Below are 288,358 nucleotides of genomic sequence, written 5' to 3'. Positions count from 1 at the left end.
CCCAAAAGAAAAGACGCAGAAAGCTTCTCAAGAGTGGAAGTCCCACTCCTCGTCATAGGTAAGTGGTGAAAGTAATGAGTGAAAGCCAGACACAGTGCCAATCACATTGGTTTATCTTTCTCTTGCTAGGAAGCAGGTAGGAGAGAAGCTGGGGTTCAATAAGGGAAAGCAACCTCTAAATAAAAAAGTCTTGGGGCGCCTGGGTGGCTCAGTCGGTTAAGCATCTGACTCCTGCTCAGATCATCAGCTCAGGTCATGATGTCACGGTTGGCGGGATCAAGCCCTGCCTGGGGTTCTGCCCCGACAGTGCAGAGCCTTCTTGGGGATTCTCTCCCTCCCTCAATGTCTGCCCCGCCCCTGCTCTCTCTCTCAAAATAAATAAATAAAACATTTTTTAAAAAAGAAAATGTTGGGGCGCCTGGGTGGCTCAGTCGGTTAAGCGTCCGACTTCGGCTCAGGTCGTGATCTCGCGGTCCGTGAGTTCGAGCCCCGCGTCAGGCTCTGTGCTGACTGCTCAGAGCCTGGAGCCTGTTTCGGATTCTGTGTCTCCCTCTCTCTCTGACCCTCCCCCATTCATGCTCTGTCTCTCTCTGTCTCAAAAATAAATAAACGTTAAAAAAAAAAAAAAAAGAGAAAATGTCTTGACAAATGGAATGAAAAAAATAAAATAAATGAAAAACTGCCGGAGACACACAGGTGGTACGTGGAAAGTCCCATGTGAAACCATTCTCCTCTGTTGTATAAACAGTATCTTAGCCTGAACTGGAAGAAACCGTACATTTTGCACTTGACCTTCCGGTCAAGAGAAAAGCTTGGGATGTGGCTCGTGGGTGAGAGTGGGCAGCACAATATTCCTTCAGGGCTAACAGTTTCTGATAATATCAAAAGCATGGTAAAACCTGAATTGGAGGCATAATCAGGAAATAGTGGCTTCCCCTTTCCCCGGTGCCCCTGCTCTAACTATGAGAACAGACACGAGTATACCTAATCGGGAGGAAAAAACTCTGGTGCAGTCCTTTAAGCACAACCATAGATGTGAATGCAAAGACAAAAAAAGTCTGCCAGATTCACCAGTTGTTACTGTGCCCAGCTCTGGGAACTTCCAGTTGAGTCAACAGAAAGGCAGAATACAGAACACAAAAATATTGAAGCCAAGGCATTTGGCTGCTTATTATAAATGAGACAAGATGATCGATCTCTTTGTTAAATAAGAAATCTAGTGGAGTCATGGGCATTTATTGATTTTATTATGCAGGCAAGAAAAGGAAAAAATGCTAGTAATCCACTGATTTGCTAGAACCATCTTCCAAGTGTTCATACTGTATAGGAATATAGAAATGTCAAACATGTCATTAAGAGAACATCAGATTATTGAGTAAGACGGCTCATGAGAATTACAAAGCACTTTGGAGATTAAGAATATGGCAATGATTCTCAGAGTCTTTGTTCACATTATTCTTCCAAGGATAAATTTATAATAATAAAGAACAGAATAAGTTAGTATAGTTATAAATATTCACACAAGTCTCAGTACCACATGAGTTCAAATTCTTTGAACATGTTTTATGACCCAAGGACGGTCACTCTTCTGTAGCTGCAGAGGAGAGGGTACCTCTCCTTCAAGTGTCTCTTAGGCTCCTTTTGCTAATTATTAAGACCTGCATTTTTAAGAGCCCAATCTGGAATTTTATTAATTACGTAAAGCAAAGCCAGGACTTCAGAGCTCAGTTTTACTTAAGAAAACAGAGAAAAATATGAACACAATTTCATTAAATAACAGTGGAGTAAGCTGAAGCTTATTATAATGAGAAGAAGCAAACTGGGCCTTGATAATGAAAAAAGAGTTAAGAAGAATCATCTGCATTTTAAGTGGAACACAGGGGCTTATCTAAGCCCCTTATCTGGCTAAGATAAATAGCCAAATTATTTCTAGACTAAGTAGCCTTTATGATGAACTATGTGACTCAGGATAATTCATAATTACAAAAATTTCATTTTTTAATTTTAATCTTTTTTTTTTTTTTAATTTGAGAGAGAGAAAGAGCACAAGATGGGGAGAGAATCTCAAGCAGGCCCCATGCTCAGCATGGAGCCTGATGTGGGGATCGTGACCTGAGCTGAAATCAAGAGTCAGTCACTTAACTGACTGAGCCACCCAGGTGCCCCATGAAGGTTGTTCATTTTGACTTAAAAATTTCAACTTACAAATTGATAGAACTACTAAGAGACACAGATAAATCCACATTCATAGTGTGTTATTTTAATATAACCACTCAGTAATTTGGTAGAGAAAAACAGTTCTTAAAAATATACACGATTTATGGGGCTCCTGGGTGGCTCAGTCAGTTTAGCATCTGACTTTGGCTCAGGTCATGATCTCACGGTTTGTGAGTTCAAGTCCCACGTCGCGCTCTTTGCTGACAGCTCGGAGCCTGGAGCCTGCTTTGGATTCTGTGTCTCCCTCTTTCTCTGCCCCTCCCCCTCTCTCTGCCCCTCCCCCACTCACGCTCTGTCTCTCTCTATCTCTCAAAAATAAATAAATGTTAAAAAAAATTAAAAATAAATAAAAATTTAAAAATATACATGATTTAAACATCATGATTAATGTTTTGACCTAATAAACATATATTTAATACTGCATGTAACAAGCACATTCAAAATATTTACAAGAACTGTCCAAATAATCTTCAAGCAAGTCTAAACAAATGTTATAATATTGAAATGACAAGTATATTTTTCCTAACATAACACAGTGAATGATAAACTAACAACACATCAAGAAAACCTTCATACGCTTGGAAATTAATTAAGCACATACTAAGTAACTCATGGATTAAGGAAGAAATCATAATTGAATTAAAAAAATAGTTTGAGGGGCGCCTGGGTGGCGCAGTCGGTTAAGTGTCCGACTTCACCCAGGTCACGATCTCGCGGTCCGTGAGTTCGAGCCCCGCGTCAGGCTCTGGGCTGATGGCTCGGAGCCTGGAGCCTGTTTCCGATTCTGTGTCTCCCTCTCTCTCTGCCCCTCCCCCGTTCATGCTCTGTCTCTCTCTGTCCCAAAAATAAATAAAAAACGTTGAAAAAAAAAAAAATTAAAAAAAAAAATAGTTTGAGCCGAGGAAGAATTACAATAGCACATACTGTACTGTATCAAAACTTACGAGATTCAGCTAAAGCAATACTCAAAGGAAAATTATGCTGTAAGATATTCATATTTGAAAAGGCCTAAAAATTAATAAACTAAGAATATAATTTAAGAAAGTAAAAAAAGAACAAAATAAACCCCAAGAAAGTGGAAGAAATGACATGTGAGAAGTAAGAACAGAGGCCAATTAAATAGAAAACACAGAATCAATAAAGCCAAAGACTGATTTTTTTTAAAAAAAACCTAATAAAACTCTCAAACATCTGATGAGACCTATTTAAAAAAAAAGAGAGTGACAGTCCAAGTAACCAGTATCAGAAAAAAGGACATTACCATAAAAGCTGTAAATATTAAATACAGAATAAAAAATCATTGTGAACAATTTAATGCCAATGACTTTGAAAATGTAGATTAAAGGAACAAATTTTATCAAAGTACAATTTGCACAAACTATCTCAATAAGAAATAGAAAAACTGAATGGTTTTAAAGCCTAAATGATCTTTCAATGAGTTGAAGAAATTAAATCAAGGAAAATTTGGGGGCCCTAGATGGCTTCACCCTGAATTGCAACAGTGAAGGAATAAATAATTCTGAACTACTCTGATACTATATACAAACTCTTTCAGAGAATAGAAAAAGAGAGAACACTACTCATCTCACTTTATGAGACTGACATAAACTTGACAACAAGAAAGAAAAACCACAGTCCAATTTCACTTGAGAACATAGATACAAAAGCTGTAGCAAAGAAACATCAACCAACTAAATCCAGCAATATATAAAGAATATAAAACCTCATGACTGTGATAGCCAACCTCCAAGATGGTCCTCAATGATCCCCACCTCAGGGTAGTTCACTCCCAACACTGGATCAAGGTCGGTGTATTTGACCAATAGAATACAGCAGGCGCGATGGCATGTCACTTCTGAGATTTGGCTAGCAAAGATGTGGGACTCTGTGCCATAAAGAGCAGCACAACGAACAGCCTTGCTGAGATACGGCATGGAAACAGCAGTTTGAAAAACATCTGGTATATAGAGGAAGGAGATTTATTTACGAATCGCAGAGCACGTGCTGGAGGGGCAGGGATCTTTGGGACACCTCTCCAAGAACAAAAGAGCCAGTAGGTACCATTTCCCTCTCCGACCCACCAGCCGAGACACAGGGACACCTGTGGAGACCAGTGCTGTGCAAACACTCTCCACCTAGCTTGGCAACAGCATGCCCTGTCCCTGCATGCTTCTGCAGATCTGCCCCCTCCAACCTAGTTGGCCTCGGCAGGAGTTTCTCCCTCTACTCCCAGGCAGCCGTGGCCGCAGCAGCCCGAGTGGTCCTGCGTGGTCCTTGCTGGCACGACATGCCCCATTCCCACATTCTCCTGTGGACCTAACCCCTCAAGCAGGCCCTTGGCCAGAGCCCATCCAAAGTGGTGCCACAAGCCTGGCAGTTTGGAGGGGAGAGAGGAAGATAATCACACATGCCAGTCTGATTGTGGCCCCGGCAGCGGGGTGGGGGCAGACGTTAGGTCTGATTGCAGGCCCCGCCCACCAGCAAAACCTTCTCAGGGGACAACAAAGGGAAAGCACCCTGCAGTTCAATGTACTGCATCTCTGGCAAAAGCCTTGTCCAACTCAGCTCAAGCCCAAGTCAGCCCTTGACCGGCCCACTAACAACACAGGGACCAAACCTTGCTCACAACAGGCAAAGAGAGCCATTGCAGACAACTGGGACTGAAGGCAAATGCAGCTCAGCCACAACAGTAGGGTGTGTGCAACACACAAAGGAGACATCCCTGAGGTGCCAGGTTCCGGTAAACAGGGGACATTGCACTACAGGGCACTACGGGACCTCTTCTTCACAAGGTCACTACTTTCAAGAGCAGGTGACTTGGCTGACTTTCCTAACACATAGAAACAGACACAGAGAGTTAGAAAAAATGAAGAGATAAGTATCAATACCATGTGTCCCAAATGAAAGAACAGTACAAAGTCACAGCAAGATAACAAAACAGAGATAAGTAATATGCCAGATAGAGAATCTAAAGTAATGGTCATAAAGGTATTCACTGGATTTGAGAGAAGAGTGGAGTGAGATCTCAGTGAGATCCTCAACAAAGAGATAGAAAATATAAAAAAGAACCAATCAGAGATGAAGAACTCAACTGAAATTAAAAAGACACCAGATGGAATCAATAGTAGACGAGAGGAAGCAGAAAAGTGGATCAATGACCTGGAGGACAGAGTAATGGAAAGAAGTCAAAGTGAACAGGAGAGAGGAAAAAAAATAATAATAAAAAATTAAAACAGACTACGGGAACATAGTGACCCTATCAAGCAAAATAACATTCACATTATAAAGATTTTAGGAGAAGAGAGAGAAAGAGGGCAGAAATTTGCTTGAAGAAATAATAGCTGAAAACTTCCTAAATCTGGGGAAGGAAACAGAAATCCAGATCCAGGAGGCACAGAGAACCCCAACAAAATCAACACAAGAGTCCATGCCAAGACACGTAGTGATTAAATGGCAAAATGTAGTGATAAACAGAAAAGTTTTAAAGCAGTAAGAGAAAACAGTTATATACAAGGAAAACCCTAGCAAGTTATAAGCTGATTTTTCAACAGAAACGTACAGGCTAGAAGGGAGTGGCAGGATATATTCAAAGTGCTGAAAGAAAAAAAAAAAACTGCAGCCAAGAATGATCTATCCAGCAAGGCTATCATTCAGAATACAAAGACAGATAAAGTTTCCCAGACAAACAAAAGTTAAAGGAGTTCATTGCCACCAAACCAGCCTTGTAAGAAATGTTAAAGGGACTCTTTGAGTGGAGAGGAAAGGCCACAAGTAAGAGTAAGAAAAGCAGGAAGCATAAAAACAGTAAAATTAAGTATGTGTATAAAAATCACTCAAGGGATTCATAAAATAAAAGGATGTAAAGTATCACACCATATACCTAAAACAGTGGGGGGGGGGGAGTAAAGAATGGGTTCAAACTTAAGCGACATCAACTTAATACACACTGCTAAATGCATTAGATGTTATGTATAAATAACCATAAATAAAAAGAAGTATGCAAAAAATAAAAAGAATTGAAGTATATGACTAAAGACAGCCAGCAAACCATGACAGAAGAGAGCAAGAGAATAAAGAGACAGAAAAACTACAAAACCATAAAACAATAAAAAAAAAAACCCATAAAATAATTAACAAAATGGCAATGAGTATCAATACCTATCAGTAATTACTTTGAATGAAAATAAACTAACTGCTCCAATCAAAAGACATAGAGTGATGGAATGGATAAAAAAGCAAGATCCATCCATATGCTGCTTACAAGAGACTCATTTCAGACCTAAAGACACAGGTAGATTGAAAGTAGAGGATAGAAAAGCATTTATCATGCAAATGGAAGTGACAAGAAAGCCAGGGTAACAATGCTTATATTGGACAAAATAGACTTTAAAAACAAAAAACAATAAAAGGAGACAAAGAAGGACACTATATAATCATAAAGGGAGCAATCCAACAAGAGGTAGGAAAATTGTAAATATTTGTTCACCCAACCTGGGAACATGCAAATACATAAAGCAGCTAATAACAAACATAAAGGAGGTAATCAACAGTAATACAATGATAGTAGGGGACTTTAAAAGCCTATTTACGTCAACTGATAGATCACCTAAACAGAAAATCGACAAGGAGGTAGTAATTTTGAATAATACACTGGACCAGATGAACTTAATAGATATATTCGGAACATCCCATCCTAAGACAGCAGAAGATACATTCTTTTCAAGTGCACATGGAACATTCTCCAGAATAGATCACATATTAGGCCACAAAACAAGTCTCAACAAATTAAAAAAGACTGAAGTCACACCATGCACCTTTTCTGACCACAACACTATGAAACTAGAAATTGACCACAGGAAAAAGTCTGGAAAGAACACAGTACTTGGAGGTTAAATAACAAGCTACTAAACAAAGAATGGGTCCACCAAGATTTCAAAGAGGAAATTTTCAAAAAGTACATGGAAACAAATGAAAATGAAAACACAATGGTACAACATCTTCGGGATGCAGCAAAAGCAGTTCTCAAAGGGAAGTTCATAGCATTATAGGTCTACCTCAAGAAGCAATAAAAATCTCAAATAAATAACCTAACCTTACACCTAAAGGAGCTAGAAAAAGAACAAAACTCCAAACCAGTAGAAGGAAGGAAAATAATAAAGATTAGAGAAGAAATAAATGATACAGAAACTTAAAAAACAACAACAACAAATCAATGAGGCCAGGAGCTGGTTCTTTGAAAAGACCATCACAACTGATAAACTTTTAGTCAGACTCACACATCAGACAGACAGACAGACACACACACACACACACACACACACAGAGAAAGGACTCAAATAAATAGAATCAGAAGTGAAAGAGGAGAAATAACGCCACAGATATACAAACGATTATAAGAGAATATAATGAAAAATTATATGCCAACAAATTGGACCACCTAGAAGAAATGGGTAAATGAATTCAGTAAGGTTGCAGGATACAAAATCAATATACAGAAATTCATTGCTTTTCTATACACTAATAATGAAGCCGCAGAAAGAAAAATTAAGAAAACAATCCTTACAACTGCACCAAAAATGATAATTTACCTAGGAAAAAACTTAACCAAGGAGGTGAAAGACCTGTATTCTGAAAATTATAAAACACTGTTGAAATAAATTGAAGTTGACACAAATAAATGGAAAGATATTCCATGCTCATGAACTGGACCAATTAATATCATTACAATGTTCATACTTCCCAAAGCAATCTACATATTTAATGCAATCCCTATCAAAATATCAACTTTTTCATAGAACTCGAACAAATAAAATTGTATGGAACCACAAAAGATCCTGAATAGCCAAAGCAATCTTGAAAGAGAAAAAGAAAACCGAGGTATCATAATCCCAGATATCAAGATATACCACAGAGCTGCAATAATCAGTATGATGCTGGCACAAAAACAGATACAAAGATCAATGGAACAGACTAGAGAGTCCAGAGTCAAACCCACAATCATATGGTCAGTTAATCTTCACAAGGGAGGCAAGAATGTGCAACTGGAAAAAGATAGTCTCTTCAACAAATGGTGCTGGAAAAACTGGACAGCTACACGCAAAAAAAAAAAAAAAAAGACCATATTCTTACACCATACACAAAAATAAACTCAAATGGATTAAAGACCTAAATATAAGACCTGAGGACCTGGGACCAGAAAAATCCTAGAAGGGAGCACAGGCAGTAATTTCTTTGACATTAGCCATGGCAACAGTTTTCTAGATAATGGGAAGGGAAACAAAACCAAAAATAAACTATTGGGATTACATCAAAATAAAAAGCTTCTGCACAGCAAGGAAGCAATCAACAAAACTAAAAGACAACCTACTGGATGGGAGAAGGTACTTGCAAATGACATATCCAATACAGGGTTAGTATCCAAAACATGTAAAGAACTAATACAACCCAACACCAAAAACAAAAACAGAAACAAAAAAACAAACAAAGAATCCAATTAAAAAATGGGCAGAAGACATGAACAGACATTTTCCAAAGAAGACATTCGGATGGCCAACAGACCGATGCTCAACATCACTCATCATCAGGGAAATGCAAATCAAAACCACAATGGGCAAGGGGCATTAAGGAATCTACTGAAATCATTGTTTCACTATATGCTAATTTGGATGTAAATTAAAAAAAAAAAAAAAAACCACAATGGGATATCACCTTACACCTGTCAGCGAGGATGTGGAGAAAAAGGAACCCTCTTACACTGCTGGTGGGAATGCAAACTGGTGCAGCCACTGTGGAAGGGAGTATGGAGGTTCCTCAAGAAGTTAAAAATAGCATTACCATATGATCCAGTAACCCCACTACGGGGTATTTACCCAAACAAGACAAAGACACTAATTCAAAAAGATATACGCACCCCTATGTTTATGGCAGCATTATTTACAATAGTCTAATCATGGAAGCAGCCCAAGCGTCCTTTAATAGATGGATGGATGGAGAAGATGTGGTACAGATATACGCAAGGGAATATTAGTCATAAAAAAGAATGAAATCTTGCCACTTGCAATAGCACGGATAGAGCTAGAGAATATTATGCTAAGTGAAGAAGTCAGTCAGGGAACGTACCATATGATTTCATCCATATGTGGAATTTAAGAAACAAAATAAAGAAGAAAAAAAGACAAACCAAAAAAAAAAAAAAAACGGACTCTTAACTACGAAGAATGATCAGATGGTTACCAGAAGGGAGATGGGTGGGGGGATGGGTGAAATAGGTAAAGCAGATTAAGAGTACATTTATCATGATGAGCACTGCGTAATGTACAGAATTGTTGAACAACTATATTGTACACTTGAAACTAATATAACAGTATGTTAACTATACTGGAATTTTTTTAACTTAGTGTAAAAAAATGGAAACTTCTATGTAGCAAACAACTCCATGTTTTAAAAAAGTGAAAAAACAAGCCACAGAAACATCCCACACTCAACACCAGCATCTGCTTCTAGAGAGCCCAACCTGTGACATACTATTTATTATATTTTAAAGCAAGCAAAGCAATATACTATATTATCTATAGTAAATGCTCGTAGAATATAATTCAGAATAGTATTGGGATAAGGGATAGAAAACAGACTTCAGAAGAAGTAGTCCTTGAACTTCAAAAGTATCTGTAATTCTTTCTTAAGTCAGTGGTGGGTGGGCATCAGTATATATTATTACATCATTCTTTGTACCTTTGGTATTTAAAAAAAAATAAACAAATGACTAGGAGAAATTAAACTGTCAGATTTATGATCTCTTCAAAATCAATCAGAAACACGAAAGTCATCATTTTGTATTTTAACACACGAGTATGAGACTTATAAATAAAACATTACTATATCTGTAAATTGAATTTACAGGCTTGAATAAACTGAATATGAATTAAATCACAAGTAACTGTGAATATGTCATTCTGGCCCACAGCCTCTTTTACACATTAAAAACCCACTGAAGAGAATTTCTCCTCTTTACAAATGACATATACCTTCATTTTCTCTAAAGCGTGAGAGCTACCGGTCCACTTATTGCAAAGTCATTAAGATGAGCTGAATTAATTAATTTCCAAAACTGAAAGATGCATATTTTATATATTAATTAAGCTTTTAAAGTTAGACTTACACATGCATTTTATCACTCAACAAATATTAAATGCCTTATTATGCCAGGACCTATTTTCAGATGATATGGATAAGCCATGAACAAGAAACACAAAGTGCTCTTAAATCATTAGCATGATTTGTTTTAAAAGTATCTTCTTACATTACCAAAGTATCTAATTGCTAATGTCTGACTCAGGCAAAATAATTGCTAATGTCTGACTCAGGCAAAATATTTCTATTTGAGTAGTCAAGCTATTAGAAGTTAAATAGTATTCTGGGGGCCAGAGAGATCCCCTCAAAGACCACATAGAAAATTAAGGAGTTAATTCTGTTTCTGTTCAATGTAGTAATGGAATTTTTTCTTCCAGACTATTTGCACATGTCTATTTCACATAAAGCACCAAAGATTATAAATTTAGAATCAAAGGTTTCTGACCATAAAAGTTAACCACCCGAATCTTTAAACACATTTAAACCTGCACGAGGTCCAGGCAAGGAAAAATTCACAAACAGCAACATTTATTGAGGTAGAAACATAAATTACGAGAAACCACCTAGACACCTTAAAATAGAGCACAATACTTCTAGTTTTCTGAAACTGTTGCTCTCCCTCTTACTGTACTTACCATCAGTAACACTTTCCATTTTAAGGTTTTTATAGTATTTTCTTTGTTTTTTTTAAAAAAAAAGCTACAAAATTCAGTCAAAGCTAAAATTGAAAATCACTTTAAGTTTTCAAAATCATGAGTGGATAAATTTTTTAACTTTGGAAGTCAGAAAGGATGTCGTAGGAATTTGAGGTTGACATACATACATGACAGGAATTTGATCACTGGATATTGATTTGGCCTGAAAAAAACCCGAAATATTTTAGAAAAACACCTCTTTGAGTGATTTAACATCTCTCGATAAAAAATAAAAACCTCAATTGAGGTTTGTTGTTTTTTTCTCTTAATTGTTAACGTAGCCAGATTCATGACATAATAATACTTTTGCACCTATACATTTCAATCCATATACTAAATGTATTTATTTTGGGCTATTTTCGTAGCTATTCACACAACATATACTAATTGGGCACCAATTATGTGCCAGGTACTTTTCTCGGTCATGAAATGAGCAAACACAGACATGATTCCTCTCTTCATTTAACTTACAGTCAAGTAGGCGAGGGAGACCTTAATTAACCACCAAAGCAATAAAGTAGTAGGACCGTAATAAGAGCTCAGAAGGATAGTCACATAGTGCTAGTCGGAGTCCTTCCTGGAGTGTTCGATCTAGTCAGGGAAGGTGGTCAGGGCAGACTTCTCAGAGGAAGTGGCCCTTGAGCTGAGACCTGAAAGGCACTCGGGCTTCATTAGGTAAAGAGGGGAGGGGAGAGGATAGAGGGTCCTAGGTGCGTGTGGAAGGGCTCTGTGGCTGGAGGCCAGTCTGTGCCAGATGAGACCCAGGAGGTAGGTAAGAACCAGATTATAAGGGCCTTGCAGGCCGCAGTAAAGAGTTTGTCTTCCTCCTCACATGTGTGCATCTGTGAACAGGTGGGAGAAGGAGCCGAGCGAACAGAGCAGGAGACCCATTAGGAGCCAATGCCAACAGTCTGAGTGAAGGATGGCAACAGGTTGGTGGTGGAAATAAATACTTCGGGGGTGGAGCTGGCAGGCCTTTGAGATGATGAGAAGATGATAAGAAATCTGAAATGGATTTGTGGTTAGGAGGGTTAGCAATGAAATGTAATTAACTACACAATTAAAGCAAATAATGAAATAATTAAGTCTAATTAGTACACATCAAGGGTAGGCAAAAGGTTCAAGAACTGCATAAGGTGGCATTATTTTAGTAAAAATTACTTTGGCCACGTAGAAGAGTTTGAATTTTCAAGGTCTTTTATTATTATTTTTTTTTTTAATTTTTTTTTTTTTTTCAACGCTTTTTATTTATTTTTTGGGACAGAGAGAGACAGAGCATGAACGGGGGAGGGGCAGAGAGAGAGGGAGACACAGAATCGGAAACAGGCTCCAGGCTCTGAGCCATCAGCCCAGGGCCTGACGCGGGGCTCGAACTCACAGGCCGTGAGATCGTGACCTGGCTGAAGTCGGACGCTCAACCGACTGCGCCACCCAGGCGCCCCTCAAGGTCTTTTATTAAAGAAAATTTACCTTTACCACATTGACTAGTTTGTGTCTTTTGTCTCTAAATGTTTCCTTTAAAACAAAACTCAGTATCATTACATTCGATTTTTTTTTTTTTTTTTGGTCAGCGGTAGATTGCGAAAACATCAAGATCACGCTTTTCCTATTTAGCTTTGTGTGACTTTTTCCCTTTTTAAATATAAACTCCTGATTTTTATCAACTACCATAATCGAAATTTCACGAAATTAAACACAAATCCCATCAAATGAAGGCAAATGCATTCACTTCTACTTATTCACCAAACATTATACAAAACTGTAGAAACTTCACAACTGGACTCGTCTTTTAAACCCAACAAGTTCCAATGCGTTTGCAATAGCTCCTGTGTCATTCATGAACATAAACTCTAACTTAATGTAACCTATTCTTCCTTTCCTGTTTGGGACTGAGTCAACTTGAATGGAAATTACGCGTATACCAGGGAGAACAAGGAAATGTAACGTGAAAGCCAGCAATAGCAATGCCAGGGCTTTACAGATTCCAGTCTCCATTAATTAAGATTCCAGTCTCCATTAATTCCAGTCTCCATTAATTAATCCACTTATTAAGATTGTGTGGCAGGCGGGCTTTTCTTCCCCTATCAAACGCCCTTTTTACTCCTCATCGTCCGTCCTGGGAGGGATCTTCTAAGTGGAGAAAAGCAGCAGAGTGAAACAGCCCTCTGCATTTATGTTATAAAGGTGATCAGTATCAACCACAGAAGAGAAGAGCGTTGGTGTGCTGGAATGTTTTCCCTTCGTGGAAGGGCCTACAATCCTCTTCCAAAGCACAGATGTTGCCGTGTCAGCCTTACTGAGAAGAAAACCAACGCAATCAATTGACTGAGATGGGGGTAGGGTAAGAACCCGGGCAAGGGGCAAGAACACTGAGGGAACAAAGACGGAAGGAAGAGATTACCAAACACGTCCCTGAGGTGAACTTGAAGTGTTGGCCTTTGTGTCTCTGTACCTGATTATATAATAATAAGATTTTTTTTTTTTTTCTGGTAAGGAATAGTACCTTCATACCCTTTCAGATGTTACGGGCTTAAGCAATGGTTTGCACTTACTATTCATATTGTAAATTACCTTGACTTTTCCAAAAACCTAGATTTAGAATCTGACCGTCCATTTTATAGTACCTAGAGATAGTAGTATCTTTCTACTTGGATACCTTGTTTTATAATGCCTTGTATCATGACTATCTTTATTACCGGTTACCCTAAAGACTCAGTACCCTAGAAAAGTGCCACATGTGGTTTGTTCTTTAATCAAACATGATGTTTGTTCTGTTCTACACTTAGTAACTCAAAGCCTAGCATCCCAGGTAGTTCTTGGTATAAAAACATGAAATGGTACCACAGTCATTGGATGAAAGCCAGCAAGAGAAGTGAACTAGACAGACTATGAAACTCAAGGTAACCAACACTTATAGGCTCCTTGGGACAAAGCAGCTCTAACTGCTGGTTGTGCATAAGTTGCCAAGCTTCATGTCATTTGATACTGTTGCCTTAGCCACAATTGATTAGACCCTAGAAATTCATAAACACCAGCCAATAAAGGCCTTTCATACCGGATTGAGACTAATCAGCTCAGTCAGTTTTTCTTGCCCAGAGAGTAAAAGTGGATTGGAACCGATACAGAGAAGCTGTGTCATGAGTATGGTGGGCCACCAAAATAGGGGGCACTGAAGCCCACTTTCAGCCCAGTCTCCAGAGCTGTCAAACCCCCAGGATGGTAGTTTAAGGCGTACAACACAATGATTTGTTATGTGTATATATATGGCAAAATGGTTACTCTCCATTTCTATGACTTCAGCTTTTTTAGATTCCACATGTGACTCATACAGTATTTGTCTTGCTCCATCTGATTTATTTCACTCAGCATAATGCCCTCAAGGTTCATCTATGTTTTCATAAATGGCAGATTTCCTTCTTTTTTTTATGGCTAAATAATATTCGTGTGTGTGTGTGTGTGTGTGTGTTTGTATCCCATACATTTTCTTTATCACTTCATCCACTGACAAACTGATACAATGATTTCACTTCCGTGGGAAGAATATCCAGAGGTGGGATTTCTGACCTGAGCTGAAGTCAGACGCTTAATCAGCTGAGTCACCCAGGCACCCTCCAAAAATTGATTTTTAGTAAATATGAGAACTAATGCCCCTCTAGGCTTGTTTGGAGCTAAACCTGCAATGTTGGCGATGTTATTGCCACATTCTACCCAAAAGAGCTAACCAGCCACCTGGCTGGCTCTTTCATTTATTCTATTCTTTAAAAAAAAATCTTTTTTAGTGTATTTGTTTATTTAGAGAGAGACTCTGTCAGCACAGAGCCTGATGTAGGGCTCAATCCCATGAACCATGAGATTGTGACCTGAACCGAACCCAAGAGTTGGGCACTTAACCCACTGAGCCACTCAGGCACTCCTTCATTTTTTTCTTTCTTTTGTGATTGGTCCTTTCTGTGACCTGTTAAAGAAATCTTTTCCAACTTGAGGTCCTGAAATTATTTTCCTATACTGTCTTCTAAAGGAATTTTTTCTCCTGCTCTTTATATTATATTGGTCTATAAGTAACTCGTCTGAATTTGATTTTGTGTATAGGGTAAAATGTGGAGAGATACCGTTAACTTTCACATATGTAATATATTTTATATACGTTATATGTATAATATATATTATGTATCATACTAAGAAGGAACATCCAGTTTTAACACCATTCTTTCCTCTTCTGCTGTACAGTGGCACTGTATCATTAAATCCATTTATATACGTGTGGATTTGTTTCTGGACTTTCTGTTCTGTTCTTTTGATTTGTCTTACCTTTGTTCCCACACCAGTTTTAAAATTACTTCAGCTTTGGGGCCCCTGGGTGGGTCACTTGGTTAAGCAGTTGACTTCAGCTCAGGTCATGATCTCACAGTTTGGTTTGTGAGTTCAAGCCCCACGTCGGGCTCCGTGCTGACCGCTCAGAGCCTGGAGCCTGCTTTGGATTCTGTGTCTCCCTCTCTCTCTGCCCCTCCCCTGCTCATGTGCATGCACTCTCTCTCTCTCTCAAAAATAAACCTTAAAAAATAAAAAACCTATATATATATATACGTGTATATATATATATACATATACATATATATACATATATATATATATGTATATATATGTATATATATATACATATATATCAATAACAAAAATTCATTGATAATAATACAATAATAGTAGGGGACTTTAACACTGCACTTAACAGCAATGGGCAGATTCATCTACACAGAAAATCAACAAGGAAACAATGGCTTTGAATGACACGTTAGACCAGATGGACTTAACAGATATATTCGGAACATTTCATCCTAAAGCATCAGAAAACACATTCTCTTGGAGTGTACATGGAGCATTCTCCAGAACAGATTACATACTGTGTCACAAATCAGCCCTCAGTATAAAGAGCAAGATCATTCTATGCATAATTTCAGACCTCAACACTATGAAACTTGAAGTCAACCACAAAATAAAAAGACCATAAATACATGGAGGTTAAAGAACATCTTACTAAAGAATGAATGGGTTAACCAGAGAATTAAAGAAGAAATAAAAAACTACCTGGGGGGGCTCCTAGGGGACTCAGTCATTTGAGCATACAATTTCGACTCAGGTCATAATCTCATGGCTCATGAGTTCAAGCCCCACGTTGGGCTCTCTGCTGTCAGTGCAGAGCCCACTTCATATCCTCTGTCCCCCTCTCTCTGTGCCCCTCTCTCTGGGCCTCTCCCCTGCTCACACACTCTCTCTCTCAAAAATAAAAATAAAACATTAAAAAAAAATGTACATGGAAGCAAATGAAAATGAAAACATGACAGTTCCAAACCTTTGGGAAGCAGCAAAGGCAGTCATAAAAGGGAAGTATATTGCAATATATGCCTACCTCAAGAAGCAAGAAAAGTCTCAAATGCATGACCTAACTTTACACTTCAAATAACTAGAAAAGGAACAGCAAATAATGCCTAAAGCCAGCAGAATAAGGGAAATAATAAAGCTTAGAGCAGAAATACGGGGTGCCTGGGTGGCTCAGTCGGTTGAGCATCCATCTTTGGCTCAGGTCATGATCATGCAGTTTGTGAGTTTGAGCCCCGCGTCGGGCTCTGTGCTGACAGTTTGGAGCCTGGAGCCTGCTTCAGATTCTGTCTCTCCCCTTCTCTCTGCCCCTCCCATGCTCATGCTCTGTCTCTCTCTGTTTCTCAATATTTCTCAATAATTATTATTTATTATGTTAAATTATATTATATTTATTATTTATTATTAATTATATTATATTATATTATATATTACTATATTGTGTATAATTATTATACATTATATATAAAATATATTACATATATATTATGTGTAAATTATATTATTATTTATTATTATTCATAATTATTATGAAAAATTATATTGCAACAAACTGGGAAATCTGGAAGAAATGGACAAATTCCTAGAAACACACAAATTACCAACACTGAAACAGGAAGAAACAAAATTTGAACAGACCCATAACCAGCAAAAAAATTGAATCAGTAATGAAAAATCTCCCAACAAGAGTCCAGGACCAGGTGGCTTCCCAGTGGAATTCTACCTGACATTTAAAGAAGAGTTAATACCTATTCTTCTCAAATTGTTCCTAAAAATAGAAATGGAAAGAAAACTTCCAAACTCCTTCCATGAGGCTTAGCATTACCTTGAGTCAGAAACTAGACAAAGATCCCACTAGAAAGGAGAATTACAGGCCAATATCCCTGATGAACCTGGTTGCAAAAATTCTCAACAAGATACTAGCAAATCAAATCCAACAGTACATTAAAAGAATTATTCACCACCATCAAGGGGGATTTATTCCTGGGCTACAGGGCTGGCTCAGAATTCACAAAATCAATCAACAAGATACACCACATTAATAAAAGAAAGGATAAGAACCATATGATCCTCTCAATAGACACAGAAAAAGCATTTGACAAAATATAGGATCTGTTCTTGATAAAAACCCACAACAAAGTAAGGATAGATGGAACATATCTCAATATCATAAAGGTCATATACAAAAGGCCCACAGCTAATATAATCCTCAATGGGGAAAACCTAAGAGCTTTTCCCATACAGTCAGGAATGAGACAGGGATGTCCAATCTCACCATTACTATTTAACATGGTAGTGAAAGTCTTAGCCTCAGCAATCAGACAACCAAAAGAAATAAAAGGCATCCAAACTGGCAAGGAAGAAGTCAAACTTTCATTAAATGTCATGCAGATGACATGATAGTCTATGTAGAACACCTGAAAGACTCCACCAAAAAAATTGCTAGAACTAACACATTAATTAAGCAAAGTTGCAGGATATAAAATCAGTCGTATTTCTATACACTAATACTGAAGCAGAAGAAAAAGAAATCAAGGTATTGATCCCATTGACAATTGCACCAAGAACCATAAAATACTTACGAATAAACCTAACCAAAGAGGTAAAAGATCTGTACTCTGAAAACTATAGAAAGCTTATGAAAGAAATTTTTGTTTGTTTGTTTTAAGTTTTATTTATTTATTTTGGGGGGAAGAGAACAGAGGAGGGGCAGAGAGAGAATCCCAAGCAGGCCCTGTGCTTTCAGTGCAGAGACTGACGTGGGGCTCGATCTCATGAACCATGAGCCCATGACCTGATCAGATCATGACCTGAGCTGAAATCAAGAGTCGGATGCTCAACTGAGTCACCCAGGTGCCCCTTATGAAGGAAACTGAAGAGGACACAAAGAAATGGGAAAAAAAAAAAAAACAAAAAACATTTCTATGCTCATGGATCAGAAGACCAAACATTGTTAAAATGTCGATATTACCTGAAGCAATCTACCCATTTGATGCAATTCCTATCAAAACAGCACCAGCATTTCCACAGAGCTAGAACAAACAATCCTAAAACTAGTATGGAACCACAAAGGACCCCAAATAGCCAAAGCAGTCCTAAGAAAGCAAAGCAAAGCTAGAGGCATCATGATTCTGGACTTCAAGCTGTATTACAAAACTGTAGTAATCAGGGCTCCTGGGTGGGTCAGTCAGTTGAGCATCTGACTTCAGCTCAGGTCATGATCTCACAGCTCGTGAGTTTGAGTCCCGCGTCAGGCTCTGTGCTGACAGCTCAGAGCCTGGAGCCTGGTTCACATTGTGTCTCCCTCCCTCTCTGCCCCTCCCCTGCTCTCACTCTGTCTCTCTAAAAAATAAATAAACATTAAAACAAACAAACAAACAAACAAACAAACAAACAAAAAACCCTGTAGTCATCAACACAGTATGGTACTGGCACCAAAACAGACACATAGATCAATGGAACAGAATAAAAGACCCAGAAATGGACCCACAACTATATGGTCACCTAATCTTCAAAGCAAGAAAGTACATCCAATGGAAAAAAAGTCTCTTCAACAATGTTGGGAAAACTGCACGACAACATGCAAAAGAAGGAAACGACCACTTTCTAACACCATACACAAAAATAAATTGAAAATGGATTAAAGACCTCAATGTGAGACAGAAAACCATCAAAATTCTGGAGGAGGACCAGGCAGCAACCTGTTTGACCTCAGCCTTACTAGGTATGTCTTAGACATTCTTACTAGATATGTCTTCCAGGGGCAAGGGAAACAAAAGCAAAATGAACTATTGGAACGTCACCAAGCTAAAAACTTCTGCACAATTAAGGAAACGATCAACAAAACTAAAAGGCAGCCTATGGAATGGAAGGAGATATTTGCAAATGATGTATCTGATGAAGGGTTAGTATCCAAAATCTACAAAGAACTTATCAAACTCAACACCCAAAAAAACAAGTAATCCAGTTAAGAAATGGGCAGAAGACATGAATAGACATTTTTCCTAAAAAGACAGTCAGTGGCTAACAGACACACGAAAAGATACTCCACATCACTCAATCACTCATCAGGGAAATCCAAACCCAAACCACAATGCGATACCACCTCACACCTGTCAGAAAGGCTAAAATGAACAACATAAGAAAAAACAGGTGCTGGCGAGGGTGTGGAGAAAGGGGAACCCTCTTGCGCTGTGGGTGGGAATGCAAACCGGCCAGCCACTCTGGAGAACAGTATGGAGGTTCCTCAAAAAGTTAAAAATAGAACTACCCTATGACCCAGCAATTGCACTACTAGGTATTTACCCAAGGGATACAAAAATACTGATTTGGAGAGGCACAGGCACCCTGATGTTTGTAGCAGCAGGATCAACAATAAACGAACTATAGAAAGAGCCCAAATGTCCATCAACTGATGGATGGATAAGGAAGATGTGTGTGTGTGTGTGTGTGTGTGTGTGTGTGTGTGTACAATGGGATACTACCCAGCCATCAGAAAGAATGAAATCTTGCCATTTGCAATCACATGGATGGAGCTAGAATGTATTATGCCAAGCAAAATAAGTCAGTCACAGACAAATACCGTATGATTTCACTCATATGTGGAATTGGAGAAACAAAACAAGAACATATGGGAGGGGGGAACAAAGAAAAGAGAGAGAGAGAAACAAACCATAAGACACTCTTAAAGACAGAACAAATTGCAGGTTGAGGGAGGGAGATGGGTAGATGTGGGTGGGGGGCTAGATGGGTGATGCATATTAGGAGGGCACTTGTTATGATGAGCCTTGGGTGTTGTGTGTAAGTGATGAGTCACTGAAATCTACTCCTGAGACTAACATTGATTGCAGTGTATGTTAACTTACTAGAGTTTCAATAAAAATTTGAAAATAAAAATAAAATCAAATAGTATAAACCTCATTATGAAAGTGGTAAAATTGTATCACGTTATTTTAATAGTGAAATTAATTTAATAGTGAAATGTAAAATTTAGGTGCAAAGCCCACAGAAAATGTAATGGTAATATATAGTAAATGACATAATTTGATCACATGTCCATGTCATGTCCACAAATATTTATTTTGTTATCTGGAAATGAGTGCTCTTAAAAAATATTTGATCTGGGGGGCGCCTGGGTGGCTCAGTCGGTTAAGTGTCCGACTTCAGCTCAGGTCATGATCTCACGGTCCGTGGGTTCGAGCCCTGCGTCGGGCTCTGGGCTGACGGCTCAGAGCCTGGAGCCTGCTTTCAATTCTGTGTCTCCCTCTCTCTCTGCCCCTCCCCCGTTCATGCTCTGTCTCTCTCTGTCTCAAAAATAAATAAATGTTAAGAAAAGTTAAAAAAAATATTTGATCTGGGGCGCCTGGGTGGCTCAGTTGGTTAAGCGTCCGACTTCGGCTCAGGTCATGATCTCACGGTCCGTGGGTTCGAGCCCCGCGTCGGGCTCTGTGCTGACAGCTCAGAGCCTGGAGCCTGCTTCCGATTCTGTGTCTCCCTCTCTCTCTGATCCTCCCCCGTTCATGCTCTGTCTCTCTCTGTCTCAAAAATAAATAAACATTAAAAAAAATTTAAAAAAATATTTGATCTGAAAAACCATTAACTCATGCACATTAGCTCCTGTTTGATCATGGCTGATTGTAACATTCATGCCTAGAGAATTTCACCATTATATCCTGTAAGAAACTTTCAGATGGTCACATGGAATTCTGAAGTTATTCTACTCACACCTCTCTGTTCAGAGGACTCAAGAACGAGAATCCTGTGAAAGCGGGGACTCTGCCTTATTCATTTTCTATCCCCAGAATTTAGGTTATCAGTAATAGATACATGTTTGGGAGCTCACAGAGGGCAAGTGGCAGGTCCACAGCCAGGGGAGGAGTGACAGGAATGATTGGGATACAATTCTGTGGGCAAATCATGGGAAAAAATGTTGAGTAACTTAGCGTCCGAAATACAAAAGCACAAGTTATTTTTAAAGCAAGTCATAGATAATAATTAGAATTAATGAGCCATTGTTGATCACAGAACAGGATGCCTTGAAGGTGGTACTCAGCAAGCATTTTTAAGTGACTGAATGACAGGATATTAGATAAAATAACATAATCTGAATGGCCCCTCGGAAAGGTGCCAGGAGGTCAACTTAAGTTGAGTACTTTTTTTTTTTTTTTTTTTTTTTAATTTATTTTTGGGACAGAGAGAGACAGAGCATGAATGGGAGAGGGGCAGAGAGAGAGGGAGACACAGAATCGGAAACTGGCTCCAGGCTCCGAGCCATCGGCCCGGAGCCTGACGCGGGGCTCGAACTCACGGACCGCGAGATCGTGACCTGGCTGAAGTCGGACGCTTAACCGACTGAGCCACCCAGGCGCCCCAAGTTGAGTACTTTTTTAGGGGTGTGAGATGTGGGGTTTTTTTAAGCACACAACTTAGAAGATAGGAATAAAGAACGAAAGTACTGCAGAGTCAGAAGATAATTCTCCGAGCATAGGTCAGCCTTCTTACTACACTGCTGCATGGAGGAACAGGACCAGGGCCCAAGCTCTGGTACCCAATAGTGTTTCTGATGGATGCCATCCACTGCCGAGCTCCCCTATGAAGCTTCTCTTGACCTATCTATCCTTTAGCTTCCTCCTTGACGCCTCCATTATGCCTTATAGAATTCTATCATCAGACCTGCAATTCTTTATTCCCAGTGGAAGCAGCAGATCAATATCTTTTTTATTTTACAAAATCTTCATTTTAAATATACACACAATCCACAAATTGCATTAAGAAGAAATCACGAGGGTCGGGTGGGTGGCTCAGTCAGTTAAGCATCTGACTTCGGCTCAGGTCATGATCTCACGGTTCGTGAGTTCCAGCCCCGCGGCGGGCTCTGTGCTGACAGCCCAGAGCCTGGAGTCTGCTTTGAATTCTGTGTCTCCCTCTCTCTCTGCCCCTCCCCTGCTCATGCTCTGTCTCTCTCTGTCTCACAAAAATAAATAAAATGTTAAAAGAAGAAGAAGAAGAAGGAGGAGGAGGAGGAGAAGAAGAAGAAGAAGAAATAATCACGAATCCCCTGGAAGCCCATTGGAAGTCATTATTATTACTTTTTTAAATTTAAATTCAAGTTAGTTAACACACAGTGTAGTCTTGGCTTCAGGAGTAGAACCCAGTGATTCCTCTCTTACATACGACACCCAGTGCTCATCCCAACAAGTGCCCTCCTTAATGCCCATCACCCATTTAACTCATCCCCTACCAACCTCCCCTCCAGCAACCCTCAGTTTGTTCTCTGCATTTAAAAGTCTTTTATGGTTTGCTTCCCTGTTTTTATCTTATTTTTCCTTCTCTTCCCCTATGTATCTGTTGTGAAGTTCTCAGATTCCACATATGGGAAGTCACTAATAACTAGATTTGTTTATAAACTTCTCTACTACGATAGACTGGAGTTTTCTGAAAGCAGTGACTACCTGTCCTTAGTTTGTTTCCAAGGTGCTTCTAACATAGTAAGTGCTCAATTAGTGCTTAGTGATGAATGAATGATCAACTTCGCTAAACTCTGGATATGCCGAGAATAATCAGACACATTGACTGCCCTCCAGGAACTTGCAGTCAGGGAGAGACAAAACAACGAAAGAAGTGAAATTCTGGCAACAGGAACAGGGTGCTTTGGGGCCCGCTAAGGGTCGTGATCATTTTTATCTGGCAGGGCAGAAAAGAAAATCACTGAGGCCGGTTCTCTATGATGAATTGTGTTTTGCCAAATGAAAAACAAAGATATTACAATACCTGAGATGATATTTCAGAGAGTGGATATGAGAAAAGACACAGACGTGTTAGGAGCACAGCATGTCCCAGATTGGTGTGTAGAGAATGTCGGGCTCCAGGGAAAGGAAATTGAAAAGTAAGGAAATTAGCATTTGTGAAGTGCCAGGTCCTAGGTACTTAGTATTACTAACTCTCCTGTAAGAAGTTATGAGGTAGTAATAAGGCACATGGAAGACCATTATTAGGTATAGACGAGGAGGTGCTCGGGGGGGGTGGGGGTCAGCCCATTTCGCAAAGGGCCTCGAAGATCTTTCAGTCAGGGTTATATAAAGACGTTACACAGAAGAATGACATAGTATGATTTCTTTTAGTTTATTTTTTAAATTTATTTTTGAGAGAGCGAGTGAGCTGGGGAGGGACAGAGAGAGGGGGGAACAGAGGATCTGAAGTGGGCCCCTTCCTGACAGCCGTGAACCCAATGCGAAGCTTGAACCCACTGAAACGTGAGATCGTGACCCGAGCCAAAGTCGGAAGCTCACCCGAATGAGCCACCCAGGAGCCCTTTTTAGTTTTGTAAAAACCTTAACAAGACATGCTGATTTCTCCTCACATTAGTGATCAAGTTCGCCATATTCCTCCTACAAATTCAGTCACCAGTACTTCCTGTCTAGAAGCATAGCTTAATGTCATTTCATTTATTATTTTTTTTATACATTGAAGATATCTTTGACAATGTTCTGCCCATTCGCCTGTGTTCCAGACCTGTTTACAGGAACACCCTATAAATACTTATTTAACAGTTCACTTTTTAAGCATCTTCTAACTTTTAAGCTCTTTTTTTCTGAGCTCCCTCATTTTATCTGGGACCTGTTACTTGTGTCTCAAATTGAACGGGTCCAAATGCTCTTTTCAATTACGTTTATTCATATGCTCTTTATGTTTATTCATATGTTTATTCAAATGCTCTTTTCAATTATGTTTATTCATCATTACTGGGATCTTACTCAAAGCCTCCCTATTCTAGGGGCGCCTGGGTGGCTCAGTCGGTTGAGCGTCCAACTTCGGCTCAGGTCATGATCTCACAGCTCGTGAGTTCAAGCCCCGCGCTGGGCTCTGTGCTGACAGCTCAGAGCCTGGAGCCTGCTTCACATTCTGTGTCTCCTCTCTCTCTGCCCCTAACCCACTCGCATTCTGTCTCTGTCTCTCTCAAAAATAAATAGACATTAAAAAAAAAAAAAAGCCTCCCTATTCCATCATATTCTTTACAGTGCAACACTGATCCTACTTTCTTTTTTTTTATTCCTTTGTTTCTGCCTCCAAACATCACGCTGTGTCATCTACTACAGAACTGACTACAACTGATCCCAGGTCTGCTTAACTCTAACTGCATCTGTGAACTCATGTCTCGTTATCCTTCATAATAAGAAACTTCTTTGCCTTTCTGTTTTCTTCGCTTTCTTTCTTTTTTACATGTGGTTGCTCTAAGCTGAAGATCTGCTTATCCTTCCTTACAAGGCATCTGCCTTTATTGCGCATTTCTTCTATTTACTTCCTAACTTATTATCGAACGCTCGGGAACAAACTGACTCTAATGGACTCCCACCGCTCTTTGCTCCCTTGTAGGTGGCCACTAAGAGGATGTGGGATCAAATTTTTCCATGCAATTATCAAATGAATAGACAAAAGGATACAAAACATCTGGACTTCGGGGTAAGCTTTTGGTAGCATACACATTAGAGAAATGGAAATGAATTCCTTTGGTTACTGATACCACGAAATGGATCTCAGATAGGACTGTAAACAATGGAGAGCTTAAAATGAAGCAGCATGGGGGTGAACGATCTTGGTTTAGATTAGCAGACCTGGTAGAGCTTAAGGTCGAATCCAACTTTGTTTAACATGTTCGTAAATAATCTGGAAGACTTTGATTTAAAAAACCCTTAATTACATGTTAGGGTGAATTCAAGCTGGGAGGTGCTACATGTGATATGAGGAAAAGAACCAGAAGAGGTAGATAGAATGATAAATGCTCATCCATTCATCAGGAAAATAATAAAATGAGAGCTTAGTGTGAGAGCAGTTTCAAGTTATTAAAAGGAAAAAAAAAACACATGTAAAGGAAGAACAATGTTGAAAGAAGCCACAGAAAGCAATTTGTAACATGGTATAGAGGCAACGATGGTCATTATTATATAAAGTTCTCTTAAAATGACTCTGACTTCTATCGAGGGTGCATATAATTTGTTGACCTAAATGCCAGGATGATACAGAATCATTACAATCATATGCACAAAGTCATGCATTTTGTACTTAACATTTTTGTTTATTTCATTTAAAAAATTGACATCTAGAAAGACTGATTTGGGGGGGGCGTAAACAGTGGTGCAGAGTTTAACACATGTATAGATTCGTGTAACCACCACCACACTCCAGTGACAGAAGTTTCATTATCCCCCCAATATTTCCTTTTGCAACCCTCTTCTCACCCCAGGCCTCCAGCAGCTATTTACTGTCTCTGTTACTACACTTTTGCCTTTTTGGCGGTATCACGTAAACAGGATTATCTGTAACTTTTGTTGTTGTTCTTTGAGGTGGATTTTTTTTTTTTATTGTGGTCAAAAACACATTACATAAAACTTACCATCTTAACCATTTTTAAAGTATACACTACAGGGGCGCCTGGGTGGCTCGGTCGGTTAAGCGTCCGACTTCAGCTCAGGTCACGATCTCGCAGTCCGTGAGTTGGAGAGCCCCGCGTCGGGATCTGGGCTGACGGCTCAGAGCCTGGAGCCTGCTTCCCGTTCCGTGTCTCCCTCTCTCTCCGCCCCTCCCCCGTTCCTGCTCTGTCTCTCTGTCTCAAAAATAAATTAAAAAACTTAAAAAAAAAAAAAAAAGAAGTACAGACTACAGTAGCATTAACCATCTGCACAACAGACCTCTAGAACTTTTTCAGCTTGTAAAACGGAAACTCTATGTCCACTGAACAACTCGCCTTGCCCTCTCCCCAAAGGCCCGGGGACCTACCATTCCACTTTCTGTTTCTAAGAGTTTGACTCTTTTAGATTCCTCGTGTAAATGGCATCATGCAGTATCTGTCCTTCTGTGACTGGCTTATTTCACTTGGCACAATGTCCTCAAGGTTCATCCGCATCGTAGCGTAGGACGGGATTCCCTTATTTTTTAAGGCTGAATAATCAATATTCCATTGCATGTATATACTACATTTTCTTTACTCAGTTATCTGTTGATAGACATTTAGGTTGCTTCTAGCTCTTGGCTATTGTGACTAATGCTGCAATGAACATGGGTGTGAAAATATTCCTTAAAGATCCTGTTTTCAATTTGACAATAAATTTCATATATTGAAAAAAAAAAGATGTCACTTCAAACAATAGTTAATAACTTGAAAAAAAAAAAGATCCTGTTTTAATTCTTTTGTATGTATGTCCAGAAGTGAGATTGCTCTATTATATGGTAATTCTATTTTTTAACTTTTTGATAAACCTCTATACTGTTTTCTGTAATGTTTGCACCATTTTATATTGCCACAAACAGTGCACAAGGGTTCTAATTTTTCCACATTCTCAGCAACAATTGCTCTCTCTCTCTATATATATATAATGTCACAAATTATATATATATATATATGTATATATATATATATGTATAGGCTATATATATATAGTGGCTATATATATTATATATATAAAACATATATAATATATATAGTGGTTATCCTAATGAGCATAAAGTGATCTCTTGTTGTGGTTTTAATTTACTTTTCCCTAATTTTTACTGATACTGTGCGTCTTTTCATATACTTTTAGTCATTTGTGTATCTTCTTTGGAGAAATGTCTGTTCACGTCCCTTGCCCATTTTAAAAACAGGTTATTAGGGTTTTTTTGTCGTTGTTCAGTTACGAGAGTTCTTTACACATTCTGGATATTAACCCTTTATCAGAAATATGGTTTGCAAACATTTTCTCCCATTCCATAGGTTGCCTTTTCATGCTGTTGATTGTTTCCTTTGCTGCGCACGTGTTTAGCTTTGAGGTAGTATCATTTGTCTGTTTTTGCTGTTGTTGCCATGCATGCTTTTGGTGTCATAACCAAGAAATCACTGCCGAATCCAATGTTATGAACTTTCCCCTATGTTTTCTTCTAGTAGTTTTACGGTTTCAGGTCTTACATTCTAGGTCTTTAACCCGTTTTGGATTCATTTTTGTAGATGTTATAAGTTAAGGGTCCTTCTTCTTCTTCTCCGCCTCTCCCCCTTCCCTTCCTCCTCCCCCTCCCTTCCCTCTCCTTCTCCTTCTTCTTTTCTTTTTTTTTTGACATGTAGCTATCCAAGTTTTCCCAACACCATTTGTTGAAAAGACTGTCCTTTTCCCATTGTGTACATTGGCACCTTTGTATATGGTCTCCAGAGTTGTTCAAGTCCTCTATTTCCTTACTGATCTTCTGTCTGGTGACTTACCCCTAACTGAAAGTGGGCATTGAAATCTCCAACTATTATTGTGTTACTATTTATTTCGCCCTTCAATTCTGTCAGTGTGTGTTTCATGTATTTGGTTACTCTGCTGTTAACTGCACAAATGTTTATAATTGTTCTCTCTCCTTGGTGAATTGACCCTTTAACATACTGTTTGAATATACATTATATAATGTCCTTCTTTGTTTCTTGTGATAGTTGACTTGAAGTCTATTATGTCTGATATAAGTCTGATATGGCAACCTCTTCTACCTTTTGGTTACCATTTGCATGGAATATCTTTTTCCACCTTTTGACTTTCAACTGTATCTGTCCTTATATTTGAAGTGTCTCTTGTAGACAGCATGTCATTGGATTTTATATATATATATATAATAATATATATATAAATAATATATATATAAATATATATATAAATAAATAATATATAATGTTATATTATTATTATTTTATGTTTATTTTTGAGAGAGAGAGAGAGAAAGAGCATGAGCGGGGGAAGGGCAGAGAGGGAGACACAGAATACAAAGCAGGCTCCAGGCTCTAAGCTCTCAGCACAGAGCCCGATGAGGGGCTCAAACCCATGAACTGTGAGATCATGACCTGAGATGAAGTCAGATGCTTAACTGACGGAACCACCCAAGTGCCCCATTGGATTTTATATTTTTATGCATGTAGCTACTCTATGTCTTTTGATTGGGGAGTTTAATTCATTTACATTTAAAGTAACAACTGATACGGAAAGATTTAATATGACCATTTGTTTACTGTTTTCTGAATGCCTCTCAGTTCTTTTTCCGTTTTCCCCTCTTGCTGCCTTCCTTTGTGTTTTGTTGTTTTTTGTGTGCGTGACATGTTTTGATTCTTTCTCATTTTATTTTGTGCATCTTCTGTAGGTATTTTGTTTGTGGTGATCATGAGATTACATAGAGTACCTTATATTTATGATGATCTATTTTAAGTTGAGAACAGCTTAACTTGAATCTACGTATAAAAACTACTCCTTTATATCTGCCCCTGCCAATTTGCTGTTATTAATGTCACAGATTACATCTTTTTATGTCTGTGTCCATTAACAAGTTTTGAGTTATAGTCATTTTTCACGTTTTTCTCTTTTAAATTCTATACCTGAATTGAAATTGACTTATACACCATTATCACAGTAATACAGAATTCCGCATTTGTCTATATATTTACCTTTCCCAGAGAGTTTATATTTTCATATGCTTTAATGTTGCTGTCTAGCATCCTTTAGTCTCAGCTTGAAAAGGTCCCTTTAGCAATTCTTGTAAGGCAGTATGAGTGATGATGAACTCCTCCAATCTTTTTTAAAAAGGTTTTTTTAGAGCAGTTGAGAGACTTCCCACATAACCCCTACTGCACCCCACATGCATAGCCTTCCCCATTATCAGTATCACTCACTAGAATGGTGTATTTGTTACCAAGAATGAACTTATACAACACATCATAATCATGCAAACTATAGTTTACCTCAGGGTTCACTCTTAGTGCTGTACGTGATATGGGTTTGGACAAATGTATAATGATATATTCAGAGTTATAGTATCACAGGGTATTTTCACTGCCCTAAAAATTCTGTGCTCTATTCATCCATCCACTCTAGCAACCAATGATATTTTTATTGTCTCCATAGTTTTGCCTTTTCCATAACGTGATATAGGTGGAATAATGCAATACATAGCCTATTCAGAGTGGCTTCTTTCACTAGGCAATTCGCAGTTAAGAGACCGTCTTTTTTGTCTGGGCTGTCGACATGCGATCCAGACTGAGGAAGACGCAGAGACTTTGGAGCCACGGGAGCCACGGCCACAGCAGCATCAGCAAGCACCGGAAGCACCCAGGAGGCCGGGGTTATGCTGGTGGCAGGCATTACGACAGGATCAACTTCAACAAATATCACCCAGGTTACTTTGGAAAAGTTGGTACGGGTCATCACAAAGGCCAAATTCATCAGAAGAGCTGAGGAGAAGACTAAGGGGGGAGGGGTGGCTGTGTCCTGGTAGCTTGAAGCCAGGTGGAGGGAGGTTCATTAAATGCTAACAAGTGCTTAAAAAATAAAAAAAAAGATTCCTCCGTGTGTTTCCATGGCTCGATAGCTCATTTGTCTTTAGCACTAAATACCACTTCATTGTCTGGGTGTACCACAGCCGATTTATCCAATCACCTGCCAAAGGACATCTTGGTTGCTTCCAAATTTTAGCAAATGCAAATAAAATTGCTATAAACATCTGTGTGCAGGTATGTTTGTGGGCGTGTTTTCGACTTCTTTGGGTACACACCAAGGATCATATGGTAAGACTACCTTTAGTTTTGTAAGAAACTGCCAAACTCCCTTGCAAAGTAGCTAGACCATTTTGCATTCCCACCAGCAGGGCATGAGATTTCCTGTGGCTCCACATTCCTTGCCAGCATGTGGTGTTGTCAGTGTTCTAGATTTGGGTCATTCTAATCGGCACGTAGTAGTATATCATTGGTGTTTAAATTTGCATTTCCCTGATAACATAGGATGTGGGGAATCTTTCCCATGCTTTTTTGCCATCTGTATATCCTCTTCGGTGAGGTATCTGTTTAGGTCTTTGGCCCATTTTTAAATTGGGTTGTATGTTTTCTTCACGTTAAGAGTTCTTTGTATATTTTGGAAAACAGTCCTTTATCAGATGTGTGTATTTTGGATAACAGTCCTTTACCAGTTTGCAAATACTTTCTCCCAGTCTGTGGCTTATCTCCTCATTCTCTTGACATTGTCTTCTGCAGAACAAAAGTTTTCAATTTTAATGAAGTCCAGCTTACCAATTATTCCTTACATGTAAATGCCTTTGGGATATCTAAAAAGGCACCACCATACCCCAAATCATCTAGGTTTTCTCCCATGTAATTTTCTAGAAGTTGTATACTTTCACATTTTAAATTTAGGTCTATGAACTATTTTGAGTTAATTTTCTGTGAAAAATAAGTTTCATGTCTAGATTCATATTTTTTGCATCTGGATTTCCAGTTGTTCCAGCACCATTTGTTGAAAGAACTATCTTTGCTCCACTGAATTGCCTTGTTCCTTCATCAAACCTCACTTGACTATAGTTATGTGAGTTTGTTTCTGAGATCTTTTTCAGTCTCATTGATCTCATTGGTGGGAGTCTATGCTTTCACCAAAACCACACTGTCTATACCACTGTATCCTTATAGTAAGTCTTGAAATCAGGTAGTGTCAGTCCTCCAACTTTATTCTTCTTTGATACGGTGTTAGCTATTCTGGGTATTTTGCCACTCCGTATAGTCTTTAGAATCAGTTTGTTGATATCCATAAAATAACTTGCTGGGATTTATTGCACTGAATCTATATGTCAAATTGGGAAGCACTGACACCTTGATAATATGAGTCTTCCTATCCATGAACATGGAATATCTCTCCATTTATTTAGTTCCTCTTTGATTTCATTCCTCTGAGTTTTATAGTTTTCCTCATATAGATCTTGTGCACATCTTATTAAATTTATATCTAAGTATTTCATTAATTTTTGATGCTAATGCAAATTGTGTTTTTAATTTCAAATTTCACTTGCTCCTTGTTGGTATATATAAAAAAGGCAATTGGATTTTTTTTAATTCCAACCTTGTATCCTGCAACCTTTATAATGGCATATTAGTTCCAGGAGTTGTTTTGTTTTGTTTTTTTACTGATTCTTTCAGATTTTCTATATAAACAAGCATGTCATCTGCAAACAAAGACAGTTTTATGTTTTCTTTCTCAATCCGTATATCTTTTATTTCCTTTTCTTGTTTCATTTGATCTGTAAAGACTTCTACTTCCCTTTGAGTGGTGAGAAGGGGCATCCTCACCCTGTACCTGATCTTACCTGGAAAGTTTCAAGTCCTTACCATTACATATGATGCTAACTGTAAGTTTCTTGTAGATATTCTTTATCAAGTTGAGGAAGTTCCCATTTATTCCTAGTTTACCGAAAGTTTTTGTCATGGGTGGGTGTTGCATATTAATTTTTTAAAGTGAATTTTTTTTAGGTTGAAGTTGATTTTTTGGATATTAATAGAAATTGAATTCATATGCAAAAACAAATCTGTGGCCTTTGCTATCTCTGAACTCTAAGACCTGACTGGTAAAAATGAGGCAGCTGTGATCAGTTTTTCATGTAAGGATGCAGTCTTCTTTCTACTTTGCTTATTCCCTCACAATCTCAACTCTACATTGTGAAAGGCCGCAGAATGCTGAGATTTTTATCAAGAATTCACCTTTAACTCTGGCTACTCCTCAAACTCGTCTCCAGTCAAATAATCTTACTTGAAGTAAAACCAAGGAAGGGATCTTACTCCTTTTTATTCATTAGGCTTGTATCTCAGAGTCCTCAGTAGACTTTAAAATACTAGAAACATTCTAGGCAAATATTCTAGGGTCTAGGCAGTTGCAACCTTTTTGTTGAAAAGACCAAACTTTTCCTTATGAAATCACCTTTGTACCTTTGTGAAAAATCAACTGAGTGTATTCATGTGGGTATATTTCTGTACTCTTTTGTTCCATTGATCTATGTATTCCAGTATGATTCTTATGACTATATTCTTTTTTCCAAAACTGATTCAGCTAGTCTAGTCCCTTTGCCTTTCCATAGACATTTTAGAATCAGTTTATTTGTATCCACACAACATTTTGTTAGGCTTTGATTAGAATTGTGTTAAATAGAATCGACGTCACTACTATATTGAGTCTTCCAATCGATTAATACAGTATGTCTCTCCATTTATTTGGATCATCTTTGATTTCTTTGTTGTTTCGTACTTTGTGGCATACAGATTCTGCACACTGTTTTGTCAGACTTATGTGTACGTAGTTTTTTAGAGCTCTTGTAAATGGCATGTTTTGAAAAAATTTTCAAATTCCAATTGTTCACTGTTAATACGCAGACGTGATTGATTTTTATCTTTGGACTTTGTGTGTCCTGCAACGTTGTCAAACTCACTTATAAATTCCAGGAGGCTTTTTTTGTAAATAAAATTGGATTTCCTACTTAAACAATCATGTCATCTGTGAACAGGGACAGCTTTATTTCTTCTGCACCAATACCCAACTCTAGGTTTTAGGCTGCCTTCAGTCTAGGCCAACAGACTCTGAAGGAAGAAAAATGGTAAACACACGGACACCTCAGTGTTATTTTAAATTCTGGTCTTCTCCAACTTATCTGTTACTATTTACCTTTCAGAGTGCCCAAATAGCAGCTCCATATGCATTGTTTCCAGATTTCATAGCTGCATTCAGTGGAAGGCAGGGTGGAGTAGGCTTATTACCTCTTACCTAGAACCAGAAGCCTTATGATTTATAGTTGTCACTAGAAATTACAGTCTTTATTAGAAAAGTTTCAAATTAAAGTGTCATTATTGCTACCCATGAGAACATTTCCATGTCTTGCTTTCCTCTTCCTTTCTTACCTACTCAACATTATTTACCTCAATCACTAACCCAGGTATGTATGGCAGAGGAGGAAAACACCCAGGATCAAAGACTGAAGGGGAAGATAAGGACACCCAGCATCTTTAAAAGGCTGGTAAAAGCAAGCAATGTAAATTGCGAAGCATATGTTATAGTTAGAGCAACTCAAAGATTTAAAAATTCTATTTTCATGATGCCTGGGTGGTTCAGTCAGTTAAGCATCTGACTTGGTTTCGGCTCAGGTCACGATCTTTCGGTTTGTGAGATCAAGTCCTGTATCAGCCTCTGCACCAACAGCACGGAGCCTGCTTGGGATTCTCTGTCTCCCTTTCTCCCTGCCCTTCTGCCACTCATGCTCTACCCCTCCCCCATCTCTCTCAAAATAAACAAACAAATGAAAGGTTGGTAGGCAACCTCATCACTTAAACATCCATTCAACAATATTTATTGAGCGCTTACTCTATGTCCAACACTGCTTTAGGCTCTAGAGATACAGCCATGTACAAATATAGTGAGAGAGCTAGATAAAAAGCAAGTAAACAAAATATGAAGAAAAACAGGCTTACAGGAAGCTTATGAGATTGGAAGTGGACAGGGTGAGTGGATGGGTGTATATAGGGCAAGACTGAGCTCTGAGGTCTCATGGTAAAGGTTCATGTATGGGCGGAGGCCAGAATTAAAAGAAGCGATAAGGAAGACCTATGGGTGGCGCATAGGCAGAAGGAACTGCGTGTATAAGAGTCAAATCGTTCGAGATTGGTCTTTGAAGCAGGTAGAGGCAGTTTTCAAAAGGTTTAGGGGCTCAGGTAATGAATTCGAACTTTTATTCCAAATGTAATAGGAGCTCATTTGGAGGGTTTTTTTTAAAAAAAAAATTTAAAGTTCATTTATTTATTTTGAGAGAGAGAGAAAAACAGAGCACATCAGTGGGGGAGGGGCAGAGAGAGAATCCCAAGCAGGCTCTCCGCTGCCAGCACAGAGCCCCATGTGGGTCTCGAACTCACAGACTTTGAGATCATGAACTGAGCCAGATGCTGAACTGACTGAGCCACCCAGGCACCCCTGGAGTTTATTTCTAAAGTTTCATTGAGGACAATTTCAAACATACAAAAGTAGAGAGGATAGTATAAAGAACCTTCATATATCCATCAGCTTTAACAATTACACCCCCCCCAACACATGACCAATCATTTCATTCACACCTGCAATCATACCCCTCTGAAATACTATGAAACAAAATCAAGATACCGTTTCATTCTTAAGTGTTTCAGCATGTACTCTTAAAAGGTAAGCATTCTTTTTACGATCACACCTAAAAATTGATATTTCCTTCATATAAACCAATATCCAGTCAGTATTTAGGTTTCCCAATTGTGTCACAGTAATTCAAATCAGAATTCCAAAAAGATCCACATATCACAATAGCTTGACAGGTCTTTTGAGTCCTTGTAATCTATACACATCACCTATTTTTCTCCTTGTCATCTAGTTATTGAAGAAACTGGGTTGCCTGGTCTGTAGCTCTTCCTATAGTTCAGATTTTGCTGCTTGCGCCCTTGGTGGTGGTGTTTAACACGTTCCTCCTCATTCCCCAGAGTTCCTGTAATTTGTAGTTAGAGATAGAGGCTTCATATTTAGGTTTGATTTTTTTTTTTTTTTTGACAAGAATATTCCATCAGGAGATATATAACGTCTGGTCTTCTGTCTTGTGACATTACCAGCCATTGCTTAAGTGCATTAATTCATCATGGAATGCAAAAAGGTTCTATTTAATTCTATTGTACCTTCCTTGTTTATTCACTGGAATTTTCCTGTAAAGAAATACTTCCTCTCAGTTGCTTAGTTACCTGAAATGTTATGGGCTGAACTGTGTCTGCACCCCCCCCCCCAAGTTCATACACTGAAATCTTAACCCCCAGCACCTCAAAATGTGACTGTCTTTGGAGTTAGGGTCCTTAAAGAGGTAATTAAGTTAAAAGGAGGTGGTGAAGGGGATGCTAATCCAATCTGACTGGCGTCCTTAACAGAAGAGAAAATTTGGACACACAGGGATTTGGTACGCAGAGAAAACACCATGTGAGGACACAGTGAGAAGGTGGTAAATTGCAAGCCAAGAAAAGAGGCCTTGAAGAAATGACACTTTGATTTTGGACTTGCAGCCTCCAGGATTGTGAGAAAGAAATTTCTGTTGTTTAAGTCACCTACAAACTAATATACTAAGGTAAATTTGTATAGGTAAGACAGGATGAATGCTTGATATTACGAAATTGCCTTAATTTACCAGATTTTAGCTTAATGAGTTGGTTCCCAAAAGTGACCAGTGATGTTTTTCAAGTTTCATAATGGACTCATGAATTTGAATAATTTATTGATGTGTTAAAATCTATTGCAGTTATTATTTTTATTGATACAAAAATTATTCCACGTTTGGCTGTTGAAAGCCTTTTCCAGTTAGCGTAAGTCCCTAAGGCCATGACCATAGTCTTTTGTCATGGCCTTAGTGTCTTTGATAATTTCCTTACTTTCTGATGTGACAAGACATTCCAGACTCATCTCTAACTTCCCGCTCCAGATCTGGAATCAGGCATTTGTCCAAGTTACTCTTGTTCCCTTTAGTGGGAATGGTTGAGGCAAGGATGCTGGCAGTATTCATTACAATTGAGTCGCATGTTTCTTCCAGCACCTTCCAGGGCACAAAACTAAGAAAACTTCCATATGCCATGAGTTTATAGTGCTGCTTCATATTCAAAACTGTAGGATTTTACTTAAATTCTTTGATCTGTATTTCCCTTTCTCTCGTGACTAATTCCATGTCCCGATGATACCAACATAATTAATAATTTGCTTTATCCCATAATTAATCCATACAACAATCTCAAATAACAATAACTAACACTACCATTAACAATATTACTAAAGCAGTTTAAGAATTTCTTCAATTTGGGGTGCCTGGGTGCCTCAGTCAGTTAAGTGTCCGACTTTGGCTCAGGTCATGACCTCACAGTTTGTGAGTTTGAGCTCCATGTGGGGCTCTGGGCTGACAGCTCAGAGCCTGGAGCCTGCTTCGGATTCTGTGTTTCCCTCTCTCTCTGCCCCTCCCCACTTGTGCTCTCTTTCTCTCTCTAAAAATAAATGAACATTAAAAAAATTTTTTTTGCCTTCTTTTTCTTTTTTCTTTTTTTTATAACTTGTTTTATTCTTTATTTTTTCAAATTTACATCAAATTAGTTAGCATATAGTGAAGCAATGATTTCAGGAGTAGATTCCTTAGTGCCCCTTACCCATTTAGCCCATCCCCCCTCCCACAACCCCTCCAGTAACCCTCAGTTTGTCTCCATATTTATGAGTCTCTTCTGTTCCATCCCCCTCCCTGTTTTTATATTATTTTGGTTTCCCTTCCTTTATGTTCATCTGTTTTGTCCCTTAAAGTCCTCATATGAGTGAAGTCATATGATTTTTGTCTTTCTCCGATGGACTAATTTCACTTAGCATAATACCCTCCAGTTCCATCCACATAGTTGCAAATGGCAAGATTTCCTTCTTTTTGATTGCGAAGTAATACTCCATTGTATATATATACCACATCTTCTTTATCCATTCATCCGTCGATTGACAGTTGGGTTCTTTCTATCCTTTGGCCATTGTTGATAGTGCTGCTATAAACATGGGGGTGCATGTGTCCCTTCGAAACAGCACACCTGTATCCCTTGGATAAATGCCTAGTAGTGCCATTGCTGGGTCATAGGGTAGTTCTATTTTTAGTTTTTTGAGGAACCTCCATACTGTTTTCCAGAGTGGCTGCACCAGCTTTCATTTGCATAAAAAAATTTTTAATAAAAAAAAAAATTCTTCAATTTTTTTGCCCTTTGGTGATAGCTCATAAGAGATGCCCTTGAATTAATTCCTCTTTGTGTGAATATACTACCATTTCAATAAATAGTCAAGTTCATTTCTTTATTTTACTTTTTGCTTTTAGGGACTGCTTGTTTTATTTTTTTTTTTTTTAATTTTTTTTTCAACGTTTTTTATTTATTTTTGGGACAGAGAGAGACAGAGCATGAACGGGGGAGGGGCAGAGAGAGAGGGAGACACAGAATCGGAAACAGGCTCCAGGCTCGGAGCCATCAGCCCAGAGCCTGATGCGGGGCTCGAACTCACGGACCGTGAGATCGTGACCTGGCTGAAGTCGGACGCTTAACCGACTGAGCCACCCAGGCGCCCCGGGACTGCTTGTTTTAAAGTTTTATATTCACATAGTCACAAGGTCAAAACTACCAAACAATGTAGATGCACAGATATATTCACCACCCTCTCCCCTTTCTTCTCATAGATAATTTTTAAATTCGATTTTGCTTCCACTGAAGAAAAGTGTTTGTGAAGATGTGGAGAAATTGGAACCATCATACATTGCTGGTGAGAATGTAAATAGTACAGTTGCTGCGGAAAACAGTTTGGTGGTTCCTCAAAAAAATATTAAGCGTAGAATTAACACTTAATCCAGTAATTTTACTTCCAGGAATGTACCCAAAAGAGCTAAAAGCAAGTCCTCAAAGAGACATCTGTGCACCAATGTTCACAGCAGAACGATTCACAATAATCGAAGGTGGAAACAAGCGAAGGGCCCATCAATAGATAAATGGAGAAACAAAATATGGAGTGTATGCACAACAAAATATCATTCAGCCACAAAAAAAGAACAAAATTCTGATACAGAACACAACATGGATGAGCCTGGAAAACATTATGGTAAGTAAACTGAGCCAGACACAGAAGGACACATAGTATATGGTTCTGTGTATGTGAAATGCCTAAAACAGGCAAATTCACAGAGACAAAAAGTAGATTAGAGATTATCAGGGGCTGTGGGGAGGGAAGAATGAGAAGTTAGTGCTTGATGGATAAAGCGTTTCTGTGTGGGGTCACGGAAAAGTTTTAGAAGTCACCTATAGCAGCATATAGTGAGATTTCTCGTTCCTTTTACAGCTGCAGAGCACTCAGTTATAGAAATGTATCATGGTTTATTCAAGTCTCCTAATGATGGAAAATTGGGTTGCTCACTGGAGATTTTATTTTTTTAAAAACGTTGATTTATTTATTTTGAGAGAGAAAGCGTGAGCAGGGGAAGGGGCGCGGGGGCGGGGGGGGGTGGAGAGAATCGCAAGCAGGCTCGATGTGGTTAGCGCAGAGACCGATGCAAGGCTCAATCCCACAACCCTGGGATCATGACCTGAGCCAAAATCAAGAGTTGGACACTCAACTGACCGAGCCACCCAGGTGCCCCTGTTCATTGGAGATATTCAATTTTAGTAAAAAAGTGATATATATCACCTGATCTACATTTCAAATAGATCACTGTGGCTGATATGTGGAAAATGTATTATGGGGGAGTCAGGTAAGAGTGGAAGCAGAAACATGAGGACTTTATAAACATCCTGAAGAGATGATGGTTACTTGAACAAAGGTGGTAGTGTTGGACACAGAGAAAATCCGTGAATTCTGGATTGTGATTGTGGTCGAGACTACAGAATGTTTTGATGGGCCGGAGATGGGAAGTAAGGGATAAAGGAAAGCAAAGGTGACTCTTAATTTGGGGACTTCATAAGTTAGGTGGATAGTGGTGCTATGGATGGAGACGACTAGGGAAGAAGTAGGTATTGGTTGTTTTGTTTGCGTATGTGTTTTGTTTTGGGTTTTGTCTTCTATGGGGAGAGAAATCAGGAGTTCTTGGGACATCCAGGTAGAGCATCAAGTAAGTCCCTTGGAATAGGAAACTGGAGTTCAGTGGAGATGTCAGGTATTAAACATTTTGGAAATTATTGGCATATAGGTGGCATTTAAAGTCATGGGATTGGACGAGGTTACATAGGAAGTAAATGTGGCTGGGACCAGGAAAGAGGTCAGCATGCTAGCTCTGGTCTATGCTAACAAAGGAGGATGAGCAAACACAGAAGCCTAAGGAGCAGCCCCTGAGGTGCGGGGTTGTGGGGAGGAACCTGAAGAGTGTGGTGTCTTGAAATCCAAAAGAAGAAAGCTTTTTTCAATGAATGAGGGAGCTGTCCATATCCACAGCCATGTCCAATGCAACAAATACATGAAGTAAGATGGCTGAATGAAGTAACCGATGGCTTAGGCAATAAGGAGGCTGTTGATGATTTTCACGAGAGACATTTAAGCAGAGGCAAGAGAGAATGGGAGGTGAGGAGTACGAGACAGGCAGGTCAGAGAAGAGCTTTAGATAGGAGATTCTCAAGCATGTTTGTAATGCTTTCCTTGCGAAGAAGGATGACAGAAAAAGGAGAGGGCTAACTGGAGTGGTCACTTTATAGTCCAACTACAGTTCTTAGGCACATTATCATCACCTATCTAGACTTGACTAGTGGTATCACAAGATCTCAACGCCCCTGCTACTCCCTCTACTTTTTCTTTCCTCCTATCTTGAGATGTTCTTTGATTCGATTTGTTTGTAGTTCTTCCTTGGGTCGCTTCCTTAGAAAGAGAACATGGACGTATATTTTCCTGAGCTCTCTGTGTATTGAAAATGCCTCTTCTTTGGCCATCCTTTGGCTGTGAAGTGGATTCCTGGATCATCCCTTGTTCTCTAAATGTGGCTTTTCTACTTTCTCACTTCCGGTGCTGGAGGTGAGAAGACTCACACTGATACTTGTTTGTCTCTCTTTCCCTTAGAAAGTAACCAGTTCTCTTTGACTGAAAGCTTGCAAGACTTCTTCCTTGGGATATAGGGATTTCACCAGGATGTGGTTCACTTTTTTCATTATTCTGGCCTTTAACTTGATGGTCTTGATCAACCCCAGAACCCAAGTCTTTCCTCATTGTTCTCCTTGTGGGACTTCTAAAATGTGTAATTTTTTGTTCTTCATGGCTCATGAACTTGCTCTCTGTGGTGGAATACGTTCTCCGTTCAGTCTACTTAAACTCTTTTTTTTTTTTTTTTAATTTTTTTTTTTAAACGTTTATTTATTTTTGAGACAGAGAGAGACAGAGCATGAATGGGGGAGGGTCACAGAGAGAGGGAGACACAGAATCTGAAACAGGCTCCAGGCTCTGAGCTGTCAGCACAGAGCCCGATGCGGGGCTCGAACTCACGGACTGCGAGATCATGACCTGAGCCGAAGTCGGACGCTTAACCGACCAAGCCACCCAGGCGCCCCAGTCTACTTAAACTCTTGATGGAGGGATTAGCAGTGACCATTTTGTTTTCAGTGTGTTGAATTTTTAAATTTTTAAATTTGTAATTTAAATTAAGTATAGGTGTATATTTTCAGAAAACATCCTTTGTGCTTTAATTATATGTCCTTCAACACCCCCTACATTATAATTAAAGTCACCTAAGTCTGCCTTCTTAGGCACCAGCTGCTTTGATTACTTAGTAGCATGCTTCCTTTAAGTTATAGTATCTTCCTACGTGGTTGATGGTCTTCTTGGCCGATTCATAAATTTAGATATAAAATCCCTCGGGAAGTGGAGCACTGAGTTTTATTGGCCAATGTTAGAAGAAAGGTGTCTACTCATGACAGCTGGTGCCCCTTACCCTAGGCACAATGGGATCTATTATCTCTACTCCTGGCCCACCAGAGAAACAAGTCTTTTTTCACAGCTTTTAAGTCCTAACTTTGTACACGGTGATGTTCTGAACCTGTAATTTGTGCCCCGGAACTCAGGGCCTCGGCTGCATTTGGGTGCTCCTTCAGGCTTCAACAATAGTAGACAGTTGTTTGAGTGGCCTTGGAACCAAAAAGGAAGGGAGTCAGGAGTTTGAGTTCAAAATCCCCTTAATTTGATTTGATTTTTAAGTCTGTAACTCAGACCATTGCCCCCAGAGCACAAGAACAAAATTCTGGCACATTAAATATACATACTATGCTGTAATATAAAGTCATATGACATATGATTTTTGGTATAGCTGTTAAGTATACATAATTAATTGAGGTGTATGATTAGTTGCAGTCATAATGAAAGCAAATTATATTTTGAAATAAATGGAATCCTAAATACATTTTTCTTTCTTTCTTTTTTTTTTTTGGTTTCAAGGGCCATGAAATACCACATATATTTTAAATGTCCCACTAGGGATTAAAGAGTATGATTATAATTCAGGTTAGAGTTTGTAGTTTAAAGTTACCACAGGAGAGAACTTGTGCGCTGGTTTCTTGAACACTTTTGACTTAAATTTAGCTAACACCACCAGTAAGCTAACATGGAAGGTGGAAATTTAACAGATCAGATGGTTAGAGTCCAACAGACATTTAGACACACTGGAAAAAGCGCAGAGACGCTGAGTTAGTCATCCTGAACTCTACTAATTAAAAATGTTTTAATCACCCTGGTTCAATTAATGTCTCTAAATAAATTATAAGTTAACAAAATGCTTGTCAGGCCAAACTCTGACCCAGGCTTGCCTCGGTGTGATGCAAACACTGGCAGGAGGCCAAGGACGCTTCGTGCTCTCATGCTGAAATCCGAGCTGGGCTCCGGGAAGACCAGAGAAGCCTAAACAAACATCTGGGCCCTTCTAACTGCTTACTATTTTCAGTTTTTATGACAGTCTTCTCTGGATTTCTATAGAAAAACAAAATACGCTGCATGCTTTTCCTTAGAAGAGGCAAGGAAATCTTGATTGCCGTGCTGATTTGGTTTCAATTAGTACTGATGCTTCTCTGTTTTGAACAAATTATCTTTTGCCTCTGCAGTTTCTCCTCTTCCATGATCTCTCCTCTCTTTGTTTTAGTTTTCCTTTCTGCATTTTGATTGCTCATCAAATTATTACGAGGTTATTTGATTAGGAGCAATTAATGACAAATCTCTGAATAGGAAAATCCATCTGTCACAATGGTAGTCGGTGTGCTTGGAAAATGAACAATTTAAGATAATAAACAGATTCTCCACCTAGAACTCAAGTCTGGCCCCCTACCATGGATATAGCCTGTGGCCTGCAGATGTGCTTAGTTTGGCCAACTCAAGTGTTCTTTTAAAAAACTGAATATGAATGGGGGTGCCTGGCTGGCTCAGCTGGTGTAGTATGTTTGAGTCTTGGTTTTGGGGTCATGGGTTCAAGCCCCATGTCGGGTGCACAGCTTACTTAAAAAAATTAAATTAAATAAAAATAAAGATAAAATTAAAATAAAATAAAATAAACTGAATATGAATGACTTAAAGTGGAATGCATTTTTTCCAGTTGACATCAGGCCAAACAGCCTGAAAATCCCTCTCACCTTTACCCTACCTGAATGGCCTCTGAGTCAACTAAGTTTGTACCTGGTTAGAATTTCCATGGAGAAAGACCCTAAAGCCACATTTTCTTAAATGTCAGTCAAGGAGTTCTGAGGTGCGGCCCAGGGCTGTGCATGTTTAAGAAGCATTTCAGGTGATTCTACAGAGGGGATCTTGGGCCCCCTGAAGAAACATCACCTGAAAGATTTTCCAAATGGTCTTTGTGTGTGTGTGAGACAAAAAAAAAACCAAAAAAACAAAAACAAACAAACAAAAAAAACTCAAATCAAAGTAATTTCTGTACTCTAATAGTATAGAAAATTGCCAGCAGATAAATGAGAATGATGCATATCATGAATGCATGGGTTCTCCTTTTGCCAAATACACAGAAGTTTTTATGAAGGAAAATAAGAGTGAATAACTAAAAATGAATTTTAGATGGAAAGCAGCAATTATGTACTCATTGGGACGAATGGCAATGTTACCAAATTTCAAAACAATTTTCTTTCCTAGCTCTCCCAAAGGTGACAGGTGACATCATATTTTTTTTTAGTTGAATTTTCTAAAAATTCATGGAGTAGAAAAAATTTCTACTCATGGAGATGTCTTCTTTTTTTAAAGCAAAATTCTCTCTCAACTTTGTAATAAAGGTTGCTTAACAGAGTTGAATTGTTACCCTTAATCCAATTACCCTAAATAAAATTATTGATTTGTTAGGCACTAATGAGGTGAACTAAGTTACCATTAAATCTAAATTAGGCAATGTCTTTGCACTGTTAAAACACAGTTTACTAATTACCATTCTTCTGAAAATCCTGGACAATGTTCTTTAAAATTGGTCGAGACTCTTTTTTTCTTTAAAAACTTAGCAAAGTGGGCAACATTTTTCTAAGTGGTGTCCCCCTCTTTTTTTTTAAAGAAAGTTTTGTCCTCTGATGTTTTAGATACTTTTAGAAAAGTAGAAAAAGGAAAACATCCATAACTTCACCCACTTAGAGGGGACTTGTAATCAAGTATACCATAATACGAAAGGTGATAAAAATCCTAATATAAATACAACATAATGTGAAATATTTACAAAATAAAACAGGCAATTTTACAAAAAAAAACTTGTGTGCTACAAAAAGCCACAGTTAAACGAAACACAAATTTCACAGAACTTTTACAAACCAAAATTCTTCTTTCTCAAGTCAATTCCTGATAATTGGCTCTTTTTCTCCTTTTTTTTTTTTGGAAGTAGTTTTTCCAGTGATTAACATAGCTTTAAATAATATATTTAGGACTTTGATTTTTTTTTTTCTTTTCAATTTAGGTATAACTTGCATTCAGTAAGTTGCACACAAATCATAAGCTGCCTCAAAGAACTTCTATGTGTGTCTATAACCATGTCATTGCAAACTACCTCCCAGATCAAGCTACAGAACATTTCAGCTCCTAGGAGGCTCTTACCATCTTACCCATTCCCACCCAGGCAGTGTTCCCCCAAAGATAATCACTTGTCTCCTTTATCAACATAGAGGAGTTTTACAAGTGTTTGAATGTTATGTAAAAAGAATCATATAGTGTATACTTCCCCCCCCCCTTTTTAAAATTCAAGTGTAATTAACATACAGTGTTACATTAGTTTCGGGGGTACAATACAATGATTCAACAATTATACAATTCCCAGTGCCCATCAATTAAGTGTACTCTTCATCTCCTTTATCTATTTTACTCATCTCTCCATCCACCTCCCCTCTGGCAACTGTTCTCTGTGTTTAATAGTGTGTCTTTTTGTTTGTCTCTCATTTTTCTGTTTGTTTTGTTTCTTCAATTCCACATATGAATGAAATCATATAGCGTTTGTCTTTCTCTGACTTATTTCGCTTAGTAGTATATCCTCTGTCCTATCCATGTTGTTGCAAATGGCAAGGTCTCATTCTTTTTTATGGCTTTGTGTCTGTATCTATCTATCTATCTATCTATCTATCTATCTATCTATCTGTGTGTGTGTGTGTGTGTGTATACACACGCACATATACGCACCACACCTCTTTATCCATTTGTCTTACCAGTAGACATTGGGGTTGCTTCCATATCTTGGCTATTGTAAATAATGCTGCCATTAACACAGAGGTGCATCTATCTTTTCAAATTAATGTTTTTGGTTTCTTTGGGTAAACACCCACTAGTGGGATTACTAGATCATATAGTAATTCTATGGTTAACTTTTTGAGGAGCCTCTGTACTGTTTTCCACAGTAGCTGCACCAAATTGCATTCTTAACCAACAACGTACAAGGGTTCCTTCTTTTCCACATCCTTGCCAACACTGGTTATTTCCTGTGTTTTTATATTTTAGCCATTCTGACAGGTGTGATGTTTTGCGCAGTCAACAAAACAAAAAGGCAACCTACTGTATGGGAGAAGATATTTGCAAATGATATATTTGATAAGGGGCTAATATCTCAATATATAAAGAACATACACAACTCAACACCAAAATAACCCAAATAATTCAATTTAAAGAGGGGCAGAGGATCTGAACAGATATTTTTCCAAATAAGACACACAGATGTTCAATAGACACATGAAAAGATGCTCAACATCATTAATCATCAGGGAAATGCAAATTAAAGTCACAATGAGACATCGCTTCATATACTCTCTTCAATAAGATTTCTTTCATTCAACATAATGTATGTGAGTTCATTCATGGTTTAGGTAGATCAGTGGTTTATTTTTCATTGCTAAATTATATTCCATACATGACTATATCACAATTTATTTGTTTTACTGTGGTGAGCATATGTATGGTTTCTATTCTTTTGCCTTTCATGAATAATACTTCTCTTCTTGAACATGTATTTTTATGGACATAAGCACTCATATATTTTGGGTATATAACAAGGAGTTCAATTTACCAATCTTTTTTTTTTTTTTGTCCTTATAAGGAATCTTTATCTGCCCCCCCCCCCCAATCATAGAAATATTCTCTTATGTTTTCTTGTAGAAAGCTTGTTTTGTTACTTTTCACATTTGGTTCTAAGATCTATCTTGGGGGCGCCTGGGTGGGTCAGTTGGTTGAGCGTCCGACTTCGGCTCAGGCCATGATCTCGCGGTTTGTGAGTTCGAGCCCTGTGTCAGGCTCTGGTGCTGACAGCTCAGAGCCTGGAGCTTGCTTCGGATTCTGTGTCCCCCTCTCTCTCCGCCCCACCCCTGCTTGTGCTCTGTCTCTCTCTGTCTTTCAAAAATGAATAAACATTTAAAAAAATTTTAAGATCTATCTTGAATTAATTTTTGTATACAGTATGAAGTAGAAGTCAAGATTCTCTTTCTTTTTTCAAGTATCTACTTGACCTAGCATCATTCATTGAAAAAACTATCCCTTCCCCCACTGAATTGTAGTAAAGAAGTCCCTTATTTTGAAATCATCTGGTTAATTTCTGCAAATAATTTGCTAGAATTTTGCTTGGGATTGAATTGAATTTATAGATCATTTCAGGCAGAATGGATATCTTAATAATCTGTGAACATACCACTCCATTTATAAAATATTTGTAATCTCCCTCAGTAATATTTTGCTTGCACTCTCAGTGTAAAAATCATGTGGTTCTTTTGTTAGATATGTTCCTTGTTTCCTGATGGTTTTTGGTGTTATCTTATATGGTATTTATAAAATTTTTATTTTCCACTTTTTTCTAATACATAGAAGTAAATTTGATTTTTTTTATTTGACCCTGTGTCCTGCAACCTTGCTAAATTCTAATAATTTGTTTGTAGATTCTTTTGGACTTTCTCTTTACATATCACGTTACCTACAAATAAAAATGAAAATAAAAGACAGAACAGAAATAAATAAAATAGACACTAAAAAAAAAAGAAGAAGAAGGAGAAGAGAAGAAAAGATCAATGAAACCAGGAGTTGGCTCACTGAGAACATAAAACAAAATTGATAAATCTTTAGCCAGACCCATCAAGAAAAAGAGAGTGAAGACTCAAATAAATAAAGTCAGAAATGAAGGAGAGATAACAACCAACACCAGAGAAATACAAAGGATTATAAGAGAATATTATGAAAAATTCTATGCTAACAGACTGAACAACTTAGAAGAAATGAATAAATTCCTAGAAACATATAATCTTCTAAAATTGATCAGGAAGAAATAAAAAATCTGAAAAGACCAGATTTTACTAGATGTGAAATTGAATCAGTAATCAAAAAACTGCCAACAAACAAAAGTCCAGAAGCAGATGCATTCACCAGTGATTTCTACCAAACTTTGAAAGAATTAATACCTATCCTTCTTGAACTTTCCAAAAAAATAGAAGAGAAAAGAAAACTGCCAGATTAGTTCTATGAGGCCTGTATTGCCCTAATACTAAAATAAGATAAAGACAGTGCAAAAAAAAGAAAACTTAGGCCAATATCTCTGATGAACATAGGTGCAAAATTCATCAACTAAATATTAGCAAACTGAATTCAACAACACATTAAAAAATCATTCATCATGATCACGCAGGATTTATTCCATGGATGCAAGGGTGGCTCAATATTTACAAATCAATCCGCATGATACCTCACATTAACAGGACAAAGGAAAAAACCATGTGATCATCTCAAGAGATGCAGAAAAGCCTTGACAAAATACAACATCCATTCATGACATCATCTCTCAACACAGTGGGTTTAGAGGAACATACTTCAACATAATAAAGGCCGTATGTGAAAAACCCACAGCTAACATCATACTTAGTGGTGAAAAATGAGAGCTCTTCCTCTAAGATCAGGAACAAGACAAAGATACGCGCTCTCACTGCTTTTATTCAACATAGTACTGGAAGTCCTCGCTGCAGCAGACAAGATAAATAAATAAATAAATAAATATGGGGCGCCTGGGTGGCGCAGTCGGTTAAGCGTCTGACTTCAGCCAGGTCACGATCTCGCAGTCCGTGAGTTCGAGCCCCACGTCAGGCTCTGGGCTGATGGCTCGGAGCCTGGAGCCTGTTTCCGATTCTGTGTCTCCCTCTCTCTCTGCCCCTCCCCCGTTCATGCTCTGTCTCTCTCTGTCCCAAAAATAAATAAAAAACGTTGAAAAAAAAAATTAAAAAAAAAATAAATAAATAAATGGCATCCAAATTGATAAGGAAGAAGTAAAACTGTCACTATTTACAGATGACCTGATACCACATATAGAAAACCCTAAAGACTCCACCAAAAAACTACTAGAACTGATAAATGAATTCAGTAAAAGTAGGATACAAAATTAATACACAGAAATCCGTTACTTTTATACATGAGTAACAAAGTAGCAGAGAGAAATCAAGCAAACAAACCCATTTACAATTGCACCCAAAAAATGATGTACCTAGGAATAAACTTAATCAAGGAGGAGAAAGACCTGTACTCTGCAAATTATAAAATACTGATGAAACAAATTGAAGATGGAACAAAAGCATGGAAAGATATTCGCTACTCGTGGATTGGAAGAATTCATATAATTAAAGTGACCATATTTCCAAAGCAATCTACAGATTCAATGCAATCCCTACTAAAATACCAATAGCATTCTTCAGGGAACTATAAAAAAATAATAAATGTGTAGGGAACCACAAAAGATCTCAAATAGTCAAAGCAATTTTGAGAAGGAAGAACAAAGCTGGTGGTATCACAATCCCAGATTGCAAAATACAGTACAAAGTTGTAGTAATCAAAACAATATGGTACTGGCACAAAAACAGACACATAAATCAATGTAACAGAATCGAGAGCACAGAAACAAACCCATGCTTAGATGGTCAATTAATCTATGACAAAGGAGGCAAAAATATACAATGAGGAAAAGACAGTCTCTTCAACAAATGGCGTTGGGAAAACTGGACAGCTACATGCAAAAGAACGAAACTGGACCACTTTCTTTCACCAGACACAAAAATAAACTCAAAATGGATTAATGAGCTAAATATGAGAGCTGAAATCATAAAACTCCTAGAAGAAAACATGGGCAGTAATCTCTTTGACATTGGCTGTTGTAACATTTTTCTAGATATGTCTCTTCAGGGCAAGAGAAACAAAAGCAAAAATAAGCTATTGGGATTACACCAAAATAAAAAGCTTTTGCACATCCAAAGAAACCATTAACTAAATGAAACGGTAACCTACTGAATGGGAAAAGATATTTGCAAATGATATGTCCAATATGGAGTTAATATCCAAAATATATACTTACACAACTCAACACCAACAAACAATCCAATTGACAAATGGGTAGAGAACCTAAATCGATGTTTCCAAAAAAGACATACAACAGAGTGCTCAACATCACTAACTATCAGAGCAAGGCAAATCAAAACCACAATGAGATATCACCTTACACCTGTCAGTTGGCTAAAATAAAAAAGGCACGAGTAACAAGTGTTGGCGAGGATGTAGAGAAAAGGGAACCCTTGTGCACTGTTAGTGGGAATACAAACTGGTGCAGCCACTATGGAAAACAGTATGGAGGTTCCTCAAAAAACTAAAAATAGAATTACCACACAATCCAGTAATCCCACTTCTGGGTATGTACCGAAAGAATACAAAAACACTAATTCAATATGCACCCCTATGTTTATTGCAGCATTATTTACAATAGCCAAGATATGGAAGCAACCCAAGTGTCAAAGATGTGGTACATATGTGCACACACACACACACACACACACACACACACAATGGAATACTACTCAGCCATAAAAAGAATGAAATCTTGCCATTTACGACAACATGGATGGGCCGAGAGAGTATAATGGTGAGTGAAACAAGACAATCACAGAAAGACAAATGCCATGTGATTTCACTCACATGTGTGATATAAAAAACAAAACAAACAAACCCAAAACCAGACTCTTAAATACAGAGAACTGGTATTGTCAGAGGGGAGTTTTTGCTTATCCAGTTGCTTATCCGGTCATAAGATAAATAAGCCACAGACATAAAAAGTATAGCATAGGAAATATAGTCAATAATAATGCAAGAATGTATGGGGCAGATAGGGACTACACTTATCATGGTGAGCACTGAGTACAGAATTATTGAGTCACTGTGTTGGACACCTGAAACAAACATAATACTGTATGTTAATCACACTTCAATAATTTTTTTTTTTTTTTTTTTTTTAAGACAGCCTCATGTCAAGAACTGAACGGTCTGGAAGTTTACTCTCCTTGCCAGGTAACGAGTTAGCTTGCTCCACTCTTGCTCGCACTCTAAACAAGATGCCTGGGGCATGACGAAAGCAGTATCTGGTGTATCGGCATGTTTGTATCAACCCAGCCCAACGTGCAGACGAACATCTGCACACACAGTGGGTCAAACGACAGGAGAGGAACGCTGAGCTTAGGGAACTTCCTGTTTTATAGCAACCAGTAAGTGACTTCTTATCCCAAAGCAGACATGATCTTAGTCCTCAATGATGCTGGCTGCAAATACAACCCTAAAGAGTGCTCAGGGCTTTGCATTCTGGGCATGCTCAGCAAGATGTGTAGGAAACAGGAGAGTCCATAGAGGAGTGTTTTCCAACACTATCCGCCCCCGATTTTGACATCATCTTGGCTTCTGGCCTGACCAGGTCCTCATGGACATGAGCAGGTTGTGTTCACTGACGGGCTTTACTTTGGGTTTGTATGGGCACCAACAAAGAGGCAAGCCGCCCTTTCTCAACCCTAGGTGCCCAAATATGAATAGCTGTTAATCACCAGTAGAGGACGTGACTTGGATGTCTTTCTGGGGCAAAGCTGCTCTGCCCCTTTCCCCCCTCTATTATCTCTTGTGACGGTCTGGGATTATTTCAACCTCTTTGCCTTTTTTGAGGTCCTTCCCCATTCTAGGCACTCCAACAGGCTAAAAACTGTCTTTAGAGGGCAGCTGTAAGGTCTCTGTCCTATCAAAGCAGGATGCTCTGGAAAGAAGGCAAGGGGCAGGGATCTTACGGTCTCAGCTATCCTGAATAGCTCGTCAGTTAATTTGATGGATTAGCAGCCAGCTCTCTCCCACTCTTTTCATGTGTTGGGGAGACATGGGCTGGAGTTGTCTGGGGAAAGGTTGCTTTGGGCTAATGTTTTACTCTGCTCTGTTTTCTTCAAGTTTCCTATCCTGCTGCTTCCTCATTCAGGATTTCCTCAGACTTCCTGTTCTCGTTTTCTCAGTTATGTTTTTCATTTCTTAAAAAACACAATTAATTATTCCTGCCATTTCAGTGGGACCTTGGGAGACAGGAGAAGTAAACAGGAACACTCATTTCTCTGTCTTGAACTGGAAGCCTGTAATTTTTCAAGGACTCAGCATCAGAAAAAGAGTACCATGAGATCCCTTTTTCCTCCCCCCATCCTTCCCCTTCCCTGTCTCCCCCGCTGTACTTCCTACACTCAGCCCACAGGTAAACTACAGGACATCAAATGCTATTAAAATAAAAATAACCTAGCGCAACAATTTTCAAGCTGTCTCTTCTCTTACTCTTTCATTGATTCAAAAAACATTTGCTGAGTGTCTCCTCAGTGTTTGGCATTACTGTGGGCACTAGGAATACAAAACAAAAACAAAAACAAAAACAAAAACAAAAACAAAACAACAACTTTAGTTCCTTAACTTCCTAAGTCTAAAGATCAGGAAGAGAAAAGCAGGCAAACAAACAATAGCCAGTGGGGTGAGTATAAAATTCACACGATGCATTCTTTGCAAAGGGAGAACCTGGGGTCTGGAGAGCAACTCTGACCAAGAGGAAGGGATTGTGCCAGAGGTGGGGGACAAAGTGGAATGAAAGGTTCTGCACAGAGAACACATGCCAGCTCGGTCTCCAAAACTCAACAGGACAGACAAAGGAAGGTACTTCATAACATATTAAAGCATAGGGCATATTGGGAAAATGTAGCGTATTTCCAGAGCTCAAATGTTTAAGGGGAAACGTAGGGGCAGGAAGGTCTTTGTGAGTCAAACCGAAGGGTTAGAACGTGGCCAGTGTTTTGCAAAGTGTAACACGAAGGTTATTTTAGCTCACACATGGGCTTTTTAAAAAATAGTTTTGAGTTCATTATGTGTGTTAGCAACATAAACTGACACATCGAATCCATGATTTTACAAATATTAACACTTAGGGTAAGGCTAGCAGGTAATGTGGTCGGGTTGCACCTCAGGCAAGCCAGTGCTCAGACGCGCTCATAAATGTCCCAAGCCTTCTGTGACCTCCAGACTTAGAGACAATAGAAGAAAGGACACACCCATGGTTACTAAGGAGCTTAATATAAGAAAGGAGAAGTAGAAGTAAAAAAAAAAAAAAGAAAAGAAAAAGTAGTAATCTCTCTACTCCTGAATTCATTTTCCCACTTACGATGTATTAGTTGGGGTTTGATGCATTTGGGGCTGAATAAGGAAAAAGATACGACCGCGAGAAACAGCACAAAACTAGCTTTATTGGGTGGGTGCTTACTGTTGCATGTGGATAATCCCGTCACAGGAGGAGTCTGTCCAGAGGCCATAGCGTTGGGGAGCCGCCACCCAGAAGGAAAGGAGGGCCGGGGAACTCCCAAAGGAAAGGGAGGCCAGAAAGTGGCTTATGTGTCTAGATGATGTCACTCAGCAGCATGGCAGGCAGTCTCTGGGTCAGAGAGCTGCAAAGGCCAGCCATGATGGCTTGAGGCCTTACAGCCACGAGACTCTACCTAACCAAGGACAGCAGATGTGGGGTGACATTTCACGGAGTATGCAAAGCAGATGGGACCTACATGGCTTAAGATCTGCTTATTTGGACTACTTTTTAGGTGATGACATGTGTAAAAATCTGAATTTGGCACCGGTGGGCTTTTGAGCTAACGAGTCTCAGCCTTGGGTGAAGAAGTAAACAATGGAGTCAATACACAGAGGCCATCTTTGGCTCGTTTATACAACGGTGTTTGTTCCACTGAGGTCCTGAATCCTGTGGTTTGCGAGCACGATGTATAGCAACGTATTTGAGTGAACGGAATCACATTACAATAAACCACGGCTCCCTTTGAAGTTGTATTTATTTTCATTTAGTATGCTTCAAAATAAACCCAAACAATTTAATCTTATTTGATTTCCAAACAATTTGCACTTAGTTTAGGCCAAGGAGCCCACGTGGCAGTTGAGGGCACGGATTGGAGTCAGAAAGTCCCGAGTGCAATGTCTAGTTTTACTGCCCACATAACGTCTATCTGCTTCAGTGTCCTTGGCTCTAAAACGAGGATCCCGGCCTCTACTTCTCGACGAGTTCAGGATGAAACAAGGTAATGCAAGTGGAACAGGCTGCTAGACTCTTTGGCCCCGATGTCAACCAAGGGGACTGGAGAGAGGACATCAGAGTCCCAGTGTGCCAGGCAAGACACCTCCACCCCCACCAAGCGCAGAATTTACAGTGGGGACACAGGAGTTAGTTGTCAAGGACTGAACGCCCCCACCCACTTAGAGAACAAGAGCTAAAGTGTGGAAGAGTTTTGTGGGGAGGCTGTTGAAGAAATTCATTTGGGGAGGGTGGCTGTACAGCCTGGATTCCCCACTCTACCTCTTCGCATGGAGGGGTAAAGGTGTTACTTCCCGACGCCAGGTTGGGGGGGGGGGTGCACATTTCGGTGGAAACACGTGGAGAGCAGCGAGTCGTCTCCTGCAGTTGTGAGACAAAGACACTTGTGTCAGACCTTTGCGTAAAGTCGGCTGAGGTCTCACTCAGCTGTGGAGCCCAGAGAGAGAAAGGCTTGTCACTTTGATGGCAGAGCCGGGACAGGGCTGATGGGTTTGGACGGGCCCGCACTCCTTAGAGGTTGGTGGGGCCAGGGATGCTGAAGGGTCCAGCACTTTGCTGGCAGAGCCAGGATCCGTGGACCAGGTGGGGGGATCCTGCAGGAGGGAGCTGAGTCTGAGACAGCAGGGCTGCCGAAAAGTGAAGAGACACCAGGTGACGAGGTCAGCACTGTCCCAAGAGACCTAACCAAAGAGCACAGGAAAGCGTCACCATGAAGAGTCAGTTTGGATGGTTCGCCTGGCCAAACCCCGAGGTCCCAGAGCTCAAAGCCATCCAGACTACTAAGGACTGTCCTTCCTTCCCTCTTTCTTCCTTCAGCCAACCATGGGCCCCCAGTAGAGTGAAGCCGCAACCATCTGTTGGCCAAGTGATGGAGGAGTTGACAAGGTGGGAGGGCAACAAGCCGTCTCTTACTTGGCTTGCAAAATTAATTCGTGGGAACCAAATTTTAAAGAAGGGGGCACCTGGGCGGTCTAGTTGGTTGAGTGTCCTACTTCAGCTCAGGTCACGATCTCCTGGTTGGTGAGTCCGAGCCCCGCATCGGGCTCTGTGCTCACAGCCCGGAGCCTGGAGCCTGCTTCGGATTCCGGGTCTCCCTCTCTCTCTCTGCCCCTCCCCCGCTCTCACTCTCTCTGTCAAAAATAAATAAACATTAAAAGTTCAAACAAACTGGTTCATGGACAGTATCGTTTAAATCTGTGCCGCCCGATACGGTAGTCACATTTCTGGCGAGTCAGCACTTCCAACGTGGCTAGTTTGAACTGAGAGGTACTCTAAGCATAAGCTACAGGTTGGATTTCAAAGACTTGGTATGAAGAAACAAATGTAAAAGTGTCTGATAGTTGTATATTGATTACATGTTGAAGCTGTAATCTACTAGATACGTTTTTACCTTTTAAAATGGGGCTACTAGAAAATTTTAAATTATAGATGTCCTGGCATCATATTTCTATGGGACTATGCTTATTTTGCCCTTACTGAATGTTCTCCTCATAGTCATAAAATGACTCTGAGATTTTCTTTTTTTTTTTTTTTAAAGAAACGTGTTCTTTAAAGTTTTTTTTTTTTTTAACATTTGTTTATTTTCGAGAGACAGAGCGAGACAGCGCGCGAGTGGGGGAGGGGCAGAGAGAGGGGGGTACACAGCATCCAAAGCAGGCTCCAGGCTCTGAGCTGTCAGCACAGAGCCTGACGTGGGGCTCGAACTCACGGAGCGCGAGATCACGACCTGAGCCGAAGATGGCCGCCCAACCGACCAAGCCACCGAGGTGCCCCATGACCCTGAGATTTTCAAACAAGTCCCATCACAAGCTTTCTGTCTCCCTCAAGATATGGCATTCTGAGCAAGACAAATCCTCTCGGCAGCGTGACAAACAGGGGCTCGTCAGATGACTAACAGAAAGGAAAATGCCATCACAAATTCCAGCAACACCTGTGTTTTCTCTATCTGCCACCAAATGCTACCAAAGTCTCATCTTATGTAGCTCAAAAGACAGTACTACTGCACAAGGCAGGATAAAGTGAAATGAAAGTAGCAGGCACTGGCTTGTAGATGAGAAACTGAATGAACCGTGGATTAATACATTGTAGCAAGCTTTCCGATGCTTGTGCTTGTTTGCATATCTGATTTTAAAAGCTCATAAAAAGCCAATATTCCTTTATGGCTAGCAACGCTTTCATTCATCCCATATACGAAGGCTTCAAAGTTCACTGCTGACCGGGGTATTCTATAATGGATTCTGTCTCCGTCTTTGTGGTTCCTTCCCATTGGATGTCTACGTCTGTTGGTCACAAGGGAGGCTGCCCAGGAAATGTCCATCTCAGGATGGAACCGGGTGGAAAAGACGAAAATCCCTGTCACTGTGCAGCTTACTGAAGTTCCACCAGACAAGATGCCACAGGTGACCTCAGAGTAGCCTTGCTTCAGGGTGATGTTAATGTCTCAGGAAGTGGTAAGGAATCTGGTCCTGGCAAGGGGTAGCGTTCCGACACAGGACCACCGCGATGGGCAAGTCCCTGTCGAGAGCTCTCCCGCATGGTGGGGGATTTTTCAGCGTGCATGCATTGGACTTCTCCTTCTGCCCAATTCTTTTTCCTTGCCTTGCCCTCCACGGATGTTAAGCCCTAGTAAATATCTTGCACTCCCAATTCAGGCTCGGTGTCTGCTCTCGGAATACCCGACCTCTGACATCCCCCTGCAACCCGAGATAACGTCTCACCCCGTACCCATCCCCATATCCCATTATCCTCCAGAGCTGGTCTTTGGGGGTAGAGAGGAGATAGCAGATTGGGATGCCATGCTGGTAAGTGCCTCAGCAACCCTCTCAGTCCCCCGCAGTACACGTACAAGGAGTAGGATGGGGTATCCGTTGAGCTGGTGGCATGTCCCTGTCTGTGCATGGGACACTCCCAATGTGGAAGCGTTTCTGAGATGCTGGCCGTGTCACCTTTTCTGGCTGTTCAACTGGGACAAAGGCCTACTTCAAGTGTTCAAAATGGAGCTTTCATGATGTCAGCATTTCTTTCCCTGGCCCCTGGTCACCTACCATGACAGGCCCCTGGGTGTTCCCAAAGGGGCAGCCAAGCCCTCAGGGGAAGCATACGAGCTCCATCTCTAACCCTGCCTCCCCCTGCCCAACCCGTCGCAGCATCCTTGATGGAGGACCGGTGTGCCTCCCAACGGCCAGCTTACCAGCCCCCCCAGCAGTGTTCGCCCTGGGTCGCCCCCTTCTTCTTCCCCTGTTTCCCTGTAAGGCTTGGACCTCAACAAGTTCTCTGAAGCTTCCTTAAGACAGCCATGCCTAATGAATGCATTTCAGTGAAAGCCCAGGAAATGTTTCAAGTTCTGTCCTGTGATACAGCTTTGAGAGTAGTGGCAAGAGAACGTCCAGACCCTGGAAAATAACCATGCCCACTACTCTCTCCACTCCCGGGGATCCTCTGATTACCAGCTGCCCATTCGTCAGCACACTGACAGCCACAAATGTTTATTTTAAAATATACAGCTTGGCCACGAAAGAATGGGATAAATGGCATTATTTCCTGTCCAACCAGGTCCTTTGCCCATGGATATTTATTTCCTTATTGGGAAAGGGAGGGGACTCACCTGTCTTGCAACAACAAAAAGGGAGATTCACTGAATGACACCCCGGGGAGCTAAGGAGGGGGAAGCACAAGGCGGGGGGGAGGGGCGGGGAGCTACAGCTAGAACCTACTAGCTACAGGTTTGCAAGGTCCAGGGAGCCTCCTTGCCCCTGAAAGATGGGCTAGGAACTGAGAACACACGCTGCTGGCAAGAGCCTTGCTGCATGTGAAATGCAAACATCTTCGCTGTTTTTCCACGCTGGCTAATTAAGATAATTCTGTTTGAAGTTACAGCTCCTGGCTCGAGTCTGCGAGGCCCCGCTCTTATTTCTTGAATCTGTGCCCACACTTTGTAGGTTTTCTGCATGGCGTGTCTAGCTGGGTGACTCTGGACAATGTTCTCAGGAGCTGTCAGGCCATGTGCAGCAGCAAAAGAGGCAACTGTGTACGTGCAGAAATTTCACAAAATGGCAGCATCTCACAGATCACAGACGATAGGATTTTTCCAAAGACTCTGAATTAAAGGTTACTCTGGAGAACCTGGGAACTTTCTGTGTAGACGTGGTTCAGGCGTCACACACCAAGGAGCTGAAGGTTGATGAGATCAGAAGCCGTGCGACTTCTCTGGTTTGCACCGATTTTAAGGGTGGGTTTTGGGATTAAAGCAGCAGCGTTGGTCAGTCCACAGCCCTGCTTACAGCCAAAACTGCACAGGCAATTACAAGAGGAGCTGTCATAGTAGAAGGGGATGACTGTTACCTCTTGTCCCCAAAGTTCTTCCAGACCAAGGTGATCCCTCCTGTGCCGAGGGTGCAGAATTTAGGGTTTTCACCCAGTACCGATGAGCATCTGAGCAGAGTCAAAGATGCTTCCCAACCTGGGGCAGCCACTATGGAAAACAATATGGAGGTTCCTCAAAATATTAAAAATAGAACTACCCTATGATTCCAGCAATCCCAGTTCTGGGTATATATCCAAAGGAGATAAAATCACTTTCTCAAAGAAATATCTCCACTCCCATGTTTATTGCAGCATTATTCACAATAGCCGGGATACGGAAAAACCTAGGTGTCCATCAACAGATGAATAAACATGTGAGATACACACACACACACACACACACACACACACACACACACACAGGAATATTATCCAACCATGAGAAAGAAAAAAAATCTTGCCCTTTGTGACAACATGGATGAACCTTGAGGGCATTATGCTAAGTGAAATAAATCAAGTAAAGACAAATACTGCATCGTATCACTTACATGTGGACTTCAGTGAAAAAGCCAAATTCACAGAAACAGAACGTAGAAAAGTGGTTCCCAGGGTCTGGGGGTGGAGGAAATAGGGAGAGGTTAAAAGCATACAAACTTTCAAAACTTTTCTTGCCATTTACCTAGTTGGTCTCTAAATAACCCATGGATATCCTTCCAGGGAACCACAGGGACTCCCTGCTCCCCGATTTCTCATTGGTAACAGTCACAACAATAATAATACTGACCTCCTCGGGGGGCTGCTGTGAGAAGAAGATGAGATGACACACGAAGGCTATTTGGAATTGCACCAGGCACAGTTGACTATTTATAGCACTAATCATCATTGTTCAGTTATCTGGTATTTGCAAATGACACTGGTCACAAAGTGACAGCTACTTCACCCTGGCCCAAAGCTCCATTATCAATATGTGAGAGGTATATGCTAACCAACTGCACCTTGGTTCTCTAGTTCTAACCCTTTGTTACCAGACAACCAGAAAACCACAGACTTGACTGTTGATATTTAATTATTTCTTTTTTTTTAAGTTTATTTATTTTGAGAGAGAGAGAGAGAGAGAGCACGCATGAACAGGGGAGGGGCAGAGAGCAAGGAAGAGAATCCCAAGAAGGCTCTGCACTCTCAGCATGAAGCCCGATGTGGGGCTTGAACTCACAAACTGTGAGATTATGATCTGATCCCAATCAAGAGTTGGACGCTTAACCGCTTAAGCCACCCAGGCGCCCCTATCTTTAATTATTTCTATTCCATCTTACTGTACCGAGGATTTGAGATCACATATGCATAATGAAATATACGTTTTGAAAATTCATATTCAGGCCACTAGCTATGAATTAAAGAAGTCACAAGGATAGAAGGTTCAGCATAGGAAACATAGCCAACAGGACTGTAAGGTGATGGGTACACTTGTGAGCCCATGTGACAATAAACTTGTCAGATCGCTTTGTACTCCTGAAATGAGTAACTATGTCAACTATACCTCAGTTAAAAAACATTGTTTTGAAGGGTCAACCTTCTTGAACATTCTCCAACAATTCCCCACCTACACTTTTTTTTTTTTTTAATTTAAAAAAAAATTTTTTTTTTTTAACGTTTATTTATTTTTGGGACAGAGAGAGACAGCATGAACGGGGGAGGGGCAGAGAGAGAGGAAGCCACAGAATCGGAAGCAGGCTCCAGGCTCTGAGCCATCAGCACAGAGCCCGACTCGGGGCTGGAACTCACGGACCGCGAGATCGTGACCTGAGCTGAAGTCGGAGGCTTAACCGACTGAGCCACCCAGGCGCCCCTCCCCACCTACACTTCTAACTCCACCTTGCATCATCTTCAAATGAGCAAGACAAACAAAACAAAATAAAACAAATTATATCCAGGGAAAATATAGATGGGGGAGATAAAATCTATCTCTCCCTATATACATATTCCCATATGTTTATATATTATATGTAATGATATATCTTTATATCTTTTATATGTAATATAAAATTTAAATCATGTAATTTATTTAAATCATGTATAAAATTGGAGGTTAAGTAAACAGTACACAGAGGTGATGGACATAAAAATAGGGCTGGGATGCAAATTTGCTTCTAAATTTCCTGGACACCGAAGAAAAAAGAAATCGGACTGGCTACATATCTAGGTTGTCCACAAGAAGAAAGCACACCACTTCTTCAGGAAAACAAACAAATGAACAAGTACATGAAAAGCTTTTCCTGGGGCGCCTGGGTGGCTTGGTCGGTTAAGCGTCCGACTTCGGCTCAGGTCATGGTCTCACGGTCCGTGAGTTCGAGCCCCGCGTCGGGTTCTGTGCTGACAGCTCAGAGCCTGGAGCCTGTTTCAGATTCTGTGTCTCCCTCTCTCTCTGACCCTCCCCTGTTCATGCTCTCTCTCTGTCTCAAAAATAAATAAATGTTAAAAAATAATATAAAAAAATTAAAAAAAGCTTTTCCTGACACTTGGGTATTAATAAAAAGGTTTTGCCTGATTTTTCACAGGGAGAATTGCCATGGCTGGGACGGCTAATGTCCTCATCACTTCTGGACAATAAATGTATTCATTGATTCAGTATGAGATTATTAGAATGTCCTTCAGTATATTCCAAATGAATAAAGCCACGCATGGTGAAGGCAATTATGGAAGCTTAAGACAACGTGTTCCAATCTGAGACCTCCCTTCTTGATCTGGCTTTATCTAGGAGAAAACACAGACCGTGAAAAGCAAAGGAGGGACTTCATGCCTTTCAAACTCTTCCCTTTTAGATAGTTCCTCTCAACTGTTTTGGCAAAACAAAAACAAAAACACCTCAAAACAAACAAATAAACAAACAAAACCCACAGAAGACAGCAGCAGACAATCTGAGATGATACTCTTTTGGAAAGAGGCCAGACTGGATTATAGTTTAATATTTTGAATTTTGTCCTTTTCCAGGATTTGGTATTAGATAATACATGATACAATTGTTGCATCTTTGCAAAATGGGTTTTAAAGACAGTCCCAGGTTTTGAAATCCTTTTGTTAGATTAACTTGATACCTTTTTTTAGGACTCTGCTGGGAAGAAATTGATAAACTGGGATGCTTTCAGTCATTAGACAATGAGAGTTTGGTACCAGAAACTCAGAGGTAAATTTTAGATTTAACATCAGTAGCTCTCCCTCACTTAGGTTTTATAGAATAACTATCTTTCTCTCACCTTACTTTGAGCTTATCCTGTTACCACGGCTGGAACAATTCTGTATTATTTGTGTCATTTATTATGAACTCCCCCCGGAATGTGTTTTGAAAGAAGATGAGGCACAAGGTTAAGATCAAGTGCACAAGAGCATTTTATGATACAAAGGGGGAGCCTTTAAAATGTATTCACCTAATATATTAATCGGTATTGTTTTAATCTGGCAGTAACACAGCGTCTGACATAACCGCGGCTTACAGCATTTACTTTATACATTAAGAAGTCTAGAGAAATGCGGTCCAAGGCTGATGTGGTGCTTAATGATATAAGCAAGGATCCAGGCCCTTTCCATCCTTCAGCTCCACCATCCATTATGTGTGGCTTTCATCCTCATGGTCAAAGGCAGCTGCTGCACCTGTCACCCTCAACATATCATGTAAGTATACCAGACAGGAAGAGGAGGGAAAGGATAAAAGGCCAAAAGTAACATGCCAGCTGAGTCTGTTCCCTTGAAAAGCTTTCTTAGAAGCTCTATCACCACCAGCAACCTCTCTTTATGGAGAATGTCACTGCCTAAAACAGAGTCACATCACACCCCCCCCCCACCTCCCCACCCCCCCTCCCCCCCTCGCTGCTGCAAACAGCTCGAGGAAGGTGAATATTTTATAGCTAGGAACATTGGTCCCTAAGCAAACTCACAGTTCTGTTAGTAGCCAAGAAGAGAAGAGTAGATATAAGGCAGGCATTTAAAAGCGTAAGCCATAACAAATGTTTGTAATATAAAATTAACAGAGAAAACAGAAAGCAGATCATCTCTTGTGTATGACCTCAGCTGTACAAACCAATAGACATAACATGAGAAAAATTACCAAAATCTTGAGAGTAACTGTCAATGGGTGGGGGAAATTAGCAGTGACATTTATTCCCTTATATGTAGTTTTCTATATTGTCTTTGTTTCATTAAAATAAATGGGGGCGCCTCGGGTCATGGTCCCAGGGTCGTGGGATAGGGCCCTGTGTCGGGATCCACACTGAGAGTGGAGCCTGCTTGAGATTCCTTCTCTCTGCCCCTCTCCCTTGCTTGTGCTCTCTCTAAAAACAAAAACAAAAACAAAAACAAAAACAAAACCCAAAAAACAAAAACCAAAAAAACCAAAACAAACAACAAAAACAAAAAAAAACCCCAAACTGCCGATTTATAATGAAAAGAATAAGCTAGTATTTACAAAATAAAATGTATTTTACATTTATAACGTTTATCTTATTGCTGAACTTCTCCAACGGGCACTCACAGCATCATCTTGCACATGACATAAGAATATTATGAACCATTTTTTAGGGACACCAATAACTTGCATACTCTTTCTCACCAGTTTTTTGTTTGTTTGTTTTAATGCCCCCCCCCCTTACAAGCTTAAATCTGGTGGATTATAGATTACAATATATGACACAGTCAGAAAACTGGCAGGATGGCAAGATTTGGCGCAGCTGAAAGAACACTCAACCAGCAGGCAGAGATAAAATTCCATTGGTGCACCGCAGGATCTGTGTGATCTTGGGTAATATAATTAACTTCTTTGAGACCCATGGCCTCATCTATAAAATGAGGGCTTGAACTACGTGACCTCTAAAACTCCTTTTTGACCTCAGCACTCTGCTTATTTTAGCTACATGTCAACTTCTCCCAGAGCTCGTTTTTATGGCCTTCTGAGGCATTTATCTTCGTTGTTTACTCTCACACTGAAACTCTGTCATCTCATGAGTGTCCCTGGCCTGTCTCTCCTATTTTTTTAATGAATATTTCCCTCTTATTTGGTAATTTAGTTTCTTCCTCCAGACCTGGAAATGTGAACAATACTCAAGAATCGGCCTTGTTCTGGGGCTCCTGGGTGGCTCAGGTGGTGGGGCGCCCTACTTCGGCCCAGATCACGATCTCACAGGTTTTGAGTTTGCACCCCGCGTCGGGCTCTGTGCTGACATCTGAGAGCTGGAGCCTGCTTCGGATTCTGTGTCTCCCTCTCTCTCTGCCCCTTCTCCACTTGTACTCTGTCTCTTTCAAAAATGAATAAACATTAAAAAAATTTTAAAAAGAAAAAAAGGAATCAGCCTTGTTCTTATCTAGCTCTGCTTTGTGGTCCCCCTTAGCAGTTTCATCGGCTCTGATAACTATTGTATGGAGGAGTCGCAAATCTATGCCCTTGGCTCTGACACCTCTAGGCTTCAGATTCACATTTCCCCCTGTTTGAGAGCCACAGGTCATTCGGATAAATGCTGTCACCTGAAACTCAACCTGTCCGAAACCAAACTCATCCCTTTGCCTAGTCAACATGCTTTCCCACCCCTTGATTTTTTTGTTAGTTCTCTGATTGGCACTGTTATTTTCTTAGTTTCTCAGGCTTGAACCTTAAAGGATGTCTTCGGTTCCTTCCTCCAGCTTACCCCCCATATAAAACCAAGGAGAAATTTTTTTGGTTCCGGTTCAACATGGTGACGTAAGAAGACCCCGCGATTGCCTCCTGCTATGGGCACATCAAACCTACAGCGACATAGGGAACAGAATTCTTCAAAAACACACACAAAAAAAACTAGCTGGGGAATCCTACCCAGCAGGCAAATGTGAAAAAAATCCCATATTGAAATGGGTAGGAGAGGCTGAGATACAAGCTTGTGACGACAAACCCCAGCCCTGACACGGCCACCCACAATCAGGAAGGGACTCAAAATCCAGAGCTCCTCCCTGAGGAGTGAGGAGTTTGAACCCCACATCAGGACCCCCCACTTTTAAGACCTGCACCTGAGAGATGAGTCCCCACACTATGTAGTTCTGACAACCAGTGGGGCTCATGCCCACAAAACCCACGGGGTTATAATGAACTGAGAAACAGCTCTTAAATAAGGGCTTGTGCACTCAGACTCACCTGCCCCAGGGCCCAGCATAGAGGTGGCCAACTGAGAGGCACCCAGGCTTTATGTGAAAGAGCGTTATTTGCTTATCTTAAAGCACTGGCCTGGGGCGGGGGGGGGGGGGGCAGGGATCTACACTGACACGCATCTGGGGGCCAGGATGGAGGCTGGCATTCTCTTGCCTCCCTCTAGCATTCTTGCATTTTTGCATTCTCTTGCCTCCCTCTAGCCAGCAGGTGCCATATCTGCCCCTGCCCCAGTTCAGCTCTCTGGTATCTTCTGGAAAGAAACCTGTACCCTCCTCCGGTGGCACTTTTTTTGTGTGTGTGGCTGCTGCCAGGAGACATTTCTAGACCACCTGGCTCTGGTGGCCAGTGGGGCCAACACCTGTGGGTCCCAAAGAACTGTAACCCATGCAGAAAGAGTTCTTAACTGGCCAACACTCCCAGGTGAACTCCACTTTTGTGTTCTCCCTCTGCTTCACTCCAGGTGACCGGTACAGCCCAGGAAGGAGCTCGTACACTCATCTAGCACCCCAGTTTTTGTGACTACTGCCCTCATGACACCTCTGGATCACCTGACTCTGGTGGTCAGCAGGACTTATGCTTGAGTTCCCACAGTACTGTGTATATTTGCATATTTTAAGAGCAGCTGTCAGAGGGTCTGGCTTCTAATAAGCTTGAATCTAGGTGCTGACTGAAATCATTGCCTTTGTGACACGAACAGTTCCTGGCACACCCTCAACTACTTACTGGGAGCGACTAAAAATAGAGTTGGCTGTTTATGTAGTTCTGAGACACAACCGAGAGCCGTAGCAAGGTTGAATTAAAGGTTCATCTCCCGGATGAGGCAGTTCTTTCAAGACTGGGAGAGGTGGCTATTTTATCTAATGTATAGAAACCAATACTTCCGAGTTGAGGAAAATGAAGAGACAAAGGAGTATGTTCCAGATGAAAGAATAAGATAAAACTTCAGAAAAAAGTCCTTAATGAAATAAAGATAAGTGACTTATCTGGTAAAGCATTCAAAATAAGGTCATAAAAATGTTCATCAAATTCAGAAGAGTGGATAAAGTGAGAATGTTAACAAAGGGGTAGACAATATAAGTATCAAAGAGAAATGACAGAGCTGAAGAATATAACTGCACACACACACACACACATATATACACACACACACACACATACACACACACACACACACTGGAGGAGTTCAGTATCAGACTGGGTGAAGCAGAAGAAAGGAACAGATCAAAGACAGGACAGTGGAAATCACCCAATGAGAACAGCAAAAAGGAAGAAGAATGAAAACAAGTGAACGGCTTAAGGGACTTATGGGACCTCAAACAGAACAACATGTTCATCACAGGGGTCCTAAAAGGGAAAGGGGGTGGCAAAAAAATTAATTTGAAGAAATAACGGTTTAAAACTTCACTAAGATGGGGAAGGAAACAGATGTCCAGATCCAGAAAGCCTGGAGAGTGACAAATAAGACGAACTCAAAGAGATGAACACCAAGACGCATTATAATTAAAGTGTCAGAAGTTAAAGAGACAAGGAGAGAAGCTTAAATGCAAGAAAATAAAAAGAATGTCCAAGGGAACCCCCAAAAGATTATCAGTGGATTTTTCAGCAGAAACGTTGCAGGCCAGAAGGGAGTAGCACTATACATTCAAAGTGCTGAAACAAAAAACAACTTCCAACTAAGAATAGCCTACCTGGGAAAGTTGTCATTCAGAACTGAAGAACAGATAAAGAGTTTTCCAGACAAGTGAAAGCTAATAGAGTTCATCACCATTAGACGAGGCTTACAATAAGCATTAAAGGAACTTTTTTAAGCTGAAAAGAAATGGCGCTAATTAGTAACAGAAAAACATATGAAAATATAAACCTCACTGATAAAGGCAAATATATAGTAAAATTCAGAATAAAAGCTAATGTTGTAAAGGTGGTAAATTAATCATTTATAAAGCTAGTATGAAGGTTAAAGAGAAAAGTAGTAAAAATAACTATAAACACAATAATTCATTAAGGGATACCCAAGATAAAAAAAAAATGCAAAATGTGACGTCAAAAACATAAAACATGGCAGGGAAACAGCAAAATGTAGAGTTTTAGGATGTGTTCAAATGTAAGCTGTTAGCAACTTAAATAGACTATTATAAGTTGTTATATGTAAGACTCATGGTAACCACAAAGCAACAAGTAGATAGACAAAAGATAAAGGAATACAGATATACCACTAAAGAAAGTCATCAAACCACAAAGGAAGAGAGCAAGAGAAGGAGAAAAGGACAGAGAAGAATTACAAAACAATCCAAAAACAATTTAACAAAATGGCGATAAGTACCTACCTATCAATAATTATTTTAAATGTAAATGAGCTAAATTCTCTGATCAGAATAAATAATGAATGAATAAAAAACAAGATTCAGGGGCGCCTGGGTGGCTCAGTCGGTTAAGCGGCCGACTTCAGCTCAGGTCACGATCTCGCGGTCCGTGAGTTCGAGCCCCGCGTCGGGCTCTGGGCTGATGGCTCGGAGCCTGGAGCCTGCTTCCGATTCTGTGTCTCCCTCTCTCTCTGCCCCTCCCCCGTTCATGCTCTGTCTTTCTCTGTCTCAAAAATAAATAAAAAAATAAAATAAAATAAAATAAAATAAAATAAAACAACAAGATTCATCCATATGCTGCCTATAAGAGACTCTACTGCAAATGGAAACCAAAAGAAAGCTGGGGTATCTATACTTACATCAGACAAAATAGATTTTTAAAACAAAGACTGTAATAAAAGACAAAGGAGGGCATTACATAATAATAAAAGAGTCAATCCAATAAGAAGATATAACATTTGTGATTATTTATGCACCCAACCTAGAAGGAGCTAAATATAAAACAAAATGTTAACAGATCTAAAGGGAGAAATAAATAGCTATACAATAATAGTAGACTTTAAAGCAAGGTACACTCCACTGATCAATGCATGGATCATCCAGACCGAAAATTAATAAGGAAACATCAGCCTTAAATGACGTGTTAGACAAGATAGACTTAACAGATATATACAAAACATTCCATTCAAAAGCAACAGAATATACATTCTTCTCAAGTGCACAGGGGCTCTTCTACAGGACAGAGCATATGTTGGGCCACAATACAAGTCTCAATAAATTTAAGAAGATTGAAATTGTATCAGGCATCTTTTCTGACCACAATGGTACGAAACCTGAAATGAAGAAAACCGGAAAATTCACAAATATGTGGTGATTAAACAATGTGCTACTATACAACGAGCAGGTAAAAGAGAAATCAAAAAATACTTTGATGCACAGAAACTGGTTGCATTCCTATACACCAACAATGAAGCAACAGAAAGAGAAATCAAGGAATCGATCCCATTTATAATTGCACCAAAAACCATAAAATACCTAGGAATAAATCTAACTAAAGAGGTGAAATATCTCTACACTGAACTATAGAAAGCTTATGAAAGAAATTGAAGAAGACACAAAAAGATGGAAAAATATTCCATGCTCCTGGATAGGAAGAACAAATATTGCTAAAATGTCAACACTACCCAAAGCAATCTACATATTCAACACGATCCCTATCAAAGTAACACCAGCATTCTTCACAGAGCTAGAACAAATAATCCTAACATTTGTATGGAACCAGAAAAGACCCAGAATAGCCAAAGCAGTCTTGAAAAAAGGAAACCAAAGCTGGAGGCATCACAATCCTGGACTTCAAGCTGTATTACAAAGCTGTAATCACCAAGACAGTATGGTCCTGGCAGAAGAACAGACACTCAGATCAGTGGAACAGAATAGAGAACCCAGACATGGACCCACATACATATGGCCAACTAATCTTTGACAAAGCAGGAAAGAATATCCAGTGGAATAAAGACAATATCTTCAGCAAGTGGTGCTGGGAAAACTGGACAGTGACACATAGAAAAATGAACCTGGAACACTTTCTTACACCATACACAAAAATAAACTCAAAATGGATGAAAGACCTAAGACAGGAAGGCATCAAAATCCTCAAGGAGAAAGCAGGCACAAACCTCTTTGATCTTGGCCGCAGCAACTTCTTACTCAACACGTCTCCAGAGGCAAGGGAAGCAAAAGCAAAAATGAACTATTGGGACCTCATCAGAATAAAAAGCTTCTGCACAGTGAAGGAAACAATCAGCAAAACCAAAAGGCAACCGATGTTATGGGAGAAGATATTTGCAAATGACGTATCGGATAAAGGGTTAGTAGCCAAAATCTATAAAGAACTTATCAAACTCAACACCCAAAAAACAAATAATCCAGTGAAGAAATGGGCAAAAGACATGAATAGACAATTCTCCAAAGAAGACATTCAGATGGCCAACCGACACATGAAAAAATGCTCAACATCACTCATCATCAGGGAAATACAAATCAAAACCACAATGAGGTACCACCTCACACCTGTCAAAATGGCTAACATTAACAACTCAGGCAACGACAGACGTTGGCAAGGATGCGGAGAAAGTGGATTTCTTTTGCACTGCTGGTGTAATGCAAACTGGTGCAGGCACTCTGGAAAACAGTATGGGGGTTCCTCAAAAAATGAAAAATAGAACTACCCTTCGACCCAGCAATTGCACTACTAGGCATTTATCCAAGGATTCAGGTGTGCTGTTTCGAAGGGACACATGCACCCCCATGTTTATAGCAGCACTATCAACAATAGCGAAAGTATGGAAAGAACCCAAATGTCCATCAAAGGATGAATGGATAAAGAAGTTGTGATACATATACACGATGGAGTCTTACTCGGCAATCAAAAAGAATGACATCTTGCCATTTGCAACTACGTGGATGGAACTGGAGGGTATTATGCTAAGTGAAATGAGTCAGAGAAAGACAAATATCATATGACTTCACTCATGTGAGGACTTTAAGAGACAGAACAGACGAACACAAGGGAAAGGAAGCAAAACTAATATAAAAACTGGGAGGGGGACAAAACAGAAGAGACTCATAAAGATGGAGAACAAACTGAGGGTTATTGGAGGGGTTGTGGGAGGGGGGATGAGCTAAATGGGCGAGGGGCATTAAGGAATCTACTCCTGAAACCATTGTTGCACTATATGCTAACTAACTTGGATGTAAATTTAAAAAAGAATAATAATAAATAAAATAAGATAAATACTTTGAGAGAAACAAAAATGGAAATACTACAATTTGAGGGGGATGCAGCAAAAGCAGTCATAAGAGGGAAGTTCACAGTGATAAATGCCCACATCAAGAAACATGAAAAAGCTCAGATAAACAACCTAACTTCGTAACTCAAGGGACTAGAAACTGAACAGATAAAGCCCAAAGTTAGTAGCAGGAAGAAAGAAGCAAAGATCAGAGCAGAAATATGAAGTAGAGACTGAAGATAATAGGAAAGGTCAATGAATCCAAGAGCTGGTTCTTCGAAAAGATAAACAAAACTGATGAACTTTTAGCTAGACTCACCAAGAAAAAAAGAGGAGTCAAATAAATAAAATCAGAAATAAAAAAGGAGACATTACAACTCATGCCATAGACGTACAAAGGATCATAAGATAGTACGATGAAAAATTATATGCCAACAAATTGGACAACCTATGGAGAAATTCCTAGAAACATACAACTGACTAAGACTAAATCATGAAGAAGAAATAGAAAATCTGAACAGATAGATTACTAGCAAGGAGATTGAATCAGTTATCAACAAACAAAAGTCCAGGACCAAATGGCTTCACTGGTGAATTTTATCAAACATTCAAAGAAGATTTCATACGAATGCTTTTCAAACTCTTCAAAAAAAAAAAAAAAACAAAAAACAGAAGAGGAGGGAATACTCCCAAACTCATTTTATGAGGCCAGCATCACCCTGATACGAAAACCAGAGAAGGACACCGCAAGAAAAGAAAATTATATCCTTGATGAACATAGATGCAAAAATGCTCCACAAATATTTACAAAATTCAACAATATATTAAAAGGATCATACACCATGATCAAGTGGGATTATTTCAGAAAAGCAAAGATGGTTCAACATTTGCAAATCAATCAATGTGATGCAGTACAGTAACGAAATGATTGATTAAAAAATGACACAATTGTCGCAATAGATGCAGAAAAAGGACTTGACAAAATTCACCATCCATTTATGATAAAACTCTCAACAAAGTGTGAATCGCGGGAACATATCTCCACATAATAATTGTCCCGGCTGCACCGACACCACGGAAGCCTAAGCCACAAGCACCTTTTTTCCTGGACAGTCTGGTCACTGAGATCGCTGCTTCCGCTCCCTCCACCTCCACACACGCACCTGATTCTCCACCTAGCAGCCACGGAGATTTTTTAAAACAGAACACCAAGTTATATAACTCCCTTGTTTAAAATTCTACCCTCACTGAAGACGCAAGATCGACAGTCCTTACCATAGACGCCAGGGCTCCACTGTGCCCGTGCCACTAATGCCGTTGGACCCCAGCCCTTCCGCTCCGTCTGGCTCCAGTGTTCTCCACATAGCTGCTCTAGCACCGTTTTCTATTCCTTCTTCCTAGACTCGACTTCTCTCAAATCTTCAAATGGCTGGCTGCTTCTTTTGATTCAGGTCCTGGCAAAAACGTCGCCTTTCCCTGAGCCTATAAAGTCATTTTCTCCCCCTTTCCTGTTTTGTTCCATCACAGCATTTACCTTCACCCAGTATTTTGTTTATTTGTGTATTGTCAGAGTAGAAACCCAATGGAAAGATCCCGCCAAGCATGGACCCAGTCGGAGAGCTTTAAATACAGGCCACCATGACAGGACTGGCATCCTGGAAGATTCACTAGGGCCGTAAAGGGGAAGGCACACCTCGGTGGGCCCGAAGCAAAAGCAGGGGGAGCCTGGGGGAGGCAAGGAGGCCAGTGGTGAGCTTGCAGCTCTCAAGGTCAAGCTCTGTGCCTTACAGCGGAGTCAGCTCAGGTACTCCCCTTCAGAGTCAAATTTAACCTCTTAGAAAAATGCTCAGACAGCACCAACTGTTCAGTCCCTTGGAACTGCGACAGATGGGAAGGTAGCAGTAGGGCTAAGACCCGCCAGGGAGGAAGCCCTATATTTCCTCCGTGTGTGTTTTGTTTTGTTTTGTCTTAAGCCTCAAACTTAGAAGGGAAAAAAACCCTGATGAATATACTCTCTTCTGAATTTCCCGGCTGTCCGTAGCCAGCTCTCAGCAAGACAGGCCAAGTTCTCCTAACCTCTGCGAAGAAGGCCAATAGGCTGACAGCTGGATATCAATATTTACATTCTGTTATCACGTCTGTGGAGGAACCCCAGGCCTAAGTAGCTAAACTGAATTACTCCAGTGTTCTCGCTCTACTGCCGGGCTCTGAAAAAAGTACTCCCTTTTTTTGAAAGCACAGTTTTGCTTTTTTTTTTTTTTTTAAGGCCAATATAATTTTTTTCCCCCCCTGAAAATACCGTAAAGGCTTCTCACCCCAAAAGTTAACCCTTCTCCAGCTCGGCGGGCGCTCAGGATATGTGACGTGCAAACTGATTGACATGACTTGTTATAAGCCAACATTAAAACAATCCGCCATCTGCAAGACACCTCTCCAGTGCTTGGGTAAACAAGGAAAACAGACTCTAAGTGACCACTGACATGAGTCAGCTGCAAGCAACAGCAAAGGGAACACGTTTAAAGGGGCTGGGAGGCCTTTCTGGGACCGAGACGTTAAGATGAACCACCCAGTGAAACTTTTGGAGAGTCGGCTGACCACTCAGGGTAGGGGCAGCGCTCTAGGGGCATCCCACAAATCGTGGGGAGGTTTGTGGGAGGCATCTAGACACCCACTTCCGTTGGGAAAAACAAGCGAGGAAACCCTCTAGAACAGGTCTGCTTGGCTGGCTAGCGCGCGTTAAATCAGTCAGCTCGCTTAAATAGTTCACCTTTCTACGGAGGCGTACTTTCCCTTTATTTTCCTCTTCTTCTCCCATTTCAATCGTTGTGAGACGCGTAGAGGCCGTCCGGAGCCATCCAGATTTATTTTGAGTGTCCTGATCTTCTGCGCTGTAAATGGGTTGGTTTACAGGGGGGCGGGGCGGGGGGGGGGTCAATGCTCAGCGCTTAGCTCTGCTGAAGGATTTCTTTCTTTTGCAAATAATGTAAACATCTCGATGTCTGTTTACAACATGTGAAGATGGAAGGAAACCTCTTTCAGTCTGGCCTTTGAATTTGTGTCTTATTTGCATGCAGTGTCATTTCAAGCACGTTGACCCCACATTCACTCTCCCCGAACCCCACGTTCAAGGTTCCCACAACCACCCACTAAGATCTGAGTGCAACTTGATCAGAGCCTGATTCGCAGGGTGTATGGCAGTTTTCCCTCACACATGGCAGCGACAGTCAACAAGGGGGCACGGATGGCTGTTCATGAACTTATATGAACATCAATGCAGAATTAAGGAAAAGGCTCGTCGTTCCTAACTGTAGATTGGATTTTCCCCCCTCCACCGGCAGCCATGGAGTTTGAACAGTTTGATGGGAACTTTTGCCAGGTTCTGAATTTGACAGCAATTAACTGCATTCTGCACCTTAAACCTTGTGTGTTGTGGCCATTTGGGCGGGGGGGGGGGGGGGGTTACTTTTGTGTTTTGTTTTTGTTTTTTACAGCCCAGCATGGGACCGCTCCGCGTGAGGAATTCCCTATCTTGTGACCGTCATGGGGAAAACGTCTCTAAGTTGTGATCCGTGTCTTCCCAGGCTCCTTTGCAGCCGGGGCAGATGTACGGCCTGAGCGTGACCAACAGAACCACCCTGACGTAAATCAAGTACTAAAAATACAATGGCAAGGCAGCCCATCCAGCAGTGGGGGACAGCAGCCAGGGCCTGGCAGTATTGGCCGAGGGGCGCCGAGGGCACAGACGGGGTGCTGCATTGCAGGGACACAGTTAGTTCTCCAGCAGCCCGAGCAACCACGCAGGGCTTCCAGCATCATCTCCACACATTTAGACAATCACCCAGGGTCAGTTTCTGTTGCTTGTGATGAGCCAGGGAAACAGAGCACCGTGCACAGGGCAGCGGTCCAAATCTGGCCTCTAGGACGGATGTCTCGGCATAAACACTAGGTGGACCTCAAGGCCCTACCATCGCTCGGGTCTCTGCACCATCACCAGCATTGTGCTCCTGTCTTCAAAGGCACAATTTGGTGCCTTGGATTCTTGTCTCAATTCTTTTTTGGAGGCAGACCAAATCAGAAACAACGCCCATTCAGAGGAGACGATATGAAATAAAGAACCGCTCACAGTTAATTTTGATTTCCCGCAAGATGATGACAGCAGATTTACAGGGATCTTTAAGAGATGGCTTCCTGGGGCACCTGGGTGGCTCTGTCGGTTAAGCGGCCGACTTCGGCTCAGGTCACGATCTCGCGGTCCGTGAGTTCGAGCCCTGCGTCGAGCTCTGTGCTGACCGCTCAGAGCCTGGAGCCTGCTTCAGATTCTGTGTCTCCCTCTCTCTCTCTGACCCTCCCCCGTTCATGCTCTGTCTCTCTCTGTCTCAAAAATAAATAAACGTTAAAAAAAAAAAAAAGACGGCTTCCTGATGCACACACGTAGGATTCCGTTTCTCCTGACTCCCTGACCAATGTAACCTTTACACTATCTTACAAATAACATGTGTGTATGTTTATATATAACACATCTGTTATTTATACGATATATGTTCATATATATTGTTTTCTGGGTTTTTTAGGGCCAACTCTGCAAGCTCCACCTCTTTTCTCCATAGCTAATTTTAATTATGATAAAGACTTTTTTTTTTTTTTAAAGCAGTGCTCTAAGCACTATATATTGATTTACGAGTGTAACATTCACAACAAGAAGTTGGAAACAAAGGGGTTAGGCTGCCATAGTCGCTCACACCCTTAGTAAGTGGGTGAGCCAGGGGCCAAGAAGGATTTAATTATGACTCTCTACCTGCCCTAAAGACTCATAAATGGATCCTGTACTACACACATCTGCCTCCTGCCTCCTTTTGAAGTGTGAAGAAGGCCTCTTGTAACCAGGCAGGTACAGATGCTGTCGGTACGAATCACACCTTCACACTGCCTGTAGAGGTGAACAAGCATTTGCTTTGTTGGATTGCAAAAGCTCCCAAGCTTCTCTAGATATGACCTTCATTTTCAATGGTGTTTTACTCGACTTTTCAAAATTGTTCCCCGAGGGGGAAATTTATTAAGGGAGCAATTTCACCTTCCAGCAAAATCTCCCAAAAAAGATGTCTCAGAGCGCCTGGGGTGTTTCCCAAGAGCTTAGCCCCATGTCTGGGTAGCTAATGTGCGACTTCTGTCATTCCTCTTTCTTTCTTCGTTCACACGTCCTACTCCTGCCCTCTTCCACTGGGAAGTGCGGTATCTGCCAGGCCTGGTGTCACCAGTTGGGCCCAGCAACCCAAGTGTGTCCTCCTTTACCATTTTCTAGATTCTTCCCATGTAAAATATTCCACTGGGAATATCTTTAAATCTAGATGGAAAATGCTATCTATAGCACCTAGATTGAATTAGATCTGCTATTTGTGTTCTCTAACTTGTGAGTATTGGGAATTGTTCTCTCAGAAGTGAAGTTCGACCCTTTCTGGTCCAGTGGATAAACTCAATCTGCTTTTCAGGTTTCCCTTTTCTCTCTGAATGTCGCTGGATTTTTCTAAGTCAACATACTTGTCCGGAATCTGTTTTGAAGTTCGTGAATGGACACCGTTCAGTTCACAAAGGCGAGCAGAGCGGACACTTCAACGGTCGTGGACTTCGTGTCTTCCCGTCAGATGCCACGAGCGAGTTCTTTTTTTTTTTTTTTTTTTTTTTTTTTTTGAGCGAGTTCTTTATGCAGCAGGTTGTTCACTCTTTGCCAGACTACACCAAATATTTTTTTCCTAATATGTTCATTTTGAGCATTTTAACTTCTTTTAGCACTCATGCCATTTTAAGTTAATTATTTGCATGAATCACTGGTGTTTGATACAACTTCTTGCTATCTCCACCTGTACCATCCAAATGTAGCCACTGACCTCTCTCGCCTGGGCTACCTCCACAGCTCCTCACCAGGCTCCCTGCTTCCCCTCTTGCCCCTTAAAGTTCATTCTCCACCAGTTGGAAGAAGCCTGTTAGGAAAAAAATGTGGTCATGACACTCTTCCTCAAAAACCTTATGTAAAGGCTTCCCTCCTGTCACCTTCCTCTCCCCAATCTTACGAGACCCTAAATGATGTATCAATGGATTGACTGATCGGTTGAGTCCCTGGCTGCCTTCCTCGCGTCAGTTGACCTCCCCAACCTCAACTACTTTGCTGCCTCCCCAGCCCTCATTCCTGCCACACCAGCCTCCTTACTATTGCCCAGCTCACCACACATGCTCCTACCTAGGGCTCTTGGCACTCTCTGCCCCCTCTACTTGAGATCTCTTTCCCTAGACACTACCAAGTCTCAACCCCTCGCTTCCTTTAAGTCTCTACCTATGTGTTGACGTCCCTCTTTCTGACTTTGTCCACCTTTCAACTGTTTCCAAGCCCAGGTGTGAGGGAGAGGTAAGGGTGTGTTACCTGCCTCCCCCCCCCCCCCCCCCACTCTAAGGGTATCTTATACCTTATGTTGCTCTTGTAAATGGAAGCTTTTCAAAAGTTATGCTTCTTGATTGTATAGGAACCTGACTGGTTTTGATATTTTGGTCTTGCACTCAGGAAGGCTGGTGAGCACTCATATTGGTTCTAGTAGTTAATCTAGTAGATTCCCTCCAGATGCCTGTGCTTTTAATCAGGGCATCTGGTGCCAGTTTTACTTATATATTTTTTCCAATCCTTCTATTGTTTAGTTCTCGTCTAACCGGGTAGGACCTCTACAACAACACTGGATAGCAGCCCTGAGAGCCTGCATCGTTGTTTTATTCCTAACTTTAAAGGGCATGCTCTGAAACATTTCCATTAAACGTGATGCTTGCAGCTGGCTTCTGCTAGAGATCCTTTATCAGAATAGAGAGGCTCCCTTTCATTGTACTTGGCTGAGAAATACTTTCTAGTCATAAATGCATACTGAATAGAGAAGAAAATCTTGCCCAACCAGATGTTGACGTATTACAAAGTTACAATAAAGAATGTGGTACTCGCACTGCGATAGACAGAACAATGGCAGACTAACAGTCTAGAAATCGATGCAAAATGCATATAAGAAGTTGGATGGTTTATTCCGGTTCACTTTGTCTCCTTTTGTTCTATTTCCTTTTCACTCTTAAAATTTCATCTTGACTATTGTTATGACTTCTCTATCCAGCCACTGGGCCCATGTGTTCTTGCAGCCAACTAAAGAAGCAATTTTCTTTTGAATTCTGCAGCAGGTTATTTTCAGAGATTTCTTGGACTCTTCCAAATGGTGTTCATCTTTTCCTTTTCTTTCTTTTTCTGGGATAAAGGTTCAAAGCTCAACTCTGCTGCTTAGTAGGTAAGGATATGTGGTGTGTTCTTTTTTTTCTAAGTCTCAGTTTCCTCATCTATAGAAAGGACAAGCAGAACCCTTACATCACCAGGTTCTTAGAAGGAATAAATATGCTGCTCTGTATAACAAGCCTGGCATAGTAGCTCACGCTGGGCAACACTCCATGCAATTCAGCTTTAATAAATATATCTGGGTTTTTCTTTACCCCTCCTTAGTCAAGGCAAGTCCCAGTTAAACTTGGATAAGGTGTGTGCGTTGTCCTTCTCCCGTATGTGATGGCTGAATTCTCTTTCCAGATCTGCAGTGAGAAGGTAGTCTGGGGAGCGCAGCATCCAGCCCAATTTCCAGATCCTGGCGGGCTTTCCCACACCACACCCCTGATATTTGGAATGGACACCTTCCACCATGATGCTTGGTTCACGTATCTTCTAGAACCAAAGTTGTACATAAAAAGTTAAAACCCATTCACTATTACAAAGGTATTCTATCCCATCCTATAACATTTTATTCATAGAGAATAGATTCCTAAAATAGAATATCCACGGAAGTGTAGGCTCATACCTGAGGATTATCAGCTCGTAATGATGGTGATAATGATGGACGCTGCTTACTGAGCACTGCATTTCTTTTTTAAAATTTTGTTTATTTTAGAGAAAGAGAGAGAGAGTATAAGTGGGGGAGAGGGGCAGAAGGGGAGAGAGAGAGAGAGAGAGAGAGAGAGAGAGAGAGAGAATATATGAATCCTAAGCAAGCTTCATGCTCAGCATGGAGTCCTACATGGGGCTTGAGCCCACAACCCCGGGATCATGACCTGAGCTGAAATCAAGAATTGGACGCTCAACCCACTGAACCACCCAGGACATCCCTTGTGTATCCCAGCTCTTGCACTGGCTCTTTGAGTCTACTGAGCCACCTGGGAGACTCAACTCCTAGAATTTCAGCCTATCTATTAAGCTTGGCTGTACAATGCAAATGACTAAAGGGATACACTTATCAACAACAACAAAAGAATTAAAACCCATCAGAAAGGATTTTGAATGACACTTGTGGGAAACTGAAGATACTTGAAATGTACAAAACAGATTTTTTAAGCTACTATTACACCCAAAATAGTTTAAAGGCTGTTATAGATCCTCACTAATGACACGTTAAAATAAAATAGGAGAAAGAGTTGAAAGTGAGGTAGACCCCTGCCTAATATTTGACCAGCCTATAGAGAAATATCTTGTTTTCTTTCCACATATTTTTTAAAGAAGAACGCTCAGGGTCAGATAGACCAGGGGGTAAACTCAGCTGCAGAGTCTTGAGCAGGCACCAACTCCCCGTATGCTGGTGTATCTGCAGCAGGCTAATCTACCATGGGCAAAATGATCTATAAAAAGCCAATCTGGACACAGGATTGACCCCTCCCCCACAATGGGCAGGGTCCAAAGTATGTAGTGGCCCCAGAACTGATCTAGGCTGTGCTGGTATCCAATTCAGTAGGTAGAAAATGGCAACAGAACCATGGTGGTATCATGATTGGTAGTGGTATATCTGGTTAAAAACAAAATCTCAACTATAAAGGACACATAAAAAATGATCACATATTAAGAATAAGCATTTATTGGGGCACCTAGCGGGCTCAGTCAGTTAAGTGTCTGACTCTTGATTTTAGCTCAGGTCATGATCTCACAGTTTGTGGGTTTGAGCCCTGCATCAGGCTCTGCGTGGACAGTGTGGAGCCTGCTTGGGATCCTCTTTCTCTTCTCTGTGTGCCCCTCCTCCACTCACATACTCTTTTTCTCTCTCTCTCTCTCTCTCAAAATAAATGAACTTAAAAAAAAAAAAGAACAAAATCTCAGCCAGTTCTTGGGGAACATAATGTTTGGGAACAGTGATGCTCAAGGCTAGGCAGAAAAGCACCAGAACGTTGGTCAACTGACTTGAAGTTCATGGAGGACTCAGGTCCTTGTGCAAATAAGAAAACCAGAGGGAAGCCCCAGTGAGCACAGCAAGATTAGGAGATTTGTGTACACCCAGAGTGCTCACATATAGTCTCTATTGAGCCACCCCCCCAAAAAAAACAACAACAAATAATCCAATTAAAAAATGGGCAGAAGACATGAACAGACATTTCTCCAAAGAAGACACACAGATGGCCAACAGACACAAGAAAAGATGCTCAAGATCACTCATCATCAGGGAAATACAAATCAAAACCACAATGAGATACCACCTTACACTTGTCAGAATGACTAGAATCAAAAAAACAAATAATAAAAAGTGTTGGCAAGGATGTGGAGAAAAAGGAACCCTCGTGCACTATTGGTGGGAATGTATATTGGTGCAGCCATCGTGGAAAACGGTATGCCTCCATACTCAAATTCCTCAAAAAATTAAACATATAAAAAACATAGGATCCAGTAATCCCACTACTGGGTGTTTACCCGAAGAAAACAAAACAAAATTTGAAAACATATATGCACCTCTGTCCTATGTTAATCACAGCGTTATTTACAATTGCCAAGATATAGAAGGAACCCAAGTGTCTATTGATAAATGAATGGACAAAGATGTACACACACACACACACACACATATACATACATTGGAATATTAGTCATAACAAAAGAGTGAGATCTTGCCGTCTGCAACAACATAAATGGACCTAGAGAGTATTATGCTAAGTGAAATAAGTCAGAGAAAGACAAATATTGTAGGATTTCACTTATATGTAGAATCTAAAAAAGAAGAAGAAGAAGAAGAAGAAGAAGAAGAAGAAGAAGAAGAAGAGACAAAAAGCAGAAACAGAGCCATAAATACAGAGAACAAACTGGTGGTTTCCGGAGGGGAGGGAGGTACAAAATGGGGGAAGGACAGTGAGAGATACAGGCTTCCAGTTACGGAATGAATAAGTCACAGGAAGATACAGCATAGGGAATATAGTCAATAGTATTGCAATGGTGTTGTATGGGTTATACTTGTGGTGAGCATAGCAAAATGTATAAACTTATTGAATCACTATGTTGTACACCTGAAACTAATGTAATATTGTGTGTCCACTATACTTCAGTTTAAGAAGAAAAAAGGAGAAAATAACAGGGAAAAAAATTTTCCTAAGTCTTTCCCTTCCTTCCTTCCTTCCTCCCTCCCTCCCTCCCTCCCTCCCTTCCTTCCTTCCTTCCTTTTTTTAGGTTCTTTTTCAAAGTCCTTCTATTTGTGAAGTATTTCTCTAAGTTCAGGAAGAAACATACACACACACGCGCGCACACACACACACACACAATTGATTGAGCAAACAATGGCAGATAAGGAGAAACATGAAGTGTTTGAAGAAAAGCCATTGATTAATGTGACTACACGCTAATAAAAATGTTCAGTCTCTATGGAGATAAAATCAGGCCAAATTATGAAAGGCCTGAATTCTTTCAACAAATTTGCTTTTATAGGAGTTATTCCGTGGATAAGAAAGAGCTATCAAAGGCTTTTTAGTAGATAAATGATACAAAATCTGGCTTTAAGGTATGTAAGTTTGGGGAAAATGAGTAGGATCTATAGATAATGGGAATTCAGCAGAAAAATGTCAGTTCTCTTCTTTCCTTTACAATGTATTTACCTCGTAAGGAACTTAGCATTCAGTTTAATCTGAATCAATGCCGACTAAGAAGCAGTGTAACCTATGGCACCCCCAACAAACATGAAGAAATAAGTATATCTTTTAATGTTTATTTATTTTTGAGTGAGAGACAGACACAGCAGGAGCAGGGGAGGGGCAGAGAGAGAGGGAGACACAGAATCTGAAGCAGGCTCCAGGCTCTGAGCTGTCGGCACAGAGCCCGATGTGGGGCCTGAACTCACAAACCATGAGATCATGACCTGAGCCAAAGTCGGATGCTCACCAACTGAGCCATCCAGGTGCCCCAAGAAATAAGAATCTAGTTCATCATGGGCCAGTAAGTATGGAACAACAGTGAATCTTGCTAACTTTATGAAATTACTATTGCCCAAATCTCCTTCTTCCATGGCATACGTATCTAATGTACAGTCTCCTCTAATTACTGGATGTATTTATCCGCTGCATATTTATTAAATAAAAACAAAGATACTCAATATGGCTGCCCTGCATTAATCTTTTTCCTCAACCCAAGCAAATCACAATTAGCAGCCAAAGCAATATTGAAAGGGGTTTAGAAAGAACAATCAAAGATGTGTGAATTCTGCGTATAATGGAGTATAATTAAATCCTTTTGCTGAGGGAAATGGAGGTACAAGTTACTCACACTTTTTAGCTGCTCTTACCAAGCTCCCACTGGAACCCTTAGAGGGAAGTTGCAAAAGGTAGAAATTCTGCTCTGGGCAACTCTGCTCAAGTTCAACTCTGAAGTGGCTCCTACCGCTTGCTGTGCATAGTTTCCAGTCCTTGTTTGTGGTATAGCCCTGACACTAAAACTTGATTGTGGCTAATTAGCTTAACCTAATAAATTACTGAGTTGTTTAATAAGACACAACTTAGCAAGGCAGCAAAACAGAAAGTATACCTTGTATATCTATTATCTTGATTTCTCATCTTTCTCTTCAAAATACAACGTATTCTTCCACAAAACCTCCGACTATCCCCAAAATGAATTTTATTTCAGAACTCTCCATTCCCTGTTTACTTGATTCAGGAAGTCACTGTGTTCATTACCTGGCGGGGGGGGGGGGACATTTTTCAGCCCACTGTTCATACCAAGAGCTTATGCTGCTTAGAATCTGGCATTTCCTCCCCCACCCCAAGGTATTATCGACCTCTTGGTACAGCTGTAAAAGCAGACAACGTGTTGTTTTCTGGACCCAAAATCCCTTTGTTTATGTATCATGGTGTAGAGGTGTGGAGTCTTGATCGAACACTAGTCCGGGCTTCTTGAAGAGGAATTTGGTTTTGCTCACAGGTCTACAAGCTCGAGCCAAGGTGGGGCAGCGCTCCGTCTCAGTAATGAACTGCATAAATCTCTCAACTTTCACAGTAGAAATGCAGATATGACAGAGTACCAGAGCCACTGCCACCAAGTCCAGACCCAATGCCACATGCCACCGACACCCACCCACCCAACTTGCACTCTCAATGCCTTTCGATTCTAAGCCCCACGTGGCAACTCTTAAGGAACAGCTGATTCAGAGCCTTCTTAACCTTCTTAAGGAAGACCACCCCTCACCCCACCCCCAGAATTAAGATTACAGTTGTTGGGGTTGGTGCTGTTGGCATGGCCTGGGCCATCACTATCTTAATGAAGGGCTTGGCAGATGAACATGCTCTTGTTGAGGTCATGGAAGACAAATTGAAGGGAGAGATGATGGATCTCCAGCACAGCAGCCTTTTCCATAGAACGCCAAAATTTGTCTCTGGCAAAGGCTATAACGGGACTGCAAACTCTAAGCTGGTTATTATCATGGCCGGGGCACGTCAGCAGGAGGGAGAAAACCATCCTAATTTGGCCCAGCGTAACATACACATCTCTCAATTTATCATCCCTAATACTGTAAAAACCAGCTCAAACTGCAAGTTGCTTGTTTCCAGTTCGGGGGGATATCTGGATCTATGTGGGTTTCCCCAAAACCATGTTATTGGAAGTGGCTGCAATCTGGATTCAGCCTGGTTCCATTACCTAATGGGAGGAAGGCTGGGAGTCCTCCCATTAAGCTTCATCACGCGTGGGTCCTTGGGAAGCATGGAGGTTCTAGAGTGCCTACACGGAGTGGAGTAAATGTTGCTGGTGCCTCCCTAAACACTCAGAACTTCCGGTTCTTTCACCCAACATGCCTACTGAATCATACGTTAATGTTGGTTTTTACAGGAAGTCACGATGAAAAAGGGATGTGTAAAATAACATATGTATCTGCTGATTGTTAAAAACTTTATCTGGGGGTGCCTGAGTAGCTCAGTCAGTTGAGCACTGGACTCTTGATTTTGGCTCAGGTCATGATCTCATGGTCATGAGGTCGAGGCCTGCGTCAGGCTCGGCACTGACAGCGGGAGCCTGCTTGGGATTTTCTCTCTGCCTCTCTCTCTTCCCCTCCCCTTCTTGCATGCATGCACCCTCTCTCTCTCTGTCTCTCTCAAAATAAATAACAAATAAAATAATATATTGAAGGGGCACCTGGGTAGCTCACTCGGTTAAACATCCAACTCTTGATTTTGGCTCAGGTCATGATCTCGGGGTTTGTGAGATCCAGTCCCATATTGGGCTCGTGCGGACAGCGTGGAGCCTTCTTGGGATTCCCTCTCTTCCTCTTTCTCTCTCTGCCCCTCCCCTTCTCTCTCCCTCTCTTTCCCTCTCTGTCTCTCAAAAACAAACAAAAGATTTTTAAAAGATTTAAAAAAAAAACCAAACCATTATTGTTATGTCAGTTGCGCAACGTTCTGCTTGTTTATCCCACGTGGTAAATTTACTTTAGAATTTAGAAGCAGGAGAATGCTGTCCTTATTCCAAAACTGGTATGTTTGCTCAGCAGGGTAAATATAACTGTGGAACCTACGATAATTCCTTCTTCTGATGTCACTAGCAGGAAATCCCTGGTCCAATGTGACGCTCAGGCACCGTAATGGTAATAGTCCTTATGAACAGCATTCTTGCTGCATTCTCTTCACGGCTTCACATCTAATTTCCATTTCAAAAACCTACACATAATCAGTTTTGTAATCCATCCCACAGTCTTTAGAATATAAATAAAGCGCAGTTCAAATAAAATAATATAGGAAAATTAGAGGCGCTTGGGTGGCTCAGTCGGTTAAGCGTCCGACTTCAGCTCAGGTCATGATCTCACATTCGCGGGTTCAAGTCTCGCCTTGGGCTCTGTGCCTGGAAGCCTGCTTCGGATTCTGGGTCTCCCTCTTTCTCTGCCCCTCCCCCGCTCATGCTCTGTCTCTCTCAAATAAATACGCATTAAAGAAATGTTTTTACATATAGGAAAATTAAAGCAAAGGATTTCTAGTTTCCAGCCCAGCATGTAAGGAGCTTGAAAGTCATCACTCCCTCTCAAGAAGAAAAAAGCTGGACAAGCTGAAATTGACAATTCTTGTTAGATCCCCAGAGAACTGAGATCACAGGGGAATCCACACCACACACCCCCACCCCCTGCAACCGAACAGACAGGCAGTTAGATACAGACAATCACAACTTACCAAAGCAGGAGAAGAAGCTCCCACAAGGACCAGTACCAGAATGGGAAAACTTAATCTGTAATGGATGAATTGCGGGAAGCTCAACGTAGGCAAGTTTAAGTTTTGAAATTGCAGGGCGATCCAGTTTTAGGCAGGGAGCTCCATGCTTTTTGTGAGTTTTACTCCCAAGAGTCTTACCAGACTCTCTCTCAGTGAAGACTGGAGAAAAATCTCCTCTTGCTTCTGGCAAACAGCCACCACTTTGAAGAAGGCATAGATAATTCTGTTCTTTTCGTGAGGCCTGCCCTCAAGATAACCTGTTTTACCAGACCCCAACTACCTAGGATTTTATCAGAGTCTAGCCAATGCAGGAGAAGGGAAATACCTAATTCCAGACAACTCTAGCATGACTATCTCATCTAAAGAGGAAACAAAACAGGGGCGCCTGGGTGGCTCAGTCTGTTAAGCATCCGACTTGGGGCTCAGGTCATGATCTCCCAGCTCTCGTGAGTTCGAGCCCCCGTCTGGCTCTGTGCTGACAGCTCAGAGCCTGAAGCCTGCTTTGGATTCTGTGTCTCCCTCTCTCTCTGCCCCTCCCCTACTTGCACTCTGTCTCTGTCTCTCAAAAATAAATAAACATTTGAAAAAAAAAAAAAAGAGGAAACAAAACAAAATGGCACAAAAACCCATAACTGAGAAGCACTTGTAAAGATCACAGCCCAGAGGCACAGACTCTCTGAAAGACTGAGACCTAATCCTAGGACTAGGGAATGCAGACCCTCCCCTTAACAGCTCACCACCTCATCAGCAGGGCTTCTGTATAATAACAGGGGAACAGAACAGAAAGAACTGCATGTCCCAGATCTTATTTAAGAAAAAGTCTCCAGGGAAACCCAAGGAAAACAGCAGAGACAAAAACAAGGACACCAGAGAAACTTTTTACCTATGATACTTACAGCCACAGTGAGCAGTAAACAATCTAACCCCTAGCCACATAACCTTAAAACCTCACACTGGAGGCCTATTTACCTTAGTTCCTTTTATACAGTACATCATATCTGGTTTTCAACAACAAATAATTTGAAGAGAGAGCATACACCAAAACCAAACTTAGGTATGGCAGAGACATGGAGTGATCAGACTGGGAATTAAAACAGCTATCATTAATGTCCTAAGAATCCCAATGGAAAAACTGGGCATGATGCAAGAACATGGTTAATGTAAGCAGAGAGATGGGGACTCAAAGAAAGAATCAAAAGGACATACCGGAAACCAAAAACACCATAATAGAAATGAAGAATGTCTCTGATGGGCTCGTCAACAGACTGGACATGACTGAGGAAAGAAAGATCTTGAAGAAATGTTCATAGAAACTTCCGACAATGAAATGCATTGTGAAAAATGAATGAAAGAGAGCAGACTATCCAAGAACTGGGGGACAATTCTAAAAGGTGTAACATATGCATAATGGAAATAAAAATGAAAACAAGAGAGGAAATAACAGAAGAAATATTTGAAGCAATAATGACCGAGAGTTTCCAAAATTAACGATAGACACCAAACCACAGGGCAAGGAAGCTCAGATAGCAGAAATGGGATGAATACCAAAAAATCCACACTTTGTCATATATCCAGACCACAGAAAAATAAAGACAAAGAGAAGAATTTGAAAGATGTCAAAGGGGGGGAAACCTTACTACGAAGGAACAAATATAAGAATGTCAGTTTTTTCTATTACAACTTCTCTTCAGAAACCATGCAAACATGAAGAGAGTGGAGTGAAATACTTAGAGTATTTACAGAAAAATGCCACCAACCTAGAATTCTGTATGCAGTAAAATTTGGAATATAGTTCCAATCTCATCAGAATGTCTACATCCTGATAGTGAAGCAGGCTTTGTAAAACCCAAGAATTCTGTCTAGAATTTCTGCCTAGAAAAGACACAATGTCAGAAATGAAAGGACAGCCTGATCTTTGATCCCATGGATATAGAATAGACAATAAAAAAATTATGAACACATGTATTCCCACAATTTGGTAATATAGATGAAATGGACCAAAATCTTGAATGATGCAATATACCCAGGAGAAATATATTACTTACATAGGACAATGTCTATTAAAGAAATTGAATCAATAATGAATACCTGTTAAAACAGAAAGTATCAGGCCCAAATGAATTCACTGTTGAATTCTGCCATACATTAATGGAAGAAATTATAACAATTGTCTACAGTCTCTTCCAGAAAATAGAAGCAGAAAGAATACTTCCTAACTCATTCTATGAAGCCAGCATTACCCTAATAACAAAAGCAGGCAAAGACATTATGAAAAAGAGAACTACAAACCAATATTTGAATACAGATACAAAAATCCTCAACAAAATATTAGCAAACTGATTCCAACCATGTATAAAAAGAATTATAGGGGGCGCCTATAGCCCGCGTCGGGCTCTGTGCTGACAGCTCGGAGCCTGGAGCCCATTTCAGATTCTGTGTCTCCCTCTCTCTCTGCCCCTCCCCTGTTCATGCTCTCTCTCTGTCTCAAAAATAAATAAACATTAAAAAACAATAATAAAAAAAAAAGAATTATAGCCCACAATCAAGTGGGATTCATGTCAGGTAAGCACAGCTGCTTCAACATTTGAAAATCAGTGAATGTCGGGGCGCCTGGGTGGCTCAGTTGGTTGAGCGGCCGACTTCGGCTCAGGTCATGATCTCGCGGTCCGTGGGTTCAAGCCCCGCGTCGGGCTCTGTGCTGACAGCTCAGAGCCTGGAGCCTGTTTCAGATTCTGTGTCTCCCTCTCTCTGACCCTCCCCCATTCATGCTCTGTCTCTCTCTGTCTCAAAAATAAATAAACGTTAAAAAAAAATTAAAAAAAAAAAAAAAGAAAATCAGTGAATGTCAAGACACCCTCACCTGCACCCACTTCAGCTTTAGCTTTCCTGACAGGGTGTCCACTGTGTGGCAAGTCCAGGACCTCCAGCCTATGCCAGCCATAGCTCCAGTCAGCCAGCAAAAGTCACCAAGCACCCACACATAGAGGATGACCATACATAAGACCATTCCTTCAAGTTTAGGAGAAGTAGCTGTTCTCCTCATCCATAGACACAAACACAGAAAGTTAAGCAAAATGGCAAGACAGAAGAATATGCTCTCAAAGAAAGAACAGGACAAAAATCTCTGAAAAAGAACAGAATGAAACAGAGATTAACAATATGCCTGATAGGGAAGTTAAAGTAATGATCATAAAAACACTCCCCAGGCTGGACAGAAGAGTGGAAGAACTTAGTTAAGACCTTTAATAAAGAGATAGAAAGTATTAAAAAGAACTAATCAGAGATGAAGAATTCAATAACAAATACAAAACACACTAGTGGACACAGGACAATATATCAGCAGTCTGGAAGACAGTGTAATGGAAAGCGCTCAAGCTGAACAGCAAAAAGAGAAAATAATTTTAAAAAGGATGATAGGGTAAGGTATCTGTTGGATAACATCAAGTGAACAAACATTCACAATATGGGAGTCCCAGAATAAGGGAAAGAAAAGAGAGAGAAAGGGGTAGAAAATTTACCTGAAGAAATAATAGCTGCAATCTTTCCAAACCTAGGGAAGAAAACAGACATCCAGGTTCAAGAAACACAGACAGCTCCAAAGAAGATGAGCCTAAGGAGGTCCATACCATGACATAATAATTAAAATGTCAAAGGTTAAAGAGAGAGAATTAAAAAAATGTTTTTTAATGTTTATTTATTTTTGGGAGAGAGAGAGAGATAGCGTGAGTGGGGGAGGTGCAGAAAAAGAGGGAGACACAGAATCTGAAGCAGGCTCCGGGCTCTGAGTTGTCAGCACAGAGCCCGATGCAAGGCTCATACTCATGAACCATGAGATCATGACCTGAGCCGAAGTCAGACCCTTAACCGACTGAGCCACCCAGATGCTTAAGACAGAGAATTTTAAAAGCAGCAAGTAAGAAGTAAAAAGTTACCTACAAGGGAAACCTATAAGGCTATCAGCTGATTTTTCAATAGAAACATTGCAAGCCAGAAAAGAGTGGCATGATGTATTCAAAGTACCAAAAGGAAAAAAATTCTACAACCAAGAATACTCTACCCGGCAAGATTATCATTCATATTTGAAGAAGAGATCAAAATTTTCTCAGACAAACAAAAGGTAAAGGAGTTGACCACCACTATATTAGACTTACAAGAAATATTAAAAGGACTTCTTTAAGAAGTAGAAAAGAAATGGCCATAATTAGATGTAAAAGAATTATGAATACAAATATGTAAAATATGACAGCAGATACATTAAAGATAGAGGAGGGAAGAAAAAATAGAAAAAATTTTTTGTTAAGAATGTGTTTTGAGGGGCGCCTGGGTGGCTCAGTCGGTTAAGCGTCCGACTTCGGCTCAGGTCATGATCTCGCAGTTTGTGAGTTCAAGCCCCACGTCGGGCTCTGTGCTGACAGCTCAGAGCCTGGACCCTGTTTCAGATTCTGTGTCTCCCTCTCTCTCTCTGACCCTCCCCTGTTCATGCTCTGTCTCTCTCTGTCTCAAAAATAAATAAACGTTAAAAAAAAATTTTTTTTTAAAAAGAAATCAACATTAAAAAAAAAAAAAAAAGAATGTGTTTTGAACTTAGGGGTGCCTAGGTGCCTCAGTCAGTTAAGTGTCTGTCTGACTCTTGATTTTAGCTCAGACCATAATCTCATGGTGGTAAGATCAAGCCATGCATTAGGCTCTGCTCTGAGAGTGGAACCTACTTGGGATTCTCTCTTCCTCTCTCTTTGCCCCTCTCAAAAATAAATAAACACTTTGAACTTAAATGAACATCAGATTAATACAGACTGGTATGTATTTAGGAAATTAGATATGAACCTCATGGTAACCACAATCCCAAAACCTATAATAGACACACAAAAAAGAAAGAGAAAGTAAAACATAACACTACAGAAACTCATCAATCACAAAAAGAAGAGAGCAGGAGAAAAAGAAAGGAACAGAGAAGAACTACAAAAAGGAACAAGAAAAAATAGAAAAAAATAACAAAATAGCAATAACTACATACCTATCAGTAATTAATTTAGATGTAAATGGTCTAAATGCTCCAATAAAAAGGGTGGTGGAATGGATAAAAAAAATCCAAAAAACAAACCCAAGACCATGTCTATGCTGCCTACAAGAGACTCACCTCAGACCTAAAGACACATACAGACTGAAAATGAAGAAATGGGAAAACATTTACCATGTAAATAAAAATGAAAAAAAAAAAAGAAGTAGGAATACTTTTATCAGACAAAATAGGCTTTTAAACAAAAACTATAACAAGATACAAAAAAGGGCATTACATAATGATAAAGGGATTAATCCTACAAGAGATTGTAACAATTATAAATATCTATACACCCAACACCGGAACACCTAAATACATGAAGAAAATATTAATGGACATAAAGGGAGAAATTAATCATAATGCAAGTATAGTAGGAAAGTTTAACACCTCACAATGGATAAATCATCCAGGTAGAAGGTCAATAAGGAAACTGTGTCTTTGAATGACATATTCAACCAGTTGTATATGACAGATATATACAGAACATTCCATCCAAAAATAACAGAATATATATTCATTTCAAGTGCACATGGAACATTCTTCAGAATAGATCACATGTAGGCCACAAAAAAGGCCTCAATAAATTTAAGATTAAAACTATACCATGCAGGGGCGCCTGGGTGGCGCAGTCGGTTAAGCGTCCGACTTCAGCTAGGTCACGATCTCGCGGTCCGTGAGTTCGAGCCCCGCGTCAGGCTCTGGGCTGATGGCTCGGAGCCTGGAGCCTGTTTCCGATTCTGTGTCTCCCTCTCTCTCTGCCCCTCCCCTGTTCATGCTCTGTCTCTCTCTGTCCCAAAAATAAATTAAAAACGTTGAAAAAAAAAATTTAAAAAAAAAACAAAAAACAAAAAACTATACCATGCAATTTTTCCAATCAGTGATAGGAGACCTGAAATAAATCAGAAGAAAAAAAAAAAAAACTGGAAAAAATGCAAACTCAGGCAGGCTAAGTTAAGCAACATGACACTAAACAACCAATAGGTCAATGAAGCAATCAAAAAAGAAATAAAAACATACAATGAGACAAAGGAAAATATAAATATAATAGTTCAAAGTCCTTGGGGTACAGCAAAAGCAGTTCTAAGAGGGAAATATATAACAATACAGGCCTACCTCAATAAACAGGAAAAAGCTCAAATAAAAAAATCTAATCTTACACCTAAAGGAACTAGAAAAAGAATAACAAACAAAGCCCAATGTGAATAGAAAGAAGGAAATAACAAAATCAGAGTAGAAATAAATGAGATAGAAACTTAAATAAAAATAGAAAAAGTCGGGGCGCCTGGGTGGCGCAGTCGGTTAAGCGTCCGACTTCAGCCAGGTCACGATCTCGCAGTCCGTGAGTTTGAGCCCCGCGTCAGGCTCTGGGCTGATGGCTCGGAGGCTGGAGCCTGTTTCTGATTCTGTGTCTCCCTCTCTCTCTGCCCCTCCCCCGTTCATGCTCTGTCTCTCTCTGTCCCAAAAATAAATAAAAAACGTTGAAAAAAAAATTAAAAAAAAAAAAAAAAATAGAAAAAGTCAATGAAACCAAGAACTGGTTCTTTGAAAAGGTGAAAACAAAATTGATAAACTCTTAGCCAGACTCACCAAGGAAAGTAAATAAATAAAGAAGTCAAGTAAATAAAATCATAAATGAGAAACACTAACAACTGACACTACAGAAATATGAAGGATTATGAGGGAATACTGTGAAAAATTGTATACCAACAAACTGGACAACCCAGAAGAAATGGGTTAATTTCTAGAAGTAGAAAATCTTCTGAAACTGAATCAGGAAGAAATAGAAAATCCTAACAGATCAATTACTAGTAACAACATCGAATAAAAAATTTTAAAAACTACCAAAAACCCCAAAAAAGTTCAGGACCACATGGGTTCACAGGTGAATTCTACCAAACATTTACAGAAGAGTTAATATTTATTTTCCCCAAACTAGTCCAAAAATTAGAAGAGTAAAGAAAGCTGCCAAACATATCCTTTGAGGCCAGCATTATCCTGATACCAAAACCAAATAAAGATACCACGAAAAAGAAGAAGAAGAAGAAGAAGAAGAAGAAGAAGAAGAAGAAGAAGAGGAGGAGGAAGAAGAGGAGGGGGAGGGGGAGGAGGAAGGGGAGGAGGAGGAGGAGGAAGAAGAAGAAGAAGAAAACTATAGGCCAATATGAACATAAATGCAAAAATCCTCAACAAAATATTAGCAAACAGCATTCAAAAATACATTAAAGGAACTTTCACCACCATCCAGTGGGATTTATTCCAGTGATGCAAAAATGGTTCAATATTTGCAAATCAATCAATATGAATAAAACAAAGGATAAAAATCATATGAATCATATGAGCATCTCAATAGATGAAGAAAAAGCATTCAACAAAGTTCAACATTCATTCATGATAAAAACTCTAAGCGAAGTGAGTTCAGAGAGAACATACCTCAACATAATAGAGGCCATATATGAAAAACCCCCACAGCGAACATCATACTCACTAGTGAAAAACTGAGAGTTTTCTCCTAAGATCAGGAACAAGGCTAGCATGTCCACTCTCAATTTTTATTCAACATAATACTGAAAATCCTACCCACAGAAATCAGACAAGAAAAGGCTATAAGATACCTACATTGAGAAGTGTAAAAATGTCATAATTCGTAGATGACATGATACTGTACTTAGACAACCCTGGAGACTCCACCAAAAAACTACTCGGAGTAATACATGAATTCATTAAGATGCAGAACACAAAATTAATATGCAGAAATCAGCAGTATGTCTTTATACCAGTAACAACGTACTAGAAAGAGAAATTAAGAAAAAAAATCTGACTTACAATTGTACCAAAAAGAATAAAATACCTATGAATAAACTTAACTAAGGAAGGGAAAGACGTGTACTCTGAACACTGGTGAAAGAAATTGAAGACAGCATAAACAAATGGAAAGATATTCCATGCTCATGGATTGAAAGAATTAATATAATTAAACTGTACATATTAACCAAAGCAATCTACAGATTCAATGTAATCCTTATCAAAATAGCAACAGCGCTTTTCACAAAGCTAAAGCAAACTTGAAATTTGTACAGAACCACAAAAGACTGCAAATAACCAAAGCAATCTTGACAAAGAAGTACGAAGCTGGTAGTATCACAATCGCAGATTTCAAGATACATTACAAAGCTGTAGTAATCAAAATAGTATGGTACTGGCACCAAAACAGACACATCCAATGGGACAGAATAGACAGCCCTGAAATAAACCCACGCTTATATGGCCGATCAATCTATGACAAAGGAGACTAGAATATACAGTGGGGAAAAGACAGTCTCTCCAATAAATGGTGCTGGAAAACTGGGTGGCTACATGCAGAAAAATGAAACTACATCACTTTCTTACACCATACACAAAAATAAACTCAAAACGGATTAAGACCTAACGTCAGACCTGAAACCATAAAAATCCTAGAAGAGAGCACAGGCAGTCATTTCTCTGACATCAGCTACAGCAACATTTTTCTAGGTATGTCTCATGAGGCAAGGGAAATAAAAGCAAAAATAAACTATTAGGACTACACCAAAATAAAAAGCTTTTGCACAGTGAAGGAAGCCATCAACAAAACAACAAGGCAACCTACTGAATGGGAGAAGATATTTGTAAATGATATATCTGATAAGGGTTAATATCCAAAATATATAAATAACTTCTACACATCAACACCAAAAAAAGAAATAATCCGATTTAAAAATGAGCACAGCACCTGAATAGCCATTTTTCCAAAGAACACATACAGATGGCCAAAAGACACATAAAGATTCTCAAAACTACTAATCATCAGGGAAATCCAAATTAAAACCACGATGAGAGATCACCTTATACCTGTCAGAATGGCTAAAATCAAAACATAAGAAATAGCAAGTGTTGGCGAGGATACGGAGAACAAGGAACACTTATGTGCCATTGGTGGCAATGCAAATTGGTGCAACCGCTGTGGAAAACAGTATGGAGTTTCCTCAAAAAGTTAAAAATAGAAATAGTATATAATCTAATAATTCCACTTCTGGGTATTGACCAAAAAATTCCAAAAACACTAATTTGAAAAGTTATATGCACCTCTAGGTTAATTGCAGAATTTTTTTATTTTTTTTTTAACGTTTATTTATTTTTGAGACAGAGAGAGACACAGCATGAACGGGGGAGGGGCAGAGAGAGAGGGGGACACAGAATCGGAAGCAGGCTCCAGGCTCTGAGCCGTCAGCCCAGAGCCCGACGCGAGGCTCGAACTCACGGACCGCGAGATCGTGACCTGAGCTGAAGTCGGACGCTTAACCGACTGAGCCACCCAGGCGCCCCAATTGCAGAATTTTTTACAATAGCCAAGATGTGGAAGCAAAGCCAGTGTCTATCCACAGACAATTGGATAAAGATGTGACATCTATGTACAATGGGATACTACTCAGCCATACAAAATGATGAGATCATGGCCATTGACAAGAACATGGATGGACCTAGAGGGTACTATGCTAAGTGATATAAATCAGACTGAGGAAGACAAATACCACATGGTTTCACCCATAAGCGGAATCTATCAAAAATCAAATGAACAAACAAACAAACAAAAAGCAAATCAGATCTTTAAATACAGAAAACAAACTAACTGATGGTTGCCAGAAGGGAGGAAGGTAGGGGGATGGGCAAAATGGGTGAAAGGGAGTGGGAAAGACAGACTTGCAGTTATGGAGTGAGTAAGTCGTTGGAATAAAAGGTACAACATGAGGAATACAGTCAATGATATTGTAATAGTGCCACATGGTGACAGATGGTGGATACAGTTGTGGGGACCACGGCATAATGGTTAAACTTGCCAAACACCGTGTTATATACTTGAAACTAACGTAACACTGTGTTATCAACTACACTCAAAAGAGAAAAGAGAAAGATATGACCCTGGAACCTGAATTAACTCTTCTAGTTTTAATTTTGGTGCTTTTTGTTGTCTCTTTTAATTCTAGAAATCGGGACGTTTCTAAAGTGCTGTGTTGAGGTGCTTGAGTGGCTCAGTCAATTAAGCGTCCGGCTTTGGCTCAGGTCATGATCTCATGGTTCACGAGTTTGAGCCTCGCTTCAGGCTCTGTGCTGACAGCTCTGAGCCTGGAGCCTGCTTTGGATTCTGTGTCCCTCTCTCTCTCCTGTGCTCACGCTCTCTCTCTCTCTCTCTCTCAAAACTAAATAAACATTAAAAATAAATAAATAAATAAATAAATAAATAAATAAAGTGCTGTGTCTCAGCTTGTGCTCAAGCTTGTCTGGGAATTTCATTCAATTTTTATTTGAGGGGAAGTTGAAGGCATTTCAGCAGAGCAAACAACTGAATGATGTGTCAGCCACCACCTGAAATGTTTGTTTTAGAGTGTTTGTATTTTTGAATAAAGTCTATCAAAATAACAAAGCAATAAGGAAAGAAAACCAATGAATGTAATTTACCGCAACAGGCTAAAAATTCGCATGATCATATCAATAGATGCAGAAAAACATCTGACAAAATCCAACGCCCACTTATGATAAAAACTCTGAGCAAACTAAGAATAGAGGGAAACTTCTTCAACTTGACTAAGAAGTTCTACAAAAATTGATAATTAACATCATACTCAAAGGTAAGAAACTAGAAGCTTTCCCACTGAGAACAAGAACAAGGCAAGAATGATTATCTACGTAGAATATCTAAACAAATTGAGCAAAATTTCCTGAAACTAATTAGCAATTACAGCAAGGTTGCAGTCTACAAGGTTAATATATAAAGGTCAATTGCTGGGGCGCCTGGGTGGCGCAGTCGGTTAAGCGTCCGACTTCAGCCAGGTCACGATCTCGCGGTCTGTGAGTTCGAGCCCCGCGTCAGGCTCTGGGCTGATGGCTCGGAGCCTGGAGCCTGTTTCCGATTCTGTGTCTCCCTCTTTCTCTGCCCCTCCCCCGTTCATGCTCTGTCTCTCTCTGTCCCAAAAGTAAATTAAAAAAAAGTTGAAAAAAAAATTTTTTTTTAAAAAAAAAGGTCAATTGCTTTCTATATACCAGAAATAAACAACTGGAATTTGATATTAAAAACATAATACCATTTATATCCACAACAACAACAAAAAGAAATACTTAGGTATAGATCTAACAAAAAAAATGTATAAGACTTATAGGAGAACTCTGATGAAAGAAATCAAGGAAGATTTAAATAAATGGAGAGAATGTTCATGAATAAGAACAATATTGTCAAAATACCAGTTCTTCTCAACTTGATTTCCAGATTCAATGCAATCCTAATAAAAATTCCAACAAGTTATTTTTCAAATATTGGTAAGCTGATTCTAAAGTTTATATGGAGAGACTGAGACCCAGAAGAGCCAACAGAAGATTGAAGGAAAAAAATGGATTTGGAGGACTGATACTACCCGACTTCAAGCCTTACTATAAAGCGATCATAATCAAGACAGCACAGTTTTGGTGAAAGAATAGACAAATAGACCAATAAAACAGAATAAAGAACCCAGAAATAGATCCAGACAAATTATAGTCAGCCAAACTTTGAAATAGGAGCAAAGATAATTCAATGTTTAAAAGACAGTCTGTTCAACAATGGTGCTGGAACCGCGGGACGTCCACAAGCCAACACAGGGATCTTAAAGACCTTACACTTTTCACAAAAACCAACTCAAAATGGATCATAGGCCTAAAGGCATAATACAAGAGTATAAAACTCCTAGAAGATAACACAGAACAACGCCTAAGTGACCTTGGGTTTGGTGAGACTTTTCAGATACAGCACCAAAAAACACAATCCGTGAAAGAAAAATCAGGTAAATTGGACTTTACTGAAATTTAAAACTTCTGCTCAATAAGAGATATTGTTATGAGAATAAAAGAGAAGTCACAGACTAGGAGAAAGTATATGACAAAGGAACATTTCCAAAATACATAAAGAACTCTTAAAACTCAACAATAAGAAGACAACCCAATTTAAAAATGGCCAAAAATCTGAATAGACATCTTACCAAAGAAGATATACATATGGCAAATAAGCATTTGAAAAGATGCTCAACATTATATGACAATAGAGAATGGCGAATTAAAACCAGAAAATACTATTACATACCTGTTGGAAAGTCTAAAATCCAAACACTGACAGGGTTGTATACAAACAGCAATTCTCATTCATCGCCATGGGAATGCAAAACAGCACAGCCACTCTGGAAAAGAGTTTAGAGGTTTCTTACAAATCTAAGCATACTTTAACCACACTCTCCAGCCACTGTGCACCCTGGTGTTTACCCAAATGAGTTGAAAACTTATGCCACACAAACACCTGCATGCAGCTATTTATAACAGCTTTATTCATAATCACCCAAACTTGAAAGCAAACAAGATGTCCTTCAGCAGGTGAATGGATAAATAAAATGTGATGCGTCTGGACAATGAATATTATTCACGACTAAAAAGAAATGAGCTATCAAGCCATGAAAGAACATGGAAGAAGCCTAAATGCATTTTGCTAGGGGGAAGAAGCCAATCTGAAAAGGCTATATATTATAGGATTACAAATATATGACATTCTGGAAAAGGTATAACTATGGAGGCAGTGAAAGGATCAATAGTTGCCAGGGCTTGGGGAAGGAGAGTAGGATTAACAAACAGAGCACAAGGAATTTGGGGTCGGTGCAACTATTCTGTATGATAATGTAATGGTGGATCCACATCATTATACATTCATCAAAACTCACAGAATGTACACATGGAGTGAACCCTAAAGAAACGATAGACTTTAGTTCATAATAATGTATCAATATTGGCTCATTAACTGTACCGAATACAACACACTAATGCAAGATGTTAATAATAAGGGAAACAGGCAAGGGGTAAAGGATGATTTGGGAACTCTGTACTTTCCAGTTGATTTGTGTATAAATCCAAAACTGGTTTTAAAAAAAGTGAGGGAAGCCTATTAATTCAGAAAATGAAAGCAAGGGAAGTAAGAGTTTTTGAAAAATGTTGAAACATAAGAAAACAGGACATCTTGATGGAAAACAAGCAGAAATTCAGTCAGCAAACCCACTCAGACCTTAACTATTCAAATTTTCAGAAACAGAATATTAACCATAGAGTGTTTAAAGAACTAAAATAGAAACTTAAACAATATAGTGTGTGTGTGTGTGGGGGGGGTGATATTTTGATTTACAATAAGGAATATATATATATATATATATATATATATATATATATATATATATTTGGTCTTCATCCTTATTCCTGGCACAGAGCTCCTGAGATTCTTGGAATTTCCTAAATGTCAAGAGTAATAAAGGTGTCTTGCTATTTATATCAACTTCCTTCCAACCACACATGAGTTTATGCTAATGAGACTTTTGGAAAGGCTCTAAGGATGAACGATGGTTGCCAGGGAAACCAATCAGGTAATCAGAGGGTTGGAACTTTTGGCCTCACCCCTAGACCTCTGGGGAGGGGACAGAAGCTAGAGATGGAGTTCAATCACCAATGGCCAATTATGTAATCAATCATGTCTATGTAATTAAGCCTCCATAAAAACCCAAGAGTAAGAGATTTGGAGAGCTTCCAGGTTGGCAAACCAAAATCCATCCATGTATTGGAAGGGTGATGCACTCCAAAAACCATGGGACAGAAGCGTCTGTGTTTGGGACCCTTTCAAACTTCCCTTTATTGTATCTCTTCATCTGACTATTCGTTTGCATCCTTTAATCCCCCGTGTAATAAATGGTTAATAAGTAAACTGGTCTCCTGAATTCTATGACCCACTCTAGCAAATTAGTCAAAACCCAAGGAGGGGTTGTGAGAACCTCTGATTGATGGCTGCTCAGTCAGAAGCACAGGTGATAACATAAATTGCCACTGGTATCTACAGTGGGAGGCAGTCTTGTGGGACTGAGCCCTTAACCTATGGTATCTGACTCTACTCTCTAGGTAGACAGTGTCAAAATTGAGTGTCTGCTGAGAATTGAAGAGTTGCTTGGGAGTGTTTGAAAAAAAAAATACATGTTGGAGGGGAGAAGGCTATAAAGAATGACCAAGAAAATCTGAAAAAGAACCACACCACTTCTATAAATTAAAAATGTAGTAGGTGAAGGGGCACCTGGCTGGCACAGTCAGTTAAGCGTCTGACTTGGACTCAGGTCATGATCTCGTGGTTCGTTGCTTTGAGCCCTGAGTCGGGCTCTGCACTAAGCACGGAGCCTGCTTGGGATCCTCTCTCTCCCTCCCTTCCCTTTCTCTCTGCCCCCTCCCCCCTCGCTCTCTCTCAAAATAAATAAATAAATAAACTTTAAAAATAATAATAAAAATATATAAGTGAAAATTACAACTCAATGGGTGAAGCCTATAGTTGAAGAGAAAATCAGTCAACTTGAAATGATATCCGAATAAATCACTTAAAATGCAGTCCATAAAAATAAAGACATGGAAAATACAAAGGAGGGATTTATGAGACATGGAATGTAGAAGAAGCCAAGTCTCAAATACACGGAGAACAGAATAAAAATGACTCACAAACATTTTATCAGAGTATCAGAAAGAGGCAACAGAGAAAAGAGTGGAAGCAATACACTAAAAGATAATGGCTGAGAATTAACAGATGTGGGGAAAGACACCAATCCTCAGATCAAAAAAGCTTAATGAGTCCCTAATAGGACAGTAATAAAGAAATCGCCCCTTCGACTGTGAAACTTCAGAACTCCAAAGACAAAGAGAAAAAAAGTCTTAAGAGTAGCTAGAGAAATAAAACTGATCATCTTCAAGGGAATGACAAGTAAATTCCCACTTAACTGTTCAACAACAATAATGGAAGCCGAAATGAGTCTGAAATAATATATCAAAGTACTGAGTGGGGGGAAAGCTGTCAATCTAGAATTCTATACACAGCAAAACTGATTTCAGCTGAAAAGAAACTGAAAGGAAAGGCAGCCATGAGCAATGCCTCATCCCCTGCTTGGCTGCATAACATTGGCCTTGAGCCCAGAACATGTCCTAAAGAGTGCTCACAGCCTGCGCTGAGCTTGTCGTCTTGTGGAAGAATATCTTTCCTTGTTCTGGGCTTGATGTACACTTAAGCAAAGCATCAATGGCTCTTCAGCATGCTCCCCACTTTCTGTCTTTTAGACCCCAGGGTGGCGTGTGGGGTCTTTCCACTGCCATGTAAAGTAGGACGGGTGCAGCTACGTTGCCTGAGTGTCCCTACACTGTGCACTCTCTCTTCCTCTCTTGCTGTAAATGTGTTGTCTGTTCTCAGCAACCTCAAATCATGCACTGGTCTCTTCCCTGGGTGGCACCTATTTGCCTGTAACCTTGGCTTCATGGCCCAGTCACCGAGTGAATCATGAGACATTAATAATTACAGCAAGATGAAGACATGGTTAGAAGAACAAAAACTGACAAGGTTTAATGTCAAAACATCCTCACTAAGTGAAATTCTAAAGGATATGACTCAGAAGAAAAATGACTGAAGACAGAAAATGCAAGACACAGAAAGACTAATGAGGAAAGATATTCGGAAATACCTGGACAAAGCTAAATAAACATTGAATGAACACAACCATAATATAATGCTTGATTTTTGAGAGGAAAATATGCTAGAAATGAAATATAGGTCAACAATAGACTATAATATGAGAGGTACTAATCATACATTTGAAGCATCTTGAAGTCCTCGTATTGTCTGGGAATGAGGTATATTAACTTCAGATTTTGTTGAGTTAAATGCAGGTTAAAAAAAAAAAAGCGTGAAGTGACTACTAAAAGAGTATACAGGGACGCCTGGGTGGCTCAGTCAGTTAAGTGTCTGACTCCTGATTTCAGCTCATGTCATGATCTCACAGTCCTAAGATCGAGCCCTGTGTCGGGGCTGCGGTGGGCATGGAGGCTGCTTGGGATTCCCTCTCTCCCTTTCACTCTGCCCCTTCTCTGCTTGCACATTCTCTCTCTCTCAAAAAAAAGTATACACATATACAGAGAGCATATAATTTTCAAACAAGTAGAGGGAAAAACAGAATGAGACAGAAGGAATATAAGCAAAGTTAATCAATCAATCAAAAAAAAAAAAAGTCAGGGAAGGAGAAACAAAACAAAAATCAATCAAAAAGTGAAACCAAACACGGAAACAGGACAAATCCGAAGTGTTACAAAAATGAGTCCTATTATAAGCAATCACAGCAAACAAAGAATGTAAATTCTATAATTGAAAGTCCAAGATTGTAACACTACATATTTTTTTTTAATTTAGGTATATGATATTTGTAAGATATATATCTAAACATAAGGCCACAGAAAGATCAACGGTCAAAGAATGACAATCAGTGCCCAAATCAATCTTTGTTCCTAGTACCATTCTCCAACAAAAGAACTACAGGTCCTTGAAACAGTGGCTCATTCTAGGGCTGAGTTGGGGAACATACGAGATAAGCCTAGAACACCCTGTAGTGTCAGAACACAGATGCACGTGCACACACACACACACACACACACACACACACACACACAACTCAAACAACAGAAACCAAATTGAGGGGCATATGTCAAAAGGACACAGGGACCAACTCAAAGAGGTTCCAAGGGTCAAGGCTGAAATAATTTGGGCAATTAAATAAATTAGTACTGGATAACCCAGAGCACAAAATGAATACTCATGAGTCCATACTTATACGAACAAATGATTGTAAAAATAAATACATGGGAAGAAAAAGACAAATTGAGGACTGGCTTCCTCAACTCCATTCCTCCCACCTTCTAGGGCACCGCTGGGGCGGAAAAGCGAAAATAATAAAAAATAAGAATAACCTACATCTCCTGGTTTCTTGGTGCTAATGTTCTGGATGCAAGTACCATCCAATTAAATGCATTTCCTTCATTTTTTTTTTTTTATTTTTTTTTCAACGTTTTTTATTTATTTTTGGGACAGAGAGAGACACAGCATGAACGGGGGAGGGGCAGAGAGAGAGGGAGACACAGAATCGGAAACAGGCTCCAGGCTCCGAGCCATCGGCCCAGAGCCCGACGCGGGGCTGGAACTCACGGACCGCGAGATCGTGACCTGGCTGAAGTCGGACACTCAACCGACTGCGCCACCCAGGCGCCCCATTTCCTTCATTTTTGATGGCTGCAGAGAAAAGGAGGCCACTGTTGCTATTTCCACGACAAGAAATCTCATGGAGAAATCTCATGGAGTCACGGGAACGCAACTGCAGCGGCCCAAGTCATCATCCCAGTGTTTGGCACCAGCTTTGTGGGTGCTGATCGGCAGCCGCCAGCCGCCGTAGTGACTCCTAGATGTCTGGATTCCAGACGCTTCTGAATTCAGGATATTCTCGCTGCTAACACTGTCCCTTAATTAAGTCTTATATATATTTGAGATTTTATTTTTTAGAGTAGTCTTAGGTTTACAATACAATTGGGAAGGCAGCACGGAGATTTCCCACATACCCCCCTCTACACACACGCACGCACGCACACACACACGCACACGTAGCCTCCCCAGTTATCAACGTCACCTACCACAATGGTGCATTTTTCACCAAGGATGAATCTGCATTGACACATCATAACGACCCTAAGTCCGCAGTTTACCCTAGAGTTCACTCTGGTGTTGTACATTTTATGGATCTGGACAAGTGTATAACTGTATGTGCCCATTATTAGTGCTCTACAGAGTATTTTCACTGCCCTGAAAAAATCCTCTGTGCCCTGCCTATTTATTTCTCCTTGCCCTGATTTTCTCACCCCTTCAGCAACCACTGATCTTTTTATTGTCTCCATAGCTTTGCCTTTTCCAGAATGTCATATAGTTGGAATCACATAGTATGTAGCCTTTTCAGGTTGGCTTCTTCCACTTAATAGGCTTTTAAGCTTCTTCCATAGTTTCATGGCTTGAGGGCTCATTTCTTTTTAGGGGCAAATAATATTTCACTGTGTGGATGTACCATAGTTTATTTATCCATTCACCTACTGGAGGACATATTGGCTTCCTCCAAGTTTTGGCAATAATGGATAAGGCTGCCATAAATAGCTATGTGCAGGTTTTTGCATAGACGTAAGTTTTCTACTCCTTTGGGTACATATGTTTTTTAAAATAATAATTTTGGGGTGCCTGGGCTAAGCATCCGACTCTTAATTTCAGCTCACGTCATGGTCTCACGGTTCATGAGTGTAAGTCCTGCACTGGGCTCTGTGCTGACAGTATGGAGCCTGTTCGGCATTCTCTCTCTGTCCTTTTCTCCCTGCCTCTACCCTGCTTGTGCTCTCCCTGTCTCAAAAATAAACTTGAAATTAAAAAAAAATAATAATAATAATTTTAGGGGCATGTGGCTGGCTCAGTTGGTAGAGCATGCAACTCTTGATCTTAGGGTTGTGAGTTCAAGTCCCATGTTGGGTGTGGAGCCTCCTTAAAATTCAAAAGAGAGAATTAAAAAAATATTATTATTTTTCCTTCCTCTGTACCACCTGCTAAATCTAAGGGAAGTGAAAAAAAAAAGAGGATACATTTTTCTGCCGGAGCTTCCTTGTTTAGAATTGACTGTTAACACTGAAATCACAGAAGCAGAAAACATATTAAGTTTGTGTTAAGCTGAGTAAAGTATGTTTTATTTCCCCATCAGTCTTCAGTTAGATTGAGAAGCAGCTGTAGGCAAAAGACCAATTTTGCCTAGCCACTGGATAGTTCTTATCTTGGTCTCCTTGAACTCTCTCCCCATTTCCTTCCCTTCTCCCAGGCCAGGTATTACAGGTTTTCTATTATACTCTGTTCACATCCACCTCCCAGATGCATGTCATATACTCAGGGCATTTTCCAAACTAGCTCATGTATGTTCCCAGTGGAATACAATGACCCTAACTTCTCTCCTTTCTAGACTGTGCTATTCAATAACCTCTTTATCGTTCAGCTTACAGTTTCCTTTTCTGTGACCTCTGACACATTGCATCAGATTTCTTGCCTCAGTTGTGAATGTGCCCTTCTTTTACTTATAAAACTTCCCCTACATTATTGACCAAAAGAATAAATTCCGACCTTCCTCGCCCAGAATTTTAGGTTCTTTCTAAGCTATCTTCAAGACAACTTTGTATTACTCTAAGTCAATATAGTAGATCCCTTGATATTAATTAGATATACTTTAATCCGATTATTTTTAGTGTGACCTCATTCAATTTTTAAGAATTTTAATTCTAGGATAGTTAGCATATAATGTTATGTTAGTTTCAGATGTACAGTACAGTGATTCATCACTTCCATACAATACCCAGTGCTCATTACGAGTGTGCTCCTTAAGCCCCATCACTGATTTCACCCATGCCCCACCCACCTCCCCTCTGGGAACCCCAGTTTATTCTCTAAGAATTTGCTTTTTTGTCTTTTCTCTTTCTTTCTTTGTTTTGTTTCTTAAATTCTACACATGAGTAAGATCATATGGTATTTGTCTTTGACTTATTTTACTCAGCATTATACCCTCTAGGTCCAGCCATGTTATTGCAAGTGGCAAGATATTCTTTTTTATGCCTGAATAATATTCCGCTGTGTGTGGATACACTGTGTATACATATATGTATATATATATATATATATATATATATATATACACACACATATATATATATATACATATATGTATATATATACACATATATGTGCACACATACATACATACTACATCTTCTTTATCCATACATCTATCAGTGAATAATAATAATAATTTAGAGAATCCTACATGCCAATTTATGGCAATAAGAAGTCACACAGATGAGTTCAAGGAAAACATACATTGTCAGAATTGATTCCAAAGGTGAGAGAAAACCAGGCTATAGAAAACCAAGTATAGAAAGCACTGCAGGTTGTTAAAGATACGACTTTCAAAACAAGCCATCTGTATCACGTGGTTTTAGAGATGAAGGAAAGCAAATCTTTAAGAAACAGATCTTTAATCATTCCCAATACCACTGCAGAGCATAGGTAAAGGTGATAACTTTTCTAGCATGTTACGTGAGGCTAGCCTAACACTGACAGCATAGATACAAAACCATCTGTAAGAATAGCATACACACAAAAAAGGCTATATATTTTTAGAATTGAAGAAAATTTCCCTAGCTTGAAAAAGACTCTGTTAATTAACAAATGATCTAGAAACTGACTGCATATCCTCTTGCAAGCATTCCCATTAGTGTAAGAAAAAAGACATGAACTCCTACTCGGTCTTCTCTGTTTAACATTATTCCAAAATCCTAGGTGATACGATTCTGAAACAAAAATCGTAAGAATAATAAACACTGGAAAGGAAGAGAGGAAAATATCATTATTTTTGATGATATTGTTGGCCACTGAGAAAATCCAAAACAATCAACTGAGAAATAATTTGAATTAGTCTGAAAGTGTAGCAAAATGTAAGATGAATATACAAAAAACCAATAATAACCAGTGACTATGCAATTAAAAGCAGATCCTTTTCCAAATAAGAAAGTAATTTTTCAAAAATACCTAGGGGTAAATTTAATAATAAATGTACAAGAGCTATGAGAGGATAACTCCAAAACTTTCTTGAATAACGTACAAACACTAGAATGCTTGACAAAATATTGCGATTGCTGTATCAGAAAACTTCAAAGGGTAAATATGCCAGCGTTCCCCACACTAACATATAAATTCAGTGCAGTGGAATTTTTGAATTGTTACATTGATTCTAAAGTTCAACTGGAAGGGGCGCCTGGGTGGCTCAGTCGGTTAAGCGTCCAACTTCAGCTCAGGTCACGATCTCGCGGTCCGCGAGTTCGAGCCCCGCGTCGGGCTCTGGGCTGATGGCTCAGAGCCTGGAGCTTGCTTCCAATTCTGTGTCTCCCTCTCTCTCTGCCCCTCCCCCGTTCATGCTGTGTCTCTCTCTGTCTCAAAAATAAATAAACGTTAAAAAAATTAAAAAAAAAAAATAAAGTTCAACTGGAAGAGTAAATAGCTGGGAACGTTTGAGATAAGTGCAATCAGTTATCAAAAGGTAGTCTAAAGCTGTCCTAGTAAATACAACAAAACATAGGAAATTTTTTTCAATGGAAAAAAGTATGTTCGGGAACAGTTGCACACATACATATAAATATTACAGTAGAAAGGAAGCATTTCAAAATAGTGAGAAAAAATGATCAGTAAATGGGGATGGAACAATTCACTACCCATAGAAAAATGGAACTGCCTGAATTAAAGAGTTAAAAGCAAGAGAAAAATGAAAGCACAAAAACATTTGGGGAGAACTTGAATACTCTTTATAGGATCTGGAAGGTAGCAGAAGGAAAAAGTCATTCTAAAAATAAAAGCACAGAATACTCTGAGTGAAGAGAGTAAAAGAATTAACTACCAAAAAAGGGAGATGCTCTTTCTTCCTTATTTTTTAAGTTTTTTCCCCAATTTTTTTATACAACGTATTACTTGTATAGCAGAAAACTGCTATTAAATTTTAAAAATTAAACCAAAGAGTTCAACAAGGAAATTTGCCTGAATGAAAGGCTACCCTACCTCCCCACAGAGTTGGCCAAAGGTCTACCCCTAGGTAAAGTCTCTCACAATGTGTTTTCACAATTATAATTTATTACATGTGTACATGTTTATTCAATACTTATCTCCCTGTCCCCTCTACTCAAATCCACCAGCCTTTCTTAACTAGGGTTAAGAGGGAAAATTAGTTCCTAATACCCGAAGGCCTCCATTGTAAGTATAAAATGACTTACCTTCCAAGCATCTAGAATAGTACTAGTTACATACCATCCTCGGAAGGTAGTTCAGAAGAGAAACCGTGTTCGAAAAAGGCAAAGAGTGGACTCTGAGCTCTACTTAGGTCTGAGGGTTGGAAACAGATCTCTTTTCTTCCAGGTTTGTGTTTCCTGACTGGCACTCTATATAATGTTTAGGAGGTATTCAGCCAATTAATATCTGCTCAGCGCTCTGTTAGACCCGTATCTGCTCAAAGAGAATATTTCCATTTGAAGCAAAGTGGAACCCTTACTTTCTGTATTTATTTCAAGAACAAAGATATTGTGAAGAAGTTTGAAAGTACTGGGCATTTGGACCCCATAGGCAGTAAATTCAGCTAACTGGAATCCAGGGGGAAATATGAATTTGTATCACTGAAATAAAAAAAAAAAACTGTGTCCACCAAGGCTCAAGTTTTAGAACATAGTCTCAGCCAAATAGGTAGTAAACATACCTTGTGTTGATTTCTAGCCTTGGTATGGTGACCAACAACACAAGTAGAATGTATGAGCCCCAATTTTGAGCTATTTCCCTGTTTTCTAAGTACCAGATGTGATTAAATTGATTTGTGCAAATAAACCAAAGCCCCCCACCTAATTACAATTGGGAATTAGGTAAAGCATCTCAGATAAGTTGTGGACATGCTTTCTTTTGGTAACATTATTTCTCTTAGGAGGCTGGAAATACAGTTCAATAGATTATTCACATAAATCTTATTTATTCCACAATGGTCATGGTCAAGACTTGATAATCGAATATCCTGCCCTTAGCGTTTCACACGCTTGGCACCATTAATGGAGACCTTGTTCTCCCTGCGCTATAATAACCACTTCCTCATTCACCACACACCCTTGCTACGATGATTCACTCTTTCTTGTTTAATTCTGTTGTGAAGGATCAATCATTCTGCAAGTTTCCAGTGTTACGTTTTACGTTCTTCTCTATTAAATCCAAAAAGGAAATAATTATCTGAGGACAAACCCCTGTGATGTCCAGTGGATGTGCCTTTCAGTTCTATTGGCATTCTCCTGGGTATCTGAGCACATGCTGTTTTATGGGATTTCTTAAGGCCACACTAATTAGTCTCTGTCTTTAACTTTGCATTTCTATTACGGGAGGAGAGAGAGAGAGAGAGAGAGAGAGAGAGAGAGAGAGAGAGAGAGCACGTGCGTGCACACACACGCACGCACATGTTCTCATCTGTAATTCAATATACTAGCGGGATTAAGACAACCAAGTATAAACCTATATACATTCTATAGAACATCAGACTCTGCACATTAGCCGCTATCACCTGAAGGCCCAAAAAAGGTTCTTTTTATAGTAATCAAGTAAGGTCTTTCTGCTGAAATTACCGCTTTCAAACTACCACGTGCAACAAGGTGGTCATTTGGCAAAAATTCTCTTCCACACCTAAGCGGTTTATAAGTGCTGCCCTGAATTATATCTTCTTTTCGTTTGGTTTTTGAAATCTGAACCAACTGGAGTATGTCGTGCCATGAGACAACTGAGCTGTGAACTAACCTAGAGAGGGCTGAATAAACCAAAACAAAGTTCCAGGCTGAGGATGAACCAGCGTACTCGCAGGGGGCTCCCGTATTTTCCGTGACTTGGGTCCCCGTATCCACTTTATTTCATTGAACACCACCTCTCTGCCATCTTGCAGGCAAACACAATTGGGAGACTGCGCAAGCAGCTTCAAGGCTAGATGTCGCAGTTAGACCCATCTCGGTCTGGATCCCAAACGGTCCATTTACCAGCTAGGTGATCTAAAAAACACTCTTAACCTCCGCCAAGTGTCAGACTCCTCAACTGTGAAATACTGGGTAACAATACCTACTTTTCTATGACCTAAGCGGGGAAGAGGCAGGGGAACTGGTTGATGAAGAGCAGGCCCGAGCTTATGGTCCTGGATTTCATTCCAGGTGGTGGGATCACAGATGTTTAGCATGTTATTAAAAGTCAGTAATTAAACAGCTAAACAAATAGGAGCCGTGAATGAGCCGAGGATTATGTTCAACCCATTTCTGTGCACTGAGACCCTAACAATAATAATTATAGTAGTAATAGCTATAATAGTAACGTTTATTTTGTAGAGTTGGTGTCAGATTTAAGTAATATATTGTGGAGGCGTAGCACATTGTTTGGCACATTTTTGCTGCTCTATAAACATAACTGCGATTATCACGATGGGGGTGAGTGGCAGTGATGGGTGAGAACAGAGAATAGAACTTCTTAAAAACTACATTAAGGAAATGATAATGTCTCATAAAGAATGATCCTTTTCTATTTACTGAATTAAAATTCAGGAAATTGGACTTATATCTAGATATCAAACTCCCTCTCAGAAACTAGATCCTTAATAGATCATTTTAAATGATCGTACCGGATATATCACCCAAAGTTACAGTACTATTTAAATAGTTGCTTGTTGGGGCGCCCGGATGGCTTAGTCGGTTGAGCGTCCGACTTCAGCTCAGGTCATGATCTCGCGGTCCGTGAGTTCGAGCCCCACGTCTGGCTCTGTGCTGACCGCTCAGAGCCTGGAGCCTGCTTCGGATTCTGTGTCTCCCTCTCTCTCTGCCCCTCCCTCCCTCTCCCTCTCTCTCTATCTCTCCCTCTCTCTCTCAAAAATAAATAAACATGAAAAATTTATTTAAAAAATAGTTGCTTATTTGTTTTTTTTTATTAAAGTATGTTCTTGCCTTCAAGAAGATTACATTTTCCAAGGCAGAGGGTGAAACAGTCCTACAACATGAAACAATCACAAAACTAGAATGTAATGTGATATGAATGACCGTTCCTTAAAGGAATCCAGACAAAAAAGATGGCTTCCTAGAATAAGGAGCTGAGCTTCAACAAGGGCAGGATTTGAAGATGTGATAAAAATTGAGTGGAGCACAATCCCACTTTTAAATAAGCAAGTTTTCTTTCTGTTGTTTCCAGGACATGGGGGCCATGTCTGTCCCTTATAGCCAGTATTTTTCCATTACCAACAAAAGCCATATGCCCAGGGAGAAAACAAGAACGAGGTAGTGGTTTGACCCCAGATTGTACAACACGATCTCTTTTGCTTTCTTGCTTCTTAAATACTAATCTAAGTTTAAAACGGATTCTAAAATATTGCCTAGAGTTGGTGTCGTCAGAGACAGAAAGGAAGTGCCAGGTATTGGATCCAGTGGGGTGTTTCTCTATCTGAGACTCAAAGCACATGAGAACCTGAGCGACTCTGGGGAGAGAGGATAAAGAAGAGGACACTGATCAAAGTAAAGAGACACTGTTATGAGACACGGACACCTAAGACCTTGATGAAAAGGAACTTTAAAGGTAGTAAGAGACAAAGTAAAAACAGCGCATAACTTTGCCTTTATATGTTATTAAAAGGTAACATGAAAAAATGCATACTTTTGATGGGAGAGTCATCATTTTGATAGCCAAACTTCCGAAAGTGAGATTAACTGCACACAACCTAATTTCACATACATGTATATTCAATACGGGCAGTTCAATACACAAAAATGTGAATACCACATAATAAATTAACGTTCCCTTCTACCCTGAAATTCTAAGATTTTCTTAAGTAATTCTACTTTATTTATTTATTTATTATTATTATTTTATTTTAGAGAGAGAGAACACAAGCAGGGGAGAGGGGGAGAGAGACAAGAGAATCTTAAGCAGGCTCTGCACAGACATGGGGCTCGATCCCATGCCCCTGGGATCATGACTTGAGCTGAAATTAAGAGTTTAACGCTCAACCTACTGAGCCTTCCAGGCACCCAAATACTTTTACTTACTGTAATAAGTAATCATCACAGGAAATACCTATTGTACTGAAACATAGATAGTATAAATATTCTGAAAAGAATAGCAATGCTTTTAAAGAACTTGCTTGTGGAAAAGTTTTATAGAAACAACTCTAAAATCCGAAATACCAAAACGGATAAAAGTTAGTGAGGATTTCACTGAAACATGTAAAACTGCAAAAGATACAGTATAAATGCATTTAGAGGATCCAACATTTTACTCCCAACACAACCAAGGACAAAAAAGAATTTCGATGAAATTAAAAAGTAGTAACCCCTCCCCTCCCCAAAAAAGTAGCAACCCCAGCAAAGGAAAAAGTACAGAAAAATTACACAGGGTATAGAACTGCCTCTCAAATCTCCCAGCATGAAAAACCGTTCAAACAAGTTTATTTGACTCCAAATAGTGTGCTATTTTGAAAAGCAGGTAATATTTAACAAATGTTAACAAACACATATTCATGAACTATGTGTCATGCTCTTGCTGTGAACAAGACAAAGCCTCTGCATTTATTGAGCTCATATTCTCCTGGGGGAGACAGAGAACACACAACTAAAGAACTCAATAAATCATATAATTTCAGATTGTGAGAAGCAATCTGGGAAAAAACAGACCAAGAAGCAAGATACGGAATGACTGGGGATATGGTAAGGTAGGTTTTAGACACTGTGATCAGACAACTTCTCTGAGGTTATGTTGGAGCATAGATCTGAGTGATGGGGAGAAATCAGCCATGTGAACATCTCAGGGTGCCATTTTCCAGGCCACGGGCTAACAGGTATAAAGGTCCCATAGTAAGATAGAAAGATTGAGGGGTAGGGTGGGAGGGTGGGTGGGATGGATGGATGGATGGATGGATGGATGGATGGGTGTGTGCATGGCTGGATGAATGGACAACCTATCTATACAGAACACTACACACACATAAAACACACACAGAACACTCTCTCCATCCAACAACAGCAGAACACACATTCTTCTCTTGGACGTGGAACACTTTCTAGGACAGACCGTTTTTAATGTCTGCATGTACAGCTATAGCTTTCTCTCTTAGCACTGCTCTGGCTGCATCCCATAAGTTTTGGTCTGTGGTGTTTTGTTTTCATTTAGCTCAAAGGATTTTCTAATGTCCCTTGTGATTTCTTCTTTGATCCACTGGTGGTTCAACAACATGTTTGCTTTCCACGTATTTGTGAATTTTCCAGTTTTCCTTTGGTTATTGATTTCTAGTTTCATCCCATTGTGATCAGAAGGGATACTTTGTCTGCTTTCAATCTTTTGAAACTTACTAAGACTTACCATGGCCTAACATACGGTTTATCCTGGAGAATGCGCCATGTCCACTCGAGGAATATGTGCAATCTGCTGTTGTCATCTATTCTTAATTTATTCTCTATTGTGGTAATCATGTTAGATGTTGGGCTTTGTCTAACTTTTTTTCTGCGTCTATTACAGTAATTATATACATTTCCCCCTTGGGGCTATTGACAAGATATAATATATTCAGAGTTTTCCTAATATTGACTCACCCTTGCAGTCCAGAGAGGAAGCCCAATTTTTTTATTAACGTACAGTGTTATATGAGTCTCAGATGTACAATAAAATGATTCAAGAATTGTATACATTTCCCAGTGCTCATCAAAATAAGTGTACTCTCGATCCCCTCTATTTCACCCATGCCCCCCTCCACCTCTCCCATAGAAACCATCAGTTTGTTCTCTGTATTTAATAGATTGGTTTTCTGTTCGTCTCCTTTTTTAGTTTGTTCATTTGTTTTGTCTCTTAAATTCCACATATAAGTAAAATCATATGGTATTTGTCTTTTTCTGATTGATTTATTTCACTTAGCATTATACCCTCTGGCTCCATCCATGTTGGTGTAAATGGCAAGATCCCTTTTTTTTTTATGTGGTTGAGTAAAATTCCATGGATATACATATATATACATATATATATATACACATACCATGGAATTTATATGTGTATATATGTATATGTATATGTATATATATACACATACCATGGAATTTATATGTGTATATATGTATATGTATATATATATATATATATATATATGTGTGTGTGTGTGTGTGTGTGTATATATATATACATGCATACCATGGAATTATATATATATGTCTACATACCCCATTTTCTTTATCTATTCATCTATAGATGGACACTGTTTCCACATCTTGGCTATTGTAAATAATGTTGCAATAAACATAAGGGTGAATATATCTTCTTGAATTGGCATTTGTTTCCTTTAGGTAAATACCCAGTGGGGAAATTACTGAACCATATGGTAATTCTATTTTTAAGTTTTTGAGAAACTTCCACAATGTTTTCCACAGTGGCCATACCAGCCTGCGTTCCTGCCACCAATGCACGAGGGTTCCTTTTCTTCCACATCCTAGCCAATGCTTGTTAGTGGGTTGGGAGGAACCCAATTATTAAGGACATTTTTTTTTTTTAAGTACTGCTGACCTACAATTTCCACCATTTGTTAGGATTTTCACATGAATGTTGATAAGCAGGTTGGCCCTATCTTGCAGGTTTTGATGCCAATGTTAGGCTTTCTTCATAAATACAATCTGAAGGATTTCCTTTTTTCTGGTGTTTTGCAACAGTTTAAATTCTATCCAACTTACCTGTCTCTTAAAAAATTTTAAGAATTTACAGGAAAATCATATGAGCCTGGAGATATTAGGGAGGAAATTCTTCTATAACCTTTTCAATTGCTTCTGTTGTTACTTACCTGTTCAGATATGTCTGTCTGCTGCTAGCCAATATTTTTCACTTATATTTTCAAATGTATTTTTTTCAGGACCTTTTCATTTCCTCTATATCAACAGCTATTTTCCCTTTTCCATTTCTAGTATTGCATATCTGTCCCTTTTTCTTTTTATTTTTTTTGTTAATGTTTATTTATTTTTGAGAGACAGTAAGTGAGTGGGTGAGGGGCAGAGAGAAAGGGGGACAGAGGATCCAAAGCAGGCTCTGCACGAACAGCAGAGAGCCCGATGTGGGGCTCGAACTCATGAACCATGAGATCATAACCTGAGCCGAAGTCAGACACTCAACCAAGTGAGCCACCCAGCACCCCAGTCCCTTTTTCTTTAAAAAAAAAAAATCATTACTACACTAGCCAGGGATTTATCTGGTTTTGATCAGTTCATTATAATGTCTTCAAAAAATCACCTAATTTTGCAATCATAGTATTTCATTCTTCTAAATGTATGATTGGATTTTGTGAGTTTTTTCTTTTTTCTATTCTGTAGCTTTTTGAATCGGGTAAACTTATTCTTATTTATATATATTAGTATAAAAGATATATTTAGTAATTATTATTCCATTTTACCTTAAGTTTTCTATTACAACCAATTGCCAAATGTATAGCCATTTCTGTATTTAGTTTTATAGGTATGTGTGTGTGTGTTTCTTTGAAAAGTTTTGAAGTTTATAATCTGCGTTTGGGGTTGTTTTTATTGTTTAAAATCACGGTAACTTCATTTACTATTATTAACTCTCCATTTCTTGATTTAACAACTTCAGACTGCATCTGTTGAGTCCCAGTTACAGAAGAATACTAAAAAAAAAAAAAAAAAGACCACAAATAAACCTCTTCTCACTTCCCTTCCTCTCCCTCCATGCTTGATTTTGATTGTTATATTACCTTTTTTTTATTACATTGGCAAAATTTTTTTTTAAATTGTTTTTAATGTTTATTTTTGAGAGGGGGGGGGCATGAGTGGGGGAGGGGCAGGGAGAGAGGGAAACTCAGAATCTGAAGCAGGCTCCAGGCTCTGAGCTGTCAGTACAGAGCCTGATGAGGGACTCAAACTCAAGAACTACAAGCTCATGACCTGAGCTGAAGTCAGATGCTTAACCTACTGAGCCACCCAGGCGTCCCTACATTGTCAAGGTTTATAACATTTACATTCTGTAACCATTTTCCATAATTGTTTTGTTTTAATTTTTATATTTAAATGAATTGAGTCTTTATTACCAGTCTTTTAAATGTGGCTTCCCTGTTCACTTCTTCGTTATTTGGCTTTGTTTTTTCTTGTTTTTTTTCAAAAATGTCATGTGGCTCCTGGGTTTGTTTGTGATTGAGATTATCTATCTGTGTGTCTATTTCTTGCCTTTATATTTGAATGTCAGCTTGACAGAGAAAAACATCCTTGGATCTTACCTTCTTTTTCTCAGCACTTTATGGACATTGAATAATTCTTAGAGAAGTCAGGCTACCCTGTTTTTTTTCGCATATATAATTAGTATTCACCTAGATATGTAAAGAATTTGCCCTAATCAGTGAAATGAAAAAACCATTAGGATACATCTGTTTACCACTCACATGTCAATTCTGTTCCAGGAGCAAGATGTTCTAGGTGAATTCCTTCCTCTAATTAGGAAAATTCTCTTTTACTAACTTTTAGGTACAATGACTAATCCATTTCTTAGTTTCTCTAATTCCAGGACCCCAATTACCTTTATTCTAATTAGTCTTTGTCCTTTACATATCTACTCTTTAAGTTGCTCTGGCTTAAAAAAAAAAAAAAATCTACAGACTGTGATTCTCAAGCGTATTATCAATAATTGATTTTACACTGTATCTGTTCTGCTCTTCACTGTTTTTTAAAAATTTTTAATGGCTTTGTGGGGAAGTTGTTTGGTCTGTCAATTTCTTCCTAAACTATATGTCATGAGCTGCACTCCCCAGAAGCAGACCCAAGAATGTGAGTGCAAGTAATTTATTTGAGAGGCAATTCCAAGAAACACTAACAAAGGAGTGGGGAAGTAAAACATGAAAGGGAAGCGATCCAATAATAGTGTCAAGCAAGTAATCGCTGTGGGCAGCTAGAGCTAAAACCTACGGGGGAACTCTTTGAGACACTCGAGAACATGTCTCAGAATTATCCCAACTGAAGGCAAAGAAGCTGGAGTATTTGTCCACCAGCTTCCTGTCTGTCTGTCACTGCATGTAGGCTGTTTCTTGGGAACATTCACACTCTGAGACTTCTCACTTGCCCTGAAGGTGGGCTGAGCCTACTGCTTTGGTCAGAAAAGTGACCTCAGGCACAGTGTCACAGGTACCCACAGGACTCCCAGTTCTATAGAGAATAGTTGTAGAGAGGGCAAGGCTGGGGAGATACGGGTCGGACACTAATATAAACTCCCCCTCAACCTGTGTGTTGTCGTTTCAGCTCATTTTTTAAACTTTCTTATTTTCTCTTGTTAATTTCGTAGTCTCATTAAGTTCCTCTGTAGCCCCACTGGTCATCATGGGAACCACTAGCCACAAGCAGCTACTGAGAAACTAAAATGTGACAAGTCTTACCTGAGATGCGCTCCAAGTATAAAATACATGCCAGATTCAGTCTTAGTAGAAATAATTTAAAACACCTCCTTACTAATTTTTAAATTGATTATGTGTTGAAATAATATTTAAGTTATATTGAGTTAATCAAAAGACATTATTAAAATTAATTTCACACTTTTTAATTAAATTTGGCTACTAAATTTTTTTTAATTATGTATATTCTTCAAGAATAGGTTTTTCATCTCTGTCTTGCATGCCAAGTTTCCAGTTTTGTGGTTGTTGTCGTTGTTTTCACTTGGGAGGGTGGGAGATTTAGTCAGTTTACTCAAATACTGTACAATTTTGTTTTGTTTTTTACTTATGCTTAAGTTGTGCAGACCTGTCCAGAAACTCTATTGCTGCTTCTATGATGTGGGATATTCTTTTTTTTTTTTTTTTTTTTTTTTTTACATTTATTTATTTTTTGAGAGACAGAGAGACAGAGCACAAGTTGGGGAGGGGCAGAGAGACGGGGAGACATGGAATCTGAAGCAGGCTCCAGGCTCCAAGCTGTCAGCACAGAGCCTGATGCGAGGCTCGAACTCACAAACCGTGAGATCATGACCTAAGCCGAAGTCGGACGCTTAACCAGCTGAGCCTCAGGCATCCCTGGGATATTCTTTTCACACTCGGTGGGCCTGTAGATTACATCTCAATTTAGTATTTTATTTATTTACACTTTTTGAAACTGGAAAGTTTGACTTCCAGCCTAGATCACTTAACAGGGACTTATTCTGCTCTGCATGTTCTTTCTGAAACCAGCGAGAATCCCCAGGTCTACGGGCTCATCCCACAAGACGGCCCCCACTTCAGACATCGGTCACAAGTCTGGAAACACCACTACTCTGACGGACCAACTATAAACCAGGGGCTCCCGTGACCCCGCTAAGACTGGATAATTTGCTAGGATGGCTCACAGAACTCAGGTAAATATTTTAGTTATGTGTGCTTATGCTTTATTATGAAGGCTCCAATTCAGGAACAGCCAAATGGAAGCTTTGCATAGAACGAGGTACATGCTGGGCAAGGATGGCATGCCACCCTTCCACCCAGCCAATGTGTTCACCAACCTGGAAGCTGTCTGAATTTCTTGCACAAGATTTGTTTTTGTTTTTGTTTTATTCTCAAGTTAGATAGCATACAACGTAGTCTTGGCTTCAGGAGCAGAATCCAGTGATTACTGTCTTGCACATAACACCCAGCGCTCATCCCAACAAGCGTTGTCCTTAATGCCCATTGCCCACTCCCTCCCCCCAAACCCCCCCCCCCACTTTTAACAGAGATCAATCTTCAGCCTCCTTCCCTCTCTGGAGGTCAATGGGGGGTGTAGCTGAACGTTCCAAGTCTCTAATTACTTGATCTTTCTGGTGATCAGCTCATCTTCGAGGCTCTCTAGGGCTTTTAGCTTATGTCACTTTATTAGCATAAACTCATATGTGATGAAAAGAGCCCATTAGGAATAACAATCCTATCTCTCAGGGAATTCCAAAAATTTTAGAGGAGTTCTGTGCCAAGAACCACGGACAAAGACCAAATATATTTCTTACTGTACCACAGCTCCTGACCGAAACAAACCCCAAACCAGACAATATACATGAAACAATAGTTTTCAAGATATTGGGTCAGGAAAAAAAAAAAAAAAAAGGATGGTGATTCCTGAGAGGTAGAAAACACATGAAGTGAGTCTTATGATAGTTCCATTACTGCCTGGAGAGAGTTTCCAGGCCCCAGTTCAGGGAGGAAAGACTCAGATGGAGCCCAACAATCTCTGTACGTTGAGGAGACAAAGTGAGGCATTCAGGGAGTCCAAGGCAGCTAAATTCTGAGGCAGACTAACAGAAAAGGGAGAGCCTCAGAAAGAAAACACTGGAGATCTGCAGAGGGACCCCTTGAGTCTTCAGCTGAGTACTGATCTGTTCATGCATGGACAGAACTACCAAAGGCCACGGGAAGAACGCCAGAAAGTATTAGAGGGAAAACTCTCATAAGTCACGCAGGACCAGGAAGAGTTCCGGTTACCACAATCCAGAGTGAAAAACCTCCTAATTCATGGGATATTTTGCAGAGTACTTGAAAGAGTTTTGCCTTAGTAATGGGTCAAATTAGCACTAGAGTAAATACTGCTCTGGTCCTGCCCAGCAAACCTTGTAACTAAAATCCAAAGGGATAAAACTGTTTCCAAGTAACTTAACCTTGTCCCAGAACAAAGATCAAGAATATTTTATAGGCATACAAAAATATCCAGCATATAACAAGATAAAATTCACAATGGTTGGCATCCAGCAAAAAATTGCTAGTGATATAAGGCATCAGGAAAATATAACCTGGAAATTATAATGTAATGAAGAGAAAAATCAACCAAGAAAGACCTAAATACTACCAAAATATAGAATCAGTCGACAAGAAACCACTATAGTAACTGTCTTCTAGATGTTCAGAAGTTAGAGGATGATTGAATATGGAAGACATTTTAAAAGACCCAAATCACGCCTCTAGAGATGAACACTACACTGTAGGAGATGAAAACTTTTGTGGATGACATAAATGGCAGGTTAGACACTGCAGAAGATCAGCGAACTTGAAGATTTAGCAATTGAAGTTAGCCAGAAAGAAACAGAAAGAGGAAAGATCCTCCCCCAAATTGAATAGAGGTCATCAGTGAGATACGATAAAACTTCAAATGGCCTCATATATGTGTAACCGGAGTCTGCAAGAGTGGGGGGAAAACAGTTACAAAAAATGGCCCCAAACTTCCCAAATTTGATAAAATAAACTACGAAGAAACTAAATGAACCCCAACACAAGAAAAATGAGCAGAATTACACCAAAGTGTATCATAAACAAATTTACCAAAACCACTGACAAAGAGCAATTATTAAAAGCAGCCAAAGAAGACATATTATACAGAGAAGAATAAATATACAATGAAAACAGATTTCTTATAGGAAACAATGCAAGTCAGAAAGTACTTGAGCAATATATTTAAAGACATTCCCCAAATTGTCAAACTAGAATTTTATACGCAGCAAAGATATCTTTTAAAAATAAAAGCAAAGTGAAGACTTTGAAGACATACAGAAAAAAGTAATCACTAACTAGCTTTTACTACAGGAAATATTAATGAAAGTCTTTCAGGCAAGAAGAAAATGATATTAGATAAAAAATTACACTATGGAAGAAAGAGTGCCATAAATGATAACTATGTGCATAAATAAAACACACTTTTTCTTCTTAGTTAAATATCTTTAAAAGATAATGCACTGTCCAAAGTAAAAAAACAACAACAACAACGTACTGTGAAGCTGAAGCATTACACTTAAGTTAAGATGTACAACACCAACAGAACAAAGGACTGAGGGGAGGGGCACCTGGGTGGCTCAGTCAGTTGAGTGTCCGACTTTGGCTCGGGTCATGATCTCACGGTTTGTGGGTTCGAGCCCCGCATCAGGCTCTGTGCTTACCGCGTGCTCAGAGCCTGGAGCCTGCTTCAGATTCTGTGTCTCCTTCTCTCTCTGCCCCTCCCCTGCTCACGCTTTGTCTCACTCTGTTTCTCAAAAATAAACAAATGTAAAAACAACAACAACAACAACAACAAAGGACTGAGGGGGAAAAAATGGAAGCATAATGTGGTAAGGTTCTTTACACTAAGCATGAAGTGGCATGGTATCACTTAGCAGAAGACTCTTACAGGTTAAAGATATATACTGTGAACTATAAAGCAACATCTAAAATAATACAACAGGGGCGCCCGGGTGGCTCAGTCGGTTGAGCAGCCGACTTCAGCTCAGGTCATGATCTCGCGGTCCGTGAGTTCGAGCCCTGCGTCAGGCTCTGTGCTGACAGCTCAGAGCCTGGAGCCTGTTTCAGATTCTGTGTCTCCCTCTCTCTGACCCTCCCCCGTTCATGCTCTGTCTCTCTCTGTCTCAAAAATAAATAAACGTTAAAAAATAAATAAATAAATAATAAAATAAAATAATACAACAAAGTATATAGCTAGCATGCCAACGAAGGGGATAAAATAGAATTCTATCCAAGTGTTTAGGGAAGAAATAATTCTACCAAATACTCAAATAATTTTATTGTTCTTATTTTTTTATTTTGAGAGAGAGAGAGAGCAGGAGGGGCAGAGAGAGAGGGAGAGAGAATCCCAAGCAGGCCCTGGGTTGTCAGTGAAGACCCCAATGCAGGGCTCAATCCCACGAGCCGTTAGATCATGACCTAAGCCAAAACCAAGAGTCAGACACTTAACCGACTGAGCCACCCAGGCACCCCTCAAATAATTTTAAATAGAACAAGAGAAAAAGAGAAGCACAGAACAGATGGAACAAAGAAACTAGCCAAATGGGCCAAATCATATCAATAAATATAATGCTCTAACCGAATTAAAAGGCAAAGATTGGCAGGTAAAATTTAAAGAGTAAGACCCAACTATGTACAACCTAAAAAAAAAAAAAAATTGAACACAATGACACAACTAGTTAAAAGTAAAAGGATGGAGAGGATTTCACGTGCTAACACTAATGAAAACTGGCTACATTGAGGTCAGACATAGGAAATTTTAGAGCAAAGAGTATTTCCAGGCATAAAAAGGGTTATATATATCACAATAAAGGAATCAATGCAATAAGAGGGCATAAAAATCCTAAGTGTTCAGGCACCTAATAGAAAAACACCAAATACGTGAAGCAAAACCTGATAGAACTGCATGGAGAAAAGGCACATCCACAATTAAAATGGGAGGTTTCAATACGCCTCTCTCTATAATGGATAGAATAAGTAGACAAAATCAGAAAGGACACAGAAGACTTGAACAATATAATCAACTAAACTGACTGAACTGATAAGTAGAAAACATCTAACAAGCAAAGAATACAAATTCTTGTTGAATGCACTTGGAACATATACGAAGACGGTACATATTTGGAGTCATAAAAGAAGTCTTGATAAATCTGAAAGTTTACAAGTCATGCAACATGACGTCTGGACATAATCTACCAAACGAGATTCCAAACACAGTATAACCACAACATGCAATGATATTTGTCAATTAAAAGGAATGAAATACTGGAGTGCCTTGGTGGCTCAGTTCATTGAGCATCCGACTTCAGCTCAGGTCATGATTTCATGGTTCCTGAGTTTGAGCCCCACATCAGGCTCATAAAGATGATAAGTGATAAAGACGCTCTAAAATTAGATTGTGGGGATGACTGCACAACTCTGTGAATATGACAAAAGGATTTAATTTTACATGTTAAATGGGTGAAATTTATGGCATTTAAATTATACAAATAAAGCTGTAAAAGTTAACAATATAGAACTATATTTTTTACATACCTAAATATTTTGAAATTAAATAACATATTTGTAAATAATCCATGGATCTAAAAAATCAAAGAGGAAAGTAGAAAAGTAATTTGAATTGGATGAAAATTAAAACACAACATACAGCTAATGCAGTACTTAAAAGGAAATTTATTGCATTAAAAAACCAATACTAGAAATGAAAGAAGTTCTCAAAATGACCTAGCTTCTACCTAAGAAGAAATAGAAAAAGAAAAAGAACAGAAATAGAAAAAGAACAGTCAATGAAACTCAAAGTAAGCAGAAGAAAAGAAACAACAAAATTCAGAGAAGAAAACAATGGATTTTTTTTAAATGTAGGGAAAAATACATCCAGAGCTCAATCTTTCTTATAGACCCTGGAGAAGATCCATAAAATTGATAAAACCCTAACCATACCAATCGGGAAAATAGACAAAACACAAATTGCCAATATCAGGAATGAGAAACTAACATCTCTAGAGATTCTACAGACACTAAAAGGATAATTAGAGGATATTATAAACAGCGTCATACCAGTAAATTCAAGAATGTAGATAAAATAGACACATGTATTGGAAAATACACATAATGAAAAATCCCTGAAGAAGCAGCTAATATGAGCAGCCCTATATCTACTTAGTAGTTTAAAACCCCACAGGGGCACCTGGGTGACTCAATGAGTTAAGCGTCCAACTTCAGCTCAACTCAGATCTCATGGTTCATGAGTCTGAGCCCTGCATCGGGCTTTGTGCTGACAGCTCAGAGCTTGGAGCCTGCTTCAGATTTTGTCTCCTCCTCGCTCTCTCCACCCCTCCCCCGCTTATCCTCGTTCTCATTCTCTCTCTCTCTCTCTCTCTCTCTCTCTCTCTCAAAAATATATAACATTAAAAAAACCCACAAAGAACACTGCAAACCCAGATGGCTTCATTGGTGAATTCTATCAAATATTTAAAGACAAACATACTATTCTAGAACAGCTCTTCCCCCCCCCCAAAAAAAAATAATAATGAAAAGAAGGGAATACTTCCCAATTCATTCTATGAGGCCAGAATTATTCTGTAACCAAAACAAAGACATTACAAAAATAAAATAAAATGACAGACCAATATCTCCCAGGAACATAGATGCGAAATGGTCAACAAAATTTTAGCAAATCAAATCGAGTAATATATAAAAAAGAAAACATCATGACCAAGGGAGTTTATTCTAGAATGGTAAGGTCAAGTTAAAATTTAAAAATCAAACAATGTAATTCATCAGCTTGATAGACTAAAAAAGAAAACCTGTATGATCATCTCAAATGACTCAGAAAAAGCATTTGATAAAATCTAACATCAATACTTAATAAAAACTCTGCAAACTAGACCACACACAAAAATAAGCTCAAAATGGATGAAACCTAAATGTAAGAGAGGAAGCCATCAAAATCCTCGAGGAGAAAGCAGGCAAAAACCTCTTTGACCTTGCCGTAGCAACTTCTTACTTGGCACGTCTCCAGAGGCAAGGGAAACAAAAGCAAAAATGAACTATGGGGACCTCATCAAAATAAAAATCTTCTGCACAGCGAAGAAAACAATCAGCAAAACTAAAAGGCAACCGATGAAATGGGAGAAGATATTTGCAAATGACATATCAGATTAAGGGTTAGTAGCCAAAAATCTATAAAGAACTTACCAAACTCAACACCCAAAACCCCCCAAATAATCCAGTTAAGAAATGGGCAAAAGACGTGAATAGACACTTCTCCAAAGAAGACATCCAGATGGCCAACCGACACATGAAAAAATGCTCCACATCGCTCATCATCAGGGAAAGACAAATCAAAACCACAATGAGGTACCACCTCACACCTGTCAAAATGGCTAACATTAACAACTCAGGCAACGACAGACGTTGGCAAGGACGCGGAGAAAGAGGATCTCTTTTGCACTGCTGGTGGTAATGCAAACTGGTGCAGGCACTCTGGAAAACAGTATGGGGGTTCCTCAAAAAATGAAAAATAGAACTACCCTTCGACCCAGCAATTGCACTACTAGGTATTCATCCAAGGGATACAGGTTTGCTGTTTCGAAGGGACACATGCACCCCCATGTTTATAGCAGCACTATCAACCATAGTCCAAGTATGGAAAGAGCTCAAATATCCATCAATGGATGAATGGACAAAGAAGATGTGGTGTATACATACCATGAAGTCTTACTCGGCAATCAAAAAGAATGAAATCTTGCCATTTGCAACTACGTGGATGGAACTGGAGGGTACTATGCTAAGCGAAATTAGTCAGTCAAAGACAAATATCATATGACTTCACTCAAATGAGGACTTTATGACACAGAACAGATGAACATAAGGGAAGGGAAGCAAAAGTAATATAAAAACAGGGAGGGGGACAAAACAGAAGAGACTCATAAATATGGAGACAACCTGAAGGTTACTGGAGGGGTTGTGGGAGGGGGGATGGGCTAAATGGGTAAGGGGCACTAAGGAATCTACTCCTGAAATCACTATTGCACTATATGCGAACTAACTTGGATGTAAATTTAAATTAATTAATTAATTAATTAATTTAAATTAAATAAAACTCTGCAAACTAGGAATAAAAGGAAGCTTCTTTAAGCTGCTAAAGATCATTTAGGAAAAACTAGAGCTAACATCATACTCAATGGTAAAGAATTGAATCTTCTTAAGATCAGGAAGAAAACAATGATGCTGACTAATACTGTCTCTATTCAACCTTGTACTGGGGTTCTAGGTTCTAACCAGTGCCAAAAGGGGGAAAAAATTGGTCATCCAGATTAGAAAAGGAGATTTGAAATTAAAAAAAAAAAAAATTAGGAAAAATCAACCAATCAATAATTAGAGTAGCATCAAAAATCTGGCTGGTGCCTGGCTGGCTCAGTCAGTAGAACATGTGACTCTTGATCTCAGGGTCGTGAGTTCAAGTCCCATGGTGGGTGTGAAGCTTACTTTAAAAAAATCTGATTAAAAGAAATATGTAAACTTGTTGCCTGATAACCACAAAATATTGCTGAGAGGAATTTTTATTTTTTTAGTATTTATTTTATTTCTTTTGAGAGACAGAGACAGAGTTTGAGCAGGAGAGGGGCAAAGAGAGAGGGAGAGAGAGAATCCTAAGCAGGCTCTGTGCTGTCAGTGCAGAGCCCAATGCGGGACTCAGTCTCATGAACAAGGAGATAGTGACCTGAGCCGAAATCAACCTGAGCGGAAATTAAGAATTGGATCCTTAACCGACTGAGCCACGCAGACGCCCCTGGTGAGAGGAGTTTAAAAAGGTCTAAATAACTGAAGAGATATACTGTACTCTTGATCTGGGTAAATCAATATTAAGCTATAATTCTCCACCCAAGTTATGCATTCATATTAAAAATCCCAGCTTTTCTTTGTTGTTGTAGAAGTTGACAAGCTGATCCGTGGAAATGCCAAAAATCTAGACTAGCTGAAATGACGTCAGAAAAGAATGGCAAAGTTGGAGAATGTACATGACTTGACTTCAAGAATCATTTTAAGGCTATGGTAATTGAGACAGTGCGTTACTGTCATCAAGATAGGCAAGTAGAGGGGTGCCTGGGTGGTTCGGTTGGTTAAGCATCCGACTTCGGCTCAGGTCACGATCTCGTGGTCCGCGAGTTCGAGCCCCGCGTCAGGCTCTGTGCTGACGGCTCAGAGCCTGGAGCCTGTTTCAGATTCTGTGCCTCCCTCTCTTTCTGACCCTCCCCCGTTCATGCTGTCTCTCCCTGTCTTAAAAATAAATAAATGTTAAAAAATAAAAAATTTAAAAAAAAAGATAGGCAAGTAGATTAATGGAGCAGAATGGTCTCCAGAAATAAATCCCCACATATACAGCCAGTGACTTCTTTTTTTTTTTTTTTTTTTTTTCAACGTTTTTTATTTATTTTTGGGACAGAGAGAGACAGAGCATGAACGGGGGAGGGACAGAGAGAGAGGGAGGCACAGAAGTGGAAACAGGCTCCAGGCTCCGAGCCATCAGCCCAGAGCCTGACGCGGGGCTCGAACTCACGGACCGCGAGATCGTGACCTGGCTGAAGTCGGACGCTTAACCGACTGCGCCACCCAGGCGCCCCTACAGCCAGTGACTTCTGACAAAGATGCAAAGAAAATTGATTGGGTAAAGGGTAGTCTTTTCAATAAATGGTACTAGAACATTTGGTTATCCGTATGCAAAACAAAAACAAAAAACTTCTCTTGTACCTCACACCTTACAAAAAATATCTCAACATGGATCCTAGACATAAATTTAAAACCTAAAACTATATTTAAAAAAAAGTTCGAGAAGAAAAATTTTGTGACCTTAGGCTAGGCAGAGATTTCTTAGATCTAACACACCAAAAGCACAATTTATAAAATAATTGATCAATTGGGGGATCATCAAAATTAAGAACTTTTGCTCTTCAAAAGATACTGTTAAGACAAGTCACAGAATGAGAGAAAATATTTGCAAGTTATCTATCTGTTGAACAATATGCATCCAGAATACATAAAGAACTTTCAAAATGCAATCCAATATCACCCATTTTCCGAAAGTTCCCATTATGCCACTTCCTTTTGGGAAAGACCTACGTTAGTTGGTACCTGTTCTCAATAACTGAAGGAATCTAAAAAGGATTTTAGCTTTTATGAAAAAAGGCCATTACCATATTAACGTAGGTCTTTTGTAAAACCAAAGTGTCCTAACAAACTCTTGGAAAGTAGGGGTGCGTACTCTGTGTTAAGCCATTTTGGCTTACAAAAGGTTTCATAGGCATGCTCTACTTTTGGCGAGTGGGGAAAACCTAGAATAAGAAAACACACTACCCAATAAAAAATGGAAATGAGTTAAACAGACACTTCACCGAAGAAGATGTGTGGATGACAAAAACAAATACATGATCAGATACTCAACATCGTAAGTCGATTGGGAAAGGAAAAATAAACCCCCTGGGAGAAGGTTCTAGGAATTGCAGAATTAATCCATAATGACAAAAAACAGACCAGTCATCTCCTGGGGATGGAGTGCAGAGAGGAGAGAATACATTGGAAAGAGACAGGAAGAAAGTTATGGAGATGATAAATTCATTGTCTTTTTTTTTTTCAATTTTATGAAATATTTATTTATTTTTGAGGGACAGAGCACGAGCAGAGGAGGAGCAGAGAGAGAGGGAGACACAGAATCCGAAGCAGGCTCCAGGATCTGAGTTGTCAATGCAGAGCCCGACATGGGGCTTGAACTCATGGACGGCGAGATCACGGCCTGAGCTGAAGTCAGAAGCTTAACCGACTGAGCCACTCAGGTGCCCCAATAAATTCATTGTCTTGATTGTGGGTGATGGTCTCTTGAGTATGTGACTGTACACTTTAAATATGCATACTTTATGGTCTATCATTTATACGTCAATAAAGCTATTTAGAAAAACCTTATTAGGGGCACCTGGGTGGCTCAGTCGGTTAAGCTTCTGTCTTTGGTTGTGGGTTCTGGCCTCATGTCGGGCTCTGTGCTGACGGCTGGGAGCCCAGAGCCTGCTTCAGATTGTGTTGTCTCCTCTCTCTGCCCCTCCCCACTTAAGCGTTCTCTCTCTCTCTCTCAAAAATAAACATTTAAAATTAAAAAAAAGAAAAACCTTATTAAAGAGAACTATAAATGCCTTCATTAGAAATAATGCACATTTTGCACAAGAAATAGAGGGTCACAGTGGTCTGTAGCAAAAGCAAAAAAAAAAAAAACAAAACTCATTTAGAATTTCATCAAAGGTTCTATTTAAGGGATAACACACATGTAGGTCTTATTTTAAAAATTCATTACTGGTTTGGCGAGATGGTACCCCACGGTAAAGCCAAGATTCATTAGGGTCCAATGGTCACTTCCCCCCCCCTCAGGAAAATACACTGCATGAGTGGATTTATAAGTAAGGATAGCTACTATTGAGGGCATTTAAAATGCTATTTACTCTGACATGTGGGGAAACAGAGTATTACGAAGTCTGAAAACCAAGATACAACTTTAGAGACGTGTTTCAAAAGAGTATTTAAGAGTGTCAGTAAAGGAAATTAAAAGAAGAACTAGGTAAGTCTGGAGACGAGGAGTATGGAGGTGGGGGTTAAAGACACTTGACGCTTTCAGTTTGGCAAATCAGGAGACTCACATTGAACCTCGTGACTACAGCAATTACAAGACAATGAGGAGATGTATCCTCTTTGACTCCAACCCTCCCGTAGGTAGGAACAAAGAATTCCAAGAAGGAGGCATTTCTCCAACTGAGGGTTGAAGATTTTCAGGACGCCCGAATGGAGTTCTAACATAAAGAAATCAAAGCTAAAGGGCTCTGAATCACAGCGCCTGTTTTGTGTGTAACGTGCAAATCAGGTTGGGCTACAGGCTCGATATGATGCAGGTTTCTCCACCACATGAGTCATTAGTTGCTTGCTGTATTAATTCAACCAATCCATACGTATTGAGCAGCTACTGAGCATGGGCCCTTGGCCAGGTGCTGTTCAAAATTCTGATCTAAAACTAGAAACACTTCTATTTTTATCATCTTCTTTGAAGGATCACTTTGATTGCTTGCCATAATTGAGCCACGGCGGTCCCTTGCGGATGCAGTGTCTTCTTCAGTCCTCTCACATGGAGGATCCATTCGGTCTGTCCGTCCTCACTCCTCCTTATTGCCACTCCCAGCGCCCAGCACACCATTCCCTCTCACATTTGTTAAACTTCTCCTCCTCAGAGAATCAACCATCTGCTTATGTCTTCTCCCCCCACTCCCTACGGCAATTATCTACGACCCTCATTCATAAAAGACCAAGCGGGTGGCTCAGGCTTCCTCCATCTCAACTCCTGCCACCGTCTTGAGTTCGTTCAACCCAAGCTTGGGTGGTCCATCAACACTCCTTCAATTCTTTGCATGCCTCCTGTTCTGCGACTTCTTTCCCACGTCAATACCCACCCCCAAGTCCTCCATCTCAACTCCTGCCACCGTCTTGAGTTCGTTCAACCCAAGCTTGGGTGGTCCATCAACACTCCTTCAATTCTTTGCATGCCTCCTGTTCTGCGACTTCTTTCCCACGTCAATACCCACCCCCAAGTCACACAGGTATCAGGAACTGCATCACATCAATAACACTAATTCAATAACACTAACCTCTTCCAGCCACAACTTTGTATCCTTCGTGTTCAATTACTTGGAGTATAATAGTTTTGCTTCCTTCCTTCCTTTTTTCTTTCTCCCTTTTTTTCCCTCTTTTTTCTCTCTCTTCATCTTTTTAACTGATAATCCTCCTCTTTCTCTCCATCACCTCTCTCCTGTACTCCCCTCCTCTTCTACTCGTTTTCAAATTGAATATTGTGCTTAAACACCTTCCTAAGTCTCACGTTATTTCCAGTTTTTCGGTAGGCTTTTTGGGGTCTCTCCTTGTGTCACCTGCAAGTGACGGCCATTTTTTCAGACTCCTTACTTTCCACTTTTTCGTGCCTGTAATTTATTTTTCTTATTTTATCATTTTACCAGGGACATACGGTAAAATGAACAGGTATGATGTACTGATAGAGTGTCTCTGCAAATCTACTCCAAATACTGCCTTTCTCTCCTTCTCCACGGCCAATTTCCTAGTCCAAGTTACCATTCTTTTGCTTGATCAATTCATCTGGCCTCCAGAATGGATTCCCCCGTCCTACTGTTTCTCTCCATTCCTTCCGCACTTAACAGCTAGAGTGACCTTTAAAAAAAATTTTTTTTTAACGTTTATTTATTTTTGAGAGAGGGAGAGACAGAGCATGAACAGGGGAGGATCAGAGAGAGGGAGACACAGAATCCTAAGCAGGCTCCAGGCTCTGAGCTGTCAGCACAGAGCCCGACGCAGGGCTAGAACTCACGGACCGCAAGATCATGACCTGAGCCGAAGTCGGCCCCCCAACCGACTGAGCCACCCAGGCGCCCCTAGAGTGACCTTTTAACGTTTTATTTATTTTTGAGACAGAGAGAGACAGAGCATGAACGGGGGAGGGGCAGAGAGAGAGGGAGACGCAGAATCAGAAGCAGGCTCCAGGCTCTGAGCTGTCAGCCCAGAGCCCGACGCGGAGCTCGAACTCACGGACCGCGAGATCGTGACCTGAGCTGAAGTCGGCCGCTCAACCGACTGAGCCACCCAGGCGCCCCTAGAGTGACCTTTTAAAAACACATCTAGGTTATGTCTTTGCCTTGCCCTAACCCTTTCACTAGTTTATAGCTGCACCTAGAATAATATCCAGAGTTTTCACAGTCTTCCTCTTCAATCTCTTCTTTTCTAATGCTACTAGATTTTCCTCATAGTATTTTCTTTTATTTCCTGAAGACAGTAATACTTTCCTGCTGCAAGTCCTTCTCTGTGGCTATTCCTTCTGCCTAGAATCTTCTTTGCCTCACACTGTGTCTAGAGAACACCTGCTCAGCCTTTAGGACTCAAAATTCTCCCAGGGAGGCCCTCTTATGACTCTAGAAGTTCAGTCAACTCTCTTTTTTAATATTTCATTTAACTCTTCATTTTTCTTTCAAAGAACTTACCACTTTATGTAATTAGGCATGTTTATTTGTGGGGCTACTTAATACATGTCTCTCCCATTATACTAAAAGCTCTCTGTGTTTATCCCATCATCCCTAGCCTATGGCATTTTGCCCAGAAAATAGTGTGCTCTTAATAAATATTTATTGAGTGAATAAATGGATGAATGAGGACACAAAGATGAATAAGACACAATCCTGGCTCAGAAAATGCACTCACAAATCTCTCCTTACAGTCTTAATGATTTGTTTTCCTTACCAGGGTTAGAAATGGCAATGAGGGGCAAGATGGCATCCCAAACCCCGACATTATATTCCTTAGTGAGAAGACCTTGTTAGGTCAGAAATGGACTAATATAAGCAATCATAGCAGCCGGAATCTAGGTCTGAAAATGGCAGAAGCAGCAGGATAAACTGGGGCAAGAAACTATTCTAAATACAGGAATTATTCCTCACTCACCCAAATCCAGAAGCTAAAACAGCTAAAATACCCACGATTGAAATTTTATTAGTTTGAATTTAGACTTAAGCGATTCAACACTCACAACATATTCCTTTTCACACATTGGCATTTTCTCTCCTAATTTCTGTATACAAGTATTTTTAAAAATAGTGTTGTATGAGGAAACAAAAGCAAAAATACACTATTGGGACTATAACAAAATAAGAAGCTTTTGCGCAGTGAAGGAAACCATCAGCAAAACAAAAAGACAACCTACTGAATGGGAGAAGGTATTTGCAAATGATATATCTGACAAAGAATTGATACCCAAACTATATAAAGAACCTATACACCAACACCAAAAAAGAGTCTGATTAAAAATAGGCAGTGGAGGGGCGCCTGGGTGGCTCAGTCGGTTGGGTGCCCGACTTCAGCTCAGGTCACGATCTTGCGGTCTGCGAGTTCGAGCCCCGCGTCAGGCTCTGGGCTGATGGCTCAGAGCCTGGAGCCCTTTTTGGATTCTGTGTCTCCCTCTCTCTCTGCCCCTCCCCCGTTCATGCTCTGTCTCTCTCTGTCTCAAAAATAAATAAACGTTAAAAATAAAAATAAAAAAAAAAAAACAGGCAGTGGACTTGAACGGACATTTTTCCAAAGAAGACACACAGGTGGCCAACAGACACACGAAAAGATGCTCAACATCACTCATCAGCAGAAAAATGCACATCAAAACCACAATGAGATATCAACCTCACACCTGTCAGAATGGCTAGTATCAAAAAGATAAGAAATAACAAGTGTTGACAAAGATGTGGAGAAAAAGAAGCTCTTATGCATTGGTATATGCATATAAATAAAATATAATAAAATATTATAAAATATAAATTGGGGCAGCCGCTATGCAAAACAGTATGGAGATTCCTCAAAAAGTTAAAAATAGAAACACCATATAATCCAGTAATTCTGAGTATATACCTAAGAAAAACAAAAACACGAATTTGAAAAGATATATGCACCCCTTTATTAACTGCAGCATTATTTACAATAGCCAAGAAATGGAAGCAACTTAAATGCCCACCAATAGATAAATGGATAAAAAAGACGTGTTACATACATACAGTGGAATATTATTCATCCATAAAAAACAATGAAATCTTGCCATTTGTGACAACATGGATGGACCTAAATGTTATTATGCTAAGTGAAAAAAAGGGGCACCTGGGTGGCTTAGTCGGTTAAGCATCTGACTCTTGATTTCGCCTCATGTCACGATCTCACGGTTCGTGAGATCGGGCTGTGCGTCAGGCTCTACACTAAGCATGGAGCCTGCCTGGGATTCTCCCTCTCCCTTTCTCTCTCTGCCCCTTCCCTGCTCACTCACTCTCTGTCTCTCTCTCTCTCTCTCTCAAAATAAATAAACATTTAAAAGGTGTTTTAAAATAGTGTTGTATGTTGTACTAACGGAAAGATCCAGGCTTTTGCCCAAAAGAAATACAAGTGGCAACGACTGTTAGCTTCCAAAGTCAGAAGCAGCCAAGGTTACTTGGAAGAGAAATGTGGAGTCCCACATGTTTAAATGCAGGTTGAATGGCAAATGTTGGTTCCTTCTTAGAGATTCCATCTTTCCCCCAGTCTTGGGTGATAAGCCATCTCCGCTCATATTCAAGCTTCCCTACACCTGTGTCCTGAATCCTCTCCTTCCTCCCCTGAGAACATCACCTTGCACCTTAGCCTTGTTTTCTCTCTCTTCCACAAACATCCTTTAGAGTCACAAATCTGCTTTTTCCTCCTTTCCCTGACTTCATGTTATCCCTTGGCTATGATTTACATCTTCCTTTCTCATTAAAGCCTCTTCATTTTCATACCTCCCACTCCTTAACTCATTGTAATCTGGCTACTGATCCACCAACCAAAAGAATCCCCTCTGGAATTACTTTCTGACAAATCTGAAGAGCATTTTTTGGTCTTTATCCAGCGCTGTGACAATCAATATTGAACGATCACCTTCTCAGAGCAGGGGTTGGCCGCCTGAATCTATAGCGTATTAGACTTTCCGTGGTACAAATGCATTCACCATGGCTGATTTCAGTCACTAACTTGGCATCCCCTGGCTTCCCAAACTCCTGAAAAGTTAACGTTGGCTCTGTGAGCCATTCCAAGTCTCCTAAAACCCTCTGTTACATGGGAATCCGTTGGTCGCTCCTTCTTCCTTCAACTTCCCACTCTTGTATTCCATGATACTACTGCCTCTGAGACCCCTCCTACATTCTTGACTATTTCTTACCTTCTATGGTCTTGGTTCTTCTTTCTTCTCTTGCTTAAGAGTTGAGGTTCTCTGGGGGTCTGTGCTCTGTCCAACGCCTTTCTTTCTCAATAAACTTTCCCAGTGAAATCAAATAAAGTTTTACAGCTTGAAACATATATCTCTTCCACAAAAGCTCTCCCCTAACTGATGAATGTCTCTACCTGGAGGTCAGAAAGTTACATAAAACCCAAAATGTTGTAATGCTTCCCGTAATCTGGCTTCAATACCACTACTTAATCAGTAAAGCACTGCTTTCCCTCTTAAATAATTCTTAAATAATTCTTAAATTTATTTCTCTCCATTCCTATCATTTCTGCTATTTCTGAGAGCTGGAATCAAATATAAAGCAACCTATAAGATTCGAAGTTAACAATTTCCTTCTCTAGTGTCAAACTGGTCAGTGGGTCACCGCTGACTTGTAGTATTTCTCAAGATGTGCACTGAATTCTATGGGGGAAGAAAGAGGTTTTGTGGTCAAATAAATCTAAGAGTCACTGAGCTCCACAAAGCAAAATTTTGTTTTATTCTGTGACTCTTCAGGACTTTTAACATACTCACGGGCATCATGGATTTCTGATAGGAATGTAATTTATAGAGATTTTCAAGTATGTTTAACCAGCCAAACTTTTTTTTTTTTAAGTGGGAGGAGGGTGTAAGTTAAAACACTAATACCTGAAAGAAAAAAAAAAAAAAAAAGAAGTCAAATTCATAGAAGTAGAGAGTAAAAAAAGTGGCCACTAGGGGGTGGAGGATGGGGGAAATAGAAAAAGGTTGGTAAAAGGGCACAAACTTTCAGTTAGTAGATAAATAAGGTCTGAGAGTCTAATGTATAACATGATAACTATATTGTATTATATACTGAATATATATATATATATATATATATATATATATATATATAATATATGAATATATGAAGTTTGCTAAGAGAGTAGAACTTAAATGTTCTCATCCCCCTCCCAAAAGAGGTAAATACGTTGAGGTGATGGACGTGTTCATTAACTTGATAGAAGGAGATCTTTTCACAATGTACATGTGTGTCAAATCATATACAGAACACTTTAAATATCTTACAATTTTTATTCGGCAGTTATATCTCGATAAAGCTGAAAAAAAAACCCACTATTGCCTGGGAGTTAGTTCAATCTCTCTCTCCTATTGCAATAGTCTTGAATAAAGTCTTCTTTTAAAACTAAGCACTACTGGGGTGCCTGGTTGGCTCAGTCAGGTGAGTATCTGACTTCGGCTCAAGGCATGATCTCACAGGTGGTGAGTTCGAGCCCCGCACCAGGCTCTCTGCTGTCAGTGCAGAGCCTGCTTCAGGTCCTCTGTCCTCCCCTCTCTCTGCCCCTCCCCTCTCATGCTCTCAACCTCTCAAAAATAAATAAAACATTAAAAAATAATCATAAGCACTATTAACCACCTCATAGTACATAAGTACATTTCTCCAAACATGGTTCAATGTGACTCTGGTCCATGGAACGAGAATTAAAAACCTCAAGAAAGATAAAGCCCTCTTGGACTTCATCGCTGCCTACAACTCCAACCTCAAATCCTTCTACCTTAGATCTTAAGTTTCAACACTATGTTTTTGCAATTCTACGTATAAACCATGCTGCTTGCCTCTATTCTCCACTCAGGCGCTCTTCTAGGCAGGAGTTTCTCTTCACTCGCTTTCTTGTCTAGATAACGCTTACTTCAGTATTCAGTTCCAGGATCATTTCTTCCAGAAATGTAAGAGAAAAATATGACGTGTGTTTCAGATGCAGTAAGAGAGTTAGTTTGCTCCCTTTCCCTTTTGTCGCCTTTCAGCCCAACCCTTAAATTTAGGAGTAGTGAGGGAAGTCCACAAACGAAGGCAATGTTGGCACTGACGGTCTAGTTGAAACCCAGCTAGGGGATGGGAAGAGAACTCCCTTCCAGCTCTCAGAGCCCATCATTTCCACATAAGAAGCATGAATGCATAAGGATGTTGCTCCAAGCCATCCATACACACGCTCAGCTCATTTAAGCAAATGTGAAGAGACCATGTCCTTCATTTCCAGTTAAGCCTGTCATTTAATCCGTTATGAATCTTTATGTTGCAAGTACAGAAAAACGCAACTCATATTGGTTTAAACAAAAAAACACACTGGCGTGTAAAAGATAAGTCTGGAGGTAGACTAATGCCCTTTTTGTTTTTTTAATGTGTATTTATTGTTGAGAGAGTGTGAGAGAGCAAGCAGGGGAGGGGCAGAGAGAGAGGGAGACAGGGATTCTGAAGCAGGCTCCAGGTTTTGAGCTGTCAGCACAGAGCCCGAGCCAGAGCTCGAACCCACGAACCGTGAGATCCTGACCTGAGCAGAAGTCAGACGCTTAACTGACTGAGTCATCAGGTATCCTAATGTCTTTTTAAGGCTAAAAACAACTAAAACAGAAAATTCTTTCAAGAAAACATACAGAAAACACACACCCAGGGGTGCCTGGGTGGCTCAGTCGGTTGAGCTTCCGACTTCCACTCAGGTCATGATCTCACGGTTCGCGGGTTCGAGCCCTGCGACGGGCTCTGTGTTGACAGCTCGGAGCCTGGACCCTACCTCGGATCTGTCTCCCCCTCTCTCTCTGCCCCTCCCCCGTTCATGCTCTGTCTCTTTCTTTCTCTCAAAAATAAATGCACATTAAACAATTAAAGAAATTATGATTAAGATTTGGGTTGTCAAGGTCCTAACTTCCGTTTTGCACAGTGGGTGTGAGGACGTTTGTTACAGTATTGAAAATGTAATAAATACACAAGCAAGCACACTTAGTTGGAGGCAGGGCTAGAACTAGAACAAAAATTTCTGATCCTAGAGTTCTAGACTCCCACAAAAGAGAAAAGCTGTTGTCACCAGGGGTTTGGGCTCCTGGTCCAATACGTCCTCCTCCCCTGTAACAGGAAGAAGGTGCCAGTGGCTTTGTAAGCTGTGCTTAGGCAGGCGGATACAATAAACACTCCTATTTCTTTCTCTCTCTTTGTAGAGAACAAATTTAAACAGAATAGCCATTCCCAAATATACTAGATTGACGGAATAAAATCAACGAACCAAGAACAACCAATAATGAGTGCAATTCTCATTTCACTGGTAATTGAGAATTTGCAAATCCTCGATAATTGACGTAAGCATGAATAGTTAACACAATGTAGTAATAAAGGAGCTATCTGATTAAGAAGCTAAATCTGAGGTCACATTTTGACAAGTTAGACTGGGAACAGGTGAGGCTGAGGCTTCCTTCATTCATTCTCATTCATTCATTTCTTTCTTTCATTCAATCTCCAATGAATACGATCTTGAAACAATGTATCACGTGATATGTGAGACTCACCTACACCAAAGAAATATGTATTTTTTTTTTCGCCCTAGCTCTTCACTGATGTGACCAGGGATTCGGTGGAAGTGGAGGTAAAAACCAAGTGTGAGATCTATGGGAAATTTTTTTCTCCTTCAGATCATGTTTAAAATTTTCTCCTAATGGTTGGTCAGTATCAGACTAAAGCTGTAGTTCCTCAGGTAAAGTAACACGGAGCCCGGTAATCATTTGTGGGGGCACGTGGCTGGCTCAGCCGGAAGAGTATGCAACTCCTGACCTCAGGGTTGTGAGTTCAAACCCTACACTGGGTGTAAAGATTACTGAAAAGATCAAAATAAAATAAAATAAAATAAAATAAAATAAAATAAAAGGACTCCCCTCTCCTTTCATTGATTGAGCTCCTCTTCTAAAGTCCTTAAAAATAATTGTTTGTGCATTTGACCAATATAGAGAGCCAAGCTAAATCACACAAGGACAATGAATTCTTAGAAACAGCTGTTTGACACCTTTGTCCACCTTCTTCCCTCTCCATAGGTTTACTCTTCGGGAAAACTTGTCTTAAATTTCCATTTAACTCTTTTTCTTTAAGGGTAAAACTGAAAAGTAGGTTTCTTAATACGGTGTTGAGCTGACAATGGTGTGGAAATTAAATATTTTCCCGTAAACAAAAGCATCAAGCACTGCAAAAGTCAGAGCATTGTTGTTTCCTTTTTGATCATGTTCAGCTTAACCAGAGAAAGAAAAATGCCAGTGTGATGGCCGTGTCCAGCGTTCCACGTCAAGTTGTCGCTAATGTTCTAGAAATTACTGGATAATTGCCCTGTGATCAGCTTCATTCTGGTCATGTAGACTTGGTCGTGTACTGCTTGGGTCATAGTGGCCCTGTGCCCATCAAAGACTCTGAAGTCCAGGCTGGAAACCTGAATCAGCACAGAAGAAAGTGTGCAAACAAAGGTAATACGATTCATGGTTTGGAAAGTGGCTAATCTGGCAGCAGAGAGACGTAAGTGAGGCAATTATCCTAACATTCTTTAGAGACACCGATGGGATCTTGGCAGGTCAAGATAAGTAGGTAAGGGGTAAAGGATAGGGAATGACGAATTCAACATTAAAGATGTGAATTTAGGGGCACCTGCATGGCTCAGTTGGGTAAATGTCTGACTCTTGATTTCGGCTCAGGTCTCGATCTCAGACTCAGGTGTTCAAGCCCCACACTGGGCTTCATACTGGGCGCGGAGCCTACTTAAAAAAAATAATAAAGACGTTGAACTTAAGTTGTTAACAGGACGTCCAGTTGCAGCATTAGAGTGGGAAAGGCAGAACTGGTACTACAGGAGGTAACATTAGGACTTAAGTAAGCAAATCATCGGAATAGAGATCACTGAGGCTATGAAAGACACCAGGTAGATCTGAAGGGTGAGTACCCGATCTCAGTCCCTCAGCAAATTATAATAATTGCACAGGTACCTGCAAATCCCCTCCCCCACCATACTTAGAAGCTTCATCATCAGGACTCCTTCACAGACAACAACAACAGAGCGCACGCGCACACACACACACACACACACACACACACTCCAGAGTGCACGAGGTTTTAGGGAAAGAAGATGTATCTTGGTTATAAAATGTCCGTGTTGGGAAGGAAAGGCTTTTCCCCTACCCTCTTAGGGTCTGTGACTGACACTGACAAACTGACAAAAGAGAAAAGCATGCAGGTTTTATCTGATGTTAATATTTCTGTGTTCAAAGAGGTCTTCGTACAAAAGAAATGAAGAGTCAGAGAAGTACATACTGAGAGTGTATATACCATTTTAACAAAGAGTGAGAAATCGAGGAGATGCGACAAGACAAAGGAAAACAGGGTTTGGGCTAGAGGCAAGAAATTGGGGGAAAGTGTCTCAGAAGTATCAGGGGGAAATTGATGAAAGATAAGGGTTATTTTAGTAGGGTTTTGGCACAAGTTCATTTCAGCATCGATCCCCTGACTTGGGTAATAAGACTGTTCTTCTCCTTCTGTCATGGGGAGGGCACCTTTCTCATGGGACATTTCTGCCTTACTTCTGGGTAGAAAGGAGGAGGGCAGACAGCCCATCCTGCATCTGCCATTTCTAAACTGCCTTCAGCTCAAAACAATCGATATGCTACAGTGGCATTTGGGGGGTAATATGTTCTGACCCCATTGTTTGCCAACCCTGGCTTAGCCAATTTTGTGAAATAGAACATAAATACATCAAGATTTTAGCACATGTGTACCACGTACACCACAATATGAGAGACATATATACTGAAACCAGAAGTATTCATTACTATACTATAGTATTTATTTCATAGTTAATTCCTTCAGAACTGCACCATCCTGCCAAGCTAGAACTATCCTAAGCACTTCGGGAGATGAGAAAATGAAGCAGAAATCCAACTCTCAGTGATCATGTTTCACAGTAAGGGAAATTAGATAGAGATATATATAAACGATGAATATTAATAAGCCTAAGACAGGGTAGAAAGTCATGTCATGAGACAGGAACACAAAATGCTATTCTAGACGGGAGACGGAGGCTCAGGTGCTTAGGACAGCTCGATGAAGGACAAGACAACTAAACTGGTCCTTGAACGGTAGTAGGATTTGGAACGTAGAGGTAAGGGAGGGGGCTGTCACTAACGAAAGGAGCAAGGGCACACAGCTGGGGAAATGTAGCTTGCGGGTGGGGAAAAGCAAGTGTTTGGTTTGAGCCAAGGGCAGGACTGACTGAAAAGAGTGGAGAATTTTAAGACCGGAAATGTTGACTTCATTCAGGTCATGACGGCCTCCACGATCATGTCCTGAGGAGTCTGCAGTGATTCTGAAGCCAGGAGAGATCTTCTCAAGGTTCAGCAGTAGGGGAGGCACAATCATAGCTGTATTCCAGGAAGATGAAATGGCAACTGTCAGATGGAAGGCGGTAGAAAGCCGGGAGGGGAGTAGAAATGAGGCTCTGTCCAATTAAGATGCAGGGATGATATGTCATATAGAGAATCATTGTCAACACGTCATCATGCAGCTATGCTTTATTTAAAATGGTGATGTTTTCAAAGTTGGACGACAGGTAATTTTCTCTGTCCTAATACGGATTTTAGCCTAAGGATATTTTTTTTAAAGTTAAGTTACTCTTAAAAATCAAGCATGTTCATAGAGTAACTCTGCCAAAACAAAGGACACCATGGGAGAATCGCACATGGCAACGTCAACTATTTTCAAAGAGCAGAGGGAACAATTTTCAACCCTTCAATCCAATGGCACAGTCAGGACACATTAGGGTTTGTTTTTCAGTTGTAGCACTCTGTTCCCAACAACGGTAACTGAAAGAGAACAACAATCAAAACTGATCTTTATTCAACACCGCAATCAATGGCAAATGATGTTAACTGGATAGGTATTTGGTTCTATGGAAGTATCTATGTAAGTATATAAGGGCTAAGTCGGAGGTAATATTAGGCAACACAGCCACAGACTTTTAAGAGTATTCCAATATTGGCTGTTAAAACTCTCAAAAGGATTCAACCTGATGCCTCCAACTGACCCGTGATACATTTATAGCTAATGAAGAAAAATGAGACTTTGAGAGTATCTGGTGTCCTTCACACTTGGAGTCTTGGCTCATTAAATCATTCACCTTTGTTCTTTGCCCTTCATGACACTCGTGATCAAATAGGGAGAGAAACATTAACCACATAAAAACATGCAAGTAAATACATGTTTATAAATGGCAGTAAGTACCCTGCAAGTTTAAGAACTGAGCGTCATGAGAATGAGGAGATGAATGGACGTAGGAAATCGGAGAAAGCTTCTCAAAGAAAGTGGTAGTTAAACCGAAATAGAAGTTAGCCAGGAAAAGAGGAGCAGCATTTCACAGTAGGACAGAATCTCAGGTCTGGTTGACGGTAATACTTTACACAGAAATTACATGACCCTAGTATACATTCTTTTGCACCTAGAGGTATGACATAAAAATACTATAGATCATCTAACAATATGTGAGAATGTTATTCATTAAATCTAAATAGCGATTTGCAAAACTATGGTTATAAACTATTTGGCTTGGGGCAATATATTTTCATGTCTTATGAAATTATTAATTCTCATTAAATGCTAATGATCCTTACTGTGAAGATTAGAGCTAATTAACTACTCCTTGCACGAACATTAATTTATTAGTTACTCGTGATGAATCCCGTAAATGTTTCTGTGTTCATTGGCCAAATGTGGACCAGATACCAACACCACTAAGAACACACAGAAACAAACGCATTGGAAAATAAACACTGCCACTGTTAGATAATAAAGTTGCAAAACAGATGGGCAACAGGGATAAATGGTATGATATATTAAGTAGTCATCCAACTAACATTAGTCGGGTGACCAAACGTGTTATTTCCATAGTTACAGGCATTGATGTAACAGGACCCTCTGGTGGGCAGGGTTACCTCATCGCTGTTTCAGAATCAAAACTAGAAACAATGGGGGCGCCTGGGTGGCGCAGTCGGTTAAGCGGCCGACTTCAGCCAGGTCACGATCTCGCGGTCCGTGAGTTCGAGCCCCGCGTCAGGCTCTGGGCTGATGGCTCGGAGCCTGGAGCCTGTTTCCGATTCTGTGTCTCCCTCTCTCTCTGCCCCTCCCCCGTTCATGCTCTGTCTCTCTCTGTCCTAAAAATAAGTAAAAAAAAAAAAAAAAAAAAAACTAGAAACAATGGAAGTCTTTGGCATCAAGTTCCTTGACTTAAATACGAACATTAGGCAGTACTGTTCTTGCAGACTTGTCACAACCAGGAAGATTTCAAACAAAGAAAACCAGAAAAAGAAACACCAAGTCATCATTGGCGGAAATAAAGAGGAAAATGTGAGTGGTTCTCAAAGTGTGATCCAGCTATCAGCAGGATCAGCATCACATGTCAATTGGTTATAAGTGCAAGTTATATGTTCCCCACGTTGGCTACTGAACCAGAAAGGCTCAGGGTAAGACCCTGCCATCTGTAGTCTAAGCAGATGATTCTGATGCACGCTGAAGCAAGTTTTCTTTTTTTTTTCTTTTTTTTTTAAACGTTTATTTTATTTTTGAGACAGAGAGAGACAGAGCATGAACAGGGGAGGAGCAGAGAGAGAGGGAGACACAGAATCCGAAACAGGCTCCAGGCTCTGAGCTGTCAGCACAGAGCCCGACGCGGGGCTCGAACCCACGGACCGTGAGATCATGACCTGAGCCGAAGTCGGACGCTTAACCGACCAAGCCACCCAGGCGCCCCTGAAGCAAGTTTTCTTAAGGCTTGTTTTAAAACAGGGACTCAAGGGGCCCCTGGGTGGCTCAGATGGTTAAGCGTCCGACTTCAGCTCAGGTCATGATCCCACCGCTCATGAGTTTGAGCCCCGTGTCGGGTTCTGTGCTGGCAGCTCAGAGCCTGGAGCCTGCTTCGGATTCTGGGTCTCCCTCTCTCTGGCCCTCCCTCAACTGCGTTCTATCTCTCTCTCTCTCAAAAATAAACATTAAAAAAAAATTCCTAAAACAAGGACTCAAAAGATAACATCAATTTTAGCAGCTTTCTAAAAGTTATTTTCTTTTATTTCTTTTAACGCAGAGCAAATTAAAGCCATGTAACAGCCTATCATTTACAGCCACTAATTCCAGAATTTAGCAAGAAATTTTAACTGTTAAACTTTGAATAACTTGAAGTTGGAATATTTCAAGTTTGTTGTAGATTTAAAATTCTGAGGATTGTAGAGGTTTGTGCTATCATAAATGTTTTTAGTTAGCACAACTTTAAATTCCATGGTACAAACAATATGACATTTATACAAGAAATGTATTATATTTTCATTTGCAAACTTTTGTATATTTTAATATATCTTCCATGGGGAACATTAAAGTTAATAGTTGCTTCTTTTTAGGAGACCCGATTATAGAACATAATATTCACATTACAAAGAGATCATCTTTGGCTTTAGAAATGTAGTTTAGGGGCGCCTGGGTGGCTCAGTTGGTTGAGCATCCGACTTCGGCTCAGGTCATGATCTCGCGGTCTGTGGGTTCGAGCCCCGCGTCGGGCTCTGTGCTGACAGCTCAGAGCCTGGAGCCTGTTTCAGATTCTGTGTCTCCCTCTTCCTCTGACCCTCCCCTGTTCATGCTCTCTCTCTGTCTCAAAAATAAATAAATGTTAAAAAAAAAAATTAAAAAAAAAAAAAAGAAATGTAGTTTATGTCACTTAAAAATAAATCTATTCAGGAGCGCCTGGGTGGCTCAGTCGGTTGAGCGTCAGACTTTGGCTCAGGTCACTATCTCGCAGTTTGTGAGTTCGAGCCCTGTGTCGGGCTCTGTGCTGACAGCCTGGAGCCTGCTTTGGATTCTGTGTCCCCTTCTCTCTATGCCCCTCCCCCACTTGTGCTCTGTCTCTCTTTATCAAAAGTAAATAAATGTAAAAAAAATTTTTTTAACAAACCTATTCAAACATCCATTTATGATAAAAACTCAACAAGGTGAGTATAGAAGGAATGTACCTCAACATGATAAGGGCCATATATGATGAGCTATCATCATACTCAATGGTGAAAAGCGGAAAGATTTTCCTCTAAGACTGGAACAAGACAAGGATGCCCACTCTGGTGAGAGTTGGCCTTTTATACAACATGCCATTGAAATGCCCTAGCCACGGTGATTAGGCAAGAAAAAGAAATAAAAGGCATCCAATTTGAAAAGAAAGAAGTAAATCTGTCACTATTTTCAAATGGCATAATACTATACATAGAAAACTCTAAAGCCTCCACCAAAAAAACTGCTGGAACTAATAAATGAATTCAGTAAAAATGCAGGATATCACAAAAGTAACATACAGAAATTGGTTGCACTTGTACACACTAATAACAAGATCCCAGAAAGATAAATTCAGAAAATAATCCTATTTATAATTGCATCGAAAAGAATAAAACACTTTGGAATAAACTTAACAAAGGAGTTGACAGACCTATATTCTGAAAACTAGAAGTCACTGATGAAAGAAGTTGAAGACAACACAAATAAATGGAAAGAGATTCTGTGCTTCCAGATTGGAAGAATTAACGCTAAAATGGCAATACTACCCAAAGCAATCTTTAGATTCAATACAATCCCAATCAAAAGTCCCCTGGCATTTTTCATAGAGATAGAACAAGCAATCCTCAAATTTGTGTGGAACCCCAAAAGACCCTGAATAGCCAAAGTAATCTTGAGAAAGAAAAAAAAAGCTGGAGATATCACACTCCCTGATTTCAAACTATATTACAAAGCTACAGTAATAAAAACAGTATGGTACTGGCACAAAAACAGACACATAGAGCAATAGAAGAGAGAACACAGAAAAAAAAGAAAGAAAACCCATGCATATATGGTCAATTAATCAATGGCAAAGGAGGCAAGGATATACAATGGAGAAAATACACTCTCTTCAATAAATAGTGTTCGTAAAACTGGACAGAAACTGCGACAGAATGAAACTAGGCCAGTATCTCACACCATACACAAAAATAAATTCAAAATGGATTAAAAACTTGAATGTAAAACCTGCATCCATAAAACTCCTAGAAGAAAACATAGGTAGTAAACTCCCGGACATCAGTCTTAGCAGTATTGTTTTGAACCAGTCTCCTCAGGCAAGCGCAACAAACACTAAAATAAACCAACAGGACTACATCAAACTAAAAAGTTTTTGCACAGTGAAGAAAACTATCGACAGAACCAAACAGCAACTTACTGAATGGGAGAAGATAGTTGCAAATCATAAATCTGATAAGGGGTTTACATCCAAAATATATATAAAGAACTTATATAAGAGAAAAAAATAACCTAACTAAAAAATGGGCAGAGGACTTGAATAGATATTTTTCCAAAAAAAAAAAACAAAAAAAACCCAAAACATATAATAAGTCAACAGGCACATGAAAAGGTGCTCAGCATCGCCAAGCATCAGAAAAATGCAAATCAAAACCACAATGAGATATCGCCTCACACCTGTCAGATTGGCTATTATCAAAAAGACAAAAAATAACAAGTATTGGTGAAAATGTGGAGAAAAGGGAACCCTCATACATTGTTGACGGGAATATAAAGTAGTCACTATGCAAAACAGTATGGAGGTTCCTCAAAAAAATTACCACACAATCCACCAATTCCACTTCTGGGTATTTATCTGAAGAAATAAAAAACACCAAGTCAAAAAGCTACATGCACCCCTCTGTTCATTGCTGCATTTTTGACAAAAGCCAAGATATGCAGGCACTGTAGGTGTCCATCCATAAATGAATGGGTAAGGAAGATGAGGTATATACACACAATGGAATATCACTCAGCCATAAAACAGAGTGAAATCTTGCCATTTGGGGCAGCATGGAAGGGTCTAGAGGGTTATGCGAAGTGAAATAAGTCAGACAGAGAAAGACAAACACCATATGATTTCTTTATACGTGGAAGCTAAAAACCAAAACAAATGAATAAACAAAACAGAAATAGACTCATCGGTACAGGAAACTGTTGGTTCTGGAAAGAAGAGGGGTTGGGGAACAGACAAACTAGGTGATGAGGATTAAGAGGTACAAACTTCAGGGATAAAATAAATAAGTCATGGGTTGTAATGTACAGCTTAGGGAATACAGTCAATAATATTATGATAACTTTGGGGACAGATGGTAACTAGACATTATGAGGATCATTTCATAATGTATAAAAATGTTGAATCTCTATGATGTACACCTGAAATTAATAGGATATTGTATATCCATTATACATCACGTAAAATAAAGATCCCAGGAAAAGAATAATCAAAAAATAATAAAACCTCTGAGGAGTACTAGGACTGATTTTTCCAAAAATTGATTATTTGCCTGGCTTTTCCACTCCAATAAAATTATCTAGTTTTAACAACAAAAAAGGTACTAATAAATAAATAAACTTATTTATAAAAATTAAGTATATATATAATTTTTCCGATATAGATCTAACAATTAACTCAATCATATTAAAATATGAACCAAATACACCAATTTGTGAGGGTGTAAGTATTCTCTGACCATATAACATACCATTTCCTAATAACTGAGTGGAAGCCCTTTGGAACCTCTCCCGAGTGTATAATGAATGCCTTTCTCACTGAGCACGGTCTGATTTCCTGTCAGAAGATTTTGTCTAATCTTCCTTCAGTTTCACACACTGCACTTTTAGAGGTCTCCGAATGCTGTGAACAGTCAATTAAATAAACGAAAACATTTTAATTAAACCTACATGTGAAAAGTTGAAAGAAGCATCTTGGAGCAGACCTTGCTCTGGTGCCAAAGGCAGTTCTTTGAGGAAGCGTATGAGGCAGTGTTTTGAGTCACTGGGAATTAATATAATAACCGATCAACCATGGGACATAAATAAGAACTCCCCACGTCCAGGGAAGTGTGGCAGGGAAGGATGGGTTAAGACAGCCTTGCAGGGGCAGTTAAGACAGCCATATTAATTCTAGAAGAGTTGGATGAATGAAATGCTAGAGGAAGAGACTACCTATTCTTTCTATTACGAAAGTCTCAAGGATTCCCCAGCAAGAAGAAGGAGCTACAGTGTTATCGACACACTTGACATAACTGTAATAGGAATTAGGATTTCTTCCTGGTGAAGACCCGGAGATAAGAGCTCGGAAAAAGTTCTCACTTGGTATATGTGTAATGACGCTCTTTTTTCTATGTATGTCTGCTATAACGAAATTAAGGAATACGCCTACTTAAAGGGAAGGTAATTTACAAGTGAACTGAGCTCTGCACTGTGCAGTTCCCCGACTAGATGAGCAGGGATAGTACTATTTACCGTTCGCGGTGTTGAGGAGAGTCAATGATACCGTGTACCTAAAGCACGTGGCATAGGGTGAGAGCTCAGTGAGGGCGTGCACAGCATCATGGCCAAGACATCATCAAATCAACCACCTCACCTCTGCCAACATGCGCTTTGTATTTGGGATATTTTATTCCCAAGCTCTGACAATGTTAGTATCACATAAATCTTCCAGAATCCCAACTCAACATTAGTACCAAACCTAACGTGCATTTTAATCTCCGCTTGACTACAGACAGCATGAAATTAAACTAGCTTTAACACTGTTCCTCTTCAACCATGGTACCGTTTCAAAAATTTCTCTGAGTAAGTATTAATAACTCTTTAATCGAGAAAAATCAACTCCTGCCTTCACTCTTAAATAATCAGATGTTTCCTATTAATTACGAGATTATTTTATTTAATTAATTTATCTTTTTTTGGCAGTGGGGAGAATGCACACGCGTGCAGCCACTCTGGTAAACAGTGTGGAGGTTCCTCAAAAAGTTAAAAATAGAACTATCCTATGACCCAGCCACTGCACTACGAGGTATTTACCCAAAGAATACAAAATTACTAATTCAAAGGGATACCTACACCCCAATGTTTATAGCAGCACCATGTACAATAGTCAAATTATGGAAAGAGCCAACATTTCCATCGACTGATGAATGGAAAAGAAGATGTGGTAAATATACACCATGGAATATTACTCAGCCATCAAAAATAATGACATCTTGCCATTTGCAACAACATGGATGGAACTACAGGGTCTTAGGCTAAGCAAAACAAGTCAGAGAAAGACAAATACCATATGATTTCACTCATGTGTGGAGTTTAAGAAATAAAACAAATGATCATAGGGGAGAAAAAGGGAGAGGCAAACTAAGAAAGAGACTCTTCACTATACAGAACAAACTGATGGTTACCAGAGGGGAGGTGGTTGGGGCCGGGGAGGGGGGGGGTGGTGGTGCAGAACAGGTTAAACAGGTGACAGGGATTAAGGAATGCACTTGTGATGAGCACCAGGTGTTATATGTAAGTGTTGAATCACTAAATTGTACCAATGAAACTAATTACACTCTATGTTAACGAACTGGGATTTAAATAAAAACTTAAAAAAAAAAATTACCAGAGAATTTGAGGGATGAAAGTGGAATGATCTAGACCAAACATTCATGGTATAAGGCACAGAGTGGATAAGAGGCATAAGGGCATGTCCATGACTCTACAAGTTAGCACATGACTGGACTGGCTCAAGGCTCCTGATCAAACATCATGCTACCTTCGTTATCACGGACTCATCACATAGTCTCAGCTACACAAAACAGCTCCCCACGGACCGTATTAAATAGCATACTACCAAGGACTGTCCAGGCTTTCCTTCCTAACAAACACTTTTACACAAAACACTTAATCCTCTCAGTTTCTCACGAATCACCGAGAGACCAAAAACACTTACTTAGGTATTTTAGTTGAAATGATAGTCATACAAAAGAGTTAAGAAGTGTTCAGTTACTAAGTCACTGAGTATATCTGAGGCATTAAAATTATACACATTGTACGGGAATATTTACTTTAACATTCACGTGCTTTACTGAGAATTCTGAGTACTACATCAACTCATTGACTTCGACTCCAAAAAGGTAATTGTAAGACATAATTGTATTTTTTTTTTTACCAACGACCTAGTTAATGTTCCAAAAGAATTTAAAATGAATATTGTGATGTTTATCCAAAACAATCATTCCCACGCTCATCTTCCAGTATCTAAAGTACCTGCCCTCCTTTTCCTAAAGTAAATTTACATTTGGTTTTGATAACAGATTTTTTTTCAGCCTGGCATTTGATAAGCTTATCAATTTAAGATAAAAACTCAAACTCCAATTTCACAAACTGGCTAGAAAATTCAGTGACAATTCTAGGGACAATACAAATACCACAATTATCAGCTTTTTTTTGTACCTTCTCCAATTCTTTGTTCCTTCATGCATAAATGAAAAGAATTCTTTTGATTTACAACATCCATTTCAGCAATCAGTTTCCTTTGTAAAGGAGTCCATCAGCCATATCGCCTGTTACTTCTTTGAGTAAATTTCAACTTCAAAATCTATCCAATCCATAGCAGAAGCTTCGGTGGTAGGATCTTTCTTGTTCTCAATTGTTTCTTAATTCTCTCTCTTATCTAAACTTCTCTACTTTGCTTAAATGGAAAACAAAAGTGAACCTATCTAAGCTTGAAGGATAACAGCCAGTTATAAAACCGCCACTGTCACTATGATTATTCTCTAACCTTTACTCTCCAGGTTCAAAACCAAACCAAACAAAACAAAAAAACTTCAGATTTTCTAAATTCCTTACATGTCATTACTCTATTAAAAAAAAAAAAACAAAAAAAAAACAAACACACAAAACCTGGAAAGTTACTATTTTGGTTCTTAAGATGATGAAGAAAGTAGAACCAAGTCGAGTAAAAAGCAAACAAAATCAAAGAAACCAATAAAATCAAGAAAGGACTAAAGACAAGCAATCAAGTCTAACATTTCCAGAGAAGATTCATTCTCAAATATTTTTCTTAGTTTCATCTTTATTTATGTCAAAGTTCAGAGCGATATGGATATTTTAAAATTTTTATTAAAAAAAATTTTTTTAATGCTTATTTCTGAGAGATAGAGACAAGCATGAGCGGGAGAGGGGCAGAAAGAGGGAGACAGAATCAGGAGCAGGCTCCAGGCTCCGCACAGAGCCTGATGCAGGGCTCGAACCCGCGAACCACGAGATCATGACCTGAGCTGAAGTCAGATGCTCAACTGACTGAGCCACCCAGGAGACCCTGGATATTTTTAAAGCAACATCTCGTTTTCTTACATTCACACTATGATGTGTTTACAGAAAAGCGGAGAGTAAAATAAGGGTATGAAAAAAGTAATTTCTAAAATTCTTTAAATTTCAATTACACTTGAAACTTTATAAGGAGTTTTACTTCTCATTCTGGGATCTCACTCTGTGGGGATACCATTCCTCAGCCTTTTGGCTTTCTTCTAGTTTATAGTAACTATGTAACTCAAAATAACTTTTATAGTGTGCCATTCCTTGACTTTGTTTGCTGTTCTTAATATTGTTACTTGACTTCTTCCTGTGGAAAATTAATTTCCCACCCACCCACCCCACCAAACAAAGCCTCTTCCCTCCTCCCAATAAAGTTAGAGCATCACGATGGGGTGCCTGCGTGGCTCAGTCAGTTAAGCCTCTGACTTCAGCTCAGGTCATGATCTCACCGTTTGTGAGTTCGAGCCCTGCATCGGGCTCTGTGCTGACAGCTCGGGGGCTGGAGCCTGCTTCGGATTCTGTCTTTCCCTCTCTCTCTGCCCCTCCACTGCTCATACTCTGTCTCTCTGTCTCTATGCCTCTCAAAAATAAACATTAAAAAATATTTAAAGTTATGGCATAATGAGTCAACCTTCTATGATTCATTATTCTGATCACAAATCTACATAACTAAGCCACACCAGGTTCTATGATAACTTTCCCCCAGGTATTTCCTTGCGTGGATTGCTCTATAACTACCTGAGTCATGCACACACATCTCCAAATCAACCAAACCTCCAGCCTTCTGAAGAGCTGGGGAGAGGTAGTTGCCCCGCGCTGTGAGGACAGAGAGGTGACCTGGGAATCCAGTTGTAAAGTCCTTCAAACAATTCTCCGAATGCTACTATACGCCCTCGTCTCCTTGAGGTTTCAGCTTCCGCCGAATTCCTGTGGCTTTCTGGAGTTCTTAGAGAAGCTGGCTCTCCACCCACAGTCTTGGGTTTCAACCTTAGTCATACTGCTAACTCAGGTGTCACTCGCCTGCTTTCCCAATCTTTGTTGACATCTTTTGTCTGCTGTCATTTCCTCCCTCTCCTTTGTTCTTGTGGGTTTGTTCCTTTTTAATCCTTTGATATCCTTTCAGTGTGGTTTACAGAGGGAACACAAATAAATGCATCTGTCCAATTCACCATGATTAACCGGAAGTATTGGTACTGATTATTTCTAAAGCATGATTTTCTACTTTTTTTAACATAATCACACCCATTTCTCTTTGTCCATTCCAAGTTGTCTGTAGGCAAGTCTGAAGAGCTAATTGGATTCTTTTTTTTTAAGTGGAGGCAACATTCAGTCCTAAGTAAAACTGTAAAGTAGATGAAATTCATGTTCAATGTTTTTAGCCTCCCCCATTCTTTTGCCATTTTCCCCACTTGATGGCACCCTTCTCCAAGATCCATTATCTTCATGTTTTGTCTTTCACTCCCTCCCTCCCCCTGCTCTTCTCTTTCTTTCTCCCTCTCATTCTCTCTCCCTGTCTCTCTATCTCTCTCCTCTTTCACTCACTCCAAGAAAATAGATCTATGGGCAGGAGAGAAACAAATGAACTTATTCATACTAGGGTGTAAATGATTGACATCATTAAGAGCTGTGTCCCAGGGCATTAATACAATGAAAACTCCTGGACTAAAATTAAGGTAAACTGAAATTTCCAAAGATAAATTTTGGAAATTCTCTCCGGAAGCAGGAATGTGTTGCGAGAGGAGTGGAGTACAGGGAAAAATGAGAGAAGGGGCAGAGAAAGTGAAATATGAAGGACCAACAAGGAAAATAGATTGGTGATAATTCAAGAGATAATTCAAGAGAGAATTTCATATTTTTCTTCCCATATATGCAAATCCAGAAGGAGCCAGAATAAAAAAAAATTAAGAAAACAAAATTCCATACATTGCAGAAACCGTAACAGGAGACATGACACTGTGAAGGTACAAATACCATGAAAATTCTTCAGTATTCCATGAAAAAAATTATAAAATAAAAGAGTCCCAAATTCAACACATACCCCTACCTAATTAATGTTAACAAGTGACCTGAGTTTTCTGGTTAGTGATGTCAGTGGCTAGAAAAGTCAGGTTTTGGATCAGGAAACCGTGTTTTTTATGGACTACTCCAGAGCAAATAATAAAGGAAAAGAAGCCAGTGTTTCCCAGAAAGATAGCATTGTATTTGACATAAGCAAGAAATCCTCGTGACTACTGGACATTATTATGGGACCTTTCCATCCGTTATCCTAAGGCAAGTGGCTAGCACAAGCACAGAAACTGAAGCAGGATGCCCTTGCTTTAAAAAAAAAAAAAAAAAAGAAAGAAAGAAAAGAAGGGGCTCCTGGGTGGCTTAATCAGTTGAGCGTCCAACTCTTGATATCAGTTCAGGTCATGACCCCAGGGTCGTGAGATCGAGCCCTGCATCAGGCCCTGTGCTGTATATGGAGGCTGCTTGAGATTCTCTCTTTCTGCCCTTTTCCATTGCTCGTGCTCTCTCTCTCTCTAAATAATAAAAAAAAAAAATTTAATTAAAAAAAAAAAAAGAAAAGAAAACAACAACCAACCAACCACCTAACTATGCATCTTTAAGTATGTTTGGATTTCCTTGAAGAGGAATTTTTATTTACTCATCAGTAAAATGAAGAGATGGGCCTAGATCTGTGGTTACCAATGTCACTAGGCGAAGCCACACTTTTCTGTCATTAAATCTCCACCAATTGAGAGAAAATGGTGAGGTTGTCATGAAGCCAACTTTACCCAATCCAAACACCAGGTCTTTACTCTGAGAGTGTGTCCCATCGTGCATGAAACAGTGATGAAAATAGCTGTTTGCTTTTCCTTCTCCTTCTTCTCCCCTCCCAACTCTTCCTTCTTCCCTTCAACTCCTTCTTTGGATTGTTTTTTCTTTTTTTTAACATTTATTCATTTTTGAGAGACATAGAGAGACAGGGCGTGAGCGGGGGAGGGGCAGAGAGAGAGGGAGACACAGAATGCGAAGCAGGCTCCAGCCCCCGAGCTGTCAGCACAGAGCCCGATGCGGGGCTTGAACCCACGAACTGCGAGATCATGCCCTGAGCTGAAGTCAGATGCTTAACCAACTGAGCCACCTAGGCACCCCTGGATTGTTCTTATCACCAGAATTTAAGATTTGATGGATTTCTATTGGTCACCAACATTTAAAAAATGAAAACCACCTACTGTTCAATGATATATATCTAAAGCTTCTTCCAATATCAATGCAAATTAATTCCAAATGGCCCTCTAGGTTTTTTTTGCACCAGCAGATCTCAACAGATCTCTTAGTTCTTTTAAACCTGGGTCTTTTTCTTACATTGTTATACCTTTTGGTTGGTGTATATTTAAATTATGAAAGAAAAAAAAATTTAATTTTTTTTTAATAGGCTCCATGCCCAACATGGGGCTTGAACTCACAACCCCAAGATTGAGGGTCACATGCTCAACCAACTGAACCAGCCAGATGCCTCCAAAAAGTAATTTAAAATGCAACAAGTACTCAACTGAAGGTCAACTGTGGTAGGTAGTTTTAGGGCTCACCTACACACCCGGTGATGGCAGCCTACAGGACTCATCGTGAAGATCAAATTATACAGTAAGCACCTTGGCTACTTGTATGCTATAAACTAATGACGATAGCATTAATGGGTCTCTCAGGTGTTTTGTTCATTCTCTCCTCCAGATTCAGAAAATGTCAACTGTCCATATTAAAAAATAAGAACAATAATTACGTGAAACGGCTTTGGTATAAAAATGTTCAAAACTATGATGCTCTCACCTCGGTTTTGTCCATCTTTTGTTGGACATAGACCTAGAGCTCACGTGGGAATTCCAGTAAGTTCTCACTGGCTAGATACTTCAAGCAAATACCAATGGGGGCTGGCAACCCCAGGGTCAGTGCCTGACAAGGACACATGTTTTATAATTTTTGATCATAACGATCACTTTTACTCTAAAAGAACTAGATAAGGATTCAGAGACTGAAACTCCTGTCTTAGCTCTGCATTTCACTTTGGAACCTCACCTCTTTGTGCCCTCGGTGTCTCGCCTCTAAGTGGGGAGAAGAATATCTCGTTTGATATCTCTAATAATAACTCATGACACTCTGGTGAGGGAGCGGAGTCCAGAAAATCCTTTGAAAACTACGAAGCAGTATAAAAATACTTAAATGTTTGCTCCAATTCAATAAATATTTACTGCTTTGCCACTTCCAGAAACATCCTTACTTGTGTATAGCATCCAAGTGAAATACCATAGAGTACTACAAGTTTCCTTTCATGTACAATGACTAACTTTTCTATTTTCTACCAGTGGCCTTTACACAAAAGTCTGTGCCTTCTAAAAATGGCTCCATGAAGCAATTTCTTTGTGATGGTTAATTAAAGGCTCTGTTAACTTGGGAAGGCCACCAAAATTTCTTCTCAAACTTTTCCAAGAGATTAATTTTCCTATACTCGCTGTTCCGTTTACAGGAAGAAATCAAATGATTTCAAGATCCACAAAACCAAACAAACAGCAGACAGCAATTTGTTTGAATTAGCAGCTACAAATCCATTAGCAGCCAAACATAGGGACCTCCACCAGTGGTTTTCCCAGTATTTCAAATATGAGAACTCTACCATTTTTGTAAAACTTTATTTATTTTGAGAGAGAGAGAGAGAGAGAGAGAGAGAGAGAGAGAGGAAGGAGAGTGGGGGAGGGGCAGGGACAGAGAATCCCAAGCAGGCTCCACACTGTCAAAACTGGTCAAAACTGGTCCCAGGGGGAAAAAAAAAGCAAAAAACAAAAAAACAAAAAAAACCCCAAAACTGGTCCCAGGTCCAAGTTCAAGGAAAGGAGAAAGAGAATACCTTTTGATAGGTAGGAGTGGCAAGATTATATGGCAAAAATGCTTGTGGAATGAGAGAGATTGCTGTGGCCGTCTTTGGAAATAATCCAGCACATATCCTCAAATGAAATTTTTAGATAATATAAACTACACACACGATATTTGGAAAAGTGAAAATAGCACCTCAACAATAGTTTAACAGGGAAATAAAAGGGAAATAATTCATAAAATCTGTATTTCAATATGTATATGCTTAGCTATGACCTACACTAAAAGATCTAACAAAGCAGTTAAGATTCTTACATTGACTTAGAGGTGAAGTTTTGATTTAAGAAAAGATACGAAGTCATTCCATAAGAGAGAGAAACCAAATGAACAGAGATACAAGAGGACCCTAGAACAACAACAAAAATGTGAGGGTAAGTAGTAACACATCAGGGTTTTTTGCTCATAATAAGGAAAAATAATCAAGATAAATTAGAGGGGAAATATAATATTTTCAAAAATGATCTGGGCCTTATCTGTAAAGCATAAGATCAAAATAATTCCCTATGTGACTACAGAAAATATATCAACTATTTTAAAATCCTACCACAGGTCAAAGCAGATATTCAGTTTCCAATACTTAAGAATAAAAAACTTTGGAGATCACATCTTTCAATACCCATACAGAATATCAGATGGGTTTTTAAGAAGTAAACCAAAAGGACTGTAGAAACTATACATGTCAGAGAAATATCAGAGCAAAACTGAAAAGTGGTAGGTAATCCTCAAATAAATAAGTTTAAAATGTGATTTTCACATCATTAATTTATTTCACTACCAAAAAATTGAATACAGTTGACTCATGAACTCCTGAACAACTTGAGTGTTACAGGCACAAACCCCCCCCCAACACCTCCCACCATGTAGCTGAAAATCCAAATATAACTGTTCACCCCCGAAACTTTACTAATATCCTCCTGTTGATCGGAAGCCTTACTGATAACATAAACAGTGAAATAGCACATTTTGTATGTTATATGTATTATATACTGTATTCTTACAATACAGAAAATGTGATTAAACAAATCATAAGGAAAAGAAACACTTAACAGCACCGTACTGTGTTTACTGGGGAAAAATCTGCAAGTGAGTGGACCCACGTAGTTCAAACCCACATAGGTCAAGGGCCAACTATATATGGAAGGGCAACAATATGAAACATTTTTAAATAATATTTATTCAAATTTAGTGTGATTCCTGCATTTCACGTGCCTCTTAATATTATTCGATTTCTTAGTCTGGTAAAGGGATTCTCAAATCTTCTTAGTTATGTAATGTGATGGATCTCTTTGCTTTTGCAGTAACTGTGCTGACTGCATTAATACCCTTTTCAACTAACTATGCGCAGCAAAGCTGGGACTGGGGTGAATAGTAAGGCATTCACTTGGGGCATAAAAGGTAAAGGGCTTCTTAGATATAAACTCTGTAATCAAGACAAACAATATGCAATCTACTAAAGCCTCTAATGAATGCCAAAACCACCTATCCATGAACAAAGAAACAGAACCTTAAATATGCACAGTCTCTACAGAGTGACTAAGGTTTTCGGTAATTCTGACACAATATCATGCCATTTAACAATCCCTCTCCATATGGTTTCCCTTCCTCTCCGTTTTTATTTGTCCTTATTTGTCCTTCCCTTCCCCTATGTTCATCTGCTAAGTTTCTCAAATGTCACATATGAGAACAAACTGAGGGTTATGGAGAGGGTGTGGTTGGGGGGGCTGGGGCAAACGGGTGACGGGCATTAAGGAGGGCACTTTTGGGGATGAGCACTGGGTGTCATTATGTAAGAGATGAATCACTGGGTTCTACTCCCGAAGCCAAGACTACACTGCATGTTAACTAACTTGAAAATTTAAAAAAAAAAATCAAAAAAAGAATCCTTCTCCATAATGACTTCTCCCTACATTATGAGCCTTTTGGGGTAGCTTCTTACAAAACTGTTCAGTAATACTTTGTACTGATGGGCTACTGATTTGCACTTGTATGAAAGGTCTACCGACATATTCGCAGCAGGATGCTGGTTCAGTGTATCTTTTTATATTCTAGCAAGACATGGGAAAAGTTTTCATGGTGCGGAACTGGATCGAAGCCTTTGGGGACATCAAGCATGGCTGGCCCCTTCTGCTAAGTGCCAGCGGTACCCCCACATAGCAAATCCTCCTGTCGACCCCAAATGCCTCACATTTCCAAACTCGCTGGCACTGAGCGAGCACTGCCCTGAGCGAGAACAACTGAAGAGGTAACGTCAAGATGTGAGTCAAATGAGCACAGGCTGCACGTACGTGTGTTTTGAAAATTGCCCTCGGATACACATCCACGGTTGATTTGAACTTTAATTAAAGTCACACTTGAAGGCTCTCTGGGGCTTTTAAAAATTAAAGAGCTTTTAAGATACAATCCTGCATGCCCTGCTTTAAAAACCAGACAATGATAAATGCTTAAAGCCGAAGCAACCACAACGCTAATCACAACGCTCTACTGAGAGCTCTCCAAAGGAAGAGACACAGTAACTATACTGTCACTCCTCGCTTTCGTTTAGCCACTAAATGCAATTAAGGGTTATTATGTTTTATTTAGTCATGGTTTTACCTTTTGTTGTTGTTGTTCCAAATTTTGGCTTTTAAATGTTGGTAGTATATCGGTGCATCTCAATAAATTATTTCTATTGCATTAATTCACAATAGCCATCAACTCTTGATGTCCGAAAGTCCATTTGTTGGGGGAGGGGGGGGTGGTGGGAAAGGTAAGATTTATGGGAAGGAATGTCCCAAACCCCCAACCCCCATACATTAAAAAAGAATCCTAAAACATCATGGATTTTGCTGGGGTTACCAATTCTGAAAGCGCATATAAACCCTAGGCTTTTTGTTGTTTTGTTTTGTTTGGGCAATAGCAAAATCTAACCAGTATCAAATCAGATCGACTGAAAGGAGTTTCAGGTGCCCGTGTGAGTCCTTCTTTACATCTTAATGGTGTGATAATTAATGCCACTTAAGGGTGCATGCATTTTACCATGTAACCTCTTAATCCCATGTTCCAACACTTAGTTAACCATACTTTTAACTTATTTTCTAAATGTTTATTTACTTATATTTGAGAGAGAGAGAACACAAGTGGGGGAAGGTCAGAGACAAAGAGGGAGGCAGAGAATCTCAAGCAGGCTTTGCGTTATCAGCACCAAGCCCAACCCAGGGCTCAAACTCAGGAACCGTGAGATCATGACCTGAGCTGAAATCAGGAATCAGACACTTAACCAACTGAGGCACCCAGGTGCCCCCACATACATTAATTTAACTAACAGTTATAATCGAAGCAGTCTGAGCATTCTTTATTGCGAATAGATGTCTTAGATGATCAAAATGGAGAATGTTTACTAAAAATATTCCCGTATTATTGATTTTCTGGGTAATGAAGAATTTGGGCTGGTATTCACAGTGGCATGAACAATAATGTGTTGCACACCTGTAGAGCACTCAGTAGGTTTCCGTGGGTATGATTAGGATTTTGTGAATTTTCCAAAACCTGTTCCAGCCACAAAAAGACAGTTGGTTTAATTAACCGATAGGTAACTTGAATTGCCCATTTTTCTGTTGTCCTGTAGTATTTTACATCAGAGTTCAAAGACATTAAAGAGGCTAAAGTAATAAATCACTTGCTTTCTGAAATTCCTAAAATATTCAGTTTTCAAACTGCCCATAAAAAATCTGATCGCTTATTTTATAAAATGCTAGAGCCATAGGAGATATAAACAATTGTTGGTTTCTTTATTCTTGTCCTTTTTCTCTTCCTTTCTTTTCTTTCTTTTTCTTTCTTCCTTTCTTCTTTCTTTCTTTTTGTAAATAGAATATGTCCCCAGTGAGACTTTTTTTTAACCTAGTTATTGATTTATGGTCTCAAGACTATTTCATTAGGAAGCTTTCTTTCCCATTTGGGCAATTTATTTTTGGCATGAGAATCTAGGCCAAATACAAGGTTCCTTGACTAATTTCTGGAATAAAAACTGTTGAAAATCCTCTACAAATATAATCTGAATTTAGAGCATTGAAATTATATTAAAAGCCTCTCTGTAATGCAAAGTATATTATATGTTCCAATATAGTACATGTATTTAAGGCAAATTTACAGGTCTGCAGCGTCCATTCTGCTGAATGGACAAAATTATGTGCCATCTGAAGTATGAAATTTGGTGACTATAAATTTAGCTAGCTATGTCTTCAATGAACACAATATAATAAGTACAATATAATATTATGATCCTTTATCAGCCATCACTATTAAGCATTTATTAGTTACCTACAAAATACAGTTCTTTCCCTTAAGAAGTTTGAGATGTAGGAAGAAACAGCATACAAGATGAACACAGATCTATCGCTAGCCGCATACAGTGTGAACACTGGGATAGAAAATCCAAAATGGAAAGCTTTTTAGAAAAGTTTTGAAAAATATTTTCTAAGTTCAGTAAATGGTTTCTTGCATTCCTATAGGCAATAAATAAGTACTAAAAAGACACAATTAATGAGGTATCATCCACAAGAGCAACAAAGATACACCTCTCTGACAAGAGGTCAACTGTGAAACGCAGCTTTCTCCCGCGTGGTCACCTTCCAACATCAGCACCTGATTTTGCATTTGTAATGGTGTATTCTTTTGCTTAAAGTAAGCCTCCAACGTTGCGTGAGCTTCAGACCCCACAAAACCCGGATCTGTCCCAGGGAGGCAATAAATAATATGATTTCCATAAGTGAGTACAATACTTGGCTGAATATTTCAAAATGCTATAACCAGAGACATATACCAGATTCCTAGATGACAAAACTCAATACTATTAAAATGTCAAGTCTCTCAAAATCAAATTGAGCGTTTAACGCACGTGCAATAAATATTCCGCTAGTATTTGGAAAGCATAACAAAACCTAACCTGGGAAACATCTGGGAAAAAATAGGAATCCCTAAGAAATTTTTGAAAAGAATGATTCATTGAATGTGAGGTACAGGGCTGGGGAAAAAACGACTTGTTCGTCCAGATACAAAACATACTACAAACCTTCGACAATTTAAACAATGCTACTGCTGTAGGAATAGACACAGTGAACAAAACAGACATCAGTACATATAAAAGATTAAGAAATGATGAAAGAGACACAAATTCAACAGGAGAGGGAAGAAGTGTTAGAAAAATGGTAACGTTATAATTGGTTAGATCTCTGAAAGTGAAAATCCATTTAGATCTAACTCGGATTTAAATAAAATTTTTAAAAATCCATTTAGATCTTAATCTTACACCATTCACTCAAACTAAAGAGATAAAGTGATGAAACACTTTTAAAGATTAAATTATAGGGGCGCACGGGTGGCTCAGCCAGTTGAGCACCAACTTCAGCTCAAGTCACGATCTCGCAGTTCAGGGGTTCGAGCCCCGCATCGGGCTCTGTGCTGACGGCTCAGAGCCTGGAGCCTGCTTCGGGTTCCGTGTCTCCCTCTCTCTCTGCCCCTCCTCCACTTGCACTGTTTCTCTCTCTCTCTCAAAAATAAACACCTAAAAAAAGAATATTTAAAATCTTATATTAAATAATCTTATTTAAAAGATTAAATTATATAAAAATTATAAGAAAGTGAACATTAACATTTCTCAAACTTGACAGAAGAATAATTTGTTAAAGCACAGAAACAATGAAAGGAGTTACAAAATAAAATACTGGCCAAACTGACAGGATTAAAAATTAAAATTAATTCGCACACAGAAAAACATTACTCAAATTAAAGGGAAGCAATTTTTGGGATAAAATACTCTCTTCAAGTATGCCAGATTAGTATCAACCTTATATAAAGAGCCCACACAAATCCATAAGAAAAGTACTAAGACCCCAATAGATAGCTATGCAAAAATCATACATAGTCTGTCAGTACTCCAAAAATTGAAACGTGGATTTACCATATGGCCCAGCAATTGTATTTCCAGTATATACACAAGAGAGGGAGGCATACACGTCCACACAAAAACTTTGTACACTCATGTTCAAAGAAGCATTACGTAGGATAGTTAAAAAGTGGAAACACCCCAAATAACCACCAACCGTGACTGGACAGATAAAATGTGTTATTTCCATCCAATGGAATATTACAGGGTAATACATGGCACATGGTACAGTGAAAACTTACGCAAAAAGAAGCCAGTCAGAAAAGAAGATAGATTATGCAGTTATATGAAATATCATATTCTATGAAACAGTCACGATTCTGTGAAATACCCAGAATAGCAGACATAATCAGACAGAAAATTTAAAATTAGGGGTTGCCCAGCTGGGAGGGGGTTAGGAAGTGAGAAACGACTACCAACACGTATGAGGTTCCTCCTTGGGGTGATGAAAATATTCTAAAATTGATTGTGGTGGTGGTTGTACCACACCACGGCAGTATGGTAAAATTCACTGAACTGTACTCTACAACTGGGTGAATTATACGATATGTGAATACATCACTGTGCAATACTGTATATTCAATATGCAATACATAACATACGATATCACTATACTACATATTATATCAACATACAATATTATAAATAGCTTTATTATAACAAACTCTTACTTTTTAAATTATTTTTTAATCTTTATTTATTTGTGAGAGCAAGAGAGACAGAGTGCAAGTGAGGGAGGAACAGAGAGGGAGACACAGAATCCGAAGCAGGCTCCAGGCTCCGAGCTGTCGGCACAGAGCCCGATGCGGGGCTCGAACTCATGAACCACGAGATCGTGACCTGAGCCACAGTTGGATGCTCAACCAACTGGGCCGCCCAGGTGCCCCAACACTCTTTTTTGTTGTTGTTGTTAAGACTGTACAGCCGGATCACAGAAGAGAAAGCAAGCTAACAAACACGAGGCAACTATCAACATCCTTAGTAATCAAAAAAATGAGATAAATGAGATACTATTATTATCAAAAAATAGGGGGAAATTTTTTAAATAATAATTTTCACTGCTGTAGAAGTATGGCAAAACAGATATTCTCGTGTATTGTCAGCAAGGGTCCGGACTGGCACAGCTCTTTCTGAAGGCAGGTTACCAATATGTGTTAAGAATTCTAAATACAGTCATACTCTGCCCCAGTGGTGCTGTCTATAAAAATATTACCCAGAAAATTCATCCTAAATATGAGGGAAAAATCATTGTATATAAAGACCCACATTTCGGTATTTTGTATCATACTGAAGAAATGAAACCTCTTAAATGCTCACTGACAGGGAAATAATTAAGAGTGCTGTGGTATACACACTAGATGGAATATTGTACAGCAGCTAAAAATATAGGACATGCTCATATGGGAAAATTACTATTACGTGCATGATATCAGGAAGAAAACAGCACGGTGCACCTGGGTGGCTCAGTCTTTGGCTCAGGTCATGATCTCCCAGTTCCCGGGTTCGAGCCCATGAGGCTCGCGGCTGTCAGTGCAGAACCCACTTCGGATCCTCTGCCGCCTCTTCATTTGCCCCCGCCCCCTCGCGCATGCTTTCACTCCCCAAAATAAATAAAACATTTAAAAAAAAGAAAAAAACAACAGCCCCAAATTATGGAAACAGTATGCTCAGAACGAAGCTTAACTTTTTTCTTCTTTCTTTCTATTTTTAAATTATCTTGAATATGCCACATTTAGAAACGTCTTATAATATCTAAGAGAATAAATTAGTGATCATGTACACCTCCGTCTGTTTTATGAGATGTATTTTTCCTCCAGTCTTAACTCCGCTTTACAACTACGTTTACAGTAAATATTTACCCCTCCAACCATTTCCAATCTAGATTCGTTAAATATGTTTTTAAAGAAAAGATTTTAGGGGCGCCTGGGTGGCTCAGTCGGTTAAGCGTCCGACTTCAGCTCAGGTCACGATCTCGCGGTCAGTGAGTTCGAGCCCCGCGTCGGGCTCTGGGCTGATGGCCCAGAGCCTGGAGCCTGCTTCCGGTTCTGTGTCTCCCTCTCTCTCTGCCCCTCCCCCGTTCATGCTCTGCCTCTCTCTGTCTCAAAAATAAATAAACGTTAAAAAAAAAATTTTTTTTTAAAAGAAAAGATTTTAAATTATTACAAATAGGGGCACCTGGGTGGCTCAGTTGGTAGAGCGACCGACTTTGGCTCAGGTCATGATCTCGCAGTTTATGAATTCGAGCCTTGCATCCGGCTCTGTGCTGACAGCTCAGAGCCTAGAGCCTAATTTAGATTCTGTGTCTCCCCCTCTCTCTGCCCCTCCCCTGCTCACGCTCTGTGTCTCTCTATAATAAATGAACATTAAAAAAAATTTTTTTTAATTATTACAAATAAAATCAAATATGGCAACCTCTTTTAAGGACAGCCACTCACAATCAGAATGGAATACTCTTTATTTAAAAAAAAAAAAACACAGGTGGCAACATTCTACATATAATAGCTGATTTATCCGTTGCTTAATTTCAGAAGCTTAGAATATTTCTTTGAAACAAAAGATAAAATGTTCCCATAGTTTTCATCATTGGCAACCTGGCACACAAAACTTCAAAGAAAGGCAGATTAGAGATAATAAAAAGAAGGCTGAGGAAGGACAGCATTTTAATGAAAAGTTGCGATTTGCAAGTCGTAATAATATAACTTACATTAAACAGAGTACAAACCTTCAGAATTTTTTTAAAAATGTTTTGTTTTGATGTTTATTTTTGAGAGAGAGAGAGAGAGAGAGAAAGAGAGAGCGTGAATGGGGGAGGGGCAGAGAGAGAGGGAGATAGAATCCAAAACAGGCTCCAGGCTCTGAGCCGTCAGCACAGAGCCTGACGTGGGGCTTGAACTCACGAACCATGAGATCATGACCTGGGCTGAAGTCAGACGCTTAAGCAACCGGGCCACCCAGGTGCCCCCAAGCCTTCAGAAACTTTAATTTGAGCTTTAAAACACTGAAAGTTGAATCAGGAATCACTGCTCTCCACAAAGTACTTCTTGTCCTCCTTCCACCCCATCTCCTTTCTACGAAAATCACCGTAATCAAAACGCTGTACGATTTTCCTCAACACCGCTTATTTCATTGAGGCCAAAAGCTAAGTGAATACACGTGAGCTTCGAATCAAAGAAACACAGTGTGTGTGCTGATTCACTTTACCTTGACTCAGCCAATGAGAATCTAATGTTGCCTTAGAAAGCCTCATGCCTGGGGGGGGGCGGGGGGGGGCTGGGAGGGGGGCTCAGTCAGTTAAACCTCTGACTCTTGATTTGGGTGCAGGCCATGACCTCATGGTTCACAGGCTCGAGCTCCATGTTGGGCTCCACACTGTCGACACAGAGCCTGCTTGGGATTCTCTCCCTCCCTCTCTGCCCTTCCCGTGCTCTCGCTCTCTCTCAACATAAAGAAATAAACATATATATATATATATATAAAGAAACCCTCATGCTTATCACAAAAATAACTGTTGCTTCATTGTTAAAGCACTAAATGCCTACGCAGAAATAATTTTTAAAATCTATTAGTAAACAGTCAACATTTCAGGAAATACAAAACGGAAATTTTTATTATCCTAATTGCCTTTCTAATGTCGTTATATGAGGGCTCTGAGTAGGAGAACCATTTCACCTTGCTGTCATTCATTTCTTGTTCCCCCAAAACTTCGGCAATATGAAGAGAAAAAATAGTATACACTCTGACTTTCTTCGTCTGTATGCACTGCGTAGCATGTATCTCATGTATCTCATTACATACAAATGTATTTGTCAGATTCAATTACATTCAATTATTTTATAGCTTTCATGGCCTGCGTGAAAAAAAATGGAAACAAATGGAAACAAAACTTCAATGAGAAACAAAGAAAACCTTTTTTAATTAAAAAAAAATTTTTTTAACGTTTATTTATTTTTGAGAGACACAGCGTGAGCAGGGGAGGGGCAGAGAGAGAGAGAGACACAGAATCCGAAGCAGGCTCCAGGCTCTGAGCTGTCAGCACAGAGCCCGATGCGGGGCTCGACCTCACAAACTGCTCAATCATGACCTGAGCCAAAGTTGGACGCTTAACTGACTGAGCCACCTAGGCTCCCCACAAAGAAAACTTTAATAAATTACAAAAGTAGACAGTATATTGGCCATGTTCTCTGACTACCATGATATGACTGTAAATTTACAAAATCGATTTTGAAAATATGACATACACCACTTGAAAAAAATTTTTAAACCTCTTCTGAATAACGTTTAAGTAAAAAAAGCAAGCAATAATTATACACTACCTATAAAATAACTAAACGGAAAATTCTTCTGTTTGGCAAGTTTAGATCTAAATGACTTCAGTATTTTTTCTTAAAAAATTAAAATATAAGAACCAAGCATGTAACTTTTCAAAGAACTAAGACAAATAATCCTACAATTAGTATGGAACTACAATTTGTATGGCCTACAATTTGTATGGCCCTGAATAGCCAAAGCAATCTTGAAAAAGAACAAATCTGGAGGTATTACAATCCCAGAATTCAAGATATACTACAAAGCTGTAGGAATCAAAATAGTATGGTACTGGCACAAAAATAGACACATAGACAAATGGAACAGAATAGAGAGTCCAGAAATAAACTCACAATTATATGGTCAACTAATCTACAACAAAGGAGGCAAGACTATACAATGGGAAAAAGACAGTCTCTTTAACAAATGGTGTTGGGAAAACTGGACAGCTACATGCAAAAGAATGAAATTGGACCACTTTCCTACTCCATTCACAAAAATAAACTCAAAATGGATTAAGAGCCTACATGTGAGACCTGAGACCATATAAATCCTAGAAGAGAGCACAGGCAGTCATTTCTGTCATCACCTGTCACAACATTTTTCTAGATGTCTCCCGGGGCAAGAGAAACAAAAGCATACATAAACTATGAGGACTACATCAAAATATAAAAGGCTTTTGCACAGCAAAGGAAACAGTCAATAAAACAGAAAGACAACCTATTGAATGGGAGGAGATATTTGCAAACGACATATCCAATAAAGGGTTAATGTCCAAGCTATACAAAGAAGTTATGTCTCGACACCAATAAAACAAATAATCTGATTTAAAAACAGGCAGAGAATGTGAATAGACATTTTTTCCAAAAAAGACATGTAGATGGCCAACAGATACATGAAAAAGTGTTCAACATTACTCATCATCAGGGAAATGCAGATCAAAACCGCAATGAGATACATCTGCCAGAACAGCAAAAAACAAGTGTTAGTGAGGATATGGAGAAAAGGGAACCCTCATGCACTGTTGGTGGGAATGCAAACTGGTGCAGCCGCTGTGGAAAACAGTATACACGTTCCTCAAAAAATTAAAAACAGAATTACCATATGATCCAGTAGTAATTCCACTAAGAATTTACCCAAAGAATGCAAAAACACGGATTTGAAAAGATAGATGCACCCCTCTGTTTATTGCAGCATTATTTACATTAGCCAAAGTATGTAAGCAACCCAAGCGTCCACTGATAGATGAATGGATAAAGAAGATATGGTGAATATGCACAATGGAATATTACTCAGCCACAAAAGAGTAAAATCTTGCCATTTGCGACATGGATAGATCTACAGAGAAAGACAAATACCATATGATTTCACTGATATGTGGAATTTAAGAAACAAAAATAAATGAGCATAGGAAAAAGAGAAAGACATGAACCAAGAAACACACTATTTAAAAAGCAAATTTTTAATGTTTCTCCATTTTTGGGAGACAGAGACAGAGCACAAGCGGGGGAGGGGCAGAGAGAGAGGGAGACAGAATCCAAAGCAGGCTCCAGGCTCTGAGCTGTCAGCACAGAGCCTGACGCGGGGCTCGAACCCACAAATCGCTAGATCATGACCTGAGCTGAGGTTGGACATTTAACCAACTGAGCCACCCGGGAGCCCCGTAACACACTCTTAACTACAGAGAACAAACTGGTGGATACAGAGGGGAGGTGGGTGGGGGGAGGATGGGTGAAATAGGTGAAGGGGATTAAGAAAACAATTATCATGATAAGCACTGAGAAATGTGTAGAACTGTTGAATCACTATGTCGTATGTGAAACTAATAAAACACTGTATGTAAATTATACTGGAATTTAAAAAAAAAAGAAGAACCAAGCATGTAACTAAAAGAAAGAAAGAAGAAAGAAAGAAAGAAAGAAAGAGCGAAAGAAAGAAAAAAGAAAGAAAGCAAAAGTAGCAATGACTTCAGGAAAACAGGAAGAATTAATAAACAGCAAACATAAAAGGGAAAATAAGTAAACAACACAAAAAAATGTCTAGACTTGTGCATCCACTGATGGTATGCCCCACCCCACCAGACCCCCCTCAGGTTCAAGTCCGCTGCTTGGAGTACTGGCGGCTGATGATTCCAGGTGAATTCGTCCTCTGGAATTACCCTCAGTCAAAGGAAGTTGCCCTGCATTAAGTTTATGCCCCTTCATCAAAGGCAGCCCACATCCAATGGCTGGTTGATACAAGAGTGCAAAGGCCCAGCCACCCCCCCACCCATGCCTTGATGTAATCCATCTCAGATGGGCTACTCAGCCTCAGAACTCCCCATGGAATCAGCTGGGGCTGCTACTGCTAACTGTACTCCAGTTCAACGCCTCCCTTTGCCCAAGCCTCCCTTGGTCCCTCAAAAGAGCTGTTCCTGAGAGCATTTCTCAAACTTGCACGTGCAAATCTCAGAAGCTTGGCTACTACGATCATCCAAGCAGCAACGGCTAGTGCTGGAAGGGGTCCTAGGAAGCAGGCTTTAAAATGAAATTTTGGAGCTGCACCAACCTCTGGCCAGGTGGCAATGAAGACCCATAACTGGTGGTAAACAGAGCATGGATAGTCTCTAGCCTGAGATAGTTGTGGAAGTATTAAAATGCTCACCATGTGAATGGGGGTAGGTTACTGGTGGGAGGGAAAGCACTGGTAAAGGCAGTATCTCAGGAGTTTGAGAGATAGAGAAGGTGGTCATTACAAGGATTATGAAACTGGCTGCTGCCGAGGACAATGGAAGAACTAGGCAAGGACAATGAAAGGTGGAAGTTAATTAATCACCAATTAAGTGTCAGCGTGAAAGTCATGCCTCGTCGGCACCATATAAAGAGACTCTCATCTCCTTTGAGTAGAGACCAGAAAAGTCTCAGGGTCAAGCCCAGGACTCATTATAAGAGTAGCAGAGCTTCAGAAGAGGTTGAATTCTCAAGCCAGGCCAATCTACTACCCAAAGTTAGGACCTGTTGGGACAGAGCCTGCCCTAGGGCATGGGATGAGGACATCTTGACTTCCTACATTCCCTCCTCAGCCTCTGGGTCTGCAGGAGTGGCCCAATTCCTCCTGTAAATGGCCAGCACTCACTCCTTGTTTGAAGATGATGCAGAGTCATCTGCCTTGCAAGACCTTGCACTCCCTTCAGACCTAACCCCACCTCCCCTCTAGTCATCACACAAATCAGTAGGGTTAAAAGGCATAACAGAACCCAGCCTGCTGGGGGAGAAAAGAGATTATGCTCCGCAAAAGGAACCATAGGACCAAGCTAACATGTACCAGCAGAAGCCAAGATTTGGGACAGATCTTTTGGGTGTCAGAACAAGGTGGGTAGAAAACAAAGCTGGATAAAGGAAAGCTGATCGATATGGACGATCCTATGACCTACAACCTGACAAGCACCCTGGGAGATGATGCCTGAGATGATGCCTGAGATGGCTCTGAGAATCAGGTAGGAAACACAGCTACATTAGTTGAGGAGGAAATGCCAGAGATGCCAGAACAAACAAGAGAATAAAGGTTTCAGGGTGTTCAGAAAAATGGTCTAGAGTGGTTATACTATTTCAGGCCAGAAGACTTACCCACCGACAATATTCAATGGCAGCGCCCAGAAGACACTCTAATAAAAAGAGAACGCGCTGGGGTGAGGGGCAGTCCTGCTGTCTTCTGTAGTGACTTCTTGGACTGATACTGGGGATACTCTGACAGAATTGGTTTCCCTGGTAGCAACTGGGTGATTGAGTCCTGGAGTAATGGAGGCCAGATCGTGGACAATTATTGCAATGCCTGGGAAGATTAGATTGAAGGTGTGGGAGTCTGACCCACTGAGATAAGGAGATGCTTCACAGGACACAGCATTCTCAGGGACGAGATGGGTGAGCAGCCAATAAGCATATTAGTCCAACCGTACAATCAAAAGAAGGATGGATCTTCTAGAGACAGAGAGTAGCGATCCCGACCAAGAACTGCTGTACTCTGCCCAGTTTCTGGATCTGAGTCATTACTCAGGCTGAAAGCCCACTGACTGAAGAATGGACTAGGCCCCAGGTGGAAGAATCCTATCATTCATGTCCAGTATATAAGATAAAGATTCTCCCAATCCTTCTGCCAGGGAGACGTAGAGCCATTCGCTATGGTACACCGGGGGAAAGAGGAATTCCCAGACACTTCAAGGACATCGACAGAGTCAGAATTAACGCTAATACCCAAGGACCTAAATTATCATCATGCTCCCACACCATCCCCACCGCCCCCTACTCCCAGCAGAGTGGGCACTGGCACAACCCGGGTAATAAATGGCACTGTGACATCATGAACCAGCAGTGCTGAATGCATGAATGCAGAACCGGAATGGATATACTTGATAGCTGGCACAAAGTCCCACATTGGTTCCCCGCCCTGTGGGGGCAAAAGGGACCCTTGAGGGAAAAGCCAAACAGAAACTCTGAAAGTGTCCCCTCCTGCCCCCAGCCTAGTTGGTAAACAGAAACTATATCATGTGACAGGAGGATGGAAGACATTAACACCACCCTTGAACATCCAAAGAATGCAGTGGAGGTCCTCATCACATCTCCATTCAATTTACTGGTCCGACCTTTACAAAAACCACATGATTCCCGGAAGATGACCGCTTAAGCAGTCGCCTCAGTGGTACCACGGCCCTGGGTGTATGGCAGGTGGTCGTCCCACCAGGAAGGAAGGAAGGTCAGAAGCAGTTTGCCTTCATGTGGGACACACATGAGACTGTGTTTCCAGTCTAGCTCCAGGGCGATGTTCATTCTCCCGCTCCGAGTCATAGTATGATCAGAGGGGACCCGGACTGTCTGGGCGTTGTGCAGAACATCACGGGGTTGGCTCTACCGACGACATCACCTCAGGCAGACCAGATAAGAAAGAAGGAAAAGAACCTCGGAGGTACTGGTAACACCTGCGCGATCCAGAGAGCGTGGGAAACGAACCCCACAGAGATTCAGGGGCCACCACAGTGGTGAAGTTATAAGGAACCCTGTGGTCTCAAGCGTCCCTTCCAAAAGCAATTGGCAAAGTGCTGCATCTCACAATTCCCACCGCTAAAAAAAAAAAAAAAAAAAAAGCAAAAATGTCTGCTAGAGACTCAAAAACACTATTTCTACCTATTTATCAGGTGACGTAAAAGGCCGTGAGAACAGCTGTGAGTAGGGTCTAGGGCAGGAAAGGGCCCTGCAGTAAGTCTGGGCTGCAACGCATGTAGTCCTGCCTTGTGGGCTATACAACTCAACATACCCTGTGGTATTAGAGGAGTCTTGGTTTTTTGGCATTTATTTATTTATTTATTTATTTGGTAGGCAAAGATGCCTTGTGGAGTCAATGGCAGTTCCAAAAATGAGAATCACAATACATACCCCCACAGTTCTGGACCAAGGCTATGCCATCGGCAGCAAATTGTCGCCTATCATTTAAAAACCACCTTTGAACATGCGCCGGGACCCTGGCAACAGAATGCCTGACCACAGGCCATTGAGTGATCATGAGCCCAGAACTGCCCAGCCTGAACTGGGCTCTAGCAGATCCCCCCCCGCCCCCCCCGTGTTCTAAGGTTGCACAGGCCCCGCGGCCATCCATTGTAAGATGGCAGGGATACCTCTGGGATCAGGGTGAAAGGAGATAAGCAAGCCACACGGGCAGGTGGCCCTAAATCCCCATTTCATCCACCAGCATTGCCTCTCCCTCAGTCAACATCTATGGCCATATTGGGAAGCTGGCGTGGGAGGAGGTCTCTTCTGACCGGAGGACAAAGGAAGAAAAAGGCTGCATGTAGTCACAGTGGGTCAGCTCGGGATGCAGGTGCAAGCCAAAAATGTATACTAACTATACTACTGCCCCCCTGAGGAGTGACCCTGAAAGGCAGCAATGAGGACAAAGCCTTTCAATGGGCGGAGTCTCACTCAGATGGTACCTCTCTGTGGACAGGGACATAGCCCAAGGTAATGTATGCATATAGACTCATGGCAGCGGTGAGTGGCTTGGCTGCTTAGTCTGGGGCTACAAAGGTAAAAGATCAAAGGACTGGTAGCCAAGTCCTCAAAGAAGACCCCAGATAATTCTCTAACGCCCTCAACAGGCACGGTGCTATACTCATCAACAAGAGGGGCCTGCGTCCCCTCCCTGTGAATCTGGGCACAACCGAGAACTGTTTTTGACCAGCAGAATGCAGAGGAACAACATTGTGAGACCTCTGTGCCCAGACGTTAAGAAAGCCTGGCTTCTTCCACCCTCTGGCTCTTTGAGCCCTGAGCTGCCATTTGAAGAAAACCAGGCTACCCCGCTGGAGAGAAGGGCCCTGGAAGATGAGATGCCGGGTGGAGAGAGAGGCCACATGGAGGAGCCTGAGGTGCAAGGCATCTAGTCCCAGTGCCAACCCGACCGCAAACACATGAGAGACCCCAGGCAACACCGGTAAAGGTATTGCTTGGCTGAGCCCCAGTCCATCCATGGAATCAAGGGATGCAGTAAAACGGCTGTTGTTTTAAGCCACCGGATTTTATCGTGGCGTGTTACGCAACGATAGGTGACTGAAGCGGAACTTGGGGTCTGAAAATACGGTGTCTACCTGGACAGAAAATGAAAACACGTCGCATTAGCTTTGGGACCAAGTGGCAAACAGAAGGCTGAGCTCCTTGAAGAGACCATTCGTGAAGGCTTGAGAGACAGGGACAAAATCGTCATTGGAGACTAAAGGCAAGGGGACCTGAGTATTCTGTATTAACAGTATATGGTGCAAACACACACACAGCACAGCGGTCAAACTGTCGTGTACAGTGAGGCGGGAAATAGAAAAGGTACCCAAGGAACTCACGGGTCCGGCTGGGGATATTTATAGGCACGGTGGAAAAGCTCCAACTGTTTTTGTTTTGTTTTGTTTTGAGCTGCCTATGACAAAAGTACATGAAGAGGAAGATAAGAAAAAAAGGAAGTATAGTTTTCAAGCAGAACTGAGAGGGAACATAAAGGAACCAGGACTGAATAGGTTTGAAAGCAATGCTGTCTCTCCAGATGAAGAAAGCCTCTCGAGGTAAGAAACGGACCCAGAGGGAAAAAAGAAAAAAATCAAATCCAGGAGCCTGAGAGTAAAACCTGCCTCGGCGTAAAGTTCAGGTCAAGGATGGACCTAGAAGACACTTTGTTGAAAGCTCAGGAAGATTTTAGGTGATGTGTCACAGGGCCTTCCAGCGGAACAAAAAGCCTTCTAAGAATCCGAAGGGCGTACCTCTCAACTAGCCAACAGGGCTTCTAAGAACCATAAGGAAGTTGTTCCAGACCAACTTCCCAGTCCTGTTTCAGAAAGAAGGCAGGTATGGCTTTTGCCAAATGGAGTTGATTATGATTCGATACAAACAAAATGCACGATGTCTTTCAGGGAACTGAATCCATTTGGACCAAAAGGGATAGAGACTGTTCGTAATGAAAAACGGTCATTGGGTCCTCAGACTTCCATAGGCGGTACACAGACTAAGAAAGCTGTCTAGCTTCAAAGAGAGGCCATTTATTATGGAAAAGGAAGGATGACTCAGGGTAGAGGCAAGAGGTTTGGGAGCTATTCGCACAAATCAGGACTGGTTTAAAATGAAGGACTGGCAGCACGTTGCCTGCTGGATTTCAAAATTACTATATGAATCTGTAACTGTGCAATACCCGCTGTGTCTCCCCTTTTGGGCTATTCTGATTTGCCCGTTCCTGCCTCATCATCGTTGGGTGAGTGTCGAGCAAGCAACTTATCTCTTCTATAATTCTTTTTTTTTTTTTTTCAACATTTTTTATTTTTATTTTTGGGACAGAGAGAGACAGAGCATGAACGGGGGAGGGGCAGAGAGAGAGGGAGACACAGAATCGGAAACAGGCTCCAGGCTCCGAGCCATCAGCCCGGAGCCCGACGCGGGGCTCGAACTCACGGACCGCGAGATCGTGACCTGGCTGAAGTCGGACGCTCAACCGACTGCGCCACCCAGGCGCCCCTCTTCTATAATTCTTTAGAGCAAGAGGAGCCATACCTAAGATGTTACGTTCAAGGAAACACATCTGAGAAGCCCCATCAACGCCTACGCCTAATTTTAATGATGAAGTCCCGGATTCAGGTGGAGACATGATGAGATGAGACTTACGGTCTTGGAAGAAGGGATGAGTCATATTTTATATGAGGGGGGAATATGAAAAGTGGCCAGAGGATGGACTGTGGCCGCCACTCTTCAAGGACAACCCTAATAACTCTGGCCTTCCTTGCATGCACATACCGCTACTCAACAGGAGACCAAGCTAATGTCCCAATGAATGTGGGTTGGGGCTGATCAACAGAATGCAAGAGGTGAGGCTCCAGGACTTTTGAACCCAGGCTTTCAGAAGGCCAAGTAGCTTCTACTTCCTCCCTCTTTGTCCCTTAAGACAACATACAAGAGCTTCTGGCTATCTTGCGGGATGGAGTGTTCACATGGAGGAGTACCGAGACGCCAGACGACCAGCCCAGCCCCATCTCGCTGCTGCAACTGAGTGAGAGACCCCACACAACACCAGCACAGGAGCCCCAGGCGGGGCCCCGGCCAAACCGCGAAATCATGAGATATAACTAAAGTGTCATAATTAAGTTTGGGTGTGGCTTTTTATGTGGCAACGGACAACAAAATAGGGTAGGGAGGTCCGGGGGAGAGGAATGTGGAAGAGCCAGCAAATGGTATTAGGCATGAAAAGTGGAGTTCTTTGTATTGTCTGTTACCTCCCACAAGAAAACCTCCACCAAAGAAGAGGCCCTCGCAAAACACCTTAGCCAGCTGACACCAGCCTGCGTCTGTCATCAGCCACCCCAGCGCGGATCAAATGAGCTCATAAATGGAACAGCCATGGTGCTAGGGATGAGGCTGTGTATGCACAGACCCAACAGCACGGACTTGCAGCCGCTAAGGCAAGGCCAGCTGCAGCCACTGCTGAACGTTTCATTCTGTCAGTAAGAGAAACTAACACCAAGCCCCTAATACGGCAACCAGTCAAGGATATCAACTGGTCACTGGTGGCCAGCAGACTACCCTGGACCCCTTGCACCCCGACAGGGGCAGTGATTTCCCTTTGGCAACCCACAAAACCTATCTAAGACTGGTGCTCAAACGGTGGCATGGCATTGCATTGAGCCACTGCAACAGGAGGGGCATATGACCGTGGGACCAACTTAGCCTTTCATGACTACATCATCCAGAAGCTGCTGGCCTGAGAGGAGAGTGGAATGGCTGCTTAAAGACATAACTGAGCCAAAGCCAAAGCCAGCTTGGAAATGATACCCTGGATGGCCACTCCATGGGACATAGTAATATATAGCTGAAATCAATGACTGTTATTTGGTACTGTGTCCCCAATACATAGAATACAGGAGTCTGAAAACCAAGGATTATAAGTAGGAGTCAACAGTTTACCATCCCTTTCAGTAACCTACTTGAGAAATTTGTACTTCCTTGTACCCACGATCCTAAGCCGAATGCTTCCACCAAGGGATACAGCGAGACTGTCATTAAACTTAAAGCATAGCTGCCTCCAGGTCACTTCAAGCTCCTTTTGTCAAGAGACCATCAGGTAAGAAAACTAGTCATCTTTCTGGAAGGAGTACTTGACTGTGATTACCAGGAGGAGGAAGGATTGCTATTACGTGGTATGGAGAGGAATGCATTCACAGCCAGGTGACTCACTTGTGGTGTCTCTTGGGACACCTGTCCAATTTTGATTGTTAATAAAGAAATGCAGAATTGACAGCTTACAAAGGGTGCAATGAGCATGAGTTCAGACCCCACCCCCCACCCCCCAAGGCTGGAAGTCAGCATCACTCCGTGAGACAAGCTTCCTAGACCAGAGGAAGTGTTAGCAAAGGATCAGGACAGAGATGACGAATATCGATTGTAGCTTCAAGACCAGCTACAATGGTTAGGGCTATGATTCATCCCACTAACTTTCCTCTTGTGAATTTCCCAGAAAAAGAGGCTGTCCACGATCGTGGAGAAGATGGAATGAACTTACCATACAAAGCAAGTACATTTGGTCAGTAGAGAAACCCTCAGGAGCAAGGCACTTAGTCTTGCTGTTGCTGGCAATGTTGGATGTTGGTAACTCCAGCTTTATCACTCCTCAAGAATTTCCCTCGGCAAAGAAAGAGGTTTTACCCAAGGTTCCGGCCTCTCCCCATGGATGGTCCACATCAGATGATGACTTAACGTGGAGGTACAAAAGCCCGGCACCCGTGCCTTGATTTGGGATATTCTGGGAAGGCTTCCGCAGCTCCAGAGCTCCCCATGGGATTCTGAAACCGTGTCTCATTTCAATTCTGCCCTCTGCTCAATCTCACTCCCCTTGTTCCCTCAGAGGTGTCTTTCCATAGAGCAATCTTCAAAAATCGCTTACACCCAAATCTCAGGATCCATTTCCCTAGGAACTTGATCTGTGTCAACTTGCTCAATGAATCCAAGTTTGTATTAAAATAGATAATGAAGCAGCCCTCTTGGTGCGGTGGGCAGTGCGTCAGTCTCATAAAATAGATAACCATCTCTGGGAATGCAAACTGGTGCAGCCGCTCTGGAAAACAGTATGGAGGTTCCTCAAAAAGTAAAAAATAGAAGTAACCTATGATCCAGCAATTGCACTACTAGGTGTTTAAACAAAGGATACAAAAATACAGATTCCAAGGGGTACCTGCACCCTGATGTTTACAGCAGCATTTTCAATGATAACAAAACTCTGCAAAGAGCCCAGATATCCATTGACTGATGAATGGATCAAGATGTGATACACACACACACACACACACACACACACACACACACACTGAAATATTACTCAGCCATCAAAAAGAATGAAATCTTGCCATTTGCAATGACATGGATGGAGCTAGAGCGTATTATGCTAAGTGAAATAAGTCAGCCAGAGAAAGACAAATACCATATGATTTCACTCCTATGTGGAATTTAAGAAACAAAACAGATGACCATACGGGAAGGGGGAAAAAACGGAGAGAGAGAGACGGAAACAAACCATGAGAGACTCTTAATGATGGAGAACAAACTGAGGGTTGATGGAGGGAGGTGGGTGGGGGCTGGGCTAGATGGGTGATGGGTATTAAGGAGGGCACTTGTTATGATGAGCACTGAGTGTTGTATGTAAGTGATGAATCACTGAATCCTAGTCCTGAAACCAATACTGCACTGTATGTTAACTAACTAGAATTTAAATAAAATTTTAAATAAAAATAAAATAAAATAAGATACCAAACCATCTCTATCAGATAATTCCAAAGTTTCGTTTTCCACCAAATACAGCCATGTTTAAGGGTTCCTATTATTTTCTATCCTCCTCACCACCCCCCCCCCCCCCCCACCAACTCTTGCAAGTGTTAGGCTAAAATGTTTGCCAGTCTGGTGCCTGTGTAATGGTAACTCATTCCAAATGTAATTTACAGTCTCCTGATTACTAATGAAATAATCTCTTCAGATGTTTATTGGCCACTTGACTTTCCTGTTCATAGCCATTAACTGTTTTTCTATTAGGTATTTCTCTTCTTCTTTTTAAATCTACATATGATTGGGGCGCCTGGGTGGCGCAGTCGGTTAAGCGTCTGACTTCAGCCAGGTCACGATCTCGCGGTCCGTGAGTTCGAGCCCCGCGTCAGGCTCTGGGCTGATGGCTCGGAGCCTGGAGCCTGTTTCCGATTCTGTGTCTCCCTCTCTCTGCCCCTCCCCTGTTCATGCTCTGTCTCTCTCTGTCCCAAAAATAAATAAAAATCGTTGAAAAAAAAATTAAAAAAAAAAAAAAATAAATAAATAAATCTACATATGATTTTTAATCTACATATGATTCCAGTGTTGGTTTTATGAATTATAACTCTTGGCTTGCCATTTCGCTCTTTCAATAACGTCTTTTGAGGGGTGCCAGGGTAGCTCCGTCGGTTGACCATCTGACTCTTGACTTCAGCTCAGATCATGATCTCACAGTTGTGAGAGGGAGCCCCACGTAGGGCCCTACAATGAGCATGGAGCCTGCTTAAGATTCTCTCTCCTTCACCCTCTCCCTCTGCTCCTCCCCCACTTGCACTCCTTCTCTCTCTCTCCCTCTCCCTCTCGCTCGATTGCTAAAAAAATAAATAATAATGTGTTTTGATAAACATAAGTTCTTAATTGTTTTTTAATTTTCGAGAGGAGGGGGAGAACCTCTCCCTTCCCAGCAGAGAGAGAGAGAGAGAGAGACCTCTTAATGTTGATGTAATCCAATTTATCAATCTTTGGGGCACCTGGCTGGCTCAGTCAGTGAGCATGTGACTCTTGATCTCAGGGCTGTGAGTTCAAGTCCCACGTTGGATGTAGAGATTACTTAAAAATAAAATCTTTAAAAAAATCTATCAATCTTTACTTTTGTGATGAGTTCGGGGTCTTTGGGGGGGGGGGTGGTCTTATTTAAGAAAGTCCCTACCATGAGGCCACAGGATTTTTATCTGCATTATCTTCTAAAAACATAACTGCTTTATTTTTCATATTTAAGTCTATGATTCATCTGGAATTAATTTTTGTGTGAAGTGTGACGTAGGAATACAATTTCGTTCTTTCTACATAGATAACCAATTGTCCCCATACCATATATTGAAAATTCAGTCCTTTTTCCACTGTTCCGCAGGGCCACCCGGTATTTTTTAATAGTCTCGCTTTTTTAGAACAGGTTTAGATTTACAGAAAAAATTGAGACCATCGTGCAAAGTACTCATGCACCCCACATCTACTTTCTCCTATTATTAACATCTTCCGTTAATATAGTACATTCGTTATCATAAACCATTATCAACACATTATTATCCAGAGTCCATAGCTTCTTCATATTTCCTTAGATTTTACCTAATGACCTTTTCCATCCAGGATTCTATCTAGGATACTACATTACATTTACTTGTCTTGTCTCCTTAGATTCCTCTTGGCTGTAATAATTGCTGACGTTCCTTGCTCTTGAGGATTTTGAGTTTTGAGGAGGACCAGGCAAGTATTCTACAACATGAGCCTCTGCTGAACTTTGTCTAATGTTTTCATCATGAGTAGACTGGGGATTACGGGTTGGGAGAAGGAAGACCACAGAGGCGAAGTGCCATCATATCAAGGGAACATACTACCAACATGGCTTCTCTCTATTGATGTTGTCCTTGATCACCTGGCTGAGGTAGTGTTTGTCAGTAAAGTTGCCCTTTCCTTGCTCTCTCCATCCCTTTCCGTACTGTACTCTTTAGAAGAAAATCACTCTTCACAGCACACACTTAAGGAGCGGGGAATTATGCTCCCCCTTGCCTGCGGAGCCACCTTCTTTTTTTTTTTTTTTTTAATTTTTTTTTCAACGTTTTTTATTTATTTTTGGGACAGAGAGAGACAGAGCATGAACGGGGGAGGGGCAGAGAGAGAGAGGGAGACACAGAATCGGAAACAGGCTCCAGGCTCCGAGCCATCAGCCCAGAGCCATCAGCCCAGAGCCTGACGCGGGGCTCGAACTCACGAACCGCGAGATCGTGACCTGGCTGAAGTCGGACGCTTAACCGACTGCGCCACCCAGGCGCCCCGGAGCCACCTTCTTAAAAAATTAAATATCCTTGGGGCACCTGGCTGGTTCAGTTGGTGGAGCGTGTGACTCTTGATCTCCAGGTTGTAAGTTCGAGCCCCACACTGGGTGCAGAGATGACTTAAAATAAAATCTTCAAAAAATTGTTTAAATGTCTTTAAGTATGGTTCTGGGTTTTCAATCATTCCCATTGGCTTTACGTATCTATCCCTGCATCGATACTCTACTGTCTTATTATATACTTCATAGGAGGGGGAACACAACCCCTCAAAATAATTTAAAACATTTTTTAATTATGGTTAAAATATACAGAACACAAAACTTAACATCTTTATCATGTTAAGTGTATTGTTAAGGACATTCCCATTGTTGTACTAGCAGTCTCCAAAACTCTTTTCATCTTGCAAAACTAAAACTCTATACCCACACTTTAGCCACTATGACCATGGGTGTACAAATGCTGCTCTGACATACTGTTTTTCAAACCTTTTGGTTATGTATCAAGAAGCAGAATTGCCGGACCTTATGGTAATTCTGATTTTTTGAGGAACCACCACACCGTTTTCCATAGTGACCGTATCACCTTCCATTCCCACCAGCGACGCACATGGATTCCAATTTCTCCATGTCCTCACCCACACTTGTTATTTATTTACAGCTTGTAGTTATTATTCGGTTGTTTTTTAACGGTAGCCATCCTAATGTAGGTGACGTGATATCTCCCTGTGGTTTGGATTTGCATTTCTCTAATGATTACTGATGTTGAGCTTCTTTTCATGGACTTACTGGCCATTTGTATATCTTCTTTTTTTTTTTATGTTTATTTAATTTTTTTAATGTTTTGTTTATTTTTGAGAGTGAGAGACAGAGCGTGAGTGGGGGAGGGGAGAGGGGGAGACACAGAATCCAAACCAGGCTGCAGGCTCTGAGCTGATCAGCACAGAGCCCCATGCGGGACTTGAACTCACGAACCGTGAGATCATGACCTGAGCCGAAGTCAGACGCTCAACCAACTGAGGCACTCAGGTGCCCTATTTGTAGACCTTCTTTACAGAAATGTCTACTTGACTGCTTTGTCCACTTTTGAGTTGTTTGCTTTTTATTGTTGAGTTGTAGAAGTTCTTTATATATTCCAGATATTAACCCTTTAACAGATATACTATTTACAAATATTTTCTCCCATTCCACGGGCTGCCTTTTCACTCAACTGATAGTGTCATTCATTTGCCGGAAGTTTTTAATTCTGATGTAGTCCATTTTATCTACTTTTAAATTGTTGCCTGTGCTTTCGTTGTCATATCCAAGAAATCACGGCCAAATTCAAGGTCATGAAGATTTCCCCCTATGTTTTCTTCTAAGAGTTTTATAATTTTAGATCTTACATGTAGGTATTTGACCCATTTTGAGTTGATTTTCGTATATGATGTAAGGGAAGGACCCGACTTTATTCTTTGCATGTGGAAATCCAGTTTTCTCCACAACATTTGTTAAAAAGACTGTCCTTTCTCCCTTGAATGGTCTGTGAAGTCCTGTTGAAAATCATTTGATCGTGTACACAAAGGTTTATATATGAGCTCCCTAATCTCCTCAGTGTTAGTTTTAAGAGAGAAAAGTAGGGGCACCTGGGTGGCGCAGTCGGTTAAGCGTCCGACTTCAGCCAGGTCACGATCTCGCGGTCCGTGAGTTCGAGCCCCGCGTCAGGCTCTGGGCTGACGGCTCGGAGCCTGGAGCCTGTTTCCGATCCTGTGTCTCCCTCTCTCTCTGCCCCTCCCCCGTTCATGCTCTGTCTCTCTCTGTCCCAAAAATAAATAAAAAACGTTGAAAAAAAAAAAAAAAAGAGAGAAAAGTAGAATTCAAAATTGTATCCATAGTATGAGTTCGGGTATTATTTTATATTATAAACATGTTATTTAACAAATAAGAGAATACAAGCTTATTACAGATAATTTGGAAAGTAAAGTATAAAAAAGAAAAATCACTAATAATCTTCTTTTGATGTATTTCATTCACCATCAAGAAATATTTAGAGATCCCCTATGTAGGTAATTTAGTCTCATTACAAAATTAGGATCATGCTTTTTGGACTGTTTTTGAATCTAACTTTTTATACCTGATTCTATATTTTAACATTGTCCAAAGGCCTTTTTCCTGAAAAATATTATGTAAATGGCTATATAGTATTCTAATGTCTACACAATATACCATAATTTATTTCACTACTTCCATAAGTATTGCATGTTTTATCTTATTTATGATTTCTATTACATAGTATATAGTAAATATCACATAGTAAATTCTACACATATTTATTATTATAACCTTATACATACACTACTTTGATAACAATGAAGAATTTTCTTTGAAGAAAGAAAGTAAAATTTTTGCTCTGGATTCTTACATGCTGACCCTTTCTGTGAAGCCTCTCCTTAGCGGTATTAAAAACTGAACTTTCCACGGCTTTAAACATGGCTTTTTTCCCCCACACAAATTAGATTTTCCTTTATAGTTATTTATAGTTTCCAAATAACAGCATGACTATGTGTTTTCCTCCAACAGACGCCTCTGGATCCTTGAGATTTTAGAATATATTATTTTGAAAACTACTGCATCATCTTTCTGCACTTTTAATCTCAAATCTCATTTTGGTTTTAAAATTTATTGTTTTTCAAATTTTTATTTTATTTTTTAAATTTGTTTTTCAAAAGTAAAATTTTGATTAACATAAACGTCATAGTAATTTCTAGGTTATTATTGTTTCATCTTTTTAAAGATTTTATTTTTCTGTAATCTCTATACCCAACATGGGGTTCGAATTTACAATCCCAAGGTCAAGAGTCCCACCATGCTCCCCCCCCCACACCCCCCCCACACCCCCCCCCAAACCCCCCCCCCCCCCCCCCCCCCCCCCCGGCTGAGCCAGCCAGGTGCCCCATGTTTCATGCTTTTAAATAGGTGGGGGTAGGAGCCGTTTTTATCTACTTACAGACAAAACTCAAAACTTCAAATAGATAGTAAATTTCCCATATTTTCCGCCTTAATAGCACAAATTTATTCTTACCAAGTTTATCGTAGATGGTAGATCAAAAGTGAGCAGGCATGGAAAACTGATTTTCAATTTCTATTATTTCTCCTGATCGTCATGTGTAAGTACTCATCTGATAGCGTTTGGTAGTAAATTTATTTTTGACTCCCCATCTAAGACAACGTAAAATGCTCAGTGTAACCTGAGAATCCGTATGTTTCCAATTTAAAAGTTATAGTTTGGTGACGGGGAGGAGAACAAGGGGGGGAGTCTCTGGGATGTTGATAATTATTCTATTTATTAATTAAGACGTAGGTTACAAGGAGTTTCCTTTAAAATTGTATTTTAAGAGTTTTCTTAAGGTATATGAGTCTAAACAATTTTTAATGGCTTTCTGCGGCTGATAAAATTAACATTCTTTTAACAGGAATGGGAAACTGTTGTTTTTAATTAATTGATTTAAGTAATCGCTGCACCGAAGGTGGGGCTTGAATTCACAACCCTGAGCTCAAGAGCTGCACGCTCCTTCCACTGAGCCAGCCAGGCGCCCCGCCCCGATACAATTAACATTCTTAGTTATTTAAAAGGTTTCAACTTCTTCAACTATTTTCTAGCTAAATGTATCATAGTTTATCCTACCACCAGTTTATTCCTGCTCCGCCGGCTATAGCTGTAAGTTGAATTTTTTAGGCCTCAAGCCCAGCAAAATTCCGAGAAATAAAATTAAAAATCGTGTTGGCGTTACTCGTTATGATGTGTCACGTATGCAGAAATAAGGCATTTGTGTTTCTTTGGCAGTTTAAAAGTTCCCCCCCCCCCAAACCTTGTATCGTATGACATCAGACGCAGGTGTTAGAAATGAAAACAGAGACATAGTACCCATGTGGCTTCCTCCTGACCTCCATTATTTAAAGAAATGCGGTGATATAAAAAAATATTTTAAATTATTATTTATTACGAGTTACCTGAATCGCACCTTCTCTAATAAGTTCGTAAGCCACAGCACCTATGTTCACCTTTTACTGCATTACTTTAGTGAGTTTTTCTCATACTTGATACATGAAGTTTAAGTATACAACTGTTTGATAACAATATTAGGAACATATTTACATATTCAGATGCTCGACATAGACTGTTAAAGGCTCTTCCGTCTTCAATTAATGATCTGAATGATCTCGACGCATTTCTGGGCTTTGCTGGTATCACAGAACCAAGAAACTGAAAACCAAGTAACGCTCCCCAGAAGTAGCATTCATTGCAACATCTATAAAATACACACTGAAATTTTACAAAGCCAATTTCTCCATAAACATTTAAGCGATTTTTCCAAAAGCCTTCCCACCTGTCTTCTCTGTATGCCACAGCGAGTAGGAGGAAATGCACTAAGCACCTGCCTACATAATAAAATCAACTACTTACATTAGAGGGCAGTTTTGCACTCCTTGCCCCGCCTCCATTCTCATTTAATCCCTCCTCTTTACTTTCTGGCCTCTAAATCCTATTAATCCCCGAAACAGGATGAGATTGAACATACTGAAAAAAATTTTAGGATCAAATTTAAAACTGCCGCCTAGGCACCTGTCCAGGGCAAACCGTGGTGCTATCTCCCCAAAGTGTCCCGAAATCGGGGTCTGTATGGGTATATCCCAAAGGCCAAACATCAATCCAAGAATCCTTAGGCTGCACATTAGCCCCCATTGCTTGAATCTATTCTTTCTATCTTTCTTCCCTATTTTGCCTGGGCTATTCCAGCCTGTCTTTGTTTCTAATCTGGCCTTCTCCAAGGAAATGCTATCAAATTGTTTCCCAAAGATCCATTTCACATTAAGATTTCATGTTCCTACCCAGTTTTCATTTCAATAAAACGAAGCAGCACAATGAATGTGCAATTTAACAATGCCCTTTAGTATTCCATGAATGTTCGATGGGTTTCTTTTTTCCTTCATGAACTCTGGAACAAAATGTTAATGAAACTTCACAAAAATTCATTAAAAATATCACCTTTGGTTTTAAATTAACTAATTAATCAAGGAGCTCTAAGTCAGAAGGAGAAGTATAGTACAACAGTGAGGAGCATGGGCTCTGGAGCCTGACTGCCTGGGTTCAAATCTGTACCACGCTAGTGACTAACTGCAGATTCAGGCAAATCGGCCCACTGCACTTTGCTTCCGGTAGCTCATCTGTACAGTGGCAACAGTAGGACCTACCTGGAAGGGTTGTTGTAAGGATCGCACTTTCTTCCATGAAAGCACTCAGAGCAGTGACTGGCCAGGACTGAACACTCACTAAATGTGAGCCCTAATTAACATGTACACCTGAAAATACAAAGAAAAGCATAACTATTCATTTGCGGGAATAAAACATCCCTTTTCTCCAGAACCATCCTTCACGTTTCTGTAATCTAGACCCAAGACAATAATTATGAAGAAACTATGATTACTTCTGAAAGGCAGCATATATTTAGAGAATGAAGTACAAGGTAACTATTTTCAGAGGACTTTGCATTTTGGGAACTCCATCGTATATGCTTATCGAGGCAAAATATGTTAGCAGTTTCACTTTGAATCTTTCTCATATTTTTTTTTTTTTTAAGTTGAACACAGTCACACAGCTGTTAAAAGACAAAAACAAAAAGCAGGTTTGCTCCCTTTCCGAATAGATGGGAAATGTGGCAGGTCCTTTCCATCCTCTATAAAATTCTGGCCCTTGAGTATAAAAAGTGAAATGTAATACATAAATGCGCCTACGATCGAGCCCCCTCAAAGGCTTTAGAACAAACATTTCTGAATTCACCAGTACCAGGAAGAGTCAACGTTGAAGTTATTATACGGGAGTTTATGCTTACGCGGACGGAGACGAGACCACCGTTGCACGCACGATTCAACATTAGTGTTAAAAACCGTGAAGAGTTTTAAATCAATGTGCAGCTTGAACTTGGCACCTCTTAAATACATACATGCACGCGACCTCTGACATCTCAGGGGTCCTGAAGCAGAACGAGAGCAGCTCGGGCCGCGCTCCCGCCGCCGGGGCCTCCGGGGCCGCTCGGAGCTGCGGAAGCGGGTTCGAGCCCCGGGCGCGGCCGCGCGCGCGCGGCTGAGGGGGCCCGCCCGGGCTCTGCGCGCTCTCGGCGCTCGCCGCCAGAGCCTGCCGGTCCGCTCGGAGCCCGCGGGAGCCTGGCGAGGCAGGGAAGGGACTTGTGCGGCCTGAGCTTCAGGAAAGAGCGAGGAGGACGAGGGCTCCTTTGGGCACCCAGCGGCCTGAGTTTGGGAACTGGGAGATCGCAAGTGAAAGTAGGCGCGGGCTTTAAGGCGCTGGACCCTCCCTCCGACCCCGGGGAAGGGCAGGAAGAGCCCACCTGCCCGTCTCCAGCAGGGGACGGCTGGGGGAGGGGCCGCCAGCGCTCCCGGAAGCTGAAGAGCCGCACGCAGGGTGGGCGGCGAAGTGAGTTGGGCGGTTTCTTTTCCCTCAACCCCCGGATATCCACCTCCGAGTCGTCTGTAGGTCTGAACTCCAAGAATTGTGCAAAAGTACCGGCGACAAGCCCGCAAAAGACAGAGAGCCGTCCCTGGGTGGGCTCGAACCACCAACCTTTCGGTTAACAGCCGAACGCGCTAACCGATTGCGCCACAGAGACTCCGGTGCCACTTGCTACGCCAGCTATAGCTTCTATGGGGAAGTATAAAGGCAATGCGCGCCTGTTATTTTCTCTGCTGTTTCCCGATTCATACTATTAGAATCTTTCACTCAGTATATCTACGTCTCTCCATTTTATTTTCAGCCTTTAAAGCATATTGAGAAGTTATAAAATACAACAAGATCGAGCAGAATTTCAGATTGCAGCGTGTATTAAAATACCGTCGTTCCCCGCCCCCCCCCCCCAGCTCCCGTTTGGAACGTTCTGTTTCAAGAAGATAACTATTTCTGATGTTTCCTTTTTATAGGGAAATAAAAAATTTAATCTTGTGCGCTGAGAAACTTGCATTTTGTTTCAAACTCTTTGTCCAGTGTTTTGTTCGCTAATCTTCATGATTTACTTGTGTGGCATTCATAAGGTTATCTGAATTGTATTTATTTGCCTTCTTTATTTTTATTTTCCAGGTATTATTAAGTACATATAGGCAATCCCCGTTTGCTTGTCACGTACTGGCCTGCTTGCAATTATCTGTCACTGACATGTTTTTATTGGAAAAGAGCTCTAGGAAAAAGCTACATACAGTAACATTCATTAGTCCTGTGCATTCTAGTTCATTGCTAAATCGCCCTTCATGCTCCCTAGATGTAGCCTAAATACGCACATTTGAGCCATGCCACTTGAAACACACGTCTCGCAGGATATTTATAGCCCAATTGAGGAAAAAGAAGAAAAAAAGAATGATTTCTAACTCCTAAAAATCCCTAGCTGTTGACAAAAAATCTCTATAGATGCTCTCTCTGAAAAATTTCCCCTTTGTGTGACTATTTCCAGATGTCCGCTGAGGTACTCTTCAAAACGCTCAACACTCTTTTTTGCCTCTTCTCTCCTCAAATAACTGCTCGTTTCCACTTGACAACTCTATATTTAAATTTTGAACAGTCACTACATTGCTTTGCCCAGAATCCCTGGAGAAAGAATTCGTTTTGTGATTTATAGAGGTTGTGGCTACATCCTCAGTCCAATCAACATTTGGAGTTCCTGTGGCTTGATAAGGCAATTTAAATTGGCTTTGGAAAACAATTAGCAGGATTCCTTGAAAGCACTGGGACATGAAACAGCTGTGAATTCACACCCAGCTGTACCAGTCGTCTTTAAACAAACTTTTAGAAATTGACTCGAAAATTCTGAGTTTGGGGGGGGAAAAAAATCCAGGAAGCGCTTCTAAAGAATAGCTAATGGGTCTTATTTCGTTTTATGCTGCTACCTTCACATATGATGAGAAACCTTCGTTTGTATTTTATGCACCTGTTATTGGAAGACTACCCCGCTGGTTTTACTTCTGTGGATACCAAAGTGAGTGTCCTTTTGGCTGCTGTTGTTCCTGTGTCTGTTCAGTGAAAGCAAACTGCAAGGAGGTCCCTCATCACCCTTTCACTTAGCATTAACCCTCCTGCTTAAAATAATATTAGAAACTGTTCTTTTCATGTGAATACCTTCAGCTCTTTGGCTCACTTCAGTCATCATACGAACAGGTTAACTTCTAAAAAGAGAGACGATGAGAAGCAGCTGATGAGAAAAACTGATTCAAAAAGGAATATTAATTTGCATGCTAAAAATGTGTCTATGTGAATGCCACATTTGTTTTTAAACTCAGTCTTGAGTCTGGTTCTGTTGTTCATATTTTTTAATAAAATAAATGGCTATTTCCACGGCTCATTAGCTTTGTCTCTTTTTTGTTTTCCTGTGTTTTTTGTTTTTGGTGTCATTTCTTGAAAATACTTCAAAAGAATGTGTAAATATTAAATACACTAAATGGAACCTCAGTGTTTTGCTCCAATAATAAGCTATCAAACAGCTTTTATGCAAAATGACCCCTTACAAAAATAAAAGTATGTGTTGTCCTCTAAACCTTGGCAGTTATTTCCTCTTAGGCCTTCTATCTATGCCCAGTATTTAAACCCAAATTAAGCCCACTGGAGTAATTTTAGAAACATACATTATATTTTCTTAAATTTCAGGATAACCTAAGATAAACAAGTTTTATGGCTTCATTAGTACTTAGGTCTTTTTTTTTTTAATTTTTTTTAATGTTTATTTATTTTTGAGACAGAGAGAGACAGAGCATGAACGAGGGAGGGTCAGAGAGAGAGGGAGACACAGAATCTGAAGCAGGCTGCAGGCTCTGAGCTATCAGCACAGAGCCCAACACGGGGCTCGAACTCATGGACTGTGAGATCATGACCTGAGCTGAAGTCGGTCGCTTAACCGACTGAGCCACCCAGGCACCCCTGTACTTAGGTCTTTATAATTACTAAAAGTGAAAAGGACTGAGCATTTTGCCCCCTTTTTGTGTATCATACACAATTGAACTTTACCTTTTCCAAGAATGTGCCCTATCAAAGAGGCTGACCTGTGCAGATTAATGGGCCTATATATTTTATTTCCTTCTTAGAGGGGAAAAAAGAGAGAGAGGGAGAGAAAGAACATCTGTGCAAATGGGATCCACCCGTCTTACCAGACAAGGCAAGATGGACCACGTTGATTTATAGACCTTCCAGGTAGCACGAGTCCACTGCTTTCAGATAACGTGCCTCCAGCCTCAGACCAACAGAATAGGCAACTCACAGGATTCCCATTAACACACTGGTATGTGACCTTCATTCTTTTGAATGACTGTATTTCAGCAAGATGGTGACTGAGTGGTTAAAAATGAAAAACCCAGTGGGTCAGGATTTTTGTGTAAATACAGCGAGTTGGAGAAATTATCTCAATAAATGGAAGATTGTGGCACCGGGAAACAAGTTAAAAGAGAACACTAAACCAAGTGTCACTGAGAGCAAGAAAACTATGAGACCAATTTCCAAAGCCATTGAAGTCATGTTTTAAAACTGACTTATAGTAGAGTTGAACCCTTCCAGGCAGTTTCAAGTTTAAATTCTATTTCCTACTCACAAAAAGTATCATTCAAAACTGTTGACTAAGGGCCAGTTGTCAGGTTAGCAGGCCAATGGCAGCGTCCAAAACACTGTTCACAGAGAACAATTGCTTCCACAGTTTACTGCTAAGGTGGGTCTACTCACAAACTAAGAAAATTAAGAAACGTATTTTAGAATATTGTGTCTTCATCACTTTTATTTTTTATTTATTTATTTTAAGAGAGAGAGAGAGAGTGTGTGTGCACATGAATGGGGGAGGAGCAGAGAGAGGGAGAGAGACAATCCCAAGCAGGCTGCCTGCTGGGAGATCAGGACCTGAGCAGAGAGTGAATGCTTAATTGACCAAGCCACCTGCTTGCCCCTTCTTCATTTTTAAAATTGTCTCTTAGCTGGAAAGTTTTGTTATTCAGATAATTATCTCCATTTCATTCTTTTTTAATGTTTACAGAGAGAGAGTGTGTGAGTGGAGGAGGGGCAGAGAGAGAGGAAGACACAGAATCCGAAGCAGGCTCCAAGCTCTGAGCTGTCAACACAGAGCCTGACCTGGGGCTCGATCCCATGAACCATGAAATCATGACCCGAGGTCGGACGGTTAACCAACTGAGCCACCCAGGCACCCATGAATATTTCTGCATTTTAAAGCCAGAATTGGTGAAGAGTGTAATGGTTAAGTGCATGCATGCTGTACTCAGGCTGCCTAGATTGGAACCTAGCTCTATGCTTAATGGCTGTGTGCCATTGGGCAGGTCATATAACCTCTCTGTGCCTCAGTTTCCTCAACTGTAAGAGGAAGATAATAATAGTACATGCATGTTAGGATTCATTCTTAGCATTCATCTTGAGGGTAAAATCAGACAAGCACTTAGAAAAGTTTCTGGCACTTGGAAAATACTATATATAGCTGGTTTTGTTTGTAATGTATTTCAAACATAAAAATCTAGATCTAGCTTTTAAACTTTTTTCTTTTTTTGAGTAAGCTCTCTCCCCACTATGGAGCTCGAATTTACAACCTCAAGATCAAGAGTCACATGCTCTACAGATTGAGCCAGCCGGGTTCCCCCTTTCATAGTAATTAATAGTAGATGTATGATGGTTAGTTACTGAAGACAATGAAATGCTAGATTATTCTACGCTACTACTATTTGGATTCACGGACCGTGAGATCATGACCTGAGCCGAAGCGGACACTTAACCAACTGAGCCACCCAGGAGCCCCTTCTTCATTTTTAAAATTGTCTCACTTAGTGGGAAGGTTTTGTGAAATTACTCAGATAATTATCTCCATTTCACTTTTAATTTAATAGACATGATTTAAGAGAAAAGGTAGAGAGGCAGAAATCACATATTGATACACTACCTAATGTGTCGGACGAAAATTATTAAAACTAGAGTTTATTCGTCACAAAGCTTTCCTTTGTATATAGAAATCATTTGTATGGTTTTGCCAAATTATACAGATCTAAAATTTTAGTCATTGCTTTTTTCATTAGTGGGAAAGTATTATTCACAAACTGTGTTGATGATTTCAACTGTGTCCAGACCAAAAGAATCCTGGCCTCAGCTAGATATTATGGGGGTTGGGGGACAGCATGGATTTTAACTTTCTTTAGTATACGCCAGTAACTTCTCCAGGAAAAGAAGCCTACAGTTATCTCAGTAATTTGGATAGGTTCTACCTCACAGTCCATTTGTTGACCACAACACTGTTAATACAAAAGCCACAGCCTTGTATTTCCCATGATGCTTTCACAGAAACACTTCGAGGCAATAGTTTTTTGCTATGCCATCTATACAGTGAATGTGCTGCTGAACAGGCAGGCCTCTCAGTCTGAATTTACCTATTAAAAATTAACACTAAAAAAAAAAAAAATCGGAAGAGGCATGCCTGGGTGGCTCATTCAGTTAAGTGTCCGACTCTTGATTTCGGCTCAGGCCATGACCTCAGGGTTCGTGAGATCTAGCCCCACTCAGGCTCTGCACTGAGTGTGGAGCCCTGCTTAAGATTCTCTCTCTCCCTCTGCCCCTTTCCCCCACTCGCACGCTCTCTCTCTCAAAGTAAATAAATAAACATAAAAAAAAAAAATCGGAACAGATATCCTCTTTCCATTCCCTTCAAAAGAATAAAGAAAATCGGCAACTGCCAAAGGGAGACTCAATTTCTCAGCTGTGAACTGCCTGGAGGTGGGAGGCAACGGTCAATCAGTTGAGGAACTCAGAAATAGGAGAAAACCAGTGTGGAAGGAGTTCAATCAGCAAGGTAGCAAGATAGAGAAGGAAGAGTGCTAAATATTGCCCGTCTTGGAGGAAGTAGAGGCTCACTGACTCTTGAGAATTTATCAACTTTGCACTGCCTAATTCACAGAGCTATTGCAAAATAACACATGGATATATTTCTTTCACTTTTACGAAGTTATGCAGATACACTGTTTACATTTTTCAAAAAGTTATAACTCTTTAGACCTCCTGTAACGGAAATGAAAGAATAATATCTAATCCAATCAGAAGGTGCAACTTAGATTAAACCAGAGGATCTAAGCCTCTAGTCATTATGGCCAAGAGGATTTATTCAGGAGCAACGCCAGTCCCTGTCACGGTCCTGGTGAACTCCAGATGTTCCCAGTAAAGGCAGAGAAAGATGTAGGGTGAAGCCACTGCCCCCTGTTTCCACAGTTCCAATAGAGTTTCAGGTATAGGGGTAGGGTGCAGACTAATGCTCCAAGAATAGCTCTCTCCTTGCAGCTGCTTTCCAGAAAATGAATAGGAAACCTTGAATTAAGGTCAACTAAGTCATTAGGATGACTGTACCTTTTAAAGAGCAGGTCCTCGGGGCGCCTGGGTGGCTCAGTCGGTTAAGCGTCCGACTTCAGCTCAGGTCAGGATCTCGCGGTCAGTGAGTTCGAGCCCCGAGTCGGGCTCTGGGCTGATGGCTCAGAGCCTGGAGCCTGTTTCGGATTCTGTGTCTCCCTCTCTCTCTGCCCCGCCCCCGTTCATGCTCTGTCTCTCTCTGTCTCAAAAATAAATAAGCGTTAAAAAAAAAAAATTAAAAATAAAGAGCAGGTACTCAATGAACTGCCCACTCCATGAATAGTGAACCATAGCATCTATATATATGTATATTATATATAAATATATATGTATATATAATATTATATGCATGTGTGTATGCATATATACAAAGCAAGCTCAGCTAAATCCATAGTTGGAAAAAAAGATTTTGCAGTATTACAAAATGATTCATCCTAGACTATTGGACATAGTGAGTGCTCTCATATTTATTTAAATATTTTTTAATTATATTGTTAAATTAGATTTATTTAAATATCTATTTAAATTATTTATTTAAATCTCGTATTTATTTATTATATTTAAAGTAGGAACCCATGAAAAGGATATTTTTCAAATATGTGATAACATGAATAAAGCACTAGCCCAACGTCCAGCGTTCATGAGGGACGAAGTTATGAGGTTTTGGCCCTTGACAAGGTAGCTGGTGGCCCTGTAAGGATGCTTCTACTCTTCCAGCAGCCCGAGTTGAAACCTTGACATCATCTCAGTTTCCTTTCTTTTCTTTCTTACCTTTGGTCGGGCCCAAAGTCACAGATTCTACCTTCATAACTTCTCTCAACTGTCACTTCATTTCCTTTGCACACGCATTCCCACCATTCAGTATTAACCCAATATATCCAATATACCTATTTCCTGACATACAGCTCGTTTCCAACAACTGGGCACCCAAAATAATAACGTTTAATGAGCATTTACTGTCGGTCGCATTCATTCTATTTCTCTCTCATCTACTCTGTAAGATGGGGACTGTTGTTATGCCCATTTTATGGATAAGAAAACTAAGGCTTACAGCGATTTAAAATTTAAACTCCAAATCTGTCTGAACTTCAGATAATTTGCCGAAGGTACCGCCTGCTGGTCCTGGTTGCTGTGCTTTGTTTTTGCTCGTCCCTCTAGGGAGAACACCCTCCCTTGGCCATCTTGCCTGTTTAAGCCTTATGCTTTCTTCAGGCTCATATAGTGAAGACTTTTTCTCTATGAAGCCTTTCCTGCTCTAGTTTGAGAACTAGATATTATCTTTCCCTCTTGTAAACCATCTAGCACTTAATGCCCCCTTCGTATACTCCTTGAGGTCAGAAATGTGATCCATTTTGGGTGCCTGGTGGTTCAGTCAGTTAAGCGTCCGACTCTTGTCTGCAGCTCAGGTCATGGCCTCACAGTTGCTGAGTTCGAGCCCTGCATTGGGCTCTGTGCTGACAGCACGGAGCCTGCTTGGGATTGTCTCTCTCCCTCTCTTTGTCCCACCGCTGCTGGTTCTCTCTCTTCATCTCAAAACAAATAAATACAAATTAAAAAAAAAAAAAGGAAATGGGATCCATCTTTATGCCTCCTGTAGCATCTGACTTAGTGTGTTAGATAAGTATATTGGATAATTGAAAATAAAAGTGAAAATGAGTGAACTGTATTAAATATTTTTGGTAAAATATTAGCAGATTTTACAGATTCCTAATAATGAAGCAGGCCAAAAATTAGTATAAGAGGTTATCAAGGGTCATGACAAGAATCTGACATTGGTTCAAGAAGAGACAATAAGAATCCAAATCAGTTGTTTCTAGAAAAACTTCTGTAAATGTTAAAGTTTTTAAAGTTAAAAAAAAAAATACTGCTATCCTTCAAGGTGATTTCGATACCATGAAGACTAAAGTGCCATCCTAAATGTATTCATTTAACAAATACTTGCATAGTACTTCGTGTCAAGGGCTCTTTCAAATCCCTTGCAAATATTTACTAGTTTAAATTTTATAATAATCTTGTGAAGTAGGTTCCATTATTATCATCACTGTCTAACAGATGGGAAAACTCAGAACATAATAACTTACCCAAAATCACAGAATTGTAAGTGACAGAGCAACGATTCAAATCAAGGCAACCGTCTCCACACTACCTTCCTAACCACTAGGCTACGCTGCCTCGATTTTCTTTTTTTAATTACGCAATAAATCTTGTACTTACAGTTAAACTTATTTATTTTATTTTTTTTAACGTTTTATTTATTTTTGAGACAGGGAGAGACAGAGCATGAACAGGAGAGGGTCAGAGAGAGGGAGACACAGAATCTGAAACAGGCTCCAGGCGCTGAGCTATCAGCACAGAGCCTGACGTGGGGCTCGAACTCACGGACGGCGAGATCGTGACCTGAGCCGAAATCGGCCGCTCAACTGACTGAGCCACCCAGGCGCCCCAAACTTATTTTTAACAATTGGGAAACTTTAAAGTCTCCCATTACTTACAAATTTTTTATTTGACATAATTTCAGACTCCAATAAAAGTTGCAAGAGTAGCAGGAAGAATTCAACCAAATTTTCCAAATGGTAATATCTTACTACACTGACTTTATCCTGTTCTCTTTCTTTCTCTCGATATTTTTTTCCCTCATCTGTTTACGAGTAAATTGCGGACATGATAACCCCTCAATACTTCAGGGTGTTTCCTAAAATTAAGGAATTTTATTAAATGACCACAGTGCAATTTTCAAAGTTAGCATTTTCACATTGATAACAGCATTGTTACAGTTAGGCCATAATATATAGACCTTATTCGGCATTCACCAATTGTTCCAATAAGGTCCTTTATTGCAAAAGAAAATTCAAGATCATGATTTGCATTCAATCGTCATGTCTTTAGTCTTTTTAACTCTGTAACCATTCTTGAGTCCGTCCCTCTTTCTCTCTCCTGCACATGATGGTGTTGACATTTCTAAAGAATACTGGCCAGTTATTTTGTAAAATGTCTCTAAATGTCAGCTTGTCTGGTGTTTCCTCATGACTAGATTCAAGTTAGGTACTTTTGCTCCCTCTGACACATTTAGTAAACTGGCCATTGTAACACCAATCTGAAACACTGGTAAAGTAAAATAAAATAAAATAAAATGGGCTAGAATAAGCACAAAGATGGGTGGTGTTATCATGAGTTTAGAATAGAACTTTTCTATTCTATTTCTATTCTATTCTATTCTATTCTATTCTATTCTATTCTATTCTATTCTATTCAGCAGAAATAGAACTTTAAGTTTCTCTACATCATACCATATGAATGGTCTCAACCACTTAAACAGGAATATTCTTGAAATAATAATTTAAGTTTTTACGTAGGAGTCCCTGAACCACATCTTGTTTGTTTGTTTCTTTCAGTTACATATTCACCAAAGAATTCTGATCCGACACTACGTCTCTTGAGAAACACCCACCGGAAAGGGGAGTAACCATTGCATGGAATTGGTTCTGATTCTTTGGTAAGATGCAACCCTTGATGAATGGTCATTGAGTGTTGCAGAGTTTAAAAACCAAATCCTTCTTATACTTGCTTATGAAGAATCGAGTCTTCCGCACCTGTTAGCCCCTTGGTGGACAGATCAACTTGAATTTCTAAGACTGCAATTCTAAGATTCACATAGACCTGCTGGGATATGTCAAGGTGTAATCAAGGGCACCTCCTCTAGTCCTGGGTTGCCTCCCACAGTTTGTATTAGGATTCTCCAGAGAAGAAGAACTAAAAAGGATATACACAGATATACAGAAAAAGATTTGTTTTGAAGGATTGGCTCTCAGGGTTATGGAGGCTGAGAAGTCTCACAAGCTGCTGTCTGCGAGCTGGAGACCCAGAAGGCTGGTGATTCCAGTCCAAACGCAAAGGCTCTAACAACCAGGGCTGCCAAAGCCTGGGGCAGAGATGGCTGTCCCAGCTTAAGGAGAAAGCAAATTTGCCCTTCCTCTGCCATTTTGTTCCAGTCAGGCCCCCCAGCCATCCATCCTCAGATGGATGATGCCAGCCCACATTGGTGAGGGGGATTTTCTTTACTCAGTCTACTAATTCAAATGCTAATCTCCTCTGGAAACAACTTCACAGACACACCCAGAAATAATGTTTTAATAGCTTATCTGGGCATCCTTTAGCCCAGTCAAATTGACACATAAAATTAACTATCACACAGTTCTTAAGCATGACCAATAAAACACAGGGAGCAGAGATTTTGCCAAAGATTTAGCACTGTCTAAATAATCACAGAGATTAAAAAAAAAAAAAAATCCTCTCAGCGATAACAGGAGATCCATGCACAATTCAACCAGTAATCTCAACAGAAACATTGTGCCAAGTGCTCCCCTTTGTGAAAACAAAAAAGAACTTGTGATCTCTTTACTTAGGGGAAAAAAGCCTTTTCTTATTAAGAAAAAAGATCTTCCCTTAACTCCTTTAAAAGTTGTTCTTAAAGAATCCAATACACCTGTCTATGACAGTCCGAGAGAATTATTTTTTCTCCTTCATGTCAGACTCTCCTTGCTATCATATCTCCTCTACCTAGGGAATACTGTTTATACTTTTTCTTTTTTCTGTGAAATGTATCAATGACAGAAATACAGAGACTACAATTGAATCAGCACATTCTATTATGCTAGAGTTGAGATTTTGGGGTTCTGAGAATTCTTGCATTTAGAGGAAAGGCATTTTGAATTCCTAATGTAAATCCATAGGATAAACAAAGTATTTTTTTCTAAAATTAATCATTTGAAGGGTTTTGTGTGAAGTGAAACCCCAGCATCGAAGTTAGATTAACATTAAGTATCCTAACAATATGAATTTGAATACCTCAATTCAAAATTGACTTTTTTTTTTTTTTTTAAGAAGGCTCCACACCCAACGTGGGGCTTGAACTTGCACTTTGAATAGAGAGTCATATGCTCTACCCACTGAGCCAGCCAGGCCTCCCTATAATTGCCTTTTTAACTGCTTCACAGAATACACAGAGAAAGAGATTGCCAAAGCCCACATCATCAACATAAGTAGAATTATATAAAAGTTCCCTGCCAGTGAGCATTTAAATTTAGATTTGTGCATACAATTTAGTTATTTTAAATGGGAGATTTGACATGGAGAATTCTTTTTAAAAAGTTATGAAAGAAAATCCAGACTCACAATCCCTTGAATTACCAAGGAGGTTGAGAATGAGAATTTCTTCAATGCAATTCACTTTACTGTTTTGGAACTGTAGTTATGCTACTGGCATGAGCATAGACATAAAGATCAATGAAATAGAATTGAGAACCCAGAAGTTCTCAAATGCCGTGGCCAAATGCTTTCCAACAAGAGTGCAAACATAATTCAATAGGGACAATACAGCCTTTTCAAGAAAGGGGACAAGTACATATCCACATAAAGAAGAATGAAGTTGGATCCCTAACTCACACCGTATATAAAAATTAACTCAAAATGGATTAAAGACATTAATGTGGGGCCCCTGTTTGGTTCAGGTGGTAGAGCATGTGACTCTGAATCCCAAGGTCATGAATTCAAATCCCACATTGGGTGTGAAGCCTACTCAAAAAAATAAAATTAAAAAAAGCACATCAATGTAAGAGCTAAAACTGGTAGAAAAAAATTGGCCGTAGTTTCTTAAAACTGTGGATTAGGCAATAATTTCTTTTTTAAAAATGGCACAAGCAATGAGAGAAAAAGTAGATAAGTTGAATGTCATCAAAATTTAAAAAATTTGGTGCCTCAAAGGACTCTATCAAGAAAGTGGAGGGGCACCTGGGGAGCTCAGTCAGTTAAGTGTCCAACTCTTGACTTTGGCTCAGGTCATGATCACACAATTCATGGGTTTGAGCCCCACATCAGTCTCTCTGTGTTCAGAACCTGGAGCCTCTTTCCAATTCTGTGTCTCCCTCTCTCTCTGCCCCTCCCTGGCTCACTCTCTCTCTCTCTCTCTCTCTCTCTCTGTCTCTCTCTCTCTCTCTCTCTCTCAAAAATAAATAAACATTAAAAAAAATTTTTTTAAAGAAAGCAGAAAATAAAACCCACAGAATAGGAGAAAATATTTGCAAATCACATATCGGAGAAGGGTTTAACATCTGGATATATAAAGAACGCTTACAATGCATTCATGAAAAGAAAAATAACCCAATTTAAAAATGGGAAAGCATTTGTAGACATTCCTCCAAAGAAGATATACAACTGGCCAACAGACACGTGAAAAAATTGCTCAATATCATTAGTCATCAGCAAAATGCAAATCAAACCACAGTGAGCTATTACTTCATATCTACGAACATGGCAATGATAAAAGAGATGAACAAGTGTAGATGAGGATGTGGAGACACTGGAACCTTTAAACATTGCTGCTGGGAGCGCAGAGTGATGCAGGCACTTTGGAAAACAGTTCGGGAGTGCCTCAAAATGTTAAACACAGAGTCACCATCTGACACAGGAATTCCACCCCTAGACGATTGGAAACAGCCACACAAAAACTTGCACAATGTTTATAATAGCATTATTCATAATAGCTAAAAAGTGGAAACAACCTAGTCCATCAAGTGATGAACTAACTGATCAACAAAGTGTGGTGTGTCCAGTGGATGGAGTATGATTTAACCATAAAAAGGAATGAGGTACTGACACATGCTGTAGGATGAGTGAACCTTGAACACTTTATGCTAAGATTTGTTTGTTTGTTTGTTTGTTTGTTTGTTTGTTTCATGCTAAGGGAAAGAAGCCAGACACAGAAGACCACATAGGGTATGATTCCTTTTATCTGAAATGTCTAGAATAAGCAAAACTGTGGAGACAGAAAGGAGAAGGCAGAAAGTGGGGGAGGGAGGATTGGAAGGTGACTGAGAAGGGCTTGGGGTTTCTTCCGGAGGTGATGAAAATGATCTGGAATTAGATACTAGTGATGGCTACACAACTCTGTATATACACTGAATCGTACACTTTGAAAGCGGGAATTTTGTGGTAGGCGACCTACATCTCAGTAAAAATAAATAAAAACAGGACACAAAACTGTGCCTTCGAATTGTTTACTAGTTTGCAAATGAAGCACAGAGAATTAGCTATATTGCCCCAAATTAGCAACAGAACCTACATTCTGATTTGCAAATCTGCATCTTTTTACCTATTGATTCACTGCGACTCACTGGATCTAACCCAATTCCCAAGCTGAAACTGTCACGTAGCTTCCAGTTATTTACTGAAATTGTATGACAAATTTGGCAGGAAACACTTCTCCCCCTACTCACTATGTAAAATGCAGTGACTTGATATTTAAATTTCCTTCTGTGTCATCAATGTATTTAGGGTCAACTTTTAAATTAATTAGTATACATTGATTAAATACCTAGCATGTACCCAGTAGTGCACATGTAGAACTCAAGCTCAGAAAGTCAGGGAACTAGAAATATAAATTGAGAGAAGCACCTGGGTGGCTCAGTCAGTTAAGGGTCCAACTCTTGACTTTGGCTCAGGTTGTGATCTCACAGTTTATGAGTTTGAGCCCTGCATCGGGCTCTGCACTGACAGCGTGGAGCCTGCTTGGGATTCTCTCTCTTCCTCTCTCTCTGCCCCTCCCCTGCTTGCTCTCTGTCTCTCTCTCAAAATAAATAAAGATAGACTTAAAAAAAAAAAAAGAAATATAAATTGAGATATCGTGGGTCTGTGGGTGCTGGTTAAGGTCCTAAATTGGATGGAATTGCTTAGGAAATGCAAGCAGACAGAAGAAAGGAACTAGGACAGAACCCTGGGGACAGACTTTTCAGAGCGGTCAGAAATTATTCTACTAGTAACAGGCACTGATAAGAAGTGGTTAGTAAATACAGAAGTAGAAGAAGGTCACCCTGCCTGATATAAAACGTATCTTATTATATTACATTGTTATTATTTGTTTACATGTCTGCTATTCCCTGATCTCCTCCAGTTTCTGCCTTCCTCTACTGCAACAACGTGTTTAAATAAGTCACCACAACCCTCCAAATTGTCAGATTGCAGGGGCTTTCTCCAGTCCTTATTTTGTCACTGTCTTGCATTTGATTCTGCAAACAGACCATTGCTTTATTTTCTCTTAAAATGTCAGCATCAAAATGGTGCTTCCTTCCTGGGGATTCAGAAAAGGCAGCTCCTTGGACATGTGCCTGAGGTGCCCCTGCACAAAACCTTCCTTTCAGCGTGTGCGACTCACCTCCCCTTGCCCCTTGCCCGCCCACCCAACCCCCACTGCAGTCTCCACCGCAGAATGAAGCCCATGCATGGTTCTCTGTGATTCTGTCTCTATGAAGCTTTACTCGGCATTCCCGCTGCACCCCCCCAACACACACAGAAGAAAAGGAAGACTGTGATATCTAGTACAACAGAGCAATAGTAGGGAAGAGTCCGGGTTTCATTGGAACAGGATACCTTACACAAGCTTCAGTGACCCCTCTCCTGGTTCCAGCTCCTTTGCAGGACCCTCTTCCTCTGTTGAGTCTAAATATGGGCGTGCTTCTTCTAGTCTGGTCTACTCTCATCTACATCTATTCTAATCTCATTTGCTCTCATGTTGTCATCTCTCCATACTGATAGCTTATCGATTTCTATTTCTTTTCCAGATTCATTCCTGATGTGCAACACGATATAGCCGTCCTGTCCTTATAGACATCAAATTCAGTGACAACATGAAAACAGGAACTGTTCCTCCCAAGAACATGTTTTTCTTCCTATATCTCTACCCTCAGGTACATTTTAACCCAACCTTACAATCTAGGAATCACCCTGTCTCTTTCTTTCTCCCAAACCAATTGATAAGGCAAGCCTATCCATTCCACCACTGTAACATATCTGAGATTCAATGACATTCTCGTTCGTTCATCTCATTTTACATCCTGACCATTTCTTTCCTAAATGGTTACCATTAAGTCATGGTCCCCCTACCTCCCATCGTGACTTTACTCCAATTAACCCGGCAATACACTTGAGAGAGTGATCTTTCTAAAATACAAAAGCAAATATTTAATTCACCAAATGACAAAAAATTTGATTAGCTGTATCATGGTTCCCAAACTGCACATGAGTCACCCTAGAGTGCCACGGTGAACTCATGGAGTTACAGCAGGATATTTTTTGTTTGTGAGGCAAGTGCAACATGTATTAGACCCCAGACTATCACTATCATGCGTTTGAACATAACTACTCCATGAAGAGAACTGTTGGGTATTTCCTTTGGCCTAAGACATCATGAAAAAATCATGGAGACACTAAAGGTACAAGGAACTGAGAAAGTTGGGGAACCTATGACCTACCAAGTGTGTTCACGCCCCTCAGTACACCATGAACTGGCCCTTACCCACCTCTCCAGCCTCATTTCTCTCCTTGTCATGCCTTTCCTTCTCCCCCAATCCTACTCTACAACTCCACAGATAGGCTTACATCTCCTCAAATGTGTCCTTCCTGCCATCCCCAGTGATTAGGCTCTGACATTAAGAGAGTAGAGACATGGTCTATCCAGGGTCTAGGAATGAGAGCTGGTCCCTTCGATAGAACACAAAATGAAGTAAATAAATCAGGGATGTCGCTCCATAAACCCTATACTGGGTGGATTCTGTATGAGTTGCATTATTAGAAGTTAGAAAAGAAAAGAGAGGAGAGTAGGGAGGATGGGAGGGTACGGGAAAGGAGAGGAGGGAAGAGGAAGGAAGAGGAGGGAAGAGGAGGGAAGGGAAGGGGAGGGGAGGGGAGGGGAGGGGAGGGGAGGGGAGGGAAGGGAAGGGAAGGGAAGGGAAGGGAAGGGAAGGGAAGGGAAGGGAAGGGAAGGGAAGGGAAGGGAAGGGATAGAAACAATTGACTGGCTATTATCTGGAATTCTATTTGTATTTGTCAGGGCAACAGAAGAGGTAGCCCTCCCCTGGTTCCTATCCTGCTCCCCATTTTCTGTAGAGATCTGTATTTTCCTAGGGTGGGTAACAGGCAACAGTGAGATTGTCTTTGTTGATGGCTGTACTACCCCTTCCCTTCCCTGAAAAGAAGCATAGCGCCTGAGTGACATAAATGACTGCGCCTTTCTTTGTGCTCTATTTTCTTTCATTCGATCACAGAGATTCTTCTGCATTTATTTGTTCACCTGTCTCCTTCGCTAGACCACAAACTTGTGGAGGGCCAAGACTATGCATGATTCATTGCTATATTCTCTTCACCTAGCAGAGTGCCTGATACAGAGTAAGTGATGAGTGGATATTTGATGACAGGTGGGGATACTCACCACTATACTGAGGAGAAGAATGGATATGTGATGAATGAAGAAATTAGAGGGAGGGTGTGGTTGAGAACCACAAAAAGTGATAAATTAGAAAAATAAACATGGATGAAAAGGTCTAAAAGTCACTGATGATATTAATCAAAGATGTTTCAAGAGAGGGACCGGGAGAGGCTGGTTTACAGTTGTTGAGGAACAGACTGGAAAATGTGGCAGTGTTCACTGCCTCCAGTCATTCCCCCATTTATTCCTTGCTAACCAGAATTCCAGTTTTCTTTAGGCATGGAGAAGATTCCCGTTGGTGTAGAAAGGTGGGTCCAGACCCTAAACTAGGGATGATAATATGGTAAAGTGCTCACTAATGGTATGTAAGGGGAACTCCCTTAGTGGCTGCAATATTTTAGAAAACATTTTACCTCTTTGAGAAAAGCTCCTGAAGAATACACTTTCTGCTTGCCTTCCCGCCTTCGAACCCGGGGTGAAGATGTGATTCCTGGATTTGCAGCAGCCATTTTGTAACCATGAAGTGAAGGTCAAATGAATTGCAGAGCTCTGACATCACATCATCGAGAAAACACCAGCAACTCTTTACCTCTAGACTTCTTGTCATATGGAAATATAAATGTCTATTTTAGCTAGGTTTTCTGTTACACTCATTGATACAGAAAGAAAGAAAAGAGAGACCGTAAGTACCGATCACTCTAATGGACATGTTACAAACACTACGGTTTGTCTGCTACAGGACACAGAGATTGTTTGGGAGTATTTGGAAATGAGGCTGGAAATGCAAATGAAATGAGGCTACTGGGGCCTCTAATACCCAAAAAGAGACTCGGGCTGCAATTGTGTTGGCAATAGGGGGCCATAGAAGGTTTTTGAGTAGCTTTGGAACTTTCAGAAGATTACTTTGGCAAAATTAGCAGGATCCACCTGTGCCGAAGAGTGATGCTTCTTCTTTGTCTAACTTTCTGACCTTTATTGGGCGTGATTGTATTGGCGACGCCCGCTGTGTGACTCAGTGGGTGTGAAAACCGCCTCGGTTCACGCATGAGGAAGCCAAACAATAACCATCTTGCTTCATGTTGCTTGTCTTGACCTACTACAAACATAAGGTCTCAAAGCAAATGAATTGTTACATCATTTCAGCGCTGCCAAAATATGAATAGCCCCTGAGGAAGTTACAAGTAAACAAAACTTCTGTTCATGAAAAGTACCAATGGTAGAATTAAACATCCTATGAACTCCTGCCATATAAAATGAGAGAATGGGACCACACATATGCTTCCAAAAGACCAAATTCCTGATATGTGATCTGCACAAAAATACTAGACATGCCTAAATAATAAATTTTACATGCTAGGCCTGAAACTGTTAGATTTTTCTGGAGTATTTCAACAGCGGGATGCCTGGCTGACTCAGAGGAACATGCAACTCTTGATCTTGAGGTCATGGGATCGAGCCCCACATTGGGTTTGGAGATTACATAAATAAATGAAACTTTTTTTTAAAAGGGTTTTTCTATAATGGTATGGAGGGTTTTTAATTTGCTCACTTTTAAAAAACAGTTGAGTGATTTCATCACTTGAGAATAAATGCTTTTATGCTGAGTCATACTTTCAAACATGTTTCTCTCTTCCCACTAGATCTGCTCAGAAAACAAGCTTACAACAGAGAGACACCATATGAGGGGAAAATCTCGGCTGTGAACATCACATACCCTTTAAAGATTATTCAGGAAAACTACAGGGAAATGATGTCTACTTTGTTGCCATACATGTGAACACCAGCTCACAAGGATTATAATGGGCTGAGAAAAAGAAATGTGTCATTGGTTTGTCTTTTGGATTAGGAATTGCTGTTACAGAATTTTAAATGAACTATAGCAAGCTTATAAGAAAGTACAAAGAACACAAAGGGTTAACATCTTGCAACTGTTCCCTCCGACCCTTTTACAAAGAGACACCCCCTTTGGACTTCTTCTCCTCCTTCCTTCTTCCCTTTCTCCCTAAGAAGAAATCTTTTTTTTTTTTGAAGTCAGCATGTATCCTTCCTGTCAGTAGACTATACTCTCACTTACAGAATATGTAATTTAGGGGCGCCTGGGTGGCTCAGCTGGTTAAGCGGCCGACTTCGGCTCAGGTCATGATCTCACGGTCCGTGAGTTCGAGCCCCGCGTCGGGCTCTGTGCTGACAGCTCAGAGCCTGGAGCCTGTTTCGGATTCTGTGTCTCCCTCTCTCTCTGACCCTCCCCTACTCATGCTCTGTCTCTCTCTGTCTCAAAAATAAATAAACGTCAAAAAAAATTAAAAAAAAAAAAAAAGAATATGTAATTTATCATTTCATTTCTACATTGTGTATTGTAATCTTCCCTTACTCCAAGGTCATGAAGATATTCTCCTGTATTACATTCTAATATATTTTTTAATGTTTATTTTGAGAGAGAGAGAGAGAGAGAGCACTCACCAGCATGGAGAGACAGAGACAGAGGAGAGACAGAGACAGAGGAGACACAAGCTCCAAGGCTCCGAGTTGGTGACCCAGAGCCCAACGTGGGGCTTGATTTCACAAATGGTGAGATCATGACTCGAGTCAAAATCAAGAGTTGGATGCTTAACCAACTGAGCCACACAGGGGCCCCTCCAATATTTTTGAAGTTCTATTATTTTTTTAATTTAAGGTTTTCATCTGTCTGAAATTTAATTTGTGAGTGGGATAAGATCAAGATCGAATTTTAATTTGTGAGTGGGATAAGGTCAGGATTGGTTTTTCAATATGAATTTGTCTAATGAAAGAAAATAAAGAATTAATTACTCCTTTATAATCGGTCAACTCCTCGACAACATACTCCATGATTTACCTATATCCTCCTCAATATACTACCTCAGTGGACTCTGAACGTTACTGGTTCTCAAAATACATATATTTTTTTGGATAACTGATACTTTTTTCTAGCCCCCACTGCTTAGAGGATATACAAAGTGGTCCATGTAGATTAATCCAAGTTGTGCCTTAATTTATCCCCCACCTCACCCCCACCCCTGAACAGGAAATAACATCTTAATAGGATTAACATGGCCAAAGTATTGAATCATTCCAATTAAACTAAAGGGTACTAATAACTTCCTAACTTTGCCCATTTTAAGAAATCTTGTCTGGGGAAAAACCAAAATCTACCTACCTTCAAGTTAGACTCCTCTTGTTTATCTACCAGGAGAAAAACATTAACAAAGTAGGACCTGAATTTAAAACAAGTTTTAACCTATTTTTTTTAAGACTTGTAAGTCAACTATTTTAGTCGGAAGAGAACACACACCAAACTCAGTTTGATAAGCATATTGTGAGGGTACCAATTTACAGATTTAGGCTCTTAATAAGGCCTAGTTACACTGGTTTAGTTCCTGCCAAGACCTGCTTCCTTTCTCCTTTCTTTCACAGAGAAATAATCTGAAAGTAAGATACGTAACCTAACTTGAATCAAAAGCAATTCATGAAAAACCAAGGAAGTTAATTTTTAAAAAAGAAACATTCTAAGATTCCTTCAAAGAACACTTCCTTAATACATTTTTAAAAAAGCATCTCGTTATAAAAATTTGATCTTTTCAAATAATTCCAGGAACATTTAGAGTCACATAAGGGATGAATATTTGTATTATTACTTTTTTTTTTTTTTTTTTTTCTGGAGGATGAGGTTCTGACAGACCACAGTGAGGAGATCAAACTGGCCAGATGATGATAATGCACTAGCAACTATGAACAAAGTGAAATACAGTTGGTTAAAAAAGCGTACTGGGAGGCAAAATCATTTTGTTTTCAAATACTGTATGTGGATGGACCTTTTTTTACTAAGACTGGAAGAGGCACTCGGGTCAGAAAATGATGTCAGTGCTTCTCACGTTTGTGTTGACTGAATGAAGTCTCTCACTTGACGGAGCTTCTCCCAGTGGCTTCTTTCATGGAACCCAGGCAAACTGTTCCCATCCCAAACCAAAAAAAAAACAAAAACAAAAAAAACCCAAACCAAATCCAAGCGTCTCCACTACGAAGGCAGAAAACACCACCTTCTGCTTTACCTTTAATGTAGCAACATATTTCTCATTGTTTCACTGAACAGCGCTTAGAGACCTTGAACTTCAAAATCATAAGAGAAACTGTGCCAGAACCTCAATTTGGGGGCGTTAGGTATTCAAAAAGCATTAGTCTCCCGAAAGAGTTCATCCTTTTTTTTTTTTTTTAGGGGATCAAAGTCTGCTATGATTGTAAAAGAGAAAAGTTATTAAAAAAAAAAAAAGTTGATCCTTAGAAACATAACTATCTTAGTGCCTGGGGTTCCCTGTGTTCAAAACAAAACAAGAAAAATACGATTCACATTGCTGTCTCCTTTGCATGCTCCTCTTACAATGGTCCTTGGGAGTCACCCCCGGGGAAAATGAGATTCAGATTCCACATCTACGCAAACCGTGCCGTGCCCTCGAACGCTGCAAAAGCGAGATTCGAGAGTCCAAGCCTTCCCACCCCCCGCCCCCTCTCTCTTTTAAAGGTATTCACTTAGGCGCCCACCCTGAGCCTCCTCCTGGGCGGGTGGCCCTCGGCTGGTGAGACGGTGTCTGTCGCGCGAGTCCGGGGGCAGCGCCGTGGGCGACGGAAGGAGGCGAAGGTCCCCGCCGCTGCCAGGCAAGGCGCGAGTCTCTCCAGGAGATTCTGGGGTCCTAGGAGAAGACCTTTCTTTGCCAAACCAGCCCACCACCTGGCCTCGCCAGCCCTGCCCTCGGCGCCGCTCCCGGACACGGACACACACACACACACACAATAAAGTGAGACGGGGGCGGGGGCGGGGGTGCTGCGAGCCCAGAGAGGGAACTGAGAAGAAAAGCGCCTGTGACACAAAATGGAGAAAGAGGAACCGAGAGGGGAAAGAAAAGAAGGAAAAGCGGCGGAAAGGAGGCTGCGGATAAGAACAGGAAAACGGGTGGTGGGGTTGGCAGCACCCGGAGGGCCGCGAAGGAGGCGTCACGTTGAAGGACCTGGGGGCAAAATCGACGAAGCAAGAGGCGACGGAGCAAAGAGAGACGTTCTTAGATGCCGAGGCTCCATTTTCAGCAGCGCCATATTCGCTTTTCCCCCTCGCCGCGTTTTGTTGGGTTTTGTTTGCAGCCGGTGGACAGGCGCCAGCACATTTCTGCAGCTTCAGCAGCTTCGGTCCGACAGATGGGGAGGGACGGAGGGCCCGGGAGGGGACGAGCGCCTGCGGCCCGGGCCCCCGCGCGGCCCCCTCCCCGGCCGGGGCCGCTCGCGCACCTCCCGCCCCCCGCGCCTCTCCGCCGCGCGCCGGCCTCCCCTCGGCCCCCCGGGCGGGGAGGGCGCGCCACGCAGGGGCCCCGCCGCAGCCCTCCAGGTCGGCGCACGGGCTTGGCTGGGGGCGACTGCTGCCGCGGGGATGGGGAACCGAGAAGCGTCGAAGAAAGAAACCGAAAAAGACGAACTAAACCCGTGGGGAGGAGGCGGGGGGCGCACGCACGCCGGGGTGGCGGGGGGGGGGGGTGGGTTGCGGGGCGCGGCGCCCGAAAATAGAGGCTTCCTCGAGGGAGCTGGGCTTCGGGGCTGGCACTCGGCCGGCGGAGCCACCTCCACCTGCGAGGCGGGAGCGGCGGGGGGGCGGCCCGGCCTGGGGCCGCGCGCTCGCGCCGGGGGCCCGCGTCCAGCGCGGCCGGGAGCCCGGGCTGCCCGACGCGGCGCCTGGCCCAGGCCGCCAGGCCTCTCCCGGCTGCCGGAAGAATGTCCACGCGGTCGCGGTCCGGGCGGGTCCGGTGGGAAGGACCGGCCAGCGCCAGCCTCGGAGCGCGCGTCCAGGAGGCGGCCCCGGAGCACTGGTCTTCGTGGTGCCATTCCCAGGGATTTTAGGTGCGGTCGTTGTCGCGAAGCTCCTTCGGGGTTGAGTTCCAGAGCAGCTGACGGCGGTTCAGGAATCATAGGTCATCTCGCCCCGGGCCCCCCTCCCCGCCAAATGCTGGTTTCCGTCAAATCAGATCTCTGCCCGTGGTGAGAGTGCCAAACGCATCCAAAGTACGCTTTGTTCGCACCCCTCCCCTCTCTTATTCCCTTTGTAGTTGACATTGTCCTTGTCTCAAAGTTAAGTCCTAGCTGGAGCTGCAGAAGCCCTGGGTTTGCGGCGTCTGCACCCCAGCCTCCGGGTCCGCTGTCCCCCGCCACCCCCGAGCCTCCGAGGGCCCCCCGGGCAGGACGACGCCGGAGCGGGAAGGACGTCCCGGGGCTACGGCGGGTCTGGGCCCGGCTCCTCGCGCTGACCGGTGCAGAGCGGCCTCAGCGAAGCGGGATCCTTGCGGGGGGCCCCGCGCCGTCGGGTTCCGCATGGCCCTGCGCCGCCTGCTACTTCCCTGGGCCCTCGCTTCTGCATCCTTCAGAGGTGGAGTGGCTGGAGGCTGGAGGCTGGAAGCGACGGACCCTTCAGGCTGATGGAGCGCAGCAGGTCAAGGCGGAGAGCGTTACCGAACCCCACTGTCCTTGGGCGTGTGGGTCAGCGCTTCACTGGTTCTGCACCTAAAAGGAAACGTCTTCACTCCCGTGTTCCACCGGACCACTGTGTCCTCCTTGCCCGGCCAACTCTAACGGCAGAGCTTGCTGCGTGTCACCGGTTCCCGGCGTGCTCGGATAACCCCAGACCCCGCAATACAGCACAAGCGCCGCCCAGACTTGGCGCCTTAGAAGCTGAGCTGCGGCGGGCCGCGCGGCCCTCGAACCCAGTCACCCTGAAAGCCACCGACGGCGCATGCCCACTTGCGGGTGAGCCTCGGTCATCATAACCCTGCTATTTTATGACTACTGATGTATTTACTGACTGACCTTTAAAATTTGAAACATTTAAGTCACTATCGACGGTTGATTATTTGTATGTCTAGTTTTTCAGACGACAGCTTTACACGGACCAAACAGCAAACACACAAACACACACACACAAAACAAAACAACAACAACCACCCAGATTTCTTCTTCTATTCTTCTATTAGAGAAGTTGCATTAAAATGGACGCTTTAAACTACTTTAGCATTAAACTGTTCCCTAACAGCGAAAGCTAGAGGACTAAACTCAAACGTGAGTCTTGACATCTCTAGTTAAGGTGATGTGTGTGTGTGTGTGTGTGTGTGTGTGTGTGTGTGTGTGTGAAATCCTAAAATCAAAACTTCACATTCAGACACCTATGTGATGGTTTCAGAATATTCCATCCAATTAAGAAGTAAAAATATTGACCAGCTCTAGGCCTAGCTCACAAATAACATTCCAACCTCTGTGTCTGAGACAGATAAAATAGAGCCATAGGACATTTTGAAAAGTAAAGTATTCAGAGTCTGGAATAGGCATTTATCATTTCACAGTACATGAAATTTTAGAGTGAGCATTGCCCATAAGACTCAGGTTTATATTATGTTTCTTGGATACACTCAACAGTCTTTTGTGTTTTCCTCTTTCATGAGAAAGCTTACTTTTTAGTCACCAGTTTCCTTTCAATTTAGTCATGATCTTTCTTTTTTTAAGTACAGACCCTGAAGCCATTTAGAAAAGGATATTTATGGCAGCTAAAGACAAGGGCAAATAAAGCTTAAAATAAGTTACCTTCTTATCTCTCCAGGATCACTTCTTTCAGAAATAAAAGTTGTAAGTTGTAATTTGGTAAGTACTCTATCCTCTTACATCTAACCACTGAATGCAATTGATTAGGTATTAAGGCCTACTTAAAAAAAAAAAATCATTGTAAAGCATTTTTCAAACTCTGAAGAGAAATTAGGGTTTCTTTTCATAAATCCATGTGCTGATTAATTTCAAAGTAGGACAAAGATCACCATTTAATGTATCCCCTTCCAGCATTTCATGTGTTAAATAGTGCTGGGTAATATGCAACTTAAGAAGAAAAAGCATCTCTATTTGACAGATTTAGCATTTAAACGAAGTCAAACAATCACTGTCTTAGACTTAAAAGAAGAGGCAGAATTTTAAGTAGGACTCTCATATTTTACTCAAAATCCATTTTAGAAAGATAAGGTGATACAACTTACCTGCAGAGCAAATTTTTGGCAAAATAGTTCTTTAAAAAATGCAAAGAACTAATTCACAAGTGTTCAATATAGGAATAGTCAACTTATCACAATACAAGCTTTACAAAACTATACTGATTATTATTTTTAGCATTACTTATCTCTTTTGTTTTTCAAAGTCTTAATATTGGTAATTTATTGAATACTGTTAAGGCTTTTCTTTAGAATTGCCTGCTTTGTTACACTGTCATAACTGTTACAAGTTGTAACTGGTTTCACCCACTGATATATGTTATATTAAGTGTCTTTTAAATGGTCCTTATTTGTATTATGACTGCCTCTAATTTTAAACATCTATAATTTTTACATTTTGAAGTACATTTTTTTTTTTGATGCCAGATTTTGTCATATATTAGCATAAGGAACACACATTCAGGTATTTCATTCTAATAGGGCCCAAATTTAAGTGCCTGAAATAAGGCATGCACAGGAAGCAGCAAAGAAAATAACTTTATTTTACTATAATGCTATTGGCATTTTAAGAACATTTAATTAAAAACATCCAGTAAATTTCCAGTTTGTCACAACCTTACTTTTGTATTGAAATTTTTAAAAGTAATACAATTAATTCTCTAGCTATCCCTTCCCTGTCCAGTGCTTCACTAAATGCCCTTCTGATTACGTCTAGTAGATACCAAGCATGATCAAACACTTAGATAATGAAATGAGATGAAAATTTTTAATTATCTCCCTTTTTAATGTTTGATATTGTTTCTTGTTTCATGAAAAATCAATATAGTTCAAAGATATTAACCATTTTAAATCTAAACTTAAGATGAAAACTTGCATTCATTTATCAGAGAGATAGAATTTACTGAGGTCCAAGATCACCTAAGCAATTAATGTGTTGAAAATAAATATTGAAGGACAGGAAGTTCAAGGATTATAATTCTGTATTAACTGGGAATTTACAAGTAGTGTTCTTTTTATTTTAATACTATCTCTTGCTTTAGGAGGGCTGTATATGATACCACAAATACTAAAAAAAAAGCGTGTGTGGTATTGGCGGAGGTAATCTTGCACCTTTTTTATCTACATGTTTGCCTGAAAACATTTTTTGTTTGTGTTCAGCTAAATATTTGACAATATATCCAATGCTTCAGACAATTACTCAGAGAATTATAAAGACCTAAACATAAGAGAGCAAAAGAATATTGATTGGCAAAAATTTTATAGTTTTCATGTCACAAATAAAAATTGTATATAAGCCACTGATCTTAAATGGTGTCAAGGAAAATTCCACAAAGTAACACAGAAAAATCACAGTTTTTTAATGAACACAAAATTATTACTACAATAAATGCAATATTTTATAAAAGCCTTTTCAGTGGTTTTTGTACATTTTAATATATTGCTTTAAATTATTTATTTTGGTACATGTGTTCTGAATTGTATTGTTTTTCAACCTACAGAATAGCCAGCTGATTTTTGTACATTAGGAATAATAAGAAACTACTAGAATTCTTGGTTACTAACAAGGGTCTAAGCACAATGATAACAGAATTTCATAAATCAATTATATGCTCCATTTGATGATTATAAAGCATAATTAACTTACCTGACGCCAATGCAAACAATGTTTTGTTTCTTCACAGAACAGGCTATGAGCTGTTTCCAATTATTGCACTGAAATGCTGTCCTCTAAAATTAACAAATGAATGAACATTTGCATACTGTACATTGTACTGAAGGCAGCCTAGAGTGGAGCTTTCCAATTGTTTTTCTAATTGTATTTTGTCTCCTTACATAATTTATTTTCCATGGAGGAACTAGTGATTACCTAATTATTTTTTTAACTAAGCCACTTGGTAGGAAAAAACTCCAAAAGTGATAGATCATCCTTATGAGCAACGTAAGGTAAAATTAATCATTTGAACCGGCATCTACAAATTGTGGTTTTAATTCTTAACTTAGAATATGAAGCATAAAATACATTAGTTATATGGTTCCCTTTATCGTGTCCTTCCTTACAATGGTCCGGGAGAAACAGACACAAATAGGTAGATAATTAAAATCAGTATCTTCTGGGTATGCAAAAGCAAGGAGAGTCTCATGGGAAGTGAGGGCTGGTGCAGAATTCTCCTCTGCCTTCCTACCGGGTGGGGTAGGCAAATTGCTACTTGGTATAATTTCAAGGGCAACTGTAGAGTATATCCTCCCCAGGATACTCTCCCCAAATAACCTCTGTTACCATTTCCTGATGCTTTCAACATTTTTATAGTTTATAAGGTAGAACCTAGGTAAAACCAAAGCGCTACTGAAAAAAAAAAAACCTCACATTCTCAGCTGTTATCAATTATCTATACCTTTGCATGAGTGTCAGCGCGAGTGTCAGTTGAAGGAAGAGAAAGTTGCAGGACACTGAGTAACATGATAAGAAGAGAACTCAGGAGGTAGGAAGGGACAGAGAACAGGCTGAGGATGGGAATTATCGAGGAATAGAGACCTACTTCCGTGGCCTCCATCTGGCCTGGTCCAAAGCAACTGCCTAGAAAACACCCCGTTTCATAGTAGCATTAAATGATCTACAGTGCACTTCATTTTATACCAGTGTTTGTATCTGAGCAATTAAGTTATCAGTGCAAGGTGTAATGGAAAAAGAATGAATTAGAGATTTCAGGTGTGAACTTGACTTGAATGTAAAACGTGCAGATCATTAAAGTCATGTCTATAAAATAGAAAGTGAAATATTAGTTGTGGTATGTATTTGACAACCAGATAATTTATCTGTCTACATAAATCAAATTAACTAGATGATTGGTAAATTTCAGCTTTACTGTGAGCTGTGCTAATAAATATCATGACTAAAGAGTCTCTTAAATCATTTTCGTACTAGGATTTAGGGGTTTTTTTTTTCCTATTGGTTGTATTAATGATGATTTCCACACTGTGTGGAAATTATAACGATTGTTAATTCAGAATTAACCATGTAATGGTTCAGTTATTTCAAACATAAACAGACTCCGATTAAAAAAAAAATTTTTAACATTTATTTATTTTCGAGAGAGAGAGAGAGAGAGAGAGAGACAGAGTGTGAGTGGGGGAAGGGGCAGAGAGAGAGGGAGACACAGAATCGGAAGCAGGCTCCAGGCTATAAGCTGTCAACACAGAGCCCGAGGTGGGGCTTGAACCCATGAACCACGAGTTCATGACCTGAGCCGAAGTCAGACGCTTAACCGACAGAGCCACCCAAGCACTCCACTTTTATAAGTTTTATAAGTATAACAGAAAATTATTTCTCAATGGCGTGACATTTCTTAATAGTAATTCAAGAGATTTAGAGATCTGCTGATTTTGGAAGCTGAGTCATGCTGATTTGTGAAGGAATTGTTTAGTTTGTGCTCCTGATGAAAGGAGATCCACCTTCAGATATGATACATTCAGGCATTTAAGGATTCTAGACTTTTCCCTAGCGTTAACCAGCTTCCTGAGTCCAGTTTTCATAGCCTGTGAGGGTCTCCTCCCTTACCTGACTTGATTCTGGTTTCTTCATTTGCGATCGCAGGCTGAAGTTTTTCCTCCAGTATTCCGAGCTTTGACTTGACTCATCTGCATTTCAAGCATACTTTCTTAGTGTTTATCTGGTTTTGAAAAGATTCTTATCTGTGTCTCTGATCACAGTCTACACTTCCCAGCGAATGCTGACACCGTGGCTCAGCAAACAGTGCTATTTTCCCTGGTAGCATGGCCCTCTGACCACCTGCCCTTCCGTAAGAATAGGGACCTGTTGCTCGCCTGTTGACTGGGTTTCCCCGTCCACTAAGTGTGCCCGCTGTCCGATGTCTATGAATGAGTAGCTGCATGCTTCATCAAGAACAGACCAGGAAAATCCTCACCTTTGCAGCACCACACAGTCGTGCTAGGGCAACGTGTAATATATATATATATATATATATATATATATATATATATATATATATATATATATATATATATTTAGCTTGTCGGTTGCCAAAAAACAGCCTTCCACCAGGTGTCTCTGAGAACCTTCCCTGGCCTCATCGTGAACCACATGTTTGAAAACCGTGGAGGACGTCATGAGCCTGACTTCACTAGTATCAGATGCCCGAATCCCGGGCCACTGCCTTTGTTTGGCCCTGCGACAACTTTCGCTAAACCCCGGCACATCTGCGAAGCGTCTCCTACCAGCAGTCCAACCGTTGGGGAGTTAAGGCCAGGTTGTGTTCTGCATAAGGGGTGAAATAAACGTTAGTGACTTGATTTCTCGTGTTTCCTGCATCATAGTTCTCTCTGTTTCTACTGATACCCAAGTACTTCTCTCTAGGATTCTGACATAAAAACGATGGGCGGAATGAGCATTCCGCTTCCTTGAAGATCTGGATTGGTCTTTTATTCACACATCCGCCCGGCTGTGATGAACTCAGAGATGCGCTGACGGCCTAGCTATAGTTTCTTTTGAATCTACTTTTCCAACATATAATGTTTCTTCATTCTTTCCTTGCGGTAAGTTTATGAGGAAGGTATTGTTAAATCGAGAAACGCAAGCATTTGTTCTCAGTTATTGTGACAACTCACGTTGAGCCAAGCATGATACAAAGCGTGTGAAGTGCTTTGCATGTTAAGGACTCGGCGACGGGGATACAATTGTTATGACACGTTACTGAGGAAAGAAGGCTTAGGATAGTTAATAAAGTGGCTGAGATTCTTAACAGTGTTATGAATGGCCTTCCCTGTTGTCTGATCCAGAGGATCCTTTTTTTACCCTTCTGAACCCAAAGCCCCAGTCAACCCTCTTGGATAGACATCACGATTGGCAGCTCTTTTTCCTACCTTATTAGCCTTCTTTGCTGCCTCTTCCTTCTTTATCTTAACTCCCAGTGATGAAGTTCCTTAAGATAGGGCCCTATCTCTCTCCTTGACTCTCCCTTTCCCTAGATGATCCCAAACATTCTCATAATTTCCATCAACTTCGATTGCAATCTGTTCGTCTGCAATGACGACAGACCTGTATCAAAGACCTCTTCTCCGAGCGCCAATTTATCGATCTGACTTATCTCCCTGTTACCATCATTTCAATGCTCCGTGGGTATCTACAATCACATAGTATATCCAAAGCTGAATCCTTGACCTTCTGCCTACAAATCTGCTCCTCGCAATTTCCACGAATGGCCTCACTGCCTAGTTGCTCAAATCACTGTTCTGCAAATGCTTGCGTCCAGTCTATCACCAGGTCCTATCATTTTCACTCCACAAGGTGGACTGTCTTTCCCTTTTTCTCTGTCCTGATAGCGGCCATATTAGTCATCACTGACTTTTCTCCATACTAATGTAGTAACTTCCTAATGGGGTCTCCCCTCTGCTTTGTGCCTAAATCTGTTCTCCATCCAGCCTTTGTAATTTATTTATTTTTATTTTTTGGTAAAATTTTCACAGAAATGTTACAGAAAACCGCATCAACCATAAATGTACAGTTAATGACTTTTTGCAGCCTGAGGACACCTATATAACCAATGCTCAGATCAAGAAAATGTTATCATGTTATCAGTACTCCAGAGACACCCCCCACCCTCTGTCGATAATCCCTTCCAGTCATTACCTTCCCCAGGTGATCTGACTTCTCTTGCCCATTTTTGAACACTGCTATATGATTGGTAGTAACAGGTTTGAAACATAAAACAAATTATGATGCTGCAGCCTAAACTCCTCAAATACTTCCTTTATACTTAGACTAAAATATAAACACATTACCGTGGCCTACAAGCCCCAACACAATCTGGCTTCTGCATTCTTCCCCAAGTGCGAGAGTCCTGCCATTTCCCATCCACTCAGTGTGCTCCAGCTCACTTGGTCTTGTTTTAATTCCTTAAATACACCAACCTCCTTCTTGACACAGGGCCTTTGCATATGCTGTTTCCTCTGCCAGAATGCTGGATCCAGCCTGGCTGGTTTCTTCTCACCTTCAGTTCTCACTTAAGCAACACCTCCCCAGATACACTTCCCATGACCCCTGTATCTCACACACTTCTTCCTTTCTCCTTCCATATGTAGGATAAGGTTTGGGATGGCTGCTGTGTATATCCAGAATGGCCCAGGTCTCTTCCATTTGGCCAGCAAAAGAGGCATAAGGTTTTTTTCATTATTTGTCTTAGCAGCTCTGCTCACCTACAATTTATGGAGGTGTTTGAATGGTTACATTTAGTAAGAAGGAAGCTGGGGGAAATTAGAAAACGAGTATCAGAAATGGCTGAATCCGAAAGGGCTGCTTTCTGTCTTCCAGGATACCAAGTAGAGCGTGTAGATCTCCCTGTCGCCTGTTTTAGATTCACCGGTGGGGAGAAGGGAGAGCTCAGCCCCTTCGTTTAACATGCAAGTGTTGGGGCGCCTGGGGGGGCTCCGTTGGTTGAGCGTCAGACTTCAGCTCAGGTCATGAGAAGTCAGGTCATGATCTCATGCGTTCGTGAGTTCGAGCCCTGTGAGGCTCTGTGCTGACAGCTCAGAGCCTGGAGCCTGCTTTGGATCCTGTGTGTGTCTCTCTCTCGCTCCCCCTCCCCTGCTCGTGCTCTCTCTCTCTCTCTCTCTCTCTCTCTCTCTCTCTCTCTCTCAAAAATATGTTTTAAAAATTAAAATGCCAATGTTAAGCCCATCAGTCTGTGGATAACTGTAGTTACACTGTAGCAGAAAGCACTGGGAACCTGGCAGGCAGAAAAGAGTGTGGGAGACGAGCAGACTCCTGCATACTTGGCCACTTTCCCCAGGACGCAGGTGTCAGATTCCTGGCAGAAACCATGCTCTGCAGAAGTTGAAGCACTCACCACCTTACATTAAGCGTAAGTGTGTGGCCTGAACTTGGATTTCTTGGGATTCCACTTTATCATATTCCTTCAAGCTTCCTCCTGCTGCGTTCAAATAGCTCCACGCTCTAAATAGCTGCCTCTGTGCTGTTGAAACAGACGATCTGGGAGAAAGGGAAGTGGAGAGGAGAAGGGGGATAGACAGTGGGTCCAAGGACACTGTCCGGCGAAGAACAACACCTGTCCTTGAGGACACAGTTACAAAGCTGTCCTCCATGGGGTGCCATAAGCTCAAGCTTGTCTTGAATGCTATTAGGCAAGTCCCCAGTCGGCAACCCCCCCACCCCCCCACCCCCCCCCGCGACACCAACCCCTCGCCCAGGCTTAGGCAGTGAGGTTGCATACGTGGTTTCTTTGGAAATTCTTCCTCCGTTTCACAGAACACTCCACTCTGAATACAATTTTTGAATGAAATACTTCACGTGGGGTTTTGGGCTCGCCTTGGAGAGAAAACACCCACGATTTCTCACATGCAAGTATCCCAGCTCCCAAAATGCTTACTGTCCAGCAGCTTAGGTTTGGAAAGAACACAAAAGTGTATAACTGTTTGTTCACAGCAACGGTGGTATTATTGTAATTGTTGTTAATAACAATTTGTATCAAAGATATTAGACTTCTGTTCCTGTTTGGTTTTAGTTGGGCTCTTTTCGTTAAAAACAAAACAAAACAGAGATTAGAGGCACCTGGGTGGCTCAGTTGGTTAAGCCTCTGACTCTTGGTTTAGGCTCAGGCCATGATCTCATGGTTTGTGGGACTGATCCTAAGGTCGGGCTCTGTGCTGCCAGCATGGAATCTGCGTGGAATTCTCTCATTCTCTCGCTCTCGCGCGCTCTCTCTCTCTCTCCCTCCCTCCCCCCCTCAAAGTAAATAATCTTAAAAAAAAACAAACAAACCAGAGATTATGCCAAGTTCCCTCAACTAATTGACGCATTGGTCAGGTGAGAGAGAGGCTATGTGGAAAGGAGGCCTAGTCTGGTGACATCTGGGTGGATTTGCTCACTTCCTGGGTGTCTTTGGTGTCCACTGTTGAGACCTGTCTCACCGTTGCTGCACCCGGGCTCCCTCCTCCTGCTCCAAATGGTGGGCGGGGGAAAGAGGGGAGTGGAAGAATGTTTTACCCTCGGGGACTATGGCCTGCCTCTCTGTGCTCAAGTCCGTAAATTGACCCTTGATTTTCCTCTGGGGACCTACCTGGCTACTCTCAAGGCATTGCTCTATTTCCTAACTTGAAAGTTTCACTGTCCACAGCGGACTGCCTCGTTCGCTTCAAGTTTTTTGTTTCAAATTCCTGACAGAGACAGAAAGAAGGGGGGAGGGAAAGAGAGAGACCGAGAGAGAGACAGACAAGAGAGAGACTGAGAGAGAAAGAGAGGGGGAGAGAATCTGAATGGCTCATTCATCCTTTCCAAGCCTAGTCAGGCCATGGGTCTCTGGCCAGCCTATGAATTTACTGTCCTTTCAACTGGTGCTGGGACATGGGATGAAAGGGATCATAGAGCACGTGTCCTGAAAGTCTGCCATGTCAGGGGGTTCAGGGAGCGGGGGCTTGGGGGCAAGTGGGAATAATCCATCTTCCTTAGAAGCACGTATGGTTGTAGTAGGCAATGTCTTTGACATGCCTAGTATACCTCATTAACAAAAGAAAGGCCCCAGCAATGCAAGTAATAGGTACAAAACCTACAAAGTGATTTTTCTTTTCTACTTAATGTTAAAATATATGCATACAATGATGGTAGATATTTTAAAAGAATACAGTCTTAAAAAAAAAAAAAAGCTCTGATTTGGAATGTTTATTTGACCCAGCTGTGGAGTATTATTCTCCCGACTCAAGAAATTAATATATTCTTTAGAAGTATTAGTATTATAATAGTCTATTCCTGCAAGCAATAAAACACAGAACATAATGGGTGAAGTAAGGGTTTGCTTTTGTACACCTGGACTTCGAGGGGAAAGAAGGCTTTGATGATGAGAAGGCTTTGGAGAGGCTGTTGTATGTTCCAGTTACAGTATTCAGAATAAACGTTAGGTATTTCCAATCTCTTCCTGCATTATTTAACATGAGTTTAACCCAGTTTTTCCTGAGGCTCAATAGAAAACAGGTGTTAAGGGAGCAACATGAAGACGTTTTTATCTTCCTCAGCTATTTCTGCAGTGGTGGGAGAAAGAGTTTTCCCACATTCTGGATAGAAACAAGATCGCACGTTTCCATCAGCCACAGTTGGCCAAGAACCTAGGAGGCACCCTCGATTGCTTCCATCCTTACCCCCTCTTTCCAGCTAACCCTTCATCAAGTCCTGCTGGTTCTACTTCCAAAATATATCTTGAGTCTGACTGCTTCTCACCATCATCACAGCTACCAGCCCTGCCCCAGCCCGGACTACTGTACTAGACCTTGGATTAGGAATACGTTCAGCAGCAAACAACAGAAACCTCAACTATGGTAGCTTTGACCAGTAGAGGTTTTTTTTTTTCTTTTTCTTTTTTTTTTTTTGTTTCTCATAAAAACAGCCCAAGAGTTGGGCAATCCAGGTCTGGTACGATAGCTCAACAATGCCACTGGGGACGCAGACTCTATCTTTCTTTTCCATCACCCTTAATGTGTTGGCTTTCATGCTCGTGCTTGTTACCTCATGGTCTCCAGATGGCTACTACATTGCCAGGCATCGCATCTGTGTTCCAGACAGGAAGAAGGATGTGGGTGGAGAATGCTTTCCTTCAGAAGTTTTGTCTTTTTATTTAGGAAGGGAAGCCCTTGCCAGAAGACTACTCCTGACATTTCATCAGCCAGAACTGAATTCCATACCTATTCTTAGACCAAAGAATGTCCAAAGGACTAAAACTTGCTGAGGTAGCTATTGTAGACTTGTTAACACAGTATTTCTCCCAACCTCCTTCTACCGTGCGTTCCTGGACAGCTGAGACTGGAAAGCTAAAAACTACATTTCCCAGACTCCCTTGCAGCTAAGGAATGCAGCGAAGTGAGGGAAGCAGGTACGAGCTGTCCATTTTGCAGGTGCCCATTAGCAGAGGTAGGGTGGTTCTGGAGCGATTAAATAAGCACTTCTTTGATTGCCCTTTCTTTATTAAAATGATTGAAATCATTATTAATTCCACTTGGTTTTGGTTTTGTCTCTTTTTGGTTTTTGTCTCCTGGCGTTTCAATAAAGACTATTGCAAAGTTAGGTAACCCGCAATAAAGCACTTTAAGGCACATTTGATTTCCTCACAGTTGATGAACTAAGCTCAGAACAAGATAAACTTCTTTAGTCTCAGAATCACAAAGTGCTGGGCTTCTCCAATGACACTATCTGTTGCTGGTGGTCGTGATTTTGATGATGGTGTGATTTTTCTAAATCATCCGAAAACTGGAAATTCTAACCACTGATGTTTTCTTTTCCCCCTTGAATATAAAAAAAGGCTTTAAGGCAAATGAATGGCCTCCTTCTTGAAAGTATAGTTTTCATTCTGTATATTTTGTGTGCTACCCTCACTTCTGATCCTACCTTTTCCCTTTTTCCCCCTTTTACTTAATTCCCTTCCTTATAATTTATTTCACTCTGTAGCTTATTTTTTTTTAATTTTTTAATATTTATTTATTTTTGACAGAGAGAGAGAGAGACAGAGCATGAGCGGGGGAGGGGCAGAGAGAGAGAGAGAGAGAGAGAGAGAGAGAGAGACACACACACAGAATCCGAAGCAGGCTCCAGGCTCCAGGCTGTCAGCACAGAGCCCGACGCGGGGCTCGAACTTGCGGACTGCGAGATCGTGACCTGAGCCCAAGTCGGACTCTCAACCAACTGAGCCACCCAGGTGCCCCTGTAGCCTATTTTTTCCACATGGGAGAAACCCTTTATGAATATAAAGAGGATTATAAGAATACACCTGCTAAACAAGAAATTCAACTGTTGAAGAAAGACATTTTACCTCCTACATTATAAAAACTGTCAGTATGTTAGGTATCAAAAGTAAAAACTGTGGTTAAACATTTCGTAACTGTAAAATAACGTTAGAAAAATATTTATTTTTAAAAAAATTCTTTATGTTTATTTTTGAGACAGAGAGGGGGAGAGCACAAGCGGGGCAGGGGACAGAGAGAAGGAGAGACAGAACCCCACACAGGCTCTGCACCATCAGCACAGAGCCTGATGCGGGGCTCAAACTCACAAATGGAGAGATCATGACCTGAGCCGAGATAAGAGTTGGTTGCTTCACCGACGGGGCACCCAGGCGCCCCCCCAAAGTATTTTAAACTGGTCCCCAACAGAAGTCTCTGCTTTGTTCCCTGGGAAAAAATACAGACTTTCCTCCATATGCTCGTCATCTAGGGTGAATATAAAAGGCGGATGCTCGGTATTGGCCTTAAATCTTCTCACTGTAGTGATAACAATCACACACAATAGAACCGGAAGTGTTTGTCACCAATACTTTAGGGAATAAAAATGCATCTTAAAATGTTTTAACCAGTGATGGACAGTAGAGCAAAGTGAGAAACTCATACCCAAATGCCAGTGATGTTGTCTGAGATTATTTAAGATGGGACCACAACCCAGGGAGTGGAGGGAAGTGTGGACAGTGGAGAGAGTTGGCAATCTTGCCCCAGACCGGAAGCTTCGCAGGAGCCATTTTCTAAGCGGGGCAATAATATTCCTACAGAGAATCTGGCTGATTCTACTGCTGCCAAGTCAGTTAGAAACATAAGTAGCCATTTATTAGCAAATTCTGAAGTATATCTATGGGGCACCTGGGTGGCTCAGCTGGTTGAACGTCTCTTGATTTGGGCTCAGGTCATGATCTGGGGTCATGGGATCAAGCCCTGTGTTGGGCTCCACCCTGAGTACAGAGCCTGCTTAAGTCTCTCTCTCTTTCTCTCCCCTTTGCCCCTCCCCCCAGTGTGCACTCTCTTGCTCTCAAAACAAACGAACAAAAAAAAGCAAAACAAATAAAATGCATGTACCTAAATGTGTGTTTCATGAAAGGCAGTAATAAGCAAGAATTCAGCCTCATGGTGTTATTCTCAGCAAATTTTTGACCCCCAATAATATGAACCCGCTTCAGCACCCACTTTGTTCCCTGAACACAATTCTTTGAAACGGTTTCCGTCCCACCCCCCACCCTCCATCCCACCCCCAAATCGAATCTGCTGTCAAAAGCATCATCCACATTGGACATATTCAAAAGAGTGAGCCCAACCTGCTGGGATGAGCGCTGGGTGTCGTATGGAAGCCAATTTGACAATAAATTTCACATTGAAAAAAAAAAAAAAAAAGAAGCAGTATTGAATAAGTAGGTAACCTGGGGAGCACCCTGCCCTTAAAATCCTCCCTCTGCTCACCCATGCATTCGCAATAAAGTCTACAATCCTTAGAACGGCATGCAAGACTCTTCACGATGGGAACCTTGCTCCCCTCCTCAGCGCGGTCTCTGGTCACTCCCCATCCTGTGTCCCGAGATGGCCCAGACAAACCGAATTCTGGGTTGCCTTATAAATGTACCACACGCTCTTCTGGTGCTAACTGCCAGCTCCACCTGGAACACCAGCCCACCTTCCTTGTCTGTTCTTCCTGCCTAATCACTCTGGATCACCTTCCAGGACTTGCCTCAATCTTCACCTCAACCAGGGAATTTCACTCCCGTGTTTTCATAGCACGCGGTGCTTGCCCCACTGTCCCCGTTACACTGTCCTGAAGTGGCCCGTGCACGCTTCGGTCTCCAACTGTCCATGTTTTGAAGGCATGGGCTCTGTTAACGTTTATCCCTGCATCTCTCGCGCCTGGCATCGTGCCTTGAACTAGGAGGGCTAGACAGATACACCGCCTGTTGAGTCGATGAGAGTTACCGTTCTGAAGGAAACCATCCATTTGCATGAATAGTTTTACCGTGTTTGAGAAAAAGAAATCGCTCACGGGGCTGCCTGGGTGGCTCCGTCGGTGAAGCCTCTGACTTTTTTAAGAGAGTGCCACCAAGGGGGGCGCAGAGAGTGGGAGACAGAAGATCCGAAGCTGGCTCTGAGCTGAGAGCAGCCAGCCCAATGCGGGGCTCGAACTCAGGAACTGGGAGATCATGACCTGAGCTGTAGTCGGACTCTCAACAGACTGAGCCACCCGGGCGCCCCTCAGCCACTGACTCTACTCTTGACGTCAGCTCAGGTAATTATCTCATGGATGGTGGGTTCAAGCCTCATGTTAGGGCTAAGCCCTGATGTCATGGAGCCTGCTTGGGATTCTCTCTCTCCTAATCTCTCTACCCCTCCCCTGCTCACACATGCATGCTCACACATCTCTCTCTTTCTCTGCCCTGTTGGCAAACTAAGTAAATAAACTTAAAAAAAAATGTCTTATATTTGGTGGACCCTAATTCATAGTGTATCAACATTTATGTTTTTTAACAAGTACTTACAAAAAGTGGTAATCCATCCTATCTGATAATCTGACTGTAATCCAACTCCTTGCACTTTTTATAATACTTTAAAAAAATTTCTTTATTGAGGCACCTGGGCGGCTCAGTCGGTTGAGCGCCGACTTCGGCTTGGGTCGTGGTCTTGTGGTTCGTGGGTTCGAGACCGTGTTGGGCTCTGTGCTGACAGCTCAGAGCCTGGACCCTGCTTCGGATTCTGTGTCTCCCTCTCTCTCTGCCCCTCCCCCACTCACACTGTCTGTCTCTCTCCAAAATAAACATTAAAAAAAATTTTTTTTTAAATGGTAGGGAGGAGATTGAAGCCCAGAGCTCAGGCTATTTCCTGACTTCTAGAAAACGAAATCTCACGTTAAAGAATGTACGATGTGGGGCGCCTGGGTGGCGCAGTCGGTTAAGCGTCCGACTTCAGCCAGGTCACGATCTCGCGGTCCGTGAGTTCGAGCCCCGCCTCAGGCTCTGGGCTGATGGCTCGGAGCCTGGAGCCTGTTTCCGATTCTGTGTCTCCCTCTCTCTCTGCCCCTCCCCCGTTCATGCTCTGTCTCTCTCTGTCCCAAAAATAAATAAAAAACGTTGAAAAAAGAATGTACGATGCTCTAGCTGAGTTTTGGTGAACTCCTACTCTCTATATTATATAACTGCTAGTTATGGAGTAGAATATAGTTTAAAACTGGTCCTTCTGGGCCTCCATCCCATGGGTTTTATTGACGTGTCAGAAGTTACATTCTGTGTCACCTTTCTATTGCTGCATGACAAGTTACCCCCAAACTGGGTAGCCTAAAGCAGCCAATTTTCATTATCTCACAGTTTGTGAAGAGTCAGAAGTCTGAGGGCTGCTTACCTGGGCAGATCTTGTTCAGAGCCTTTCACGACATTGCAGTCAGGCTGTTGACCAGGACTGTATCCATTTCAAGGCCCCACTTATAGGCGTGTTTGTGTGGGTGTTAGTAGGCTTCCCCTTCTTGCAAGATGTTGGACTGAGGGCCCCAGTCTACCCCTGGCTGTTGACCAAAGGCGTCCCTCGGTTCTTCACTTCACGGGCCTCCCCAGAGCACAGCTCACCACATGGATGCTGGCTTTTCTCAGAGTAAGAAATCTAAGAGAGAGCCAGAAACAGGTGACCCCAAGAAAAGCAGCAGTCACCTAGTCTCGGAAATGACACACCATCACTTCTGCTGTGCTCTAGTCATCAGAAAGGAGTCATAAGTTCTGCCAAACTCAACAGGCTACCAAAGGGCATGTTGAGGTTTCCATGTGTTAGTGTTGGCTTTTTCTCTTCATTCAAATGAAATTAGATCATTAGACTCAAATGACAGATAACCAGCTCACAAAACAAAAACAAAAACAAAAACAAAACCCTTTCACTAGAAGGCAAGTTTCGAAATGAAATTTAAAATATCTTTGGGGCGCCTGGGTGGCGCAGTCGGTTAAGCGTCCAACTTCAGCCAGGTCACGATCTCGCGGTCCGTGAGTTCGAGCCCCGCGTCGGGCTCTGGGCTGATGGCTCGGAGCCTGGAGCCTGTTTCCGATTCTGTGTCTCCCTCTCTCTCTGCCCCTCCCCCGTTCATGCTCTGTCTCTCTCTGTCCCAAAAACTAAATAAAAAACGTTGAAAAAAAAATTTAAAAAAAAAAAAAAAGAAATTTAAAATATCTTTAACAATTGCATTAAATTGCTAAAAATGTCTCATCAAATACCACATTCTTCCCCTAAAGACAGTTCCAATACAGATCCAAGCTGTAATGGGTTCCAAATTTCAAAAGTCCCCGAATAAGCAAATAGCAAGTAAAAATACTGGAGAGTATCCATCCTGAAAACAATTGTGTGTCTTAGTACTTTCCTTTATGCTAATTTCCGAAATCACTGTAATAAGTATCATGCCAGAGATTCCTTGAGGATAAGCTGAGGAATACATACTTAATATCAGTTTGAGAAAAGTTGTGTCACTGCCTTATACAACACAATTAATCATTTTTAGAGTCTTTCCAAAAAAATTTTAATGCTTATTTTTGCGAGAAAGACAAGCTAGAGCGGGGCAGGAACAGAGAGAGAGGGAGACACAGAATCCGAAGCAGGCTCCGGGTTCTGAGTGGTCAGCACAGAGCCCAACCCGGGGCTAGAACTCATGAACCGTGAGATCATGACCTGAGCCGAAGTTGGACGACTAACCGACTAAGCCACCCAGGAGCCCCTTAGAGTCCTTCAAATCAGTTGTCTTAAAGATAAGGGAAATATACATTTTAGTCCTACCAGTTAAAATGAAATGGTGATATTTCCAATTGGAATATTGCATAGTTTCATGCTTGGAAACTTAGTCTGCTTCTATACTGTTTTAAATCAATACCTTAGAATAATGCCATTATCAGAATAAGTAATCATTTGTTCTGCAAATTTGTTAATGACCGTGTCCAAAAGCCTTACAATTCTGATCTGAAATGGCATGAATCTTGCTCATAAATGTGGCTGTATGGGCTTACAAAAGACTATAAGATGCTTGCCCTTGACTTATTATAAGGTGAAAATTATACATGCTTCTGAATTTTTCCCAATTAATCAGGTCTCTGATTAATCCAGTCTCTACAAATGCTAACTGACAGATAAGTATGACCCCTGAATGCTACAACCAAAGAACAATTCTTTTCTTCTTTCTATTCCTGAAAATTTGTCATATGTTAATATATGTATTTTTTTGCCAATAGTGAAATTCTCAACGACATTGTAAATTGTAAACAGTATTGTTACATATAATTTGCAACTCCAGAACAGCTACTTAAAACACAGTAAGCTTTGTTGACGGCTTTTCAGGCATGATCATTGACCTCCAGAGAACAAACCTGAACTAAGACTTTTCTAGGCTGATAGTAGAAATTTGCCACTTATCTAATAATATTCTTTTACAGTGATAATATGAACTGAGGCTTAGTCTACCCTCTCAGGAAAAGAAAATATTTAATTCTTTCTGTCACTTAATCAGGTATGTTGTATAAAAGTCATGGAAGTTTCATGATCATATTTTGAAAAACAAAAAGAACACTTCCACTGTTTCTAATAGCCAGTAGAGTGGATCCTCATTAATTTATATCTTGCAAGTTCTGAGTTTGTTGTTACTCTCACTGTGATTACAAATATATTTTCAGGGGCGCCTGGGTGGCTCAGTCGGTTAAGCGTCCGACTTCGGCTCAGGTCATGATCTCAACAATAGCCAAACTATGGAGAGAGCCCAAACGTCCATCCACTGATGTACAGATAAAGAAGATGTGGTTTATATTTATAATGGAATACCACTTGGCAGTGAGAAAGAATGAAATCCTGCCATTTGCAGCAACATGGGTGGAAATGAAACGTATTATGCTGAGTGAAATAAGTCAGTCAGAGAAGGACAGATATATGTTTTCACTCATATGTGGATCTTGAGAAACTTAACAGAAGACCATGGGGGAAAGGGAGGGGAAAAAAGTAGTTACAAACAGAGAGGGAGGGAGGCAAACCATAAGAGACTCTTAAATACAGAGAACGAACTGAGGGTGGATGGGGGAGTGCGGGAGAGGGGGAAATGGGTGATGGGTATTGAGGAGGGCACTTGTTGGAATGAGCACTGGGCATTGTTTGTAAGCAATGAACCATGGGAGTCTACCCCAAAAACCAAGAGCACACTTTACACACTGTATGCTAGCCGATTTAACAATAAGTTGTATTAAAAATAAAATTAGGGGCGCCTGGGTGGCGCAGTCGGTTAAGCGTCCGACTTCAGCCAGGTCACGATCTCGCGGTCCGTGAGTTCGAGCCCCGCGTCAGGCTCTGGGCTGATGGCTCGGAGCCTGGAGCCTGTTTCCGCTTCTGTGTCTCCCTCTCTCTCTGCCCCTCCCCCGTTCATGCTCTGTCTCTCTCTGTCCCAAAAATAAATTAAAAAATGTTGAAAAAAAAAAATTAAAAAAAATAAAAATAAAATTAAAGGGGTGCCTGGGTGGCTCAGTCGGTTGGGCGGCCGACTTCGGCGCAGGTCATGATTTCGCGGTCCGTGAGTTCGAGCCCCGCGTCGGGCTCTGTGCTGACAGCTCGGAGCCTGGAGCCTGTTTCCGATTCTGTGTCTCCCTCTCTCTCTGCCCCTCCCCCGCTCATGCTCTGTCTCTCTCTGTCTCAAAAATAAACGTTAAAAAATTTTTTTAAAAAAAAAGAAAAAGAAAATTAAAAAGATGTGATATATATATGTGTGTATACACACACACACACACACACACATATGTATATATACATATATATACACAATGGAATATTACTCAGCCACCAAAAAATGAAATCTTACCATTTGCAACAACCTGGATGGAGCTAGAGTGTATTAGGCTAAGTGAAACCAGTCAGTCAGAGAAAGATAATACCATATGATTTCACTCAAATGTGGAATTTAAGAAACAAAACAGATGAACATATGGGAAGGGGGGAAGAGGAGAGAGGCAAACAAACCACAAGGGACACTTAATGACAGAGAACAAACTATGGGTTGACAGAGAGAGGTAGGTGGGGGCAGGGCTAGACAGGTGATGGGTACCAAGGAGGGCACTTGTTGGGACGAGCACTGGGTGTTGTACGTAAATGATGAATCACCGAAATCTGCTTCCGAAACCAATATTGCACTGTATGTTAATTAACTAAAATTTCAGGTAAAAAAAATTTGAGGGTACATTATTATTCAATAAAATCAGGAATTTGAAAGAGGCTCCATTTCAGACAAAAGTGGATTGCTAGGGTTTTCTAAACAGTGTACAACTAAAACTTTCTCAGGTTGTCTCCAGTTCCTAATTCCAAGTTAATTTTGTAGGCTAACTGAATTTTCAAGAGGGAATTGCCTATGTATATATTTTTAAATTTTTTTTGAAGTTTATTTATTTATTTTGAGAGAGACAGAGACAGCATGAGTGACAGAGGGACAGAGAAAGAGGGAGAGAGAATCCCAAGTGGGCTCTGTGCTGCCAGTGCAGAGCTTGAAGTCACAAAACCATGAGATCATGACCTAAGCTGAAACCAAGAGTCGGACACATAACTGACTGAGCCATCCAGACACCCTCAATGTATATTTTTTGTTTTTGTTTCAGAGATAACATACCTCCCCAATATTGACTTGAAAATGCAGTGATATAAGTAGATGGATATTCAGATTATTTCAAAGTGATATGAAAAATAAAATTGCGTGTATAGTAGAAACATTATGCAAATACATTTTCAAGAAAAGAATAAAAAGATAGTGTATATTCAACTCAATGTTGTAGACTATATTTCTCCAATCAATCCATCAATCAATAAATACTTATTGAATACCTATTGTGTACTGAGCTGTTGTTGCTTGGTGATTATATCATAATAACTATAATTCAATAGGAATGTGTGAATCCTTGAATTTAAAGAGCTTATAATGTAACTGAGAATGTAAGATTTAAACAGTAGAGATCATTTTGAGTAGAATTATATTAAAAAAGAAAAACGGTACATTATAAATGCAACAGAAGTTGAGATAAGGAAGTAATTCGTAGGTGCTGGTGTATTCAAGTAAAATTAAAAGGAGGCAGTGAACTTTAATCAAGGCCATAAGGAGATGAATGGAATTTCAGCAAGAGGCTGAGGGCAATGAGTTGTCTCAGCTGGAGGAAGAGAATAAGCAAAATAACACAGGTGGGAGTTCACAAGGTTTGTTTTATGGGCAAAAAGGAGTCCATTTTTGGAAGTGGTGGAAATTCATCTGGATCACCAGTGAAGACTGTGGGCCATTGCTTGGCAAAGACGATGTTACAAATGACAAAGAAAGCAGAACGTCATAAGCTCTGTTTGCTCAAGTTCAGTTGTATTGTCTTTATTCCATCAGAAAGAAGAAAATTTAGAAAAAAGCACATCAGGAGCGTGAAGTGCAAAACACATGGGTAGAGACTGAGAAAGGAGCGACTGCCACAATTTAATACAAAAAATATATTGATGGAGTGCCTCCTACTCACCACATACTTGCTGTGAAGCAAACACAAAACCCCATTCATGTGTCCAAAGAGTTTGCAGGATAGTGGATGTTATACCAAGGAATGTACATCTGACATTTTTATAAATGTCCTAACAGAGGTGCAGATAAAATCCCATGAGCGTTCACAGAAGAGCAAAACCATCTTTCGGTTACACACATCAGAGTGGGCTTCATGAAAGAGGCCACATTTTTTGTAAATCCCAAAATGAGTACGTTGTCAGAAGGAAAGGGAAGGGAGCCTTGGAAAAGTAATGTGTATTCCGAGTGGTCTTGTGTCTGCTAAAAATCATGAGTTATTACAGCAAAGATATCTGGCTAGTATGCAGAATACATGTGGGTCCTGCTGCCCAAACTGCTTTGGAATACTTCCTTAGCAGGAGGAATGTTCTGGCTAATGAAAGAGAGGAGTTGCTCAAGTGGGGTAGAATGATGGAGTTATGAGGTTACCAAGATGGGGAGGTGGGACAAGAGCAATTTATCTAGCAGAGCAGTCAACCCGAAGAAGTGAAGAATGTATTTTGTGAGCTAATACCAACCTTTTCCATTCTTGGCTCTGCCCTTTTGTTCACCAATCCTGTCATAATTCAGGATTATCCTGAATGCTAAAACCCTCCTTTCCTCATTCCTTGGCTGTCTTTCAACCCTGTTCCCTAGAAAGTAAAATTCAAACTCCCGGGCTGACCATACTTTTGCTCCAAACCTTCTATTATTCATCTACAATGTTGGCATGCTTAAACCTCCTTTGTGTGACAAACAATGGACTCTATTAGCTGGGAAACTTCAACCTGAAGAGAACAGGCAACTCTTGTGATCTAATTCAGACATTTCTCTTGATTCGTATTATCCCTGCACTAGAGACCTTCCATGTCCCCAGATATCAGTTAGTTCCTCACTAAAATTGACCATAGAGTTGGGGTGCCTGGGTAGCTCAGTCAGTTAAGCATCTGACTTCAGCTGAGGTCACGCTCTCATGGTTTGTGGTTCGAGCCCCGTGTCGGGGTTCTGTGCTGACAGCTCGGAACCTGGAGCCAGCTTCGTATTCTGTGTCTCCCTCTCTCTCTGTTCCTCCCCTGCTCACACTCTGTGTCTCCCCCCCACCGCTCAAAAATAAAGATTAAAAAAAATAAAAAAATTCAACCGACCACAGAGCAATCTTACCTTATGCATATTTATTTAACATCAAATTTAATTAATTGGGTTAAGAATGTAATTTGCATGAGCTCAAGCAACGATTGTTTATTGTTAAAAAATAAAACACTTGACCTTCTAGAGTGGGCTACAGAGACTTCCCTAAAGGACATTTCGTTCTGCAACTGATTTTCTAAACGTTTAGTAGCACTCCAACACAGCCATAAACAGGCTATTTGCTTGTAAAAAGAAACAGTGGCACTTGGGATACCGCTGTCAAGTTTTTGATAAACAAGTACAATACGCTCTTGGGAAACTGATGGATCTAATTCAAAACAAAATAAGACCTTCTTGTGCCTCTTCCACACAACGCCAGTGATTGTCCACTATTCTTCCTCTATTGCTCTTCCCAGTCTTGCTTCCTCCTGATCCCCTCTAACTTGAATGTCGCTGTACCCCATGGCTCAGTCTTCACGTCTGCCTCCTTCCTGGGCTGATACGTAGCAATCGCTTGGCTTTAAGAATCACCTCTGTGCTGGCAACGCCCCATTTTCCGTCTCCAGCTCAGACTTCTCCCCTGAGCTCCAGTCGCATGTATCCCCGTGTATAGAGCATCATATGGATGTCCAATGTCCAAAAGACACGTCAAACTTAATCCCAAAACAGAATTTCGGATTTTCCCCCTAAAAACAAACTCAGTCCCACAGTCTTCCCCATCTCGATAAATAGCAACCCCCTCCTTTCGAATTGCTAAGGTCAGAAACCTGGGTGTCATTCTTGACTTATCTCTTTTTCTCTTGCAACACCCACATCTAAGCCATGAGGAAACCCTGTCAGTTCTACCTCCATAATCTCTCTACACTTTGACCACCCTCATTACCTCTGTCACTCATGACCTCTGTCACAGTGCAGGCTGCCATTAACTTTCACCTAAATTCTTTTAATAGCCTCCTCTAACTGGTTTCCCTGCTTCAACCTTCTTCTCCAACCCCCATACCTAAGGTCTACTTGACTAGAGCACCAGAGGTGATCCTTTGAAAATCTCTTCCACTGCTCACAGCCCTCCGATGTATTCCTATCTCAGACAGAGTCAAGGTCAAGCTCTTCACAATCGCCTCAGATGCCCCACCTCTGCTCCAGCCCACCCTGGCTCCCTTGCTATCCCTCCGACCCTTCCAGGCATGCTCTCCCCTCAAGATCGTTGCAATTGTTGGTCGTCTATCAAGAACGGTCTTTTTCCGGATGGCCTCATAGATATTTTCAGGTCTTGATTCAAGGTCATCTTGTCAGTGAGTCTTTACCTGACTAGCCCATTAAAAAGTGCAACATCCACCTTCCCCCCAACACTCTATCTCTTATCTCTCCTCTACTTTTGTCCACAGCACTTATTACCTTCTGATGTATATTTTACTTATGGTTTATTGTCTATCTCCCTTCATTGGAACGCAAGCTCCATGAAGGCAGGGACTTTTGTTTATTCATCCAGAGCAATTCCTGGCACACAGGAAGTGCCCAATACATATAAGTTGAATAAATAAATAAGTAAATACAGAGTATTTGTGACTAAGGCAAAAGCATAATTAAAAATTATGTTTCGTGAAGGATAATAGCCACCATGCCATTTCTTTCTTTGTGACTCTGACATCTAACAGTATCTGTCATATTGCAGGCATTCAATAAATACTTGTCGAATATTTGTTGGAGAACACAGACTGAAGCTAGATTGCCTGTGTTCAAATCCCAGCACCTCTACTTATCAGCTGTGTAACCTGGGAAAAGCACTTAACTTCTCTGTGCTTAGTATCTTCATAAAATAGGAATAGTGATTATAACAGTAATTGTATATGGGGTTGATAGTAAATTGTTAGATGATGATGATGATGATGATAGTCCTTTGAAACTTGTAATGAAATAAGAATATTCTGCAAAAGCCAAAACCACCTAAGCTTTTTAAATGTGAAAAGGTTACATGAATTTGGTCAAATAAGCAAATTATAGCATGTGACTCCCCAACTGAAAACCCATGGATAACTACAACTTCCGTGATAAAATCCAAACTTCTAATCTAGCATTCAAGGCCTTCTACAATTTAAGTTTAAATTTTAAAGCCAACGTTGAACTGAAAAGTTAACAAGACTTTTTTTTTTTTTCAAATAACAAAGTAAAGAAGTTTCCAGAAATGTCTGAGGATGATTTTTCTAGGGATCAATGATGCTTCTCATCCTAACAATGCGTTATGCTTTTCAAAGAGCTTTTACATAGACTGCTTGTTTATAATAGTGACCGCATTAGGAAGAATCCAGGGCAAGCATCATTATTTTCGTTTTACAGATAAGGAAAGTGAGATTCAAAGAGAAGAAGTGATTTGTTTGAGGTTTCATAGCTGGCAATTGGTGTATCCAGGACTAGAAAACTGGTTCTTCTGATACTAAATTCAGGGTTTCATTTACCGCAATCTTCTATTGATAAACACTGAATTAAATGAATGGATTTTGTATCCTTTGTATGTTTAGCATGTGCAAGGTATATAATAGGTGCTTAATACATGTTTACTAATCACTTAAGGTAAAATATATATATATTTAAATATATTTATATTTATATATTAAAATATATATTTATAAATAAATATATATTAAGTATATAATATATAAATATATTATATATTTATAATATATTTATATATTATATATTTATATATAAATATATAATATATTTATATTATATAATTATATATAAATATATAATATATATTATATTTATTATATTATAATGTAATAACTATATTAAATATTTAAATATGTTTAAATATATATATTTTTAAAATTTTTTCTTAATGTTTATTTTATTTTTGACAGAGAGAGACAGAGCATGAGCAGGGGAGGGGCAGAGAGAGAGGGGGACACAGAATCTGAAGCAGGCTCCAGGCTCTGAGCAGTCAGCACAGAGCCCAACGCAGGGCTCGAACTCACGGACGGCAAGATCATGACCTGAACTGAAGTCGGATGCTCAACCGACTGAGCCACCCAGGCGCCCCATGTTTAAATATATTTATATACAAATAAATACATTTATTTAATTTGTATATAATTTGCATCTAAATATATTTATAATATATTTGTATTTATTAATATACATATTTATATATAAATGTATAAATATAAATATATATTTATACATTTATATATATTTATATATATATTTATTCATTTATATATATATATTTATTCATTCTTTTGCTCTGACTTGCCAGACTTGTCATAGAAAAGATAATTCATATCATTTAGCAGAAAAATAAACAACTGCCCAAATGTTGCTAACTTTCATACAAATTAAGTACTTTCCTAAGGTACAAAAAGTATCATAATGGGCCCATGTTTTCTATTCATATTCGTATGTACTATTTGTCTTTCTCACAGAAAGACACCTGATTCATTTCCCAAGAGTTCTGCAAGATTCATGCCTGGGTGTCATGACTTGAGTCATTTTCTTCTGAACTAAAAAATAAATCACCAGATCTTACAAGATCTTGTGTTCCCTTCTGCCCCTTTTCTCTTGTATTTGAAGAGTCAGAGAAATTTAACTTTAAATTAAAAAAAATTTTTTTAGCGTTTATTTATTTTTGAGAGAGAGACAGAGAGAGTGCGAGCAGGGGAGGACCAGAAAGACAACAGAATCTGAAGCAGGCTCCAGGCTCTGATCTGTCAGCACAGAGCCCCACACAGGGCTCAAACTCACAAACCGTGCGTGGGATCATGACCTGAGCCAAAGTCGGATGCTTAACCAACTGAGCCACCCAGGCGCCCTGGGATTTAGCTTTAAATTGTCTTATAGCGGGGGTTAAAACCTTATGCTTCAACATCTCATTGCATACTCCTAACATTTTCTAGGCATAATTAAATATAAGAAAGAGTATGATTATTTATATTTAAGACTTATTGTTGAAAATAATCATGTTTCCAACTGAGCTATGAACCATAGCCTTCTTGAACAACAAGAATTTATCAGATACTACATAATAGTCTTTTATCTTTTTTATTTCAACCGCACTAAGTCGTAGTTTCTCTAAAGCCTAGAAACACTTGGAAAAACCTCTTTTATTTCTTTGCCTGCCATGAAGAGGCATCACACACACACAAACTTTTAGCGAAAAAAAGAAAACAAAAGAAATCTAGCTTTGTACCCCTTTGGGTAATTTAAAGAAACAAATATAGTCTTTTGTGGGTCAGTTGCCTGCCGTGGCTGATCTCACCAAAGGAGTTGAGATGTTTCCTCCTGTGGCCTATCACCTTGGCGACACTTCTGAGATGATTTTCATGGTTTGCCAAGGTAGCGACCACAGAAAAATTAACCTGCAAGATCTAACCTTAAAAACCAGGAAGCTCACTTCCTCAGCCTCTTCTCTTCCACTCTACACTTCATCTGTCGCAAACGTGTGATGAAAAATGTGATCCTACAAAGGGAGAGGCACTCAGCCCCCAAGTTGAGTGGACACGATGTCTAGACATTGGGCCGAGAATACATTTACATTGTTGTACAGGCTGCTCGTGTAAACTGTTATTTCCTGGCACCTACACGCTAGGGCGGGAGTCCAAACTTGTGGTGGGCAGTAAGCCATGCCAACAGATGGGCACAGGGATGACAGCCAAGGGACGATGTATGTGCATCAAGTATAGGTGTTGAGAACAGGAATTCCAACTGAGAAGATCAAAATGACTGTCTGTCTCAAGCTTATGGTTAAGAGCTTGTCAGTTCATGCCTTGTTTAGTACAAATGGACTGGAATTCAAGAGAATCGACAGATTTTGACAAAATCTTAGATTTAATTTTTTAATATAAATGTAAAAATAACTTGGACATTTGCAGTAAATGGCTTGGGGGCATTTTGTGAGCAGAAAAAAGAAAATGTTTCAACTTCTCCAGAAGATTTCATGATTATTAAAGCTTCTTTTAAAGAGATATGGAAATAGAGCATTTTATAGAATTAACTCATTAGCTTCTCATTTGTAATCAAAATCCTGTAGTGCATTCAACTTATTATTTCAATGTCGTGTATAATTCTTAAGGAAATTTATCAGAACAAACCAATGAAATTGAATTTCCTAATTTAATCATCTGTTAAATCTCAAAAAATGCCTGAGATTCATTTGTACTTTGTTTTTAATTTAAGAAAGATCACTCGACGGGGGAGGGACAGTTTATTGGTGTTTTACGTTTTTCTTTTCAAAAATAATTTGAAAGCCTCAAATCCAAAAATTATATGATTTGAATCATAAATGGGAGGAGGGGAGATTTGAAATCCCTTAAGATCACTCATGAACAGAGAAGGAAACATGTGGCTTGTATTACGTAACTTCTCTGTGCTTTTCTCCTACCTAATAAAATTAAGGAATCGGACTACGCTATCTCTAAGGTCCTTTCCAGATACAATTCTCCGTTTCTTTCTTTATATATATATATATAAGTTTATTTATTTTTGAGAGAGAGTACACAAGCAGGGGAGGAGCTGAGCGAGCGAGGGAGACACAGAATCCAAAGCCGGCTCCAGGCTCTGAGCTGTCAGCACAGATGTAGGGCTGGAACTCACAGAGTGGGAGATCATGACCTGAGCCGGAGTCGGACGCTTAACCGACTGAGCCACCCAGGTGCCCCAACAAGTCTCCATGTCTAATGCAAGCAAATGAAATGGTGCTCTTCCTTCAAAATAGGAATCAAAATTCCAAGTAGAAGTCTCATCGCTATTACAACTCCAAAGGAAGGCAGGTCGCAATGATTCCTGTTACACAATCCAAGTTGCCCTGGCTTCCTAAGCTTTTCGGGGGGACAGAAGTTTTGATTCATCTCTACTCTTTCAAAGGCCCAGAGAGACAGGTTCCCCCTATCATGCAACACTTCTCCCAAGAAATATTGTTAAACTTTTTATTGAGGAATAATAGAAACCGAAAAGGACACATACGATGAAAGAATAGTTCGTGAACTTCAATAAACGGAATGCTCCCATGAAAACAGCAACAGATCAAGAAAGAGATCATCATCGGCACCCTGGAAGGCCCAGTTCTTTTCCGGTCACTACCTCATCAATAGCAACCACTATTGGGAGTTCTACCAAGGTAGGTTAGCCATAACTGTCATTTGAACTTTAGATAAATGGAATCATACGACATGTGCCCTTTTGTGTCTGGCTTCTTTCGGTTGATATTATGTTCATGAGATGCATCCACACTGTTGTGTGTAGTTTTAGACTGTTCATTCTCAATTCTGTAGAGTAATTCATTTACCTGTACTACTGTTGACGGTCTTTCGGCTGCTTACTAGATTTGGGCTATTACAAACAGTATTCCTGTGACTATTTGAGTACACCTCTTTTTAATAAACATGTATGTCCGCATTTCGTTAGGGCATATACTGAAGAGAAGGTGTGCTAGGTCATAGGGCATGTGTATGGCTCAGCTCTAGGAGACACTGACAGTTTTCTCAAGTCATTGTAACCAATTTACACACCCACCCATCCGTTTATGAGAGTTCCTGTTGTTTCACATCCCTGCCAAAGCTTAGGATTTATGTATTTGGGGTGCCTGGGGGGGCTCCATTGGTTAAACATCTGACTTCAGCTCAGGTCATGATCTCGCGGTTTGTGGGTTCGAGCCCCGTGTCGGGCTCTGTGCTGACAACTCAGAGCCTGGAGCCTGTTTAGGATTCTGGGTCTCCCTCTCTCTCTGTCCCTACCCTGCTCACACTCCATCTCTCTCTCTCTCTCTCAAAAATAAATAAACACACACACACACACACACACACACACACACACACACATATATGTATATTTGTCTTTTTCCCCCAGTTTTGCTTTTCTGGTAGATATCCCAAAGTATACTTTTTTTGAACACTTTTTTTTTTATTGAGGCAAAATTCACATAAAATTAACCTTTTAAAAGTGAACAATTCAGTAGCATTTAGTACATTCACAATGTTGTGCAACCATCATCTCTATCTAGCTCTAAAACAGTCTATCAACACCGTGGGATTGAGCCCTGCTTCTGGCTCTGTGCTGAATGCAGAGCCTGCTTCAGATTCTCTCTCTCTCTCTCTCTCTCTCTCTTCCTACGACCCCTCCTGTGCTCACTCTTTCTCTCTCTCTCTCTCTCAAAACAACAGCAACAACAACAGCTTATCATCCCAAAATGAAACTCTGTACCTGTTTAAGCATTCACTCCCTAAACCCTGACTGCTCCCTGTCTGTCCATGGCAAACACCAAACTGCATTCTGTCTCTATGGATTTACTTTCTCTGGATATTTCATACAAATGGAATCATACAGCAAGTGACCTTTGTCTTCCAGCGTCTTTCACTTAGCATAATGTTTTCAAGGTTCATTCACACTGTGCAGTACTTCTTTCTTTTTACAGCTGAATAATATTCAATTGTATATATTGAATAGAATATATATACTATTCTATACTATATATAGAATACTATACTATACTATTATACTATAATATATAGTATAATATAATATAGTATATATTATAGTATATAGTATAATATAATATAGTATTATATAATACTATATAGTATATAGTAGTATATAATATATACTATATATTATAGTATATATTATAGTATATATTATAGTATATATTGTACTATATGTTATAGTATATATTGTACTATATATTATAGTATATATTGTACTATATATTATAGTATATATTATACTATATATTATAGTATATATTATACTATATATATATAGTATTATATATACTATATATATATATTATACAATAGTATAGTATACTATAGTTTATATTATACTATATATATTATATACTATATAATATTATATTATATTATATACTATATATATTATATATATACTATATATATTATATATTATATATTATATATAGTATATAATATTATATACTATATAATATATATTATATATTGTTGTGTGTAGTTTTAGACTGTAGAATATATATATTCTATATATATAGTATATTATTACTATATAATATACTATATATAGTATATATATATAGTATATTATACACTATATATATTATATATATACACTAATATATACTATTAGTATACTAATATATACTAGTATATATTATACTATATATAGTATATAGTGTATATATAGTATATATACTATATATAGTATATATATATAGTGTATATATAGTGTATATATAGTACATATATATAGTGTATATATAGTATATATAGTATATATAGTATATATACTATATATAGTATATATATGTAATATGTATATGTATACATATATATGTAATATGTATATGTATACATATACATATGTAATATGTAATATGTATGTAATATGTAATATATATACTATATATACTATATATATACTATGTAATATATATACTATATATATTACAATTTGTTTATCTGTACATACATTGATGGGCATGTGGCTTATTTCCACCTTTTGGTGTGAATAGTACCGCTATAAATATGTGTGTGCATGTATTTGGTTGAATCCCTCTTTTCAATTCTTTTGGATAAGTGTATATAAATCCTAGGAGTAGAATTCCTGGGTCACACGGTAATTCTGTTGAATTCATCGGGGAACTGCCAGAGGGTTTCCACAGCAGTCTAACCCTTTTAGATTCCTACCCGCAGTGTATCAGGGCTCCAATGTCACCACATCCTCAGCGAAATATGACACTTACTATTTTCCAGAGTTTTAAAAGGATTGTTATTATAGCCACAGCCATTCTATGAAGTGGTACCTCAGTGGGGTTTTGATTCACATTTCCCTAAAATGATGTTGGGTGTCTTTTCATGTGCTCCTTGGCCATTTACATATCTTCTTTGGCGACATGTGTGTTCAAGTAATTTGCCCATATTTTAACTGGACTGTTTGTCTTTCTGTTGTTGAGTTGTAAGTGTTCTTTATATATTCTGGACACTAGACCCTTAGCAGATACATTTTTTGTGAAGTCTCTCCCAAGTTATAGGTTATCTTTCCACTTCCCTGATAGTGTCCTTGAACATTTAGCACAAAAGTTTTTGATCCTAATGAAACCCGATTTATCTATTTTGGTTGCTGTTGTTGCTTATGCTTCTCATGTCATAGCTAAGAATCGATTGTTAAATCTAAGGCCGTGAAGATTTACTTCTATGTTTTCTTCTAAGAGGTGTTTTACCTCTTATATTTAGATTATTGCTGCATTTTGAAGTAATATCTATATATAATGTGAAGTAGGGGTCAACTTCATTCTTTTGCATCTGGCTATGCCAGCACTATTTGCACTTTTTAGCTTTTCTCTCTCTCTCTTTTTTTTTTTTTAACTTTCCTCCCTTTTTTTCTTTTTGCAAACCCTCTCTCAAGGGCTGATTTTCAGTAGATTGCCATCACCATTCTGAAGAGTGTGTCCTTTCCCCCATTGAATGATCTTAGCATCCTTGTGGAAAATCAACTGACCATAGATGTATGGACTTATTTCTGGAATCTCAAGTCTATTACATTGGTCTATGCATCTGTCCTTCCATCAGTACACACTGTTAGTTACTGTGGGTTTGTAGTTAAGTTTTGACACTGGGAAGTGTGTCTTTCAACTTTGTTCTTTTCCAATATTTTTTGCCTGTTAAGGACCCCTTGCAATTGAGTATGAATTTGAGAATTGAAGTCATTAGGATGTTGGAGATTGCACTGAATTTGCACATTGCTCTGAGAAGTATTGCCATCTTAAAAGTATTAAGACTTCCATTCAATGAGCACAGGGCGTCTTTCCATTTATTTAGATCTTCTTCAATTTTGTATTTGTATTTTTTTTAACATTTATTCATTTGTGAGAGACAGAGTGTGAGTGGAGGAGGGGCAGAAAGAAAGGGAGGCACAGAATCTGAAGCAGGCTCCCACCTCTGAGCTGTCAGCACAGAGCCCAGAGCCTGACGCGGGGCTCAGACTCACAGACCGGGAGATCATGACCTGAGCTGAAGTTGCGCACTTAACCGACTGAGCCACCCAGACGTGCCTGATCTTCTTTAATTTTTTAAAGCAATGTCCTGTAGTTTTCAGTGTACAATTCTTTTACCAATGTTGTTAAATTTATTCCAAGCACTGTATTCTTTTGGATGCTCTTGAAAATGGAATTGTTCTCTTAACTTCCTTGTTGGGTTGTTCACTGCTCGTGTATAGAAACACAACTGTGTGTGTGTGTGTGTGAGAGAGAGAGAGAGAGAGAGAGATGGGGGAGAGAGAATATGTGTGTGTATGTTCTGATCTTCCACTTTGAAACTTTGCTGAAATTCATTTATTAGCTCTAGCAGTTTTTTTTTGGTAGAGACTTGGAGATTTTCCATATGTAGGATCATGTCATTGTGAATAGAGATAGTCTTACTATTTCCTTCCCAATTTGAATGCCTATAATTTCTTTTCTTTGCCCACTTGCTCTGGATAGAATTTTCAGCACATTGTTGAATCGTAGTGGCTAAAACAGGCCTTCTTGTGTGTTAGCTCTCAGGGGGAGAGTTTTCAGTCTTTCCCTGTTGAGTATGTTAACAGTGGTTCTTCACAGATGCCCTTTATCATGGTGAAGACCTTCCTTTTTATTCCTAGTTTTCTGAGTGTTTTTTTTTTTAATCATGAAAGTGTTTTAGATTCTGTCAAATGCCTTTTCTGTATCAATTGAGATGATTGTGTGGTTTTTACTTTCATTCTATTAATGTGGTATGTCACATTGATTTTCTTAGGTTGAATCACCCTTGCATTTCTGGGATACTTCCCACATTGTCAGAGCATATAATTCTTTTAATATGTTGTTGGATTTGATTTGCTAGTATTTTGTTGAGGGGTTTTGAACTTTTATTTATAAGGAATACTGGCCTGTAGTTTTCTCTTTTTTGTGGTATCTTTGTCTGGCTTTAGTATCAGAGGAATACTGGTCTTATAGTATGAGTGGGTAAGGGTTTCCTCTTCTTCCATTTTTCAAAACAGTTTGAAATAATTGCTCTTCATTCTTCTTTAAATGTTTGGTATAATGAATATGGTTTTAATTTGCATTTCCCTGTTGTCTTAAGAAGGTGAATATCTTTTCATAGGCTTATTGGCCATTTTTTAAAAATGGTTATTTACTTATTTTGAGAGGTGGCAGGAGAAAGAAAGAGGGAGAGAGAGAATCCCAAACAGATGTGATTCAAGGCTCGAACCCACGAACCACAGGATCATGACCTGAGTCAAAACCAACAGTCGGTTACCTAACCATCTGAGCCACCCAGGTGCCCCTACCATTTTTAGCTCATCTTTCTAAAATTTGTAGAAGCTTTTTACATATTCGGAGTGAGTCTTTTGTCCATATATGTAGTGTTATATCTTTTCCCATTCTATAGTTTGCCTTTTCATTCTCTTAAGGGTGAACTTTTTGTCTTCTTTCATGAAAGAACAGAGTTCTTAATTTTAATATAGTTCTGTTTATCATTTTTTTCTCTAGTGGTAAGCCCTTTTTGTGTTGTGCTTACACCATATTTACCAACTCCAATGTCATAAATATTTCTCCTGTGCTTTCTTCTAAAAGCTCTGTAATTTTATCTTTCACATGGAGTCTACCTGAAACTTATTTTTATGGACAATGAGGTAAAGATTAACATCCTTTTTTCCATATAGACATCCGATTGACCCACATCAACCCTTTCCTTAGTGGCCTACAATATCACTTTTGTCATAAATCAGGTGACATGTATGAATTTTCTTCTGAACTCTTTATCATGTTCTTTAAAATGGTTTATCTTCTATGCGTGAATGCCACACTGTCCTAATTATTATAGCTTTATAAGTGTATCACGTCCTAGTATCTGACAGTGAAAGTCTTCCAACCTTGTTTTTCAAGATTGCCTTAAGGGTTCTTCACACTTTGCACGTCCATGTTAATTTTAAAACCACTTTCTCAGTTTCTTCAAAGGAAAAGAAAAAGCTTACCGAGATTTTGACTGGGAGTATGTTGTTGCATAGGGCTTTGGAAGCTTCAAAAAAAAACAAAGGACATATCTAGAATTTGGGGACAAGATCAGAAGAAACATTGTAATTGTTCAATAAATAAATAAATTTGCTCACTGCCCTATTTTGGCTATGGTGTCCAGCAGGTGTCACAGTGTGTAGGGATACAGCAGTAAATGAACTCAAGAAGCAACCTCACCAGTGTCTGAATTCCACACTGAGAATCTCCATAGAACTGATGCCGTCGTGTGTTGCTTTTTAATCATGACAATTTCATAATGGGTGATATCAGGCACCTGCTGAGGCATTTTATGATCATTTGTAAATGTCTTCCTAATGAAACTGGATGCTTTTCAAAGCCTCGTGAGGTTTCACTTTAGAAATAGGAGCTCAGAGTTTACTGAGTTCTTCACAGATTATTTTATTTAATTCTCCTGACAACATCACCCCAAATTTAGGTAAATATTATTATCCCCAGTTTTACAGATGAGGAAACTGAGGCGTGAAGAGGTTGAGTAATTTACCCAAGATTATACCACAAGTATATTATGGATCTAGGGTTGGAAAAGCCAAGTCTTCCTAATTCCAAAGTATTAAAATAGAAATATCAAGGATAGAAATTATATAACATGAGTTATCCCTGTGATTTAATTTCTTGCATCATCTGCACGTGCAATGTAATAACAGAAGGGCCATGATGTGAATGTCATCGTAAACACAGAGATGGACATGCATGAATCTGTTGGTGTTTCTTCAGTATCTCATGGGAACTTACTGGGTTGGGAAGGTGGAAACAAAATACCTAGACTAATAGGGAAGCTGGAATTAGTTGTCTGGCCAGGTTGGGGCTGAATGGAAATTCAATAAAAATTCAAGCATTACTGAAGGATGGGACTTTGGTATTACATGGCACCGTTAACTATAGTCACCTGGCATGAGGTGCTATTTCATACAAAGTGTTGGGAGACCCAAGACCTATTCCCAAGAAACAGCAAGAAAGGTCTGAAGAATTCAAAGACAGGGTAGAGTAGGTGCATCTACTGGTGTTGAAGAACCTAAAGGAAAAAAAAAAAAAAAGACCAAACTCAAAGTTCTAAGCAGTCAGCATATATATCAAGAACTAAAACTAGGAACTTCCTATGGTTGTTCTTAGAGAATCTCTTATCTACCGTACACCAGAGCTGATAGACCCCAAAATAAAAGGTGAGATTATTGACAACCAAACATCACTTAGATCTTGTGAGTTATCTCAGTGTCAGTTGAAGTACCGGCCTTACAGATTTCTCATATTCAACTTAAGGCGCTGAATGGAAAAGCATAGGGCCCCGAGGATTGGAATATGGGTGTAGAGGAGGATTAGAATAACTCAGACTATACTGCACCTCCAACCCCCATTGAGTATCCCTTGACAACTAAAGCTGATAAGATAATGCATGCTTTGTCTGAAGTGTCTATAAAGACCTGGGCTGATGAGAAATATTTTCTTCACACTTTATCTCCTCCACACTTCATTGTGTCTATCTACACAATTATATATACGTTTGTATATGTGTGTGTGTGTGTGTACACATAGATATATACGTATATATATAACTACAGTTATATGTACACATATAACCATATACACACACATACATATGTAACTATATATAGTTATATACATATTAGTGATAGGTTAATATACTTATATATTATAATTATGTATAATATATACAGAATACATATGACATATAATCACATATATTATATTATATTATATATTATATTATATTATATTATATTATATTAAGTTATATTATATTATATTAAGTTAAGTTATATTATGTTATATTATGTTATATTATGTTATATTATGTTATATTATATTATATTATATTATATTATATTATATATCCTAGTATTCCCTGGAGGAGATAGGCTATAATAACAAAATCCAATAAAAGAGATACCAACTGTACATCAAAAGAATTGTAAGATTATGCTAACTGATAGTGCTAAACTTTGGAAATGGATTCTGAGGATGTCTAACCGAAGACAAGGGGATGGAAGTTTGGGTCAGGCTGAGTTTATTGGGTACATGGACTCAAACAGCTGGAAATGGTTCTAATGGATTGCCCAACTGGTTGCCTGAAACCTGGATAAATAAAGTTCATACACCTGAGATTCCTTGATATAATGTCAAAGAAGACGTCTATATAGCAGGGGAATAAAAATGTTGGAGTGAATGGGTCATGCAGAGGCTGTTCTCCCACCTCCTAACTGCGTCCCCTTAGAGGGTCCAGAACATGGTCCTTGGTGAGAGTAGTGTCAGCATTAAACCACAAATGAATAAACATTGTACTGGCTGTTCTGTGTAGCCTGGGGGTGGATTGGTTGAAGCGTGCTGTTGATTTCATTCCCCAGTGAACTCATAAAGGGAGGACCAAGGTCCCAGTGTAGTACCACCTGGGCAAGGTGTATGTGGAAGCAGAATGGAGGTGCTCGTGGCCACAGAGGAACTAAATACAATAGGAGTTCAAAGTACCACTTGGCCTCTGCGATACAAACTCAGATCGAAATACTATTTCTCATTTTTATCTATTGAATAAATACTTATTTTTTTAAGTGTTTATTTATTTTAGAGAGAGAGAGAGAGAGAGAGAGAGAGCAGGGGAGGGGAGCTGTCAGCACAGAGCCCAACATGGGGTTCGAACTCACGAACCATGAGATCATGACCTGAGCTGAAACCAAAACTCAGATGCTTAACCAACTGAGCCACCTAGGTGCCCCTATTCAACGAATACTTATTAGGCATTATTCCAGCTGCTTGGGAATAGATGAACTTAAAATCTGAAAGAAGCTCCATGCTGACTCCTTGTCACTCCGGTCACAGGAGCTATGATGGCAGGGAGGGCCACATTGAGAGCTGTTGGAGCATGCCCTGTGTACTTCTCTATACCAACAAGTTGCCAAAAAGCAATACCCACCCCTGAGGGAATAACAGAGATAAGGAACATCATGACAACCCTAACAGTTGTAGGGATAATGATTTTTTTTTAATCACTGTTTGACTAACACGTATTGTCAGTGAAGTTGATAGATGTCTTGAAAAAGGAAGCATATCATCAAAAATTTAATCTCCTTCACAGGAAAAGAAGACCGTGAATTGATATCCGTGGGATTCACTTATCTTGTAGACCTCACTCAAAAGTAGCTGGCCCAATTGAATAGGAGAATAATAAAACACACACTTGACAGATTGTTGTCCTCTCTTACGGGATATAACAAATGTTTTTTAACCAGCAACTAATTCTCCCACAGCTAGAATAGATGGATTTGGGAACCAAGAAGAGGAAGTTAGAGTAGAATCTTTCAATATGACCCCTAATGATCCACCTGAAAAATGTTTGCTTACTATCACAGTGACACTGGACTCTGGCATAGCGGTCGTAGTACCCAAGGAAAGAATGTTTCCATTAGAGATAAACCATAGATGCCCTTGATTTATAAGCTGAGAGTGCCACGTGGCCAGCTTGGGCTTCTTTATGCCACTGGATAACGGTTCAAAAGGAAAAGCATTACACTGTGTTATGGGGTGAATACTCCTGACCACTAAGGCAAAATAAGGTTGCCATGAGATAAAAGGAAGAATATGCACTGACTCTTAAGGATACATCACATCACCTTCTATATGACCTTAGCAGTGGCGAAAATAAAACCCCAAATATGCGGGACGATTAAGGGCTCAGATCTTTCAAGACTGTTGGTTGGAGTTCCTTTGGGTTAAGAATCTTAACCAGCTGGGGCACCTGGGTGGCTTAGTCAGTTAAGTGTCTGACTTTTGATTTCAACTCAGGTCATGATTTCACAGTTTGTGAGTTCGAGCCCTGTATCGGGCTCTGCACTGTCAGTGCAGAGCCTGCTTGGGATTCTCAGTCTCTCTCTCTCTCTCTCTCTCTCTCTCTCTCTCTCTCAAAATAAATAAATAAACTAAAAAAAAAAAAAGAATCTTAACCAACTGAAGGCGAAGGGAATATGGAACATGTAGTAGAGGTGGAAAATGATAACATCTTCCCTTGCCTGGTGATTCATGATATGCAAAGGATTAGTTTTCCTAAGTCAGGTATAGATCTGTACATTTTGACTATGTTTTCTTAGATCTCCCCAGGTCTTTTTCTCCCACTATTTTATATAGGCTTTAAATTAATCTAGTGATTAATTTTACAACTTGGTCCATGGGTTGCAGAAGATGGAGATGGGATGGTGATGAAACCAGAGAAGGAACGTACATCATCCTGGGATCCTGATTTGGAACTGGATGCCATTACTAAAGGGACTGGATTGACCACTTTGGGGAAGGAGGTGGAGGCATTTCCCATTGTCCTGGGGCTTACTTGTCATGTTAATGAGAATCATTTCTTTTCTTCTAAGATTCTTCTTCTGCCTCTCCCTCCTTCCTTTTTTCCCTTGCTTCCTTCCGTTTTTGGAAGTTTTAAGTGTGGGAAGAAAATTACATGCTGTTATTAGGCAGTCAACGGGGTGAACTACAGAATTGAGCAGAGGCTTGCTCTTCCTTTTGTACCCAATATCTGAATTCTTTTTCTATATTTGTAGAACCCTTCATTATATGAGGCAGAGCCTACCACCAACTAAGCTGAAAAATGTGAAATATCGTAGTTCTTTTTTTCTGGATTCCTTGCACCACGGTGAGAGCTATCAATCAGCTGCATCTACCAATACAAAGCCCTGGGAGGAGTTCTTGCAGAACTGTCCTGTGCCCAGCTACTGACAGGCCTGTGCCCAGCTATCCTGCCGTGTACAGTGCCATCTTTCGTGGAGCAATGCTGTGGGTGATTCGGGGTGCTGTTTCCTGGCTGGGTGGCCCCAAAGCAATGGTGTCCCAGTGCCAGCTGTATCAGCTTGTAAAACGCGATTGCTAGGTTACTGGAATTTTGTGAGCCAGTCACCTTATTTTGTTAACGTTTATTTATTGATTTTTGAGAGAGAGAGTCAGCTCTATCAGCGCAGAGCCCCAACATGGGGCTTGATCCCACGGACTATGAGATCACCCCTTGAGCTGAAGTCAAGAGTCAGATGCCTAAGGGACTAAGCCGCTCAGGCACCCCAAATTACGTAAACTTACAAATAAAGAAATTATATATAAAACAAAGATAAGTATTCAAAACTCGTTACTTCCTAATAATCCTTCTATATGTTACTGTTTTCTATGGACTGAAGGTTATTTATATTATATCTGTGTGATACATTTCTTCCCAATTCCTTGTAAAGCGACATCGCATGAGGGGCTTGAAATCAGACATGGAGGGACTATTTACACCACGGAAATTGTCAAACGCCACAAGTCCGGGTTTGATTTATTATTTTGTTGACTGTCTAGAGTTTAAGTTATGCAAAAAATGTTAATAATATAAAGTGTAAAAGTGTGTTATGTCCATAATCATTACTTGTAAATAGCACAGAAATTAAGAAAACACATTTTTGTCCCCAGAGGACTGGTTTCACTGCTAAAAAGCCTCATTTTCTGATCTTCCCAGAGAGTCTGAGAGCAACCTATTATACTTTTAAGAAGTCTTTTACTGCATAAGGCAATCAGCATATGTTTCCAACGACTAAGAAAACTGGTGGATACACTACTCTGTCTGCCATGAGATAATATCTTTTCAGTAGCATGTAACAAAAATCTCTACCCTGAGCCTACAATGTTCAAGGGAAGGTAAGATTCTGCCTTTCATTCTGAAGCTGAGCCTTAGCTCGTAATAAGAATATTCTAACCCTTTGGACAACAATCCAATTTCTACTGAAGATTGTTCATCTTTCTATACATTCCAATTTAACTGAAACATTTCTTCTACGTATTATAACATGCACCTAGTGTCCCCAAGTGTATATTTATATTCCGATGTGGGACTATTTTGCATATTGTTGAGAAACTAAGCTTTGCATATTAAAAGTCAGATTTAAGTACATACTGTCTGCAAACTACTCTGGCAGAAGCTATTAGGGGATAAATAGGGTTTGGGGACCTTAAAGAAATTTAGCATTCAGTACCAGAGAGGATATTTACACAATGACTGTAATCCAAAATAGAATGTGTTAGGAAACAGGAAAGAGGTTCGAATTGCTATGAAACCTACCAATTTCAGCAAGATAATCATGCCATCTATAACAATAAGCCATGCTTGATAATGAGTGTCATCCAAATAAAATCTTAGTTGCTATTTTCCAATATGAAAAGGAGACTGACAGGCATCCAGGAGCCAGAGAGATGGACTTGAGAAGATATACTCAGCAATTTGCTTACTATCTGTAACAGTTAATAGTTCAATGAGGGAAGCAGAACCACTAGATGGGATGTGGAAGAAGGAATTCATCACTGAGATTAGAACTTACACAATTGTGGGGTGCGCGGGTGGCTCAGTTGGCTAAGAGTCTGACTTCAGCCCAGGTCATGATCTCATGGTCCGTGAGTTCGAGCCCCACGTTTCACGAGTTGCACCCCTGCATCGGGCTCTCTGCTGTCAGCACAGAGCCCACTTGGAATCCTCGGTCCCCTCCCTCTTCCCCTCCCCTTCTCTCTCTCTCTCTCCCCTCCCACCTCAAAAATAAATAAACATTAAAAAATATTTTTTTAGCACTTACACTATTGTGGGAGAAGATGTCCCAGTAACAACCTGTAAAGGAAGGGATAGTTGGAGGATCGGAGGAAGTCGCTGTCCTGGGAACATGAATAGGAGCTTTCTATAAAAGGTTCCGTGGTGGGTCCGGAGTCACCACAGAGCAGCAGGGCAGACTGTTAGTAAGGACAGCTGGACACGAAGGGACGGAAAGCAAGCACACCTGCTTATGGTAACACAGCATGTTGGCTTCATGGTGTCTCTCACTGCATCTAATCTGGCCGGGGACTGAGAGCCACTGAAGGAGGAGATTGGCAGGAGCTGAGGGAGCTGCGGCCTCAAGCCAGCGAGATGAGCCAGGAGATGAACAACAGCATGCTTTGAGGGTGATGGCTGCCGCTTCACTTCTACATCCCAAATCTTGCACAGATCGCTCTTGCGGCCAACTTTAAATGGGAACCATACCAGTCAGGAAGTTTGGGAGATTCCAGCTTGGCTAAACTGACACAGTATAAAGCCACCGTACTGTGTTACCGCAAGTAGGAGACTACAACCCCCTTCGCCTCAGTTTCCTCACTTGGGACAGGGAGTCCTAGCACTTACCTGGGAGAGTTGCCGTGGCTGGAGTTGTAGTCCGTAATATTATTGATCCCATGAGACAAATTCCTTTAAAGCCGTTACTGCCAATTTTATGGTATTTCTGTTTTTCAAAGTACCTTTTTATGATAAGCTTATCAGTATGAGTTACAATTTTTAAAAGAAATGGCATTTAGTTGTTTTGAAATGCGTTTTAATATTGTGTTTAGTGTGTCCATTCCCTTGGCTATAAATGATTTTTTTTTTTTTTTTTTTTTTTTTAAATTTTTTTTTTTTCAATGTTTTTTATTTATTTTTGGGACAGAGAGAGACAGAGCATGAACGGGGGAGGGGCAGAGAGAGAGGGAGACACAGAATCGGAAACAGGCTCCAGGCTCCGAGCCATCAGCCCAGAGCCTGACGCGGGGCTCGAACTCACGGACCGCGAGATCGTGACCTGGCTGAAGTCGGACGCTCAACTGACTGCGCCACCCAGGCGCCCCTAAATGATTTTTAATATTACTGAAAGCGGGGCGCCTGGGTGGCTCAGTCGGTTAAGCGTCCGACTTCAACCAGGTCACGATCTCGCGGTCCGTGAGTTCGAGCCCTGCGTCGGGCTCTGTGCTGACTGCTCAGAGCCAGGAGCCTGTTTCAGATTCTGTGTCTCCCTCTCTCTCTCTGGCCCTCCCCCGTTCGTGCTCTGTCTCTCTCTGTCTCAAAAATAAATAAACGTTAAAAAAAATTTTTTTTAAATATTACTGAAAGCAAAACTTACACGCGGTTAACATTTATATTTAAGTCTAAAATTTGAAAATTGGCATATGACTTGGAGAATATGAATTCTTTGTAATAACCGACAGCCTGGTCCTCAACCTATACTGATTAGAATCTTTAGATTCCTCCAAAGGTTCTGTGGTCCTCTATTTTTATTTATTTTTTTACTTTTTATTATGTTTTTAAAGTAATCTCTATACCTAACATGGGGCTCAAACTCATGGCCGCAAGATCAAAAGTCAGATTCTCTACCAACCGAGGCAGCCAAGCACCCTGTAATCCCCTATTTTTATCATCTTTCTTCTTTGAGGTCCTTGGAGCCAATGTCCACAATGAAATCAAAGTTCTCCAACCCCAGGATTGTCAGACTTGGCAATAAAAATAAAGGATGCTCAGTAAAATTTGAACTTAAGATAAACAACGGATAAGTGTTTTAATATAAGTATGTCCAATGCAATATTCGGGACAAACCGATACCAAGAAAAATCATTCATTATTCATTGGAAATTTTAATTTAACTGAGCATCCTATATCTTATATGGCAACTTACTCTGACTCTTCATCGTTCTAAGGCACCTGTTAGCCTCCCTAATTAAGGAATCTCTTCTATAGTCACACCTTCTCATACTATTTTTGCTGACAATTTCCATAGCGGCTCATTTCACACTCAGTATTTCCCAACATGAAACATGACCTTGACCTCTAAAATGACGACCCTTTCCATCATGTCAACTCAGTCAGCATTATTGACATTCTTCTCATCTCTTGAGATAGAATCTTGGGTTCGTTTTTGACTGCCCTTCCATTTTTACCTATTTCCAAACATATGCTAAGTTCTGTCAATTCCTTCTTTAAAGTGACATCCAAATTTTCACATTCCTCCTCATTTTCATTGCCACTACCTCTGCCCTCACCTCCAGCTGCTAGATAGTTTCCTTAGTCTCCTTTGATCCTGTGTGAATCCTACTCATCTTCCTAAAACACTGTTGTTTCACTGTTCCACGCTGCTCAAGAACTTATAACTACTTGCTATTGTCTATTGTATTAAGTAATGTAACTAATTTAAAATCCTTTGTTCTTTGAAGGACAATGTTAAGAAAATGAAAAGACAAGTGATGGTTTTTTCAAGAAAAAGTAAACAATCTGAATACTATTATACCCATTTTAAAAATAAATTCATGGCTCAAGCCCTTAAAGCAAAGAAAACTGCAGTCCCAAATAGCTTCCCCAGTGAATTCTACTAAATATTTACGGACGAAAATGCTAACTCTTTACAAACTCTTCTAGAAAATGAAAGGAGAGAGGGCAGAATTATCCTGATACCAAAAAGAGACAGACATTAGAGGAAAAGAAAACTATAGATCCATATGCCTCATGAACATACACACAACCCTCAATAAAATGTTAGCAAATTTATACCCAGCAATGTATAAAACAGATAATATGTCAAGACCAAGTGGGCTTTACCTCACAAATGCAATTTTGTCTCAGAATTTAAAAATCGGTTGATTTTTGTAATGTAATGTAATTTTGTAATATAATGTAATTCAACATATCAACAGAATAGAGAAGAAAGACTATATGGTCATCTCAATAGATACAGAAAAAGGCTTTGAAAACATTCAACAACTATTCGTGATTAAAAAAAACCCAAACTCTCAGCAGGCTAGGAAAATAAGGGATGTTCCTATGTTCCTCGACCTAAGAAAAGATATCTGTGGAAAATTCACAATTAACGTCATAGTTAATGGTGAAAGACGAAATGCTTTCCCTGAAGATGAGGAACAAGGTAATGAAGACCACTTTCACCACTCCTATCCAATATCATACTGGAGGTCCCAGCCAGGGCAATAAGGCATGAAAATGAATTAGACATACAGATTTGGAATGAAGAAATAAAAATTACCTGTATTTACAGAAGATATGATTGTCTACATGAAAAATTACAAATATAATCTATAAAAGATCTACCAGAACTAATTAGGGAGTGTAGCAAGGTAATGGGATATAAGGCTAATATGCAAAATCAGTTGTATTTTTACATATTCACAATGAACAATTAGAAAGTGGACTTTTTAAAAGTATCATTTAAAGTAGCACCAAAAAATATAAATTATTTAGATATAAATCTAATCAAATATGTACCAAATCTTCATGCTTAACTATAAAACAGTGATGAGAGAAATCAAAGAAGACATAAATCAAAGTAGAGCCACGCCATACTCATGGATTGGAAAACTTAATATTGTCATTTCTCCTCTAAATTCATCTATAGATTCAATATGATCTCAATCAAAATGCAGCAGTCTTTCTTGTAGAAATAAGTAAGCAGATTCTAAGATGTATGTGGAAAAAGCAAACAGAATGGCTAAAACAATTTTGAAAAATAAGAACAAAGTTGGAAGACTCACACTATCTGATTTTAAGACTTATTTTTATAAAGCTACCATAACCAAGACTGTGTTGGTATTGGGGAAAGGTTAGACACATAGGTCAATGTGTCATGAAAGATCCAGATAGACCCACATATATATCAATTGAATTTTGACAAGAGTGGAAAGGCAATTCAACGGAGACAGTCTGTCAACAAATAGGACAAAATAATTGAATAGCCATATGCAAGAAGACCCAATTTAATTCATATCTCACACAATATATAAAAATTGACTCAACATGGATCACAAACCTAAATGTAAAATCTAAAACTGTAAAACTACCGAAGAAAACATTGGTGAAAATCTTTGTGACACCAAAAGCACGGTCAGTAAAAGAAAAATTGGACTTAAAACTTCTGTTCTCTGGAGGTGCCTGGGTGGCTCAGTCAGTTAAGCGTCTTAACTTTGGCTCAGGTCATGATCTCACAGCTCATGGGTTTGAGCCCCTCATCAGGTTCGATGCTGACAGCTCAGAGCCTGGAGCTTGCTTTGGATTCTGTGTCTCTGTCTCTCTCTGCCCCTTCCCCGCTCACTCTCTGTCTCTCTGTCTCTCTCAAAAATCAATGAACATTTAAAAAAATTTTAAACTTCTGCTGCCTGAAAGACACTCTTAGGAAAATGAAAAGACTACACACGAAATGCTCATGGAAATATTTGCAAAAACATATCTAATAAAGGACTTGTATCCAGAATATATAAAGAACTCTCAAACCCAATGAAAAGAAAACAAACAACCCTATGAAAATGGGCAAAGGATTTGAATTCACACGTCACTAATAAAGATATACAGATGGCAAATAGGCACATGAAAAGAAGCTTAACATCATTAGTCATTAAGTAAATGCAAATTAAAACCACAATCACATACCACTGCACACCTGTTAAGATGTCTAAAATAACTCATAACACTGGGGCGCCTGGCTGGCTCAGTCAGTAGAGCATGTAACTCTTGATCTCGGGGTTGCAAGTTCAAGTCCACATTGGGTATAGAGATTACCGAATAAAACATAGAATCTTAAAAAACATTAGAAATAAAATAAAATTACTCACAACACCACACTGAAAGAGGACGTAAAGCAACTGAGTCTCCCATACAATGCCAGTGGGAATGACACAATGGGACCTAGCTCTGATGGGAAACAGTTTGACAGCTTCTTACAAAGTTAAACATCCACGTATCATATAACCCAGCAGTTCCGCACTTTGATAGCTATTCAAGAGAAATAAAAGCATATGTCTGTACAAAATCAGCATGTAAATCTTTACAGAGGCTTTATTCTCTATATTATTCATAATCTCTAGATTATTCATAATCTCCCCAAACTAGAAACAATCTAAATGTCCATCAAGCGGTGAGTGGGTAAATAAACTGTGATACATTCATACAATGAAACATTATCCAGCAATAAGAAGGAATGAACTGCCGATACATGCATCAACATAGGTGAATCTCAAAAATATTTTACTTGGTAAGTGAAGCCAAACACATAAACTCAAACTGAATTATTCTATTTGTGATATTCCAGAAAAGACAAAACTATAGTGTGATGAAGTAAATCAATGGTCGCCTGGGATCAGGGGTAGGGCAAGGCTAATGATCACAAAGGGGAAGAGGGGAAATTCTTAGGGTTGTGGCAATCTCTGTATCTTCAGTGTGGTGTGGTTGCATGGCTGCCTAAATTTGCCAAAACTCATTGAATCGTTGAGTACTTTGGTGTTGTAGAAGTTAAACCTCCACATTCCAAATTGTGTGTTCTCCATTCCACGGCAGGTAAGCATTCTTTTTCTCTTATTGTTCTAAATGTGCTTATCTTCTCAATGCCTTATGAAGCCTGTGGCATTTATAGAAGGTGTTCCAAGCAGAGCCAAAGGATCACAAGTTATGGCTCCCTCTAACTAGAGTATGAGACGGCAACTCCTTGAAATTAGATAAGAAGTGTTCCAGAGGAAAATGTGAAGCCATCTTGATTTTTCTCCCAGACTTTCCAAAGAACTACTCACCAATGGCTATGATTCAATAAAAACTAGAGTAAGAACCAGTAGGAAGAGAGGGAATGCCCCCTAGGCCTTCTTAAGAGGGAGGTGTTCACAGGTCACCTGACCATAATGAACACTGGTCTGGATTCTGAAATTTCCTGGGGTCGGAGTGGGGGGGGGGTGGGGGAGGGCGGGGGTAAAAAGATGAGGGGTAAGATGATTATTGTCATCAAGGTCTTTAAGGGTATCTTATGACTGTTGCTATTAAAAGAGCTTTGTCAGATTCACTTTAGAATCCATGAAAGCAGGGGCGCCGGGGTGGCTCAGTCGGTTAAGCATCCGACTTCGGCTCAGGTCATGATCTCATGGTCAGTGGGTTCGAGCCCCGCGTCGGGCTCTGTGCCGACAGCTCAGAGCCTGGAGCCTGTTTCAGATTCTGTGTCTCCCTCTTTCTCTGACCCTCCCCTGTTCATGCTCTCTCTCTCTGTCTCAAAAATAAATAAATGTTAAAAAAAAAATTAAAAAAAAAAAAGAATCCATGAAAGCAAAGAAGTGCTAGGCAGCCCAGAAGGTTTTTATTTAATTTTCTAAGCAGGGGTTTATGTACTTGGGATCCTCAAATGGTTATATCATGTGCACAACAGCTGTAAATCTGAATGAAAAAAAAAAAAAAAACCTGTGCCAGTAAAAACAAAACAATTACAGAATTACATTATTTGGTTATAATTGCAGGATTAAGCACATGCTAAGGCCAGGCTCTGAATGCTTTTCAAGAGCCATATGAAAGAGATGCCATTATCACTTCCATTGTACATCTGAGGAAAACGAGACTTAGAGAAAATAAGTCCAAGGTCATGGAACTAGAAGCAGGTGGGATAAGGATTCGAGCTCAATTTTCTATGATGTCATGCTCCATACCACCTTTATTCATTCAACAAATATTCTTGACTACCTATCATGGAAAGTATAAGTAAAGAAGTAACAACCATAAAGGTTTAAATATCATGTTCTTCGTACGTTAAGACATTGTAACGTGCTTATACAACTTTAATAGCGATCCTATCTTAAGATGAAAAAAAACTTCTTAAGCAAAGTTACGAAAATCTACCTATTAAAAAATAGAATACATCTCTTGGATAAATACCCACGAAAGATTTTTTTGTATATTCCTTTCCACAAAATCTTGTTATTCTAGTCAAGTATGGCATTCAAAAATTTATGTTCCACTTGAAACTAGAGATAAAGTCTAATCCTTCAATTTGCCATTTAAAGTCTTGTGGTTCCTAAATAACTATTCATATAATTATTCAGATATATTAAGGAAAAAGAGTGAAAACTATTTTCATTCAGAGAATGGTGGAATATTATTGCAATACACAATCTAGCATTATCTACTCTTCTATTATATTTAGCTGGGAGGATTACTTAAAATTTTGCATAATATAAAACTATGCTTGACATTCTGATGCCTTTTCAATGTAAAGGTGTTTTTTTAATGCTTTTTTTTTTAAATTATTTATTTTGAGAGAGACAGAGTCAGCATGAGTGGGGGAGGTGCAGAGAGAGAGAGGGAGAGAGAGAGTCCCAAGCAGGCTTGGGGGCTGTCAGCGTAGAGCCTGATGCGGGGCTCGAACCCACGAGCTGTGAGATCATGACCTGAGCTGAAACCAAGAGTCAGGTGCTTAACTGACCGAGCCGCCTAGGCGCCCGTCGATGTAAAGAGTTTTTTGAAAAACATCTCAGGAATCATGTTCAACTCTAACCATGTTTTTGTACTATTTTCTAAAACTTTAGTAAAGGAAAGCTAAAAGAACAACCTTAAGGCAAACACAATTAGATTGTCTTTATGCCTTTTGTGTCATTGGAAGGATAGTTAAGGTTTAGCTAAAGATTTAAGTCTGTTACTTTAGGACCTAAACTCCCCCACCGCCCGCCATTACTTGACAGGATGTTTGCTTGCAAAATGACTACTTTCCTATAGTCGCTCTTGATTTTAATATAACAGACTATCATTATGACTCAACCTGAACATTAGTCATCATGGAATGTCATAGTCTCTACAAATAGACAAATATTGATCATAGCAACTTTTGGAAACAGAATAAAAGCAAAATAAAATTAAAATGAACTCAGAAGTATTAGTTTAAAAGTGCTTTTAGGGCGCCTGGGTGGCGCAGTCGGTTAGGCGTCCCACTTCAGCCAGGTCACGATCTCGCGGTCTGTGAGTTCGAGCCCCGCGTCAGGCTCTGGGCTGATGGCTCGGAGCCTGGAGCCTGTTTCCGATTCTGTGTCTCCCTCTCTCTCTGCCCCTCCCCCGTTCATGCTCTGTCTCTCTCTGTCCCAAAAATAAATAAAAAACGTTGAAAAAAAATTAAAAAAAAAAGTGCTTTTAGGTTTCTAAGAACGTATTAATCATCAGTTAAGTATCTCACAAACCTCTGAAGTTTAGATTTTCATTTATGTCCATTTTGTTACAAAAAAGTTAAGGCAAAGTTCAAAACTACAACATGTAGAGTATTGTTTTCTTTCTATTATAATTGGCAAGTATAAAATCAATTTTTCCAGTAGGCACTGTTGACAGTTTTATGTAAAGAATACATATTGCCTACAAAAATTTCTGAAACAAAATATGTATCCATTGATACCGTTGGTCTTATAAAATGATTCATTTCAATCCACAAATATTTTAATTAAATAACTGTTTTAACAAAAACAAAAGGTACCTTAAACCTCTGTCAACTACTCACCTACATATTGTAGTTGGATCTCATTTAAAATTTTCTGTCACCTTCAAATTTTAAGGAAACCAAATGAAAATTTCGAGTCTTCGTAGGCCTCACTTGCCGGTGTATTTCCATCTACATTATTATTCTTTACGAGTTTCTCCTCATTTCTTGGTCTGGAATTTACAGAGCACTACAAGCCAAATAAACATTGCTGATTATCTGATTAATTTTGACTTAGAATGCTGTTGCTCCAAATGATCCAGACCTATTTCCTTTGCACAAAATAAAATAAAATAAAATAAAAAATTAAAAAAACAATCGAGTAATTACCCAGATAATAGTAACCCAAGTCCAAGTTTCTAATTACATGGACTGAATTGACTATGTTCATACAAGTCTCCCTTTCACTCTGCTGTTAGTTGTTATTTTCTTAGTATTTTATGACATTAAAGTGATTTTTTTTAAATCTTGCCCCTAGTCCCTTCTCATAAAATACAGATAAGATGCTTACATAAAAGAAATGTGATTGTGAACATAACACTTGCAAGAGTAAGAACAACTATATTTATGTTTTAAACTTCATAAAACAATTAAATGCTTAAGGAGGAAAAAACTGAGGAATGGAAAGGTTTCATCTAGTTTGTAGGTACTTGTTTTCATAGTCGTCTGTAAAATTACTTTCTGAGCATTTACCATGGTGTTAAAATCAGTAATGCATAAACTATTTAAAGTATTTTCTGAATACTTCTACCTATGCAAAAAATACGTGACAGTGTTGAAGACAATGATACTACTAAGATTTTCTTTAAAGGATTTCTAGACTGAATTTTGTGTAAAATGTTTTCAAGTCTATGTTTTATTTTGGCAAGGCAGATAAAATATGTACTCTCTTGAAAATAACATATTCAAAACAACCGTAATTAAAATGTTAAATTCTTCACCAGTATTGTTTAAAATATTGTATGTATTTCAAAAATATTAAAACACTTTTACTAGGCCTTTCTTTGCCCAGGTGAGCTCTTTTAAAATATTAGTTCTGGTTTAAATGCTTAATTTAAGTGAATTAAAAACACATTTTGTATATATTTTTTAGCGTTTTTAGTGCATTTAATTCAGATCGTGCATTCTTATATACATAACTGGTTCTGAAGTGATTTGTTTGGTAAGTGATGATAATTTTTGTTTTTAAAATTATGCTCCTTTACACAAATAAATATGGATATTTGTACATTACTTAAATTTCAAAATTAGATATGTAAAAAACATGCTCTTAAAATACAAACTTTTTTTAAATGTTTATTTATTTATTTTTGAGAGAGAGAGAGAGAGAGAGCGTGCACAAGAGAGCATACACAAGCCGGCAGGGGCAGAAAGAAAGGAAGACAGAATACCAAGCAGGCTTCAAGCTGCCAGCTCAGAGCCTGATGTGGGGCTCAAACTCATGAACCACAAGATCATGACCTGAGCAAAATTCGGGAGTCAGATGGTTAACCAACTGAGCCACCCAGGCGCCCCTTAAAACACAAACTTTAAAAAAAACTACTGGCTTTAAGGGCACCTGGGTGGCTCAGTTGGTTAAACGTCGGACTCATTTCGGCTCAGGTCCTGATCTCACGGTTTGTGGGTTCCAGCCTCACATCAGGCTCTCTGCTGTTTGCACAGAGCCCGCTTGGGATCCTCTGTCCTCCTTTCTCTCTGCTCCTCCCCCCTTCTCAAAAGTAAACATAAAAAAAAAAAAACAAAAAACTATTGGCTTTAAACAGTAATATTCCATAAAGTAGTCCCTCTTGTTCCTTTGTGTGTGTGTGTGTGTGTGTGTGTGTGTGTGTGCGCGCGCGCGCTCAGAATTCATGGAACTGGTCCAAACATCAATTTCTGAAGTATGAGAAAATACTATTAGAATAGATCCCAAAACCAGAACCAAAAAGAAAGGGAATCTATTAGATATTCTCTGTTGTTGTAGTCTAAATATAGGATATCTTGAAACTGATTAAGTTCTGGGCACAGTAATTCTGAGCATTACTGTGAGGCTCAGTTGAATTCAGTGTAGCTAAGACAATCTTGCTGTAATGGACTATGACAGAGAAAATAAACAGTAAATAAGCTTTCCATGATATTTCTTTTCATGAAGGGAAAAATTTTCCTTCCTTCCTCTTTTTTCTCTTACCTTCCTTTTTTCCCCCTTCTTTCCTTCTGAAAACATTCAATCTCTCTCTCTTTAAAAATGTACTAACAATTTAAAGAACAGACTATATACATAGGAAATAATTAGATATATTCATCAAAGTGAACTTCTTTCAACATGTCCCTCCTTCATTTTCATTCTCTTATAGCTAAGCCATGGGTCATTCTGGCTGAAACCAGATCAATGAACTAGGAAATTAAAGTGGTGATCTTTATAATCAAAGTAGAGGGAAAAAAGCCCAACCTGCTGTTGATTGGCAAACTGTGCTTATTATCTAAATCGTCTATTTGACAGAATTTTTTGGATGATTCACCAGCTCCCAATTTTCATATCACTTCAGTGGTGAAGTAGATATAAATTATGTGATGTAAGGAGTAAACTTGCCTGTCTTAATCCATACAAAAGATAAGTAAATTGTAATCATTGAAATCACTTACTGAATTTAAAGGTAAGTTGTTAGTTTTTATTTGTCTATTAGAGAATTCTAAGACACACAATTCAATCTGTTCTTTAAATGTAATATTGAGTATGATTGCTTTGTTTCTTTCTAATTGTCTTACCTTTAAATTAAAAGTTGCCTTCATCTCTTGGCCAACTGTATTTATTTTCCTTAAAAAAAAAAAAATCAATTCCTCAGTCCTTCCTAGCTGAAGACCACAATTTTAGTCAGTACGACTCAGATGTTTCCATGACACATTAGTGCTTTGCTTCAGAATAAAGGCTCAAACTTCTTAAAGGAGCCCTAGAAAGACATGGTTTTTCTAGTGAGCATAACATTTTTTTCAAAATTATAGACTGGTTAGATACAAAGATTTGATATTAAAAATTATCATTTGATTCTTGTGTACATTCCTTTAATGTTACAGAGTTATCTTGTTCTGACTCAAGTAGCTAACAAAATCGTGGTGTGGAAATCTTGATGATAGTTTGCAAATTTCACTTCAGAAATTCAAGAATATTCTCCCTTTTTCACAGTATCTTGGCTATAGAATTCCCTGTTTGCGAAGTTTAACAAAATTATAAGTTTCTTAACTTCAAGAAATGCTTTATCTTTTCAAGAAACTTCATTTCTTACTAGTGTAATAATTTAACCTGTTAAAACTTAGGCTTAAAATATTTAAGTTTGCCTATTATTATATCACATTTTGAGGATTTATATTTGATATTTTCCTGATACAACTATCTGAAAAATAAATATTTCAAAATGATACTAAATGATGAAAATAATGCTTAAATAGGAATTGTACTACTTAAATATTTTGAATAGAAGTTTTGGAGGAAAAAAATCCAACACATTCATGCAAAACCATAAGTAAGCATGGGCACTGTACGACTGGTCCCAGTGTCTTTAATGTGAGTGGCATTTCACTTTCCTTCACATATTAAGGCACTAATTCTATTGAAATGAATTTGAGTTTTATCTAAAAGTCCATATATATATATATGATAGACTGTATGATGTGAGGGAGGGAAAAAGTTATATTTGTCTACATTAATTGTTGTAGCAACAATTATTTATAAATTTGTTAGGGATTGGATTAGATGTTTAATTTGAAAATAAAAGTTTTGTCGCCCCCTGTGAATTTTCAGTGTGGTCTTTTGACAACATATGTTCCATAAGACTCAGTTTGAAATCACTGAACTCTGTGATCATGAATGTACAAAAACTTGACCATTCAAATTCCAAGTCCCAATCTATGTCTTACCAAGTTAAGATATTTAATAAGAGAATGCATATAGATTTTATAAACCTCATTGAAATAATTTTGACCTATCCTCTCAAATGCCATGTATAACTCAGTTAAATATTTCTGTCTACTCTCCATTTTTGGTTAAAATAACTTTAAAATAACAAATCCTATTTTGATTAATAGGTATCTCAAGGTTTTACAATCACTAACCATCAAAGAATGAGTGTTGGGGGCAGAGAGATGGTCTCTTGTCTATAGGTAATTGTTAAGGGTTTTTAACGTCCTTCTCTCTAGAAAATAAGCAGGTATGCCATGGGCAACGATAAAATAGAATCTCACTCGAACACATAGTTAACATTTCTGGTTTCTCTTGAGTACTTTGGCATGTTTTCACTCCCCCTGGACCATCACTAAACTTTTCATTCTAAAGGAATACTTCCTTTCAACTTTCTTTGCATAAAAGCAACAGTCCTTATACAATCTAGAAAAAAAAAAGAATGCTAGAAAATATTTTGTTTCATGAAACTAACAAATGTACCAATGAGGCCTTTGAGAAAAGCTGACCACACAGATCTTGTAAACACCCCAGCACATTTTAATTGTAGTCAGAATGCAGAGGCCAATATTAAATTGGTTTCTTAAAAAAAAAAAAAAAAAAAAAATTAACAGCCCAAAGGATACAATGTATTTTAAAATACTCTAAAACACTGTTTTAAATGATACTTTCTAATTCTTTGAATAATCTCTAAATTCTCAAAAGAAAAATTTATCAGCAGTGTCTTTCTTAATATTTGTGATTTAGAAGGAAAAATCCATTATTAAATTAAGATTTTTGAGTATTTATTTTGTTATTCTCAGCTGCACATAATTGTCATTTAAAAAGCACTTTGAGGCACAGTTCAGTCTGTTGGCTTTGAGCCTGCAGAATTTTTTCAAGTCCAGTGAAAAGCTCCAATGCTCTTTGCAGTAATCAAAGCAAAAATTTTTGGGTTTTTTTACACTTTCAGAATGTGTTCATCATAGTTTTTCTAACACTATAAAATGCATTGATTTTATTGCTGCAAACAATAGAGTCTGTATCTGTACAATTATGCTTTCTAATGTTCACACTTCGGTGTATTTCAATGGCTTACTTGCCAAGAACATACATATTCTATGTACATTTAAACAAATTCTTAATCCTGTGCTTCCTTCAAAGGAAGTTGAAATAAATATACCTATGGTAGAAAAATTCAGCTTTTCTAGTATCAAAAAACATATAATTAAAATTTTTGTGTGAGCCGTAAATGTACTCATCACTTGGGCCTAACACAAGTATATCTAGGCAAAAGAGGACAAATGCCTTGTAAGAGAAAGTAATCATATAGGTATAAGAGTAACATGACAGCTATTTTGGAAACAATCCCTGTGAATTTCCTAACTTTTATACTCTCAAATTCACAACCATTTATTGTATGTATTTTCCTCTTTTAAAATAACATTTAAAAATCTACAGTCAGGCATTAACGCTTTCTTTTTGACACTACATTGAGTATGATTACAATAATCAACTCAAATTCTATTAGAATATTAACAATCAGTGTTATACAAGGTCATAAAATACACATGTAATAAATGTAATGATCTCGGGTGTTGTTAATATTAACACTTACACAACTCTGCCCTGTAAAGTATCCCCTATGTAAATCAGATACCTGGAAATTTTTCAACTGATGCTAAATTATTCCATTTGTGTCCTGTTGTGAAACCAGGTGCTTTCTACGTATTGCTGTAAGTTTAAATGTTGATTATATTTATTAGAAACTTTTCTCCCCCCAAAATAAGCACTAAATTATTCCCACAGAAGTGTCTCACCTGGAGTCTGTTTCCAATAATCGCTCCTGGAGGCTAAAACACCTTTCCTGCTCCTTATCCCCGCCCCCCTCCCTCCACCATAAAGAACTTGCTTTTTAACTTTTCTTTTTAAATTCTTGTGATCAAAAATGCGTAATCTACTTTGCTTCTTATTTCCCCCCCCCCAAAGAATCATTTTTGTTCTCCAACTCCGTCGAAATACAAAGGCAAAGTTGAAAACTTTGTACAATATTTGAGTTTTTTAAGTTACGGATAGCTGAGCCAGGAATCACTTCTAATAAAAAAACCCTTGCCAGTCCTACCTGTATTTTATTAAGAGAACTGCCTGATATGTGAAGACTCTTTCATTAAAACCACAGAGATGTCATAAGCACAGCAGCACAAAACTTGTGTCCGTTTGCTTTGGGGGGGGGGGGAGGGTCGTTATTTGCAGCGGCATATACAATTCCAATAATTCTGTCAAATGTTTGCGGATAATTTATGAATCCCTCAATTATGGAAGTACAGTAAGACCACACGCGCACTGTACGCATGAACATGTGTGTACACACAGACACACACACACGCAGGAAGGAATCCACTGCCATATTCCAGGACTGACAATGAAAAAGGAAAAATAAACAAGAATTATGTAACTTGAGGTCTACAGCCTCACTCACAAAAGGGCAACGCTGGGAGGTTAAGCTGTTTGAGTACAAAAACCCCCCCAAACCAGAAAAAAACACAACCAGTTGCTCTAAATGGGAGCTTCCCGCAGGCTTTCGCGCTGAGCGAGGAGCAAGGGAGGCGTAGTTTTCGGGGGGTGGGGCGGGGGGGGGAGCGGGGGACCGGAATCCCCACCTCTCCCTCCACTCCCCCCCAGGGGGTCTTTCCAGGAACGCTCCGGCGGAGCCCCGTAGGAGCTGGTGACAGACCTAGGTGAGCACCGAGGGGAAGAGAAAGCACCGAGCGCGTCCACAAAGCGCCCGGGGCCGCCCCTCTCCCTGAGGCGCGGCAGCTCTCGCGGCTGGCCCAGAAGGAAGGGCTGGACGGAAGCCACGGCGCCGGGAACGGCAGGGGCGGCGGGCGACGGACGGTGGGCGGCTAGGCGCGCTGGCCGAGGCGCGAGCCGGGGAGGCGGCCGGGGAGGCCCCGGGCTGGGAGGCCCGCCGCCCGCGCCGCCGCCCGGAGCCGCGTGCGCGCGCGGCCGCATCAGCTGAGCGCGCGGCGCGTGTCACGTGGTGCGCGTGTCGAAGGTCACGGCGCGCTCACAATGGAGCTCTCGGAGTATGTGCAGAAAGGCTTCCAGATGCTGGCCGATCCTGGCTCCTTCGACTCCAACGCCTTCACGCTTCTCCTCCGGGCGGCTTTCCAGAGCCTGCTGGACGCCCAGGCGGACGAGGCCGTGTTAGGTAAGCCGCTCGGCTCTGAGCTAGATCGGCCTGGGTGGAGGGGCGCTCGGAGAAGAGGAGCGAGACCGAGCGAGAGGGGGAAAACCCCGGGAAGAGGAAGTCTCCGGGCTTTGCCCTTCGCTCCGGACGGAGTGTGGGGATGTGAACCCGGAGCGGACCCTGACCATTGTTCTGTCCCCAGTTGGCACCTGCACACAGCCGGCTACACGTTTCTGGTCTGATTTCTCCTCCCAGTCTCTTTGTTCCTTTGTAAAGCCCGTGTTCGAGTCTTGTTTGTGGCCTAAACATCTAAGGTTTGCAGCCTGGTCTGAGGCAAAGGCTAGTTGACACTTGGACTTCATCAGGGTAGCTCCCTGCAATTCAAGCGTTCAGTGCTAGGCTGGCAAAGGTTTTAAAGGCTCTGTTTCCAAAGAATTACTAGGTCACATAGTGTTGACATTTTCCAATCTAGAGAATACCTTAAGCCCCTGTGATCACTGCAACACCCCAGTTAAGTATGTTTTGCACAGGTCCCACGCCTAGAACTTGAAAAGATGGTGCATAATGTTTTGTTCCGCACCAGTTACCAGGAGACGAGTCTCTTTCAAGTGGTCCGGTCAGTGATTGCGAGTGCCGTGTCTGTATGGATTGAAAGCGTATTTTAAGACATCGCTTTTAGATAATTTTCTTAAATATAAATATCCCAACAATTCAAATTTTGTTTTTTCTGTAGTTTCATGATCTAAACCCTTGTACAAAAAGTATGAAAGTGGAAGTTCTTTAAACGAAAATAGTAACCACCACCTGGGTTAATCTCAAAAAAAAAAAAAAAAAAGGATAGCTGTCAAAAATCGGACAATATTTTGAAAGTTGTATTTTATATTCTGAACCCGTGTCCCGCTCTTGATGTATTAATGTCCTTGGAGCCAGTTATCCTAAAACTAATCCATTTTAGAGGGACAGTTTATTCATTCTTAAGTTTACACCATGTAAAATATTTGTCTTCTTATTTTCCTCTGAATATGCTGCATCCAGCGTTGTACTGACCACTTTTTAGTTATTTTTTTTTTCCTTTGGGGTTGTACAGTTGTAAAAAAAAAACACACACACAGTGAAAAAGTAAGGCAAAATAAAAGAAGGCAATTGAGACCGGTAACAGAATTATTGATGTATGCTCATTATTGTTTTCCATTGACCTTGTTGTTCATCTCATTTACTTATAATTGCCAGTCTTTAGAGTTGAATTCTTTTTGTTATCTTGTTAAAGGGGATTTTTACCCAAATTAAAGTACCCATTTTAGAAACATGACTATAAAGAATTTATTATCACAGCCATCACTAGCAATTAATTTATTTTAGATCACCCAGACTTGAAACATATCGACCCTGTGGTTTTAAAACATTGTCACACAGCAGCTGCAACTTACATACTGGAGGCAGGAAAGCAAAGAGCTGACAAGTCAACTCTAAGGTACAGGATTTATTTAAATATTCATTTGTTTTCAAATAGTAGCTTTAAGACTCCAATTTCACTTTTTAAACTTTGGCTTTTCTCCCCCCCTCTAGCACTTATCTAGAAGACTGTAAATTTGATAGAGAGCGAATAGAACTGTTTTGCACGGAATATCAGGTTACTTATTTAAAGTTTTTTAAATTAATAGTTACTATTTTTCTTCTCTTTGCAAAGATGTGTTTTCTTTCTTTCTTTCCCCCTCCAGAATAATAAGAATTCCCTAGAAATCCTACTGGGAAGGTAGGTACTGTATAAGGTGTCAAGCTGAGCCACTTTTCACTTGCAGGTATGAATGGAGAGTCTGGTGTGAAACAAAACAGGGCAAAAAGACAGGGATCTTGACCAAAAGAAAAGGGGCCAAAGGGCAAGTGAAACAATTGAAGTTAAGCTAATGTTTTTTTAAAGGTAAAGTTTGTTGAGATAATTTTTTCAATGCTCTTTTACTCTTCAGAACTTGAAAATGAGGTTTAACAATTTTTGAATTCAGAGGAGATTGAAATTGTGTATGTGTGAGGTGGGGAGGTAGACACCATTCTTGGTAGAGAGAAATACCCAAAGTCTTTCTGTAGATATTATGTACAAAATTATCATTGTATTTTTTAGTATAGGCAGATCTCTTCCTCATATAACTGATGTTTCTTGGCGTTTGGAATATCAGATAAAGGTAAAGTTGAACAAACTGTTTTCTGGGGGGATTTAAGGAACTTAAAAAAAAAAAAAAAAAGACTGAAGTGTATGTGTTGTGCTCTTTTAGACCAATCAACTTCATAAGATGTACAGACCTGCATATTTGGTGACCTTAAATGTAGAGGTATTTACACTATGCCTTGTCTAAAATTTAAATGTGTAATGAAATTTAAAATGTCCTTGATTTACATAAACAGCGTTTTTTTTTCTTCCATAGAACACTGATTCCCGATCCCACCCAGAGATTAGTTTTAGTTGCAACATGGAACAATTACAGGTACAGTATTAGGATCTGTGAATATGCCTGTTTGTTCATAGATGTTTGAGAATTATGCTTATGGAAAGTTCAAAAGAAAAACTAACCATCTGTCAGGAGACAGTGAAGGTTGGTGAAGGATTTAATGGGAAAGGGCTTCAAAAGCAGTATTTTAAAGTAGGCTTCACTTTTGAAATTAAGACATTACGAACAGAATTGGTTTATATTTGCTGTTCCCTCTGATTAAGATAAATTTCTGAATTGTAGTGTTGAGTGTGAAGTCCTTCTATTGTGATTAGTTTGATCCAAGAAGACAAAGCAAAATTAAGGGCATGTCTTTGAAAATGTCTTCTTTGCTTTCAGAAATTAAACTTTCAGACAATTTTTAAATGGTTTTAAATGACTTTTTATAAAGAGGAAGTATACATAAAGTTCTAAAACTCTTTCATATTGCCAATGTAAGACTGGAAAAATTCAAAACTACGTTGATTACTGGACATGGTAACGAATTTATTTCTTACCACTTAAAACAATGAAGAGCATTACTTGAAATTTTGATGAATTTTGAATTTTTCAAAAGGCATCTCCTGTGGAATTGTTTTAATGCAACCATTAATCAAACTTTAAACTTTCTCAGAAAGTGTGAATACAGCGTAATTTTTGTTAGGTAACTGGAGAAATTTAGTTCTGACCTATCTTGCCTGTTAAGAGGATTCGGTTAGAAATTGTATTTCAAATCAGAGGGGAGAGTGGCCCATTTGAAGATGAGCTATTTCAGAGGGGAACCTTCTTTTGATCGATAGTGGCTTGCCAAAGGTTAAAACCCTCGTGAGTTTTAAACTCGTTTAGAAAGTGCCCCGACTTTTTTTCTTGCATCTTTCTCAAACTTGGATACTTCTGCCTTGTGTTTTATCCTAAAAACGTGGCATTATAAACGTCTTTTAGGACTTGGTGGGGAAACTTAAAGATGCTTCGAAAAGTCTGGAAAGAGCAACTCAGTTGTAACTTGGGAAAGTTAACGATCCGCCCGGGTGTCGAGGAAGACCAGGAACGCCTTGTCGTCTACCGAACCACCGTTTGTGCGAGCTGGATGTCCTTCTCTTAAGTAGAAAAAAAACCGTTGCCTTTTGGATTTATGCCGCTCGTCAATTTTGACACTTTTTTACACGTGTAAAAGAGTTGAGGGAAATTCTGCCTATTTCAGACATCTTTAGCATAAACTGTACATTGATCCCACTCGGTCTTTTTCAAGTCTTACAAAAGGAAGTAGACAGTATTACACTCTGAATAAATAAGTTGTTCCCACAAAAAGAGTGGTGAGAGTTTGTTTGGATTTGAGTTTGTGTTAATTATTACTTTGAAGACATACATACGATTAGCGTTAACTTTTAACGATCGCCTTTTCTCTGGATTAAAGTTAAACACAGTGGGAAAGGATGCGATCTCCGGGGTTTGTGGAAGACCCCGTTTCGGGACTTGGGGAGCGGACGTGGTAGCCCCGCGGCGGGAGCCGGCCGGTCCCGTTACCTGAGCCGGGGCGGGGGCGGGGGCGGGGGGGGCTGGCCCGCAGTCGGACCCTCGCCCGCGGGGCTCCCGAGGCCCGGCCCGGCCCGGCCAGCCCCCGCGCGGAGCCCCTGGCCGGAGCGAGCCGCTGCCCGTGCGCGCGCCCCGCCTCGGCCGCCGGCGGGCGGGGAAGGGGGCCGGCGCGGCCGCGGGAAGACAGGGGCGGGCGCTGTTGTTTCCGCGAGCCCGACTCGGGCGCAGGTTCCGCGCCGCGGCGCCGGAGTCTGGGCCGCAGCCCGTTGGGCTGGCGGGGCCGGGCCGGGGGAGGTGGCCCGGCGCTTTCCTTGGCGGGAGCCAGTGGACGTGTGCGCCGCGGGTGGAGGCGGGCGGCAGAAAGAAAGAAATAACGGGGGGGAGGGGGGGGAAGGGGGTGGGGTGAGCCGAGCTGCGTGCGGGGCCGAAGCGATGCCCGCGCCGGGAGCAGGGTGGCGCGTGTGGCGCTGTGGAGAAATGTCTCCGCAGCCGCGCCAGCGCCGCCGCCGCCGCCGCCGCGCTGAGCGAGGGGGAGGGGGCCGGGTCGCGCCGCTCGGAGGGGAGGGGGCGGCCGCGGGCCCGACTACACCGACACTAATTCCCAGGCCGCCCTTAAGGAATGAGGGGAGCACGTGACCCGGTGGGGGGGCGGCGGGGGGAGGGGGCGGGCGGACTCTGAGCCATTTTGGAGCCGGTGTCAGTTTCCACTCTGCCTTCAGCGGTGCATTTTTTTTTTCCACCCTCCCCTCCCCCCTCCTCATCCTTCCTCCCCTCCCCCCGCCTCTCCGCACGCACACACACGGCGCCCCCCACTCGCCCTCCTCCCCCCACAGCAACTATGAAATAATAATCGTAGTATTAAAGGCAGAGATCGGGGCGAGACAATGGGGATGTTGACGAGGGAGCCCCGATCCGGATTAGAAACACCTCCCAGCCCCGCAGAATAATACTGATCGCGCCCCCTCCGCGCGCTCCCTCCCCCGAGTGCGGAGCGGGAGGAGGCGGCGGCGGCCGAGGAGGAGGAGGAGGAGGAGGAGGAGGAGGCCCAAGAGGAGGAGGCGTTGGAGGCCGAGGAGGAGGAGGAGGAGGAGGAGGAGGAGGAGGAGGCCGCGGAGGAGGAGGAGGCCGAGGCGGAGGAGGAGGAGGAGGAGGCCGGGCTCGGGAGGCAGCATGAGCCGAGCGCGGCGGCCGCGGCTCCTCTCGGCTGCGCTCGTTGCCCATTGACAGCGGCGTCTGCAGCTCGCTTCAAGATGGCCGCTTGGCTCACATTCATTTTCTGCTGAACGACTTTTAACTTTCATTGTCTTTTCCGCCCGCTTCGATCGCCTCTCGCCGGCTGCTTTTTCCGGGTACGTAGGAGGCGAGGCGCCTCCGGGACGGGGCCGGGGGGCGGCGGGGGCCGCGCGGGGCTCGGGCCGGCCGCGGGTGGATGGGGAGCGGCCCCCCCCCCCCCCGCGCCTCTCCCGCGCCGGCCGGGAGGGCGCTGACAGCGTGGGCGCCGAGCCCCGCGCCGCCGCCCGCCGCCCGCCGGCCCCGCGCGCCGCCCGGCCCCGCGCGCCGCCCGCGCCCGCGAGCGCGCGCCCGCCGCCGCCCGCCGACTCCCGCGGCGCCGGGACCGACCCGCAGCCCGCGCCGCGCCGCCGCCGCCGCCGCCGCCGCCGCCGCCGCCGCCAGCCGGGCTCGGCGCCGCTCCAGCCGCCGCCCGCTCCAGCCCCGGACGCGCCGCGCGCGGCCCCACGTTTTAGTTCCTTTCTCCCCCGAGCGCCCCTCTACACCCTCGCGACGCACATGGCCCCCGAGAAGAACACTTCTATTTCCAGCCTCTGCGGCTCTCCCCGCCACGGCGCCCTTTGTTGAGAGGTAGATTTTGATGAAACGGGGACGGGTTCCTGAAATCGGGAGCTGCTCGGGTCAAGTGGCTTCCCTCTTCTCCCGAAGAAAGGGCTTTTGAGGGGTTTAAACATCCAGAGAATGCCCTCATTTTATAGGGACGGGTTGCGTGGGGGGCAGCGACCCCGCCGAGGTGGATGTTAAACTGGAAAGAGCCCGAACAAAAATGTTATTAACTTAAGTTGGAGGGACACTTGTGTGAAATTGGATGGCTTGTAAGATGGCGGTTCCCAGTTGTTTCCAAGGTCTCCTGCATTTGTGTTTAAAATGGTAAAGTTTTCAAGGTGTTATTTGTTGGGAGTCTTAGATAAGTTCTCGAAACACATTACTTGGGACGCGCGCACTGGGAAGTGGGCATTTCAAATTTGGAGCTTTTTTGGGGGTGATGATGGTGACTGGACGTGAGTCTTGCAAGAGGTTTCCTTTCTTCTTTCCGCCCCCCTCCTTCTTTTTCTCTCCCCCCGCCCCCCACCTCGGTGGCTGCAATTTTTCTCTCAGCCTCTCCTATGGGATGCACTTAGAACCGTGACTTAAGTCCACTACGTTTTATAGGTTTTGCTGAATGTCAGCATAGGTCATGTGGTAAAGAGATGCTTTGGAAAAGGAGCACTAAAAAGTTGACTACGTGTGTTTACGCAGCCTTTTGGGTTTGACAGCGATAGAGGATGGTGTTTTCCCCCAGAAATTTACAGTTAATAATTGGAAGTAAACAAGTAGAGAGACTTTGATCATTTCCAATTGCAATAAAAGGATTTAGTGGGCTTAGTGGTCACGGTCCAATATTTAAAAGAGAAGCATGTATTTAACCTCTTCTCTTAAAGTAGGCAAAATTCTGGGCATATTTATCCAAATCCTACTGTAGGTGGGCGGTACCTAGAATGTTGTGAGTGGTTCTGCATATATTTTATGGGAACCTTAACCCCCAAGTTCTGGAAACCCATTATAAGCTACAATAAAGACTTGAAAGTTAAGGATGCAAATCGTTGACAGTATATACTTCATGTGACTATGTTAGGATTTGAATTTTATTTTAAGTAGACTGGTCAGAATCCCTTAGAGATTGGGTTCCTGAGCAGATTTATAAACTTTTAAGTATCTGAGGTCATTCCCATACATTTGCCCCAGAGTGCAAAGGTGTTTGAAATTACTTACCTGTGCAAATTACATGCATAGTAAGTGTCTTTGAAGCCATATAAAAGTCATTGCGTGTGTATGTGTATACACACACGTGCTTTTGTAAGAAAATGGAGTATTTAATTGTACTTGATAAATCCATTAATACTCTACCACCAAGTTCCGGGATGGATGAGTGTTAAGTACCCAGCTCGGCAAAGTTCTTCCTCAGAGTCAAGTTAACCCAAACTTTACCCACACTTCTGGGCTGTGAACCCCAATTGGGGTTTTGGAGTTCATTTGCATTTCTTAGACTGCAATAGTCAAGCTGATTGTGAACATAAGAGCTTGCTTCTGTTTTGCTTCATTTTGACATGGTGTTAGGCCTCCCAACTAAACTGACAGCCCCCACTGAGTATGTTACAAAGGCAAGTTTTAACTATTGAGTATTTTTACTACTGTGTGGTGCATTTTTTGCTTGCCTGCCTGGCAGTTTCTGTATTGGAACCTAGGAGGCTTTCATTTCTAAGGTGCAAGGGATTGTTTGTTTCCTAAACCTATCAAGCATGTCAAACATTTTGGAAGTCATCATTACATTGCCAGTACTCTCAAGTGGTACACAAAGATAAAGAACTGATTTTTATGTAAGTAATGAAGTGATATTTACTGGCATTATAAATGGCGATAGGACTGTGGCCAAACCAGGTGATTGTGACTTACCTGTTAAAAGCCAACCAGCAGATTTCCCTCCACTGAGGTTTAACTGTTCTGTATGTTAGTATTTGTGTTTGGTGCTTTCTGTACAGCAGAGAAATAAAGGCATCTGTTTTTATTGAAGTCCCTTCTCAAACTTCATGTTCGGTGACATTAGTGTGATATGCTATCACAAGGAGACCTAAGTATCACCTTGTTATCTTTCTAGGAAAGGTCCTGTGGTTTCACTAGGAGAGTTTGCTTTAAGAATTAAGGTTTGTCTTTAATCAAGGACAGTGGATTTAAATATTGCTACTCTTTTGGGACAGTGCTCCACCCACAACTCCTCTGCAACCCCAATTAGATTTATTTTAACAACATGTTGACAATATTCTTGTAAACAAGTAATGCAAAGATAACTGAGGAATCACACATGAAGTTTTCTGGTTGAAGTCACTGGTTGCTACTGTGATCACTTTCATAAAAGAGGCTTTGTTTTGTTTTTGCCTTTTTTTTTTTTTTTTTTTTTTTTTTAGTACTCTAAAGCTGTTAGTTTCAGCCATTGAGGTATGTTGATTGGTATTTCCTTCTTCTGCATTAAAATTCCCTAGCAATTAAAACCTCAGATGCATCTTCAAGTTTCACAAGTTCCTAGATTTCTATTCAGAGCAGTTTTGAGAATGTACTCCACACAGGTCTAGAAACGTGGTCCTATTTTAGGTTCTGAAATGAATGAAGTGGGGGTAAGAAATCTATTTTTCAAGAGCACTACACGAAATAATTGACTTTCCTGATTGTCCGCTGGTATATTGTTGCTGACAATTCCCCACCGTGACTTTTCTGTAATATATGGTATCTTTTGGGAATATTATTTCATCGTGTGGGGATTTGTATGGAGGTTAGGCTGAGAAAATGACATTTGTTTTTCTCTCCTATCGTTGCTCCGGGTTGACAAGGTGTTGATTTAGCGTTGGGAATGGGCTGGTCACATGATTCTTTACATATTGTCACTACCGTACCGATTAAAGTAGTTTTTCTTGCCTCCAGCATAGTTCAAATAAAACACACGGCTTTGCCCCCTCCTTGTCTTCTTGTAGTACAGATTTCACTTTATAGCCTTAGCAAAACTTTGTATCGCTAATCTAATCTGCAGGAGAACTTCATATTAGAGAAGAAAGCTTTAAAGAGGTTCAGTTCAATAAACATCTCTGCAATTTGAGCCCTGACGATTTTGGGCTAAGTGCACAGTTGGCAATTCTCAAATGATCCCTTCGTGAAATTTTTGACCTAGTGATTGCTAACAGGAGAGACCGAGTCAAGATCTGAAAGAAGTTCTTCGCACCGAGTCGACTTGGAAAGAGGCCCCCAAGAGTGTCCGAAATGGCCGGGAGTTCGGTTTGCATTTTTCCTCCACCACTCGCGCGCTCCGGGGCCCCCCAGGCTGCCCGCCGGGTTGCCGCGGGCTGGGATCCTGCTCCCCAGCGCCGCGGGCCTCGTGGGGCTGCCCCACCCCCGAGCCGCGCCGCCCGCACCCCACCCCGCCCCCGCGCCAGCCCCGCCCCCGCGCCGCGCCGGCCCCTCCCCCGCGCCCGCCGCCGCCGCCGCCTCCGCCCCGCCGCCCAGCCGCCCCGCACGCCTGCCGAAGCTCCGGGCTCGGCCCGGCTCCGCGCGGAGTTGCAGCGGTGGCCGGATGCCAAGTGTAAGTGTAAGTTGCTATGGAAACCCCGACAGAGGCGAGTTCCGAATCCGGAGCGAGACGGAGCCGCGGGCGCCGCCGGATCCGCCCCTCGCATCCCGGCCCCCGGGCGTCCGCGCGCTCAGGCCCCAGCCCGAGGCCGACTGGAGGTGCTTCTGCGGCCCCAGCACCCAGCTCCGGAAATGCCAGGGATGCAGATAGGGCAGAATTTGTTTTCCCTTTGTATCGCGTGAAAACGTGCCAGGTTCTGGTTGCTGGAACCGCCTAAAACAACAAGAACCCCTGGGAAGCCAGGGCATGCTCACGGATTTTCAGCTGAAGATCCATAAGGAAGTTTTACAATAAATTTGGAGACCTGGAACAAGCCCTGGTGGTTGGTAAATATCTGCGGGGACTGTGTGGCGTCTGCAGCAGCCTTGGGGCTGCTAGGCTAGAGGACAAATGGAAGAAAGAGACCCGAATACTCTCAGCTCCCAGCCCCCACCCCGGACCTTTTCTTCTCCCTCCTGGAATGACCTGAGGGACCAGAAGTTATTTTAGTTGAATCCTCTTTCATCATTTCACTGTAATTGATTTAGGTCTGATTAGTAAATTCCTTCTGTAGAAAACGTTGGGACAGCCCAGCTGTACAGTCTTAAACGAGTTTTATGAACTCCACAGCACTTCAGAGTGTACGGTTACTAGAAGTTGGGAGATAATCTCGTTTCTCTTTCTGTGGATTATAGCCAATATTTCTGTGTCTTGCAGGATCTTTTATCAAGCAGAAATGCATCGAACAACCAGAATCAAGATCACTGAGCTAAATCCCCACCTAATGTGTGTGCTTTGTGGAGGGTACTTCATTGATGCCACAACCATAATAGAATGTCTACATTCCTGTAAGTACAAAGTTTTAGAGCTTTCTTTGTGTCATGTGTATTTCACATTTCTTTCTGATGTTTGGAAACTAACAATTCCCTCAGTCCTTGAGAATGTTGGTACAAAGTGATGGAGTTGTTTTCTACTCTTGGATTTGGTGAATTTTTGTCAATGCGTATTTTAAACATTTTATAAGTACAAGTATGCAGTGGACAAGTGTTCTCAGGATATTGATGAAGTTTATTTAATTGGAAATACCTTTTGGCGTTTAGCATTTTCTTACTACTAGTTTTCCACATTTGACCCTGATTTTAATGCTTAGCATCTAATCTCTAAACTTACAAAACTTCATTTTTCTACGTCTAGTCTGTAAAACATGTATTGTACGTTACTTGGAGACCAGCAAGTATTGTCCTATCTGTGATGTCCAAGTTCACAAAACCAGACCACTACTGAATATAAGGTAAGAAAATGTTTAAAATTAGTCTGTAATTGTTACTGGAATTGCATAATTTAGTGAAGGCTATCCTGTTTTATTTCTTCACACAAAATTTACTCTTGAATCTTCACCTGATGTGTATGCTTTGTGGAGGTTGCTCATTTCTTGCCATTTTAATGATGACTAACTTTAGACAAAGTTGAGAACTGTTCAAGTGGATTTTAAGGTTTTTATTTACACATCTTTAAAAATCTGAATTCGTTCTCCATTTCTGCATTGCTTTATTGACTTTATGACAAGCAGGAATGAGTGTGTTTAAAATGCTTCCTTTCTTTTCTCTTTATTCTCTTTCCTATTAGCTAATTTAATAACTTGAAAGGCACACTTCTCTTGACTCCATGAAATGTGAAGAATTAATGAATATAAAAGTATTTTTCTATTGATTGAAGAGTACTACTACATAAAGAAATTTTATTCTCATAATTGTTATCTTACTGATGGAGACTCTCACAATCAAGTAAAATACTATAGGAGAAAGAAAACGAAGAATGTATAGTAACTGATATGAGCATCTAAGGTTTTTGCCATTATAATTAAGAATTTACTTTTCTAATTCTTTTTCAGGTCAGATAAAACTCTCCAAGATATTGTATACAAATTAGTTCCAGGGCTTTTCAAAAGTGAGTAACTTGGTTACAAATGAGTTTTTACAAAGTATTTATCTGTTTTATCTACTATAACAAATGTTTAAGACTTTCTTTTTCCTCCTCTAGATGAAATGAAAAGAAGAAGGGATTTTTATGCAGCTCATCCTTCAGCTGATGGTAAAATCTTTAGAAGGGAAAAGACACTTTATTTGGAGGGAGAACTTACTATTCAGTAATTTATTAAGATTGAGTTTAAAGTACCACTTCCGTCTTCCTACGTAATATTTTAATTACATATTTAATTTTCTAAAATTGAGTTTCAAAATGTCTTCATAGCTGCCAATGGCTCTAACGAAGATAGAGGAGAAGTTGCAGATGAAGATAAAAGAATTATAACTGATGATGAGATAATAAGCTTATCCATTGAATTCTTCGACCAGAACAGGTAAATTTTGTAGGAAATGGGTTTTATGCTAATCCTCTCATGGGTACATTGTTCCACTAATAAAGTTATGTTTCTTAGATTGGATCGGAAAGTAAACAAAGACAAGGAGAAACCTAAGGAGGAGGTATGTTTCATGTCACAAAAACCTATACAAGAAACAGCATTTGGCCTCTAGATTTTATGAGGGTGTATGCTGTGCTTTAGAATATTCTAGGGCCAGATGATGCTGTCAGATGGGAGAAAATGATCATATTTGATGTTTAAGAGTGATTTATATCTGACAGTAACTAGATAGAATTTATTTTGTATGTAGTTACTATTCTTACAAAATGCCTCAAAGAATTAATGCTTAATGCTTTGTTTTATTTACAGTTTTCTTACTATGTCAGCAATCTGTTTATTTAGTATCAATAATAGTAAACTCAAAGTGTAGTTGAAAATATAGTCAGTCTCAGCTTTGGTATTCATACCTTTTCTCATATTGAGGCAATCTAATTAAAACTTTTTTCTTAGCTGAAAAGAATTTTAAGAAACAACTTTTCTAACTGTATTCTTAGGTGAATGATAAGAGATATTTACGTTGCCCAGCAGCAATGACTGTGATGCACCTAAGAAAGTTTCTCAGAAGTAAAATGGACATACCTAATACTTTCCAGGTATCTGCCTTATAGTCTTGGTGCATTTAATGTGGATTTTTTTAAATACAGGACTTAATTGGAACTACCTCCTAAAGTGTTTAGTCTGAATTTTGTTTTATGCTATGAATATAAATTCCTTCATAATTTCAGGAAATATTTCTCCTCTTTTCCTTTTAAAGTTGCAAGGGGGGAGTCTTTCTTTGTCCGAGTGTTCGGAGAGAATGTCTTTTGAAGCATTTTTGGATTGTATTTAGATGACAAAGAAAATCTGGATTTACCTTTGTTCTTTATGGTACTTAATAATTGAAGTATCATTTTTCAATAGATCGATGTCATGTATGAAGAGGAACCTTTAAAGGATTACTATACACTAATGGATATTGCCTACATTTACACCTGGAGAAGGGTAAGTAGCATATCTAATACTTGAAGATTATTGTGGTAAACCGTATTTAAAGAGGACTGATTTTTTTTTTTCCCTTTTAACTTTGTAGAATGGTCCGCTTCCTTTGAAATACAGAGTTCGACCTACTTGTAAAAGAATGAAGATCAGTCACCAGAGAGATGGACTGACAAATGCTGGAGAACTGGAAAGTGACTCTGGGAGTGACAAGGCCAACAGCCCAGCAGGAGGTATCCCCTCCACCTCTTCTTGTTTGCCTAGTCCCAGCACTCCAGTTCAGTCTCCTCACCCTCAGTTTCCTCACATTTCCAGTACTATGAACGGAACCAGCAGCAGCCCCAGCGGTAACCACCAATCTTCCTTTGCCAATAGACCTCGAAAATCGTCAGTAAATGGGTCGTCAGCAACTTCTTCTGGTTGATACCTGAGACTGTTAAGGAAAAAAAATTTTAAGTCCCTGATTTATATAGATATCTTCATGCCATTACAGCTTTAGAGATGCTAATACATGTGACTATCGTCCAATTTGCTTTCTTTTGTAGTGACATTAAATTTGGCTATAAAAGATGGACTAGATGTGGTATTCATATGGACGTTAATCGAAAAGAAAGATTGTTCCTATAAATTGGTTTCTGAGAGGGCAGGCAAGATGTTTTCCTGTGTGTTAGGAAAGATGGGAAATGGTTTCTGTAACCATTGTTCGGATTTGAAAATACTCTGCAGTGGATATAAACATTGGGCCATAGTTTGTTAATCTCAACTAACGCCTACATTACATTCTCCTTGATTGTTCTTGTTATTATGCTGTTTTGTGAACCTGTAGAAAACAAGTGCTTTTTATCTTGAAATTCAACAAATGGAAAGAATATGCATAGAATAATGCATTCTATGTAGCCATGTCACTGTGAATAACGACTTCTTGCATATTTAGCCATTTTGATTCCTGTTTGATTTTTACTTCTCTGTTGCTACACAAAACCGATCAAAGGAAAGTAAACTTCAGTTTTACAATCTGTATGCCTAAAAGCGGGTACTACCGTTTATTTTACTGACTTGTTTAAATGATTCGCTTTTGTAAGAATCAGATGGCATTATGCTTGTTGTACAATGCCATATTGGTATATGACATAACAGGAAACAGTATTGTATGATATATTTATAAATACTATAAAGAAAATATTGTGTTTCATGCATTCAGAAATGGTTGTTAAAATTCTCCCAACTGGTTCGACCTTTGCAGATACCCTCTGTTTGAGCCTTATCAGCATAGAATATTTTTAATGTGGATCTCTCATTCTAAATTCTATTTCATTGGAAGCAATTGGCAAATTATAATACTGATTTTCTCTAGTAATACATATTTACTTTTTAAATTGTTGCAGTAAAGAAAAACTTTTAACTAAGGAATTTGGAAATAGTGTCTTCATTTCCTATTGCTTTTGATGGAATGAATGTGTTTTTAAAATGCGTATCCATCACTATAATTCTAAAACAAATTTTTAAGTAAACCAGGAAATTGCTGGAAGAAGGCATTTTATCTGAAATTATTTTAATATGTTGGATAGCAGGAATTTCAAAGTGAAGAGTTGCATTTACAGCTATGAACAATGACATGTCCTCTCTCTATTGTCTTGAAATAGAAGCAATTTATTTTTAGCTTCTACAGGTATTAATTTTTAAACAGAGTGAACATGTTGAATTTAAAATATGGATAATCCCAACAGTTTTCAGTTTGTGTTTTGCTTTGGTCGAACTTGGTGTGTGTTCATCACCCATCAGTTATTTGTGAGGGTGTTTATTCTATATGAATATCGTTTCATGTTTGTATGGGAAAATTGTAGCTAAACATTTCATTGTCCCCAGTCTGCAAAAGAAGCACAATTCTATTGCTTTGTCTTGCTTATAGTCATTAAATCATTACTTTTACATATATTGCTGTTATTTCTGCTTTCTTTAAAGATACAGTAAATGAAGTTTTATGAAACCACGAAATACATATATTTTTATTTTGACCTAAATTTGTACAGTCCCATTGTAAGTGTTGTTTCTAATTATAGATGTAAAATTAAATTTCATTTGTAATGGGGAAATTCCAATAAAAAGGATATTCATTTAGAAAATAGCTAAGACTTTAATAAAATTTGATATGAAAAGCACAATGTGCAGAAGTTTTGGAAACCCTATTGTGGATTACAACAGGTAAAACTAAAGAGAATCAATTGCTGTCTTAAATAGTGATGTTGCTAAAGAAGTACATGCTTTGTTGTATAATAGCTTGAAAGCCCAGTTGAAAGATGTATCTGTTTATTTACTCTACAATCTTTGAAGTAAAAGTTACCCATGTTTGCCAATTTTGGTGAATTTAACTCATTTTTCTAGGCTTCTCAAGTTTTTCATGATGTTATCTAAGAAAGCAAAGTTAGTTAATGGAAGTTTCAAATGATATTTTTACTTGGATGATCATGTATATAAAGAATGAAAAAATATTTTTCAAAGACTAAAAAAACTTCAAATGCTAGTGGACCTGTCGCTTGACTTACACAAAATCAAGTTGTGAACTCAACACAGAACCCAAAGACTTTACATCTCAACCTTTTTATGATGGACTTATTTTTGGAATTCCTTATTAAAATATCAGATATTGCATTTATGGCTTCCTTAACACTGTTTTACCATTCTTGAAAACATGCATTTATTTTGCTTGAAAGGATTTTCCCCATTCCCCTTGAAAATTGCTTAAGCGTTAAAGGGTATTTCAACTAAAATGTCTCTGTCTTTTAATATAACAGAAGAAAGATTACGTTTTGCATTCCCCCATAACCAGCTTTCACAGTTCTGACAATTAAGATTGAAAACTTTTGCTAAGCTACCACTTTAAAACATTTCAATCTTACAACCCATATCAAAACTGCTAACTTTGTGTCTCTAAGCAGTAAAAGCAGGGTACGTGAAAAGTCGGATTTAAGTTTGGCTTTTGTTTCTGTAAAAGTATTCTAGGATTCTATACCACAAAGTTAGTGCTAACAAAATATTCCACAGAAAATGCCTAAATTGATTTCACAGATTTTAGCTTAAATGCAAAAAGAGAATGAGGCTGGCTTACTACTGTTGTGTAAATAGCGATCTATCTTGCTTTACACATGCATACCACTTTGCAAGTACTTTTTGCTTTTAAAATTGCCGGCCGTTAATTGCACTGAGTTGGGGGGGGTGGGGGTGGAAAGCTGCCCTTCAGTTGACTTAACCTACCAACCATATTGCTTCGTTTCAATATTCATACGGGCAAATGTTAGGATTTCTGGAGGTACAATGCGACATACAGAGTAAGCTCGGAGGGGCTTCCTTACGTCCTTCTCCTCTTACTCTTTTCCTAATAGTTTGGCATTGGAGTTTCAGAAGACACGTGGTATAGGCCTATCAAGATAAAGTTTCGTGAATCAACACAGAACCCATGTGAAATACTACTTTCCAATGGCCAACAAGAAATGAAAAAAAAAAATTTTTTTTAATACCTAAGGCAATCTTTTGAGGGGATGGAAGTTTAATTTTAGAAAAAATCTGCACATGGGACCCAGTCTCTTAGAATCTTGGGATGATGGAAGTGGGTCTTTTTTCTTTTTTTCATTTCTTTTCTAGTTTAAAGGTTTGGTAAATATATATTTTTTTCTCATTGCCCCTGGAATGATAGTTGGGAATTCTGATTTAGTCTAGTGCTTCTAAGAAATGGGGGCTACAGCATATTCTGAAATGCTGATTGTTTCCCTCATACAGTCCTCCTCACACTTTATCCACAGCTAAGGTCTTGATGAAATTACATTTAAGATGATCCTATTTAACAACAGTATGTACTTCCAAGACATCTGATGTGCAAAGAGTGCAGAAGGCAGCTTCAACATAAAGCTTTTGGGTTAGAGAGCGTCATTTCACTTGAGGATGTTTCTTCAGGTATAAGATGAATAGCACAACAGGTGATTGTTTCTAAGATCGCTCTAAAAACATTCTGACTCCTCCCAAATAAAACCTTGTATTAAACTGGGACCACAATTCAGATAGACGAGTCCTTTACAAGGAAGAGAAAGTATCACATGTTAGAACCTCCTAGTAAGTCAGATTTGGGAAATACCCCCGCGAATACCTTGAGGCTGTGGGTCTCCTTGCAAATCTCAAGATCGCCCAGTTTTGATTATGAAAGTCTCCGAAAATGTTTACACAGTCGAGTGTTTCCTGTTTCCGCAGTTAATTTTTTTTAACGTTTTTTTCTTCTTTTGGTTCTTGAAACGGATTTCCTTTATTTGCACCAGTTTCTTTTTCTTAGTGTGCAATTTCTAGAGGTCTCACATGAAGACTTCACTCTCAACCTCGTCTTCATCAAGTCGACGACATCACAAGTCATTTATCACTGCAAAGGCTACTCTAGGATCCTTTTGAATTTTCTGAATAAGTTCAAGTGCATGTGGAAGACTCATCCCGAAATCTCATTTAACCCTCCAAATAAATAGTAAGCATTCAACAGAACTCCCAATGAGTTAAATTGTTCCCATTATTCTCTTAAAATATACCTTCCAGACACTGTGAGAAGGAACTTCCAAAAATAGCAGGTGTCGTTCCCTTGGAGTCACCTACATTTCAGGAAAACGATGACTTCTTGCTCTGATTGTTGGGTCATCATAAAATCCAAACTTCACAGAATACATGATTTCAAGGTCGGTGCCTATTTGGTGCTGTCAGTTCTGTCCCTCTAACTTAGCCAGAACTCAGATCGAGAGCAGAGACTTGGAAGACTCGGACCAGGGTCCTCGGGAAACGCGTCGAAAATTGGGATGGAAGGAAGGAGGACGTTACCGAGATGGATAAAGAGGTTACTGGAGATAGAGAAATCTGTCCAGGAACTACAGTGTCTGCTCCCAATGCCCCCCAACAGTGGAAGACACTCAAACAAAGCCGAAGACAGGAGCGCAGTGCGCCGCTCGGAAGAAAAAGCGGGGGCGAGGGTGATTAGGATGGAAAGAGCAACGGCTTCAAAAAAAAAAAAGAAAGAAAGAAAGAAAAGAAAGAAAAAGAAAGACAAGAAAGAAATGGCTTCTTATATTCTGGTGCCCGGTGGAAAAGGCACAGGACGACCGCCTGGAGAAAAACGACCTCCCCTTCCCGGCCGCGCTGTCTTCCCGGTCAGGGAGCCTTTACCAACAGGACACGTTAAGGAGGAAACCGCCATGCTCCCCGTCCTTATTTTTTAACCGGCCGCTCGCGGAGGAGCGTTAAGAGCTACAGTGCAGACCGCGGTTACCACGGCGCCGCGGGGGCTCCGCCAGGCCCTGCGCGTGAGCCAGGGCCGCGGGGCGCCGGGAGGCCATTTTGCGCGTGCGCCGCTCGCCTCGCGCCGCCCTGGGTTCGGCAGACTCGGATCCCGCCAAATTTGAAAGCAAGATTCTCAGGCCCTGCGGGCTCGGGAGGTGACGAAAGGAAGTCGTCCCTCCAAAGTCGGAACCTGCGGCAAGGGGAGGCGACGGCGGGGTGCGCGTGGCCTCCCAGGGCGGCCACCTTCCTGCCGAAGGCTTGCCCACCGGGCGAGACCTCAGCAGGTCTGCCCGTCCGCGGAGGCACGGCGACCGGCCCCTGGGCCTCGAGCTCAGCGCGGGTAGGAAACGGACCCACGTCCGGGGAGGCTGCAAAGCCCACCGACGCGCATTCTTGCGGTGCCGTTCCAGATAGCCGCCTCGCTTTGCCCCCCGACTCCTCCTCCGGCTTCAAATCCTACGCCCTTTCTCCTTCAAAAACGGGGTGTCCTTGCAGTTTGAGATTTTGTCGGATAGACTGCAAACTGAATTATTAAGAAAGCACGGCGTTGCCCTCTCGAAGGTTCCCCCAGGCCGCGCTTCGAGGGCGGTTGACTGGAAAGGCCGATGGGAGAGGGTCCGCCAGCTGAGCTCGCTTATTGGGAAGAACGGCTCCAATCCCCTGGGAAGGACATTTAGCCGGGTGGCAGTGTCGAAGAGGGGGTGGCTTCGCGACAGGAATCTCAAGATCCGGGCAAAGGCCCACACCTGGAGACCCAAAGGCGACGCCCAAATAGGTCTCGGGGCCAGGCGCACCCGAGAGGTTTGGCAGCCTCACGCCACCGGGCGGGGCGGCTGGCGGTCCGAGGCAGGGGAGGTCGCCTCCGAAAGACGCCGGGACGCCGCCGGTTTCCGACAGAGCCTGCGCCTGCCGGGTCCCCAGGGTGGCAACGCTCATCTGGCCTGGCACCCCAAAACCGGGAGAGAAAGGAAGGGCTTGGGAAGGGGAGTCGGGGGGGACGGCGGCGAAGTGAAAGCGGCCTAAAATGGGCGACGCCGGGCGAGTCCTCTTTATCAGCGCAGCAGACTGCAGGAGCCGCCATTTGGTGGCGGATTTTGGTATTTCAGTAGCACGTTGTGCCGAACGTCACAACTGGCTTGTCTACGTGGCAGGGTCATTTTTACGCCGCGGTTTTCAAACATTCAAAATCCCCCCCTAGCCTTCCCCCCTGGGGGGTGTTGAACCCCCTCCCCCACTCCCGGCGGACCGCTCGGCTCGCCCACTCGACCCCCCGGGGCGGCGGACGTCTCCTCCGGGCGACGGCGGCCTCCACCCGCGCCCAAAGGCCGGGGTGGAGCGTGATGGAGCCCGGCGCACACCGAAAGGGGGGGAGGGGTTCTCCCCGCTTTTCAGAGACTGGGGCGACTGCGGGCGCCCCCAGCTCTCCTCTCTCCCCAGCGCGGAGAATCCCGCGTCCTTGCGGGCGTGACGGGCATGGTGTCATCGCCGGCCGGTACCCCTGCCCCGACCTCCCGCCTCACACCTCTCGGGCGGGAGGAGCCTCGGCCTAGCGGGAAGGAACCCACCCGACGAGAGGCGGCTCCTCTGGGACCCCGCACTGGCGCTTCCAGCCCTGCCCGGAGCACCTTCGGGGACCGGGAAAGCTGGACAAATCTGGAGGGCGCCAGGCGGCCCTGGTGTCCCACCCAGGGTCGCCGGGTCTTCGAGGGTTTCCGTTCAAAATCCCCCGAAGCGTGAGGTGCCTACCGAGAGGAGAACAAAGGGCCGGGGGCTGAACGCGCGGCGAGTCCGCGCGCGCGGCGGCCCTTTGCTCGGCCCGGCTCGGAGTCGGGGGCGCAAGCAGGACTGGCTCCCGGCCTGGACCCGAGCCGGCGGGCGCTCCGCCGAGTCGGCGGCCCCCGCCTCCCCGGCGGACTGAATGAACCCAGTCTTCGAGCCCGGAGCTGCCATGTTGCGTTCACAGAGGGCGCCAGTAATTTGACGCTTGCGAGGCGGCGACACCCCCAACGGAAGAGTCCTTCGGCCCTTCGTGCCGCACAGCTGCGGTCAAAGCCCGAAGGGACCGCGGGGGCGCGGGCGGGAGCGAGAGAGCCCGGTGGGCCGCCGAGCCGGCGTGGCCGCCGCGCCGCAGCCGCTTCCCCTCGCCACCTTCCTTCCAGGGGCTGCGGGGCTGCGCGCGAGGCAGAGGCTCGGTTGCCAGTAGCAACCACACGACGGCGATTTGCAGCCAGGGCCGCCGCAGCCGCCGCTGGTTCGGCTGCCTCCTCTCCCACTTCGGGGTCGAGCGTTTGCAACTCCGGGGGCTGCCCTCGTCGACATCCCTCGCCCCCGCCCCGGGTCCTCAGCCTCCGGGACCCTCAGCTCCTCTCGCAAGCCTGCTCCCCGGCTTGGCCCTGCCCCCACCACAGACAATAGGGGCGGCTTGGAGAGCACGCTGCGGCGCGCGCCTCGCTGAACAGGCACCTGAGCCCCCGAGATAGGGGCGCTCTGCTGAGTCCCAGCCCCAGGTGCCCTGGTCTCCGACTTGAGCCGACACGCTTTGCCAGTGGGCCGGTCCAACAGAAAGCTTTTCTTGACATCAGAAAGAAGGACGGTGGTAAAGAAGGAAGTCAAGGCAAGACGCCCACTCCCTTTCTGGCAACGTGGACACAAAGAAGAGCTTCTGGTTGGATCTGCTCTCGGTAACGGTGGCTTTCCTCTGGGTGAGAGCCACAGGAAAACGTTACAATCTTCCGTCTTCTTGGACTACCACGAATATTTTGCGTTTGCGCCAACATTACAGCCAAATACTCGTTCTTGTCACGCATAAGTGGATGGAACATTTCCCCGCCCCCCCTTCATTTCATTTCATTTCATTTCATTTCATTTCATTTCATTTGATGAACCACATCAGCCCTTGGCCGTGTAGACTGAGTGGTCTGATGCAGAAAGAAAATGATTGACCTTAACCCTCAGGAATCTTTCTGCCTTTTCTAATATCTGTGGTTCTAGGACACTCATTTAAATTCAACAGAACCTTGTTAGTGTTTTATACAGGTTTTTACTGAAGAAAAATCGGCAAAGTATCCAGCATAATCTTTCATTTAGCTGATAGGGTAACTTGGGAAATACGTGCATTGCCAAATTTCTTCACTCTGGAAAACTGTCCCTGCTTTAAATGGCCATTAAGTTAGTTCTTCAAGGATGAAAATGTCACGTAAATCACGGATATGCTGAAATTTCTAAGTTTAAAGCACCTAGAGGACAACACCTGTCTTGTAAATCTTTGTGTGCTCCAGAGTCCTTTTAACATAGCTCAACAAATATTTAAGTTTCTAGAGGATCCCAGAAGTTCAACAACCCTTGCTTTAAATATATAGATAGATAGATAGATAGATAGATAGATAGATAGATAGATAGATATAGATAGATAGATATATAGATAGATACCTACTATACAGCTTGGGTACCTTTAATGAAATCAGTGAAAAGCTAAACATTTTCCAAGTTAGTGGAAACCAGATATTCTCATTCATGCATGTTTTTACCTAATTATATTTCAAGTCTGGTCGGTTGTGCTAAAATTATCTGACAGATGTTTCCAGAATTCTAAGAACAATGATAAATTGTATATAAGAACTTGTAACTTTGCTATTTTCCCACTAAAGGTGTCTGACAATTGGTTTAAATAGCCATATGCAAGATGAAATTTTAAAGTGCCTTTCATACTTTCATACAGCACAGGCAAGACATTAGCTTCCTGCACAGTTCAACAGGAACGTTAAAGGGGCGAGTATTGGATGTTGCAAATCTACCAAGGCAATGCATCTTGAAATATCCTTTATCATTTAAGTCAGCTTTAAAACACAGTGAAAGTAGCTAATATGTCTTAATTAATCATATCTGATGGTAAACTCAAATCAACACGCATCCTAAAATGACTCTTAGGTATGATATTTTAAAAGGGGTTCACTTTCAAGCTTCACAAAATGTCAAGTTCATTAAATAAGGCAGTTTACTTCAAAGAAGAAAGTTAGCACTACTTGGTTCCTGGAGGCAACATAATGACCTGTAGCTTGCCCAAACACCCCACCACCACCTTAAAAATAGGAAAGCAAGGCTTTAGTGAAAAGTTCCCTTCTACGGTCTTTCAAGAAAGAAAAGCTCCAACAACTTGCTTTGGACCAAGTTAAAGAGATTATCTCCCTTTTTCATTACGACTGTGTCTTTCAATGAATTGAAGGATAAGATCAAAGTGCATTCATATTCATGTGAATTATCGCTATTGACTTGAATAATGATGGATTTCATTGTTTTATTTAAACTGAAACCAGAAATGCTGCTGCTTTTGAGTCTACACCCCTAAGGCTGTAGAATTTCTTCTATGAGGACTCAAAAGCCAAGCAATTAGGTCTGACAACCACGTCATTTCCATAATGTACTTCCGTACAGAGGACTATTTATTGGAATCGGTTACATTTCTATAGAATCCTACCACGCAATTTTTGACTCCTTTCCAACCTTCTGAAAAAGAAAAAGAAAAAGAAAAAGAAAACCCCAAGTTTAATAAACACACTTCCAAAATACTTAAGTGTGACTCGTACTGGGAAGATAAAGTGATGTTTAGAAAGCATCTAGTTGTTCATGAATCAGAAAATTAATGTTATCAGTAATTAACTCAGGACAGTGTTTTTGCTTTGAACATGATGCATTACAGTTTGTTTTCTAATGTAACTGAAGAACTCGGTCAGAGTAAGCTTGGGAAAATGTGTTTACCAGCTGTTTCTTTCTAAATATGCCTCGTGACAATTTTCTTAAAATATTTTCACTTGGGTTCTCTTCAAACCATCCCATCATGTTCTATGGAGACAGAGGTTATGAGATGCACTGGACCCCAATCACTTTTACTAAAGGTTCATTCTACTCAAATTATGCACCTATTAAAATTCTCATCACTTTGGAGAATACCTGGAAGGAAATTCATTACCACAAAGTAAGTTTACAACAGAATAATATAAGCATCCTTTAAAATAGATGTAAGAGAATGCATTTCATGAACTTTAATATACACAATTCATATAGGCTCTCCAAACTTGAAGAGAGACTCTCGTGCAATACAAGTCTGTTATATTACCATGGTCTGCAATGGGCTCTGGGAATATCCTTTCCCACAAAGATAACTGATACTAGTTACTTGGTATCACTCTTAAATTCTTGCCACACATTTAAATCACACATAAGCACCACATTGTTTTTAAAGAGAATCAATGTTTTTCTATCCAATTGTGCAACAGAAGCCCCTCTATCTTCACTGTCCCCATTTGGTGTCCACAGTATTGTAAGGCACTCTTCAAGCCAAGAGTTTGTTAGTAAGTTTGTTTCCATTTGGGATTTGGCCATAAAGATAGTGGTATTAATATATTTCTAAGTCTATTCGAACTTCTAAGAACTTTACTCTTGACTTACAATTAAAATGAAAAGCAACTACGTAGTCTTTTACCAGAGAGGGGGGGTGGGGGGGGTGGGGGTGGGGTGGAGGAAACACTCCTAGAAGAAAAAGCATTACTTTATAATCATTTCCATTCTTGCTAATGGGAATGGTATTAGTATTTTCTTCATATAGGTAGTCATTAATGTTTTATCCATATGAGAACCTTTATTCTTCACCCCCCCCCCAAAAATAAATATGGGATAACGTTGGAGTAGGAGACAAATTAAAGTAATCCAGCTTTAGCAATATTCAGATGTTTCCTCTAAAATACCGGTTTTAGATATGCTGTGCCGCCGCGCCTTGCATCCTAGTCTACGTTTTAGCGGAGCTCACTTTCGGCTCTGATAATCTCGGTGGGGGAAATCCACATGCAGAGTGGATAAACAGCCTATGCCGTTTTTTGTAAAAGAAACCTTGAAACTCTTCTCTCATTACTTTTGCACTGTTTCCTAGGGGTCAGAGCATAAAGTCAGTTGTTATTCAGAGTAATCATTGAGCAAGAAGTTTTGGGTTGGGACTTGATATAACAAAATGACGTCAAAAATAAAAAAAAAATTGAGGTTCGCACATGCGCAGTGAGGTAGGGCTTTTTTTTTTTTTTTTTTAAAGTGAGCTTTTGGCTTTTCACCCCGCCTCTGGGATCTGGCCTGTGCCGCGGGGTCTAGGGAGCTGGGTGGTGTAAGGTGGTGCGGGGTTCCCTCCCCACCCCGGCAAAGAGTCTGAACCTCCTGGCTTCCCCCCGCTAACGGGGCTCTCTTTATAACTCCTGGCTGGACAAAGTCAGGGGGAAGCAGGGCCGACCGGAGCGGCCGCGGCGAGTATTTCTGGCTGCGCCAGCGCTGCGGGACCTCGGCTCCCGGGGTCCTGGTCTCCGCCCGCTCCGGGCTGGCCCCTGAGACTTGGCCGCACCTTTGCCGGGTCCACGGGTCAGCTGTGGCGCGGGGAGGCTCGGGCCGGGACCTCTCCGCGAGAGCCCGCGTGGCGGTGCGGTTCTTGCTGGAGGCCTGGCCCGGGAAAGCAAAACGAAAGGATAGAGGCCTTCTTTTTCCTGCAACCCGCCCCTCAGCAGACGCCGGCTGTGCGGGACCCGCGGCCCCTTCCCTCACCATCCCCAGGCCGGCGGGCCTCGGGGCTGTGAGGATGCACGGAGAGTGGGACTTCCCCCCCCACCCCCGCACCCCACCTCGCTCGCACCCTTCGGCTTCGCAGCGGCAGAGCGCACAGCCAGCTCGGGGAGGCCCCGCGGGAGGGAGGCCGCCGGGCCGAGCCTGCGCCGCGCTTCCGCACTCGCGCCTTCGGGCCGAGCGCCCCCGCCTCTTCTTCCTGCCTGCGCCCCCGACCCTGACTCCCCCTTTTCGGCCTAGCCCGTGGCCTGGCGGCGGGGCCCTCGAGGGTTTCCAAACTACCGCCTGACCCCGGCCCCAACCGACTCCCGGCGCCCCCTCCCTCGTTAGAAACTGCGCGGAGGTGCTCGTTGGAGTTTGAGAACTTGTGAACTAAAGGAAAAGCTGAGGACATCTGGGAGTCCTACGTTCTTCCCTTCCCCTCGGGCCCCAACACCCCCCTCCGCACTGAACACAGTTGCCGGCCGGGGCCAGCGCCGTCGAGCCGGGAACCCCGGGTCCACCCGGCGCCGAGACCCGCCTGCGTCCAGCCTTGCGGAGCCGGCCGAGAACTTTGGGCTCGGAGTTGGCGGAGCCCCGCGCAGCTGTGGCGCTGGACCCGCACCTGAGGCGTGCGGGGACCGAGTCCTCCCAGGTCTGGGACCGGATGCAGGCGTGGTGGGCTCCAGGGGTCGTTTCCTATGTGACACCTTCCCTTCCATTTTTGTCTCTTGTATCCTGTACTAATAAGAAGACGGGAAAGGAACAGTACCTACCTTCCCTGAGACAAGTCCAACAACGCCAAGGTTTTAAAGAGGTGGGGGGCATGGGAAGTGTTGAGAGAGTGGTTAACCTCTGTGTCAAGGAGCCCAGAGATCTCTATCTGGTGATGGGGGGGTTGGGGTACAATTTTTAAAGAAAACTCAGTTCTTTAAAGAGATACACACACACACACACACACACACACACACACACACACACACACACACTTTTATGCATGTCCCAGTGCCTATGTCAGAAGTCTACATCCATTTTTAGTATCAATCACTTTGTGCTATATGCTGCCTTTGGAAGCGAAATTATTCGTGTGTGGAATCCCCCTAACCACGGTTTACTTTGGGAGTGGAAAAGATGAGTCCAGTCTCAGCATCCATTGAATTACTGGAAAGGAAAGACATGTGCAGGTGTATCCTTTGGGCCAGTTCAACCACTGTCATCTTAATATTTTACTGACCTTATCCCTGAAACGTAAACACTTTAAAGTTTAAAATGTAAAGAACTGACTTTTAAAAGGCTTGAAAAGCAAAGAATAGGTAAGACAAATACTACATAAGCATAGAAATGTTAATCTTCTCCTCCTGGATAGGAGTGACCGAGTCTCTTTTGCACTGCCGACAAACCTAATGGCACAATGGAAGGTCTGTTGAGACCTAAGTGTAAAATCCTGATGTTTCCCCCCAAAAGACTGCCCGAGAAACATTTCAGAGTCATATGTTTGCTTTCATCATTATAGATAATACTTTGAGTCCCCTAATTTGGTTATGGGGTATGTAGTGCTTTTATTTTTAATTCAAGTATGCAAATATGGAGTTATTTCAGTAATTTTAGATTTGTTGGGAAAATGATTATTGTATTCTATAACTTGAATGATTACATGCAATTGCCAAGTGAATGCCTACTTCAATGCTAACAGTATTTTAATCCTTGAGGTAGGGGAGAGGGAGATTTCCTATCTAGATAAAACCCAGTTAATTTTTCTTAAAGCCAAGAAGGCTTTTATTATTTAGGTGATGTAGATATTCTCATTTCTTCACCTAGGTTCCCCTAAGTCCCTTGTCTTTGCTTCCAAAGCACTTATGTGGTTTAGAGCAATTACCGCTCTTAAAACAGGGGCAGGCTGCAAGGTATACTTGTTGAATGAATTAACACTTTGTTTACATGTCTTTCTCCTGATTTCATGTGCTAGGAGACAGGCACATTCTGTTATTAGCAATTGTCTGGCACACATTGATACTTAATATGTGTTTGGCTTGGTAGAGGAACACACACACTTGATTCACCTCCACAATTTTTTAAATGTGGATGTTAATATCTAATTAGCACACATAAAGCCTTAACTTTTAAAATTCGGCTAGGAGCTGAAGAAAAAAAATATATGTATGCTAAAATTAGCAAAATTTCTTTTAGGCATGGGTGGAATATATTCCCATGATAATGGGATTTTTCTGAATTCCCTAAGCAGATTTTTAGAGAAAAAGAACAGGATATTTAAACTGGCTTTATAATGTTGTCTTTTTAAGTCTAATTTTCATAAGGAAAAAAATTAAATGCAAAAGTGAATTTAAAGTTACACATGACTAGTTTTTTACAAAAGGAGCCACAGGCTTCCAAAAAAAACTTTCATAGAAACACTTTTGCAATTTCTTCAGATAACATGTTTCATCCTCAATCAAATGTAGAGTTTAATAGATCAAGTACAGTGTATATCTGTATTTAAGGTCAGATGGTACTTTAAGAACAGTCATCTTAAATAGCACTTTTTTAAAACCTGAACTATCCTTTTGAACAGTTTTCTTTCTCATTACTTAACTGTTACAGGTGTGTATGTGATCATGGGGCATTCAGTTAGCTTTGAAAAACAGAAGGTGTTTTATTTTGAAGTCAGTAAGTTGAAAAGTGGGTCAGAAAATATAGATTGGCTTTCTTGTCAGTAAAAGTAACCTGCTGCCATATTTTATATTTGAATTGCTGATACTTCATTTATATGTATATTATAATCATTCTGTTACATTTCTCCATTTAATCCTAAAGACTGTTTTTCAGAAAAATCTAGAATAAAGAGCAAAGATCTACTTCTTTAATGTGTCCAATTTCAGATATAAACTAGGAATCCTATACTATGTTTTATTAGAAACAATACAGTTTAACCCAGAGACATTGTTAATGACAGATATTCAGAACCTATAGTTAAAAATAATTTATGTACCATTTGAACTGAAGCTTTTAAACTTTGTAGCATTCCATAAGTAGACTTGTATACGTACTGTAAGACTTAGACATTTTTTTCACTATCAAGTTCCTATCTCAACACTTTTAAAGTAGAAATCATACTAAAACAATTACTAAAAATGGCAGCTCTGGTAGCTTGGGAGTTTGAATTATTTAAGGACTGAAACCAAATATGGAACCTTTTAGTTTTACGGGGATTTTTTTTTTCATAATGCAACAAGGAACTGAAAACAAAATTACAGTGAAGGTTTTATTTGCCATTTTAATTATTTGCTCAATCTGTTTTCCCCTATGTCTCTAAATGGGGACATACAAAAACTTTAATTTT

At 40.5% G+C, this 288,358-nt stretch overlaps 4 protein-coding genes, 1 long non-coding RNA gene and 1 other non-coding gene across 11 annotated transcripts; 3 read left to right on the top strand and 3 right to left on the bottom strand.

Annotated features, from left to right (window-relative positions):
- The first annotated feature begins 80,608 nt into the window (after nt 1–80,608).
- Nucleotides 80,609–167,267, top strand: LOC131483917 (L-lactate dehydrogenase A chain-like). Its single transcript, XM_058682270.1, is given in 7 exon segments — nt 80,609–80,701; nt 80,703–81,188; nt 81,191–81,324; nt 150,818–150,971; nt 153,271–153,361; nt 165,582–165,758; nt 167,182–167,267. Coding segments are annotated over 7 exon segments (1,221 nt in total).
- Nucleotides 94,886–198,221, bottom strand: LOC131483916 (uncharacterized). The gene is made up of 4 exons (XM_058682269.1): nt 198,126–198,221; nt 181,036–181,693; nt 180,287–180,394; nt 94,886–94,981 (listed from the first exon to the last, which is right to left on the bottom strand). The coding sequence occupies exons 1-3, from the start codon at nt 198,219–198,221 to the stop codon at nt 180,378–180,380; spliced, it is 771 nt and encodes a 256-aa protein (XP_058538252.1). The 3' UTR covers nt 94,886–94,981; nt 180,287–180,377.
- TRNAN-GUU (transfer RNA asparagine (anticodon GUU)) lies at nt 181,643–181,716 on the bottom strand. Its single transcript has one exon. It is a non-coding gene; the product is annotated as a tRNA-Asn (tRNA).
- Nucleotides 198,222–251,101: 52,880 nt separating the features above from the next.
- LOC131484084 (uncharacterized) lies at nt 251,102–256,472 on the bottom strand. The gene is made up of 3 exons (XR_009248008.1): nt 255,982–256,472; nt 253,258–253,426; nt 251,102–251,162 (listed from the first exon to the last, which is right to left on the bottom strand). It is a non-coding gene; the product is annotated as an uncharacterized LOC131484084 (long non-coding RNA).
- A 3,690-nt stretch (nt 256,473–260,162) lies between these two features.
- Nucleotides 260,163–264,103, top strand: COMMD3 (COMM domain containing 3). 2 transcript variants are annotated; one of them, XM_058681727.1, is made up of 8 exons: nt 260,166–260,357; nt 261,696–261,807; nt 261,903–261,966; nt 262,055–262,089; nt 262,453–262,513; nt 262,604–262,660; nt 262,754–262,813; nt 263,738–264,103. In XM_058681727.1, the coding sequence occupies exons 1-8, from the start codon at nt 260,219–260,221 to the stop codon at nt 263,795–263,797; spliced, it is 588 nt and encodes a 195-aa protein (XP_058537710.1). In that variant the 5' UTR covers nt 260,166–260,218; the 3' UTR covers nt 263,798–264,103. The 2 variants fall into 2 exon arrangements, with proteins under 2 accessions (XP_058537711.1, XP_058537710.1); XM_058681728.1 differs by lacking the exon at nt 261,903–261,966 and having other exon boundaries at nt 260,163–260,357; nt 262,024–262,089.
- Nucleotides 264,104–265,539: 1,436 nt separating this feature from the next.
- Nucleotides 265,540–275,501, top strand: BMI1 (BMI1 proto-oncogene, polycomb ring finger). 5 transcript variants are annotated; one of them, XM_058681722.1, is made up of 10 exons: nt 265,540–265,677; nt 270,468–270,598; nt 270,945–271,041; nt 271,642–271,697; nt 271,791–271,841; nt 272,001–272,109; nt 272,188–272,233; nt 272,667–272,765; nt 273,073–273,153; nt 273,242–275,501. In XM_058681722.1, exons 2-10 carry the CDS (start codon nt 270,487–270,489, stop codon nt 273,569–273,571), a joined length of 981 nt encoding a protein of 326 aa, XP_058537705.1. In that variant the 5' UTR covers nt 265,540–265,677; nt 270,468–270,486; the 3' UTR covers nt 273,572–275,501. The 5 variants fall into 5 exon arrangements, with proteins under 5 accessions (XP_058537705.1, XP_058537706.1, XP_058537709.1 ...); XM_058681723.1 differs by lacking the exon at nt 265,540–265,677 and adding an exon at nt 266,003–266,188; XM_058681726.1 differs by lacking the exon at nt 265,540–265,677 and adding an exon at nt 269,620–269,729.
- Nucleotides 275,502–288,358: the final 12,857 nt, after the last annotated feature.

The sequence above is a fragment of the Neofelis nebulosa genome, chromosome 8 (assembly GCF_028018385.1).
Source record: "Neofelis nebulosa isolate mNeoNeb1 chromosome 8, mNeoNeb1.pri, whole genome shotgun sequence".
NCBI classification, from domain to species: Eukaryota; Metazoa; Chordata; class Mammalia; order Carnivora; family Felidae; genus Neofelis; species Neofelis nebulosa.
The sequence above is the reverse complement of the archived record's forward strand: the minus strand, read 5'-3'. Positions and strand labels throughout refer to the sequence as shown.

Bases quoted from the DNA above. Each gene is read 5' to 3' on its own strand.
- LOC131483916 (XM_058682269.1), bottom strand. From the start codon at position 198,221: ATGGCTGCTGCAAATCCAGGAATCACATCTTCACCCCGGGTTCGAAGG. The intron at 181,694-198,125 runs GTAAAATGTTTT...GCAATCGGTTAG, and splicing joins CAGGAGCTTTTCTCAAAGAG to CGCGTTCGGCTGTTAACCGA.
- COMMD3 (XM_058681727.1), top strand. From the start codon at position 260,219: ATGGAGCTCTCGGAGTATGTGCAGAAAGGCTTCCAGATGCTGGCCGAT. The intron at 262,090-262,452 runs GTAGGTACTGTA...TGTATTTTTTAG, and splicing joins CTAGAAATCCTACTGGGAAG to TATAGGCAGATCTCTTCCTC. The intron at 262,514-262,603 runs GTAAAGTTGAAC...GTGCTCTTTTAG, and splicing joins GTTTGGAATATCAGATAAAG to ACCAATCAACTTCATAAGAT.
- BMI1 (XM_058681722.1), top strand. From the start codon at position 270,487: ATGCATCGAACAACCAGAATCAAGATCACTGAGCTAAATCCCCACCTA. The intron at 271,842-272,000 runs GTAAAATCTTTA...ATGTCTTCATAG, and splicing joins AGCTCATCCTTCAGCTGATG to CTGCCAATGGCTCTAACGAA. The intron at 272,234-272,666 runs GTATGTTTCATG...CTGTATTCTTAG, and splicing joins AGGAGAAACCTAAGGAGGAG to GTGAATGATAAGAGATATTT.